The sequence below is a fragment of the Toxotes jaculatrix genome, chromosome 24, assembly GCF_017976425.1.
Source record: "Toxotes jaculatrix isolate fToxJac2 chromosome 24, fToxJac2.pri, whole genome shotgun sequence".
Classification (NCBI taxonomy): Eukaryota; Metazoa; Chordata; class Actinopteri; family Toxotidae; genus Toxotes; species Toxotes jaculatrix.
The window spans coordinates 7144143-7399322 of record NC_054417.1 but is presented as its reverse complement, the minus strand read 5'-3'; the positions used below and the strand labels follow the sequence as shown (position 1 = coordinate 7399322).

At 42.9% G+C, this 255180-nt stretch overlaps 4 protein-coding genes across 6 annotated transcripts; all 4 read left to right on the top strand.

The window, feature by feature from the left end:
* Window positions 1-15876: 15876 nt before the first annotated feature.
* LOC121178113 (nck-associated protein 5-like) lies at window positions 15877-116801 on the top strand. Of its 3 annotated transcripts, XM_041032633.1 has the most exons (19): window positions 15877-15999; window positions 33986-34059; window positions 57040-57103; window positions 66989-67122; window positions 79779-79869; window positions 83315-83494; window positions 86471-86539; window positions 88549-88587; window positions 88800-88919; window positions 94227-94331; window positions 95343-95531; window positions 95854-99461; window positions 100110-100215; window positions 101334-101421; window positions 104882-105202; window positions 106937-107052; window positions 107266-107395; window positions 107494-107669; window positions 114285-116801. In XM_041032633.1, exons 1-19 carry the CDS (start codon window positions 15922-15924, stop codon window positions 114597-114599), a joined length of 6003 nt encoding a protein of 2000 aa, XP_040888567.1. In that variant the 5' UTR covers window positions 15877-15921; the 3' UTR covers window positions 114600-116801. The 3 variants fall into 3 exon arrangements, with proteins under 3 accessions (XP_040888567.1, XP_040888568.1, XP_040888569.1); XM_041032634.1 differs by lacking the exons at window positions 15877-15999; window positions 33986-34059 and adding an exon at window positions 44422-44811; XM_041032635.1 differs by lacking the exons at window positions 15877-15999; window positions 33986-34059 and adding an exon at window positions 55494-55617.
* Window positions 116802-117517: 716 nt separating this feature from the next.
* On the top strand, window positions 117518-123073 carry LOC121178239 (ly6/PLAUR domain-containing protein 1-like). Its single transcript, XM_041032800.1, has 4 exons — window positions 117518-117557; window positions 117644-117814; window positions 120222-120356; window positions 122823-123073. Exons 1-4 carry the CDS (start codon window positions 117518-117520, stop codon window positions 123071-123073), a joined length of 597 nt encoding a protein of 198 aa, XP_040888734.1.
* A 6234-nt stretch (window positions 123074-129307) lies between these two features.
* LOC121178082 (actin-related protein 3) lies at window positions 129308-133954 on the top strand. The gene is made up of 12 exons (XM_041032592.1): window positions 129308-129484; window positions 129894-129949; window positions 130324-130448; window positions 130561-130671; window positions 130969-131064; window positions 131371-131478; window positions 131571-131714; window positions 132206-132379; window positions 132663-132755; window positions 132845-132970; window positions 133131-133214; window positions 133388-133954. Exons 1-12 carry the CDS (start codon window positions 129441-129443, stop codon window positions 133481-133483), a joined length of 1257 nt encoding a protein of 418 aa, XP_040888526.1. The 5' UTR covers window positions 129308-129440; the 3' UTR covers window positions 133484-133954.
* Window positions 133955-134095: 141 nt separating this feature from the next.
* On the top strand, window positions 134096-138161 carry LOC121178083 (transmembrane protein 182-like). The gene is made up of 5 exons (XM_041032594.1): window positions 134096-135104; window positions 135364-135460; window positions 135565-135693; window positions 135776-135913; window positions 137650-138161. The coding sequence occupies exons 1-5, from the start codon at window positions 134922-134924 to the stop codon at window positions 137898-137900; spliced, it is 798 nt and encodes a 265-aa protein (XP_040888528.1). The 5' UTR covers window positions 134096-134921; the 3' UTR covers window positions 137901-138161.
* The last annotated feature ends 117019 nt before the right edge of the window (window positions 138162-255180 follow it).

Below are 255180 nucleotides of genomic sequence, written 5' to 3'. Positions count from 1 at the left end.
AGATTGGGGTCTGTACCGTGGGGGATGCTTTTGCTCTGACCCCGTTTCAGTCTCCCCCACTCATTGAAGGGAGGCGCAGGGCATGGAGACAAAATGAATTGGTTCCTGGGGCAAAGGGGGTGCACCAATCAATGTCCGATCCCAAACCACCATCCATTTTCAGGCCCTGGCACTTCCTGGCATTGCTGTTTTTTTGGAGGGGGGGGCAGCAGGGATCATTGATCAGAGAGGTCCGAGTCACTATTTAGCCAGGGGGCTTTCATTTTTGAGACCTCTGTGTTTTCAAAAGATTTGTAATGGATGTGAATGCTAATTGAAAACTCATGCAAAATGCACGTCTGGAATCCCGTTCTCTCAAGGCTTTGGCTCCTCATCCCTCATTCTTTTCCTCCAGATGGCCACTCAAATATTTGCTCAAATTTATTTGCTCCATCATTTATGGTATAGTTTAATGTATAACCCATGACTAAATCAATTCACATAGAAACACTAAACGTGGGTTACTCAAATGTACACATCTGAGGAAATTCTTTTATTGCAAATTCCACTGCAGTTATTCCTCAATGAAAGATTTTGTTTTATGGAAAAAGGACCAGAGTTCAAGCTGCTTGATATTTGTGAACTTACCGTGACAAAGATGTCTTACTTGTGGCGACTCTTTGCACGGTGTGAAATATGCCTGGGTGAATGCCTGACTGTATTGGGTACAAAGGGCAGTATTGTCACTTGTGGCAGAGTGTGGTGCTGGTAACACTTGGAAGTCAAAAGCCAGAGGGTGGAGCAACAGTGTGTCTTTAGCAGACATTTACTGTATGTGTGGGATTAATCCGACTTCGCCCCTAGAAAAAATTTAGATAAGAGTGCCAGTAAAAGGCCAGTGATGGCAATAGATGCACAGCTGCCTAATTCTTCTCAGCTTACAAAGGAACAATATCAAATCTGAGCCATGACAATCCATATTCATGGACAATCTGGGCTTATTATCACCATTTATCCATGAGGCTCACAGTCTGTTTTCCGTACAGCGATCTCTCAATGGGTTTAAGTGTTATCATTAAGCTGTTATCCCCTCACATTATCCCTGTTGTAGTTTGTAGCTGTCTGGGGCTCTGCGACCTCAGCTGGGTCCTCCCTTGTTCCTGGAGCAGATGTTAAAAAAGAGAGTCCCCCCCTCCCATCTCAAACAACCCCCCCCCCCCCCCCCCCCCCCACTTCAATTCAGGTTATAGACACACACACACACAGACACACACACACCATCCTGCTGCGCCTCCTCCCTTCACCCTGGCATCTAATTAGGCCTACAGCACAAAGACTCCCAGATGTCAGCGTCCTCCTGGCCTCCTTTGATTATATCCTTTCCACCCCACTGACTGACTTGCCGACTGGCTGGATGGCCGGCTGGGGGCCGTGTGGACTATAGGCGTCGACGCGTGTCACCCTGCGTAGGTCAACACCGGACCGGTTTAACGTATCAGTAATTGCTTTAGGTGTAAATCACAGGGAAACAGGAGGGAGGGAGGACAGGCCTGAATGGTCTGGAGTTGCAGAAAGGCCCTGGGAGTGTCATGAACGCAGGCAAAGCAGCCTTTATTTTTATAATATGATGCAAAACTTAATGTAAATGCACAAAAAAGTCATGTTTTTAGGAATGCTGCATTATTTTGATCCATGGATCACTATTAGTTACTCACCCAACCAGTGTCACTGCATATTTAAAACAGCATTTCTCATGGGCAACAGTGACTAAGTGTTTCATTTCCTTTAAAACCAAGCATCCAAGAAACGATGTGTGGACAGTCAACAAGTTTGTTGGCTGAGGAAAACTGGTCATGGAGCTGCTTTTCACACACATCAGCTTTCAACAGCCAATCAGCACTGGTTCTGCCCAGTAAATACTTAATGGGTGAGGTGCTGATAACCAGTTCTGTGAAACATATTGGATAGACCCAGAATTAATGTCTCAGTAATTGGAGAACAGTTGCATATTTGTAATATGTAATAGCCTCAAAGAAGGAAATACATCTCCATCTCTGCTGATCCTAAAAGCATTAAACATTTTGATTTTTGCATTTTAAGACAAATATGTGCAGTTTAATTGATTCGAAGAGAAATCAAAACATTCCTGGCAGCTACTGCATCTATATTACTCCAGTAGTCTCACTTGTAATGTCAGATCAGCTTGTTAGAGCTTCAGGGCAACCGACGGCTAAAAGACTGAGCATTATTTGGTTTGTTTAACTGTCAGAGGCTGGAGTTTTCCTGTGTTCTATCGCTTACCTTTATCTGAATGCCCCTGATATCTGGCTTTTAATGTGTTTGCTTAATCTTTATCACTTCCGATCCATCCACTACCTCATCCCTCACACTTTCTATACCCCAGGGAAACTGTCGGTGCTTTCTACACTGAGTCTGGGCAATGAGGCACAGTGCTATAATCCATTTTAATCATTTACTCTCAATTTCCTACAGTGTAACTCCCCCCTATCTCTGCATCCAAGGGAAGCCTTGGGCTTTACTTCCTCCTCTAATAAGGGACCAAACTGAAATGTAATCTAAACATAGACCAGACTATTTGATCTGATGCAATACACTTGCGTAATTAGTCATTACAAAGCCAGAGAGAGAGAGAGAGAGACAGGCTGGAGTCTGATGTTTCTGTGTCATTAAAGGCATTGCCTTTCACATCCTGTTCACTGATTAGACAACTTCCTTCTACACGAGATAGCCCATGGGTCTTCTGAAATGGGGCAGAAGGAGACTGTGCTGTGTGTAGCAACATAACATCATGTCTGGATGAAAACTCAGCGGCTGATCCTGTGTGCAGTCAGACGTTTGCGGCTTCATGTCAATAAGTTTTGACTTTGCAGATTGGCAGTGGATGGAGCATGTCATGTTGATGTGTGGGGATGTTTGACAAGTGCAGTCACGCTGCTGAAGCTTTAGACAGGGTGTAACAGATATAGCCTACAGCAGATGCAAAAAGGGGCTTTGGGACGCGGTTTGGGAAGTGTGGTTGCATAAGTAGGTTTGTGAGGCGAGTAAATGTAACTGACCTGGAAAAAAAATGGGAAACATACAATTCAGCGTCACTCTGTACCTAGCGTGTAGTGGCACTTAGCAGGCTGGTGCTACCAGTGGAACTTTGCTTTAGGTTTAAAATTATGATTTCTAAAATGGTTTAAAGATACTATAAATTTTTAAAGTGACATTTATTCTAATCTAGTCTAATTTACCTGATTTATATGTTGCACTGTGCTGTAGGTGTTATCTCTGTCTTAGTTACATAAGACACATCCAGGATTTATCCACGCATTCATGCATTCATGCACATAGTAATACAAGTTGTGTTGCACAGACAAGGTCTCTGACCCCTGAGGCGTCCATCAGCTGACCTTTGACCTTGTCTTCACCAATGAGGAAGTGCTGTGCTTACTCTGTGCACCACCACAGTGAGTCTAAAGCCGTGGGCTCTTTGTAAAGAAGTAGTATGCGTGAAGTGAAGTGTTTATCTTCTGCTGTGGCCTCAGTCAGGCCAGGTCGGACTGGTTCCCAGAGCTGTTTGGAGAGGCCTAGAAAAACAAAAGGGCTGAAGCTTGGGGACTGGGGTTGGGTTGGAGGGTGGGATGCCTGGGCGACACCGAGAACAAGCAGCAAGATCTGGCTGGATCTTTGTGATCTCAGAATCCTGTCAGGCCTGCGGGGAGATCCACAGTTCTGCTCCCTCTTTAGCTTTTTTTTTTAGAAGGCACTGCAAAAGAAAGGAAGAATGAGAGAGAAAGGAAGTAGAGGGAATACTGTGTCTGAGACTGTCGCCTGTGCTGCTATTGACTTGGACTCTGATCTCATGTAAAAGGTGAAAGCCCTTCTAACAGCGGAAACATGACCTGCCGGACATGAGGTGTTCCTTGTTGACTTTCTCCCTCTCCTCCTGTCCTCCACTCCTCCCCTTTTCCCCTCCCTCCAGGGCTTCCCAGGTGTGTGGATTGCTGCAGGGCAGAGGGACCATGAACAGACACCTGGAGAGCAGAGAGCAGTTAAAGAGATTGTCTCTTGACAGCAGCCTGCCGGTAAGTCAGTCCCTAACACCACACATTGGTCATTTAGACAGGAAATAGACGTTGTGGAATGTCCTGTTTGTGGACTTGAGCTTCTTCCCTAAAGCAAAATGTTTTAACATTGTTTTTAATCTTTCTTTTAGCTTTTCTACTGAATCGGCTTTCAAAGGAGATTTTCCCACTGCCCTCCACTGTACATAATGTCAATGTCTTTAAAGTGAATCAGTAATTCATGGGATTTTCTGTCTTTTTTTATGGTGTGGTCTTTGGGATCATGTTGTCAGTGCTGTGGTTTGTTTGGACTCCATTTCCCATGGAGTACCTTGTCAGTGACACACTATATTTCTCTTCGAGCTTCTGCACGTGCTCACGCCGACTGTCTACTCCATCTTTTGTTTATTCTATCTGCCGGCAATGAAAAATGCTTCACTTCCTGTGCTCGGGCAAATCTTGCTCAGGAAAGAGCCACTTATGTTGAGAGTTAAGAGCAGAGAGAAAATGTAAAACCTCTCATGATCAGAGTTTAGATCAATTTACTTTTGTATTCTATCAGTCAGACCAAATCCGTAAAGAAAAGCACGTCTGAGATTCAAGCATTAAGACTTATAAGTAAAATGTACTCATATACACACAGGAACCACGAGTCAAAAGGCAGAGAGAGAAAAAACAGCCCACCCCGTGAAGCACACTGTGGCCGCCAGTGATTGACAGGCTTATCTCTACGCCGCGCTGCGCTTGTGAATCATGGGAGTGGAAACTTGTTTTGGCTCAGGGTTAACTGAAGGTGAATCTGCTTGCAAGTGCCTCTTTTGGAATGTCAAGTGCAGCCATATAGTGGCTGCTGTGTTGTGTCTGCGCCGGAGTAAAGAAGCTTAATTCCCCCCGCAGTGCATACTGTACGGTCACTGCACAGGAAATAGTAAATCAAGAGGCTGAAAATAGCATTTTGATATAGGAAGCGCTGAAGTCATTTGTCGCCGATTAAATGGCAACTGTTAAAGACTGCAGTTACTCAGGGGTTTTTTTCTTGAAAGGAAAAATACAGCCTGAAACACTATAAAACCATTAAGTTATATACACATATAAGCTTCATTTCCGGGGCAGTTGTGTTGTTTATGGTTTACTCTGTTGCACGTTACTGATTCTGAGGCTTTAATGAAGCCGAAACATATCAACATACTTTATTGACTTGACCTGACTTTATGACTTGCTGCTGACCTCAGAAAGCCCTGGTGAACAGATCTTGCATCAGTCAGCTTAATGTGATATAAAACAAAGAAAAGCAGTAAATTTCATGTATATATTTTTTTAATTTTTCATAAAATATTGCTTTAAGGATCAATTGATTATAAAAAAGAGTTGCTTATTATTTAACATTCACTATTTGGCCCATAGCAATGCCTATATTTCCATGTTTCATCCAGATGTCCATAGCTGTCTTCTCACAGGATCTCAAAAGGCATCCTGGGAAATGCAAGAAAATCACTGACTAGACTGACTAGAAACTAAATCATAAATACCCATCATCTGTAATTCACAGAACATCAAAAGTTAATGTACCAGTATTGTAAAAAAAATCCTGATCCTGATTTGTCTTTTGGGATTTGGGACACAAACCCCAAAGCCTGTCAATCATTTCCCACTTTAACAGCGACATGAAAGGGAATCTAGAAGGCTCACACTTGGAGTGACACACTTGAATCCTCTTGGTGAGACGCTCCCTCATCTATAATTTCTTTGCAGCGGCTTGGCTTTGTGAATGTGTAACTTCTGTGACGCAGTGGACGATTGGTTGGTGATGTGCTTTCTTATCTAATGACTGTGTGATTCAGAAACGGCTTTCTGAGCTTTATCTCCACCACTAACAGTTATTATTTGATATGAGATCTGCTGTAGCTTTAATTGCTTTAATTGGATACACGGCGACCTGATTTGCTGTGAGACTGAAAGTAGGTCATATTTGTGATATGGGTTTGTGATTCAACATGCTCACATTTGTCCACTCAACTATCCATGCATGCAGCATTTTCCCCCATTTTCCATTTTTTCCCTCCTCTTCTCTCCTCACTTGTGCACTCATCTGTTTTTCTCTCTCTTGTCTCCCCATGCACTCATTCACTTTCTCCGCCTCTTGCTCCACACAGTAAAGTCTGTCTCTTTGTCTTACTTTATCTTTTTCCTCTTTTTCTCTCCACTCGTTCCTCCCCTAATGATTTATTCTCACTCGGGGCAGCAGGAGCATAAGGGTGCTGGGTTGTTTTAATGGTGGGACATGAGGAAGCCCAGAGCATTTTGGTAAAAGTCCAGCATAGATCTGATGGCAGCGTGCAGATTTGATTCCATGGCATGGCCAGCCATGAAAAGAGCACATTGCTTTGGTTTTTTTGTAGCAAATTTGAAGTTGAAGAAGATGATGGTGTTTACCGGGGATGCTTATGATTTACAGTCATTTAAAGGGTCGGACTTACAAGCTAAACATTTCCTGTTTTTTGTTCATGGAGCAATTTCTGCAGTTAAATGAGCCTTTGTTTGGCCACTTGGGTTTGAGGCCACTGAGTTTAAGTTTGTCTCTAAACTCCAACCTGGGTCTTTATCCTTCCCAGCGCTGATGGGGGACATGATGTCTCTGGCCCTTGTGGCCCTGCTGGCCCTGGCACAGATAAACCTACTAAGTCCTGTAAACACTCCTTTTCCTGGGAGGATATGAGCTTCTGATACATTTATTTTTTCAGGCATCTGAAAAAACACAAGAGGCGGTTTGTGACATTTTGTCAGACGACAGGCATGAGCTTCCACGTTCTGGTTTTCCCTCTCTGAATTTACATAAGCAGAAGCGTGTCTGCTAACAATGCATTTTACATAACATGGTGTATGACCTGGACAGATGACCCTGTGTGATGTGGTATTTTGACAGGGAGTGCTGCTCACAAGGTTGTCACCTTTTTTTTTCTTTTTTGCAGAACATTTCACACTAAGTGGTTGTCCTTGTTTTTTCTATTGCACAAAGCTCGAAACAAAATACCATATGTTGTCAGCTGAGGACCAGGTGAAATATTTATGTCTGATCTTCGTTGGATGGATTTCATGGCCTGGCTTCATACAAAGCTTCTATCAATCATCTATGGGTAATTTGGCGAACATAGAGCTTGAATGTCAGTGTGGCCCATCACCTCACACATGTATAATGCATTGAGCCAGCATATGTTTCCTTAATATATGCAGGCTAGGTTTAAGGGAATGTTTCTGGGTGTGTTTACTCCAAAGCTGCTCAAAGCCACAGTCTTCATTCATCTTTGTGTGTGTTTGTGTGTGTTTCAGTGTTAGCTAAAGGAGTGGACCCTTAGTCAGCATCATCTGCATTTTATTGATGCGTGTCATTGCAGCGCTCTTCTCCTGTGACGGGAAATAGGTTGGGTTGGACCGTCTAATCTGGATCAGGTTATGTAGCTCAGGGATGGCCCAGAGTAGCAGCAGATACAGCAGCGCTTGCGAGTAACTGGGGCACCGTTTGCATTACATAACTGCCGTGTTGCTGGGTTGATTCTGTGCCTCTATTTATTTTTATCATTTGATGCCCGCCTGCAGATGAGACTCTCTTCGTCATGCAGGGATGTGCACGGTGAGCCCGATGGCCGTGGATGGTCTGTTGCTAGCTGCTGCCAGCCAGCTTTAAGTAGGTCACCGCAGAAGCTCTGTCAGGGGTCTATCCTACACCGAAGAGGCTATCACAGGGGTTTACTTCAAAGTTTCTATGATGGTAAACACTCTCAAAAATGTACAGTAGAACATGCTTGAAAACAACCTGCTGCTTTGTGGACAGAGATGCTGAGGACATGAGGACTGTGGAGGGAAATCAACGCATCATCTGTGGTGCAAATGAATGAGAAGGTTTGAATGAGTGGTATAAGAACAGGTCACAGATGGCTGCATCTGGGGTGAAACCTGGGTAGAGCTGAGGTGGAACAGGCAAGTGGCAAATCCTAAGGATTAGAGGTTTATAACTGATGCATAGCTGTCCTAGCTGCTGCTGAGATCTACTTTCAGTCATGTCTTTGGAGAAAGCGATCCGTCTCTAGCACCATCAGCACCGTGGTTCAGCAGCGAACACGCACACTGCTGGGAGAAGGAATGTGGAAATGAGAGTTTGGAGCTCTGCCCATTTTCACACCTATATGCACCTGGCCTGGCTGTCAGGTTGTGGTTTTTGGAAAGTTACAAAGTTTAGCACAACACACACTTTCCTTATCCAACCTGAGATGAAAGCACCTTCTAAACTGGTTAAACAGCAAGTCTGAAGCCACGTCTAATCACCTTGAGGCACTTCTGCATTGGCTTCAACATTCAAGCTTGGTGATAGCCTGTTGGAATGGATATGATGAGCGTCCTGTCACAGAGCCACACCACAGTGGATGCTTATCATTGCCAGAAATGTACTTCTTCATCATTGTCTTCTTAGCTTTGCTTTAATCCATATCTGTACCATTTGCTTAATGCTTCTGTCTCATTTCCATATAACAAAAGAGCCTCATCTGCTTCTATCTAAGATGTGGGTGCCTAATGCATTTCCTCAAACCGTGAAGTAATACTCATCACCTCAAGGATCCTTTAACTGGTGAGAGCTTGTCCTTATTTTCTCTTCCACACCCTTTTCCTTGCCAGCATTTATAATGTGTGCATCAGTGCAATCATGCTCAGAGATAATTGACAACAAAAGGCCAAATTGAAAACACTCTGCAGGGGAGGGTTAATAATCAAGTGCTCCACATTACTGATTAAACGCTTGCTGCATAGTTGTGAGTTGTATTGAATTAACAGCATGTGGTTGTGCTTTCCTGTTTATCTCCAAAGTATTTGGGTTTAGCTAAATCCCCCTGGCTTTTGTCAAGCCTCCTCCTCGTATAAAGTCTTTTACGTGCTGATTTGCTGCCATGCTGTTATATCAGGCTGCAACTTGTTTCATTGGCCCATTCGCCACTGGCGAAAGTAAGACAATAAAATTGTCCCAGAAACAAGCCCCAAAACAGACAAATTAGTTTGGTTTATGCTAAATTTAAGTGCAAATGAATCAGATGGTTAGCCAGCACTGAGTCTGTTTGGAAAGATTGGATTTCCTCCTTCTTCTCCCCCCACAGCCAATTACAGCTGGTTGTTACAATGCAGAATGGAGACATAAAACTTAGCAGGGGACCAAGCTCTGTAGCTAGATGGGAAGAAATGCTCAGTCTAATCTGATTGGCTCCCACATCATCAGGCAGACAAATGGAGAAGTTTGATATTATTACTGAGCAGCTCAAACTAATTGAGCGTAATTATACGGTAGAAATCCACCGACAGTACAATCCTCAGCGAGGGCCCCGTTCTCACGCCATGTGTATTACAGGATGCCAAGCTCAGGGGACGAGTGCTCGCTCAGTGTGTCAGCTTGATTCTTGAGTAACTGATGTAAAGTGTGGTTCTGAGGCCGAGGCTGATTGGACAATTTGGGTGGGAGCCAGTTACATAAAAAGATCTAGACTCTTCCTGCAGCAGCCTCTGCTTTTCCTCTCAGAGAGCTCAGTCTCTCACACTTCATCTTGAGTGTTTAAATGAAGTTTCTCAGCGGGGGTGTACCAGCCTCCGGCCGGGGCTCTGACAGCCCCCTCAGTGTGCAGGTGACATACCACACATACCTGGGCCCACCGCGTGGGTAGCCACGGGGCCACGGGCTGTGGGAACCCAGCAAACTCTGGGACACTCGTTGACTCAGAGAGGCAGAGGAGGTGGCGTTTTTCCTCCTCTTGTCTCATGGGAACCGTTTCCTCTGTCATGAGCCCGACGGGGAGCAATTACAACCTTGGCTTTTCCCTAGACTCCAGTCAGAAACCCAGCAGCTTCCCCCATAACCAACCACACGCTGTGGATAAGACTAAGCGGCCTCCATCCGCTTGTAAAATTGGTTTAATAATTGTCGAGGCTGTTTTGATATGAGCCACTCGTCTGTTTTTCCAACCTCCAGCTAACAAGATTTGGCAGTCCCCAGTTAATACCTAGTCTGTGTTTTTATTAGGGCAATTATATAATATTTTATAGATGTCTGCATCACGTGTTGCGAAGTTAAATGCTTCTTTCATTTTCTCGATCGGCCATTTGCACAACATGATGTCAGAAGAGTTCTGAGATTTATTTCAGGTGAACAAATCAAAAGATTACCACTTTTTTCCTGAGGTGATATTGAGCCAAGCATTCTAGCTGACCTGCTTATTCTCAGCTTGGCATGTGAACCATCTCGTTTGCCTGCCAATGATATGCTGATGTGTGCTAATGTGCACTGAAATCTCTGACCCATGTCGCAAGTTGCATGTATGTTACATGCCTCAGTAATGATGCTTTGAAACACACACACACACACAAAAAAATGGCATTTGCCCACTGAACATTTGTTGATGTTGTAAACACTGTTGTCTTGTGGGTCAGGGAGTTTATCGCATGTCGCTTAGTGAAAGACACTTTGATAATCAGCTGGAAAATAAAAAACAAAGCTTTTGGGTCTGCTCCAAACTCACTGAGGAGGCTTTTTACTTGTAGCGAGAAAGACACCGAGTTTCTGCTCTGTGTGTGTCCCCTCTCACCAAGGGCTCTGTGCCAGCTCTGATAATTGGACGTCCATTCTCCCTCATCCAATGAGACCATCCTTTGTGCCCTTTGAATTGAGGGGCCAATTACAGACTCTCCTCTTCCAATCATGACGGAGATCAAAGTTGATACGGGGTCCGCGTGCAGTCGGAGTCACATGCGTTGTTCCCCAAACATTAGCGCGCTGCACCAAACTCTATTCACCCTGTGGTTTCCCCCAAAGAGCCCGGTGCCAGGAACACAGAGGCTTTTTGAGAGGCCTGTAGTTTGCAGGGAATGAGGAGAAGACAGTCCTCTTTCTATCTGCCAGTGTTATCTCCTCACAGGATCAAACGCTTGGAGCCATTCAGTGTGTCCTCACATTTACTCTGGGCTCAAGTGAATCAAGATAAAGGGTCACACAGCTGAGGAGTAAATTTGTTGTTGTTTAGCTCGATTAGAAGCCGACTGATGTTAAAAACACAACAGGTTTCTGTTTTACTTGGAATAAGGCTTTGATTATGCCAGCTTCATACTGAAAATCAGATGTTCACACTTGCCCTGAAGACGTTATGCGTTTCCTTTCTTGTGACTGTAATTTTTAATAATTTCCCTGCTCATCCTTTAAACAAACATCCCTTAAATAGTACTATTTAAGTTTTTTGGTGTAAATTAGATGCTAAAACTTTATAATTTATAATTTCGGGTCAAGTGTCCTTAACAGGAACACAAAGAAACTGATAAATAATACAAATAGAAGACAGAACAATTAAAAACGATGTAAAATCAACAGTAAATGTTTCCCAAAACAGGTACATTTGTTGAATTAAGAATATATTGTTTTTTTTTGTGGCATATTACGTATAGTTAGCACACTATCTACAGGGATAGTTACCATGCATGCACTTGTCTCCTGCAGAGAGACAGAGATGTGAAGAACATTATTGTCTTTTGGGTTTGCTGTGTTGAAATAGACGCCTGTCTCAGCAGAGAAACTTGAAACATGATCCAAATAAAGTAGTCAATAGAGCTTATCCCAGGGTGTTAACCCCGTCCACCTGGCATGGAAGCTCCATCTCTAGGGATGTTTGTTTATCATATGCGGATGAGGCACCATCTTTGGATCCAACCCTGGCACTGCAGATCTGAGTGAGAACAAGGCAAAACTGGTAGAGGGTAGCTAACAGGATTGGATGTGCAGATTAAGACCCCAGTGTAACAGAGGAAGGGCAGAAAGAGGAGGCTGAGGAGGGGGCTGCATCTGTCAGCTAAGGGAAGCCCACCTCCTCACCTTGCAGCTGGGGTGGGACAGGCTCGCTCTGTGGCCTCCCGGCAGACCGGGTGTGGGTGTGAGAGGCAGAAGGTGGTGCCATGGTACGGGCGTCCTGTCTATTCTACTGCACAGAGGCTGTCCTGTGATCGCATCCTCCTCATCAGGCGCCATGCCAAACCCTCAGTTGGGATCTGAGAGACCTCTTTCATGCCTGCTTTTCTGTGACCAGAGCTGAGAATGTGGGGTTTACTGGTCTAGATGTCTGTCTATGCAAGTTTAAAGTTGCAATATGGGCATCATAACTCATTTGGCTATGTCGGACAGAGGCTGTTTTAGGCTGGGACACTTGACGCTGAGGGATTGGAGACGTCTGGCGCTAAAGAATTCCCATCATTCTCATTATTAAAGGTGTGTCTACACAGTGAGCGTTTGGCTGTGTTTCTCAGTCATCCATCTCTGTGACCCGAGGCACATTTTTAAGCTTTATATTCGCAACTACAGTCCCTGTGAGTTGGGCTCGCAGAGCTGCCAAAACACGGATGACTTACAGCCAGTACTGTGTCTGAACGCACCCTGTGTAGACACTGACGGAGGACTGGAGCTGCTGCTGCTTTGCTTTTTTTTTTTTTTTTTTTTTTTGCTACACAGGCTGTGTAACATTGTGTAAGATTATTTGGACATGTTTTTAATGAATGCAGTCGCGACAGTGAACAGTGATGGGCTTCATCTGTGCCGTGTCTACTCTCTTTCTGCTTCATTAATCCTAACTTTTGATCCCAGCTCTGGTCCCTTGTGTAGGACTCTGTGTTGGTTGGTGGTCTGGGAAGTGCCATAACGACCCTAGAATCACTTCCTGCCGAGTCCAGGGAAATATTTACATGTTTTTGCATTAGCTCCGACCACTGAGTAAATACATACAGAAACCACTTTAAAACTAACATTTGATATATGGCTCCACAGAAGTGCTCAAGGCCTCATTTGTTTGTATTGATATGGGTTGACTGATGATTGTTTGCGTGCCAGCATGTGCATGAATATGAGGACGTGTGCTTACATGTGTGAGCGTTTCCACATGCAAATTAACGTGTGTCTACATGTGAGTGTTCAGATGGACTTGTTTCCACCCATGTTCATGCCTGAGGAGGCTGTGAGATGCATTATGGGAGCAAAACAGATGCCTTACAGGGCGACTGTCTCACCCAGCTGAGGCTGTACGGGTCGGGCTTGTGTGATGAGTTCCTGCCAGGTGTTCACAAAGAGGAGTGGTACTTCCTCGCACCTGGCGACCTCTGTTTTTTTTTAATGGGTTAGAGGTTAAAACTAAAAGGACTGGGGGTCGGGACCTGGCTTTAATTGTGCTCAGCACATTCTTACATACATTGATGTAACTGCTGTGGAATTTCAGTGCCCTGTAATTTACAAATAGTCTCTAACTTGACGAATGATATAAATTATTTAGTAATTTCCACCTCAATGTTCCTCAGCCATTCCAAACCACAATAATTGCCATTAATTTATTATATTTATATTATTTTACCATTAATCTAGGCTTTGACAAATGGACCGTCTCATTTACTGAAGATGTATTAGCAAAATAGTCAGTCGTTCCTACCCAGATTCAATTTTCTGGCCATCCCTCTGACCAAAATCATTATATGATTATTAGCGTCACGATGCCTTCTCACTGACAAATGAAGCATCTCAAATTTGCCAGAGGATGCTTTATTAAAGTCTCCGTCTTTATTATACGGCCGTTGTTGTTCCTTTCAGTGATAGAATGTTCCCTCTTCCTTCTGCATGGACTGGTTGACTGCTGCTGTATAATGGTTTACACTGTTTTGATGCACATATTGAGTGGCGGCATTAGCTTTGATCCATCTTCAAACCAATAATGAAAACAGCCTGATTGCACAGTAGATTACAGAGTACTTTTCTATTTAATAAAAATCTCATGACTAGGCGGTGCCGGCTTTGATGGAAAACAATTAGTCACCCACAGGAATGCATTCCGGGCAGGGCGCTGATTTTTACACCTGCATCACCCCAGCCTGCGTCACACAGCACAACCTGACCGGTGTGAAGCTACTGTGCCTCATGTCATAAATTCCTCAGCGAGGCTCGCCCATGCGCCTGCTGACTGATGAGTCTGTAATCTGCGTTTGAGCAGGAGCACAACCTGCCACTCAGCTCCCATCAATCACAGTGATAGCCACAGGTCACAAGCTCAATCCTCGGAGGGAGAAAACACAGCTTATATAGGTCAGTGGGAGCAGAACGCTCACATTCAAGGTTTGCCGCTGCGCCAAACGTAGATGCAGATACATTATTTGCTTATTAATCGTGGTGTTAACGCCAGAGCAATAAGCAAATGTTCAGATAACATTGTGAGCCACTGCTGCTCAAAACATCATTAAATAACACGTTAAATCTAGGTGTTAAAGCTTGATTTGGAAAGTTCATGGCATTTTTGTCAGCTCAGAAACTTGTAACCTATTCTGGGTAAATGCAAAATAAAGTTTTCAGGAACACTTTCTGCCCGGTTAGATAACAAACACACCAATCACGTGGGCAAAAAAGAAAGCACGGTTGTGCAACTGCGCAGCGTTCCCTCACCTCAGAAAGTTCAGAAATTGATTCTGGTGGATATTTTAAAGAGAAACGTGACAATGTCTCCAGAACAGCTTCCCCCTTTTTTTCCACTCTGCAGCAGAGAACTGTCATTATCTATTGTGCAGCCTACTTCACCAGACCGATGTGAATGAAACATAACCTGCAATCTGAGGTTCAAACTTCATTCTCAGTGTTTCCCTCTAGAAATTTGTTTGCGGAGGTGGTAAGTGCTGATTCATGATCTTGATAAAAAGCAGCTGAGAAAACAACTTCTCCAAAAGGCCCACTTCGAAGCTTTTTTAGAGCTTTTGATCACATGACCTGATCTTCCCTCGCAGAGGGAGGCTGTAGATGTGGATGTCCAAACTACAAGGTCCATTTACTAGCTGTTGTGAAGCTTTCGCTCAAATGACACAATCTTCATCAGGAGATGAAGTTGGAGTTGTCACGATATTTTAGCTGACACAAATTTCCTGCCAGCCATGTTTTTGTGAGTGTTTTATTAAGACAGGAAGTGACCTCCCACCTCTGTCCCCTTTCAAATGGACCCACGTGTCTTCCTAGTGAAGTGTATAGACTAGTACAAAGTAGTTGGATCAAGATCCCCTCTTTTCCTGCCAGAGCTCTCGACTCATACAGCGTATTTGATTTAAAACTGAGGCGCTGCGCTCTGAAAATACTCCCGAAGCAAATCTCAAGGAGTCCTTTCACTGGCGTCTTGATACTCCTGTCACTCTGCCAGTCAGCTGCACGAACACGCACACACATTTTCCCTCACTTTTTGCTGCCAAGTCTTTCTTTGCATTGCCTTAGATCTGAGCCTCGGCGAGTGGCAGCAGCAGCAGCAGAAGCAATAGTGAAGCGGCAAGTGTTGAGGAGCCACATCGTGACTGAGTGTGAGTTCTGAACAGAAGCTAGAGTTACAGAAAGAGAAGAAACAGCCAACGTGGAGTCTGAATTAGCCCACTTTGCTGACATGTTAATGTTTTATGTCTTTACAGGCATGCACAAATACAGGCCATTCACTGCTTCACACACACACATACAAAAACACACACATGCACTCTCTCCTGGGCAGCAAACCACACTTGGTCTTGCCCAGGTGATTTAATCGGATTCGACTTGCTGTTTAAATATTGACAAGAGCTGATGTGGCCTTGCTGAGTAGAGACGGGAATTCAGACGAGGCACTTTGCTGCCAAGGCTGCACGACTGCCTGCTGCATCATCATCCCAACGTACACACACACACACACACACCGCCAAACTCAAACACACACATACACCCAGTGGCAGGCAGCAGCTGAGTCGCAGCAAGGCAGCTAGGGCAGAAGTGTGGAACGAAGCGGAAGGAACGGAGGGCGAGCAGGCAAGAACAAGCAGACGCGGGATGAGCCAGTTCACGGACTACGCCGTCGTGTCACTCTGTGGGAGGATCCAAAACGTCCCCCTGCTGGAGCTGCTCGCGGTGAGTCTCGGTCCATACGTTCCCCTCTCCAGTTCCTCCATCCCTTCCAGCCCTCCATCCGCCGAGGAGGTATCTGGGGCAGGAGGCAGGCTGTCTGGAGCTGGAAGTAGGTCTGACTGGGCGATAATCAGGCTAACATCCTGCCCTCCAGTCCGCCCAAATCCACAACCACCTACATTGCTTGTGCCCCAGACAGGAGACAGGAATTGCCCAAGGTTAGAGGTGCAGGGCAGAGGGGTGGGGGTTAGGGGGGTAGGTGCAGGGAGCAAGTGTAGTGCAAGTCTGTATTTGGTGTGTGCATGCGGTATTCACACTTTGTGTTGCATGTGTATCTGTCTGTGGTTGTGTGTGGTGTGGTTGTGTGTATGACATATAGACTGTTTAATTAGTTGTTTGATTTCATGTTTATGTTGTGCTGCACCAAATAGTTGACTCCAGCATTAATGGTCAGCAGGTCTGACAGCTGATTAACTGTGGAAGGCTTCCAGCTTCTGAAGTGTGAGTATTTGCTGCTTTTCTGTAATTTGAATATCTTTTAGTTTTTGATTGTTGGTTGCACAAAACAATGTAAGACATCAACTTGTGCATTACCACTATTTTCTAGTCTAAATGATTTATTATTGAAAAAATGAATCTGCTGATAAATTTATAGGGTAAATAATCATTTTTCCGAGCCTTGGCTTTGCTTTTCGCTCTGCCGCTATATGTCGTCATGCCTCTCAACTGTATAGGAATGTCAGAGTTCTTGTCTGTGTGTGGTGAATCTAGAGTGTGTGCGATCTCACCATGTTCCATATGTAGGTCACTGCCCGACAGGCTGCGACTCTTGCTAATTACAAGCGAGAATCGAGCTCGTTTCACGTTTCCGATTGGAATCGGGGGACCTGCCTGCCATCTGTACATATTTACCCCGAGTGGTTTAGATGGATTGTGACATTTCACAGTTTATTAGTAGGCTGCCATAATGTGCAGTATGTACTGTATGTTGGCAACAGACAGATCTAAAAATATCACCTAGGTTTGTGGATGGTTTTCAGTGCTTTGATCCCTGACTTCTCAGTTTGTTAGAGTGTTTTTATTTTTCAGAGAGGGTACAACTGAAGGGGTTGGCAAGAAAAAGTGATTTGTGTGCTTCTGGAAACAGCAAAAGATTCAAAAAAAGACAGAAAGAAAGAAAATGGATTATTTCAGGGAGGATTTTCCTCTTTTTCATCTCTATCTTTCATTCTCCAAATGTTTCTCTACATCCTTCTTCAACTCTTCTCTCCATGTCTTCTGAATTATTGAGCCGGAGGTGTTTTGTGGAAATCCAGGGGTTCTTAGCTTCTGCCACCGCATGGACACAATTATGCAGACAAATGTCTCCGCCGAGCTCCGAGACTCCATATATCCTTTATCTAATTACATTAACAGGGGCTGGATAGTGACTAATGGCTCGTTGAGGAGGAGGAGGAGGAGGGAGGGGGAAGAAACACACGACGAGGAGCTGGAGAGGCCCGGGATGCGTGATTGCATTTTTCCATCCTATTTCACTCTCTCGCTCCTCCTCGTGCCCAGATCGCTCCCTCTGCTCCGTTTAGAAATCCCCCCCCAACAACCCCAAACCTCCACACACACACACACACTCACACTCACACACTGACCCACTGAGCCTTTTTCCAGCCTGAAAGTCTTCTGTGCAGCAAAAATACAGCATGGGATTTTTTTTCCTTTATTTCCTTTTCACTGTAATGTATTGTGGAATGAATTTTGGCATTATGGGTGACGTTCTGCACTGTCCATCATATTTTTGTGCTGCAGGTCTGTACTGAGGCTGCACTCAAAGGCTCAATCAAAATAAAGCTTTGTCAGGGCTACAAGAGACTCTTTCCTGTTAACATAGCTTTTACTGTGAATGGAATGAAAGCGTTATGTGCACCGAGGCCACAAGCGAATGTGGACTTTCTGTGGCATTCAAACCACCTTAATAGTCCAGGAGTGCTTTTACTTTATCATCCTCAGCTAGCCAAGTCAGTACTGCCAAAATAAAAGCCTTCTCAACCTGCTTACGGCCATAGTCAAAAAAAAAAAAAAGTAGAGAAGGCCAAAGCCACAGTCTCTACTCCTGTCTTAGTCATCCACTGTAGTCACTGTGAAATAAATCTCTTCTTAAGAAGACCACACAGGTGGTTCTGCATGTTCTAACCCATAATACCAAAACCTTTTAAACTGACTTCTCCCTTCATGGGTTTCCATTCATTTCATTATGATGTAAATAGATTAATCAACATGCACAAACTTGCCCTAGAAAGCTAATTTGCATTTATGTCAAACTTGGCGTGGCGGCATTGTGGTGCAGCCGTTGGCGCCGTGGATTCGAGGATCTTCTTGCTGTGAAGGTCCAGGTTGCCCGAGGCCAGCCGGGCACTTTCTGACAGATGTGTGGGATACTGCTGACAGATGTGTGGAGACACAGAAAAGCTTGTTCTACCCGTGCTTGAGTGAATGTGATGCATGTGTGTCTCTGTATGTGATAGACCGGCGACCTGTGCAGGATGTACCCTGCTTCTTGCCCAAAAGTCTGCTGGGATTGGCTCCTGCTCGTTTGTGAGGATGGGCGGTGTAGATAATGGATGGATGAACGAAGGAGTGGGGTTTGGACACAGGCTTGTTTTTTGTTTGTGTTGTTGTACCACATTGCCTCGCACACAGAGAAAGAGATGAGCTGCTCACAGCTGCGAAACATTATAACTAATTATGGATGGTGGTGAGACAGCTCGAGGAAGATCTTGGAATCTTTAGTATTAAATCTTTGGCAAAATATTTTGCTTTCTCTCTGTGAACTTTAACTGGCAGTGGCATCCAGAGCTGCATTTTGATTCATGGCCGTCTGTGTGTGTAATTCATCATTTCTTGTTTGTACAAAACAAAAAAGTACATTGTTTTTTTAACTTGTAACTAACTGCAAAAACACTGTACTATGACAGTTAAAGTACTCTGCTCATTCTGTAGACAATCACTGATTGTATTCCAACAAGGATTAGCCTTGTTATTGTTTTTAATTTAGTGCAACATGCAGTTAATATAGTTTCCACGCTGTTTTAAGTGTCTGCCCTCCTTCCCTCTGTGGTCAGTGAATAAAGCAGGTGTCAGTAGCTTCCTGTTTTTTCCTGAGAGGTTTGCACCAGGCTTACAGGAGCTCAGCAGTCTGCTGGCTCACATTACTTTATGCTAATATCCCCCAGCTGCAACCTGCACCACCCTCCTGCTTCCCTGCCTTGTGTTCGCCATCTCCCTCACACACACACACACATACACAAAAAACACACTCACACAGGCCCTCGGGACAGTCACAGGAGGGCCCTGAAAAGGAAGCCGAGATGATTAATTAACTCTGCCCTCATTTTGATACCGCCTTATTGGCTTTCAGCAGCTGAAATACAGCTTCAGAGCTTTGCATAGATTATCCTCCCACCACCTCAACCACCACCCGCCACAACAACGGCTACCACCCAAAACAAACACACAAACACATTTCTGAAATATTGAGGTCATGTTGTTACTCATGCTATGGTGAATACGCAGCATTGGTTTCTGGGCAGGTTGTGTTGCTCAGCAGAGAGTGCGAGGTGTCGTTTTTTTGTTGAATGCTGGTTTTCCACTAATGAGAAAGAAGCCGCTCTTACAGGAAACTGGCTACGAATACTGCTGACAGATAGAGAGAGATATATTGACCTAAGAACGGCTGTAAGTACAATTGTTGAGGCTGATCTGTCTTTATTTATCTGTCTTTCGCGTGTTGCTCAATATTCGTCACTTTCCAACAGCTACACATAAATCTGTGGAGAGCTGTCAGATTGCGGTCGCCTCTTGGATGATTGTGCACACACTCACACACGTTTATACGATGAACTGATAACGTGACCTTTCATAGAAAATCAGATGTCTTCAAAACACTGTTGCCTAATTCCTTTGGCAGAGCAGTCTCGATAGTGTCAGTCAGTAAAATCTGATGTGAAACCTGCGTCAAGAGTTTACACAATACTGAATGGAAAATGTATAAATACATCGCACAAACTTGTATGCGTTATGTGTAGCACACGTGCATCCATGTGGACTCACACACACTATCAGTGCTTGTCCATGTGTAAGCAAATATATGCTTAACAGGCTGGCTTCATGTGTGCCTCCTACCATGTGTGGTCATCGTACATGTGTGCGGTGTGCTATTTGCATGTGTGCCCGTTTGCATCATTACTGGTGTGTGTGTGTGTGTGTGTGTTAGCTCCGAACACCAGGTGCTCCAGCTGGTTGTGTCCCTGCAGTGGCCCGGCCCTGACCGGCCCGTCCTCTGGCCCCCTGTGCTTTTCTATTGATGACAGCCCCTGAGTACAGACAGCTCTGCAGCTTTAAAGGGCCTGTCAGCTCTCAGCAGCAGAGCTAGACAATACAACACTGCTCCTGTATATTGTCTATACACTGGGGAAAAAGCCTGCAGCACAGTTGTCTGTCATTTTTTTTTTCCCCTTTTTGTTTTAAACCCTCGTTCATCTGCGTGCTGTCTCTTCTGCTTTTCTCTGTGCGGTTCCCGATTGTGCGTACCCTGGGACTCAGTGTGTGCATGTTTCATCATCGTCTCCCTCCCAAACAAAAGATCACCTGCCTGGCTGTGTGATGTGTCACAGGGTGGGAGCCCTGAGGGAAAGGCTGCAGCTTCATGTGGAAGTCTGTGTTTACTGTGTCATGATGGGCTCCTATTATCTCTCCCAGAATGCACTATTTGGCCAATTTTACCCACTTGATGCGAGTTGTGGCAGATTAACCTGTTTTCACAAGTGTTTGAACTTGTGTGTAATGCTTCTTTGTTGGAAATTCAGTGTATTTATTATGTGCTGCCTCTGTTCTGTTAACAGGAGCTGTGTCTGTGTTGCTCATCGTGAGAAAATGGTTTTAATTCTGTCTGACGTGTTGTAAAGAAAACGGCCAGTGGTTATTTTCATAGTATGAGCCATTCCCTGAAATGTTTCTCCACAATATCCTGCACTGGAACCCGCTCATATGCAAACACAGCATCAGAACGGATGCAACAAAGGCAGAGAGATCTGCCTTGCCTCAAACTGCTGCAGTGCGTCGCATTATAATAAGGTGCTGTTTGCAGGGAACCTGATTTTGCCTGACGTGGCTAATGCGCTCTGTCAGAAGCGTTTGCGGCTGATACTAGCCTTGTCTCCGTTCTGCTAAAAGTCGGCGAGAGGGAAGAGAGAGTTGAGCACAGTCCAGCTCACCACATCCGCCTGCTGGCTACGCTTTAACCGCAGCCTCGCAGTCGGGAGGCAGTGACCTTCATGCCACTCCCACTATTTGAGGAGTCGGGTGCTGTCAGGGCCGATAGGTAGGCTGTGATCACCTCTTCCCTGCCTTCTAATACAGTATAGGCTGTTTTCTCGTCTCACTGCAGGGTAGAAATTAAACCTGCTTCATTTTTTGAAGCAACTTGTAATTCCACATGGTATTCAGCTGTGTTATCTCAGGGCTTTAAACACGGCCACTGTCACCACATTAACTCAAATGCCAAGTATCAACATGAGATGCAAAGCAGAGCCATTACTATGATTAGAAGGAAATTCATGCAGGAGCTGTTTGATGGTGCACCATTATACGGAGTCAGTGGCTGGAAGATTGGCCATTTCTGTGGATCCAATTATACACTGCAAAAAATCCCTTGGTTTCATCCTTCTTCTGCCATTTTATCCTCCTCCACACAAGATTGCCTTAGTTAGAAACAAATTCTGACCTCTTGAGGGAAGATACCGGATACAAGAGAGATTTTGCAACTAATTTAAATAGAAAGGAATAAAATGATCCCTGCTTTTTAGTCTATCTTCAGCGAAGTATAATTGAAAACCCCATACCAGTCGATAGGACTTAATGTACATTTTTTTGCAGTGCTTTTCCAGCCTTTAAAATCAATCATTGATTCCTGAGATGAAAGTAATTTGGATGCCAGGCTCTTTGTCATTAAAAGACATGCTGTTCGTAAGATCCTCGAAAAGAATCAATATCATCTGCATGTAGTAACATTTGTCTGTGTGAGTCATCCGGCTAGCTGGAGCCATTCACATTATTGAGTCTCAGTCACTTTCTAAAGAGATAATATGATCTGCACGCCTTTCACGAGTCCATAACTCAACTTTATGGCGATGTGCTTGTGGCGCTCAATGATTTTCTGGGATCCTCTCTCTCTCTCCGCGGCCAGACATCAGAGCAGTGATTGGGGTTTTATGAGGCGGGCTGAGCCTCAGGTGAGCGGGATTGAATGAGGGATGCTTTGCACAGGACCGTTTGACCCTCAGGGCTGGTTGTCTGCGGTGTCGGTGGTCAGTGCCTTTGTGTGTGGTCACAGCGGTCACTGAGGGGCTATTGTGGGGACCCGTCGCAGCCAGCGGGCTATCGAGCCACGACCCTACATCCATCTGGCACAACAGCTGGAGGAGCCAGTAGATTTCCACACGTGAAATTATGCAGAGCAAACAAGATTCCTGTGATTATTTCATTAAATTCATTTCTTTGGGATTATTCTAATTTTGCAGAAAATGGCCCGTATTTATTCTTTGTTAAATAATGCAATACATCCCTGCCTCTCCAGTTCATTCACATACAAACAAGCGTTATTTTGGAGGAATTTCCTGGTTGGATTTTCTGTCTTCTCCACCCTTCCTCTGTCTCACGCAGCACTGAAGAGGGTGCTGTGAGACTCCAGTCCAACCAGCTGAATTAGTGCATTATTAAGCCTTTCTCCCCCTGACCCACATCCCCCTACGGCTCACATGTCTTGACTCCAGGTACACCGGGAACCGGGAAAGCATATGAATGGTCTCAGGATACATTTCACTGTAAATGGACCTCTTATGCACAGCAAGTACTCAGAGAGGATGCTGAAATGAGGCGATGGTGAAAGCTCTTCATTTTCTCATCAGGCTTCCAATCGGATGGATTTAGCCAGTCCCTTTCAGGCCTCACTGCACTAACAGTGTGATCAGACATTAACCTCTGACACACAACAAACCAGTACAGAAAAAGTTTGACAATTTGGGAAATACGCTTAATTGTTTTCTTGCTGAGAAGATTGATGAGGAGATCGTTACCAGTCTCCTTTCTTGCATGGTAAATATGAAGCAATGAGCCTCATCTTACCCTGCCCTGAAAGCAAATTAATGTTTGACAAATTTTAGAATAAATAATTAATTTTCTGTCCCTAAACCAATTAATTAATTGTTTCAGTACTGGATTCGACTTGTGCATGTTACAGTCATATTCTTCTCCTGCCATGGAGTAGAACATCTCGTCTGTTCACCTCCATAAATAACACAACCAGTGTGGCCAGTCCAACTTCTGACCTACAAGGGGAACAATGCAGAACGCTCTAGCATGTTCTATATAATGCTATGGCAAACAGCTCATGCTGAAGGTAATGCTTTCAGGGTTTAGAGGGGCATCTGATGGGTGAGCTATTGTAATGAAGCCGCTACCTCACTTCAATCAGCCTGTTTGAGGCCTCCGGTTGAGAAATGGCTTCCAGAGCGTTCAGAGAATGCAAGAGCATTGGCTCAAAGGGGGGCTGCCCCAGATAAAGAGGGTTAGCTGAATAAACAAATAATAATGATAGAACAGTGTTGTTATTGTAAGAGCAAATAGCTGGCCTAAGCAAAGCAGATTCAGGTCCTTGCACTGCGACATTTTCCCACAGTATCCCAGCTATCACACTCTGATCCCAAAATATATCTGAGAGTTAAAGTGTTGAAATGTCTCAGGATATGAAGTCCAGAGATAGACGTTTTAAAGCAAATAAATAATATTTGAATTCAGCTTCCTGTTAGCAGGGTCAGTTATGATAGCGATGAATTTAATTTATTTATCACACAGACCTTTGACACCCTTTTTCAAAACACAGAGAAATCCAATGTGTTTCGATCTCGGGACAAGAGAGTATTCAAGTCCACTGATGTCACCCCGTCTGAGGAGCTTAATGAGGAACAGAGGGGATGTCAAATTCTTCCCCAGCTCCCATCTGGAAGAAATAAAACAAATATGGCTGCTAAAAATAAGTCTCCACTCGAGATGATAACAAGGATTTAGTGCCATTAACTGTGTAAATACAGTGTGTGGTTGGCCCCAGATTCATATTGAAATTCCTTCCCAACCTGGATGAGCTCTGACTGTAAAAAGCCCCCCCCCTCTCCCCTCTCCCCTGAAATAGGCAGCGATAATGCCTTTCAAAAGCAGATGATGGTTGATTTAAATATTTTATGCTGCTGAATTATTGGACTCTCATTCCTCTTTCAGATCACTTGACGGAGTGCGGTGAGCTGCTGCACTGAGAGGTCTTTGTTCACATTAACCTATGAAATGGATGCAGCAGAAGTAGGGTGCAGATGATCTCTTCAAGCCAAAATCACCGCCCTGACATGGAAACTGAAATATAAGAACAGAAAAACTTTCTGCGAGCGTTGGGGGTTCTCTGCTATATGCAGGCCTGCTTCACGTCATCAGTTTGTGAGCGCTGCTTACATGCAGATTGCAAGTTTAGGTTGCAAGAAATCACAGTTTGAATGAAGTGGGCTTTGCACTTTCTTGGATGATGATTTATCAAAACTTGTGACTTTTATGTAGCAAATGCTGATTTTCTGAGCCAGTAAAACCACAACTATCACCATGACTAGATACAATTTCAGGGGAGGATGAAAATATGTTTTTTAGACTGTTTAAGCATCTTTGATCATCATATGTTCTCTGTTTTTTTTCCCATCAGAAGCAGTATGCTTGGGTAAACATGCACCAAACAAAGCACTGTCTAACATGTATTATTTAACAAGGCAAGTTCACTGAGGTTATTCTTATTTACAGCAATGCCTCAGGGCTGGGGGTTACCTAGATTTACACCACCCACGCCCGGACTGCTGCAGTCTTGTAATGTTGGCTAGTGGACACCTTCAGTGTTTGACTGTGTTGGTCAGGGGCACTTATCTTTTTAGGGAAATGTGTGCATTACTCATTCACTTCCCCCATGAACATTTTTTCTCGTTAGCCGTCAGATTCAAAGAGGCAACCTCTTGGCCACAAGCCTGTTTTGTTAACCCTGAGGCTTCTGCCACCCCCACAGTCTGTCTGCGAAGACATGCCGAGAGGAAACACGCAGATCATCCCCTCCGCATCGCCACAGAAATAATTCATGACCACGGGTATAATCATTGCACCGAGTCCTGCAGTAGAGGTCAAAAGTCACCACAACCCATCTCTTTTCACATTTCTCATTATTATTCTTCTACTTCATCTTCCCTCCCCCCTTTAAAAATCATCACACTGTAGCTTGATCCGCTCTCTGTCACTGTCAGGTTAGATAGGAAATGTGGATCTGATAAGCATGAGTGGCACAGGTGGGTTTGGGGATGACAGGAGCGCAAACAAACAGCGTCCTCTTGTCACATTACCATTTCCCCGGTTATGGTTCCTTGCATGCCTGCAGGGGCAATCTTCGTTCTCTATCCCGGGGCAGGAAGACCGAGAGAAAAGAAAATCAGAAGCTGACATTAATGCTTTCTCGAGCAGGAATGCAATGCTTTGCCTGCTCGTTTGCCTCGACATCTGCCTGGCACCTGGCTCGGGCGACTCAACGTGCAGACGGGCCCCGTCAATAAATCAGCCTCTGGATTAAATAGAGGAGAAGCTGTGATAAAGCTGAGGCCTGAAGCTAATGCATGCGAAATGTCAGGGGATCAGACAAAGTGTCCCCGGCAAGAAATATCTCTGTAAAAACACACGTTTGGAGGTCACGAGATTGTTGCTGAAGAGACTTTGTTGTGTTTGTGGTTACCTGGGATGTTATCCTCTCTTGTCCTCTCAGCTGAACTTTAGCAGAGCAGGTAATGCTTTGTTGAATTTTTTTTGTTATTTTTACTTTTTGAATTTGACTCGGTGTCATCAGTTAAGGCCATAAAACAAGCTCCGCTCTGTGAGTCGAGTCATTTCAGGTATCTTTTCATGTTTTTTTGGTGAGAGCATAAATTTCTACAGTATCTGAGTGTAATTCTGGGCCTGCAGAAAGCTGGAACAAAACTACTAAAGCATAGTGTAAAGTAAGCACAGCCGACATGATGACACAAAGAATACAGTTAAAGTGTAATGAGAAGAGGTGAGAAGTGCAAGTGCAGAGAATGCTGAGTGGATCCTCTTGAGGGCTCTTGCTCGATCTATAATGTGCCTAATTTCCCGTGAAGAATCACAGTCACTGCTACTTGATCAACCTTCTCTGTTCTCGCTTGTGCTACAGTGTGGCTTGGTTAGGTGTGGCGCCTGTCTGTCAAAGCCTGCATAAACAGAAGCCCGACTTCCCCTTGTGAACCAACCAACATCTGTTTAGCATCAGCCCTCTGCTCTGATCGGCCCCTTCCCCTGTCACTTTCCAAAGAGTTTCTCTCATTCTCTCATGCTCTTTGTCTCTTTTCAAAGTGCTTTCTCTTTTTCACTTTCCTTTGGTTCAGGGCTGAGTGATGTTTGGATCGAATCACTGACAACATCCACAGTGTGTTACAGATACTGTTGATGTGTTTTGCATAATTAAAAACACTTGGCTACTTTGTCAGTCAGTTAAAGGGAAATGTGAGGCTCAGTTCTGGATGGGAAAACCAAGATTTGGAAATGGGAAGGAGAATTTCAACAAACTGAATGCAATGTTTTGGTAAATATAAACTCATAAAGTCATAAACCTGCTTTTGTATATCAGAGCGATCAGTTGACCTCCACATCCACTGGTTAATCCTTTCTTTTGGAACCAAAATACATCCTCATCACAAAAATCCATGGGGCATTAACAGCAAATTATGTAATTGTAGTAACAAATGTTAGGAAATTCTCCAAACTGTAAGCGACAATTACATTGTGGTTTGCAAAGTCAAAATCATGATGTTAAAATGCTGAAACCTGTTTCTTTCATCCTCGTAGTTGTGTCTCTTTATAGTCTCTCTTCACCAGCTGAGGATTTATCTTTTTTCCAGTTTTTGATGGCTTCCCTCTCCCTGTTGTGTTTGTCTCTCTAACCTCTCTGATGATTTCTGTTTCTCTCTCTCTCTCTCGTACAGCAGCCTCTCTGTTTTCCCTCTGCTCTTTCAGGGGGTTGCCAGGTCCGGGTTTCCTTTTCATTTCTGTCAACGCCAATCTCCCTCCCTCTCCAAGTACACCTGGCTGAATATTGGCCCCCAGATGATAATAAAACCGTGCAACCTCCAGGCTTGTAAAATCTGGGCACAGGCGCACAGCAGATTTCTACCCCCTGTGCGCTAACTGTTTCCTAGATTCCCGTCCTGTCTGGAAACATCAGTACCAGTGTGGACACACTGTGTATTTGTTTTTATTTCTAAAAGCTGCATTCCTCGACTGCTCCTCCCTGATGTGTGTTTTTGGAGATTTAAAATTGAAGCTGGGAGCAAAAGAGAAAGGAAAGAGACAAAGGAAACAGAGAGACAGATGGAGGGAAATCAAAGCTGGAAAAAAAGTAATGTACATGAGAAATAATACAAAGTTTAATGTACTGGATGACCAGCATTAACATGGCTCAGTCAAACAAGCCTTTATTACAGTAAAATGAAGTAGGATGAGGAAGAGTATGCTAACTTCTACTTCCTTCTGTTCACTGAATAATTTTAGCTGCTTTTATTTTGAAATGTGAGCTTCTGTCACCCATATTTGCACTGCTTGGGTATAAAAAGCAGCACAACTTGTCTTGATTCAAAGATTCAGTAAAAACACACAAACTCGAAAATGCTCACGCATGCACGAACTTGAACAGGTCTGTGATGCCTTCACGTGCTCGTCCACACAGGTAGCTCTGTGGAAGTGATCAAATGCCGATGTCAGATCCGATGCATTTCATTCCCCGGCTACTTTTTCAGCTCTTCCCCTGTGAGATTTGCGCCGGGAACAGCTTTGCCACTGTTCCCAACAGGCATGAATGGCCCGCTCTGTCAAACCCAAAGAGCAGAGGAGGAGCCCAAACAGACGGAGGGTTATTTGAGTGTTGGACGTATCTTAATGTTTGGAAAGATAATCTTCGGGGATTTGGATTCCTGACGGTGGCGAGGTGTTGATGTTTGGGCTGGGCTGTACCGTAGGTGCTGCTGGAGGAAGCACATCAGATAACCCAAACTGCTGAAACTCACCCTGGATGATGAACAGGCTCCCTTTTGTATCTCAAGTAATCCATATTCCCTGACACTCCTCCATTTGGGGCAGGTAGGCAGATGAAGAATATCCTGCTCACTGGAGGCATTTGTTACACAAATGTCCTCAGCTCAATGAGGCTACTGTGTGAGGCTCCACAACTTTACAGTCGTTGAGGTTCTAGGTGAAATTAGGCAGTACAGTGCTCAGCTCAGTTTCAGCATCATTTGTTGAGTGAAGGTTCATTAACTGCGAGGTAGTGAGAGCGTGATTTGATTGTTTTTGTTTAAAAAGGAGTGATAGATAAACTGAGAGATGAGAGATGCTGCTACTGTGGGCTACGTTCGGTGCTAACTTTTTAAAGATGCTCTCTTTCCACTATATATATATATATATATATATATATATATATATATATTTTTTTTTTTTTTTTTTTTTTTTTTTTTAATTCAATTTTTGATATGGTCGGCATTACTTCTGCCGACCATATCATACCTGTGTGGAAGTTCATGCCCCTCCACTGCACCGACCTCCACACACTTAAAGGTGATGTCTGGGAAGAGCGGTGTAGCCACAGAGAGTAAGGGTCATGAACTTGTCTTTGCCCTTTAGACGTCTATATCTTTATTCTGTCTTCTCAAGAATCAGCAATTTCCCTTCTGAATTAATCAAATCGTTGTGATCCAGGAAACAGTCGTCCTTCTCTACGTGTCTGCAGCTTGATAAAAACATCTAGGATCACGTCTGAATCGTCTCTTACAGATAAAGCTGACAGGGCACAGATCTCAGTAGCGTTTTTTCCCACATGAAAAATAACACGTATTAACCCGAGTAGCTGCGCTCTCTATTGATAAAAGGCAGGGCTATCAGTGGAGTTATCAGGGTCTGAGGATATGAGAGCCCGATGGCTGGGCTGATATTATGACACCGGGTCATTGGGGATGTGAGTAACAATCTCTGAATGAAGGATCATCAGCACAGAGCCTCAAAACATGCTGATAAGACTAATGAATGTAACCAAGGCCAGCTGATAGGCAGAGACCTGATATAAGCAGCGGCAGATTTCTAGAAATCTGCACACAGAGGCCATCAGTCATACTGATTAGTTCATTAGCTCACTTCGATAGGATCACAGTCATTATGAATTATGTGGCACATCAGAATAGGTTTTCAATGATACTGATTACATTTGCTCTTTACATCTTTGCTAATGTTGTACACATAAACTTTGCAGTATCGGATGGCAGGAGTATTTGGCAGCAAACCCAGCTGTACCTTTGGCGTTCGGCCAAGGCTAACAGTCATATCAGATGTGGTATATCTCCCCACAATTTCACAAGTCACTGTCATGATTCATTCTCAAGTGTGCCATAAAAATACAGCCAGAAAGAAATCCTGCATTCCATTGGCATAACCTTTGGCTTGCAGTAGCCCATATGGGAGCTCAGCTTTCCGTCAAACCTGCGTCTCATGGTTTGCAGTTCCTTTTACAGTCCTAGAGGCCACGCTGGCATGTCATCAGTCTGTGTGAAGCTCAGAGATAGGTTGATGCGGCAGGTTGGGGTGCAGGGATGGAGAGGGTAGAGGTTGTGACCTTGTCTTTGGCAGGGTCTTATTCCCAGAGCGCACTGCAGAGCTGCAGGCCTCTACAAGGTGTCTTATCTGTAACGCCAGCCCGAGTCCCTCTGATCTGCAGACACATCAAGGTGGTGGAGAGAACTCATCGCGGCAAGGACTTCAAGGAATGCACGCTGACCTCTGCAGCAGCTGGGTCAGAGTTTTATCTAGCTTTAGGTTTATTTATTTTTTCCAGTCAACTCCAAAAAGGTCTATATAAGAACCAGACGCTCGTCTAGGATGTGATTCCATCCCTCCTAATCTTCAAGAATGTGTGAAAGAGCAGAGCGTGCTAGCGAGCCTCATATGGATGAAAAATACATCTGATGTTTTATTACTGAAAAATCTGGGCCATTAATCTTAAACAGACTGCATTGGGTTTGTGTGTCAGTCAGTCAGTCTGTCTGACTGCATGTTTGTGTGGTTTTAACCATAAGTGTGTTGTTTTTTCTTTTTTTTTTTATTTCTCCTCTCCGCTCCTCATCGCCAAAGCAGTGGGGGACGGCGCTCATGTTTTAAAATTTCAGAAAGGCACACGAGCAGTTGGAGGGGACTCAAGCCGCTCTCAAGGCGGGGGCGCTCCCATCTACCGAGTGCCTCCTCACCAAACGCCCTCACACACATAAGTAAACACGGCCGGATAAACATTACTGAGAACCTGCGGTCAAAGAGCAGGAACATCAGCAAATACATTACCTACCAGCTTAACCCAAGCTTAGCCCCTGTTCAAATTATAACAATAAAAATCAACATTGTGTCCAATATTTGCTTTTAAATTTTATTGTGAGTTTCATGTGCAGCTACATATGCACATTGAGTAGCTGCGTCCTAAATCTAACACCTAAAAATGGATTTTGAATGTTCCAAATTCAGTTTCAGAAGCAAGAAGTGTATTTACTCCCACATAACTGAAATTTAAAGACACAGAACACAAGAAACTAAATATTAGTAATATGTCACCTTACATGTAGCAGTCGATTAAAAACCCAAGTAATTCAACTTACTTCACCACAAAGTCTCCTGAGGGTCTGTTCTGTAAGTGCATGTCGTCTTGCTGCCAAAAAAAACACACACGAATATTCGCATTGGTTTAAAACCTCTTTATGATTTAGTATACGTTGGAGGTGATTACACTCTCCTTATGAGCTTACAGCTCTTTGGACATTTTAACCTCTGTAAGGAATTGTTGGGCTGCATTGCAGTCGAAAGAGTACTGGTCCTGAGAAATATGCCTCTGGCAAGGTCAGTAAATTCATTTTATTTTATTTTTTTTCAGTCCACACGTGAGTACCTGGGCCTCCTGGGAACCGTGCAGCTTTCACTCACGCCGTAAAACCGTCAGGAATAATGCCTGGCTGAAGATATAACACGCGGCGTTACATACATGAGTCATGCTTTAAATCTCCGCTTTAAATACCCTCCCGTTTCACATGACAACAAGCATGCCGCATTCTCTGCATTCCTCCATGTGTGCTGAGGATTATTTCAGTGCCCTGTCATTAGCGGAGGTCTACGTGATGACAACACAGACTTAGGCAGCTTTACTTCACGTCTGATGTGGCCTGTAAATATTTCCCCTGACATGGGGCTTTCATGAAAAAAGTACACCTTTGTGCGGCAGCCGTAATCATTACAGGATCATGTTGCTAATGGCTCTTTGGCAGACAGACATTTCACCTCAGACAGGTTTTCTGAATGCTAGAGAAAAAGTCACTCATTTCTTGAATATTTTTCTTTTTTTGTTTTGCAGAATTGTTCAGACAACTTCATTTTGTATTTAATAATGCACAAGACCTTCCTGCTACTGCTGAACACCACATCTCTGATATTTTTTTCCTCTGCAAAGCATATTTCACAGCTTCCAAATTCACCACATCCACCCACCCTCTTAGGACGAATTCAAAAGAGAAACATGAATGTGATCATTAGCCATGGTTTTCGCTATTGATTAACTGCTGTTGGGGCCAACAGTAAATTTAACTATGGGAAGCTTAGCTGAGGGCTTTCAGCTTGGGTGTGAGCGGCATTCTGGCTGCGTGCTGTCAAACTTTGAGACTAGCAGATGGCTTCAGGCCACTGTTGTTAGACACTGTAATTGGTTGCTTTCCAAACATGGAAGATTTGTCACACTGGTTAAGTCAAAATTAATGACGACAGTGATGGATAAAGAGATGAAAGATGTTTCTTTGTGGTCATTTTTGTGGAAAAACTGCAGAGTGTGAGAGAAATTGTGAGAGAAATTGGAAAATGCGGCACCATGCTGTTACGCATCGATCTGTTGTCGTGCTTTGGCGTCGGCCCTGCTTGCCTAATGGTCACCCAGAGTGCCCTTGACTGGCGACTCGGCAGGAAGTCTGGGCCTTTGCCATGTTCTGCTGGCATCGGGGGGGAAAGCTGCTGGTGATGGGTTTCTTCGAGTGGGAGTCTCAGATGTGAGATTAAGTGCGATAATTGCTTCAGAAGCAGCAGCAGGAAAGCTGCACCCCAGGAGGAGTGAGGAGACAAAACAGCTGCATGTGCTGTACTTAGACCAGCAGCTTGTACTTGTGAACATCTGGCCTATTGCGAGTTTGCTCTCAAGGCCACAGGTTAAAAAAGCCCATGCAGTGATAGCAGAAGTACTCTAAGTCTGGTCAGGCCCCAAAGGTGGGTCACAGGGAGGTCAGAATCAGTCTGAACTGTACTCCAGACAAATGATTAAAAGTTCAGTGTGTGTGAAACTTTTTAATTGTATATGTCTGAAAAATCAATAAAGGATTGTGAATACACAATAGACTGGAGACTGTGTCAGAGAGGAGGCCATTTTTTGAGGCTGTTGTTTGTTATGTTTCTGTTTTTGGTTGCAGTATACGGGTTTCAGATTCACAGTGTGGTTCCGCTGAAATGTGTCTCGTTGTGTATTGTTGTAATAATCCCATTTCCTCATAGACCAAGCTTTTCTTTTTATGGACATGCTTGTGCTTTATTTTCATCGTACTGAATCTCAACAGGGCTTCTCAAAAAAGTTCAGAAACGACGGCACAGAGTTTGTTTTTCGATTTCCTGTGGTTTCTATTTGGACAGCATCAGTTTGTGTCTCACAGAGGGGCTTTATTTTTGCCAGTGACTAATTACAGTAGTGAAATTACGACAGCCGCAAAGAAAATAGACGCTCAAGGGCATGCATTGTAAAAAAAAAAAAAAAAAAAAAAGGATTCACTGGATAAAATACACACAAAAAAATGAAGCTTTTATGGTTCATGGTCTAAACAGAGGGCGCACAAATAAATGGTTCACAGACACTAGTACTTTTTTTCTCTCAGACTGAGATTCCTGGCCCGGTGACCTCTTCATGGGAATCCCCATTATTTAATTACACTCAGTGAGCACATGACCAGAGTGTCTAGAAATCAATGGAGAGCATCTGTCCCACTGAGATAGCCGTTTACCCAGGAGATGCGTCATGAGCTGTCAAGCTAACATCTAATTAATTAGTCTTGAACCTAGACCGCACCGATCTGACAGCATCGAGTCACAACTGGCCGTGCGTTATGCACCGTAGGTAGACCTCGAATGTCTGAAAACCCAGATGGTTGAAGTATGGTGCCTATGTGGCCTATTTCTTACAGTTGCCCCCCCAAACACACACCCCCTCCCGCTTTATGTAGTCAGACCACTAAGAGGCAAATCATTAGGCCAAAGCCAAGAAATCCTGACATCTGTTTTTTCCATTTCTGCTCTTAGCCTTAGCTCATTTCATCCGTGCTGTAACTCAGTAGCGCACGTTTTGTGAGTGTGGGCTATTCCCAGCTGACATTACACAGCTGGGCTTGCTTCTGGGCCAGCCGTTAGAAGTTACCCAGAGGTGCTTCTGGAGTTACACACAGAGAGAAGAGAGAGAGAGAGAGAGGGGGGGAAAAGAGACTAAACTGATTAATTGCACCTTTTGAAAAGCACTTGTGTTGTGGTTTGCTGTTCTTCGCACTAAACACACAGTCCAGTCGAGACTTCCATCAGCATCTTATGCACACAACTGATCAATAAATGTTCACTGTTATTATTTAGCTTGGTTGATAATAATTAGGATGAAGACCTTAGTTGGAATAAGCCTCCATCTCCAATTAACTTACATTCAGAGCGGGTGTTTGCACATTGACTTCATTGTTGGCTTTTGGCTTTTCTCCTCTCTTCTCTGCAGGAATACATGGACGCCAACAAATGCATCGATGAGCTTCTCAAGCAGCTTGAGGAGGAGCGCCGAAATGTCCGAAGGTAAGAGGTTCTCAAGACTTCTGGGCAGATGTTTTATTGCCTTAGGATATCAGCAGCTGCCTGCAATCCATTCCCAACCAGAGGCAGCAGAACAATGTTGTTTGGTTTTGAGCCCGAGACAAGCTTTGTACGCGGTTCTTGAGAAATGCTTTTTGTGTTGGAAGCACACTAAAAAGTGGCAGACAAAGGGGAGACTCAGGGCTCAGTGTGGGGTTGACTGGGGGCATTTCTCATGGAGGTCCTTTGGAGCGGATTTGCCCAGACAATGGGAATGAAGAGCTTATGGAGATGCCAATCTAATGACCTTGTCCCCTCCATGCTCCTATCATCCTAGCCCTTCCAGTGATGCACCGCCCCCATAGAAAAGAGAGACAATTTTTTAAACTTCACCCTCTTTTGTACAGCCCTCTCTCCATCTCAATGGAGCTGTATTACCCCAGCTCAAAGTAATTTTCCCCCTGAGTGAGCAGAGAGGAGCTGGGGGTTGGACACAGGGGGATAGGGGTCTCAGGGTGGGTGGCTGGGGGGATGGATGACCACTGACCATCCCCTTTACTAGGCCAGGGCAGCCCCTTAATAAAGGAAGTGATGTGTAAAGGAATGACCCTCCCGTCTAAGTCCTCCCCACCCCTCTTTATAAGACAGGGAAGTCATCTTCGGTGACACCCTGAGTGACCTAATAGCCACTTAGAATGACCAAAATGTGGGGACTGACCCATGTTTGGGACAGAGGACCAGGTGGTTTAAGAGCCTTGAACTTGTCCAGACTCCAAGCGGCTGGACTGGCTGTCTTAACCACGATCAGCACTGCAGTTGATTTTACATTTAGTGAATGTTGGGCTCTGTTAATGTTACACATGGAAGTTTAATATGTGTTTTTTATTTGTAAAACAATGCCAGAACACTTTCTCTTTCCTTTTTCCTCTGGTCTCTGAATATTTATGAAATGGATTTGTAAAACCCCTTTACATTAACTTTGCCCTTTAAATTAGTTTTCCATTCTTTCAGCACACACCGTCTGTCAGCAGAAGGGCAACAAGTTAAGAGTTGAGAGAGAAGACTGCTAGTGGAGGAACCAAATAAAGACAGTGATGATCAGTTTGAAAAAGAGTTGATTTAAGGTCATATAAACCTGGATTGAATTAAATGGAACACAAATTAAGTTATTCCAAGTCGCCTAAGTGGGATTTGATGATTTAGATAAAAATGGCTACTACAGGGAGAAGCTCTGTGGTGTGAACTCCCTCACTTCTGTCTTACACAGAGTGATGAGAGTAAGAAGTTCTGCGTAGTTGAGATGCAACCATCTCGACGCTGTAAACATAGCACTGCATATTTATGCTGCGTGCTGTGAATATCACGTCTTTGAAGCTCGTTTTTTTGAAACAACATACCACCAGGAAGGATTCGTTCTCATTTCTTTTCCAGTGTTGTTCAATTCAGAGTGGCGACAGTGATTAACGACTTCACAAAAGCTTTTGTTGAGATAAGACATTAGACCGCAAGTCAAAAAAACGCCTCCTTCCCCTTATTAGGCAGAATCTCACGACGCTGTGGATGTCTCCCTCCACCCCTCAGAATATGGGGCCCATCAATCCGTCAAGAGGAGAAAGAGAAGCCCTTACATTCCTCTAGTTCTCTGCATCCCTGCGTCATGACCCAGTGACCCACTGCATTCATGTCTCTCATTGTACCATATTATAGGGTAGTTTCACACTGGTGAAGTACACAGATTGGACAATTATGACTTCTTTTTAAGCCACACTACTTTTCTGAGTTAGTAAGGTCTATCACATATCCCTGTCAAACGAAAATGCAATACTATTCCATCTTTGTTGTGTTTTTTTTTTCAATAAATTGCTAAATACGCTACTTTCTATGGTACTTTGGAGCCATGAAGATGTTGTGAAGAAACCATGGTTGCTTGGAACACACTGAGTATGAGGGTCAAAAGCAGATATGTGGACTACTAAAAAAAAAAGTGGTTAAAGAAGCTTTTACTCGCAGCCTGATGCATTTTCTCCAATTTTTGTTGCTAAGCTGGAATCATCAGTGAAAAAGTTAGGTGAGTGTTTGCTCATTAAAAGCTACAGATTTTTGATTACATGAATCCAACTAATGATTATTTTTAATTGTATGTCAGAAGCATCTGTTTTATCAACATCCTAGAGCCCCACACTCTCGCACTGCGTCGCAGCATCATTGCTCGATTGAGCACAAAAACCCAGTGGGACGCTGGCTGGGTTTTCCTGCGCCCTCTATTCAGTGTGACCACATCCTTGACAGACGGAAACAAAAGCTCCACGGCACAGTGTCAACATCAGATGGAGCAAATCCAAATTTGGCAACATCAGACACAACATACAGTAGGACGCTGATCGGGGGGGGTTTCCAGTTATTCATCATTTGTTTGCTGTGTAGTCATTAAATCCATTTTTAAGCTTTACAGTTTCATTAGCGGTGGCCTTGAAATGCTGGTGACACACCAGCTGCATGTTGGATGCATGGAGGAAAATGTTGAGTGAGTTTTTATTAAAGTCTTCTGCTGAGTGACAGACGTGCAGGAAGGACATATGGATGCTCTGCAGCGCTAAAAAGCATGACGGGCGGGGACTGAGTTTGCATGACCTCTTTCTGACAAGCTGCTGTGTCAAGGCACCGTGACTGTGTAATCTTCCCCGTGGATTAAAACAATGTAGATTAGATTTTTTTTTCTCTCTATCACCGCTTCCTTCCATTTTCCCACTCTTGATTTGTCAGTGTGCTGAGCTGGTATTTGCTTTCCCCCTGAATCTTCTATTGACCTTGTTTTTAGTGGGTCGAGTGTGGCATCGCTGGAAAGTGTTGGGTCACATTGCCCGAAGCTGGCCTCACCTGCCACTTTTTTTCTGGCACAGCAGATGGTGTTTGCCTGTGACCCTTTCCACACCTTGGAGGACAGGGAGGGACGAGGAGGGATGAGGAGGGTGGCCGGCAGACAGGGGGACCCGCTTAGTGCGAGCGAATGGGAGGTGGGGAGGTGTGCAAGTGGGGGAGGCAGGGGCCTCAGCTGGAGATCCACGAGGCTTAGGACAGGTTGCGTGGAGCAGGCGGCTGCAGCTGCAGCCCAAGCCAAAAGGACATTAGAGACGACATCTGCTGATCAATAAGCTATTTGTCATGTTCATAGAGCAATGGTGCTCGGAAGACGGCAGAGATAGAAAGTGGAGGTCAGATCAGATGTGCGCTTAGCTGGGGGATTATAGATAATAGGACTTTCTTTGTGTAAGTGAATTTGCCTGTGGGTAGAATTGAAAATTGACCAGTTTTGTCCAGTAACTGCTCAACATTTCTGCCCATTTGTCCTTGCCTGATCAGACGAGGGGAGGTTTGAGGTTTTGGATTGTGGATTTGAAAGCAAATCAAGGACTGACTGAATTTGTTGGGTTTTCAAGTTGTAGTTTTATTTTTGAATGTCTGTCCTTAATCAGTATAAATCCCTGAGTATTATTTGGATTAGCTTATTCAAAATTCTCCTAATTGTTTCAGCTATTAAGAGTGCAGAGTTTTTAAGCGGCTAATCACTTTTCATTTGTTTCAATTCAAGTCAAAGAGTGGCTCAAAAACACTCTGAGAGTTCCCTAAATTTGTCATTTAGGGGACACTAATGGAAGAAAATGTCCTTGCTCTCCTATGAGGACGGGAAGGTTAAGTGAGAGAGAAAAAATATATGAGTATATACACTCGAGAGAAAAAAGACCACAAGAGCACGAAGCTGGGAAACAGCTTTATAAATCTGGACCTTGCTGATGTTACTACAAGGCATATCTGGCCTCAAAGACGCCTGTGTGCTGCCGGCGGTCTGAGCAAGATGAAAGGCTGTAATCCTCAGCTGAAGTATGTGGCGAGGCCTGTTCTGTCGATGAGGAGGTGGTTAGGGTTCAGCCTCCCGCAAACGCCCCAAGGATCTGCGTCTCGGTTGGGTGAGAGCCATGCATTTTACAACTTTAATTGGATAAGTTGACCGGTCTAATGCAATAATTTGATCATGCTAAGCTCTAAAGAGATCTAATACGCTCCCAAAGTATATTTCTATGTCCTCTGAAGTGAATGACTTGGCCTAATCCATCCATTAGAGGTCACTTTACGGCCCAGGAGTCCAGACTCCAAAATATCTCAAAGGAGCCGTCAGTGGGTAAATAAATCAGTCCCTGAAAACTTCACTGGAACCTTCAGACACTGGTGGAATTTGGTATTTGGACCATTTATAATCAGTGTGTATTTTTCCTCATTTTTTTTCTTTGTGTTTTTCACACAATAAGAAAAGCTTGATTAAAGCTTGTGGGGCACAAACCATGAGGAATCTGAGGCTAAAATAGGAGGTAATCATGCCAAAAGGGCTCCCCCTTTCATGTGTGCTATCTGTAATTACCAAAAAAAGCTGTTCACATTTATCAGAGCTTGTTTGATTGTTAGCAAGCTGCACAGCCATGTGTGGTGTTGATCTTTACCATAGTTATCAGAGAGGATTTAACTGCGAACATGGTGATGGACTCCCTGAAATAATTAGTTAAGGAGGTGACACTTTCTTGTTTGTCTCAGCGAGGATTCACTGAGTTTGTCCGACCAGGGACGCGCCCGTCTCCTCGGTCCTGTAAATGCCAAACGCTCCGGCCCTGATTCATGTGCAAACTCCAGGCCTGGCTAAAATACATGCATCAGTTTTATGGAGCTTATGAGAGGAAGAGGTTAATCGAATGGGTTAATGAAGCCTTTTATTGATGCTCCCATGAAGGTCGTTCCCTAGCTGGTCGCGGAGCTGCATTCCCATGCACACCGGGTAAGAGTGCTTAAGTAGTGATATGCTATGCCTGCACCACCTGCACTGCCTCCCTCTCCACATATCATTCACTGTAAGCCTTTAAGTTTCTTCTTCTGATGTATTCAAGGTTAAGTATGAGGATAAGCAGCTGTCCCCTGCACTTATTCTGGAAAAACATCTACACTTAGCATAATGGATCTGTCCTTTCCCTGCAGATATACAGTACTGTTGCAATAAACAATTTTTGTTGTTGCCAGCTGGAGTGTAGTGGTTTAACAACACGGATATACAGTGTTTTACAGGACTTATGACACGTATTCTTGGCATTTGGATTGAAAAGGGTATTATCTGCATTCCTAGAAGCAATTAGCAGTGTTTAAGAGTCTTTTTCAGTGGGGTCTTGCATAATAGCTAATTACCACTGGTGTTCGTCTAAGTCAGTTCTCAGACTCTAATTTGAAATTCTTGGGCTGCAAGAAAATCGCTTTAATTATGCATTGGTTCAGGATATTCCATTTTTTAATCTGATTTTCAGTCGCTCTGGTATTGTCAGCTGTACTTTTGATTAAATGAAGGTTCACACAACATTCAGGTCTATTAACTTCAGTTGAGTTCCTTCATTGTGTAATGAAAAGATTTATTTATTTATTTTTTTAATCAAGATAAGCATTGGGAGACTGTTCTTTTGTGCTCATGAGAGCGTGCAGTTATTTTGACTAATATGGGTGCTGCAGAACCCGCTGGAAAACATCCTTGCTTTAAGATAAGAAAAGCAATAGATCCTGTGTGGTTTGGATTGTTGATAGATCCCATGTGGTTTGGGCTAGTGGAAGTCACAGTGGTTGCATCCACGCTATTTACCTCCAGCTCAGGGCTCTTTGGAAAACATCCTCTTATCTCCCTGAGGACACAGGAAGGAGCGAAAATTTGTGATATTCACAACACTTCAATCTTCAGAAGGTGTGTCCTGTGAGTCTGTTGAAGACACAATGTAAATAAACTACTACCAGGTGTTTTTTTGTTTTTTTTAGATCACATACTATAAGCATCGTAAACAAATGTCAGCCTCTGTTGATCTCTGCACTGAATTTGACAGCCTGTGCTGCCATACTGAAATCGGCATTGGTGCAGCAGCATATTCTGGCTGTTAAAATGTGGTGTTAATATTTAGAAGCACTACCACTGACTGTAGCTTTGGTATGAGATAGGATATGAGTGAGATTACCACATAATAGTCTTATTTGTTTCCTGTAATCACACGAGGAATGTTAGAGTTATTTTTTAAAGATTTACTTGAGATTAATCAAAGATTAACTCCATCAGTGTTAATCCTGCTCATTCCAGTCTTGATGACTTTGAGCATTTCCTGACTTCCACGAGAGGAAAGTCTCGCCTGCTGATGATGTCTGGCTGGACCACCACCCTGCCTATCGTTCCGCCCCCATCCCCCTGCTTAATGAAACATGACGGAGGTGCATTATCACTTTCATTGTATTACACACTTCATTCTGCCACACAGAAGTTAAATAACACATGATTAGACATAGACACTCACTAACACACACACACACACACAGACTCACACATACACACAGTCTCTGGAGGGGCTCTTGCGTGACCCATCATGTGATTTGCATCTGTCTGGGCGTTTGCCGTTTTGAGCGGCGTAGATCCTGAGCAGGCTTGTGTTGGGTAAACAAACATGCTGCCTGTCTACAGCTTGGCATTTCCTCAGCTCGTCTTGATGCAGAACCCCCCCCTTCCCAAAAAGAGTCTAGCCGTGTTGACAGCTAAATATCTCCTGGATGGCTTGGAACCACACGTAGCACCTCTGATGTGTTTCCAAATGATTTTACACCCCTTACTTTTCCTCAGTTGTATCAGACATTAAATAGCTGTTCTCAGAAGCATGTCTAAGCTCAATCACTGCGTACATGCTAATTGTCTTTAGGGCGCTGGAGAGACGGGAAGGAAACAAAGTGTTTCTTCTTCTTCTCCTGTGTGATTAATGTCTGACTCGGAACACACACCTAGACGGCGGAATCGACTGGTCGGGTAATGAGCTCAAGTGACGCATGCTGGCCTCCCCCGGCCGCCGCTGGTCACTCATCTGTGATCAAGCTGCAGGGGATTAATGTCATGGAGGGAAAGTGTGGCTTGATGGCTGGAGCCCTGGACATTCCACTGGCAGGATGTTTGTACATAGAGTAACAAAATACATTTACTTTTGCTGAAAGGGAAACCTTTGTGGGACCTATGGTATTTCCATTTTGTGCAACCAAAGTACATTTCATTGCATTTTAAGTGGAAATATTTGAAGTTTCCCTTCGTTAAATGTATGATATGGCTGAAGTCTGCCAGACTTTTTGTCAGTCTTCTGCATCATCCCCCAAAACACAAAACACAGCTTTACTTACAACCTAAATACACTTTGTTGACCATATTTTTGCTCTGATAAAGGAAAAATCTGAGTTTAACTTGAACTACAAATTTTACTTCTTGTCTTGAACTCGCTCAAAAATAACATTAACTTATATCATGTACATAAAAGCGACAGGATTCGTACTTGTAATAGAATATTTTTACATTGTTGAATCGCTGCTTTCACTTCAGTAAAGAATCTAAATGCTTCTTCCACCACATACACACATACTGCCACAACCACTAGTATCCCTTTAACCACTTTAGGCCTTAGGCCACTCTACACTGCAGTTCAAAGGTGCTTACACTCACGGGTTTCCTTTGTGTGAGCACAAACATACACTTCACACACGCACAACCACAACCACCAGCATCTCGTTCCCTCAGACCACCCTGCACCCCATTACAAATCCATATCGACCCGCCGTCCCTCCAGCCACTGTCCCAGCACCATCCTGTCTCCTTCCCTGCACCCCCTCCTCTCTGTGGAATGCTAACCTAGCCTGAGTGAGTGTGTGTGTGCGTGTGTGTGCGACAGTGGTGGAGCCAGGCTGGCTGTGTGGGCGGCCGAGTGTTTCCAAACAGTGGAATCTGTCACTGACACCCCTGGCAGAGCAATAAGCAGTGCCTTAATGAGCTCAGCAGATCACTCAGCACACAGAGTGGACACACACTAACACACACTCACACTCAAACACGCTTGAGTATTACAAATGCAGACACACCATCACATATACAGTATAATAAATGCATGACATACACAAATATGCAAATGCACATACCTTCTTGTCACATGCATCCTCAGACCCATTCGTTACACACACAGTTATGTTTGCAAACTCATGCACATACAGACACACAGTAAAAAAGCACAGACACACACTTGCGGCTCCATACAAACGCTCAAGACACTCATTAATTAGTTAAAATGGAAGAAAACAAAACTAAACAAACATTGCCTGTTTCTTCATGATGGGAATGGGGGGGGAGGGCGGAGGGGGGATTCTGGGAAAAAAGCGTACAACTATTTCTGACACCAAACGCCACCGCCACCGAGCTCTGCTATTGTCGGCCTGCGGACTGGAGCCATCGCTCAATGAATCGCTGCACGCTGTTGATCAAATTAGAATGGAACACTGCCTTCAATATTTCTTGATTACAGGGCATATGTATGTGTTAGTGCTGACTCAGCCGTCCATTTGTCTTTTTCACCCAAACGGGACAATGGTGTCTAATTGGTGACCACCTGCTCTTAAAATCAAATCACGCTCGCTCTGTATTCAGATTTCCCTGCGAGACAGCTGCGCTTATGATAAATACAATTACCCCTCTGCATGACATTTCGGTCATATACGCAATAATCATGCATCATGAATCTTTCCGAGTTTTATGATGATAAATGGGAATGTGGCAGCCATCTTTACGATAATGAGAATGTGACAGGATGTGTCGATTTTTTTTATGATCTCTGTCGAGGTGATGCCCGATTTTCCCAGCATGAAATAATCCACCCTGCGAGGGACAACTCATCCCAGCATGTATATCACTCCACCTTCCTTCTTCTCCAGCCCCCCTGTTCCATTCTCCTGCAAACTAATTTCCTCACATGGTTAGTGTCATTTAGGACATTAGTGACAGTGAATGTGGGGCAAAGTGGCAGTGATGGCTTCGGCTCTAAGTCAGCCCCGTCCTTTCTTTACCCTCTTTAACTGAGCTCTCCTGTCACTGGGACCCTTTTAATTCCCCCTTTCACCCCTCCAGTGCCCGCCCCCTCTCGCACTGGTCCTATTGGGGAACAGACAATAGAGGGTGTCCCCCCCCTCCTCCTCTGCCTCTTCATCGCCCCCCTTCTCATCTCCCTCAGCCCTTGCAGGCGTCCTGCCTGGTTGAGGCTGTGGGCTCCAGGCTGCAGTTTGTCACAGCCATTCAGCTGAGACTGATTGTGATTGCAGCAGATGGGCTGGAGCCTGGTCCGTCACTCGGCCCAGGCAGACCCAAGCACTTCTCTCTCTCTCTCTTTCTTTCTTAGCCATGTCTTTCTTTGGCTTTCACTTTCTGTCCTTCGCTCTCTTGATCTCTTCCTCGGTTGTCCCTATCTGCTTTTTGTCAGCGGCTTCTCTTTCTTTCTTTCTCTGTGTTGTTTTCCAAATGCACTGCTTTCCCTGTCCTCACTAAAACGGACAGCCAGTGTTTTCATATGTAGAGACTGTTTTGGGTGGCATGAAGGGCTTAGCATGGATGGACCATAACGGAGAGACAGAGATGCAATTTTAAGATTTAGCCAGCATCTGAAACGCCTTCTTCCCCCATCGGTGCAAAATAGGGAATAGAGAAGTTTGCATCCAGCAATTTTTGTAACTTTCCAAACCCGTAAATCATGCCCACTGCATGCAGCGTTTGTCTCAGGTTTGAAGAGCCTCAAGTCTTCTCTGAAGCTTTCTTTCCATCATTCTTCACCTAACGACTTCCATCTCTTTTTGTGTCTGCACTCAAATGCAGGATCATGAAGACTTTCAAGGAGAGACTGCCCAAAAGTGTGCGCTGTCATCCCTATTTGTACGATTCATCATGTCTTTTTACCCTGCCTTAGAGTTTGGACAGTCAGAACTTCTGCCTTTAGATGTGGCTCATTTCTCAGTCTGTTTTTTTTTTTTTTGCTCTCTTTCTGTCCTCTTTTTTTTGTCCTTATCTGTCTTTCTCTGCCCTTTTTTCCCTGTACCAAAAGAGTCCAGTTAGTGGAACATCACAAGCCGGCTGCTGCTTGCCTGTTCACGTCCCCTTGTTGGAGTTAAACCCCCCTCGATGCTGTTGTCACCCCCCAAACACTCCTCCTCCTCCTCCGTACAAACCCCCACCCCAACCTCGCTTCTCCTCCCCTGAGGAAAGAGCCACCTTCAGAGAAGCAGCAGAGCAGCCGTCTCCCTGAACACATGTTAAACGTCCCGCAAGCCCGAGGAGGAGGGACGCAGTCAGAGAGCGAGAGGGAGAGAGAAAGAGATAGAAGCAGAGACAGACTGAGGAGAGAAATATTCTGAGGAAATATAAAGCCAGGAGGCGGGGTGGGCGGGTGGGGGGGAGGCACGCAACGCTGTGTGTGTGAAGAAGAGCCTCCGAGCGTGTGTGTTAGTGAGAGAAAGCATAGCACAGAGGGAGAGCGTATGTAGCGTGAGGGAAGAGAAGAGCAGAGAGGAGCAGCATCGGGAGAGTCAATGCATGTTGCCAGATTGGGAGAAACGGGGAGGGTAGAGGACAGAAGCAACGAGGAGTAAGAGAAAGGGAAGCAAGGATTTTGAGTGCTTGAGGGAGCATAGAAGAGAGGAGAGAGAAGGGGAGGGGAGGAGAGGCAGTTCGGTCTCAGTCAAGTAGAGAGGCAGGCAGGGAGCAGTGTAGAGCCGGCAGTGCTGCATTGTGGATGTAAACTTTATCATCTGCGGGATCAGTGGGTAGCAGCTGCAGAGCAGGAGGGAAGCGTGCTGGTGGATTACCATGTGTGTCCTCTGAATGCACCAGGATGCTGCATCTCCACCAGGGTAAGAGGCAAAGACTCATCAGCACACAAGACATGAGAAAATTGAATTATTTCCCGTGCAACTGCACGATTTTACTGTCTTATTGATTGATTGTCCTTGTTTGGGATTATGTCTCTGCTGTCAGAAGAATACAGGGACACTTTCAGCTTTTGCTTGTGCCTAATTCAGAGAGGCTTAATGATTTCTTTCCCCTCAGCTGCACCTCCTTCAGCCGTCTTTACATTGTCCTGAGCTGCAATTTTCCTAATAATCCCCAGAGGAAGGAACATATTTCATATCGTAGCGGTGTACACATGTGCATGGGATGATCTCTGATTTGCACTGAGCCAGATTAGCCAGTTGCAGGGGGAATCGCGTGTCCTGTTGCTAGTGGCAACAGCATGGGGCCGGGGTGCTGCGCAAACCACTTTGATTCTTATTGATAAGAGAAGGAAATGGATACCCGTCGTTTAAGCAGAAGTAAAACAATCCAGCATTGCAGGGGATTTGTATGTGCAGGAATGCGTGTTTCCCCTCCTTCTACTCCCTTTCTTTCCTTATACTCTCTCTCTCTCTCAGAGAGATTAAGATTTTCTGTCCGGCCCACTAATCCCACTCTGAAATGACTGGTGTTGAACTGGGTGTGGATGGAGCTAAGTGGTGGAGAATATGGATTATGGGAATATGGTTTCTCTGTTATGGTCCGGCTTCTCTGCAGCTTCTTATTAATGTGGCGTGAAGTGCTGCTGTGCTAGTGTCCATATGTCAAAGTCACGACAGGTCAGGGGTCTTTCCTCACATTTACAGTACACAGAAAGAGGCTAGAATGCTTACAACTAACCCACCAAGGATGCCGGTTGTAGGATTCTGGATACTGGCTTTATATTTTTAGCTGGATTTGTTATCTCTAAAAACAGAACCGCACGGGAACATGAAAACTGGAGCATGGGAGAGTATGGGAGGTAGCATCATTCTCTTGGTGCTGTTGTCAAAGTGCCAGACAGAAATGCCATTCTCTGTCTTTTTTGAGATGAGTTTTTATTTTTTGTTTGTTCAGTTTTTTTTTGCCCTGGGAATGGGTGTTTCCCTGTATGAGTGCAAAAAAACAGGATCTTCCATGTTGTGGATGCTGATTAGCACTGTTGATTTTCAGTGTCCCAAACTATGTGGCTCCAAAACAAAGTTAATACTTTACCTACTTTCAAGATCTTGGCCTTTTACACCTGGTTTAATCAGCTACAACCATGGTACTTATCCTCCTCGAGAACTTGTGTTTTGGTCAGTGAGATCTACGGCCTGTGGGAAATTCCTCTCTTCCATGACTGCACTACATGCATCACATCATGCACTAAATGCACAATTTGCATGCATTTTAAGCTTGAATTGGTAATTTCTTATACAGACTTCAGTCGTGCTGACACCAGCCAGTGAACCCAGTCCAACCAGTGCAGACATCTATCAAATATTTATTTCAATTTCCATGTTTTTGGATTGTATGTACAATAGCAATCCCCATTACTTACCAGAGGCTGCAGCCATTTGTTCCAGTATGTATTTGGACAGTGTCCATTTAAAGTCTTTATTTAGAGCAGAGCAGCAGCCGGTGATATCATCCCACCACTAGGGCAGATGTGTTGCTGCACTGGGCAGTTTGAGCCCGCTGCCCTCTGAAACCTACCTGGGGATTACTTGATAAGAGGATTGCCAAGTGGAGGGATTTGATTTTATAGAATTAAAACTGTAATTCTCTCCATCCTAACCATGCCACAGCACAGCCATTTCTCCACATTATTATTTTTCTCCCTGCTGCCATGTTCTTGTTTGACCAACAAGTTCCATTACGACATAATATGTCCTACATTTAAGCAGTTTTGACCTAAAAGTCACGAGATAAAAGGCACGTTTATTCTATGTTTGAGTGGACTGGCAGAAGGTGGCTGAAATCTAACATGGCCTAGATGCAGTTGTAAGCTGTGTGATAGCAAAGCAAATTCTTTCTACAGAGATGGATGTGAAAAGTTCATCAATTACAACAGAAAGTGTGCACTGGGACATTTTGGATGCCAAATGCTGTGCCAGTTGGCATTATTAGAGCGATAATCGTTACCCAAAACACCAGCCAGGAAAGAATCTGACGAATAATACAGTCAACAAAATGAAGACCGCTCCAGCAGATCGTACTGACGTGTGCTTTTGTAATTCCTTCCACTCCTCCAAGTTTTGTCCGTCACTTTGCCTCTCACTCCTCTACATCCGATTTTCCCAACTTTTCCTCCTCCCCTTTCGTCTCCCCGTATGTGGCGCTCTGTATTCGTTGACCCTCAGCTAGCATATGAGGTTCAGGTCAAACTGAATTACTGAGGAATGTTCCCCTGTTCAATGGCCGGCCCAGTGAGCCTCAGCATGGGAGCACTTCCCCTTCATTGACAGCCAGAGGGACTTTCATTTTGGAGGAGGGGGCAGCTCCTTCCAGACAACTTTCCCATGTAATTCCCACTGTCTTTGCAGTGTTCATCGGCACCGTGGAGCCGTGAGCCAAAGCAGTCAGTTTAATGATGTGTACGTGTGAGGCACATCTCAGGATCTCACCAGCTTGAGCCTTGTTGAGACTCTCTGCTTCTGTGTCTGCAGGCCATCCAGCTCAATTAAGGCTGCTTTGAATGCATTCCTCCCCTTAGCCTGCTCTACATTTATCTTCCCCCACGAACAGCACGTGGGAACTCTAAAAACAGTCAGAGTCCTGCAGAGCTCTCTGGGGCTGGTATGAACCTGTTTTTGTGAATACAGCATCTGAAAAAAAATAAAAAAAACCCCAAAAAACCAAAATAGCTCAATAACGAATTTTGACATTTTGCCAGGCTGCGTGTTTTTGATGCAAAGAACCCGAACACGCCGTATTCCAGCTGAAGTCTCATGCTTTGTGTTTCACTGAATGTTAATAAGCTGGAAATCCAGAAAAATGGGACTATCAGATGTCTTTTCTCTGTGTCTCCTGTTGGCTTAACTTCGAGTAATGTCACTCAGGAAAAACATAAAGTTTAATGGTCTGACACAATTTATAACCAATAAAAGGCTTTTATTTGCTAGCCATCAATGGCTTACTGCATGCACTGACTGTTTTGCCTGGAGACAAGGCTTTACCCAGACACCCTCGCTGGCTGCTCAGTGATGTCATTAGAGCCGGAGCATTTTTGTGGTTTCTAAATGGATGAACCCGCTCTGTGTGAGTTCACCAAGGTGCGAAGACTTGTGGGCTGTTTTTGCAGTTACTGCTTTCAAACTGCCTGTTTTCCAGTTAGACCTGGCATAAAATCTAATTTGTCTTTGTATAAGGGCCGTTTGAGTATCTTGCCTTGCAAATATAAACCTGTGTTTTCCCTTTATAAAAGCTGTTGTTTATATGTCTCATATTCATGCCTTTAAAACCCCCACAAATGTTTCACTTCTTTAATAAGAACCCAAATTAGATTTAATTTTTAAGTCATCCTCATGCATGCCAACATTTTACAAGATAATATGGTCTTGTCCTTGTTTACTACACACAGCCTTCCTGCTGACATACTTTCACAGGCGCACGCATCTCACAAGTTTTTAGATCAAAGCAGTCAAAACACACTTTGTGAGCATTCCCTCTTGTTTCATATTTCTTTCCTTGTCACGGTGAAACCTTCGACGGAGCGAGAGGTTTACGAGGTTGGAAAGGGGGTCAGGATTGTATCTGAGGTTGAGTGGGGCAGGGAATCTCAACAAACTTCGCCTCCCCACTTTCTTGGCTGTAAATCATCGGATAATAGCGAGAGAAACATGCAGGACCTCGTCCAGTGGCTGGAGGTGTTGGCTCAGCTGGAAAGGAAATGGATAAAGGCTGCTGGAGAAGCTCACCTTCATGCAGTAAAACTCTTTCCCAAACACCTCTCTTGTTGTCTTTAAGTTCTTTAAGCCATTTGGTGACACTCTTTACTTAGAGTGAATTACAATGAGCGCAGAAACTTTTAATTACTTGATTACCAGCATACCAGAGTGCCAGAACGAGAATGCTATGGCAATGCTCCTCTGACAACTGAAAGAACATGGCGGAGAGAATTGCTAGATCCAAACTTTTTTCCTTTTATCGCTGTCTGTCTGTCTGGGAGTAAAGGGGTGAATCTAAATCTAGTGATGCAACAAACACATGAACACATCACGTCTGCAGAATCGCTAAATTTATCACAAGGGGACATGTGGGGACTGTAACAGCTGCCCAGCAACATGTGCATTCAAACACACTAACACGCACATGCACCCAGGGGTGGGCGCAGTGGAGGTGGCAGACCCTTGGCTCGAGTGCTCCTGTTTACCGTACTTTTGTCTCTATTGTTTGTGAAGCGGCCATTTGTCTGCCTCTGTAAAGGGCTACTGTTTGCCCGCCTCTCTGAAAACGATGTGTTGACAGCCGGTGTAAAATACCCTGTAGCCTTTGCACAGTCTCCATGAGTCAGCAGAACCTTCTAGTATTACGGTACAGTAGTAAATGTGAGTCCCTGCTGCCCAATTACTTTAGCCCAGGCCAGCCAGGGTGTGAAAGACACAACAATGTATGAAACGTGTGACTTCCATATGGTATGGGGGCACCTTTTTTTTTTTTTTTTTTTTTGAATCACTGAGCATGTCAAGGCTGCAAATGGAAGGAATTTTATCATATTAAACTGCCACAGATGTAGTTGGACCAAGTAAGGGGCACGTTGAGTTTTGGAAAGTGTGTGCATCAGCTCTTCTTCCACCCTCTGCACCCTAGAGTTACCCAGACCAAGTCATCAGTACTCTTCAAATAAAGTATTTCTTGCATCGTCCCCTATCAAGCTCTCTTCCATTCCTCTCGCAACTATTTTTGCCACTTCACTTCCTGCAGGTATGTGTACAACTGAGATCAAACCCACGGATTGCCTTTGAGCCGAGCGCCTTTATCGCGCTTTCCCCTCTCTATGATGGCAGGCTTTTCTCGCTGCCACATATAAACACTTTTGCCTTCAGATATGATCAGATGACACGTCATAAGTTAATTAGTTAAAGTTAAAAACACACCCTGACCTTAACACCCTTCTCTGCAAATGTCCTCAGAGATCTTTACACATACTTTGGCAGATGCGTGAGTCTGTGAAGTGAAAAACAGGCTTTGTTTACCCCGCCTGACACAATTATGTGTCAGAATGTGACACAAGCTAGACAGCCATCACTGGAAAAGCTTAAATACACACTCAGGACTATTACCTGTTGGAATGAGAATGTGTGGCTCGATACGCTCAATTTCAAAACAAGGTTTGTCTGGATGAATGTTTTTTTTTCTTTCTCTTTCTCTCTTGCTCCATATCAACTTATCCTTCCTCTTCATATCTGTGGTCGTTCAGGTCCAGCAACAGTGTAGAGTCATCTCTCTTTTATGTTTTAGATATAAAAGATTCAAAACTGTGTGAGTGTGTGTGCATGTCTCTGCATATCTTTTCCAGAGTGTTTGTACATGTGTGCTCATCCATGTGTTTATGAGTGCCCCTTGTGTGTTTGTGTCTAGCTCCATCCTTATTTTCCATGAGCCGTGCTGGTGAGTAAACCCTCTCGACAGACAGACAGACAGACAGACAGATAGACAGGCAGACAGGCAGAGAGGCAGGCGGGTGGTCGGGTGCTGCAACCATTTTTAAAGCACATCTGCTCGTCCGCAATGTTTCATTTCGTCTGAACAGGAATGCGTCTGTGGCTTGGAAACAATTGAGGTCAGGCCCTGCTCGCAGTATAAGAAAACATTTAGGGAGACAGACAGTCAGGCAGGGGTAATCCACGCTTGGCGAGCACATTCCTCTGAGCTCAGGAGGAGTCTCGGAGGATTCTTCATGTCTGATTTTTGCTGCTTCAGAAGTTTAGAGATGCTGTGAAGGCATTTGATCTGATCTTGGTCTACAAAACGATGCCTTTAAATGATTGCCCTCACTCTGATTTTGCAGATAATTCCCTAAAGTTGTGACTGCATCCGTCAATCATTTGCATCCCTCCTACAAGGTTGCCCAGCGCTTTTATGTTGCACTGGTGTAATTAAGTATTCCAGCTCTGAGACTCTGGTAAAGCACTGAGGGCTTGATGTTATCACAGAGGGAAAGCATGAACAGCTAAGAGCCTTCAGCATGTTGTTGACTTTGGAGAAATCTTGCTAATCATGATCATCTCAACTCGTTTGACTGCATTACTCAGTGCGGTGCACACGTGTCCAAACAAAGTCCAAGACAGAACTCCATACATTGACAGGAAGTATGAATAAGGGAAAATAAGGGTTTTTAAATGAGCCACATGGTCGCTGTCTTTTAAACGTTTGTAAGGTATACTGGTGTCCAAGTCCACGCAAGAAATCAGCTTTTTTAATTTGAAACTGTAGCATCATAGGAAGGTATTTGTGTAGAACATGAAGAACAAAATGTTGATTAGACATGTCCCTTTTTTGTGAGGACATCACAAGGCCACATGGCAGCATGAAAAGGCGTGTGTTCTTTGTGTGCTCACAGTAGAACCTCATCACATTTCACCTCGTCAATAATTGATGGTCTGCCGTGGTGAGGTAAGGCTCATTGTGCCTGGCTGGCTGGCTGGGTGGTTGGGTGTGTGAGGTGCTGACATGTGGCTCCTGTTTTTCCGCTGCCCCTCCGGTGCAGACGGGGTCCACGGTGGGAGGCAGGAGGTCAGGAACCAGCTGTGGGTGAGACGATGGGAACAGGCGTGGGTCAGGCCGTCGTTTGGCATCCACGATGGCGCTTTTTGGTGATTGATTGGACCTGCTTAATGCATTGGGACCAATTGAGCGGTCACAGATGTGGGAGCCCCACCCCTCAGATGCTTGAAACAGATGAAAATGTTTACACTGAGGGCTGACACTAATTTTGATGCCATCTCTGTATTTTATGCTAGACTGCAGAAAGGAATTTATTCTTTTAAATCTTAAGGAAACAAAACTTGAAAATAATTTAGGATGAAACCATCTTTGGGAATCACTTGAAAAGATGTAAGAATTTGAGCTATGTGAGGTGTAAAAATACTCAGAATTTTATCTAAAAATGTAAATTATTACATTTATTGAGCCAAAAATCAAAGCCATTTTCACCCCATCTCCACTTCAACCTTCCAGGCAGTTGTCACTCTGTTTTCCTGTCAGACTGGGTTGGATGTTATAACTTATCAAACGCCTCGGTAAGCCCATTGTCCAGCACTGGGAGCTTGGGTGAAAATTTGGACCGGTGCAGAAGGTTACATAACACAGCTGTAGAAGGATTAAGGATGGGAATGACCGGTTCAGAGCCGGGGCCGAAATGTTGCCAGAGTCCCTCTGAACACGATGCCCTATGTGGGCCACGGGGATTGCGTGCGTGTCAGGGCTCTTAACCCAGCGGGAGTGCAGACGCTAATACATAAATGCATGGCAGCTCCGCTCTCATCATAACATTTATGCATCCCTCGCAGCCACTCTGTGTACATTTGTGGTTCACAGCAATTGAAATGTTTAACTCCCTGTAAGCTTCAGTGACAATATTGAAAAGACGGTTTATATTAATGCATCTTTTAAACATTCTGATGTGTGTTTTGATGTCAGGAGGAAGAACTGCTGCAGGGGAAAGGCTGAAGCTTTATGTGGAGTTTTATCTGTTAACATCTTTCTATACAGAGGGGAGATTAAACACACTTGATAATAAGGTGGTGCACAGCAGAGGAAATAGGAAACCAAAATGCAAGAGACAGCACTTTTTTTCTCTTTCATTATGTGCTTAACAGCAAACAATGTACAATGGATTCACACCACCTGTATGGAGGAGCCATTATAACAGCGATGAAAACACAGCTAACTGTCTGCCTCCCACAATGCAGTTCAAAGCGTATGGGTCCGACATGTCAGCTCAGGTTGCCAAATGCCCTCTCGCCGTGATTGATCCTCCCTCAACCCTGACAGATCGTGTCTTTGCATGCCGCGACGCTCTGAAGCAAACAGCCGGCGCGTCGTCTGAGCACGAGCAGGGTTTACACAGTGTCTGGATATGTGGAGGAAACAGGGTTAATCTGCTGTGAATGCAACAAGGCTGGTGTCATGATGGTTCTGCACTGCGCTCTCTGTTTCATCTCACAGGAAGGGATGTAGCGCTTTTGATGCTGCTGGAGTTGCATGCGTTAAAGGCGGCAAATGATCTTTGAGGTGTAAGTGTGTGTGTGTGGGTGGACAGCAAATGGTGTCAGCTAAGAAAGTGAGCAGAAAAACATGTGTGTGTATGCATTGCAAGCAAGTGCAAAACCAAAATTTGTAACTTTGAAGTGTCAGTATTTCAGGAATTAAGAAAGTAACTCTTGTTTTAAAGGCATGGTCTATAGATTTTCACATGAATTTTCAGGTAGAATCTAACTGAAGTTGTCTGTTGTCTAATGTTTGTATTAAAAGCAATACACAGTGGATCAGTTTAAGAGCTTTTAATCCTTTCTGATGTGAGTTTGGTGGATTGTTTCTTTTAGCTTTAAAACACCGCCCGTTTGATGTCATGCAGTGGGTTATGGGAGTGTTCTGAGAATTAGTTTGACCTACAGAGGAGCGTGTAATCCCGAGCTTTTTGCATGACAACAGCGTTGTGTTTGTTTGCCTGCAAACGTCCTCATCACCAAGGTCTCCAGACATCTTCCTCTTGCTGCATTAACCACTGATGCATAGGAACACAGCAGTAGAAAAAAGGTGGTGTTGTAGTTTAGAGCCGCCGCTGAAGCTCAGCGGGATTCCCTCCTCCGCCGAGGCCCCTGGTGATCTCAGGTGATTCCAGGTCACTGGGAACCGCTGGAAGTCTGCGTCGACACTGCTCATGATTGGCTGCTGGAGTTTACCCAGCCGAGCTTTATAATGGGGCTCCAAAGAGGAAGAAAAACAGCAGAGGAGGAGGAGGAATGTATACACGGTCAACTGTCAGCTTGTGCTTTCATCACATGCCTGAAAAAATTCCCGTTTACTCACAGCATATAGAGCACTGAATACAAACATATGTAAATACAGTTTTCTGGAAACCTTTCCTCCTCTTTCAGAGGACTAGTCTGATTTATACAACCTGGATCATCTCATTAAAGCTTCCTGCATTTTTATATTGGTAATGATGTTTTATTTACATTCCCAGTCGGTTAATTGTTCAGTGACAGTGACACAATTAAGAAAAGGCCAGAGAGGGCAAGACTCAGACCACTGCCACTGACCTTCTGACAGGTTTTAAACAGAGCCTGAAGAAGCCAAACTTATCTGGAAAAGAAACTTTGAGCCATCCTACTTGCTGTAGTTATTACACTTTCGACTTTACCTCCCAATATGGTTTGGATAATGTGGCTACACTGTCGGCTAAACTGCTGGCTGATTGTCTGACTGCTCATATTTCCTTCCCTGTAAAACATTGTTAGTGTGATCATAACCATTCACAACAATGGCCACAACTACAAAAATAAGACCCCAGTAGTAATAATTATCCTTTAAAATGAGGCGTTCCTGTGTTCTGGCCCTTTCGGGTGACATTTATAAGAACGTGTGTTTTAGCAGAAAATGAAAACATCATAATCAGCGCACGAGACCCAGCACACTTTTTTTCCAAACACAATTATAACATGACTTTTTGCATTTCCAGCCCTCTGTGAGAGATGGCTTGAGATAAACTTCTTGACATAACAGCTTTTGGGTCGGACTCTGGCTCAGTCTGACTATTTTGATAGGCCAGTTTACACAGCTGGTAAAAGTTTACGACGTGAGTGATTGGCAAAATGTCTCACATCAATTGGGATTGAAATGCAAATGACAAACTTGGAGCGGAATTTGTCAGTCTAAACACATACATAAACACACACTGAATATAGAGCATTACAGATTGTTTTCATGTGCGCTTGAATGCTGGTCAAATATAATACACTTCCACGCCGCCATCAGCTGAATGTGAACGTCGCCAGTGAGCGTTTTGCACTAGAATACTGTTTTGACTACTGCTTGTGCCAATTACTATAATTATGTTTAACACAGAATGTCAAATTGCTCTATATTTGGAGATGATTTTCTCGGGGTGCAGTTGGCTCATGCTCCGTTGCTCCTGGAACATGCCTGTGCATAAGTGGCCTGAAACTTAACCCCTTACAGGGCTGACGCACAGCCATAACACAGACTGGAGGAATGCCAGGCCAGTCCTGTTTAACAAAACAATATCTGCAGTGAGAAGTTCCAGAGAGCTTTTTTTTTTTTATTTTCTCAAGGTAGTGTAATGGTGTAAGCATACAGAATGTGGTAATAGGAAGGGACACATTGTGTAACTGGAACATGAGTGTGTTAGTCATTCTCAGGTGTGGAGCATGCAGCCACACACACTTTCACACACACAGCTTTGTGCATTTTTTTTTTTTTTTGCACACATGCACGCATTTATGAACGGTCTCACAACACCTTCACTTTAATGAATTTACACACCCACCCACCCCAAACTTCTCACACTAACCCAAATACAATAATGCAAACACACACTCTAATACACTCACACACACCCAAACACACCTCCTTGTCTCACAGCCTCGGCACTTCGCTTGACTTCCTCCTGGATTTGTCACAACCACACCATGTGTTTCACAATCGGCATGCCAGGCTCTGCTGTACCTAATTCAGTCCGGTGCCATTAGCAGGAACGCAGCGGTGAGAATGTCTTCCACCAGTAGTAGTAGTGTTAGTTTATAGTTTGGCACACTCTTTTCAGTCCAGACAGTGGATTCATCCATCAGCCTTACATCCCCAGCTGGGTCTTAATCACCAGGGGTTTTTCCCGACAGGTAAGGCGCTCAGAAACAATGATGTCTTGTCAGAGGAGACGAGGAGATGTTAGTCATGAGTTATTTTGGGGGGTTTGGGAGGCTGGCAAGGGGGTTTGGGTGTCTGCTCCACTGAAGAAATGTGAAAAATGTGCAGGTGATTGTGATTACTCGCGGCTGTCTGCTGTATACACTTGTGTATACAGCAGACTTGTGTGCAGTTTATGAGTTGTGATTGATTTTCTTGTTGTTGTTGTTGTTGTTGTTGTTGTTGTGTTTTTTTTTTTTTGGAAGAGCTACACAAGAAACCCAAGTTTATCTGGTTTTATCTTAATTGTTTACTAATTAATGTATTCACTAGATTAATGAATGGCCTTATTAGCATACCTGGCTATGTATGTGAGAGCGATAATTGGAGGACATCTGGCAGCTCATGTGCCTCTTGTGTCAATACACTGCGTGGACACTGTATTAACATCTTTTTGAATGCAGTATTTAACATTTGAATTAATGACTTTTGGTCTCAGACCAGCAGAGCATATGTTGCACTGCCAAAGGAGGTGTTTTCATCTGCGATTTGGATAAAAAACACTCGGAGAATGACAAACAGTGTATATGTTTCATCTCTGACTGTCAGATGCAGGCTGGGTTGTCCTGGAGCAGTGTTTCTCTCGTGTTCCAGTTGTTGTGATACCTCAGGAGAGGCAATAAAACAGGCTTCTTTATTATCCGTGCTAGTGTGCCAAGATTTATCCCATTAAAGTCTGGAATGCCCTCACGTGGGAAAAGGATTGGACTCGCACAGTCAATTTCTTTGTTTAGCCCAGTTCACGTGTGTGTATTTGTGTGTGAGTGTGCTACAGTGAGTATGTTATGAGTGTGTGTCTGCATGTAAGGTCTGGCGCGAGGATGCCCTGATTTTTGTTTCCTCTGAGCTATTTTTGTCTGGACAGAACTGCAAGCTCTCTGTTTTGCGTGGTTAGCGGACGACCCCGTCTTCACAGTGTGTGAGAGTGTGTGTGTGTGTGTGTGTGTGTTTGTGTGTGTGTGTGTGTCTGCTGATTTGCTGGCAGCCCCGTGTGGTTTCTGCTCTAAGGCAGAAGTCATACAAAGATGAAAGAGAGAAGTGGTGGTTTCTCATATACAGAGTTGATATTGATTTTAATTAAATAGTAGATAATATTAGCCATCTGTGAAGGACATTGATAAGTGTGTTAATGGAGAGTCCCTTGATTAGTTTTTTCTCCTTGACAACAGTGAAAATTCTTGGGAAACACCCTGGTTACTTGTTGATTTAGTACAAAAACAGAAATTTCAAACGTGGAATTAGTGCCACTGAAAAATAGCCTGACTGTGTCACTCCCTGAGCAATGATCACACTGATGACTGACTCCTGTTTGCTCTCGTCTTTCCTCCCCTTCCTCTTCCCTCCCTTTTGTTTAGGGAAAAGCTGGCCGTGGCTCGCCTGCAGAGGGAAGTCGCACGGAGCAAGAGCGAAGGAACAATGGTAAAGTACAGTGGAGCTGCTTCACCCCTGTAATCTGCACAAAGCCAAAACAACCACAGTGTGCTCACTTCACACACACACACACACACACGCCCATGCACACACAGATACACACTGTCATACTCTGCCATGCTGTCACATCGGCCAAAGTCATCTTTAGTGTTTCAACGCTTCATCAGTTGATCTCAAAGGCGACAGATCTGGAGAAATGTTGCATAAGCTGCTGTGTTTCAGGCATTTGGTCCCAAAACCAACAACACAAACTGCTGAGAAGACAGAGAAGAGAAGAGAAGACAGAGAATCCCAGTGTTCAGTCTGTCAGTTTTAAATGACACATTTCACTCAAATAGTATTATATCTAATGGGCCTAATGTCCTGTTCAGTCATTCTGCAGTAACTACAGGTACACAGATGAATGGTCAGGTTGTGTAACATTACAAGGCTGCAGTTGTGTCACCCTGCATTGTTCTCTGCGTGACGGGGAACTGCTGATATCGTGCTTTCACTTCTTTTTCAAGTGAACTTGTGAAAGGGGGTGGAGGGAATTCAGAAGGTGGAGATCTGCATATACAGTACATGTGAACAGAGGCGCGTATCTGTCTTTCTGTGTGCGAACCTGTGAGTACAGTGTGTTTGTCTAAGCGAGGTCAGAAAGTGAAAAGTTGAACCATGTGATGAAGCTCGGCTCAGCTGATTGCAGCCTCCGAGCAGAGGCTCTAACCACAGGCCCAGCTGCTCGGCTGCACCCCAGTGACGCCTCTGATTCTCTTTATGGCAGCAGGCCTAAAGCAACAGCACACAAGGGCTGATACACTCCGAGATTTTCGCACTATTGTGTGTGATTCTCTGTTGATCCCTGAAGGAGGAATGTTGTTGTTTTTTTTTTCTCGCCTTTCCCTACAGTGAAGGAGGTCAAAGCACGGGGTCAGATAAAGAACAATGCCCCTGGAGCTGGGCAGGGAGTCAGCGTGTTGCTCAAGAGCACCTCAGCACTGTCACTGAGGCTTGAATTTATTTCAGAAACAGTAGCTGAACCAAAGACTGTGTGTTAGGAGCTGATGGAGAATCGAGACACAACACAAAGAAAACGGCACATGCATGCAACTCCTTTTCCCTCGATTTCACCCATTCCCTCTCCTCCCTGACCTCTTCGTGACTCTACTCATACTGTCACCCCAGTCATGCGTATGTATGTGAGACAAGAAGGCTCAGTATTGATTTCCACGTGGGCAGATATACTTTAGTTCAATGGAATGCGTGCATCCACCAATGAGATTTGACTCCATGTCTCAGAGTAATATGGGCAGCACTGTTTCTCATATGCTAGAGTCGCCTGCATCGCAGCCTTAATTTTCTACAAACGAACTAAGAGGTGTAAACATGTGGCCAGGTCCACTCTTCTCTTTCTTACTGCTGTCTTCTGTGTATACATAACGTAATTCAGTTTGCGTGTCCACACCTCAAGGCTACACCTCCGTGTGTCAGCACCTCGTCCTGTAACACTAACCTTACATCCTCTGACCTCAGCACAGCCTAAGAAAAATATATCATTCGCCACGTTGTGAGACTCTGCTGAAGGCCCAGCTCTAAGACTCACGTGAGTGGATGACACGCTAATTATTACTTTAGAGGGGTGTGTGAATTGCTGCGTGCGCATGCTCAGGGTGAGAGAGGGAGAGAGGGATGAGTTATCTGTGCCAGACAGGAGGAGGGTGAGGGGGGTATGGAGGAAGAAAAGGAAGAGGGGGATATCACTAAGCTCCATTTGAAATTGGGATTATCCCCGTTGGAGTCCCCTTGCACTCTCTCTCTCTGGCATTCCTGGGAGGCTTCGGAGCTCAGGCACGGTTCTTCAATAGAAATGAAAAAGAGACTGCTGCATCAAGGAGATAATTGTCAAAGTGCTGGCAGTGTGAAGTGGGAACTGCTCACCACAGCCGCAGCCTGTGCCCTGCAGACCCCCACACCCTGACGCCCACTTCCATGCCCACTCACTTCCCCCAACCCCCATCTTCGCCTGCCAAAGGGACTAACCCAGAGAGACAGATTAAAACAGCCGCAGACTTTTGAAGTGGCTCTACGCGTTCTCTGTATCTGATGCCTCTCTTTAACAGCCTCTGTTCCCTTCCTCGGTCTTCCCTCTCTACATCCATTAGCGCCTTCTGTGTAACGCGATCAGAGAAGCAGCGGTGCCACCCATTGCAGACCTGTGCTGGTTGCTTCTGCTGAGCAGCTCCACAGTGGGATGCCATGCTGTACCATTACTACTGCGCTGTGTAGGAAAAGAATGTGAAAGGCATCTTTATTATTGTGCACACTGCCACAATTGTAAGCCTCAGGTCTGGCTTGCGCAGTTACACAGCTGTAAATGAGACATCATTAACAACACAGTTTACTGAGGAGCGTGTGTTTTAATTGGGTCTCCTGTTGTGAAACGCGGTGGCTACTGGCAGTGCAGAAGTACAACGCTCTTTTGTTATGGATCATTTGGGAGAATCGCATAAAACCTTTTAAATAATTTGCTGGGCAATCAGTGTTGAGGCTCAGGGTACGAGCATCTGCAAAGTATTTCACCACAAATATGGCCACACAAGATGCATTTGTTATTAGTTTGAAGTGATATGGTCTAACAACCACCAGACCTGCTTGTCTTAGACCACTGTTTGTGTCTTAAACTTTATATTAGGGCTTGGACATGGTGCTTTTGGCCTGCTCTGCAGAGCGCAATCTTTAAAGCTCTCACAAGAAAAACAGTGGATTTCCCGTTAGGTGTTTGATAGAGCACAGGTCATGGTTTATCCTGTGAGGGCCTCAGTTTCTTTCCAACAAGCCTGGCCTGTCTGTCTCGAGTCAAACCGCTCATTCACAGCCTCATCGCTGCTGTAGGTTTTCTCTGGAATTCCTCACACCCCGGCCCAGAGGCGTGGTGCAGGGCGGGGCCGCCCTCTGTCGCCCACTCTCTTTTGATGCCACTCTGAAGTGCAGTCTAAGTCCATCATGGGCAGGATGCTGGGTTTCCTGTCAGGCAGAAAACAGAGAAAACAGAAGTCTATATGCAGGCTTGTAAAGGCAACACCGCCTGCCCTGCTGAGGGGGCTGGGCTCTCCATTAAATAGGCATTTAAAACTGTTAGGTAAGATTATGACCACTGGAAACGGCTGTCTAAACAACATGTGAAAATAAACGATCTGGCTGTGAGAGAAACTAGCTTTATTTTTCTTTGGGTTTTGTGGACGTGCTCTGATATCTGAGCTTCAACAGATATGAGCCTCACACATACAGTAGATTCACTCAGTTATTTCCCTGGATGTTTGGGCTGATTACAGTGTTTGATTCGTCCGTGGCTGACTGAAGCATACACGTGAACGATAAAGGGAATTGTTTGTGCTCGAACTCGGCTTAATTGTGTAACTTACTCATTTGAAAATCAGATTTCTCCGGAGTATTTCATGTAGAAAATGAAGTTAAGATAAGAAGGGAGCAGCTGCATCTGTGAATATAAATGGATGGCACAGAATGGTGAAATAACCCCTGGAGCCATGATAGGAATCAGCTATTTTTGTCCATGAAAACAGATTTCTCATGTGCTACAGTCAGCAAGATTGTATGTGACATAGTTTGTAACACTGCATCAAGTAAGATGTACTTTGGAACTGGTTACCCAAGAGAGCTGCACACCCTTCCTGACAAGGTGTTTGGTCGTGAGTCATTCAGTTTTTTTCCTGTTAACCGATAAAACACTGCAGTCAGTGAGTTCAGGTGATTTTACTGAACTTGCATCTCCTTGTTGCTAAATCAGCTTCTAATGCTGTTAATTGAAACTGTTAATTGAAGAAACCCAGTATCCTTAAGAACTGGACCTGTCCACGTTTTATTTAAACTGAGTCACTTGACAGACTTCTCGTTTCTACATCTAATTAATTTGTGGTAATTAGTCCAAGGTGTCAAGGTTTATTTGACACTGATTTATTAATGTTTAAACAATCATAAAAAGCACCTTTAAGATGCACATCTTTTGTAGTGTGCTTTCTGTAGATAAAGAAGGGTTTTGAGGAGTTCCCAGCTTTAAAAGACAGGGAGAAAGGCTCGGTCCTCATGGAGCTCCATCGCTGAGGGACCTTCATAGAGTGTTTCTGACAGCTGTTTGGAAGCTGTGTGACAGCGTGGAGGTTTGGGGACCAGGGGGGACTCAGGTGCTGTCTCTGCAGATTGGCCTTATCAGCCACGGACAGGGGCGAGGGCCGAGATGGGGTCCCCCCAGCGTTCATCACATTCACTGGGTGACGAGCGCTGACAGCCAGGCTCAAATCGCATCTCCACACCGTCCCTTTCACCCACTCTCCGGAGTGTATTTGTGTGAGTGTGTGTGTGTGTGTGACTGACTGAATGACTCGGAGTGCGTGGGTGGGGTGGGGGAGCTCCCTTGGCAATGATAAATGGGCCGCTCATATGATTTAGCATATTCCTGGGGTGTATGTATTATTTGCTATAGTGCCTGCGGCTGTCTAACACAGAAGTGGTACACTCTAATGTAGTGGCTCTCCATGATAATTGAATTGATGGAGCCCTGGGGGACATAGGACACAGATTTTAGTGAATAAAACGCTGTTTAGACTCAACCTTATTTCTATAACAAGTCATCTCAGAAAACATATGCTCCCGTGAATTTCTCCTCATGAAGAAACAATAACACTTCCCCTGCTTTTCAGTTCTGTTCTGAGGTCTTTGTCAGGGCCATAATTAATATTGTATCCTTGTAAAATAAATACTTTGAATGGGATTTAATTTAAATGCACTTTAAAAAAAATATTTAAGTTTTGTTTTGTACACTCTTGTCTTCATGATATATATAATGATCTGTCTTTAGTGCAGCGCCTCAGATCTGGCACTTATATGTGCCAGCAAACCAGCCAAATTATCCTCATGTTACACTTTCATTTGGCTTCAGTTTTGCTGACGAGAACACACACACACACACACATACACACACACACACATACACAAACACACACACACAGCCTAGTGGCATGTTTTATTTATGAATGAGGAACCTGCGCGGTGTATTGTGTCCCTGATGTTTGCTTTAGCAGCGAGCCAGAGATCCGCTCCCGGCCCTTTGATTAGGCAAAGAGCTCCGACCAAGGGGTTCCTGCGTAATGAAGAGATTATTGAGCCCCCTGAACTGTACCCCAAATCCTGCATTAATGCACAGACATATACAGTCGCAGATGGACATCCTATAGAATCGGAGACAGAGTCATGGCCATGCGCTCACATGCACTTAACCTGATAACATTGTGCTGCAGCATTTCTTTTATGGGATACAGCACTGCAAGCACAACAAGGAGAAGCAGTGGTCCCTAATTAATTTAGAGTCCTCTGTGGATCTTGGAGGGTATCAGGGGGGTTTGAGTTTTCTAGTGATTCAGCTCGGATGAATACCATTACCATCTAATACTGTCCAATTACAGAGGCAAGCTTCATTCTGGACATCTAATACAGATTTCGACATATGAGTCTCTATAGAAGAAACAGGGCGGAAGGTCTCTGGGTGGCAGTACGACCTAGTGTGTGCTACAAACACACAACATGACACACATAAATTAGGTGTTTGTTGTTTCTCTTGTTCCAGATTTTTCATTTATTTCTGTGCATTTAGGGCAATGAAATCAATAGCATGTCGCAGTCCATTCACGAGCTTTACATGTTGATGGTGATAAATTCTGTCATATCTAGATGGACATGGTTTTTATCAACCAGGAAATGAAACCAGCCTTGTCTGTGACAGAGGTCAAATTTAATCCTGAAACACCCATCTGGGCTTGTGGGATATATGGCTCAGTAGACTGATATAAAATCCTGCCTGGGCCATTTTATAGATTACTTGGCCTATTCCATTTGATATTGCTTTTTCCAACCACTGTTATTGTTTGTTAGAGCTGGCTTTGTTGGAGCTGCTACTCCAACTAGTTTTCTTCCAGGAAAATGTTGCCCTCCACAGGGGGAAGACAGTAATGCACCTCTTTCAGCCTGGACCATGACAGGCAGTCAAGTGAGAGGATTATCTCTTCAGTCGTTGGATTAACTAAAGTAAATGTTCTCACAGAAAGTTGCCAAGCGTGTTTTCATCACATCCCATCTCAGCGTTGACTTTGAGACGTCTTCCCAGGGCATTTCTAAAGGCGTGTTGCCTTTGTAGCTAAGGCTTATTAAAGAATATGCTTTCAATTAGCATACTCCTTACCACAGGAAAAAAAAAAAAAAAGCCATGAAGTTGCTGTAGACAATAAACATTTCAAGCGAGAAAGACTGTAATGTATTGCAAGAGATTTCTGGCCACATAAAGATATGGTTATGTTTGATTCAATGGCCTCGGGCCCTGTTAAATTGCTGAAATTATATATTGAACAAAAGCAATAGAGGCCTTTTTACTACAACGTAGACTATAAATCCTGTGTTGTTATTGAGGCTGTTGGCAAGACTCTGTCAGCAGACACATAGTGGTCGGTGATTTATGCCTGGGGTGTTAGTTGGGCCATGTGGGCAACAAAAATCAGGACTAAAGCTACTGTGCTTTTGTGAGAATCCATGCCAACTTGCTGAACAATACTATACACATTAATACATGTGGTGCTGCAAAGAAAAGGCCTTTGTGCTTGTTTGCATTGAGGTGAAATTCAGCTAAACTACTAGATGCTGGAGGTTGGACTTGTAATTAGCAGCTTTTTAGAGCTTTTATGCCATGATTGTATTATTAAAAACATGTTTCTGTCCTTATTCCTCAAGGGAAAAAAAATGTTTTCTTTGTACTTTGCCATGTAAGTAAATAATGTGCTTGCAGCACTTGCAGTAGGGATGAAGAAAGCCTTTTGCATGATGCATTTTTGCATCTCTTGACCCAATTTCCACAAAGAAAGAAAGTGAAGAAGAGCCAGAAAGTCGCTGGTTTCTGTCCAGATATATAGGTCCAGCTCTTGGCAGGGGGATGTACTACTTTATGCTTCTGTACGACTGGATTTACAGTGGCCATTACTTCTGACAGGGGGAGCCTCCCTGTTGTGTAAAGAGTTGCTCCACATAGTAACCATGAATTTATGGCCACAGAGAGGACCAGAACTGGTTTTAATGGTGACTTGGGTTTAATATTCTCTCCCCTCCGACCGATTCACCCAGTTAAAATCTGCTTTTGCGACAGAATTCCTGCCAAGTAACAGTAATGTGAAATATGGTTGTTTATTGGTTGCATTCAAGACAGTATGGTCACAGTAAAAATAGCAATTTTCTAAAATGTTAGGTCATTTACAGGCACGCCTTCCAGTTGTTTGGACATTATTCTTTCTTATTTGGTTTTATGTTGGTGCCTTAAATCATGGGTTCAGATGCAGATGATACATTCAGTAAAAAGACAAACATACTGAGGATGTTTTCACTGTATACAAAATTAAAGAAAAGATTTTTGCCTGAACACATTCTCCCATCAGTATTTTTAATACTGTTACACCACTAGATGTCCCTATAATGCTTGAAAAGGCACGTCAGCATGTCTGTGGTCATAGATCGGCGCTTAGCGTGAAGAGGAAGGCTTAAAGATGAGATCTGGAGTGAGAAAACAGATATTAATTCTGTACGGTCCACTGAACAGGCATTGCAGGCGCCCTCGAAGGTCTGTACAGACACGTTCTGTGATCTCACCTTTCAAGGCAGATGATGATATATAATCTTTTACCAAAGACTGACAGGATAATCCCCTACTGAACTCACTGCCAGAGAATGACTCGTCTCTTTGCAGACACAATTACCGTCATAATAACTTAACATCTACTCCTTGTTAAGCCAAACAAATAAGATGAAGTGCTCTTCACATTCAGATCTCTTATTCAGCAAAAGTTGCACCTTGGTTTGCAGGAGAAGCAACTGTTTGCAATTTTTATTTTCTAATTACAGTCAAGCCTCTTTGGCCTCGAACCATTTTGCAGTTATTTTACAATCTTGTATTTTTAGCTGATATTCCTGGTAAGATAGGGACAGATGGTTGATCAGTTAAACCCGCAGCTATGAAAACAGAGCCAATTGCTTCGTCATAAATTGTCAGCGGCGGTGATGCCAGGCTTTCTGAGACTGTGAGACTGAGAGAATGATTCTTGCTTGTTTGCTCAGTCAGCTAAAATCCTCAGTCTTGCTGGTAGCGGTTGCTGAAAGTCCCTTCATAACTTTTTCACTGCAAAAACTCACTCATGATGCCAACCCCCCCCTTTAAGCAAGGAGTGTGATAGCACAGTCAGTCTTTGAAGTTGGGTTTGAGGCGAGGATGGTTCTCTCTTTTGGGAGCAGATGGCTGAGGCCATCAGAAAGAGAAGAATCCAATTAAAGGCTGAAAAAAAAAAAGTTCATTTTTGAATTGTCTCTGGTGAAAAGGGACAGATAAAAATGGTCATGTGATCTGTGGAGACTTTGAAAGATCCTCGTGAGGAAGAAGGGTTAAACACACACCAAACCAGGCTTCAGAGAAAAAAAAAATCTATTACACTTTGCTATAGAACAGCACTGAAATGAAGTGTAGAAGAATGTGGAAAGAAATGAAAGGCTTAGCTTTACCATGACGGTGTTGTAAGTTATTGCACCTTAGCTGCAAACTAAATTGAACCTTTTCAGTTCTACCACCTCTGTCTTTCTGACAGGCTTTGGGATTTGAATCTGCTCAGGCTTAGGGATGCTGCTTACAGAGCTAATGACACTACAGCCTCTTGTTTAGCATGAACTAATCTTAAACGAGGCACTGAAACATTAAAAAAAAAGATGATAGCCAAATCCAGGGTGCGATCAGCCTAGCACCCTGAAAATACCAGACATTATGTCAGCATGCACTTCTTGGATTTCATAGACTGAAGTGTCCAAAATCCACACCCTGGGCCTGCAACTCGACCCTGGATTTTCTGACCCGCCGGCCCCAGACTGTCAGGTTAGGGTGCTGAGACCTCCCCTGTGTGCCCTCCTCACTCATGACTGTCTCCCTGTCCACGCGACAAACACCACCATCACGTCTGCAGACGATATGACATCCATGGGCAGTCATGGGGTCTATAACAACGATGAATCAGCTGTCAGACTGTTGAACATGGCCTTGCAGTACTTGCAGTACAGTGACAATAAAGTTTCTTGTGTTTTATGGCTTCTGAATTCAAAACCCATCAATCGCTGAGTCAAGTGAGGTCACATTTAGTCATAAAGAACAACTCCTTTGTTTTTTTGGCAGAGTTTGTGTGTGGGGGGAAGAGAACAGGGACGGCTGCTGCTGTGGTAAACAAGCTATTCATAGTTATGGTACCATTTGTGACTATTTTCTGCTAAGTATGCAGACTTTATGTGGAACCACGGCGCTAAAATGAAATATAAAGGGAGAGTGGAGGGAAAGATTGATGCACGGGAGACCAGGCTCTGTGATGCTGTGTGACATTTAGTATGAACTTTCTGTCACAGGGACAGAAGGAAGAGAGGTTCATTAAGAACATTTCAAAGTAACAACAAACTACTGAAAGTAATGCCCATCTGGAAGCTTAAATGCCATCATGCCCTTATTTCTTTCACCCCTAAAGCATGAAAAAAATGGCAGGGCTTTTTTTTTTTTTTTTAACCACAATGACATAAATTAGATATTAGATAAAAGAAAGATGTTTGGGCACAGTTTAAATGTTCTGTTTTCACTTAACCTTTCTCAAGGTCAGAGGTCAGGATCAGTGGCAAAATGACATCCCTCTAGCTGTCAGGGTTTTGAGGGACTTGCACTCAAGGACCATAAATATGGCATATGACTTAGGGATGATGAGCGTTGATCTTTTGAGCCTTTAGGCCACCGAGAGATAACCGCTCTTATTTTTGCGTCCACAGCGAGAAAAGCTGATCCACGAGCTAGAGGAAGAGCGACGCCTGCGACTGGAGAGCGAGAAGCGTCTCCGGGAAGTGACAGAGGAGTCAGAGCTGGGACGGGCGCAGATGGTTTCACTGCAGCAACAATTCTCCAGGTAAAAGGGACTACAGCGACCCTTAAATCCAGTTTTACACCCTCATACTGATTACTTGTACTCTAAAATGAAAAAAATTTAGTAAAAGTAACTGATTTTTGGCAGCAGTTTCCTGCAATTGCCACTACGCCTTTAGAAACTTCAAAATCGATATTTTGTCCCTGCTCTTTCTGTTTCATCATTCCTTTGGTCTTATCATTTCGTCTGAACACTTCAGAGATATTTCTCTTTGTCACTTGACCTTGTCATTGGCAAAAGATGGGTTGATACTTTACTTCGGCTTTGGAAAAGAGAAGTTATAGAGGCATGGAGTGCTCAAACAATGCTCTTGTCATAACTTCGCTCATACTTCTATTTCATGAGCCTGTCCTCCACCTCACAGCTGCTGAGGTGTGACAGAGTGGGACGGCAAATCAAGAGTTGGAGCCGAGTTGATGCCATAATTAGGCGATAGGCATTCAGTGCTTTACTTATGCAAAAAAAAAAGGAAAGAAAGAGAGTCCAGAGGATTTCACATTGACTGCTTATCTTCTCATTAAGTTGGTGGAGAAAATCCTGTACATTTTAATGGTCCCAGTGTTATAGTGCAGATGAGGGCAGAGTAGCCGCCAGGGGAAGAATAAAATATTTAAGAGCCATTCCAAAGATTTATCACATATTTAAAATGTTCCATTGTTGCCTCTGAATTAAGCTCAATGGAGTTTCTCACTCATGTTCAGCTTCCTCGCATCCGTTTCCATAAAAGCAACACCCTGCATCGCATTTGCACGGTTTACACTTCAGAGCTGCAGGACACAGCTTAGCTTCAACCCAAACGGGTTAAGCGCCTTGCTCAAGGGTCTTTTAGTAACAGTTTTAAAGGGGATAATCACATTTTCAGGGAATTTTCCCTTGCTTGGAATGTCAGTAGCAGCCCATACAGGAAATGACCTATGAAATGATAGTTTATAGGCAGTTTCCAATTGGTATAGCATGACTTTCTGTTCAGTCAGAGGTATATAAATCATCACAAATCCAGCATAAACCTGTCTGAACCGATTTTATATTTCCAACATAGCTGGCTGCACCTGTCCGTGCCTTGTGTTTGGGGTGTAGGATTGGTGGTTAGACACAAGTATCTCCTTGTTTGACCTGTGTGTGGACTTATTATGTTCTCCGCACACGTTGCCAGGAAAAAGTGATGCTGTTTGGAGAGATACAGTACATTCCCTCCTGGAGTAAGACTCTTAAAGGGGGTAGATGTAGGGGTGAATTCATAGATAGGGAAGGAGCAATACGAAAGTCGATGTCTCGCAGCCGGAGCAAGAGAAAGTACTGCAATTCCATTAGGAGGGAAATATATAAAGCTTATCCATGATTGGGTCCTGCACAGGTCCCCACAGAGACAGATGAATTTGTCGCCATGGCAGAGGTCGCTCAGATGGATGGTTCTCATTGGGTGCCAGACGGCTGCTGGTGCTCTGCAGTGCTCATTGTCATCATACTGGATTGCTGTAATTTCCCGCGCGCCATTCCGTCAGTGGTTTCGTGGCTCCTGTGGGAAAACAGGGTTCAGCTGTTTTCCCTCCACAAGTTACTCAGATATCTCCCCCCACCTCCACGCAAACAAGCTAACGGGATTTCAGTCTCACTGTCAAAGTCTTAATCTTTGTTTAAGCATTGCTGAGTGCTTATCTGAATGTGAATGAGCGAGCGACCAGACAAGCCTCTGTGCAAGCTGCCAACGTGTGTGTGTGGAGTGTGTTTACTCGTACCTGGCTCTTCAGTGGATTAACATCCTTACATGGCAGCCAATAATCGGTGGCGCTGTGCCCTGGTGGCAGATGGGACATCAGTGTGGTCACTTTAATTAGCGACTTACAAGCCAGTAAAAGAAAAAAAAAAAAAGGTAACTCGGTCACCAGGCTACTGACAAGTGTCTTCCCATGAACCTTTGCCCCACTTGCGTCTGCTGCTTGCTCTGCTGTTTTCAGTTATTGGCTTATGGATACGCCTCCCACACACAAGTACAAGCAAAGACAAGCGCATGCACCGCTTCACGTGCGCGCACGCTTGCTGTCAACCAACAGACGACAATTATTCGTGTCTCTGCATCTTTTCTCCTGCGAGACCTTCATCCATAGCTCCTGATTGATTTAGGCTCGTTATTTGTTGCGCGTTAGGGGAATAGAAACCTCAGTTCATCAATGTGTCTTTCAAGATAACGCCCGCAAATCATGTTGAGTGGACGCCCAATCTTTTAAATAGACTGGGATCTGTTTGACCCCAGGCAACAATTGATTTGCGTATTGCTAATTAATTGAGGTTGTGCTTTGAATCATGAAAATGGAAGTGAAATCAGGCTAGTAACGGGTGTATCAATTTGAATGATAAAAGCCAGACAAATGTTATAGCACAGTTATCAAACACTATGCAAATGAGTGTTTTAAATGGATTTTTCAAACTCTGCCAAAAATAGGGTCTAGTCAGATTTAACTAAATGCCTTTCTTCTTGAGCTTGCTGCTTTTATGATTTGTTGCACCAGGAGACAGAGGTGTTCTGTGATGATATGAGACAAAGGTAATGAGATGCTTGTTAGAGTTGCACTTTACAGTATCACACACAGAAACACACACATGAACAAACAGGCGTATCCACACCAAGCAGAAAAGATCAGACAGTCGCTCCTGGAGCCAGACGCACTCTGGGGAATCTCAGCTTCTTACAGCCTTTGTTTGTGCGTGTGTGTGTGTGTGTGTGTGTACGCCCTGTAACTCTCACACTTTTTGGCAAGGGTTGAATGTGAGGCAGGAGTCACCAAAACTGGAACAACTAGCTTTTCTTTTCTGCTTTCACCCACAAAAAAAAAAAAAAAAACCAAAAAGCTCAATTTGCCTGCATGTGTTTTCACGGCTGAGATCAGAAAGTCTGCATTCCTCAAGTGACTGACCACTTAGCTCCAGACATAGGTGTACACACACACATGCCTACATCCACTCCTCCACACACACACACACATGCACACACCCTCCCCCAGCCAGTTGGGCTCTTAGCTTGCTGTGGGTCACATGCCCAGCCCCTCCTCACTTGGGTCAACCCCCCAAGGCTTCACCACCACTAGCAAGGCCTGCCGTCATTAAACTCCTACGGATTAGTGGGAGACTGCAGCCCACAGCCCGGCAGCCTCCGTGGCCCACCCTGGACGTTCCACTACTCCATATGGGCAAGACATTTAAGAGCCAGGACAGGAGAGGACAGGAGAGGGGAGACTGGAAGGGAAAAAAGATGGGGACACCACGAGCCGCACTTAAAATCTTGTCTTCTTGTCCTTCAGCAAATGATTGTAGACAGTAGGCTAAATGAATTGTAGAGACAGAAATATAATCCATCAAGTGCATTTGGACACCAATCCCGCGAGGACATTCTGAGGCCTTGTCCAAAACGCCCTCCTCTTCCTGTGTTACCACACTCAGACAGGATGACCGGTGAGCAGGCAGGAACATGGGGGCCACTGGGGGCCCTACGTTAACGTCTGGCTTGAAGATGAGGGAGGCAGTTTCCAGGTAATGAGCAGAACCGCAATTTCATTCTGTGTGTGTGGAGCAGAACTCCAGACTGGACTGAACTTTCTCAGCCTTTTGTGACAGTTTGTTTGGTTTCACTCCGCTGCGTTTTGTTTTGCTTACCATGCTTATCCTCTTAAAGACTTTATTGTAGTCATTCCTCTACCTGTTGTGGAGATTAGACACTTCTCGAAAGGGAAAAGGAGAAGCCCTTTGTTGTTTGCTGCTCTGAAGTCTGCTCACACACACACCTAAAAACATAAACAGGTCAAGGTCCAACATCTTTGTGCTGTGCACTTATTCTCAGACTTATCTATCTTGCTGTTTTTCACTTTTATTCTTTATAAGGCATTTGAGGTAAACCAGTTTGCGAGAGGAAGCTTGGAAATAAATTTCTCTTGACCTCTTTTTGCATGGCCACTGGAACAGAATCATTGTCACCCCGGACACATGTGTGCTCATCGGCAAAACCGGGGCGTTTACAGCCAACCCAATCCATTTGACTTTGAATCATTGCCGTCTTGAAGGGCCCTCTTCATGGCAGGATATGGGAGACTTACGGCTAGACTAACAACAACAGCCGACGATGACTGGTGCCTGCAGATTTATGGCTCAGCAGCGTATTCTTTCTGCACATTACTCAGTGTGTGAGAACATGTGTGCGCACGTGCATATACAGTGTGTGTCTCAGGCAGATGATGTAAACAGGCAGGAATGGCAGCACTTTTCAAGTCTGGACGTGTTGTTTGGACGGTCACGCTCAGGTTGAGATCCCTCCACGGTCCGCAGAGTAAAGTTTCAGAACCACGCGTGTGTGTGTGTGTGTGTGTATGTATACTGTATGCATTCATGTGCTAGTCTCATTACCACTGCACTGCAGCTGGACCGGCAAAGGCTAATACACTCAGAGAGGGAGCTGAGTGATTGCACGCTGTTCGCAGATCAATGCCCTCTCTTCTAATCATCCAAGCATCCAGCCACACCTGGCCCAAGTGTTTTAATTTGGCGCATTTGAAATGGCCCCCCTGCACGCCTTGGCGGCTGCAGGATTTAGCCATATGAATCAGGCCCCTGTTCAAGACGACACATCTGGGGTCATTAACCGGATGAAGGGGGGGTCAGTCTTTTGAAGTTACTTCCTTACCCCTGCCCAATGGGGATGAGGGGCTGTTAAATAGATAATAGGTGTCTGGACTATTTTGGGAGCACCTCATATTTAGTGGATTTATTGGTCCATTTCAGCCCATCTCTTCAACTTTCAAATTAGAGCAGGGAATTATGTCTGATTGAACTTAATTTGGGTTATTCTGCTCTATCACTTGCACTAAATTGCCAGCCCATAAGAGAGCTTTGGTATCAATCACCCATTTTTTTTTTCTCCCACATACTTACTCACTAAGCACCATGCTGGGTTTGTGTGTCAAACTGCGACCTATTACTTGCTTGTAACTATGTCAGACAATCACAAACACTTGTGTACACACACGCACGGCTTCCGCCTTGGATTAAACATGGTGGTTATGATGTTTATAGGCGTGCTGAAAGAGGTCAGATTACAAGCTTTTGCGGAAGTAGGGCATCCGTCCTCACATCAGGATAGCTCGCCTGTTCTCTCCGTCTTGTGAAGCTGGTGCTCACAGATTGTAGCCCGAAGCCAAACAGCATGTAATTCAAACTGACCTCGTGGCTGCAGTGTAGATATGGTGTTCGGGCAGCTGCTCTGGTGAACGCATACACACAGAAAAGTAATTCTTTCACTGATAAATGTTAAATGCCTGCCACACACTTCTTCAAAGGGTTAATTCATCCACCTACTATATCTATGAGAATTCTGTTCCCACCCCAGTACAGTAGAGAAGCATGGAAAACTTTTTTTTTCATGCTTGCACAATTGAACAATTACACTTAAAACATTTACCAGCAACATTTCTTTTTCCCTGAGACAGTGTCCCGATTACTACTTTCTGTCAAAGAAATAGTTCCTAGGAAAACCAGTCACGCTTTGCTCTGCAGATAATCAAAAGTAAGTGCAGCGCCTTTTCTGGAAACAGATATTGCTGCCATTTTTCAAAGCTTTGCCCACAAACTAAATTCCTTTAGCCTTTGTTACACTGAAGAGAGCAAGGCATTCAATTCTTGCTTTAAAAATGACTTAATCAGTTGTGAATAGTTCCTAATGCATTTTCTGTCAACTGACTAAATGTGCAATTGACTAGTAGTTTCAGATCCACATACAACTTGACATTAGGTTTTATCAGTATCATCAACTGTTGCTCTCCATCTTGACCCACCTCCTACTCAATGTTCCCAGTTCCCAAACAGCAGTTGCAACTCCCGGTGTAAGTAATGGGCTCCATGCTGTCCTCATGACTAAGGTTTCCCACTGGGATGTCTTCCTCAGTCTGTATCTCTGTCTCTGTCTCACATGTGGAGCACACATGCCTGTGGAGACGGGTCCAGTGACATGCACTTGAGGATTCAATGGCTTCCTCATTGCTAACTGCTTCCTTTGGCCAGAGGTGAACATGTGGGACAGCCATCATGAATTTACACTCTAAATCCTTCCAAATGTAATGGGACGGCTGGAGGGATGAGAGGGGAAGAACCTAAATCTGGTTCCCTCCATATGTCCATTTTAATTTACGCTCTTCACAGACTAGTCCTCAATTGCACCCGGTCGGCACTATGCTTCTGGTAAAATCGTTTTGTGGTGATTCTGGAAAGGATCAGTGTTTAATGGAGATAAATTTTCAGTTTCAAATAATTTCTATTGTGTCAGTTAAATTCAATATTTAAGATCAAATAGGTCGATCGACCAGCGTTTAAATAAACCATTTAGTTGTAAGTGTATTTTAATAAAGCCCTCTGATGTTCAAGGGGTCTTTTTCACAGCAGTCGGTCAACAAATATTGGAATGAAATATGACTGTGAGAGTATACTAAACGCTTTGGCCTCTTGATCCCTTTTTCTCTGGCATGTGTGCCTTGTTGATAAGGTTAAAGGTCGCTGGCGGGAGTCAGCGGTCGTGAGGGTGAAGACCTTTGTAATGCTACCCCGCTGTAACCTGCATGACTGATGTGCATGACTTTTACAGCTCTGAACTCTCCTCAAGGCTCTAAACTGGACCAAACCTTTCACCAAAAGCATCTAGTTTAGTTCCAGGGAGTTTGTTTCTCTCCCTCATTTAGGTCACGTCGAAGAAAGGGTCTCCTTGCATGTTTTCTGCAAAAAAGCTCTAAGAGGATAAGAGTGGCTTAGCGTTGGTTTAAGCTAGGCAATCATCCGGTGGGCGTACATAAGTGATTTGCTGGAAAGGAGTCTGAGAAGAAGAATGGAATAATTTTGAGCCAAAACGGACAGTTTTGCTGGGACTCGGTGAGGTCAGATAAGGCGATTGTAGCCATCGATGCAGCAGTCACGCGAGGGCCCCGAGTGGCCTCGATTCAGCCACACAACCAGGTGATTGTTCTCCCTATCATTTCAGCAGCAATGGGATTTTCCAATTGTTCACCGGTCAAATCTGATTAAAGGGTCTCGGTCAACCTGAGCCTCTGACAGCACTGATAAAGTGAGAGTGTGAACAGAAAAGCAGACAGAAAAGCTGATGTGTCGCCACTGATCCCAGGTACTTTCCACCATTTTCGAGCTTCTTCCTTGTTAAGAGGTTTGTTTCTGTTCATCCAGTTCTTTGACTGTGACCTTTTTCATTCCTCTTGTTAAAACTCTGTCACGCTCCAGCATTTTCCTGTGGCTGAAGCTTAAACAAGTTATCATGGGTGTTATGATGTTATCCTTATCTTCAGTTTTGTTTCCAAGTTTCTCACATAAAGGAAAAACATGAAAGCCAAATAGCATGTACAAAAGGCCACATTTTATTTTTAATTCAGAATACAGACACTGTGTTGCTTATATGCGGCTGCCAAGGAATGCTGGCAGCCCAAATATTCAACCATGGCAGGGGGGAGGATCAGCAACTCCTGCTTAGTCCGAGCTGTGAAACATGCAAAGATGCGGGTGGTCATTGGCAGGAGAGCAGTGACTAAAATACACAAACGAGCATCTAAAGACTGTGTTAATGAAAAGTGGCAGATTTGGAGAGAAGATCGTTGAGAACAACAAGCTATAAATCTGAGATGGCATGCAGAGATCTCTGATCATGCAGCGAGGGTCCTGGCATGCAGCCCCCGCGTTTTCTTTTCTTGCATGGAAAGTGTTGATTTTAGTGACGCCAAAGCCTCTTAATCGCCAGCAAAGACACAACTGCATGCACACGCATGTAAACACACACTGGCTGACAAAACAGGGGGATCCCTGTCCTGCGTCGTGCTTCATCCCTACAAACCCATCCCTGATTCCCATCTGATCTGAGACTACCGGCCTGCTTGCCTCCCAGCAGGGGCCCATCTCCTTTGGAGAGGGCTTAACATGGGACATATGGGAAAGTCTTTGCCTGCCAGATCACTGTCTTTGCACAGGGCCAGTGTCGGATAATGACACACTGGAGACAAGGCAAGTAGAAAATGAGAACAGGAGATCTGCTGTCAGGCTGACTCGCTAACCCGGCCACGGGACTGACCATGCTGTCTGTCGATTGAGCGAAAAGCACTCAGGCTTATATGATGACTGCATGGCCTATTTTAGTCTGGAGACCCACATTTCAGCGGTAGTGTCTGGGTCACTTTATAGAGCTGTGAGAGCACAGGACTGGATGCATGTTCGGATATCTCTACACATGGAGCTCAGGGATGTCTGCACAGTTTTTCTGGCTTTTTTCAGAAAACATGGCGGTCTTAAAAATGGCGAAAAAATCAAGACGGGGTAAGTTTTGAGCTAACACTGTCAGCCTTTGAGAGAGGGTTGGAGTCCTTTGATCATTTTCAGGTCTGTGAAGGAATTTGTCATTGAAGGCTTGAGTTTGAAGGCTCCAGTTTCAATGAATAGAAATAGTTTTGAATAAAACGCTCCTTCGTTTGAAGTCTTGATGTCATTGTGACTTTTGACAGCTAAATGGTGAAGAAGAAGACGAAGAGAGAGGAAGTTTTTCATATGTTAACAGCGTGAGACGACACACAGCTTTTCACATCTAATTGCCCCGGTGTGTCCTGATGATGCACCACTTTGTTCACCTTTGTGGTTCGTTGTCACATCAAAGCTCTAGACAGCCCGCAATCATGTGTGTATTCTGAGTGTGTGTGTGTGTTTTGCAAGAAGGCGAGGTGTGTGATGGCCTGAAGATCGTCAGACCTCAGGCTGAAAATTGATTGGACCCTTAATTGTATTTCCTGGACTGCTGACGAGCGCTGCGTTTGAAATTCAGCCTGTGCGACGCGTGGGTCAGGAAAGTCAGAATTTGCTTTCATCTCCACATACGCCCCTTCAAAGCGCACACTCACACACAGTCTCACCTAGTCTCTCACACACACACACACATTTGTCCTTCATTCCCTCGCTCCTTACCTAAATGATTTTTTCAGTAGGTCGTTGGTGAGCACTTTGAGATTAATCACACTATCACACCGAGCAAGACTGTATTTTTTATGTAAAGTAATGCTCTGTCATCTGAGTTATATTCCATCCATCATACGAATTTAGCACGCTCTCTCTCACATGTAAATAGGTTTTAGGTGGCTGAGTTTACGGTAATGACAAATTACACTCTTTAATTTATGGGACGTTTTGCTGGACACTTGTCTTCTTCTGTTCTTAGCAGGATTTACTTTACTGCTTGAGTTCCTGAGGAAAATAAGATGACAATTAGCTGTTGGGGCAGAATCTTGTGTTCAAGACAGAAGAACTTCACTGCAGAGCTAAAAACATTATATGTGAAGTGGGTGAAGCAGTTTGCTGTTGATGTTGAACCTGTACTTGAGATGTTTTTTTTTTAGAAGAGCTTTAAGATTTACTGATGGCGATAAAGAAATCAAAGAGATTACAGAGTGGAAGATACAGTGAGTTTTCTTCTTATGTTTTGTCCAGATAGAATAAATCTTCCTTCCAAATGGACCCAGTCTCTCTGTCCACATTAAGTATAGTGGCCCCTCAGCACCACCACTGAACTTCAAAGACTTTTCATGCTCTGTCCTTGCCGTCACAAACTCAAAAGTCTGTCCGGCGAGATGCCACACATCTGCGCCTCCAGTGACAGGACACTTTGAAATGGAAGCGGAATGGAAAGCGAGGCAGCTCCAGAGCTCCCTGCGTCTGTTTAGAAACACAAAGGGTCTCTTTCAGGTGTGCAGGAATGCCACAGGCCCCTCAAAACAGGAGCACTACATCCAGACCCTTCCCTCCTCCCTCGCCTCCCTCCTCCTCCAGTCACAACACAAGGAAACAGGCAGGCTGAGGCATCAAAGTGTTTTTTAACCATCCTGCCACTTAGTAATGTGAAGGTCACTGAGGTCTTGCCAGTGTGCATGCTGGAAGTTTGTCTCGAAGTTCTGCAGGTATGGCCACACCAGCTACAAAAACAAACTCTGATATCATTCATTTAATTTCGTATTCATTGCTTCCCTGGCTTACTTGGCACATGTTTTCTTGCATGCGGCATTTGAATAATTTTGACTCCATCTGTTGGTTTGCCTAATGATATTTCCGCTATTTCTCATTTCAGGCTTAATTTTAAAACTCCCACCTTTATGTATTTGTCCTGCATCTATCTCATATTAGTTCTGTTGCTGAATTTTACTTGACAAAATTAACAAAACTGCAAACAGGAGAGCAATCTGTTACTTTTCTTAACTGTTCCTCTGAGGGAGAGGGCTACAAAGCAAAATGCATCTCTTTTTTGTGTGTTGTAGAAACTGAGCAAAGAGATACTGAACTTCCAGCTACCAAATGTCCTGCAACTTAAGAGCTTTAAAATCTTTATCATTGTGCGGTGGACAGAATGTTTTTGATCCATCCGGATTTGTTTTTAAAGATTGTGAAAATCCCTTCAATATTCCCAGCTATGTGTCTCCATTGTCATGAGGAGAGGCACAAACTGTGGCTGTAACTGTAGGTGGTCACCTTCCCAAATCCCCTCAGTCCAAGAACTACCCCTGCTTGCCATGCTGATCATGCCTGTGGGCTAGTCCTTGACCTGGTGTCAGCCTCTCTGGACTCCCAAGCTGTCTATGTCATGTCCTCTTTGCTCTATAGGATGTGCTGATTAAGGCCAGCATTTAAAGCAGCAACCGGAGCAATCTGCCACCAGCCCTGCCCGCCTGCCTCTTCCACTGTTCAGTCAGCAGCGAGTGGCCTGATTACAGTCGGCTTTGTGGCTCAGGCGGGGACAGATGGTGTGGCTAGCACCGTCCTGCCTGCCTGTGCTCATTCTCACTCACTGCCAGGGCCGATCACTGGAAAACTACCAGGAAATGATTATATAACAAAGCATGTATAAAACATATGCATACCACAGCTTGGTATGAATATACTACACAGTGTTTTCTATCAGCTGAAATTCCATCACTTGCACATCGGTACTATTACTAATACTGTATTATACTGTAAAGTTGTTCCAATCTCCTCCTCTTTTCGTGAACCATGACAGTTCCTAAAATAACCACAAAAACTGTTGTGACATGTCTGTAAATGTGCTCTCTCTCTCTCTCTTATATGATCCATGCACTTTTGAATTTGCTTGACAAGGAGCACAAGGCCTTCTGTCACACTGCACATGAGCACATGAGTCATGAGTTTGAGACCGGAGAGACAAAGAGGTGATGAGTCCCTGTGAATGCGAATGATATTCAACATACTGGGTGAATCCCACTCTTACACCCAAAATGAACATTTTCAGCCGTGATTGTCCATGTGAGACTTCCCCTTGTCTTGTTTTAACTTCACTGTGAATCCAAACACTAGAAGAAGAAGAAGAAGAAAAAGACAGCGTCATGAAATTCAGATGATTCCCACCACAATGTCAAAGCCCTTCTTTTGTCAAGATGCTGGTTTTTAACAATGGCTGGCTGTCACTCCTCATCCACCGCTGCTCCTGAATGTCAGTTGTATCGTATCATTTCCGTTTACATGATCCCAGCTGGGTCCAAGATCATCTCATGTAGCTCATCCGGAGCTGTGCTAGTCTTTTTTTTCTTTTTTTTTTACAGAATCCAAAAGTGAATACATGTAGGGTCAAAGTTCACCCTGTAGCTTGAGGGATAAAGATGGCCTGTGGCTCTTATTCAGATGGAAATAGGCAGAGGCATTTTCACATGCACTCTCTGGCACCTGTTTTGCATGCAGCTTGCAGTGTTAGCAGCACAAAATAGAAGCGCAGATTGTTTAGAGCAGACCAGGTCCTGAAGGTCAAGGTCACCCGCTTGGTGTTTGCTGCTGTGATTGCACTTAATTCAAGCCATCAGCAGTCACACAAATGCGTCTGTGCACAGACACACGCCTACAAAATCACACACAATAAGTTAGTGAGTACTATGTTTGCACATTTTGGACTCGATCTAGTCATTTGGACAAAATGTTCCCCACATATTGAACTGAGCAGAAGTTGGGATTCGGTCCAAAAAAACACACCACTCATCCATCTTGCATCTCTGGCTCTGATTCAGTCCCATTCTCTTTTCATTTCCACTATGAGCCCATTTGTGTGTGTGGGCATGTGTGTTTGTGTATGCATGCTTATGGAAAGTGTAAAAAATCACATTTGAAGGATGCAATGATCCATTTCAAACAACAAACATCTTATAAAATCATAGAACTGCTTGAAAACAGATCTCATTTTAGATGTTTACCTTTGAGTCTACTCATCACTTTGAAGCTGCTGATGGCTCTGGCACCACATCATTTCAGACGTTTCAACTATGACGTCCTCAGGCAGGTTCATAGCAGCTGTTTTGCAGACAAGATTTAAAAAAGGGAATGTTTGGATCTTGGCATCAGGTTTACTCCACCTTGGAGCAGTGTTCCCTGAAGGAGCACTGACCACCTAAACCTCTACAGTGTCTTTAAGTGTCTCATAAACACAGGTGGCTGACTAAACTGCCACTGATTTTCACTTATCTACTTTTATGAGTTACATATCTGAAGAGAACTGGTCTCAGAAACACCACAGCGATTAGTGTTTAACACCAAAATGTCTCATGCTCCCCTTTCTCCTTGTCTTCTGTGTGCAGGATGGAAGAGACAGTGCGGTCGCTGCTGCAGAATCAGGGCGTCCTGGAGCAGACTGCTGTGGACACAGTGGACATCATGAAGGCCTATAAGGTATTATGCCCTGAGTCTCTTAGTGTCCATCATGTGTTTTGTGGTAATGATAATGACACTAAAATTACAGTAAATATCTAAAGAGAGAGAGATACGTAATTCTTAGAGTTACTATAGCAACTAACAATTTCTCCATTTTCCTTATAATTACCACCAAATTGCATATGCCTTTCTTGGAAATATTTTAGCAACTTACAGCTAAATGTCAGCTAATTTTTAGATAATCATGAGGAGAGTTTTTAGGAAATGAGCTGGAAAACATGGGGCCCTGAAGTAAGCATTACCCATCCCAGGTTAATTACCTAAAGGAAGCATTCTGTATTTATTTTCTGATATACCACTAATCAGTTTCTTGGAAATAGCTGCTACACAACAGAAACAGCTGCTGGGACTGAGCAGAGAGGTAGAAAGACTAAGTAATACTGTATATTTCTGAAGCACGGGGTCACTTTTGAGGTCACACTTCACAATTTTGAGCTCCCAATGTTTACGCGGTGTTGCAGCACTGAAATGTTGTTGCCTCAGTCTGTCTATCATCAGTGCAGTGTTATTCTCTTCCCTGTCTGAGAGCCATTACTACAGGGGAAAAAAAAACTTCTGCTTCCAACTTTGTGTGATGCATTTATCCATAGCCTTCATGACAATGCAAGTATTTATTTAGCCTCTATGTGGCTTTATGTCACACACTGAGCATCTGATTACTACAGTGTTCTTAAAGCAGTGACCATATTATTGTCTTTAACATCCAGCAGCTCAAACAAGAGCAAAATGCCTCCGGGGAATAGAAGAAAAGGGCACTGCTAGTGCAGGAAGTATGCAATAAAAAGAGTGTCTCTATAAGTGACCACATGCGTTCATCACTGTGAGTAAAAGACAGAAATAGATGTAGGAAAAGTCTTTGAATGATGAGTGCAAATAAAAGTGGCCAGTCTAAAAAATGAGCACTATAAGATTAAATGTCAGTTGCTTTACTGCTTACACTTCCCAGGGAGCACGAGTGGAAGTGAAGCATGGATTAGCAGCCGTGATAATAGACTGATATCCTGCAAGCTGTGCTGAAGTGCAGAAGCTTTATTGTGAAAATATGACTAGACAGCCTTGTCTTATGAAATATATGTGAAATGAGTATAATGCTTTAATTTTTTTGTAATTTTTAGCAGCTTTTTTTTCTGATTTTTTACGTAGTTAAATCCTTATTTAATATTTCTCTTTGATAATCAATGAATTGTTTCATCTGTAAATTGTCAGGAAATAGTTTCCCATAGGGGATATGAAACACAGAAAAAAACATCCATATCCCACGTTTGAGAAGCTGGAATTAGAGAATGCTTGGTACTTTTGCTCAGTAGGACTGTGCAGCATTTATTTCCTGCATAAATGCATGAACCTTTCAAGTAAAATGTCAAATAATAAAAGTAAAGTCCACAAAATTATCACAGAGTGTCTGAGGAGAACATCATTATAATTTCTTTCTCATTTGTAGAACGTGATCGCTTAAGGCAGGTAAAATGGTTTAAATCTCTTCACACTGATGTACAGGATGTACTGTACTGTACTACATGCACGTATCCTGCTCCTGTGTTCAGCAGCGGACGGACACTGTTGAGGAGAATAAAGGCGGAGGGGTATTATGCTATTCCCAGTTGCTATATAACTGAACGCCATCCGTTCCTACGCAGTGATGTGCTCTTGTATTCTGTGTATTCAGCAGACAAACTCAATAACTTGAAAGGGCAGCATGAGGGACAAGGTTCCCTCCCCTCTCCCACTCCAGACTCTCTCTGTGGAGATTATTACCGAGCCCTTTAACGCTGTCTGATGAGCAGCCTCTCAAAGCAAACCGCAGTCTTCACAGGCTAGCCCCGGCAAACAAAAGCAAACTTAAAACCGTGACTATAAAGCATTGCCTCAAACACAATTGTCTGATGGAATCGAACAAGATTGAAAACCTAATATGTGTTTAGAGGAGATTGGATCGAGCTGAAAACAAAGTGCTCTGAAGGACATAATTTCCAGTCCCTAACAGGAGACAGAAGTTGCGTGTTCTCTGCTGCATTTGGATGTAGAAAAGCAGGTATGCAGCCATCCATCAGTGCTTCTCACCTCCGCGTCCTGCACATTAACCATAGATATCTTCAGGTTTGACTACTATCTGCCAAAGCTCAGGAAGAAATGAAAAGTGTGAAACGTGCACAGTGATGCATCACAACCGAATACCTCTATGTGATTTTAAGAAAAGCAACAGTTGCTCCCACTCTGTAGGTGCAACAATGGGGGTTCAGTAATTCCTATATTGTTAGAGGGAGGTTGTAAGTGAATAACACAATCCAGCTGAAAGACATGACAGGTTTTAATATTTCTGTAATTGAAATTTAATAGACATTTAAGAGGATGAGAAATTGCTGTAGTCAGGATAAATCTTATATTTTCGTTGTTTTAATTAAAGCTTGCAGTTAATCTGTTTGGGGCTGGGACTAATGGCTTTCTTCATCATTGATTTATCTTTCAATTATTTTTTCTGATTAATTGTTTAGTCCATTGGCTCCCAACCTGAAGGTAGGGACCCCCCCGAAGAGATTGCAAGATAAATCTGGGAGGTCACAGGATGATCAATAGGCCAGAAAATAAGAAAAATATTGTTCTTCTCATGATTAGATCCCTTTCAGACTTTTCTCTAATTTTTGATGTTTCCTGTTCATTTCTGGAACAGAAATAACTTGAACATGCTATTGCCATGACCTTTTTCCTTTACATATTTGTCGAGTGAATAGATGTTCAGTGAATATATACATGCTTTGAAGCTTTATGTTGTTGAAAAAAAGATGAATACCCTCTTGAGTGTGACAGCTCACTGTATTTTCTTTCTCCAGTTCAGTGCTAGCCAGATTGTGCCTAATTAGTATCTAGTTGTTACCAGTAGTTAATTATCGCAGATGCCAGAAAGCCAAAAAAAAAAAAGAAATTAATAAATAAAAGAGGAGAAAAGAAACAGAGAAATAGATAGCTGGCAAAGAGACAGAGAGAGATAGTCAAAGGCAGAGAGAGAGAGGCAGAAACACAGTGAGGATAAAGAGGGAGAACGTAGGAACCCCGTAATACAAACAGGATGAGAGCCCTCAAGGTCACTGCCACTCTTTGGAAAACAAGTGAAACATGATTAGGGATTAGGGGATGTTTTGGAGCTCTGTTGTCGAAGCAGTCTCCCTGTTGTCCCATCTGCCAATCTGATCCTCTCCCCGTCCTCTTTCCACGTCTTTCGCTTTCTCCTTCCCTCCTTGCCCGTTTCTCCTTTTTTGCCCTGAAACATTTGTCATACCTCTCTTTTGAACGTTTTCCTTCCATCTGTTCAGGTTTTTATTTGCCAAATTTCCTCTTCCTTTTCTTCTCCTTGTTTTCTCTTTTTTTCTTCTTTCCCTCTAACCTCGTCTCGTTGTCTGTGCGTCAGGATAAACTCTCCGAGGAAGTGCAGAAACGGCACGATGGCCCCGAAGAGAACGGCTCCCTGCCGACGACTCAAGCGGAGCCGGACCCCGGGCTTCTGCCAGACGCCGATCCTGATGCCAGCCAAGCAGAAGACGACAAAGACAAAACCAAGCTGCTTCTGGAGCGCCTCAAGGCTCTGGAGGTAACTACTTCACCACCACGCTTTTCTTTTTTCTTTCTATCTTTACTGCCTTGACTTTCCCTTTGTTTCCTTTCTCTCTACCTACCTTCTTTCTTCAATCCATCATTCTTCATTCCATTCATTCTTCTTTGCATCCGCACTTTCCGGCCACCCCTGGCTATCCTTTGTGGCCAGCCTGTCTGCCAGTTGTCAGAGTCCTTGCGCAGTTGTGTCTGAAAGCATGACAGCTCATCAAATTCTCCGGTCTCCTTCGTTTGGAGAGCAAAGTCATCCTATGAGAGCCGCCGCGGGGGCCTCAGGCTGTACTCCAGCTTTGGTGTGTTTTCCTCTGAGCTCGAGCATTTGAGCAGCACTCTGCTATGAGCCCCAAGCTGCAGCCGAGGCTGGAGCTCAGCAACAGTCAAACCATACTGATTTCTTTCTTTCACCGAAACCACTGGACACACACCCTCTTAGATTTCTTCAGCAATTAAAGGACTCAGACTTAATTAAATTAGGCCTCCAGTCTTACCCACTCATTCCTAAGCGGCTCCACCTGTTAATGTTGATGTGGTGGAAAGCGTGGGACGTGCAGTTTTAACCTTATTTCACATCAATGTGACTAAATCATCTAACAAGGAGCTAAAGTACCTGAAACAAGAGAGTGTTTTAGAAATAAGGCTGTATTAATTCAGACTGATTAAGGCTTTCAGTTCACACATAAAGACAGAAGAACGTAAAAAGAGCAAGATTCCTGTAGAGGATGTGTTCTGTCTTCTTTGCCAACATTACACTAAATCCTCCCTGGAAGAAAATACACCCTAATTAGAGCAAATTGGCACATAATTGCCTGTTGCTCCTCAGCTGTAAGTTATCTTCACAGGCTGGCAGGAAGTATGGTCAACCTGTCCCGGTAATCCATCTGACGAAGCACATTACCAAAACATTCCATTTTAAATGGCTTTATCAAAAGTTATCTGCCATTTTATTCCATTCTGCCGTGCGGGTGATGGATGCACCGCTGGCTAAAGCAGCAAAAACAAAGCAGAGGCAATTCATCACTGCCTCGCATTGTGCATAAATTCCACTGACACTAAGTAAGCCCTGCCCGGCTCTTATTTCTCCAGCTCAACTGATACTGTTCATTAACTTGGCAGACACGCACTGCAGTCTGTAACCGAGGCTCAAATGAATACACCCGGATTTGGGGAGAAATGTCTGTTGGTCATCTTACTTGTTAAATGATGAGAACATGAATCAGTCCACGATGGATCATTTACAAACAGACTGCATGTTGAAAGGAGTGTCATATACTATCCAGAAAGCAAAAACTTGTTGCAGGAAGTATGAGAATGAACTGATAGGCCCAGTCACTATTGTGTGGTATCATTTGAAGTGCATGTACAAAAGCACTAATCCCTATTTTCCATATTCACACTGGATCAGATGTTCAATGTGAAAGGTGATGCTTTTAGTGACAAGCCCACAGAGAATTATCACCCAGCTCAATAGTTCCCCCTCAACTCAACAGAAGATTTTGGCCACTTTTAGGTTATTATTTTGATTTTCTGACCCCCAGCTCAACTCTGATAAACCCAGTGGTACAGTACCATTACAGCTGAGAAGGTTAGCAACTACCTGGTGAAGAACGTGGAGTGTTTATTAGATAAATATCCAGATATTTTCCTCAGGAGTTGGTGGAAGCTAAAAGAGCTAAAACAAGAGTGAATATTGGACTTAAATTTGTCAGATGTATATAATATAACTACAGATGCATTCTAACGTTGCTTTGTTCTGTGATACAGTTTGAGTTTACAGTGTGATCTAAGTATATCAATGTGTGCATTACATTTACTGTCCTTACCTTACTGTCAGAAATAATCCCTCTAAACCCCGTCACCTTGCCAATTTAAATTCCACATGCATGACTTTCTATATTGTGTTTGTTAGAAAAGAAGGCAGTTTATGTAGAGATTTAAAAAAACAAACATAGGTTTTGTATTTATAGAACAATGATAGATGAACATGTCATAGCCTGTTTACTGCAATGCATGCTGTAAGTCCGAATGACACTGGGGCTCTCGTTTCAGCATTTAAAGGCTTCTGTGTCACTGAACAATAAAGCTGCAATAAAATTTATGTCAGGGTGAGATAACAAAACACCACTAAAGCTGCATCTCGTAACTATAGACTGGAGAGTCAGATAACACTTCAAATTGCACTTGAGTTAGAAGGAAGGGCTCTTGTGTGGGTGTAGTGCCGACTGAATCAACACATACGTGATAATCTTTATCTGCCTTTGTACAAGAAAAAGAGATTTCAGGATTTTTTTTATACAATTCATAGCATGAAAAAGTGGGATTTTCCTCGTTAAAATTATTTCCTAAAAAAATAGAAATTTCATTCACAAACCAACACATCAGAAACTCAAGCGTTCTTTACTTACATTGCATTTGCACCCATATCCATGTTCTAGGCTTCGAGGCTTTAATTAGTCAGTGTTCTTTCTTAGATGGCATCATTGGAATGCTTTGGATCGTAATTATGTTTCCCATGTTTTCATCAAGGGATTGCTAGTTTCTACTAAAGGGCAGAGGGCGAGAGAAGCAAGCCCGGTTTGACAGCTCCTAATATGCTGCCTACCGCTGACAAATTGGAAACTCCCAGAGATCAATAGGGCGCCGCCTCACCGCTTGGCAAGTGGGGGAGATATTCTTATTAGGTCCAAACTCCAAATGGCTCGCTGCCGCCCCAAAGTTCAGCATCATAACTTCCATCCCCTTGACCTTTTTCTCTGTGGTTCTTTGTAAATTTTTTATTGGCCATCCTGGTTCAGCACTGACATCTGACCTTTGTGAAGCAAGTCTCCTCTTGGCTGCAGCTCTGCGTGATTGCTCCTTCTGTCTGTTGGTTTGTTGTATCACATGTAACCAAAGTCCCTGCAAACTTTGTGCTGCACTGACACCGAATGTGTGTTTGTGTGTGTGTTGTTTGCAGGAAGAGAATTCTGCGTTGGCCTTGGAGAATGAGAACCAAAGGGGGCAGTATGAACGCTGTCTAGACGAGGTGAGTGCGGACCTTGTTTCTCTTGTCTCACACAGGGGTGGTGTGTGACAGATGTTTTGCTTACCTTGAAATGTCCACGAGCATTTGTTGAATTTGTTTTGACTTTGCGTGAACAGAATGAGCAGCATCGCTCGGTTTCATTTTAAGGTTTTAATGAGGTCCTGCACAGCACATCGTGTTTCCCACAGGTTGGCATTTCACTTGAACCACGGCATGGGGGAGGCAGGGCTGTTGATATTAACAATTCATTTAGAAAACAGTGCCTCATTTTTTTTTTCAGGCACTAAAATCTTTCATCTCTCGCCTTAATAAAGAGACAAGTGTTTTTCAGTTGTGCTCAGCTCAGCATTAACGCTCCCTCCCTAAGGTCTGACTTATGTAAAAACTTTATTTTTCATGGTTTTTCAAACTCTTTTATACAATTAAGGAGTCTTTAATGTCAGAAAACCTTCTTGCTGATGCTCATGTAACAGCAGAAATGCCAGAGAGGAGGTTTTTCGCAGGTATACTCCCCTGCATCACTCAGTTGTACAGCGCACAAACAAAACCACCATCATATCTATATTCAGAGAGAACAGCTTATTGTTCTTATTATTTGTGCTCAGTATTAATTGTTTTAATAAACAGGCTAAAATGCGAGCTGTTAGATATCCTTAACCTGATGTGGACTGGTGTTGTTGAAGCAAAGGTTTACGTAACAATGCTACTGCTGTGCCCTGTGGTTATTTATGAGAGCTCGATAAGTGCTGTTTAGAGAGCCACATGAGGGGAGTGAGGGGAGAGCGCGACTCTCGGCTGTGCCTGCTGTTTGAATCACTCCAGGAAGGAGGGGAGCATTGCTATGGGGAAGTATGTCCAGCAGGGACAAGTTGCTCAATTTGTCTGGAACCAACAGGCTCAGCAGACTGAGCAGATCTGCCAGGGGGTGGGAAAGACGAGTGAGGGAAATGAGTTGTTAAAAAAAAAAAAAAAGAAGGGTTGGAAGTTGTGATATATCTGTGTCAGAGTTTGCATCCTCCATGGATTGTGTTTGGGAGTAAATTCAGCCCTTGTCTCCTTTCTGCTTCCCTGCCCTCACTAAGATGGCTCAGCCCAGCTTTGTTGTGTTTACTTGTCAACTATTTTCCTATGTGGCTGACTTTTGTGGAAGGAAGGCTTGGTAATGATCCCGTTTTAACAATGGAGGCTGTCTGTGTCCCTCTAATGACTGCACAGAACAACAGCAGGAAACCTAAAATTTGCTTTGTAACAGAAGGGATGTTTGTTTTTGAGTGTTAGACCAGCTGCCTGTCTAAATGTTAGTGTGCGGGCAGGATCATTTTTAGTTTAATTATATGTATGAAAGGCATACAGTCTGTGAGAGTTCAGACTCTCTGTCCAACACCACTAGAGTCAGGTTTTGTTTGATCACTCTGTCTGTAACTTGCAGAAGCAGGGGCTCATTTCACCATATTTACTCCCATCTCTCCTCATTCAATAAACGAGAGTGAGCGCACTCAAAAGAGCCGATGTGGCTTCACACAATATTAATGAGCAATCAATGAGCAGTAATCGGAGCCGCTTCCACATTGCGGTTTGAATGTGGGCGGGTGTGAGCCGCTGTGAGACCAGGGCCTAGACACAACAGCACTTAAACTGGGCACACCTCTGCTCCTACATCAACCTGGTGCTGTCAATAGCACCATTAGGAAGTGAGAGTTAAACACTGTAAAAGACAGGTGGTGTGTGTGTGTGTGTGTGTGTGTGTGTGTGTGTGTGTGTGTGTGTGTGTGTGTGTGTGTATGTGAAAATGAGACTCTCATATGCTCCCACCAGATACTAGGAGAAAAATGTGCAATATATTGCACAATTGTAATATATTATTAAGCTCATAATAAGAACGGGGCTTACAGGCATTGCAGGGGGAATCTACAGAGGCCTGTAAGGGTCATACAAGGTCAAGACTTTATCACTGTGCCACATGATGTTTATTGATGCCCTCTCTTTCTTTCTTTCTCTCTCTGTTTAAGGTTGCCAATCAAGTTGTGCAGGCGCTTCTCACCCAGAAGGTGTGTCTCATTTCCATGGAAACCACTTTGCTCCTCAGATCACTTTTAACAACACTATCTTTACTAAGTCATCTATTAACACGGTGAAATCTCACGTTGTTAGAGTTGATGGTGATGTACTGCAATTTTTAAACATTTGTAAACACTAGAACGATTGTTATATACACAAGTCAGCGTGTTCTCATACGCTTCCTGTGTTTCTTCTGAATCAGGATCTGAGAGAGGAATGTCTGAAGCTGCGAACCAGAGTGTTTGACCTCGAGCAGCAGAATCGGGCACTGAGTGTTTTGTTCCAGCAGAGGATCAAGCCCGCCTCAGACCTGCTTCTCCAGGTACGCTGCCCACTCAGAACCCACCCAGACGTTTACACCTTCGAGCTGCGTCTGACTTTCACAGTCACTGCAGCAGCTGGGGAGTAATAGAATTACTGCAGGTGAAGGCAGACTCACATTTAGCTGTGATTCAGTCAGAAGTGCTCTGAGGGCAGAAAGAGAGCCTTGATGAGTGCCTAACTGAGGTGAACTGAGGCTGCGATGCGGAGGCCTCAAGAAACAAAGAGTTGCTCTGGATGCAGAAATAATGAATCATCTACTGAACTTGAAAGATCCACTAATCAACATGGCTGCACTAGACTCTACAGATGTTGTAGAGTTTGTCCATATCTGTTCTCTTCACAGTTGTAAACCTGCCTGCTCTGCACTCCTCCAGTACACAAGGCCGAGCTCTTTTTCTCATGCATTTGAAGTTGTTTTTCATTTGGGTTGTTATTAAAGTGCTGTAGGGGTTTCAGCCGAAGACAGAGGCTGCAAAGAAGATTGTAAATACTGGGATTTAAAAAACAAAAAAACAAAAAAACCTTTATATCAATCTCTATCAATCTTTTTTCTCCCCTCAGAAGCTGTTTTTGGTCTGTTTGGAAACAAAGATAAAGGAAGTTCTGGCCTTAAAGCACAGATTCTTTGTAGTTGTTTTCCTTTATCAGGCATCATGGTTCAATCTCATGTTTTAATGTTCTTATATTTCTGGTTTCAAGTCGGGAATTGACACGTGTGCTAAGGACTCTCTGTTGCACTGCGGCGTGAATTAAACTTCCTAAAACTGACCCTTGAGAAACGTTTGCAGCAGTAGAACTGTAATCTTCTGCAGGAAGGGATGAATTGTTACCTTCACATCCTACATAACAACAAAGAGAGACTGGATGGTTGAACCTGCAACCATCCAGTCTCTCTTCTATAACCATTATACAATGACAACTGTACTTATATTCTCCTAAAACCCCACATTCTCTCATCTGACGTGGCTGAAAAGTGCCTCAGTTCATCTGTTTGGTCCATTTGAAAACACCAATTTAGTGAAAGAGCCTGTGCATTCATTCCAGCTTGATTTTCAAGGTGTAATTACGAAACTGATGAACCTGCCACTGTAGGCTTTACCCAACTATTGTGAACTATGATATAGCATCGCAGGACTATAGGGTCAGTTTGGAAAGTAGGGTTTCACATAATTGTGCAAATTGCCACCAGTCACCCACTGTCAACATAAAAATAGCAAGCTGTAAAAGAAGCTGTAGAGGAGAGGAGAAGAGAGAAATAGTAGAGATGAGGATGAAAAGGGAGGAGGCAAGCAAGAGTAGATAAGCAGGGGAGGACAGGAGGGTGAAAATGGAGAGAGATGAGATAGCAGAGGAGCATGAGCGCCGAGACGACAAGGAGGTAGAAGTGAAAAACTAAGGGCCAAATAAGAAGAGGCAGAAATGGAGTAAATGGAGTAAAAAAAAAAAAAAAAAAGAAAGAAAGAGGAAAGAGAAATAATATGGCTCTGGGTGTGTTGTAAAGCTCTCTGTCAGTTCCAGCTACTTCCAGTGCCGTTATTGGACAGACAGGAACATTGTCAAGTGAAACTGCAATTTAAAAAGCTTGAAGAGGGATATTGATGATGCCACTGTGGGGACCAAGAGGTGCTAGCGAGCTGGAGATGTGAATTAAGGCACTCAGAAATATGATAGAGTTGTATCGCATTGGCATTCAGCTGAGACTGTGTTAATGTGTTTTTTTTTTTTTCCCCCTTCAAATGTGATTCAGCTGAAAAGAAACTAATGCAAGGCTGAGATTATATATCAGCAGCTAATGTATGTGTGTGAGGCAGGTCAAAAGGAAATAAATCACGTAATGTGTGCATGTTGCAGATGGGGATGCGGGGGCGTCGATATTGAATTTGGCGTTGAGTCGTGCTCTGTTTGTGTCCACATTTTGACACATCTTAACAATGACGCAAAAATTAGCTGCGGCTTTTTAATGTGTGGGTTTTTTTTTTTTTTTTCAGTGGTAAAATTATTTGCCTGCCCGCTCATTATTTGATATTGACATTTACACCATCAGCTGATGATTCAGTGTATGAATTAATCATAATGTGAACACGCTGCTCCGGATGTTCAGCGTGTCCATTATGAGCTCTCCAGTCGTGTGGGAGAACCGTTAAAAACAGCTATATTTATTCACGTCCCAGGGGACTGGAACTTTCAACAGTACTTAATTCAGGATTTCTTGTTAAGTGGTATTTATTCAATAAATGTATTTCCCCCAAATTATTCCTTTAAGTTAGTGAGTTTCATTTCTTTTCTCTCCTGGAGCCTCAAGCAGAGAGAGACTTAATCACCCGTACGAGTGTATTATTTCCCATCTAGCTCTGGACCTTTTGCTTATCAGTAATTAAACGTACTCTGGTTCCCCGTGGGCATCTTGAGTTTCTCTGATAAAGAACCGTAATGCGTTTGATGGTAACTAAACCAGTTGTACACCTTTGCTGCCTTCAGCTGCTCTGGTTTGGTTCCAAAAAATGCTGCATATTCATTTCAGAAAAATCTGACATTAACTTAAGAAAATGTTGGTTGTTTCCTAAAAACCATGCACTGGGAAAATAACTGGTGTACAGTCCCATTCACTTATGCTGCTTATCAGGTATGACAGGCAAGTGGCAATTGAGTCGCCCATTACTGGGACAAATGCCTGGTGCTTTCTAAGCTACCTCAGGGCCCCAAGGACACAGCATGAACGCCATGACCTCATTACGGCTCATGCAGTTTTGCAGTTTGTGTAGTCAAACAGCCACTGCTGCCACAGCATTCAGCCCAAAGTTTCTCTGCAGAAAAAAGTTTGAAATCACAAATTCTGCCTGTTTTCAAGAAATCATTCCAATGACATTTGCTTGAGTGGAGCTTCTGAGATATTGAATGACTGTCTTTGAATCAGCTCCATATATCTCACCTTAGTCTTTCATATTACTTGTCATATCACAGCTGAGCCTCTGTCTCATTTCCTGGTGTAGTTTAGTCGGCTGTGTGTGGCTGGAGCTTTAGGAAAAGCTGTTGTCATGCAGGTGAACATCATGAATACAAGAATTTACGTGTGTGTGCGCGTGCGTGTCTGACCTAACCGGGACTGCTTGTTGTGTGTATTTGTGGGTGTATTTCACAATGTGTTTTTGACAGACGTTGCCAATACTGATGTATTTGTTTGGAAGCTGCGTATTGCTGCTATTCTTGGCTGATATTCATTATCCTGAAATATGACCACTGTCAAGCAGAAAACAGCAAATAACAAAAGCAGGAACCCTCTGCTTTTTCTTTAATGCAGTGCCTGAAACTTCTTGGTCGGGTCCCAGACTAATGTCCTTATTCCAGACATTATCTAATTGTTAATAAAAGGCCAGCATTTGCATGAGATATTACACTCTCGCCTGCATTGATGGGAATTTTGCCATTAACATTTTTGACTTTGATCTTGGCCTCAAAGCTGAAAAAGTTCAAGAAGTGTATACCCTCCCTTGTCATCTACCGTTTCCTTCAACTATCTCCCGTGACCCTGTGACACTATTGACTGAATTCTTGATGAGGATGCTGAGGAGGTGAAATCGAGCACCCTACGATAAGATCAGAGCCTCCTGTGACACCTCAGCCACTCCCATCCCGCGTGGACGGCAGGGAGGTGCAGGGATGCGGCATCAGAGCTGCACAAATTTCAATTTCATGACTTTAAAACTGGGATGAGAAGCCATCTGGCACTTTGAGTCCAACGTAGTATAACTACAATCATACAAATCCACCTTAGTATTGTGTTTCATTTTCAAAGCATGCTGTGCTTAAAGCCAATAAGTCATTTTTGGTTGGAGTCATTAAAATTGCTGTCATGTCTCAAAACAGTTTAACAGTCCAAGTTCTGGAAAAGGCAAAAATTGAGAAATCCCCCCTATGCTTAGGCTGCCTTTGTACCAATTCAAACCAAGTTATAAAGACCCCTCAGTGGTTTCTAGTTTGAATTCTAAAAATAGTAAGGAATACTTATCCTTATCTTTGTGCTGAAAAAGCATTGAAAGTGGGCATCGATCTGTTTCCATGGCACCATTACCACCTAGTCACTGGTGGTGAAAAGTCAGTCGCTTTGAAAGCTTATTCACAAGCTCGCACTAACACAAAAAGAAGCTTTTCCTGGATGTTTTGCTGAAAGTTGGAGAGAAAAAAAAAAAAACGTAGGATGGTTGTGTTTTGGCCACAGGCGAAGTGATGCAGGTTGTTTATTCTCAAGAGACAAAAGAAGCTGTTAAGTTTTGGTATCGTTAAGAGCTGTTTTCTTTCTTTCTTTCCACCAGAAACATTCAGGGGACGTCTGTCACAACACACAGCAAGTCAATACTAAATGCCAGCAAAGAGTTTTACGGAAAGCAGCAAAATTGAGGATGAATCTACCTGTTTTCATTTTTAAATGTTTATGACATTGATGGAAAAATTAGAGCAGTTGGTTTTCCATTTGCTGAAGGTGACTTTCACTTCAATAAAAAGACTGAAATATATCAGAGCCCAGAAATATACTAATGTATATACAGAACACATACATATACTCCCTGAGTGAGCATTAATTTTACCCTTGGAAATGCAGCATAAGATCAAGTGTGTTTTGTTCCAGCATATTTCCAGTTTAAGTTAATTTGAGCAGAGGGAACCCAGTGTAATTAAGCTCTGAGATTAATACATGGAAATGTATTTGGTTTTGTGTCCTCCCCTCTTAAGCACAAGAGTTAAATAACAGAAGAGACTGCAGACGAGCATATGAATTAAAAAAAAAAAAAATCAAAGGAATCCCTTGCTCCCTGATGCAATTATTTCCTATTCACATTAGTTTTCTTTCCGGCCAATGACATTAATGACTTTGAGCGATGAATAGAGCTCTGTGTGGCGCCAGTGAAGGGAATCTGATGGGCACTTATAAGGCAGGCAAAGTAGTGCTCAGCCTCAACATACTGTCCAGAGGATGGGCAACAAATTTGAATAATTATCTCATTTTATTTCATTTCTATATTTTGAATGCATTTTTTTTTTTGACATTTATGGTTCAGAGGATTTAATGTTTAATGCATCACTAACAGCTAAGAAAACATTTCAAGCATTAAATTTGAAATTGAAACAGTGAATTGCTGAGATGCCACAAAAAATAATTTCAGATTATGCTATGTACTGTACAATGAACTGATGCAAATCTCCCTACCATTCTGCTGTTGTGTCAGTCTCAGATCGTACACCAAGGCTCATTTCTTGAAGTCCCTGAAGTCAGAACTCACCATGCCTTGTCCTTCCTTTTGCCTTTCAGAAACTCCACTCTCGGATCATGGATCTGTCTGCGGCAGATTTGCTTCTGGAGCCAGAGAGAAGCAAGGCCTTCTTGCTTTCCAGGAATACGGACTCTCCTTCTAATGTAAGCTTAATGGGAAACATGCACAGGGCGATGTATAATTTTTTTTTCAGCCATGTAGTTTGCCCAGGTAGCACAACCACACCCCCACCCCCCTCAAGAAATCATTACAAGATATTAAAATACAGACCCAACAATGTGAAGCCGTGACCCCTCCTCTGCCCTCAGCAGGAAGAGCTGGCAGTATCACTTGGCACTAAGAGGAATAAATCCTTGTCATATTACCAGAAAACCATCGATTGAGACTCTTTGTCAGTAAAATTGACTCCATAGGACACTGTGCTACATTAGTCATCTTATGTATTATGCATTAAGGGCTGAAAATGAGTTTGCTCCCTTCTTTTGCCCTCTTACCCCTCTGAGAATGCCACCTGATAAACTCTAATGTGTGCTGCGAGAGCAGAAGAAGACGGAGGAAATGAAATAATAATAGCCACAATGCGAATTATAAATCATTGTTATGTCAATCTGCAGAAGTACCACATCTCCTTAAATAGGTTGTGTTAAGTGATACACACAAGTGACACTTATGAGATTAGTGAAACAGAAATTGCAACATGAATATATTGTATTTCTTATCTAGAGCTTTTTAGAATCATTTATTTTCGTGGTCAGATTCTCTGCTGTGAGATACAAATTGGATAAACATCTGCTGTGCTGCGGTAACTGCACATGAAAATTTGATTGATATATAATTTTTTTTCAGTTTGCAGTGCCTTAGCGTTTTAAGGAACTTTGCCAGAATATTTGATTGGTCTGTCAAGTCTTTCTTAAATATCTTTCATCACAAGATTAACAGCGAGATAGCAATTAGATATGCAACACTACCTAACAACTTACACATCAAATGCTCTTGATAGTCACAAGAAAAATTGTTTTTTATTTAAAAAAAAGGGCACACATTTAGGTAAAACTTAAGAGTACTGAAGAATGACTTCATTTATCACTTTTTTGTAGTTCACACCCCACAAGTTATTCCACTATAATGTCATGTCTCTTTTCTCTTTCTCCAAGGAGGTTCAGTTGAACGGAAAGGCAGGTCTACCTGTGGCCAAGTGTCTGAGCCAGCTGAATCTGACGGTGCCAGCGCCTGTGTACCCACGCAGCAGCTGCAGCAGTAGTGAGTTGTCCCTGTCAAGTGCATGCAGTGAATTCTCCAGCGGCTCATACACCTGGAATGACGGACGCTCCTGTGGAAAAATGGTAAACCCCCCTCACTCTATAAACCCAGACACCAACAGCAGCACATGGTAACTCAATCAAGATCCCTGTTAGAGGTACTTTAGGAACTGTTAAGATTTTTACTGTCTTTCTTTTGAGACCCTAATTAATCCCTCACCTTCTGTAAGTGGAAGTACGGTTTCATATTTAAGGATGATGCTGAACTAGTATGATTAGGTCATTTTGTTCACTATAGAAATTAAAGTCAAAACAGTTTTAAGATAATTATGATTTTAAAAACATCATGTTTATTATGAATTATGTGTGCACATATCATTATTGTCTCTGTCTTTCTACCCTGTAGTCATCTCTGACCTGGGAGAAGAGGCTGAGTCTGGGTTCATCAGCCCCGAGTAACATCTGTGCACCACTGGAGGAGCAGCTGCCCACAAGGCGCAAGGAGAGCCACATACTAGAGGGACTGAGAAAGCTCCAGAGGAGGAAACACAGGAGCTCCTCCTCTTCATCCAAGGTCTCCAAGTCAGGCTACAAGGACTGCATGAACTCCAATGAGGGAATCTACTCCCTGGGTATAAAGAGCAGCAGCAAGGGGGTGTCCAAGCCTACTCATGTGGGTAGAAGTTTGGCTACTGGGGGCAAGAAGTTCTCTTACGATTCTGATGATGCAGACGATGAATTGGCACATTCCAGTCGTGGAGATAACATCCCCACCAAGGACAGCTGGTTTTACTGTAAGAGGCGCTCTCACAGCGTCTCCGACAGTTTATGTAGCTGGGAGGGGATACAGGACAGTGGAGGTGGAGGTGATGATAGCTCAGGTCCCGTGGCGACAAAACAGCCATCTGGTTATGACTCAAAGGAGCGTCCAGAGAAACTCATGAGTTACATTGACAGTTTTCTGCCTGAGGGAGGGCGAAAATCAGCTTTTACTAAACCATCCATGCTGCACTTCAACCCCTCTGACCCAGAGGGCCTGAATCACCTCTCTGATGTGGATGATCCAGAGGAACTCAACTCTGAGTCCAGTGACATCCGAATGTCCTTAAATCAGCCACCAGAGCAAGCAGAGAGGGACTCCAAGAGGCTGTCGAGGGATGCCGCCAAGCTGCTTGCACAGCAGTGTTTGCGAAGAGACCAGGGACGCACCCAGTCTGCAGATGGGAGACCCAGGCCTTTCAGCCTAATCAAGGAGTCCAAAGGGGCCAAATGCACTCAGTCTGAGGAGAGCATTTTAGCAGTATTTGATGCAGAGGGAGAGCCCATTGAACTTTGTGCTCAGAAACTTGCAGCAGGTGCTGGGTCTCGAAATGACATTAAAGGTAGCAAAGTAGTTCCTGATTACACAGAGCTAGTGCCCCAAGACAGACCAACAAGGCAAAAGTCAGCAAATACGAGAAACTACACTGTTCTTGAGTCTCCAGAGAAGCCATCTGAATATCAGATTAGGACAAGCAAAACAAGCAATAGCAGAGAGGGCAGTGCAGAGAGGCTGTCAATGCAGCTGACTCCACAAAGGAAGCTAATCAAACCACTAAGCAACCGAGCTAATAAAGGCCATTCAATCCCTCCCATGAATGATTCTGCTGGTTCAAAGTCCACTGGTTCAAAGATACCTGGTCGTAACAAACCTTCAGGATCCCCACTCAGATTGTCTAAGGGCTCCACCACTGAACAAAGTAACAGTGGAAACTCAGGACCCTCTGGTCAGGAGAAATCCCCCTCTTCTCCTACAGTGAAAATGTCCAGGTTCATCAAGACACCAGGAAACTGCTCACAGAGCCCAAAGGCGGTCAATTCAAAGCTTCCCAGCAGGGCGGAGTGGAGTAAGGGCTCCTCCAGTTCCCCACACCTCTCAAGGAGGCACCTGGAGTATGCTGATAATGGCGAACAGCCAACCAGAGACAAACACTGTGAAACCAGCAAAAATAAACTCAGGTCCCCTTCTCCTCCCCCTCCCCCAGGCCGCACCACCTCCTTACTGATCAGACCAAATTATGAAGGGTCGCCTCAAGCACATAAAACAGGGGTAGCTCAACCATCCACACCAACCACTGTGAGGGGCCCTCCCCCAAGTTACCACACCTCACTTGTACCAAATATGCAAACTACGCTACCCATCAAGGATAAAGACTGTTTAGACCTGGATGCAGGCTACGGGACTGCACTTGCACCTCAGAAACTGGTAGACAAAACCAGTCAGCACCTTCAAAAGTCCCCCGCCATGACTCAGACATCTACTAAAGGCACTTCCAAGCGAATGACCACGAAAGACTACCTCCCTTCTGCAAACTCAGGGTGTGCTCCAGAACCTGAAAATGTACCTAAAAGCTCAAAGAATGTCCCTCCTCCCTACAGTGCCCTCAGAGGGTCCTCACTTCAGAACTCATTTGCAAGTAAAAGAGGATCAACCCATGAAAATGTTCATCAGTCAGTGCAAAAGACCTCTATTAGTTTGCCTATATCGCTTCAGGACACCCCTCAAGGTAAAACAGAGCCACAGAATGGAAAAGCTGTAGTCAGTCCACCCAGCTCAGTGATGCTGTCCCCTAACCAAGCAGAAAAAGCCTCAAAGACTCGCATCCCAATGGGGTTTAAAGCATTTTTAAAATCTCCTCCCAGCCATAAAAATAGTCCCTCTATACCAGGCAAGCAAGAGAAAGATCATATCAACTCAGTCTCCAAGGAGACTGTGACTTCAAATGCTTCTACCCAGTGTGACAGCTTGCAGCCAGAGTACAGTATTGATTCACCACCCAAGATGTCCATTACAGAGGGGAAAGGTGAGGTCCAGTGTAGGTTACTGGAAGAGCAAGTACACGCTGCTGTGTTGCCAGAGGAGGGGGATGTTTGCGATAAGGGGAAGAGGAGTAGTCAACTTTTCTCCAGATCCATATCTGTTACTACAAAACCTCATCTAAAGCCGGCCTTAGGGATGAATGGAGCCAAAGCCCGTAGCCAGAGTTTCAGCACCAACTACATTGAGAAACCCAACATCAATGGTCTGGATGGACCTGGAAAAATCCGAACACAGATCATCACCAACTCAGGGGAAAGGGGGAACTCTCTGTCAAGACAGGGCTCCTTGGAGGTACCCAGTGAGAGCCCAGTCCATTCCCCCAGGACCAGGCTGAGCCACTATGGAGGTATGACAGGGTCAAATAGTCAGAACATCCTCCCTGAGAGAACTTTCAAATCAGGCTCCAAAGGTGAGGGGTCACAGGGCACAGTGAAAGGGGAAGCAATCACCTCACTGTCTCAAAAAGAGATGCATAGCTTACCCATCAGTGATAGGACGGGTTTGAACAACATTCGACAGCCAGCAAAAGTTGCCTCTCATTCACAGTTTCAGCCTCCATCCTCTTGTGTCTATAGCTCGGAAAACCCAGTGCGAGAGACAGGAGGCATAGCAACCACCCCTAATGAGCCAGACTTTAGCAGGGAAGTGAAAACTCAGACGGACTCGCCAAACAAACTCCCAGATATGGAGGAGAAAAAAATCAGCCCCACAGTCTGCACTATTGAAGAGAAAGTCATGATGGGAATCGAAGAGAATGTGCAGAAATGTCAAGAACAGGAGAAGGTCGCTGCCAGTGAGGCCAAACAGAAGACAGGCCCCTCTTTGGCAAACTGGTTTGGCTTCCGTAAGAGCAAACTCCCAGCTCTGAGTGGTAAGAAAACAGACTCCCCCAAGGGAAAAGAGGAGAAGAAAGAGCTGAAGATCGGTTCAGTGCTTGGTAGCAAGCAGATGAAGGCTGACAAGAAGAAAGATAAGAAGAAAAATGATAGCCAGCAGAAAGACAGTCAGGAGGGGCAGAATCTGTCTGAGATGAACAACAAGCTGAGCTCCATCATGGACCACTGCAACAATCAGATGGGTCAGATTGCCAATCAGATCCAGTGTACGACGGCGTTTATCGGCAAAGACCAGTTTGTGAAAGAGCTTCTTGGCAGGTGGGTGAAACAACATCTTTGTTCATCAAGAAAATCAAGAATGAATTATCCATAATTGATCGGATGCTAAGCTGATTACTTCCTGTCACTAAGCCTTGCCAGAGTTGTCTTTCTATTAAGTGCATTGACACATTAAAATAAATTGGTTGTTCTATTAAATTAAACATGAGCCATCACTGCATTAAACCTGTGTGTTCAGAGAAGCTGATAAATAAACAGCACAAACAGCAGCTGTCTCTATGAGTTATGACTCCACTCCAGTGAGCATCAGCAGCTCCTGGACCAGCGTCCACACACATAGGCAGCACGTTCAATTCAAGGTAAAGCATCTTTCAGCCAGGAAAGCTCCACATTTCACAGCCCTCACTTCAATTATGTGCCACCTCAAATCACAACTGACAGATTTTTATCCAAACTACCTCCAAACAATCACTTGAGAGGGGGCACTTCATAGAGGTCGTTAAACATTTGATGGCATTTACCTGTGTGTGTCTTTGTGCATGCACACATATGTTTGCTTGCACATTCGTGAGGCGAAAGAGCAGGTCAATGCAATTTATCAGCAGGCTCGCTTTCTACCCGCCGAGCCGATAAAGGAGGAACTCAGCACACAGACATGAAAACAGATCAAATCTTATTTCCTCGCAGGACTGCTGTGAAGGGCAACTCTGTGACTGCATCGCCGCCTGAGATCTCCACACTCAAGAATCACAGCGAAATGAAGGGAGATATGGAGATCTGTCCAGATACTGCTGTAAGTGAGCAAACATGCCACCACAGTAGAACTGCGCTGACTTTATTACAGCGATGTCTGTGTCGAGCTCTGCTTGTTTGTCTACCATTGTGTTTGGACAGGCTGCTGGCACACATACATGCAAATTCCCACAGGTTTTCACACTTGAACAGTATGTACATGTTCACAAACACATCCACAACACCGCCGCCTCTTCAGCATCATATCCCCCGAAGGCTCACTATTGATTCACATTGTGTTCTGACTCAGCCTACAATTCATCGCCTACTTTTTTTATTATCAACCCAGGCTGATGTTGTTGTTTCCACAAGGCTTAAGGTTTTTAAACTATATCCCACACAGAGACAGCCGTCGGGCCATGTATGTAATCCAAACTTAAATTAGGCTCCTCTCAGCAGCTTGATTCTTCAAATCATATCCTTGCTCTTTAAGCAAAAGGTTAAAATTATGACCTTGTGGGTTTATTTTTTATTATCTGTCAGTCAAAAGACCAGAAAATGATGGAGAGGCTGAGTGCTTGAGAGAGCCTGAAATAAAAAAAAATTTAAAAAAAGCAAGACGGCAATAAAAAGAGAAAGTAAAAAGAGAGGGCTGAATGGAGCAAGAGAATGACAAAAAGCGTCTCAGTGCATAATGTAGGAAATTTAATCCAGATGATGTGGAATTTCGATAACATGGAGGAGCGCCTTATCGCAGGCACTCAATTTGACAAAGCGGCCATTTAATACCATCCTCCAGGCCTTCGCTATATCTCCTCCCCACAGAAATGCAACAAAAGAATGACACTTTATGACCTACAAGCCCCTCTTGCACCAACCCAAAACCACTTTTTTTTTTTAAATAACCCAATTAAAGTAAGGCAGGAAAGTATGACAATTACCTTACTTCTTTTTGAACAGAACTTTAAACATATTTCACATTTCATGTCGGAAAGTTTTCTATTCATCTAGAAAACAATAAAATACATGAACCTGTAGTTGCTATGACTGATCCTTTTCATTGTGACTTTTTTTCTGCAAATTGCCTCAAAGGAAACTTGCCCATACTGTATATTATGGAATGTTATATCTGCTTTTTGAAATTTATATCACTAACATGCATTGTGGTTGATATTCTAGACCCTTATAATGACTCAGAGGATCAACCTGAGGGCTGAAAATGAGGAGGCACGCATCCCAGACACCGCCTGTCAAGACCACATGATAGGTAAACAACACAATATTTAACTTATCTGCACCACAAACTAACCAAAGAATCTTATCTTGTGTGAAATATTCCTTTTTTTTTTTACCATCTTTGATGATCTGTTACTTCCACCGCACCGAAAGCTCATGTTTAAACCGCTGTGACATATTTGCAAGTGTTTGCCTTACCCGGTGCATTTTTTTTTCCATCCAACTTACGAAAAGCTGTCACTAACCATCACGAATCAACCAGTGCGACGGAGCATTAACACATTTAACAGTTGTGATTTCCTGATGTGATTGACAACTCAATTCCTCTGCCAACTGATTCTCCTCACTGCCAGACTTGCCATTACTGTGGGGAAATAGCAGCCGCTGCAAACAACATGTTGACAATCTAGTCAGGTGATTGATGTGCAACCGGGTGATATTTTACAATGCCTGAGCAGCTAAGGAAGTGAAAAAATAGATGCATCAAACAGTTTGTGATGGAGGGGGGCGGGGGGCAGTGATTATTGTTGGTATTGCAGTGCAACAAACTTACATTGTAGTATGTAATTCAGCGAGAGGAAGGAGAGGGTGTAACTGCTGTTTACTGGATGTGGAGTGCAGCGTGTTTGTCACTCAGTTGTCACTCAGTAGGGTAATCATCTCTGTGATCCACCTCAGATATGGTAATGACACCTTTCTTGTAATATCGCGCCGTGGCCGGAGAACTGAGATGAGCTGAAACGGGTCCACACACACTCTCTTTGGAAAAAAACGTTGGTCTGTATCTGCGGTGTTTCCTCATCGTATCTGACATTTTTACTTGACATTATTTAGCTTATTGTTACTTATTGTATCGTGGGGTTGCATCACAGTCGGCACAGAGATTGTGACAAAATTTAAATCCACTCAAACTTCACATCTGACACTTCTTAGAATTGAACTTACTGTGTTTTGTTGAGTTTGAGTGCCGGAGGAAATAATCTCTAAAGAACCAGACGTGGGCTCTCAGCTTCACTCATTTTTGTAGTTTGAAGATTTAGCTCAGAAGTAACTAATCAATCATTTCAAGAAATAGTTTTGGCTTGAGTGTGAAAAAGAGCTCATGTTGTGTTAGAGCCACAGTGCCCAAAATAAAATGGCTAATTGTTTCTGTATTCTGATTAACAGGCTGCCTTTTTTATATTCCGCCAACTAAGCACTTCCAGTCAGTGCAAATTAAATATTTCATAAAGGTTTCAGCTGTGGCTGCTCATTGCTCCTCAGCTCTGCTTTAATATCACGTCTCTCCAAAGTGCAGCATTAATGCCAGACAAACACATCAATCACATAGATAGTTTGCATCCAGCCGGTTTATGATGCAAGCAGCTTGGGCAGAATCCATGCTCAAGCTATAAATGCAGACTTTGAAGTTCACTCAACTCTTGTCAGTTATTTTATCTTCGAAAAACTTCCCTCGATTCAGTGTTTTTCCTCAATAAGGGACAATAAATAACATTCTGACTGGCCCATAGCACAGAATGAACCTAATATACCTGCAGGGGTTTGATGGAATTATAGATCAATATCAGTGATTCAGCATTTACTTCACCAGGTGCTGATGTTTCTGGCTTTCAAAACATACTTTCTGGCCTTTACTCTGTTTTAGAAAAAAGAAAACTCAAATTCTGGGATTTTTAGCAGGCAGCAAGCAAGATCTTCATTCTTAAGCCATAAAAAGACATTTCTGCAACATTTTGCAGCAGATTTTGCTGCTGGATCTTTACTCTAATGACCTGAGATACTAGTCTCTATTGTGGAGATGTAACTTTTGACAGTTTGTGTCAAAATTTCGTTGCATTTTCACCTGAATGTTGACACAGAAATATCTCTTAGATGAGGTTATGGTTCTTAGTGATGACTCTTTCTTTTCCCTTTGACACCTCCTTATTGCATAAAGGCAATTTCACACTGTGGAGGTATCAACAAACCAGCTTTCTCTCCTCAAACCCTGGAGGTTGTACACAGAAGTGATAGGGAGCTCACAAAAAAAAAAAAAAACTAGATTATGTCCAGTTGTTGTTGCCTCTGGGTAGAATTACTGTGGACCTTGTTATAGTTTGGTTATAGAGGGCATTTTGAACTGCCAGGCCTGGCATTCAATTATACAGCTGTGTAATCTATGGAGCTCTCTGCCTTTCTCTTTCTCTCAAACACCAAAATGCACTCATGTGTGTGCCCTTTTGTGTGTCTGTCAGCCACATCATCCATTTTTAAAACTTAGATCAGGATTTTTGTTTGTCTTCTTACTCTTTCACAGCAACTGTTCTCAAGTGACTCAAAGCAGATATGTGTACAAGTAACAGGCCATCTGTCCAATGAATACGGTGGATGTGTACATCAGAACGCTGTCGACTCATTTTCACAGGTTCTGTATGTTCAGCGTGGTGTTGAATGTCAGAGGCAAGTCCGATAAAAAACAGTAAAAGTACACACAAACACATTTTGGGAAGAACTCTCAAGAAACCCAACTAAATAACTAATTCCCTCATCTGTGAATTGCTGATTGGCACCTAGAGACATGGTCTTAGTAAGCAAGGTTTATCCAAAGAGGAAAAGGATCAGTTTTAGCTTCAGAGCCAAGTGTAAATGTTTTCAGGAACAAGCCGATTCTGAAAACATGCCCCTCACACTTCTTTCAGACTCTTTTTAAGATCAACTCTAATGCCCATCAGAATTCAGACAGAGCTTTAACTCGTAGAAGGAAATGCTCATGAGGAGAGTGTGTTTGTGCTTTCCATCGAGACAAAGCTGTACAGTTGAGAAGCAGAGCCTGTCAATATCGACCCACCTCTACAAAACAGAAAAAAAAAACATGTTGAGCTTGGCTTTAAGATTTTTTACTTACCCAGCATTGTGAGAGACAGAACGCATGGTTGCAGATTCATCATCTCCAAGGCAAACAGTGAAAGATATAGAACGTAATGGAACTGAGGAGAAGATGAAACGCGACATGCTTTTTGACGTTTACAAACGGTTTTTCAGCAAAAAGTCACAAACCGTTGGTAATTAGCCGATGTAACTGTTGGTCATTAGCGTTCACAGTTACAAGGACCTGGGCTGTGCTGAGCGGCTGTCCATCTGTTCCAGCCTGAGTCAAGGATCTGCAAACTGTGGTTTCTAAACAGCGTCCATCTGTTGCTACTCGCCGTCCTTTCTCCTGATTACAACCCAGCATGCACTCTGATGAATTTAAACAAGTCCTCGGGTTGTAGCTCAGTAGTTTGTCTATTCACTGGAAGTCTGATCACTTTTGTTCCTTAAATTTTTCATAGATCAAATAAAAGTGCTTTCTTTTCTCTCTTTTCCTGCTGCCTATGTCACTGAACCTTCTACAGACGCGATCTTTACTCACAACCCCTTCCGCTGCATGTAAATCCAAACCCTCCTCTCTTTACCTTTGTTGTTGTTCCCTGCTTCTCCCAGACATCACACTCCTCTCCCTGTCACTGTAGGCTCCGGCTGTCAGATGAGAACCCTGGACAGCGGGATCGGCACCTTCCCTCTCCCCGATTCCGTCACCCGGGCCAGCGGTCGCCACATCCCTAAATCTGAATCCAGCCCCAATGGGGTGACCGCCGGCTCCTCTGAGCTCGATCCGGAGCCTCCCTCTTCTCACCCAGATCCCTCTCACCCTGATGTGAAAGTGCCTTCCCTCCCAAAAACCCGAGTGCATGCCCCTACCAGCATGGGTCACTCCCTGTCCGACCCCACTGTGACCTGCAGCAGCAACACACAGGACACCCAGAGCCGTCTGCCCAAATTAGCAACTTCAGGTAAGTCAAGAGCCGCCAGTAAAAATGTTTTACATCAGCTCTGTCAAATCAGGAAATGAGAAATGTCATTTCTGAAAACCATCTCTGCCTGGATTAGGAAACAGAGTTTCAGCATGGAAATGAGCTTTTGAGGATTCTGGACATATCTTCAAAACAGCAGTTAGTGTTGTTCAACAAACGTCTGAGTTTTTCAAACTGCTGGGGATTTATCGCTCAGAAAAAAACAGATGCTCAGTTCTGTGCCTGAAATGTAACATTAACTGGTGCTACTTGAAATCCTGATATTCCTCAGTGCGTTGCCTCCTCTGCTCTGTACAGCCGGTTTATTTTTGCTCTGAGCTAACTCAGAGATCATCACTGTTTGCTTTTCATGGCGTCACATGACAAAGAAGAACAATGGCTTTGTTTACACATTGGTTTCCTCCATCAGAGCCGAGGAGGAAAATAAATTGAAATGTATGTGTGTAAATGCTACTGTTATCACGTTAGATGGCAAAGCGCCAAGGCCTGAAAGCCTTAGACAGCTTGTTTTACCTTTCAGGACGCAAGTGAAATATTGGATGTCACTGTACTTTGTGTTCACACATTTTCCACTGCAGCACTCAAGGGCTGCAGACAAGAGGAGATTGTTTGGTTTATTATACTCTGATTAAAAGAACCTTGTTTGTTCAGCTAATTCTGAAGCTAATGTATCAACACCGACATCTGATACTCAGCTAAGATGACAAAAGACTCCTTGCCCCAAGGAAACTAACAAACGCAATTAGATAAGCATGTCAGCACGGCCATAGATCATGAAGCGCCTTCTGCCTCGCTGTTCGCTGCCATGCACAGCAGAATGGTGGTGGGTAAGATGCAATCAGATGGCTGATTAAAGCTACAATAACACACAGGGATGAGCGATCACACCCAGGGATTTATGCTTACAGGACATTAGCCTGCATCTATTTCACCTCAGTGCTGCGGTGGCACTGCAGAGGCAGCAATTTGAGTCACAGCTGTCAGTGCAAATAGAGGGCTGCTCCTGTTGAGTCTTCCCCGTGGAACAAGTTGATTAGAAGAGCCTAAATGTATTCTGTGCATCTTTGTCGTACTCTTTTACCACCTTTATCCTTCTATCATCATTATGTAGGAGCACAAAGCGGAAGGATGCCAGAAAAGTAGCTGTGTCTCACATTGTTTGCTTCCTAATAGGCGACAGGAAGAAGGTGTAAAGACTTTTATTATCTTGATGCAGATTTTTCAGACAGAGGCGGAGCGCTGGTCAAAAGCAGCCTGTTATTGTAATGTAGCTGAATGTTAAAAGAGACAATTAAACAGGCGTGTGTCCGAGACAGCGAGACAGCAGTAGGCAGAGCGATAATAAAGCAGTGCGTCGTCATTCAGGGCAGACAGCTGAAAGCTCTTATGTCTGGGCTGCCAGGAGTCAAGGCTGGGAACAGTTACAGGGTGGACGCCATTAATGTTTGGTAGCTCAGATATTGTGCAGCTCCATTCATATATGCAGGAAAATGTTTGAGCAGGCAGCTGGATGAGTTTTGGTTGAATGAGAGTGCGAAATGTGCTCAGCCCGTGTTTCATCAATCTGTCTGTCGAAGCAAATATCGTCACTTTAGAAGAATTCAAATGATTTCCTGAATATCTATATGCCACTATCTATATTCATTACAGGAGGTGAATACAAGACAGTTCTGTTATTTATTCGTCATGACTCATTTCTCTTTTGACTTATAGATGCAATCAGAACAAAGAGGCTGAGTCTTTGTGCCCCGAGGAGCAACATCTCCACAGTGGACAAAGAGAAAGAAACAGAGAGGAAGGTGAAAACCAAGGACTATGATGTGTCTGGTGTAAGTAACTTGAGTCTACATCTGTATCTAAATACCTGAGGTCTGAGAAGAATATGAAGGTTTTGAGACTTGAATACAGTAAAGCCTCGCAGGTGTTCAGTTATTCTTCCAAAATTGTTATTTGCCAACAATTGGCAAAGTTTTTTACAAGTTTTTGAAAGTACTTCATATCTGTATTTTAAAAAATGACTGTGCCTCTTTCACTGTGAACAGGAGAGAGCCCTGCGAGTGTGCACGTACTCGGGCAGCAGCAGCGACACCGAGACTGAACTTGAGGGAACAGGAAGCACTTTGAGCTCGCCACAGAGGACCCTGATCAACAGAACCAAGAAGAGCGACTCAGGTCTGTTTGAAACAAGATTCATGAAGTTCCTTTAGTCACTTTCAGTCTATCCAGATCCTTTTCTTCTTTTCTTCTGTAACAAATTTCTCTGTCCACAGTCGACCAGAATGAGGAGACCTTGAAGAGAAGCAGTGTGGAGAAATCCTTGTCCATCATGGACTACTACCAACACGACGTGTTCTCGCATCTGGAGAAGGACAGCAGGAGGATTTCCCAGTACAACCTGTTGCACAAAGAGTCATCCCTCGATGGCAAAGCAGGAGACAGACTCAGTGTGAGTATTAAAACAGCTCATTGTTCACAGCTCATCGGTTTTACTCATAAAAGATGCTTCACTGGCATTCTGTTGATTCCTCTCAAGCATTTTATTGGTCATTACACCCTCTGATGATATCCAGGAAGCTGCGCAGGCTGTGATATTTCTTGCTTTACTCACTTTTTTGAAGGCACTTACTCAGCTATTTAACATTCTGCTAACTACTTTCCTGAAGTTCTTCTTTATTATCAGTGAGAGGAAAACTTTAATGCAGTGTTTTTGAAGTTTTGGTTATTTTAGATTCTTGTTGATTATTTTTGCCTCAGTATACCATCTGAAGACGATAATGCGGTGTGCAATGTGTTGATTGTTCTAGAATAAATCAATTTTCTCATTTCATGGAGCCCAAATGGAGGCAGTTTAAAGTGGAACAAAAGGCCAGGCAGCTCCCAGGTGTCGATGTAGGCAGCTTTATACAATATGAAGAGAATATGTGTGAGAGTAAAAAATACAATTAAAAAAAAGAAAAAGTAGCACCTGCCCTCAATGAATCTCTTCCCAGGATAGAGACACATGCTGTCGCGGGGTTTGCATAATTTTTCTTTCCTTGCAGCAGAAGCATGAAGATGAATAAATTGAATTTTTACCATTCCTGTACGCCATAGACTTTCGGCAAGGAGACTTTTCAGATGGTCTCTGTGAGTCTCGCTCAGTTGCAATGTCAACGTTGCCTTTGAAATATTTCCCAAGGCTTTAAAAAATTCACTAAACTCAAAGTTTTTCTTTTCTGTCGTTGGAATTGTTTGCAGATTTTCATAGAAAAAGCCGCCTAATTGCTTTCGATCGCCTCACCCCCTTGTGTCAGCGGCTATTTGCCTACAAGTATTTAAGGCTGCTGAATGACAAATGAGGATCAGAGACCATGAAATGGCCTCCAGCCTGCATGGCCGAGCTCTAAGGGACGGCCAAACGCTACCCTCTTATACTGCTGCTGCCCCAACACCCACCCTGACACAAAAATCCATATCCTGAAAAAAAAAAAAAGGGTCTGACTCAACACAACTTCGAAAAACGTGCACGAAAGATTTTATTCTGTGTTGTTGACTTTCTGGTGTCATCCTGGAATTTAACACCAAGATCACAAAGATCTGTGGACTCAGATTTTATTAGCATCATTATATTCTAAAACTTTGTTTTATAGGACTGTAGCAAGTGCAGCCTCCTTCTGAGCCACAATATGTGTAAAAATGGCTGCACTGCACCCTCATTAACAAGAAAATGACCAATGTGGCCAGATGTTTGAAGTAACACCAGAGTGATTCAGCAAGTAAACACTGTTGAAGTGTCCTTGAGCAGCACTGGACCAAGACTGAATCCCTCTCAGATCCGGGTCTGAGTGGACCACCTGACCTCCTCAAGTAAAAAGAGAATTTTACTTACACACTTATATTGTTGAATGAGGCAGAGTCTCTGTTTACCAAAGCAAAGTTTAGCGCTCGCACTCGAGCACTGGAAGCGAGACTCGTATGAGAGAGTTTTGATTCTGATCCGGAGCCCCAGCGGAGAGGCAGCGACGTGCCGCTGTGCAGCCAAGCTGCAAGCACAACTCCATTAGCTGACGTGCAACAGACGAAGCTCTGTTTGTCTCATCCTCAGACCTGTCTGTCGTTTAATTGGCTGTGGAAGGCTTCATTTCCGAGGGTACAGAGGTAAACTAGTGCTCAGAAGGGACCGCACCGAACATGAGAGGACAGGAGTTCAACTCCCACAGTGAACATGTCTCCTGTCCTGTCAAAAGATTAGCTCGAGCAAGCAGGGGTGGAGCTCGAGCACTGTGTTTAAGAAGTGCTTCAAAGAAAAATCTTTGAAGGCTCAATTTAAACCAAAGTGACTTGATAAGAAAACTATTACAGTGATTTTATGTCTAAATAATTAAAAATAATGAATACAACCAGTTAATTTCCAGCTTCTGTGTTGGAAAGAGGCGTCATACTTTCCACAGAAGTTGATATTAATTTTGACAATAACCTTATTCCTAAGCCATAATGATGGATGACTGCTGGTGAACCCATTTACCCTACATTATTCTTCTGAAAAAGACAATCCATCTGCGTGCCATCACCTCCTCACCCCTCCCAGCGCACGTCCGTACCTGTGTGACGGCTTTCCTTTTGTCGCAGCTCGGGAGCTCTCGACTCCGGAGGCGTTGTCATTGGCCGCAGTTTTGGGGAAGTTTTGTGGCTGCTAGTGGGTCTGTGTCAGAGCCCGGTGATTTAAGCGCCTTTAATAACCTTTCACAAACACTCAGGAGAGTGATGTAAAGCTCAGCGGCTCCCATCAGAGCCCTCACAGCCCGTGCTGGCCTCCCATTCATCATCCTGACAGCACCTGACAGCGCTGCTAACGGCGGCCCCCGCCCCCTTCTCCCTCTATCCTCTCCTTCCTCTGAGTCTCTCGTTCTCCCACGTGTGTTTTCTCGTCTTCTTTTCAGTTTTGCCTCTCTCTATTTCTGTCTCTCCCGCACAACTCTCTTCAGCTGCTCTTCTCACTTGACTTCTCCTGCTTTTGTTCTAAAAAGTTTTCCTCAGTCCTGCCATTTGTTTTTTTTTTACCCTTGACTTCCCTTCCCAGACTAACTTTATTCATTTTTTCTGCTTACTCACTCTTGTTTTCCTTCTACTTCCATCCTTTGTCTTCATGAAGGAGAGAGAAATTGCTGCAGGAAAATGACGTTAGAACTTGTGCCAAGACGTAGCATCACTGAAGTTAGGGAGATTCCTGGGGTTTATGTGACCCGGATCCAAAACCAGTGTACAACAAATCAGCATGCGCGGCATCTCCTCGAGCGCGGTAACAGCTTGTTACCTTGAGCAATGATTACATGGTGAGGGAGAGGGAACATTTCGGTTGACATGAAATTTGAAATAGGGCCACTGGATAAGCAAAACCATAACAATATCAGTGCACAAATAAATATCAGCAGCAGGAATGTGTGCTCCCCTAGAGTTGCTGTCAGATTGATAGCATTGGTAGCCAGCATGACACGGAGTCAGACTGAATAGACCCCGGAATAGAAAGCGAGAAACTGCTATTGGCCTGTGGTCAGATAATTTGCACAACGATGACGTCAAAGACGCCGCATCTCCTGAGACGATTAACGATTCAGAGTCAGCCTCAGTCTGCACAATATCACACACACGGTGTCAGCGTCGAGTCCTGCAAATGAGATTCAGCTTCCGTATAACAATGTGAGTTTTTGAATTACTTTCTGCCTCCTAACTTGATGGTGAGCAAACCAAACTTAAGCTGCTTTGCCTCCTGCAGACACAAGACATCTTGTTATGGGGATTCACTGGTCATAGAACATAGTATAATCTGCATACTCTGTCACGTTTATTGATTTTTTTGCACAAATAGATTTCTTAACCATCCAGTGGCCCGGCTGATGTTGTCTAGTTATCTGGATGTTTAGCAGATTTAAAAAAAACAAAAACAAAACACTTTTAAATGTTTTTTTTTTAAATGATTTGGAAAATTGGTCAAATCTGTATAAACACGAATTCCCTCCATTTGTGCTGAAAGCAAACCTGTGTCTGTTAAGCCTCAGTCCAGGTCGGTAATCATTTCTTTTTTGGGTCCAGATCCCTCCAGCGATCTCCAGGATCAGGCTGATCGCTTTCCTTTCGAGGAGGAACAAGTCATGGGCTCTATCTCAACCCAAGTTATAATACTTAAGATTTCAGTGCTGGTCGATTTGGCGCCACCTGTGGTTACCATGGTAACATCAAGGGTGGTTCTACACTCACACTGAGCAGCTACTTTGTGAGACACACACAGAACAGCTGGTGCACATAGTATGTTTTTGAGCTGCTAACGGCTCATTGTGGCTGCTCCTTCTCGTTCCATTCTGCACCCTTACAAAAATTTAAAATGATCCTTAAAAGTGGCAAAACCACGATCACAGTCATCACAAACTTCGGTGACAAATACCTCGCATTTCCCGTGGCCGTGTTTCGCAAGTTGAATGCAAAGCTGCAGCAAACAGAAAATGTTCTGTCGCAGAACCAATTGCTGATTTGGCCCCTCATGTTTTTAAGCGGGAAGCTCTCACCGAGACGTCTGCCTGCAGCCTCGGTTATGTGTGCAGCCATCATTTTGGCTGCGCTTGCAGGTGGTACAGAGACCTACAGTGGGAAGCTTCGATCTGTTGGTAATTGTGTTCCTCCAAAATCAAATCCAATCAGCGATAACACAGCCATTCCCCTTTCTTTTCCTCTTGTTCCCGACTAAAAGGAGATACAAGAGGGGAAGGGGGGGTTAGCTGAGGGAGTCAGGACCCAAAGAGTGTTTTTCACTGTCACAGGGCTCCGGTAATCACTGATCCCCATCACGTCATGCACTCTCCCATTTCCCGAGGCCATAAAGCAACAATTTTTATGACTGACAATGACATAAAAATAGTGATGTTATGAACAGCAGTGTGTGGGTGTGAGGCTAAAATTCAGCGAGTCTAATCTGCATGCAACACCTGTGCTTAATTTGGGCTCAGCCTCCACACCTGCAAAAACCTGCTCAATATTTCACATCACATGTGAGTCAGTGTCACATTTGGGCTTATTTACCTTTAACATTTCTTTTGGTTCTGACTTCTTGACACGTTTATTGTGACATGAGGGCACATTAATGGGGCTCGATGGGATTTTAGGGTGTAAGGTTGATTCTGCATCAAAATACAGCATCACAGTATGACGTGATGTGGTATTTTTTACTGTTAGCTTTTGAGCTCAACCTCTGAAGTTTTAAAGAGACTTAAATAATGCAAAGTTCAATGTTTATTTCAATACTTGCACACAAATTTAAATAAATCACTGCATTTTGATAGTGAATCATTTTTTTCTCCCCCTTAGTAAACCAGAACTAATACTAAGAGTGCAACTGGTTTCACTCCAGCCCCTAATCAGTGCTGTAATGATTAACACCTGAGCTGCAGTTAACGAGCTGGTAGGAGAGGAAACCAACGAAGCCTCAGGCTCACGAGGACCAGAACAGAAAACTATCAGTGTTGTTTTTAGTCTCTGCAGCCAAAACCTACCAACTGGATGCAAAAACTCACACTTGTCAGAAAGAATTATGCAAAAGGAAGAAAAAGTGGCAGGTTGAGGCAAAAAAAAAAAGTGAATTACAACACCTGAACACAAAATTCTGGAATGAATCAAACCTTACAGACCGACTCTGTGCAGTAAAGAGTGTGGTTAAAAAAAGAAATATTTTGAATTTCTGACAGTGACAATATCTCACATTTGGAGAAAATGATGAACGTGTAAGGCTTGGATGGACCCAAATTTGTGCAACGTTCTTCTAAATGCTGCATTTGATCTTGCAGCACATTAGCACTTTGATCATGAGGCCAGTGACTTAGATCAAAGAATGCCTGTGGGTTCCATTACCAACATGTGGAAGTTTTTTTTTTTTTTTTTTTTTACCACTTTAACAGTGCTCAGATCTATATTACTGTTCATGCTTCTTGTGTGGAGTGGTTCTGGGTTTAGGTCTGAGGGGAGATACACCTTGCAGCAAAATGCTAAATGGTCCAGGTCTGGAGTGCCTCTGGAGGTTTCTTGAACCCTCCAGCTATTCCTCTGTGTACTTACCACTGCAAAAAAAAAAAATACCTGTGTTGATAGCTGCTCGGCTCCAAGGCTGGAACTGCTGAAGGAAAAGCTGAGAATTTTGTTTACAGCCTCTGAGGAGAGGGTTTGATGCTGATGGCCCCAATAACTAGCTCCCTAAAGGGCCTTTTAAGGCTTACAGTAGAGTAGAATGGGGCTGGCACATCGCAAACAACAGGTGACTATTTTTAGGTTTGTGTGTTGTTTTGTTTCATCAGCAGTGATGTGGCATAAAGTCATGTGATTCAGGTGCTAATCCAGGCTTTTGCGCTTCTGTTGTTGACTCTAATGGCTGCTGAGTTGCCTGCCTGAAGGCGTGTACCCCTCAAAGAGCAACAGGCTCAGATGTGATGACACGATCTGGTGTGGTGATATCATTTTTCAGTTTTAATACCTTCTAAAGTGTCACGACTCCGAGCGCACGCAGTCGCTCTGATCATCAGCACATGCAGTGTTAACAGAAAGCAGCTTTAGATGTATCATCTCCCTCAAGTAACAACTTCCTGATTATGCAGATCTATAAACCAGACAATCACATTCTGTACAAAAGAAATAATACATCACACAATGCAGTTAATATAACAGGGAGAGTGACTGAGCCCAGAAGCCCAGAGATGCATGTCTGCCAACACCCAGGACATACATTTGGTCCTTGGGCGTGATAAAAATCTCAATATAGATCGCTGTCATACTCTCAAGCGGCGTCGGTCTTATTGCTTTGCAGCACAACGCTGCAAATGAGATGAGTTACATGGTGCAGTGTCAGACTTACTTCTCTGCCTGGTAAATATTGTGTTTCTGTCAGAGCAACAGAAACAGGAGTGAGTGTGGGGACGGGGGAAAAGCTCTATTTACAGAGCGGCATAAATTTAACATTAGTCGCGACGTAGCAAATCTTGTTTCTTTATCGTGAATTAACATGTTTGTGCTCTTTATTGATCTATGATCCTTCTTTTCTCTGCAGAGGGAGATTCCCCTGGAGAAAACGCCTGCCAGTGCAAACCAGCCAGGCTCTCTCGACTTCTCCTTAGAGTCCCTGAACAAGCTGAATCACAGCAGCTCCAGCAGCGGCAGCCTCTATCCGGACACAGGCTCGGGCGGCCGCAGAGGGGACTGCCACGCCGATGCAGGGAAGAGAGCGGAGGACTGCTGCAAGGTGGACGAGCCCTCCTCCTCCGGCTTCTCCAGCAGGCCCGGGGCGGATCCAGTGGGATCCCTGAGCGACTCGCTGTACGACAGCTTCTCTTCCTGCACCAGTCAGGGCTCCAATGATGTGTAGGGGCAAAGAGTCAGAGGGTAGGACTGTAGTGAAGGAGTCCAGTCCACGTCTTGAGTCTGGTTTTACGGCCACTCTGACATCTTGGTCATTACCAACACCTTCTTCCATTACCCTCTTTTTCGAGTTCTCCTCCTTTTCAGGCAGTCTGGTCTTGAAAGCCGCTCAGACTGGACTAATGTTTTCTTGACTACAGTCCTGCCCCAACACAAACAGTCCTGTCTGCATACAACACAAAGCACTTAGTGGAGCTGGGGCCACGAGGATGAAACCTCAACCCAAATACCAAACAAGGACTTTTAATAGTTTGACTTTGGGTGTGGTGGACTGGACAGCAATACACAACGTTGTCTCATTGCAATTAGTAGTTTTCTCCCCCCCGCCCCATGTTGGGGAACTTCTTATCATTGCACTGTAACAAATACTGTACAAAGTTTGTAAGGAGTGTAAAGTGAATTTATTAGCTATTATCCAAGCAGTGATGAAGCAGGGCGTCTTCTTGGGGCAACGCTGACAGGCAACATTGGCGTACAGTCGCAACAAAAGCGTTGCTTCGCTTGCATTCCTGTTACCTAGGAAACCAGATTTAAACCCAAGGGGTCGTTTTATGTTTTGCTGCTAAGTTCATTGCCCACTGAAGTTGCCCGAAAAATTTGCCCATGTGGAATCACAACCCACAATAACACACCTGGTTCATCTTTGTCTACGTCTAAAACACCATTGCTGTTCATTTGAAATCACTTTCACGGTGAAACCTGTTGCCAATCTTGTCTCTGTGCGTGATCTTTTCCGCGGTTATGCAGCCGATGACGGCAAAAACCCAAAACAGTGACACATGCTCAACTCATTCTAAACACGATGTCAAGCATTTTATGTTTCCATGTGGTACATTAACTAACGCTGTACAGAAAAATGACCAACACTTTGGCTTGAATGCACCCAGTGTCATTGTTGGTAGCTCAGGGAACATACTGGACTAATGTAGATTGTAAGATTTAAAATACAGCCATCAGGAAAATGTTGACAAATACAAATAACACTCAATAGGTTTTTTTTTTTTTTTTTGGTTGTTATTTTTTTTTTCCTGTTTTGAGTTCCTGATATAAACTCCACAGTCTAATTCACACTCTCATGTAGCACAGCTAACCTGAACTCTCCAAACCTCAGTTTTCCTCTCATAGTTGTATATGATGTTGTATATATATAAAAATGCTATAAGTTAATATCAGAATGGGCATTGCTGATTGATATATGCAAAATGAGAAAAATAAACAAAGCAAAACAGCAAAAAAAAAAAAAGATGTAAATTGTTTGCCAATCATTCAACCAAGGTTTTTCAGTCTGCTGTTTGAAAATGGCATGTATCTTTTATTATGGAATTCTGTAGGGGTTCTTGTTTAAAAAAAAAAAAAGAAAGAAAGAAAAAAGAAAAAAAAAGTCTTTATTTTGATCAATAAGAGCTAATACTAAAATATTTTATCACTTTATTTTAAAGACATATTTGAACTTTAGGCTGACGTTATGCCAAATTTCTATCTGGAATTTGACCAGCTGGTGCTAATCAACAGAGCCAACTGTGTGTTTCAATTTTTCTATGAAACTGTTAATATTGTATGAAGAGAGTCTGAAGAGGACTTGTGTATTTTTCTAGATGTCCAGTATTTATACCCACATTTTGTACTGTCAGACTGTAGTGTGATTGTCATGCTTCACCTCTCTCCTTAAATGTTCCTGGTTCCTTTGTAAAGAGAAATGGTTACCAGCAGTGTTACTTTGGTAATTATTATTAATATTATTGTTATTATTATTATTATTATTATTATTATTATTATTATTATTATTATTACTGTGTGCAATTTTGTCTGTTACACTAGACTTTAATGGTATATTTTATGTAACTATTTCCTAAATAAATATAAGAAACTATTTCCTATTTCAACCTGAGCTGCAAGGTGTGTGTGTGTGTGTGTGTGTGTTTGAGTGATGTGGAAAGGAAGAGGCAGAACGTGCGTAAACGTGCGCGGTCGGGTGCGTCACCAGGTGATTCACTCACTCACTCACTCATTCAGCCTTTGAATGTGGGAGTAAAGGTTTGGAGAGAACCCGAAATCTTTCACCCCCCCCCCCCCCCCCCCCCCCCGGGGCATCGTGTGTAATCACCGCTTCCCACTCACAGTCTGTCAGCAGGAGATGAAGCACAGAGCCGGCGACACTTCGCTCCATGGCTGTGGAGGGATTCATAACCATTAGTCCCTTGATGGGCAATTATGTGCGTATAAATAAAAGCAATTAGTTCTCTCTTTCTCTGTGTGTGTGTGCGTGTTTGTGTCCTTCCATATAGATTCAATAGATGAATTTGATCACGAAACAAAAGCGATGTGGGCTGTAACTCACTAATCAATCACAGAAACACTTACAGGATGAAAATATCACTGAAGTCAGTGGAGAGCATTAAAGCAGAGTCATATGTAGAAATACGCCCTGCATGAAATGCTTTATGGCAGCAACAGAAATGTTCTCATGATAGTCCCTAAATATCCCAAAACACTACTGAAATATTCTCAAAGAAAACTAATACACAGAAGAAATCAGTGATACTGTCCCCATGAGATTAGTGGAAGTGTTACAGTGAATTCTTGGGAAATAAATAAGCACCTTAAAGTTAAATCCTTTGTAGGAATATTTTATTAACAGTAACAAAGGTCACTTTAAATCTATTTAACACATCAACAACTGTAGCTCTAATGTGGTCATAGATAATGTTATTGGTGCAGTTATACTATTATTAAGCAACAGAAGCGCGTCCTACCATAAATCTAGATAAAATGTCTAAATTCACTACATGGACGCGCTAAAAGCCTCCACAGGAACATTATCATAATCAATTTTTCATCAGTCCATGAGGACAAACTGAGTGAGACATGAGAATATCAGCTGTGAGCCCCCGTCACGTGGTTTGCTGTATGATTTTCTGCGCTCCGGATTTGTCTCCAGTTGCGCTGGAGAAGATCACTCTCACTTTGCGGAGCTTTGGCTCTCACCTACAGCCGGCCGAGAGGATGAGCGGGTCCGTGTCTGGGTTTCCTCCGCGGCGGTTCGTCCTCCGTTCCTCCGCCTGAGCAAGTTGGTTTGGTCTGATGTTTCCCCTCCGAGCGTCATTTTGGAGAGAATGCGTCTTCTCGTTTTTGCGACTTTATTCGGAGTCCTTCTCGACGCAGGTAGGTGCGAGCTGAGGGAGACTGCAGCCCCGTTTCAGTCAGTGTGTGATGGCACAGTTTGGAGCTCATGTCTCCAGCGTGTATCAACACAACCAAGTGGTTATGTCGCGGTATGTGCTTAAACAGATACTCCTTTCCATCTACATTCGTGCGCAACAGAGGGTTTACATGCCAATAACACACAGATGATTCGATTATGGTCATGCTTTGCATCCATGGCACAGATATTTTAAACACGGCAAACCCAAGATGCACTGTTCCAAAATGTTTACAACTTTATTTTGATGCCATTTCATATAGAAAACAGAATCGTTGCTTTTTGGGAACCCGTTTTCTCTGCGTCTGCGAAGTCTGCGCCTCAGATCCGATTTCCAGATCTGAATACAACACAAGCATTTACTCTTTGACTTCATTTACTTTTGGCGAAACTTGAGGAATGTGGAGGAAAATAACAGGCTGTGATTAACAATCGTGCTGCGTGTTTTTTTCTGGAGATGTTTTTACGCGCTGAGGAGGATCCGTGCGCCGGAGTCCTCTGCGCTGCTTTGGCACAGAGAGAGAAAGATAGTAACAGCGGTACAAACCAATATAACACCCTTAAAGTGTTAATACTCCTGTTAATCAGCTTCCAATGGGCTGTTTCTTTCCATTTCTCTGCATGTATTTGCTTTGAATGGGGTGAAAGTCTCTCTGTGGAGTCGCTAGGTATCGTTTTGTTTTGTAGTGACTACTGTGATTATAATAAATTGGATTGTGATCAGAAGATATTGGTTTTGCAATTGTTCTACACCTGGGTGCAAAAGGTGTAAAGGATTTGTTTTTTTCTTCTTATCAGCCTCTGTTTTCTGTTGTGAAACTAAGAAATAGATTTAGAGCAATTTTCTAAAACTGATAAGCTGAGCTCAGGCGCTGGGCATTGCCCTGCAGTGTGACAGATATTACCAAAAACCACTTCATGGGTTTCATGAGTCTCCTTCCAGATGATGGATGGAGGTTTCAGGCATTTGCTTGGTTTAAAGTAATTAAGCTGGGGTTGTGATGTTACATGTGGACCTTTATCAGTTGTGTTTGATGGTGCTGTTGGAGTTGAGATTAATGATTGGTGCCATTTTAATAATTACACCAGTAATATCTGCCAGTGGGGATGGATAGCCTGTGTGGGATATTTGGGAAAGAAAGGGCAGGCGTGTGTTTGTGGACTTTTGTGTTGTGACTTTTTTTTTTTGATTGAACACTAACTGAACCTGGCAGGTGGAGTATAGATAACATTTCAAGGGGCAAACACAGGCTGACTCATGTAATTAAAAACAGAACTTTTTATGATTAAACATAATGTTGATATTCATATTTCCCTGCAGCTTTTTGTGAAAAAGGATTCAGAGCCTGAATAAAACAGACAGACTTCACCTTTACCTGTGATGCAGTGCTTTGCCAGTGGAATATATGTCATGTACACTGTACATGAATATTGCACAGGAAGCACATTGTCTGCAGAAATGTTCTGGTGGCTTGGTTTCTGTAGGTGTCTCCTCCTTTCTGCGGGGCTGATGTGCACGATGGACACTCAGATTCCTGATGAGGCTTTAAACAAAAAGAAAAACTCATCGAAGCAGCTTCAAAAGAATCAGATGAAATTTGCAAAAGCTTCAAGAAACGCCGTACGTTATCTTTACGAGAAGACGCTGCAGCAGTGAGAGTAAGCACAAGCATCTCTACACAGACAGAGCACATCAAGTCTCTGTTGCTGCCTATTTGTATTGTGAATGGAGCTTTATCACCTGTAAAATACACAGGTTAAAGGGGAGTTTAAAGGAACCACTGTGCTTTGCTGACATGTTTTATTTTCCCGTTTCTTTACAGCTTATTCTCACCTCACAGTGTGAATCTCTAACCTCTCTGTTCACACTCATGAGACAGCCAATAAAAAAAGCTGGAAAACACCAAAGAGTAGACTTAGCCAAGGACTTACATACATGGCCTTGTTCTAGTAATGTCACACACAAAGTGCAGAAGACAGAAAAGATGACACTGCGCTCTCATGGAAGTGCCATTAGTCTTGTTTGGAGTTGAAACTCTATGAAAGGCACTCGCACAAAAGCAAAATCTATAAAAGCCTCTGCTGCCTGACTCAAAGAAAACGAATGCACACAAAAGTATGTGGAAGAGAAATGTTGTGAACAAATGTCGATAATACGCTCTGCAGACAAGAAGAAATAATGTGTCGTGTCACAAAAAGACAACAGGAAATAACAGGAAATGGGTGGCTTTGAGCTAGCGCAGAGCTGGAGAGATATACTATTTTTTAATATAACAACAACCAAAGGAATAGTTTTGTATTTTTGGACATATACGTGTGTGCTTCATATTGTATGAAATGTTACCATTCTGCTCCTCCTCCATGCTGCAGGAGATGCCCTTCAGATCCAGTGTTACCAGTGTGAGGAGATGAAGCACAATGACTGCTCCACGCCAGAGTACATCGTCAACTGCACCGTCAACGTACAGGACATGTGCCAGAAGGAGGTGCTGGTCAAACCTGACGGTAAGCGACAGTTTGCTGAAACGTGAATCTGTCTTTTTACTGTAGGAGTAAACACAGAAACAGTGCAGCATTGGTATGGTGCACAGGCACAGTACAGATTTGGAGGATTATACATCCTTGGTGGAGGTATAGACTTTCAAGGTTTTCATATTCTCTGATGAGACCTAGGACAGAGCCAGTGAAGACTGATAATTGAGGCTGCAGGTGCACAGGGAAAACCTGGTGTTCCTATTTATCTATAGAAGGAAGGTGACCGTCTGGAAACTGGAGATGGAGCTGAACGCAGCGCTCAAAGGCACGTGACCTCGCAGCATTACATTTTATTTCTCTGCAATCCTGAGCACCCGCAGTTTTCTTGCTGTACAATAGGAGAGATGATTAACATAAATACAGACGTCTCGACTGGGATGTGCTGAGACACAGTGGTAAACAAGATTGAATTTTTTTTTTTTTTTGCTCTGATTTGATGTTTATTGTCAAGTCATGCAAGCTTTAAATTAACTGTGATGTTCTTCACCAAGGAAACACAACTCTCCCTTTTCTCTTCCTCCTAAAGCCTTTTAATCCTCATACGTCTGTTACTGACCCAGCAGAATAGATGGAGTAGGTCAAAACAATCTCCTGTGATTTTCAGTGTAATAGACATTGTTATCTGTTATTTTGTTCCTTTGCCCAGCTTCAAAGAAAGAGAGAAGCACTGATTTGTGTGGACAGACTCACTGTGTTACAGCAGTCACACTTGCACACAGCACACACAGCATCAGATTGTGTAACACATCAGTTTTGCCCTGCAGTGTAAAGCATACATATTTTAATAATATAAAACCCACACAAACAAGTGCGGAGCCTTCCATTGTTTTCATTTTCAGGCTCATTTTCTTATGAGGCAGTTTGCTGTTGTGTTCATGTTGCGTTGCGCTGAAAGCCCAGCAAACACTATCTCACTGAACCACTTTATTCAGCTCATTTGTCAAGGAGAAGGACTTTCCCTCAGCTGCCACTGACACAGCATTAGATTAGCTTTGCACCGCCTTACAGAAAATAAAATGCTTCGGTCTGTACGGAGCCAAATTGACTTGTTGGATTAAGAGTTTTGAAGGGAGTGTGTTTAACAGTGTGTTTATCTGCTCTAACATAAGCTGCAACTGTTTGGAAAACTAGTTAACTACCAACACTAGTAACCGAACATTACTTCCAATTCAAAGGCACAACATGAACTAAGTAGATTACATTAATTTATTGATTTACAGTTTATTTCCTCATTTTAAAAGGTCCTGAATGTTATCAGAGTTATCAAGATAATGTAATGTTTCCTAAACACATTGGTTAGTTCTCCTAAAATTATTTTCTCCTGCAACATTAGAAATGAAAAGATGAAATCTGACCGTGAAAGTTATCATTACACACACGGCAAAATCGACCGTTTCCAGCTGGAAATGAAAATCTGGTTTTTGTTTACCTCTGTCTGAAATCAAGGACACAGTGTGTAACTGTAACAGATGTTCTGGCCCCAGATAAACTTAAAGCGAGACCAATGAACATTCAGGCATTTTCTTTAAGTTTTAAAGAAAAGCATGAAGTTTAAGGTCAAACAGTTATTTTGCATATGTGTGAAGCATATCAGGCAGCAGGTGGCTTGATGGTTGGACGAGCTATTTTGTAAACGGAGGTTCACAAGGTCAGCGCCTGCAACGGCAGCATGGTGACGATGTCCTTGAGCGAGACATCAAACCTGCAACAAGTCAGATGTTTTATGCTTTGCCTTGACAGACAGAGCAGCAGAGTGCTGATGCTGAGTGTAGAGATGTGCACGGATACCACAAACACAAAGACTATTATAGAGGAAAAATGCTCAGTTGTTCATTTTTCTGCATCTTCATCAATAAAAGACATTCCCACATAATGGAACATTCTGCCTGCAGAGATCAAATTTATCTGAATTTGATTTAATCAAAACTTTTTCTTGTCCAGTAAGAAGAAATTTCATTTGCAGACAAGAGGAAACACAAAGATAAATAAACACAATAAGAACACCGCATAAATGATAAAGGACCTGCTGTGACATACCGTAAAACACAACAAATAACATCAATGTATACTGGATACAGAAACCTCACTTGATAAGGGAGTCCAAGGCTCTGGAGTGCAATAAAAAGTTACAGCACGACAGAATATGAGTTCTTTTTTTCTCCAAGCATACAAAGTGTAGTAACATATAGCACATTGGCAAACATCAGTTAATAAGAGCAGACAGAAAGTCGGTGCTCTGTGACCTGACAGTGCAATAAAAAGACTTTCATACGATACGTCTTCAATCAGAGCAATCTAATTACAGAAAAGTGAATCACTGCTTCTCTCATGGTGTATTTTACAGGGTGACCGGTCAGTGTACATCCTTCCTCTGTGTGACTCTCTTAAAAACTCAGAAAACACAAACTCCTCTGATCGGAGTCTTTGTTTCTGCAGGAATACATTACCGGAAGTCCTGTGCCTCCTCTGGGGCTTGTCTCATTGCCTCCTCCGGCTACCAGCAGTTTTGCACTGGGAGGCTGAACTCAGTCTGCATCTCCTGCTGCAACACCCCGCTCTGCAACGGGCCTAAGAGGAAGCGCCCCGTCCCCTCGGCGGCGACGTCAAACCTGCGGACGCACTGGCCTCTTCATCTCCTCCTGACCTTTTCCCTGCTGCCTCTGATGCTCCTCCTCCCGCTGACGTAGACCGTGCCGCCATGTTTCCACTGTACAGTTTGTTTGTTTGTTTTTTTTTAAATCAGATCTAAATAAGATAAATATGATAAACTTGCCATCTCCTCTTGCTGTAAATTAGCTTCTCTTAGAGCTTATACACTTATATACAGGCGTATATTTAAAGGACAGATGACAGAGCGCTATCAATCTTCTCATCTACTCCCCTAAATGTCAAACTATTGCTTTAAAGGAAATCTTAATACTGCTTCCTACAGTGATATTTGAGTACTGTGTGTTTCCGACTTTGGTAACAGTTTAGAGGCCTTTTCCTGTTTCACCATGGCCCTCGTGCACTAAGGCAGGTCCATGAATCTGAGTGTCCTGCACAGAGCCGTGACCTCAGCCCCATCCAACACCTTTGGTATGAACCGTAACACTTGTCCTGTTGTTTTTCATTTGTTACAGGTTCACCCTGGCGTCCAGACCTGCAAGGATCACACTTGGACACCATACCGGCTTTGCATCTTCTCAGTGTCATCGAAAACAGTGAGTATGACACTGCAGAACTGGAAGCTGGAAGCACACCGAGCTTTTTCTGAATCATGCTTTGCTCTTGCTGCCAGAGAAGGACCGTCCAGCCCGTTGCCGAGGCAGCTCTCAGTTTCTTTGCTTTTTGTGAAGTGGAGCGTTTTGTGAAGAACCTGCTCTGAAGTTATTCTCTGGTTATTTCATGGTGTAAAAGGTGCAGGTAGAAGTTATTGTAGAAAATAATGTTTTTAAGCTTTTATTTTGCAGGCTTTATTTGATTTATGGTTTGATACAGCACTGTTGGTTCTCTCTCTTGTTGATGCTGTTGCTGTTGTTGCTACACGATTTTTCTTATTTCAGATTGATTACAACTGCACCGACCTTACAAACCCAAACTATACTTTCAGTTTTCCTATGTTGTGATGAAAGCACTTTGATTCAGACACTCTGATGCAGGAATGATAGATAATGTTTCTAAGGTCTCTTGCAGCATATTATCCTTTCATATTCATGCATATTTCCCACTGCCGTACAGTGTTTATTGACATTTTACTACAGGGAATGTGAAGGATGCTAAAATGATTTTGGACCCATTTTTGTTCTTGCTTACTCATCCTCTAATTCTGCCATAGAAAAAGTTTATTACAGATATTATAGAGACATTGATATTCCATATATTACTTTGTGAAATGAGATATTGAACTGTCTTAGAGCTAAACATGGAAACACCTGGTATATTATTAACTTTGTGTTACACAGACATAGTACAGTATAAGAGCAAGCGATAAGCACAAATAAATTCTCTTCAGGGTGATTTCAGCCATATTCCCATTAAAGTTTACATTCCTGTAGAACCAGAGTTAAACACAGGCCCAAATCATAGCTAGTGATGCATGTAGCCACTTCTGTAGACCAAATACTGTATTTATAATCTACACCAATAAAAAATAATTTAACTTATGGATCTTATTTCCATGTTCAGATGTTTATATTTCCCTCTAAATCATTTCTTTGCTGGTTTATTTGTATCATGAAGTTTTATTTTTTATTTGAAGTTAGCATTATTTATTTATTTATTTATTTTCAGTGGTAAATCTGTTCAATTCAATCTGTACAGTATTATATTTATATGTAGTAAAATCTCTCTCAATGTATTTTAATGCCACAAATGAAAGTCTGATTAAAAGTGTACATCAGAGCAAAAAAAAGAAAATGCACTGAGGCTCCATCTGATGATTTCAATTAGACACTGACTTCACATTATAATGACTATAATGAATGTTTTCATATTCAAAAGAATGTAAAATGTCAAACCTATTTCACAGAACCATTTGATTACTCTGGAAGTAAAAACAACAAAAAAAAAACCTTTATAGTTTCAGGCAGAGATGGACCATCTGATAAATGCTCATGGTGGTTTTTTTTTTTTTGACTGGTCTTCTTTGCAGAGTAAAACTGTATTCTGCTGATATGTGATGTAAATAAATGTTGCAGAAAAACAGACCCGTTAAGTGGCTAAATTTGATATTTTCAGTAAGTGACACGAAGACGAAAACAACTTTATTTTGCATGTCATTTTTTAAATTATTTAAGTTGTAATTTGGTAGTAACTCCACACAAACACCACCTTCCTGCAACACGCTCAGTGGACTTGACTAAAAGATGATCTAGATTATGCTAACACTTAATTGGAATTAATTAATTGGAGGTATCCCAGTGAACACTGTCTCTGTTGTCCCTGCACAGCGATCAGTACCAAATTAGGTTCTTTCAACGAACCTTCTCATAAATTTAAGGGGAACTATGGGACCTGTAAGAAATGGGGCTTCCCTGCTGATTGAGTGACCAAAGTTAAAACCTTTCCTTCAATATAAAACCAAGAAAAAGCCACATTTGTTTTAGATTGTTTAAATCAACTCAAGGATCTGTAACATTTTCCCTGCAACAATCGCCTCCCACAGCTTAACATTAGAATTCACCTCACCTCAGCTATAATGCATGAGCTTTTGGGGCTTTGACGGGAGGGGGTGGCTTTATTTGACTCACTGGGAAATGAAATCCTCCACTGCTGGTGGTCCTGGGAAGGTTATTGGGGCCTAAATGCTCTCCCCGTGTCTTTAACCTTCACACAGCCAGACGAAGGACGGTGTGGAACTAAGAGTTTTATTGAATTAGCTACACTTCAGTATGCTACCATCACTCAATTACTCATCTATTGATTACTTTGTGCATTGTTCCTCTGTGGTTTCAAACACGTATACACATACATTTTAGTGTTTCTTTATCTCAGCATTTTGATTTCTATGTGCTATGATTGATGCATTATTGAGTAGAAAGTCTTATACATGCACAGTTTTCTTACTGTGCAGGTAGATGCTGTCCACATTTTCAGTTACTAAAATACTGCCTTCGCCTGCCTGCACTGAAACCCGATAAAAGCCTAATATGAAAGAGAAGATTAAGGTAATCCACTCTGTATTACACCCGTCTTACAATGGCTGCTTTTGTCTTGTGGCGACAACACCGGATTCCAGCAGAAGTCAGGTAATTTAGCAAAGATGAGATATGAGAAATGTGCAGCAGCAAAAACTCACACACACACACACACACACACAGAATGTAAAACACTCTGCTAGCTCCTTATCTGGTGAGCTAGCATTGCATCTGTAATTATTTCTGACAATTTTAAAGCAAGACGCAGAATTTGACAGTCCAGTTGTGGCTCTGATGAACCGATGATTGACTTGTAAGTGCCATAATAAGGTTTCCAAGTAACCATTTTCAATTATGTGCTGAACAATGCAGCAGTGTATTGTTGAAGACACAATAGAGCAGCTCCCACTGGATGAATCTTGCCGCACTGAAATTTACAATAAAAAATACAATAAAGAGATTAAAAAAAGAAAGAAAAGACAAATGATTAACACAGTGATATCAGATGACTTTGGTGTTGTTAAATAATGATGGCAAGAGGAGCTGGACCTCAGTTATGTGTGTGAGACTATTGCAGCTTTTCCGGGTCTATTAACAGTAAAAGTATCCTACAGTGTGAGGGCGCGCCTGTGTGACAGAGCATCATTAAGCCTGAACACAGAGGAGGAGGTAGTGGAAGGAGTCAGGACTGACGATCACAGAGGGGAAGTGCCGACTGAAGATCTCCCGGGGTTAAGAAGCAGCAAAAACAGGAGATTATTAAAAATAATAAGGCCCACCTCTACCTTGCTCTAATGACGTGCACTCAAACACACTCATATTCGGGCTCTGGCAGTGGAAATACTTCAGTTGATGAGGGACCTCAACTCATTTACTTTGTTTACTGTGTAGGCTAAGTGTATCGGAAATGAGGGGGGAAATTATCTGTTCTGGTGTGAGCCGGAATTGTTTCAGGTACAGATCGTAGGACTAACAGAGGACAGCAAGATCCACATCCTGAAGTTACCCTCAGTCCAGCCAGATACTGCACATGGAAGTTAGATATTAGTTAAATGCATCTAATCTCATTTATTTTCACTGGTTGTTACTCATGAACCATCAATAGACATAATCTTAATGATTAAATAGCTGAATGAAAATGAAATGCTAATAAACATCAGATGTGATTGAGACCAAGCCTGGAGGAAAGCATGTTTATCCTAAATCTAATGACTTAACAGTCAACCTGACACAGACTACTTCACCAGACTTATATTTTCACTCTAATCCACTTAAGTGTGCTAACACAAATCCTCATTCCAGTAAGTAGGGTCCATAAAGAAAAGTAAACACAATTAAAAACCCCCAAAAGTTACAGCAGTGCAAGAGGATATTAATCTGCAGCTGTGGAGACGTTAACAGGCATTAGACTGGTGCTAAATACACTGCACCTCTGCACAGAGCTGCAAAATGAAAGGGAATTGGCTTGAGGAATGGCTGTAAAGAGCCCTTGCTACGCTGATTATTCCATTCCAGGAAGGATGTTTTATAGAGGGGTCAGAAAGATTGAGTCAGTGGAGGTGAGGTTGCACTGCTAGAAAACGGCTGTTATTACAGTAAGTGAACCACTGGCTTGTGATGGTTTAGTGAGGCTCAGTGATATCTGCTGTTTCTAAAAAAAAAAAAAAAAAAAAAAAAAACCAGAGCACTGGTGCCCTCTAGTATTCAAAACAGTGACACACAGGAACATGAAGCAGTTGTAGAAGCAGGTATAATGAAAGAGAACAAGGTGTTTTTGGGAAATTAAAATAGCAAACATGAACATCAGGGTCAAAATTCAGGTTTTTACAAAAGCCTTGAATACGTTTTAATTAAGTTAAATTCATTAAAATCCCAAACTTTTCATTAAACGTTAATTAATTAGTGTCTTTACAAAATTTGTGAACTCCAGCCTTGTTAACAGTGGGTTCATAGGGCTGGAGTATTTGATAATGAGACTGAGCAGCTTCTCTAATTAATTTTACTTCATTGAACATTCATTGTGTTTATGCCAAAAAGCTACAAATCATATGAGAAAAAGTAAGGCTGCAGCAGCAAAGCCCTAAAAGTATTAAACAAAGGTCTTTCTCAGTTAACTTTTCATTTCAGACATGCGTTAATTCTTATTTGATAAGTGAAATAGTCACAGAGCAGGAGATTATTTCATGTCTGTCAATAAAATGTACCAGTTTCAAAGCTTTTATTTCTGAAAGCCAGCTTTCAACAACTGTATGTTTCCTCCCAGTGAAGCACACTGTGAACCCACATAGATAAAGTTAATTCTTATTATGAATGAACAGTTGCCCTTAATTTTTACCTAATAGGACCTGTTCTTGTGTTCATCATGAGAAGATGTTGTTGTTCAGTTCCGCTAAAAAGACAGGACAAAAGACACCACTTGTGCTTTGTGTCATTTGTCTCTGTGATGTAAAAGGAAAGTCCTCTGATAGTGGCCTCTTGGCAAATCTTTGCTCCTGTGCTGACAATGTTGAAACAAATTGTTTCACCTACAGTTCTCAACTGAGAGTTTCCATCAAGTGTGGCTCCACTGCGAAGGAGACTAGGCCTGTTTCTATCAGGAGCAGCAGAGCCAAGGGCTTTTCTAGGAGACTCTGTGTGGTGAAGAGACTCTTGTGTGAGTGATGAGTCTGCCTGAGGACAAAGGGCCAATGTTCTCAGGCCCTGGGATTGGCTCTAATGTGGTAAGGCACTATGGAGCTAGAATGAAGCCCTAAAGCTCTTTCTTGCTCATATATCTTCTTTATCAGTGGCCCTCCATGCAGTCATGGAGGGTGAGGACCATTTTGTCTGGCCTCTGATGGCACCTAAATCATTGATATCATCTGGTGGAGTCAGCAGGGTGAGATGAGGTTGGTTACTAGTTTTTGTTCAGTGGAAAACCAAAGTAAAAATGACAAAAACAACAGACCTGCTTGCGTAAAACATAAATTACAAATATAAAAACTGGAAAAAAATTAAAATTATTGCTTAGTGCACTGAAGAGTATGCTGTCCTGCAAATCTCAACATGCATTGTTTGAGCAATTGACAAATAAAACCTTTGAATCTTCTGTAAATAACTCATTAGACATAAAGAACATTTACCTTTATTATCATGTGTGTGTATGCAGTCTTTGTTTTTAGTTTGGTAAATTTTAAAGCAAAACTTTAACATTAAATTGAAAATACAAATCTTATTGGGTTGCAGTTACGGTCTCCGTCCACATGGGGCAGTGTTGCTCCTTCAAAGCTGCTGACTCGGCACTAGAAGAAATCTCAACGAACCCGGAAGCTTTCCCGACTCGGCCGTGAGTGCTATTCATTCAGGCTGCTGCGATTTAAACCGGTTACTGTTGAGCTATCCGTTTATATCGGGCGCCTGATATATTTACCTGTAGGTAGATTAAAGGAGAGCAAGCATGGCTGGTCGGCTGCCGGCTTGTGTTGTCGACTGTGGCACAGGGTAAGTGAGAAAATTGAAACGCTAGTTAGCGTTAGCCTGGCTTTCATTGACCACATAAGCGGCTGTCAAACTTCAGCTAACGCCCTGCTGTGTATCTGTTCAGCCTGAAAGGTGCTAACGTTACTCAGCTGGATCTAATTCCTTTTTTAATTCTTAATGCTACAAATGAGCAGGCCAAAGTGCCTCACTGCCTTATTTTGTGTGCTTTTATTCTCAATTCTTCTTTATCATTGCAATTAGCTGCTGTTTGCTGCTGGAGCTAATGTTACTTCCTGGACAATCCTCATATCAGAGAGCATATTTATCCAGATTATTTTGGCTGTTACTTGTCTGATATTTTTTTAGCAAACACTTTAAACAAAAGCAACGGTAACTAAACATTTATTCTCATTTTGTGCCCTTTTTTCAGGTACACAAAGCTTGGTTATGCAGGAAACACAGAACCACAGTTCATCATACCTTCATGTAAGTAAATCATAAAATAGCCAAAACCAGAAGATTATTAAATTAGAATTATTTTAGCTGAAATATAAGAGTATAAATGTGCAAAATAAGTATTTATATTGAAATCATATTAACAGGTTTTGTTCTAATATTGTGAACTTTTTTTAATTTCTAAATTTACAGTTATTAAATGAGGTAACTTCCTGAGACATGAAGAAATGCATAGTTGGTTTTGACCTTCTTTTGGGAATCTGTTGACAATAAGGAAGATGAAGCCTTGTACACCTGAATTTAGCAGTAGTAGAAGGTCTTCCCGCTAATATGATAATGATGCTCTTCATATGTTTGTATGTTTCCAGTTAAACACACATTTATATATTTTTGATCATCTTCAGGTATCGCAATCAAAGAATCAGCCAAGGTCGGCGACCAGGCTCAGCGCAGGATGATGAAGGGCGTTGATGACCTTGACTTTTTCATCGGGGACGAAGCCATCGAGAAACCCTCATATGCAACAAAGGTCAGTATGGACAGTTGAACTGTGTCAGATGTGGTTTTCCTATATGAAGATGCCTGATGTTGTCCTCAGGACAGCATCAGTATTTACTCTTGTTTTCTTTTCTCATTCCCAGTGGCCCATCCGTCACGGGATAGTGGAAGACTGGGACCTGATGGAGAGATTTATGGAGCAGATCATCTTCAAGTATCTGCGGGCAGAACCTGAAGACCATTACTTTCTCTTGGTAAGACCAGAACAACATACATTATTAAGATTAGAACCAGGAATGCAGATCAAAATGAGCTTGCCATCAAAAACACTTCATCATTAATATGAAATCCAGATGCTATATCTACTGGAAGCATCTTGAGCCAGAGATGTTAGCATATTGAGATTATTGCACACAAAAAAAACATAATTTAATTCAGTAATTTGTTTCCAAAGATGTTCAGTCAATTTAACCTCTCATAAGTTCTAAAATGTAGAATATCTGTTTTATATTCAAGCTGTATTCAGGTCATTTTTCTGTCTCTCTCTCCAGACAGAGCCTCCCCTTAACACACCGGAAAACAGAGAGTACACAGCAGAGATCATGTTCGAGTCTTTCAACGTCCCAGGTCTCTACATTGCTGTTCAGGTAAAGTTTCCAAAACATTCCAAGCAACATTTTTTTTTTTTTTTTTTTTTTTGCTGTTGACAGAATTAGATTTTACTCCTTTTGTCCACTCAGTCCACTCAGACTGTAATGTGATTCAGGCAGTGTTTTAATGGGGAAATGTCTATTTTCACTTCCTCTTTTTAAGTTTCACAGTCTCTCTATTTCCTCTTGATTAAAACACTTGTTGTTATTCTGTGTAAATTGTACCACACTGTTGGGTGTCATATTATAATGTGGTGTGACAGTTTGCTTTAGTTTTCATACCGCAGACATTTATTCATGTAGGCTGTCCTGGCACTGGCTGCCTCCTGGACATCCAGACAGGTTGGAGAGCGGACACTGACGGGGACTGTGATCGACAGTGGAGACGGTGTCACACACGTCATCCCAGTGGTAGGTGTCACTTTTTTTTTCTTTTCCTGGGATTCCATTTTTGTTTCTACCTCATTCTCAATCTTAAACTTGTGCTTATTTTTACGTTCCAGGCTGAAGGCTACGTCATCGGTAGCTGCATTAAGCACATCCCCATCGCTGGTCGAGACATCACGTACTTCATCCAACAGCTGCTGAGGGAACGAGAAGTGGGGATACCTCCGGAACAGTCTCTGGAGACGGCTAAAGCTGTTAAGGTCAGGAGTAATTTCTGCATTTCTTCTGTTGTATGTTTTTTAACAGTAAAAGTGGCCTCAAAAGATGCCAATATTTGATCCTTTGTAAGAAAGAGACAAGACAGGAAGAACATCGGCCCACACACACAGCATCAGTGTGGTCGGTTAAGGGAAGTTATCTTCTTGCATTTTGAGTCATTCTCTGTGTCTGGATTTAAATCTGCTAAAAGAAGGCACAGGAAAAGGAAGTGATACCTTCAACAGATAATAGTGGAGGTGTTGGTGTTCTCGTCACTCCCATGTATTCCTGAGTTAGGCCACTAGAGGTCAGCACAGCTACAGAAACTCACTTTAAGGAACTGAAATGTGTATGAGAGGTTTAAAATAGAAAGACTGACAGTTTCCTTTTTTTTTTTTTTGAACAGTACGTAATAAACACAGCTGCCAAAATGTCTCCCATTACTAATAAGCATATTATGATAATCATTGAACGATACTGTTTTGTTCTTTAGGAGCGGTTCAGCTATGTCTGTCCTGACCTTGTTAAGGAGTTTAACAAGTACGACACCGACGGCTCCAAGTGGATCAAACAGTACACAGGCGTCAACGCCATCACCAAGAAGGAGTTCAACATCGATGTTGGCTACGAACGCTTCCTCGGGCCTGAGATCTTTTTCCATCCTGAGGTACCATATGTTGTTTTTAAGAGATCATTTTTAGAAAATATTTAATTTAGAGTGAAAAGGTATTTTTAAGATCACATCACACCCAAAATAAAGCAAAATTCATTGTCCTGAAAATAGATTTTTGTTCCTGAATTTTTTACTTTCCAAAAAAAAGTTTAGTTGCTGTGTAAATGGGGAAATTTAGTTCATAGAACTGATCATTCTTCTGTCTTTGTTACCAGCAGTAATTTCACTCAGCTGATTTTTGTGAATGTTTTCTTTCATTTTATTTGGTCTCGTCCAGTTTGCCAACCCAGATTTCACTCAGCCAATCTCAGAGGTTGTGGATGAAGTCATCCAGAACTGTCCCATTGATGTCCGGCGTCCTCTGTACAAGGTACAGAAATCCCTCTGCATCTGCTAATGGTAACATGACATACACATGAGGTTAGTCTGTGTTTTTGCTAACATGTGCTTGTGTCACAGAACATCGTGCTCTCCGGAGGCTCCACCATGTTCAGGGACTTTGGCAGACGCCTGCAGAGGGACCTCAAGAGGACTGTGGACGCTCGCTTGAAAATAAGCGAAGAGCTGAGCGGCGGCAAGTTGAAGGTGAGGAAACAGGAACGAAGACTAATCCACCTCCTTGTTTTTCAAATTGCTTATAACACAAGGTTTATATTTAATGTTGTTGTCAGACAGATATGTATTGAATTCTCAGAAAAGGTTTTGGTCTTTTACTTGAGTGTGAGTCTCTTTGTTTTGTTTGCAGCCCAAGCCCATTGATGTGCAAGTCGTCACTCATCACATGCAGAGATACGCTGTATGGTTCGGAGGATCAATGCTGGCATCTACTGTGAGTATCAACGCAGTGTTTCCAGCCTCTCTAACAACACATAATCATTCCTCCTGCAGCTTTTTTGTATTTTTGATATCAACACACCACAGACTGCAGTGCACACTCGCATGTTGTTTTTTTTTTATTTATGAAATGTAAAATTAAATTACGGATCATTTCTGTTTTGGCAGCCTGAGTTTTACCAAGTGTGCCACACTAAGAAGGATTACGAGGAGATCGGGCCGAGCATCTGCCGCCACAACCCCGTGTTCGGAGTCATGTCTTAGGCGCCGGAGGAGCTATTTCAGCGGAGGCCGAGGAAAACGGGGGAAGCGCCGCAAGACCTCACATGCTGTGGAAGTCCCATGAGCCTTTGCACGGATGCTCCGACAGACCTGTTCATTCAGATATAGAGCGACAGTGGACCAAACAAACTGCCAAAATAGTGGCAATATCCTCGCAAATTAGAGGACAGAGGTGACTCAGCCCAAAGGATCCTCAGATAAAATGTTTACTGCAAGTAGGTTAATAATAGGTGATAAATCTTTAATTTCTGTGTGCCTCGTATATGTACTTATTCTATCCTCACAGGGTTGTAATATGTAATTAATCAACATGAGTCCTGTATAAATGCACTTCTCTGTGTATAAGGGTTGGGTTCTTGCTATATGTTAAATACTCTAAAAAAAAAAAAAAAAAAAAAACCTGTGGGGTTATTTCAAGAATCAGGACATGATTAGTTAGATCACTTCCACAAAGATCATCGAATAAAACACCTTTTTGATCATTAAATCATCAAATGGGTGCAAACATTGGTTAAAAAAAAAAGCAATCACCTGACATACCATTCCCGATTTTCTTTCTTCTTTGTGGGTGTCTCTTTTTTTTTTTTTTAATGTTCTTCAGTACCTGGAAGAAATAAATATTTGAATACAGATGAAAATAGAGCAGGTATTAAAAAAAAAACCCTCAAACATTATAAATCTGTTCAAATCATTTTTTCCAGGTTTCACTGAGACATGTCCTGTCTTCTTTTTGTCCTGCAGCATTGTGACTCATCGTCACCACTTTCCTTTGACCTTTTTATTTGTATTAATCATCTCTTCAACAACCTGTCTTGAAAAAAAAAAAGTTGTATTAATATATGAACATGCAGTTTGAATGACTGTTGTTGGACCATCACTGTTGCCTAGATCTCAGTTATACTGGATAGCCTTGTACTGTACCAAATCTGGATTTCAATGCTGGCATTCCAATAAATGCCAAGGAGATATTTCTACAGTTGTAATTTCTTTTTTTGTTTTTTTCAGCTTGCACTTTGGAGAATTACATGATAATCTTGGGGTTGGAGGGAAAAAAAACACGTCCTCTGTGTTAAATGTGGCGACTATATTCAACACAACACAGCTATTTTAGTGTGAGTGTAAAACCCCCCTGTAACTGTATCCCTTCAAACTCACCAACACATGATGCAAGCGTTTATTTCTATTCAGGCGTTTCATGCACCTGATTGGTCGGTGTGTAGGAAATGCGGTCATATATTTCTTGCAGCAGTAGAGTAATGGATACATGGATCTACAGCTCAGCCAACGAGTAAATCATCATTTACTTTTTATATTTAAACATGAAACGCTGTAGAAAGCAAAGAAATGAATAAGGTGGAAGAAGCAGAGTTTTGTTGTGTAAAAACAAATTCTTAAACAGAAAAGTTTGGAGAGAAAGACCATGTCTCCTGCAGAGAGGACAAAGGTACTCCTCTTCTTGGCTTTGTTCTTTGGAGCAGTGGGATTTCTGTTCATGCTGCTCTCCTGTGGGACAGAGTACTGGCTGCTGGCTGCTGAGTCCTGCAGCCGGCCGGAGGACAGACACTGGGTCAGTGGCCTGAGGGAGGGGAAGAGCAATACCAAGGCAAGTCAAGTTTATTTGCACAACCCTAACCTTAAAAATGATTCAAAGAAAGGCTTTAGAACAACAGTGAAAGAATAAAATGAAGAACAATAAGATAAAAATAGTCAACTGTGTAGAAAATACAAGGAATACCATTTTGGTACATGAAACATAGTCAAGTAACTTCTCCAACTCCAGATTGTACTACAGCCACATATTCTTCAAAACGGTGCCTGTTCAACCTCAAGTGATGATTGCATTTTATTTTCTGATTACTCAGGCTGCAGACAGGGTGAGGGTCTTTCATGAGGGTCTGTTTTGGCGGTGCTCCTTCACAGTCACTTCCCCTGAATTCTCTTCATGGGACCAGTGGATCTGTAAGAACATTGACTATGTTGTTGTTTCAAACTTAAATGATGCAATGATGCAAATTATAAAAGGAAAAAAAGATTTCTAAAGATCTGTTTATTTTAACCCTCAGTAAATCAGCCGTCGTCGAAGGTTTGCCATGCCGCGTTCCTCTTCCCATTTCCTGTTTATGAGCCAGGGACAGCATGGGTGGAACCGCACAGTTTACCCAGAGAACCCTACGAGCATCACTCTGCCATTGGTTGGTATTTTCTCATTTATTTCTGCATGATAGTGCATTGTGATTCTTCATGAATTACAGCGTCTCTTTCCTCCTCTGTCAGTTTATAGGACCTTCTGGAGCATCTTTCTCGTCACAGGAGTGCCGGCCGTCCTCTTCGGTGGATTTATTGTTATCTGTGCTGGCCCACTGACCAATCACAAGCTCTATAAAGCGGGCGGGACACTTCTGCTTTGTGGTGGTAAGGACGCTTTAAAAAAAAAAAAAAAGATTCTGGAAACTCACCTATATTATTTGCAATTCCAATGAAACGATCCAGTAGTTAGGGTTTACTCGTTGAGCATCATAGCTCACAGCTGAGTGTAACCGGTCTCAGTTTGCTCAAGCACAGGTGTTTGTTTAAGTGACACCTGAAACTTTATTTATTTTATATTTCATTTCTCTTAATAGAAGCTTAACTGTCTCTTGAGTTAATATTTTTGGGATGTTAAGGTTAATGATTCCACAGGTGCCTACAAAGGCTGCTGTCTATGCATGTGAATTAGTGCGGATCACCAAAGGTACATGCAAGTCACCAAGCAGAAACCTGGGAATGAAAATAAGAGATGATTAGTAAAGAAATACGAACTGAAGTGTTGCCAGCATGAGTGGCTGCATGTTCTGTGACTGGAAAACAGTTCAATAATCATGTAGAAGTAATGAAAATGCGGAGTCCAACTATGAAACACGTAACAGCCTCAGTGGTCTCAAAGTTTTAAAGGCTGCATGTTTTTTTCATACTTTCCTGACCCTAAGTATTTGTTTTGTTTTTTTCAGTTTGCAAATGCATGATTCAGATATTTTCTACATTGTTGTTGGTTTCTCCACAACAGTTTAAAATCAAGTTCTGTTAGTTTGAACAATGTCTTGTTGGATGTCAATGGAGTTAAAGAGGTTAAAACACAAAATATCTGTTTTTTTATTTATATTTCTTTATTTATATTTACTTTTCAATGGGGAAAAAAAAGTCCCTCATGTTTTTGGGGGCTTGATTGCTGCTGGCCTGGTGCTCGTTTGGCAACATTGCCTTCAGCTGGGTGGAGTTCTTAAAAAGCCTCAGTTTGGTTGAGCTCTGGTTTGATAGTTGTGTGTGTATTGTATCATTGTCACGCTGTTGTGTGCTGTGTATGTGGGGAAACTGTCTCTTCAGTTTCAGTAAAGTGTTTGTAGGGACGTTGCTGCTTTTTAGTTCCCTTGCTGAAACTCTTGGCTGAACCTTTCCCTCCCCTCCCCAAAGCTTTCCTTTCACTCCGGATTACAGTTCAGTGAGGGGTGGAAATCTTTCCCAGAGTTTATATTCTGTAGACAACCGTTGCATGGAGAAAGGGACAACAATGCTCACAGTAATCTTTGAGAAATTCCCATCGCCCATCACCCATAATCAATATCTTCAGTCTCAGCAGATCCAGGCATCTGTTGTGTCATGGCTGCCAGACCATTAGAATGTGATCGCTGTCTCTGAGCATAAATCACATGTCTTGCTTAATATTCACGCAGAGCAAACATCGTCTGTGAGCCAACTTTTGCTTAAAACATTCTTGATGTAAGAGATATTGCAAAATGTGCCCAGAGAGATTAGTTCAAGGCCCAGGTGTGAGTTTTAAGAGCTGTCTGTGCAATAAAATGCCACAATTATTCAGTGTAAATGATTATTGCATCGTTTACAAAAGCTTTCATTTACATGTTCTGCAAAAATACATATTTAGTCCATGAGAAGTGACATCCAGCTGCTAAAAAAGCCAACGAGGAGTAGTATTCTCTGGAAATGAATGAGATGCACGTGTGTGCAGAAAGATCCTGGAGAAAAACCAAACAGTTTTGTGTGTATCTAACTGCGATGATACAACCACCTCTGGTCTTATATACAAGGTGGTAACTGGGATTTAAAATGAACTTTGAGATGTAACAGTTACAGCCTTTCCTCTCTGTGCCTGTCAGGCCTGTGTCTGCTGGCAGTGGTGCTGATGTATCTGATGTGGGTCCAGGTCCTGGACACTCTGGAGCAGTTTGCCCTCCATCAGAGACTTTCCAACTGCCCCTCCTTCCACCTCAGCGTCCAGCACGGTCCCTCATTCCTTTTGGCTCCAGTAGCCGTCTTCTTCTGCCTGCTGGCTGGCCTGCTCTTCATCCTGGTTGGCCGACGTATTCGTTGGATACATCTGGATGAAAACAAAATCCCTCAACTATGAACACCTGTTGTTTTTCTGTGAACTCCTCTAAAATACAGAGGATCCAGTGTAATCAAGTTTAGCATGTATTGAAACTTGAAATTTTAACTCCAGACCAAGACCATCACCACACACTCTCTCTTAATATCATCACACTCAAAGGCAGCCATGAGAAGTCTCTGTTCCTAGCTCTTTTTATATGTAAAGGACATGTTTCTTTTATTTACAGCTGGAGTTTGTAGGTGGAGTAAAGAACACCACCCACAGAAACTGAAAAATCAATACAGCATTGGTTGGACTGTACGACTGACAGGGGGTTGCTCGGTGATAACCAAAGACAAAAATCACGAATGTGGATCTTTCGGATTACTTCCATCAGTGAAGATAATTGGAATCCTTAATTTGAAATTGGTCATTCTAAATGATTTTTCTAATCTATTTAACAGATCCCATTGTGATTAATACTCCAATACTCTCACTCTGCTTTTATTATAATTGATGAATCAATTTTGACAAAAGTGGAGAGTGGACGCCTGCCTGGCTGCTGGTGTGTATGTTGAAGGGTTGGGTAGATTGAGTGTGACTGGGCCTGCCTGTCATTAGGACATCAGGTTGAAGCTATGACATACTGGGTCAGAAGGATGGAGATAATAATAAATTAGACTGTCATAATCCATTTTCTGACAGGAGGCCACTTCAGGGACACGTTGCTGTGTCTGTAAAACACACGACAGCCACCAGAGGACAGTGTTGTCTCAGGATAAACTTTGGAGTGTTGTCTCTAACCTCATTAAATCGTTTCATCCCAAGCCTGTACAATGATGTCCGACAACATAAAAGCACACCGCAAAGTTGCGGTGTTCGCATCAGATTAGGCCTGTGGAGGATGGAACCAGAAGGGAAATTTGTAAGTGATAATTAATTCAGCTGTAATTTTCCTGGCAAACAAAAGAAAATGATTTTTTATTTTCCTCAAATTCCTTATAGTTAACATTATTTGGGAGGGGGAGGAAGCCCACAGTCACACCTTGATAATTGGAAAAGGCAAACAGAAGTGAGACCTTGAGATAATACAGTCACAAAAGGGAGAGAAAGGGGATGAAACGGGGGTGAGGAGGAAGAGTTGACACTGCTCATCAGCAAGTCTTTCAATATTCTTTCATGTCTGACGCTCCTGCACCTCTCCATCCCTTCTCTTCTTAATCTCCGCTGTGAACTAGGTGACTATAATTACACCTGAGCATGTCACATTCACTTCCCCGGCCCTGACTGTGTTTAAACATCTCTGTCACCTCCTCTCCCGCGCCACGCTGCCGCCACCGGCGCCGCAACCAACAGCCAACGCAGTCATGGGTTTAAAGGGTGATCTTTATTTTCTAATGAATACGAGGAGATCCAGTCATATCACCTGATTTCAATCTTTCGAGAGCAGGATCGTGGCAGATTCATTACTGGGCTCCAAGAGTGGATGTGGTGCTGTTGTAGCTGTCAGCACACACACTATATATATATACACACACACTTCACAACCTGCAGTAGTAACATCATCACACTGGCTCTTTGTCCTCAGTAGATAGAGCTGTCTGCAACAATTACCACAGGGGCAACAAAGACATCGGACGAAGCAACTTGAGACACAACTCACTTTAACTCTTTACCTCAGGATTATGTTTGTTGTGTTTTGGGATTGTAGTAAGAGCAATAGTCTGGATTTAAAGAGTTTAAGGATGGTGTGATTTTATTTTTGGCTGAGAGCAAAAACAAAAGAGGGAAAGATGATGAAAGATGAAAGGTGATTGGTTACCAGTAGTAACTGATCACTACTGTCAAGGCCAAATATTAACATATTGATAACTAACTAGCTCCACAATGCCAGCTCACTGTTTTAGTCTTAGAGCTCACAGCTTTGCAGCTTTGGTTCACATGCACACTCCTGTCAAGGTCGGTATTTTATCCCAAACCGTTGTGGGTGGGGAAAAAAAAGAAACGCAAACCAACAAACAACGGAGCTAAAAGGAGATGCAGGATGTGGATGCAGGCAACTTTTTGCCAACATGATTGTTGCTTGCTGTGCTTTATCCCCAAAAAATAAAATAGTTATTGCATCTTTATGTCACCTTATATACAAAACAGAAAAAGTGACCTATTTTCTCCGTCTCCCAAATCACAGCTGATTGTCTTTTTTTTTCTTTTTCTTTTTCTTGTTGCGTAACTGAGGCATCTGAATGAGCCTGATGTGGAAATCTAATCATGCTTCTTGCTATACTGACGCTGCTTGCATGTAATTATAATGAACACGCAGGCAAAGCTCAGGTTAATGTGCATGCAATGCCACTGAATCAAGCACAGTATGTGGTATAAAGCACAAATAATGATGTATAAGGATGTTTCCACTCTCATAACATAAAATCAAATGTAATGAGCATCCGTTAAAAGCTGGGCACAACCTTATCCCACCACCTCCCCCTGTTCTTCGCCCTCGTCATTGTTACACTCTGCTCTACCTCCACATTACCCAGAGGCCAACCCAGGGGGTGCAATTATTCAGGCCTTTGCTCAGCCAAGTAGAAGAAATTAGCCTCTTCTGCCGAACCAAGACCTTCTAACCTGCACCAGGACCTCGGGCTGCCTCTCTGACTAGCCTGACCCCCTGTGACTTCCCTCTCCAGACCTTGTGTTTTCCATACATATGAGCCTGAGCTGGCCGGAGCCATGCTTGGCTGCCATATGGGCTCCCATTGCCCCGGCTGGCAAAGTGGGGCTGGGGAGCTGCGGGCTATAAAATCTAACACTCCCACACCTCCACTATTGCCACGCACCCCTCCTGGGAGGATGCTGGTGTCCTGCGGCAAATGATGTGCTTTCATAACAGTTCAACACAGAGTCTGAGATGGCGAGCAGCTGGGCTGAGATGTGTCATTCTTTGCGGCCTTAAAAGCTGTGATTACAAAACTAGTATTGGAAATTGAATTTAGAAACAAGACTGGAAGTTATGGAACCCATAGTCTACATTTCAAAGTTTTTAAATTATTGCAGGTCAATATCTAAATGAGCAATTATGGAAAAGAAGACTGTTATATAATGAAGCTTCTCTTCCTCCTTTTATTCCTCACTTCATCTTTTCTGTGATTTGCCCAATTCTTTTTCTTCATTAAAATCATTTTTCAGTCACCGGTGATTCAATTTCTCATGTCTGTGCTGTCAGATCCTCCTCTCCTACCTTTTCTCTTCCGCTCTTCTCCTCCTCCTGTCTGTCTTTGCCTTTTTCCACCTTCCATTTCATCTATTCAGGTGGATAATGAGGTCTGTGGCCTGGCACTGTGCTCCCTGACTTGCTGAATACAGTAAAAAAAAAAAAATCTCAAGACTTTGCAGTTGCGTCACAAAATCTTCCAGTAACCTTGGCTGCTGTTGTGGAGGCCCCACTGGAGAAAAGGCTGCGTCAGTAAGGGGAGACACACACAATAACCAGGCTAAAAAAAAAACACTCACTCAAGTATGTTACTTCTGTTCCTGGGGATATCAGAGAGGGGCTGGTGTGGTTCGGTGGCTCCAGAGCGTGGAGGTGGATTTAGTGTTTGGTGGCGAGTGGCTCGAGGCGATGCAGAAGGCAGGGATGGTACGGGTGGTCCTGAGACAAAAACAAAGAACAGGGTGAGCGTCTGTGTGGAAACAAAAGACATAAGCATAGAGACTAAACTCAGGGAAAACACAGGAAAAAAAAACAAGGGAAACAAAGGGGAACTTTGACAACAAATGATAAAGAAAGATCTAAAATGGTGTCTTTATGTAAACCAGGAAGTGTCAGCTGGCCTGCACCAGCCCAGTATCCCTACATCCATATTAGACACCACCACCACTCAGCACCAATGCAGGAAGTCGTGTGGCCGTTCCACATTATCATGATTTGGTTATATAATCCCTAAACTTCATTTCAACCCTAATTTCTGATTTAATGAGATATGTGCATTTTATTTAAAATCTTGCAAATTGTAGCTTTTAATATATGCATTGGCTCAGCAAGCACCTGCTTGAGTGTCTGGTTCTGAGTGGATCTCTTCTTTCAAACTCAGACCCACTGTGCCGGCCATAGGATCACACGAGGTGAATTCAATCTGAGCAATTATTTCTTTGTCTTATTTCATATGATGAGAGAATATCCCTCTTACAGCCTGTCAACACTGTATTCCCTCCTCCTCCCCTGTGCCTGTCCTCTCTTAGCTCCTCACAGTTCGTTCTGTAGACTCTATCTCTCGTTTATGACAGGCCTCTTACCTTGTGACTACAGATACCTGAGAGCTGAAGGCCTTATCGTGGCGAGGGCCAAATGAGGCACAGGTGGAAACGATGGCTTTTCTTTATCTGTGGCCTCTCTCCCTCTCCAGGCTACCGTTTCATCAGGTCACTGTGTGTACATTCAGAAGGGTAAACTGATTCTATTGAACTAGTCCACAACCTTGCCTCACCTGGGCTTAGTGGCTCCAAATGACCTCACCCCTGTTTCTGTTTCCTCCCCCCAATTCCCATCTATTTCTTCCTCCCTTCTCTTTGCCTTTTTCCTCACTCCTCACCCTTTTCCCGGAGAAAACGATCAACACCGTGTACTGGAAGAGAGAGCGAAAGACGGCGAGAAAGATTAAATCCAAGTTTCTTTCATCCATGAACGCTTTCATCTCTTTTTTTTTTTTTTCAAAGGGGGAATTATCAGCGCCGCAACCAACATAGGCTTTTTGACGAGGGTGATGGCGCAGGAAGGGGGGGGGGGGGGGGGGGAGGCTGGTGGTGGAATGAGGGAGGAGTGGAAGATGAAGAGGAGGCGAGAGACGGGGTGGGAAGTTAGGTGGTTGCTGATCGGAAAGGGAATCCACTTCCCATGCACACTGAGTTTATCTGCTGAGGCCAGGGGTGAGGGACTCTTTGTCTCGTCTCACCATTTCTTACCTTAAGAGCATTTCATATCAAAATACCTGCTTAAGTGTTGCAGACACCCTTAAAATACCATTAGCAAAGTCGGTGCACTCCTCGACATCTCAATCCGATTTATGGATTGAATGTAAAGAGTCAAAACACGCGAGCTAAAGGTAGGCCTCAGTCGAGTTATTGGTGCTAAAGGAACAGTGCTAATCCACCCTTCCAAAAATGTAACCAAAACTAAATAGATGATTTTTTTTTCCTCCCTTCTGTGATTCCTGGCATGATGTCTAATCTCCACTGTTCTGAGGGTTTTTTCATTAAATTTGTGTCAGGACTAATTTCGAGGGGAATGAATACAGATGTCAGGATGCCATCGAATCCCATCGCGGGCCCTTTAATGAGATAACAGGCTTTAGTCAAAGAATTAGCGCTATTGAGAGAAAAAAAAAAAAATGAATGAGATTAGTTCAATGGGATGTGGATGCGGAGTGGAACGGGGACTTTGGCTGTTGAGAAAGAGAGGGGACACCAGAGTCATATCAGACCTGCCCTGCCAAATCACAAATCTATTTCCAACACTGGTATTAATTATCAAACTAAAGCTGCTGTTGCATATTGATTCATCGGGGTGCGCACTTGTATTATCTCCTATTAAGCAGGAAAAAAGGAGAGATTATATGAAGCCTTCGGGGGCGTTTTATGGATCCTGTGAGACTGTTAAACCATGTCAGGGACTCCAGAGCAACAAGACAAGCCGTGTGTATTTGTGTGTGTGTGTGTGTCTCCCCTGATGTTGCTTTTTATGTGGGCTCGAAAGCATTCTTAAGCTTTAAATTTGATTATTTTGGTGAACATTTTTCAATTAGCCCCATAATCATGGCCTTGAATATATTTTCGTACGCAGAAATATGTCTGTGTGCAAACATACCCGCTTAAATTTGAGACACAAGTGCAGACAGTGATATTTAAAGCCGAGTGAGGCGGCTCCAAATGCAATAAGTTGCAACTTAAATATGGAGTCATGTAACCAAACTCCAGTTAAAGGCCGTCTACACATGATTAGCAGTGTGAGATGTTGTCACGGCGAGGTGTGGCCCAGAGCACAGTCTAGAGGCACAGTGTAGCATTTAAACTAGGACGCATTAGAAGTGTGCCTAACCATCACAGTTTTTAGATTTCAGTTTCCTTTTTTTTGTTTAGGACAGCCGTCATTTCATCGGTTGCAAATGAGAAAGTCACTGCCGAACAAGACCAAACTTTAAACTGACTCAGCTCTGAGAACATAGTGCGTGCAAGGTGTGGAAGAAAAACCCATGAACAGCTCATCTGCTGCTGTCCAATGGAATGATAAATCCATCCACGTTGACCAACACGTTCCCGGAGGAACGAGGGATTTGTTTCGCACCTCGTATCAAACGAGAATTGTTGGAAATAGAATCCGCTGTACAGTACGCCCGGCATGCAAAAGCGCTGCTTGAGATTATCAGCGGAGGAGGTATATTACATAGTCACTGTGACCGGTGTGGGTGGTAGCCAAAGTGTTGAGACGCGCACACACACACACACTTCACAAATAATGGGACCTCCAACGGTGTGACACCCATTTCACACATGGATGGCATCTGTGATTGGGAAACATATGTTTGTATTGATGTATAATTATGAGCATTGAGTTCCTCTACTTCCTCTAAGTTGGGGGAAATGACTCTGTGGTGTGTATGATTGAGTGTGTGTGTATGTGTGTGTCATAGAAAGACAAAGAGAGCAAAGGAGAGAAAGTGTGATGGAGAAAGAGCATCAACACCCTGCTGACTGCACTCAATCACTTTCTTAATTATACAGCGAGAACACAAGTCGCTGTCTGTCCGGAACCAAAGTCACATATTCGTCAGGAGATATCATCTTCGTCTTCTATTTCACCTCCTCACTTCTTCACCGTCTACCGTTCAGGTGTTACACATGTAGCAAAGCTGGAAATATAGTGATTATATAAGTGGCATGAAGATTGACGTCGGCCCTGCCGTCGTGATTGGGTGTGTGCGACTGGGCGGCTGTGGGTGTCCCTCTTTTTGCAAAGGAGAAAAAGGTGCAAGAGAAACAACAAAAAAAGGAGGAGCAGGGGAGGAAACCTGAAAGATTAACAAATTTGAGAGCGAAGTGGGATGGAAATGGGAAGAGAGACGCAGAGATTGGAAAGGGGGAAGGGTGGCGGCGGTTAGAAAGGGAGGGAGTGGGTGAGGGGTTGGATGTGGAGGGGGGGTGTTGAGGAGGGCGAAATGAGACCAAATTTTCTTTGGCAATCTCCGTGTTCCTGCTGCAGGTGCTGGGGCCATTTCACTAAAGCAGGGCCAGACGCGAATGTCATTAGTTCCTGAGCCCCAGGTGAATTTGCCACAGTTCCACATGATTAACCCAGATAATTGTGTGTTGATAGTGAGCATGGTCGATGGAATACAATTTTCGGGCCTAGATTCCTAAACAAACAGCTCAGCAGCAGCAGCAGCCGCCGCCGCCACCGCCACAGTGAGGCAGGGAGACAGGATAACCACGGCAGCAACACTTGTGATGCCGGCTGCGTTCGTGGACTGAGGTTTACAAAGAGAGAGGGGGGGCGGACACATGATGAGGAAGCTTCTTGAAGAGGTGGGGGGGGGGGGGGGGGGGGGACAAGCCAGGTCAGCCGTGGGTGACTCAGAGAGGAGGTGGCTGGAAAATGCATCATTTCATTCACTGTTTCATTTAATTCACTCCTGTCGCTTTAGCCTTCAGATGTATCACTGCTGTGCAAAAACACAGCAGGTCTGGATGCTGCCTTAGTCAGGAGTTTAGAAACACTGAGATCATGTGTCCACATCCCCTCTGTCCAAGACATTTAGATCAGACATGAAAAATTAAGTCTCTAAAGATGTTTATTTGGATTTTTCTAAGTTCATTTTTGTTAATTGATAATAGAGTCGGATGATAAGTCCCTGAGTTCATTACTATGAGTGACCCCTCCACATGCAAGCTGTCTTGTGACCTATTGTTAGCATAAAAATATTGATTACAGCTGCTTTAATACTTTGTGTGACTTTTCAAATATCTGTATTTTTCTATCTGCACTCATCCTTGCAATTTGCTTTCAAACTAAACCTGCTGAGCAGGCCTTAAAACCGCAATACCTACAGTATATTCTCGGGCTTATGCGATTTTATAGTTCGACGTGCTGCACTATGGAATTCATCAGAAGGTGTGAGAATTAGCCGGAGGTGAGAGACTAGCTTGATGCGCTGAGTAAACACACAAAGGATACAAACACATACATCTGAAAGGTGAAGAATTGATACAAACATGATGGTGTGAACGTACAATGCCGTGGATTTTTTTTTTCATGATTAACTTTACATTAACTATACATAGCGTAAACAGTAGGAGACCAAATCAGCAGGCAAACTCCCGTGACACTGACGTGCACTCATGCACATGCCTGGTGAGAGGTCTGTATATAGATGGATGGCGCGTTCCTGCCTACCTGAACAGCAGTGTAATTTTCCACAGTGCCTTAAGGTCGATGGGACATGCAGTGGAATATTTAGCTCGGTCAGAAACGATCAGTGTCCTTTGACTTTCTCCGGAAGAGCAAGCGTGTTACCTTCCTTCCACACATTACCTCTTGACCTCCCACACATTCAGTGGTGGAAGAAACATTCTGATCCTTAACTTAGCACAAAGCATTTCAGATTTTTTTTTTCATGAAACAAAAAAAAAAAAAAAAGCGAAGCAGTGTATTTCACAGAATGTCAAACTATATGTGACATTAAGTTGTTAATACTGATGCAGCATGCATGCAGAAGAAAGTCAGACTTCTGCAACTGATTCATCTTTAAAAGAAATTCTCTTGTCCTGGGTGACTTATCATGAGAGGAGCAAAATGAATAAATGTTTCTGAACGAAAATCCCTGCTAAATGTAAGAACCTGCTGTCTTATGAGGATTGCATCAGCTAAGAAAAAGAGAAAATTCAACCTGTTAGATGCTGACAACACCTGTTTTACGAGCGGTATGCACCTTAATCTTGTTTTTAAGGCACATGTGTGCAGCCTTGAGTCACAGGAATCAGGTTTTGTAGCCTGCCAAGTGAATTAGTAAAACATCATCAAAGAAGAGGATGAGGAGAAAGAAACACTGGGGTTTGTGTTCCCACCAGCAGGGAGATAAAACGAGTCAGGGATCCAGGTATGGAGGGGTGGAGAGAGTGAAGGAGCAAGAGAGAGAAAGACTGGCAACAAGGAGAGAGGAGAAAGAAAGAAAAGAAGCAGAGACAGCCAATCTCCCTGGTGCATTCTGGGAGTTGAACCTGGCAGGAGAAATTAGCGACGTGCGCACCAAGTGAAAGGGATAATCCCTCTCTGACGGAGAGAGAAGAGGAGAGGAGTGCAGTGCAGCGCAGCAATGATCCCTCCTGTGTTCCTGTGATTTTAGGTTCCAGGTTTATTTATTAAGAGGATAAGCTCTTCTTCTGTATGCAAACCTCCGAGGCAAGAGGGTCGCTGTCACTCCGGTGCCAAGGCGGCGCTGATTTGAGGGTCTGCTACTTGCCATGATAGTGGCTGCAGGCCCAGACGAGGCCTTAGCTGAAAATAAAACTCGGGTGTAGATGGAGTTACATCCTCAACTAAATGTGACTTTAAGGAAACTTAGATTACAGCACAGTCCTGAACAAGACCAACAGAACTGTTGCTCGGACACTCGATGATTGCCCGGGTAATATACTGATAGTTTAAGGACTTTAAAGTGAAATTCTGGTCTGAATTTAAAACTGCTACAGGAAACTTAAGTGCCTAAACCACAGAACCGGTCTACACAGAGGCCTGAACTCACAACACGTTGGCTCATACACATTTTGCAGGGAACACATTAGCTAACGTCATTATTCCTGCACAGTTTATTATTTTTACTGATTTATTTATGTTTATTTCCAAGACAGTATTCTTATTCTTTGTGGTTTTTGTCTTTAAATAGCTAAACTAAAAAAAAAAGCCTGTATCCAAGGTATTCTTGGATACAGTATTCTTCTAACCATAGTGGGAGTGTTAATCTTAAATCAATTCCACCTCCATATAATCTTCTTTATGACATACATAAAAAGATGTGAAGTTGCCAGTGCATCAATGAGAAGCATACTGAAAGCAACAGTATTCAAAAGCATTGACACACAGTAAGATGAGCATCAGTAAGATGCACAAGGCGATCAGCTCTTCTGTTCCTCTGTAAAAATATCAGATTTGGACAGGATTACAAGATAAGGAAGAAAAGCCCTGTTTTACATGTGTGTCCCACTCACTCAGTGCTGATTGAATGATATCAAAGGCTAACGACACAAGATCAACCCTCCTACACACACTTCATAAATACATTTTGCTCTCCAAAAGGCTTTTTTTCCCCCTATATATTACATATAATATGGCAAGCCACTGTATAAATGATATGACAAGGGAGATGCACTAATGAAAAATGGATGCACTGCTCTGCAAACACAATCTATTGAAACTGAAAGAGCGTATCAGTCGCATAAATATGTTTACCAGCATGGTTTTTCATTCTGTTGAGAAAGTAATGATATGAGAGGCAATGTAGTTCGAGTCTCAGGTTGTGTTCACACACTCGTGTCTATTTGTCCATGTCTGCTCTTGATCACCACTGTTAAAGGCACGGACATCAGCTCTGCAGTTGTCCAAAGTTTGTGAATGTGATTATCTACCCAAATGGAACCATTATTCAGTGGAAATTATGTTGAAATAACAAGTGATTATGAAAACAGTTACACTTTCTTCCCCCAGACTTCAAATACATATTCATGCTCTGAATACCTCCTGCCCCCCCCCAACACACACACACACACACACACACTCCCAAATAGATGGGAGCGATCTTTACTTTGTATGAAAGCCTGCAAAGCAGCTCCGCTCATGTGAAATGGCGAGAGAGTGAAAAAAAACATTGTTTTAATGAAATGTGACAAAACAGCTTCATCACATTTGGTTTTTTTTTTTTTTGGCAGGAAGTTAAAACTTAAAGAAAAATACCACAACAGCACAAGTCACACATGGTTTGCTGTTAACATGGGACGTCTGCAGAGATCATCTGTGATTTTTTAGCCACGCTAGTGTCATGGTTCTATGGTTGGCAACCAAAGCCAGACTGAAATATCTCAAGAGCTATGGTTTGCCACAAACCAGACATTCAAGTTCCCCTAAGACTTGGTGATAAGACAGTGACACTCCCATCAGCTTCAGTGTGTTAACACGCTCAGCTACTGTAAGATGGTGAACATGGTAAACATTATACTTTGCAGCATGCTGACATTAGCACAGCCTCACAAAGTCACTAACAGACCCGCAAAAAACTCCTAAATTACTTTTATGTAATGCAAAAGGAGCTAAAGATCCAACCTAATTTGACAGTAGGTGGACCTGCTGAATGTTGAGTGTTTGTTGTGTGCACATAAGGCTCCATCCATGCTTTTTTTTTATTTGTTTTTTTTGTTAGAGGCCAATCTCTTCTTCGAGCAAGCACTCGCCGATGAACATCCCTGGGCTAATGAGCGCCTCATCGATTCGTTCAGGACCAGGAGAGATAAGAGAACAAACAGGTTGAGAGGCAAGAGAGGGGTGGGAGGGTGGTGGTGGTGGTGGTGGGGGTGGGGGTAAAGAGACAGGAGGCAAGAAGATGAGCAGCAAGAACCAGGAATCCAAACAGGCTTTGCCTTCGCCATGTTTTAGAACTAAAAGGTCTCCAGTTCGTTCCACCTGCAAATCGCCTCCGAAGGAGACCCGGATAAAACACCTTATTATGTGTTAAATGTCAGGGCTGTGTCATTAACAGGCTGCTCACTTGTATGACTGAACAATGATTCACCCGGCTGGAACTGTTCTTGGTGACACTGAAGTGTAATGTTCGTGTCACATTACCACTGTACCTGTGAGCAGCATTCACGCTGCTGATAAGTTCTTAATGATATCTTCTCTCTTTTCATCTGCAGGGAAGCCTCTCGCTAACAGCGAGCTGAAAGAGTCTGTGCTGCTAAGTGACAAACTTTACTTTTTGTTTCAACTGCGAGAACCTCAACAGAGTCACATGATCAGATTAAGTAAATTACAATGAAAGCATGCTGAACTTAGGCCTTCAATGGCAGCACAACTGCACAGTGCTAATGAGATGGACCTGAAAATGAACATGATGATGACACAGAGGTATTTTAGTGAATGAATCAAAGTGAAACTGGAAAAGTGAGTGGGACAAAGATGGGATTTTGAAAAAAGAGAGGGACATGTTCCTTTTTTTTTTTTTTTTAAACAAAACTCATTCTACTCATTCAAAGGAACTTGACCAGAATCTCAAAGATATTTTTCTACCAAAAATGAAAGTTTTCCTGAAAAGCTTTTAATCAGTGAATCTCGCCACTAAATACAACCAACAAAGTGATTAACACCAAAGATCTCCAATGGATTTATTTTGTCCTTTTCCCATTTATGTGGGTGTAAATTAATTTAGCACTGCACCTTGTTGGAACACGTCAGACCTGATCCTTCCGTTATGCCACACACATCCAGAAAGCGGAATTAAATCCTTTGTAAATATCAAACTAAGACCTCCCAGTCACAACAAGGACTCTCCTTGATGGCTTTCTCACAAGCATTCGCTATCAAATGAGGCGGGTTGCTTGTTTGGGGGTGGTGGAAGGAGTGACTAGGATGAGGGCCAATTCTTCTTAGTGTCAGCGATAAAAATCCATCTGATTGAAATTGCAGGCCATTATGATATGAGAAGTAGAGTGCTGGAGAGATGGGTAGAGACGGGGAGAAAGAGAAAGTGGATGCACAATTGCTGAGGTGCTCCTTTCTTTTCATTCTCAGATGAAAGCTAATTACGCGGTGTGGCGAGAAGATGGGGCGGCGTGCACGATGCAGGAAACGGGGAGCCGAGGTGGTTAATTGGGGTATGTGATTACACAGGGCTGTAGTTAGAGGGAATTAGGCAACAACACACTCGGCAGCACAGCTCATCATGGGGAGAGTGAAAGGAGCAGGCGATAACGCTGATATCCTCTGCACTCAGCAGACCTTGCCCTCAGCAGACGCTCTATGAGGCCTCCAGACTGAGATCCGACTTTTAGATTGAAAGTAACACTACGCCAGATTGTTTCACTTTTTCGGTCTCCGTTTTTGGTTACTACACTGCATTTCCCACAGTTCACTTGGCATTGCAAAAGCTTTGCGAGTTCTCACCTTTCCCTTTGGATTTTCGGTTGAGGCTTGAGTTTCTGTGGGTGGTGCGCTTTTGCTGACTGTTACAGCTCGTGCTTAACATGCAGCTCTTAGTCCTTTCACTGTAAAGAAGCCACTGTTGCTTCTGCTGCAAATGTAAAAAAACACACAACAGGCCATCAGTGTTATAACAATACTGTGCCATACATTCAGTTCATGAGACCAACAATACTCTGCAGCGCCCTAATAATAAATAATGTGAGGAAAAACCATAGGTTAATCACCTCTGGTATTTGCTTTTCACATCCAGATTTCCACCACTGCTTCGAAACTCAAACCATCAACCTTCCACTTACAAGACAATTACTTAACCTTGAGGTTTCTCCCGAGCTTTGAACCCCATCAAAGTGAACATTTGTATTGGAGACCTAACATAACTGCACCTTCACTCTTGATATAGTTGAATCAGCTGAAGCAGAAGATGACCTACAGCACGAACCCTTTCTCACTATGAGCACTATGGATGACTCTTCAACGACCTGCACTCTAAATTCCCCAACATTATCTCCATGCTAGATGGTCTTTATTGATCTTCATGTTATTCAAAGTGTCTCCCTGCTTCTCCATGTAGACCCTTCTCCTTTTATGTTGAAGAACAAAAGGACTGGCCATGAAAAGACGTTGGAAGGGTGAGTTAAGGGCTGTTACTGCTCTGCTACAAAACTAAAGCGAGTGTTCGACTGGGTGTCACTGGTTATAAGCACAAAGTTCTGCCAAAGACATATTTATGAGGGTAAAGAGAAGGAATTGTAACAGCAGGAGCATCTGTCTTCCTGCGTCTTTATCTCTTTCCTTTAATTGCTTTCTCTGGCATTACTCAACTGTGGTCAATGCAGATCACCTGTGAATGCTTTAGGAAAGGGTCCATACATAAGTTCCATGAGTTTGAATGAGAAGGCTACTGTAAAGCTCAGCTCACCCAGGATGCATGGAGACAGAGAGAGAGGAATCCAGCGAAGACCAATACAACGACAGATGCACGTTATGTAAAACAGACCAGTGCTCTGAAAATGAAATGAAATGAAACAGTTCATCTAAAACAACCATAAAGTCAAGTTGTGCAAGACTGTGTTTTGGAAGATTATGTATTTGCTGGAGACCTCCAACATGGCTGCTGGATGATGAGGTCAATTTCCTTTAAAGTTCTGCAGCTACTATGTATGTATGCTGTTGTGTGATCTTTGCATGAATATGAATTTTGGTCACTCGAGTACTCTGGTGTCCGGTTCTTGCTCCGCTCTTGTTGTGACTTGTCCGCTCCTTTTCCCAGAGGCCTGTTGTGTCCTGTAAGCCCTCTCGACCAGCCGCGCTGGCCCCTTGTATCAAAGCCGCATCTGCAGAAGAAGTAGCGCACATCAAAGGTGGCGAGCCTCTGTGTGTTGTGGCCGGAAGGCCATCCGCCTTTGAACCTCGCCACCCCAATCTGCGTGACAAAGCTTCAATTAGCCGACATCAGAACACTCCGCGACACAGGAAGCGACGGTTTCCCCCTCCTTCCGTCTCTCTCATCGTGGGCCTTCTTGATTCACAAATGCTTTGTTTTTGCTGAATTATTCCTGCCTAGTCAGCTGCTGTTATTGTTAATCAATCTTAACCACCCACACGGTGATGAAGGTAACTCACAGATGAGAGCAAACACAGGCAGATTAGACTGAATGTATTAGAGGCACTGGAGGATGTATGAAAGGGCAGTTTGCATGATGCTTAGGTGCTGCAGATGTGGATTGTTTTCAGAGGTTTCACTGGTTATTTGTTTGTTAGATAATGTGTAGGGTTCCAAATGTTGAAGTTGTGCTTTGCTGCACAGTGTTGTGCCACAAACAAAACTCTGCAGGTGTTTGAGGTATACACCGGGAAAAACAAATAGGGAAAGAAAGGACAAAAACGTTATCAAACAATTGCTGTAAAGTATACAGAGATGGTGGGAAGTAGCTGCAGGTGCCATGTGTATTTCAGTAAAATGCTCCATGTGTGCTTGTAGTGTCATGACATGAACAGCCACTAGATGTCACTCTAAGATGTGATAAAAATCTGAAGCTCGGTCTGCTGTGCATGTGTTGCCTCCAGAATCAAGGTAGTTTGGTAAAAAGCATTTAAGAAACACTTATAATTTGCAGCATTTAATGGTGCTGATCTAAAAAAAAAATAAAAAAAATACTTGATAGTAAAAATCCCGAAAGGGATGAAGCCTGAAAAGAAAGAATATGAATTAAGCAGAAATATTTTTACTTTTTTTTGTGAATATTAGTTTGACTTATGCTGCTGTTTTTAACACTTGTGAGTTATGAACAACATCACTTTTATGTGGAAATTTTCCAAACCTCAATTAGTTCCAAAACAGGTGGAGAGCTAATATTTAAAAATACTGTAAATGCTTGTTACCATTATTTAACATTTACCATCTAAAATACTGAAGGGAAGTAAACAATCTGCTGTTATTGCAACATTCCCAGACGCACAATTTGACAGTTAATTTTTAGCTGCTGGTCAATACGAAAGCAAAATAAAATAATAATTAACTAAAAAAATAAATTAAAAAAATGTCTCTTTCTAAACGGTGGATGTCTCAGTTTGTGTTGACTACTATAATAAACGGCAACAAAACCAGATGCCTTTTGTGATCCATTTTTACTCTGAACCACCGAGTGCTCACAGTAAGCCACCTCTCCTCAACAGATTGCCATTCAACCTAATTTATGCAGGGTAACCTTTTGTAAAATGTCCATATGCTTGATATGCCTCCCTTCACACAGGCGTGTGCTAAGCAGCTCACTGTAAACACAGATGGACCAAACTGCTGCAGAAATTGAGGTGAACATCTGTATGGAAGAGCTCTAATGTACCCTATTGCTATTATATTGCTGTCCCATATGGAAACAATTCTCGGTGTGTGTGTACGATACTGAAGGTGTGTGCAGAGTGCACTAGCATGGGACAGGAAAATGTTATTTGGTTGTGCATGCAGTAAAATAATAGACATAAATTTATCTTTGCAGATCATTCATCAAAAAAACACTGTTAACATAATCTCTATGATGTTTTCAGTACTTTTAATACCTAAATGGATGCTGTGTATTATAATCGAGAATTCTCACTTGCATTGAATGAGGAGGGGACCACTGTGTGTCTCAGCACAGGCAGCCAGTGATGATTGAGTTCAAACATCTTCCCCTCAGAAAGCTGACTCAAGGCATACAAAGGCCACTGATGAGGTAAACGAGTTTCCCTCTCCCCTATAATCTCTTTGTTTTGCTGCCATTCAGAAAAAAAAGACATTTGAGGGGCTCTTTCCCTCCTGCATTCACACTTTTTACCTCTCTAAATGAGGATTCCTGTATTATAATTTGGACAGAAAATTATTAGGCAACAGATTGCCGGCTATCAGGAGACGCTGGGGTACTATGAATGGCAGGAATGGTATTATCTCAGCCTTTTCAAGGAGCTGCAGGTTTCAAACTGCCAGCTAATGATTGAATTAATTCAACAAAAGCAAATGATGTTTCTCTCAGTTTCAATGGCAACTGCGCTCGGAAAATTCAAAGAGCGACTCTTCAGGTGCCATGTCATCTTGGGGAGAGAATGGTGGGTAAATAAAACAAAGAGGAACAAAGCGTTTACAATTTAAATAGGCATTAGTAAGTCATAACCCTCGGAGCACGTCTCTCATTCTAGCTCCCGCAATCCATGTTTAGGATTCACCAAATTTAATATAATAAATGCACTGTTTATAAATTTAGATAAACCCATGTGACATTTAAGTGTAATTCTCATTTAAATGGGACTCTTTGCCTCCAAGTAAGCAAATGTGTTAGAATAACATGAAATCTGCATTCTATTACACACACAGAGTGCCATCGAGAGCGTGTTTTACATAATTTCACTGACTGTCTGAGAAAATGAATAAACAAAGAATTATGTAAAATGTTGTGATCTGAATTACTGAAATAATACACATGATTAAGATGTGTGTAAGGGGGTGGTGTGCTGGCACCGGTTCTGTGCAGAGTGTTGGTGGAAGTAAAAAAAAAAAAAAAAAAAAATCAGGGCAACAACAACTCCTGGTGGAAGCTCATATTTATTGGGAAGAAAGACCCATATTTGATTCCTATTTTCACTCAGCTTCCAGCAGCCAAAGACTATTTATTACGCTGTAAATCAAAATGGTAAAGATTCACATCAACTTTAATGAAGTGAGCAGGCTTAGTGAAGGGAAATATTCTTTTCAGAAATCATATGAGGGGAGGGGGGTAGTTCTAGATCACAGCAGATCCCTTTCAGTATTTTTATTGATTTTGAATATCTGAAATCTTAAAAGAATATCTGTAAACAAATTATGGTTCACTTTTATATGGTCTTTGTATTTCAAGGGTTTAAAGCATTCTTAATCAGTGTCAGAAACTAAAATACAGAGACTTGATTTTTCACATGTCTGAAGTTGTGCTTGGAGCTTTCTGGTATCATACACACACATTTTGTTCTATGTACATTGCTGCCTTTGGCCGTTTTCTTTTGCACTACCTGTGCAAGTCCTCTGTGGCAGCTGGAGTCGGGCTGAACTTGTTGTACTACATCAAGGCGATATCCAAAACAAGATGATTGAACTTTGCCATTGGCCCCGCTGTTGTTTTAATGGTGATGCATGGATTTTCTTTAACACGCTGCCAAGGGACTCACATTAGCATGCCATTTAGAACCTGCATTCTTGCCTGAAATAACACTTATTGCATAATATCCCGATGAACAAGCTCCGGTAATACGCCACAATTAAGCTGGAAAGCGTTTTGCATCTGCCAACCCTCCACTAGCCACGATTATTTGGCAGTAAGTACACAAAGGGTTATGGGCAGTCGTTTGATGGACACACAGGCCTTTTGATTTTTAATTGTCATTGTAATCCTCTCCACTTGAGGACTTGGAAATGCATCGTTTGAACCCCCCTCTCTCCGCACGCACGCACACACACACACACACACACACACACACACACACACACACACACACACACACACACACACCACCTCCCTCCATCCCTCTACCCCCACCTCTTCCTCCTCCTGTGGTGGAGATGTGGAGTATTCAACGGCTGCCCACTTCTCGCCCGCGTGTAGCATTAAAAGGTGTAATCCCACTGAAATGTAAATCACAGTTCTTGAAAACAAATTACACACAAAGATAACAGGGCCAGCGCTCTATCAATAAGGCATCAGACAGGGCCTGAGCAGTTTCTCCGTGTGTGTGTTTGGCTGTTTTTTTAATATATATATATGTTGGGGGGGCAAATTGCAGCAGACCTGTTATCAGGGGTAATGCTGAGCTGTCAACCAAGCCAGGTTGATTACAAGGTTATAGTAAACAATCCTGTCTAACTGCTGTGGACCGACTGAAGGAGGGGGACAGATGAGCACATCACATTCATGCAGCAGATTTAGACAAACGATCACAGGTTCAATAGATGCCATCACCGGCTCCCCCGTCTCTCTAACTCATGATAATTGCACCTATTTCTGCTTCTCTTCTGGTCATTTTTTCTCTCTGCAGACCTTCACTTAGTTAGCCCATCTCTCCATCAAGCTGGTTGTAATGTTAGGAGAGATGAAATTTGCGAAAGTGACAGTCAATTCGTTTGCTGCGAGGTTTCAGAAAGGATGTTGGAGGTGTAAACAGATGGTGAGTGTTAAGTACACCGAGCAAAAGGAACGCTGGTAAAGTGTGACATCTGTTGGAAGATTGATTGATTTGATAGCTTGTTCTGTTCAACATTTATTTCCCAGCAGTCATAGATACAGATGATATACCTGCAACACCTAAGAGAAGATTCATTTCCTCCTTGAAACACAGATTTCATATGTGTCTTCTCTTCAAACCCATCTTGCCACTTTCCACAGGTGTGTGTGTTATCTGGGGTTGCAATACAGAGCAAGTGTGTATTTATATACGGGGGTGAACCAGCCCCGGGCCCCTGCTCTGGCGTTTCTGCCTTCAACAGTGCCATTATTGAGCTCAATCAGCTCCTTGTTAGCGCCAAAGTCATTCAATTAAATGGAGCTGGAGAAACAAATTTGCTACAAATGGAGCTCATTGATGTCCTGCAAAGTTGAGAGAGGGGCACAGAGAGAAAGGTGGGGACGGCAGGGCAGTGGGAAGATGAGGGAACAAGGATTCATTTCGCCGAGGTTGCCCCATGTCCCAAGTTGGAGTCGTGATAGTAAAGATACATAGGCTGCCAGGGGAAGAGGCCAGGCTTTCTCGGACCTTCTCCATTAAGGGGTGGGTGGAACAATCGGCTTCGTTGTTCAGGCCGGGAAAGTGATGAGGTTGCAAATGGAATCCTGCAGAGGGAAACAAAAGATGAGGAGACTGTTTAGTGCAACCGGACTCTCAGGTAGGTGCCCCTCGTGGACACGTTAATTGATCTCATTTGTTACCTATACCTGCCCGATCAAGCTGCTATCATTGCCCGGTAGAAGCAGGGGAGGCGGTTGAGCCTTACATGGGCTTGCGGTGTCATGTCCTGTTGGTACAGACAGAGAGGAAAGATATTATTATTAGGACATACCAAAGGAAGCACAAGAATGAAGAGTGTTTGAGGAACGTAGAGAAAGTAACAAGGACAGAAAATAAACAAGAAAAGAGGAGAGGAGGTGATATAAGAGAAAGGAGAGTAAAGTAAAAGTGAGACAGAGCGAAGAGAAGCAGAGAGCAGGGGCGAGAGAGAGGGCAGCCTCTCCTGCCAGTCTTACGCTCTAGTCTTACAGGCTTCATTTCACCGCAGCTCCGATGGGCCCTGAAACTAGACACTCACAAATATCCCAATTACACCTGCACTTCTTGTCCTTTTGTAATGGGAATTCTGCTTTTTTTCCTCCCCTCTCTGAATCTTGGCGAACACAAAGTGGACAATTGTCCAGCATGGAGCTGAGACGACCTGCTCAAACATCCATGTCTGTTTTACTGGGGGCAGGTGGATCAGATGTGCTTTTAATGGCCCTAATTGGACACTGTGTTAGTCTGCATTTATGTAAACTGTGTGTCTACAGTCACTGATCTTTGCATAGGGAGTATTCATGTGATCCCAGTGCTGTATGTCCATTTCCTTACACAGCAGAGAAAGTTGCATAGAAATTCCTTGTAGAAAGTCATAAGACATCAGGTAGCTCAGACACTGCAGTGAAAAATAAAGCTCCAAACGTCCATAACAGTGAGGAATAATGGCAGATTTTCATGTTAAAATGTGAATTTTTGCACACCAAGAACACCCTGTGATGGTCGATTTGCAGCATCATTGCTATTCCTTCCACATTCCCATTCCTCTACGTTGCTATTTGTGCTCAGTTCAACCTTTTTATTATCCAATGACAGTGATGTACTGACTATGCACAGGCCAAGGAGGCAGAGAAAGTCTCTGAGGACTTTACCCCCTGTGTTTTTGTGAGCTGATTTGCTACCCTCTGGTTGAGCGATGATGTGCGTATCCTCTTGCCCTCAGCGAGACAAAGTGCAAGTTTGTTTGTTCAAGGTCTCTGAAAAGTGAGCGTGCGATCTCTAGCTGAGCTCTTTTGTCTCAGCGTGTCTTTTGCAACTTCGCCCCCCTCCTGCCGGCATGTCTTCTGAGCTGGCATGGCAGGGTGAGAGCTCTCCAAGCTGCCCGCAGCTTCTCATGCATCCTGCTTGGCTGTCACAAGAGGAGATGGGCGCCATTCAACCCAATTAGTGAAATCCACTTTGATGTTGCGAAGAGGGGAAAAAAAAGAGAAAGAAATCACATTTTTATTTCGCCCCCTGTCCGTCATCTGCCAATTTCACTGGAAGTAAGAGAGTGGCACCAATTAATGACCGTGGGCCGGAGGCGGCACCAGCACTGGCACTAGAACAGCATGTTTCAAGCGTCGGGTGGCATCATGCAAGGCCTGCTTCTCTACCGACGCTAAAGCAAATGAAATGAGACTAATAGGGAGCTCATTTCCAGCCACTGATTAAAAGGCCTGGGAGCTCCTGAGGCATCGCCTATGTCCAGGTCTAGGCCCGGCGTCACGGGGCCTTCACATTGCTCTTGTAATGTCATTTTGGACATCAGCACGTCTGTCTCCCTGAGGTCATCCTTCTTCAGACTCTCATTTTGTTTGTTCTGTAGCAAAGGCGGGCTAGGAAATCTACACTTTCCTTTGGGGTGTTAATTAAGGGGAGCATCCAAAATTAATCAGCAAATTCACTAGGGCGAAGGGCGATGTGTCTGAAGGCCTGGAAACAAAGTCCGTGAAACGCCCGCGGAGAAAGGAGCCCTCGGCTATGGCCAGACAGAAAAACAAGTGCACATACGGCGATCTGACACAAAAATTCATGTAAGTATAAAATTTTACACTCATTTTCCCTGTCAGCTTGTCACAATGAATTATAAAGGTTGATTCGCTTATCTGGCTAAGGGAGATCACACACGCCCGGTCATCTGAACACCATCATATGGTCAGTGTCTGCTGGTGGAGGCCTGTGCTAACCACCAAGCTAAAGCTACATTGGTAGAACCACAGGAGGCCGGTCACTTGTTCCTCTTGTATCGATGATCCTCAACCAGAGTGTGCAGACAGTTCCGAAATTATGCAGCAGTTCCGAATTTAGACTGCTCCTTTGTGTTGGGTCTCCACGCTCAGTAAAGAATTTTCTTTTGCAAGGTTCAGCCACTTCCTTTCTCCTTTCATTCACCTTATCTCCACTTTCATTACGCAAGCATACTTAGATAACTCTCCATTTTTGTCTTTTAATTTATCTTTGGAGTTTTTTTTTTTACCACATTCTCTAATTAGCACAGTGCCTGCAGGCTATTTGTGACCTTTCCATATGTAAATAGATGGATGCTTCCCTCCCTCTCCCCTCTTTCTCTCCCCTTCTCTGACTTGCAGTGACAGGATGAGTGCAGTCAGAGTGAGCCAGTGCTCATCTGTGGATGGATGACACCACTCAAGGCATGTTTGGCAGCGGCTCGGGTGATATCAGGGAGCGAGGTGTTCGGGAGCGTGGTGATTGACAGCTGCCAGGTGTGACACTGCCAGCCTGACACAGTGTGTAGCAACTGTCTCCTGTCACTTCCCCTCTCCTCATCGCGCCGAGGCGCTGCGTCACTCACGCCGTCCTTTCAGCCCTCTTGCCCAGGGTGCTTCAGCTACCGTGCAGCTGGAGTGCACTAACTGCAGAGTGCACTTCGGAGAGTCCACGTCCCTTAACAGCTATGGTTTCTTGATCTCAGGCAGGAGTTAGTTTTATACTTTAGTCAAGTTTGTCAAGTTGATACTGGCTAGTGATGGAGAGAGGCCTGAGCTTAGACTCTGTAAACAACTAAAACTCAAGTAATTCCTCTGAAGTTATTTTATTAATCAAGCGAGCCCTCCTTTTATATGCATATTTTCCATTTCTAACAGATGATATCTTTATTGTGCAGAAGGGTGGGTGAATTAAGTTACATGGAAAAACAGTTCAAAGGACGTTGTAAGTCGCCAGCACTGGCAGAGGCCCTGCTGAGTTTGGGGTGAACATTAACAATTCCTTCTCACTGCTGAAGTCAAGTTACATGCAAGTTAATGTAATTCAGCCATAAACTGGTGTCAGGACCCCAGTTTGAATAATGGGCTCTCTGGCTACTCACCAGGCTCTGCTCACAGAGACAAGTTTGGGGAAACAATATGAAAAGAATACATATGAAGTTGGTGAGACTCCTTGGCTGCTGAAGAACTTTTCTCAACGCCAAAAATGGAATATGCTGCCGGTATGAATCCCAATATGGATTCTTATTCCTCTGAGACAATCCAAAGTGTTTTTACTCACATTAGCATATATTACAGAGGAGGCGGCTCGATTGCCAAACTAGATCACTTTAAAAGACAAATGCATACAGTGAATATGAAAGTGAACCCAGTTATTATGGCATATTAATTGATGATAATCTTTTGTGCCAGTTCACCACTTAGAAATGGGTAATCTCTGACCTGCACTGGTGATAAATATAGATACCGAGCAGGAAAGGCAGCTGATAAACACAAATGAATGCACACATGCACAGCAAATAACTTAGGAGAGTTGTCATCCTCTGTGCACACACCCCGCTCCACAGACGAGACAAGATACAGCAAGTAAATAAAGCTGAAATATATGCGACATAATTGTTTTACCCAGGCATTACATTTAATGCATGAATAATGTCTACAAATGGCAGGTCTTTTCCTTTCATTTTCCAGAGAGAAGTGTATTTACGGACTGCTGGTGGTCCCTGGGGGCCCCCCTTTCTCCCCCTCAGCAGTATTTAATACCTCTAAAGTGCATAATTGCTGATCAGAGAGTCTGCACTGCTCTGTTTGGTGTGTAAAGGACTTCTTTCAACAAGGAGTGGAGAAGGGAAGGGGGAAGGAATGCTACACCTCTGGTATCATGTGCCATATTTGTTCACGGTGTCTGGTAGTAGCAGGGACAAACACAACGGCAGAGTGGCTGTCTCAATAGCGGGCTGGTATCTCTTTACCGGGGTCTTTTTGTGTGAGAGAACAGGCTTGGTTGTCGTGTAGCACTGGCTAACCATCGGGTGCACAGAAAGCCACTTAATAAGTAAAGGCTCACAGTGTGATTCTGATCTGGCATGGTGACCTCTAGAGAAGCACACCCACAGGCTCTCTGTGTCCCTTGGTGTCCATGTCCCCTGTAACCACAATGGGTGGCGGGGACGTGACATCAACATTGCCCCCCCTCGCTTCCTAACCAAGCACCTGCTCGGCCGCCAACCACCAACACCGCAAACCCCTCCCCCACAACCCCCAGAGTGGTGTCCCCGGCCAGGGCCAGGGCCACGGCGCATTCCAGCCCGACACTGATGCGAGGTGACCGGACTGGCCGGTTCACACGGCCCCTCCAGTGGCGCTGGGGTCGCAGCCAGAGCCGCACGCAGGCAGCTGGAGGAGACGGGAGAGGAGGAGGAGGAGGAGGATGGAGGGCACAAACAGCCATAAGAGAGAACAAGTGGAGTTAAAGTTGACAGGTTCAACAGAGCAGCTGAATGTCAGTAACAGCAGCCAAAGCAGTGCCTGAAAGTGAACAGAGAAAACTTGTTGAAGCGATGATCTATGGGGTTTATGTGTTTTTATTTCAATGTCGTCTTTTGGGGTTAAGTTAAAGTTCTCAGAATAGCCTCGTGTTTCCTTGGATCTTTTACTTTTTTTTTTTTTTTTTAATTAAGTTTAAACATCTGCTGTATTAATTCTTGTTCACCCAAGGACATTCTTCAGGAAGTACTGAGCTTATTTTAGGGATCAAAACAACAAAAAATTGTAAAAGCTTTTATGAATTTGCTCTGAAGTGGATACGTTTTGTTTTGCGTGTGTACAAATTAACATTCTCTGTGCTTATGTTTTAATTGGTTTAATTTCGATGAATCGTTTTAATCGAAATTAAAAACAGATTTTTTTTTTTTTATTTCAAGCGAATATTTGTTTCTCTGTTTTATTGTTGGGTAAAGCTCAACTCAACATTGTACACTCCAGAAAGAAAATATCATATAACATAAAATATCAAACTCCTATTGTCAGTGTTCTACTTTTGAACCAAACTCAGTGTTAAAGCTAAAAACTTAGTTAATCTGCTCTTGATGTTGAGTTAAAATGTCAAACTTTTAACTCTTCCTTTCAACTCCGAGTGTGAAGTTATCATGAAGGGGTAAAGAAGTGGACACAGGTTGAAACACTGCTCTTGTGTATCAGTCAACAGCAGGGATAAACAAAAAGAATATTCATAATTTATAATTATAATTTCAAAGCTAAAGACAAAGCTTATCTGTGCCCCAAATTAAACTAAAATGTCAAACTTCAAATCCTGTGTCCTTGTTCTTTGTCCACTGCAGGAAAAAAAAAAGGAAATTAAAAACAAAAACAAAAAAAAAACAGGATACGAGGTACAACGCTGTTTTTATTGCAAGAGATTCACTTGAATCTTGAAAACATCGTGCTCATATTGCTCGTCTCTCTGCTTTACTACTGAATAAAGAGTTGTTGACTGAAGAGGATAATCTTGAGAAGAGGATAAAACATTGAGGATGCAGCACGCTAAAGTAGCGCTTTGCTCTGATTTAATGGTACACTTAAATATTTTCAATGAAGGGGTCTGTTAATTATTTGTATTAAACTCCCTCGTTCACTTTCTGTCATCTCACAAATGTTTTTTTTACAGTTTTTTGCAGCTTTGTTGTCTGCACACTGTTACCTGAACATCAAAAATCTAAATTTAATTTTAATTAACAATAATGGCAACACAAAAAGAAACACAAGATCTTAACTGCTTTCATGCAAATTCTGTCACCTGACAAATATTTCACTCCTTCACAAATGCAAAGATTGGGTAGCTTGTGCTCAGGAAAGTGTTAATTAATGAAAGACAAACCTTCTTCAGCGTGGTGCACATATGCAGGCATAACCCGAGCTCTTGCACTCAGGCAGCCACTTATACACACACACACAACCTTATTAGCCGTCGTCCTTATGTGGGATCACTGTTTGTCAGTGAGCCGTTGCTCCACTTTTTTTTTTTTTTTTTTTGAAGGAGAAAGAGAAAGAGAGAGGGGCCTGAAATAATTTGTTTAATTTGGAGCAGCTCCCAACTCAGCAGGTGAGGGGAAGAGGGAGAAAGAGTGTGTGTGTTTTCTTTTTGTGTGCGGGTCTTCTCATCATATGGAGGAGGAGGAGGAGGAGGGAGGGAGGGAGGGAGGGGGGGGGGGTTCGGTTGCAGATCAGGGTCTCACTTCACTTGCCCCAGCTGCAGACCCTCGGTTTGTTGGTTTGGGTCATGATGACATGTGGAAAGCAATTCCACCCCCCCCTCCCCAACCCCAACCCTCCAGCCGCCTCCTACCTCACCCTTCCTCTGTCCCCCAACCCTCCAGCACCCCATCCCACCCCGACCCCGCCACCACCAACCCAACTCCTAATTATCTCTGAATAGCAATTTTATTGAACCCTAATTTGTGGTAATGAATTGTGATAGGTGGCAAGGCAGAGAGAAAGAAAAGAAAAACTTCACCCCCCCCCCCCCCCCAACCACCCATCTAACACACACATGCACACACACCTCCCTTTGTTAACTGTTAGGACTCTCTCACCCAGAATTGTTGCTGATAATCAGTGTTGTTCTCTGTGTTTGACCCTTGCTGACCAGATAAAATGTTCATAAGATGTTCCATTCAGGTTTAGTTACATGAGAACTGAGGCACTGGATGAGTACGTTTGCCTGCAAAAGTGTCGTAGTCTGTAAATTTATCTCAAGTTATGTTTTGGTCTGGTGTCTATATTGTCTTGTGGGTTCTTGTTTTATTTTGAAATCATTGCCCTAGTGTATCTTGTCTTGTTCTACTTCCTGTCTTTGTCTTGTTTCCCGCCGTTGTAATTGTTTCCCCCGCCCTAATTGTTTCCACCTGTTTCCCCTTACCTGTTGTGTGTATATATAGTCTGCGTTTCCCCTTGTCAGGTGTCAGTTCGTCTTGTCATGTTGTCAGTGAACCAGTCTTTGTCCATGTTTACCTTGCCCTTGCCAAGTCAGGTCATGTGTTTCTGTTGTTACTTTATCCTAGTCATAACTTCTGTTCTCGTTAGATTTTCTTTGTTACTTTGTTTAGTACATTTGCCTTTTCAGTTGTTTTTTTTGTGAATAAAACTGTTTTCTTTGTACTTTGTCATTGAGTCGTGCATTTGGGTTCAAGTCCTAGTTCAGTCATAACACAAAAGGGGGCGACAGCACAAAATAAGGACGACTTTATGAAAATCCAGATCCATTTGACAAATTCTAAAGCTTTTTTAGGGCTGACATTTGCCCCACAACTGTCACAACAAATGCTTTACTTCTGTAGACTGATGACAACCTGCAACCAACAAGAAAAACAAATAAGCAGACATCAATGTGCTGCTTTCTCATCTGAGGGCACTCTGGGTCCGGATCTCTCTTTTGCCTGTGCTTGGTCACTTGAAAAGCAGTGAGTGAAGCTGTTGAAGGGCACTCGAGCCGCGGCTGCAGCCGAGGACGAGGCGATGATTCAGCCGGCAGGGACTGCCGCAACGGGACTCTCCTCCGTGGAGCGTCGTCAACAGAAACAAGAGTCAGCCTCATCAGACAGGCCGGGGTCATGGAGTCAAACCGGCCGGGCCCGATACAGATGAGGCTCTCTGTCTGTCTTTTTACTCTTTCTCTCTGGGGGAACAACATGGCCAAGTGAATGAAAATCTAAGGGAGGGTGGATGTGCACAAATTTTAAAGGCATTGTTTGCAGCTTAAACATGTCATGAAGGTGGATTTACGAGAATTAAAGAGGAAAGTGTAGAGTTTTTTACTTGTTTCCTGTGCTTGTATGGTCTTATTTGAATAAGACATTATTAGACATTATCATATGATTGTTTTTTGAAGGATTTAATTTAAAGTTATTGCACTTTTTAATTTTTACAAAGCTGTAAAACTTTTTTTTTTTAGTTTTTTTAGTGTGATGATGGTGCACATAGTTCAATAATTGTGTTTAATAAAATAGCTGCACACTGTAAAGGGGCTCAGGGCCCCCTCAACAAATGAACCCAGCCACGTTTAATGCCACTTTTAAAATTTCCTAACAGGAAATAAGCAGTAGAAACACAGGTAGACACCTCCCTATTCCCGCTACACTGACTTCATTTTCAGAGACTGAGGAAAAACATATCTCTAACTAAACCGCATTTATTTGCAAACCATCTCCAAGAACATTATCTCAAGCGATATGATATTTGAAAGCAAAATAATGAAAATGGAATAATATAGGGGCTTTAAGATTTCTAAAGAAAAATCCCAGTAATTTCAACACTAGCTTTGTTTCTTTTTCTCTCCTTTTCTTACCTACCAGGAGCGAACAAAGCCCCATCGTCGCCAACTTTCTCCTCATGATTGGAAGGGATCTCCAGCCTATATCTGCTCATACAAATACTGTTTGCTCTGGGTTTCCTGTCTGTGGACTTACATTACAATGTGTAGATTTAGAGATTGGGAAACTAAAGTCGCTAGGCTTTTCAGTTGGATAGGGCCCCCCCCCCCCATCCGACCCCACTGCCCAGCCCCACTGAGAAGGACCCCCCCCCCACACCCTCCTTCTTCAGCCCTCTGTCTGTCACACTGTCGTCCAATACCAGATGGTAGGCGTTCAACACGGAGACCAGCACCACTAAGCTAAAATACCTGATTACAATTCACCAATACAATTCAAATATCATGGGCAGGCTTAAGGATAATACCTCTGTAACAATATCATTTATTTTTTTCCCTGTTCCCTTTATCCTTGTTTTACTGGGAGAGGAGACAGCAAAGCCCCTTCTCAAACAGATAAAAGAAAAGATAACCTTTTTTTTTCTTTCTGTCCTCTTCCTCTGTTCCTGTGGGGATTATATGTTTCTTCCCTCCCTCCGTGATCTGATGCGTTTTCATGAAGTGCCAACAAAAATAAAAGCGATAAGAAAATAATATTTTAACAGGACTTTGCTTCTCTTTAACTCAATATTTTAAGGAAATAAGTAGGCAAATAATTGAGGTGAAAATATTTATAGGATGTAAATTGTGCCCTGGCTGACATTTTGGAGCCATGACAATAATGAATGAAAATTTTATGCCAAATTCATATTTATGCTGTTTATTCATATTTGACAAATATATTCAGCACAGTCATACATATACATTGTGTTCTTTTAAATGCATGAAGTACACTAATAATTAAGCTTCATATTAGTGGTGACATATTAGGTAAACCTGAGGACAGTTTTGCTGCTTAATGTAAAATAATAATAAATACATTGAAAAATAATTTAATTATTATTATTATATTTTTTAAAATATAATAATCTGATACAGCCTACGATTAGACAGAACCCAACCTGATGGAAATGCACATTCTAAGAATGTTTTATTCAACAATAACACTCTTTTTGTATTATTAAATTTTTTTTGTGTTTGCAGCATTATGGATGGAGTGTTTTCAGTCTTCATGTGTTTTATGATCTACTTTAGTCCATGTGAAATTATTTAGTATTTTCTCTTGCATCCCTTCATCTGCTGAGAGGGTTGCAATTTACAAAATTAATTGTGGTTAATATGATAATAATGTTGTTTCTCTGGTGTTTCAGCACAAATCTAATGACTTCATTTTGACTTATCCAATAGCAAATACATGAGATCCAATTTAATACACAGTAAAAATCATACAGAATTATTGTAATTGCAGTTCATATTATTTTTCCGGTTTTATGATAAACATGCAAAACAATCATATTTTACAATACAGCATATTCTTGCTATTGAATTATAAGGCAATGTTTTACTTCCCATACTACACATAAGTCATCCTATATTAGTGACTGGTGTCTTTACTGACAGTTCCTTTGCATAATGATAATACAACAGGACCAAAATTCCTGATGAAAAAATAAACAATTGCCGCATTTAAGTTTCAGTTTTTCCTCTCTGGGAAAAGTCAATTCAAAAGTCATTATTTTTCCAGTTCTCAGTTATTAATAATGAGAACCAGAATTCTTCTGAAGGAGGTTCAGGCACAAAAAAATCTGCCTAAAGTTGTTCTTTAAATTTGCTGAATAGACTTTATTCTCATTTAGGGTTTACATGAGTCTATGCTGTATCACTGTAAGCACTGTGAAGGTGGGGTGTTTGACTACAAATATGAAAATCATGAAATTTTGCTTTTCAAGGTGAATAATTTCTCAGTATATTTGCCTTATGATTATTCCAGGAGATAATCTGAGTTTACTTCCATTATGCATCATTACATCACTGGATAGAGGCATTAAAATGTGACTACTCTGCTCTTACTTTACATGTACAAAACACTGTAAATTATTCTGACAGCGGGGAGATACTATTGTTTTTGTCTAAACTGCAAGGATGGAATTAATAATGTAACAATAATAAAATGTTCAGCATAAACCTTTATAGCTGAAGCCTCACTGCAGACCTTCTGCCCAAATCTGACTTTAAATACAGAATTTTAAAACCACACAAACTGAGATCCCGATCGATGTGACCTAAAACTTTCAGCGACTTTTTTGCTTTAAGGAAACACAGTCTCAACTCGATGAGTGAAGTAACTGCCTAATGTGCATACAGCTCCTCACAACACTTAACAGTGCAGTGTCGCTGCTGTAATGTGGAAAACCTCATATCTCATGGAAGAGAAAAACAATTTTCAGCTTGACCCCAGCGTGCAAGAGAGAAAGCAGCGGTTGCTCACTGTTTGGAGTCGAGTATGTTGTTCTTCCATGGCCAGAGTGTGTTTTTCTCTCAGAGTGTGATCTCTGGTGTGGGCAGAGGTGCGTCTAGCCGCCCACACCACTGGCACTCCTGCCCATGTAGCACCCATAGCACCGAACCATTAGTGGCATGGCAGTCTACCCACATCTCAACCACCTTCATTAGTCATTCAGCTCCTTATTTTTGTTTGGTTTCCCCTCTGGCTCCTAATTAATGCTTAATCGAAACTGCTGAACTGAGCTGGTAGAAAATTCATGAATATTAAAATCGACCCTGACGTTTTTTCTCACTTTCTCCTCTTTTTTTTCTCCCTTTTTCTTTTTTTGTTTTTTTTTGGCTTGTCTACAATAATAGCCAGGCGCCATTTATTTTTGTTGCTGTCAGAGATTTAAGGCGTCATGTTTCTTTGCCACTTTTCACTGTTGTAACATTGATGGAGGATAGTAGGCAACAGAGTTGTAGTTTGCCAATCTGAAGTGAAGGGAGAGTTTTTCGTGTCACTTTGATGTAATTCTTTTTGCACTTCAAGGGCACTTGAATGTACTTACACTTTGATAGAGGCCTGTAAGTAAAGCAGACAGAAAAGTCACCTGGGTTCCAGACTGCTAAAGACGTAAACAGATAAACACTGCAACACCACAAAGTCAAATCCCTCGATGCTATTTGGATAATTCCTCAATTTGCAGAGGAAACTTGTTAAAGAAGTTTTGCTTCAAATTGCATCTCATAAAATAGATTTATATTGACCTGTGCTGACAGGGCTGTTTGCAGCCTGGAAGCTCTGTGACATCCTACAACCCAATATTTGTTTTTATAAGTTTTAAACTGCCGTCTCAGCATTAGTTCTGTTATATAACCGAGGTTACTAAGTTCATTTCCTCTCATATCTCCTCAAATATTAGTTTCTGGTTTGATCAAGATTCGAAGACCACATGGAGATGAAAGGATTTAAAGAAGCAGTTTCCAGATTTGAAACGACATTCAGAGGATACTTCATGTGATGAAAAACGGATGTTTAATATGTGATATCATATTTGAAAAGTTACAATGAAGTTTATTTGGGAAACGCCGGAAAGAAGAGTCGCTTGTTTACTCCAGAGTTTTAAACTGTGATTAGGTTTTTATTCATAAGTGAAAAAACTTTATAGTAGCATTGATTTGCAGCGGTGCATTCAGGGAATCCTGATTTTGAAGAAAATTTACAAATTAGATACATCAACATATTTACAATTATCCACTTATTCATGCAGCTTACAGAAGATCACTTCTAAATGTGTTTTCTTGTTACCTCTAATGGAACATGATTATTAATGTTTCCTTGGAGGATGCCCTGTCAACTCTCTTCTAGGAGAGTGACTTTGTGTGCAGAAAATCATTTAAAAATATACACTAACTGCTGCTGTTTATCATATTTTATTTAAAAAAAAAAAAAATCTGAGTCTGAAATGAATTTATTCAACGACACAACTTTTTGTTCATTCATTATTCAATATTCAAACCCTTGCACAAGATGTACTTACTGTATATAATAATATATGATTGTGAAAAACGCTGCCCACAACAACACAATCATGTTGCTCTTTGTAAAGAAATAAACATATGTCTATATTTGTTCTGACTAAATTGATGGTGGCATTGCAGGCAAACCAAATTGAAATCTTAGTGACAATTTCTCTGAAGTTACCCAAATACAATTTGACTTCTGACAAGGGGATGCAATTTATAAAACAGAACATGCCATCAGTGGAACCCAGCATTTGCATAATGAGGATACTTCCATTTCCGCCAGCAATGTTTTTGACAGCCTCTAACTAAAAGCCGTGGTGGAGAGGAGTGAGAAATGTCGATACAAATAATCCAGAAGAGGCAGAAAGAGGGGCGATCAGGGCAGCCACCGGATCCATCAAAGAGCCGGGCGAACAAAACAAATGTAGTTTGGCAAAAAAACAAGAGTGTGCTCAAGCTGCAGTGATGCTAGGTGACCCTGGCAGAAAAGGGACGGAGGGGCCTTCTGCCCTGAGCTACAGCCTTGACTTTGAACGCACCGGAGAGGAGTTGGACCGCAGGAAAAGCTACTCCAGAGGTTGCTCTGATAGGTTGACAAATATGACTGAACTGACGCTAATGCCATGTAGCTCTTTTGCTCTAATTGTTGATTCAATTTGCTAATGACTAATTTGATTTAAGTGGCAGGCACATCTCCATGTGTGCAGGACATGGAGAGGAGGAACAAAAAAAAAAAAAAAAAGAAAAAAAAATGGACTGGAGGTGGCGTGATGGCTTGTCACGCAAAGGCTGCTCGCCTATGAATATTCCATGAGAGTTCACACTTAATTGTTTCTGATTTGTTTATTTTTTTCAATACAGTGCTTTAGCGCACACTCCATCAGTCTCTGTGTTGACACCCCGTGCACCCCCACCCCGCCCACCACCCCCATCCCTCCCCTCCCGCTCATGCCACCCTCTCCTCACCATCCCCCACACTTTCACAAGTGGTGCTCAGATGTCCATCAAACACAGCAATGAAGGATCACTATAAGTTGTTGGAGCCTGTCAACAAAAGCACTCTACCACTTTGTCCCCCGCCCCCCCCCCCCCCTCGTTCTCCCTTGTTGAGCCCGCTGGAGATCTCTGATGTGAAGGAGCAGATGAATTTCTAACCAGACATTTTTGGGCCCCTATTGAGCGCCGCTACCTGTTGCCAATGCAAATGGATTCCGACTCCAAAGGTCCAAAGGAAGCGTATTGTTCCACCACTGAGTGTTTGAGTCCACTTGCATGTTGTTTGCCTCTTGGAGTGGACATGTTACTTCAGCTAGATCAAGAATAAAGGTTCAGCATGACCCTGCAGTTGCACTCCGGCGCCGCGTTCGGGTGCATTTTGAGCAAGCGGCTGCACATGACAGTTCAAAGCCTTTCCACGTTCCAGCGGTGCAGACAGAAATGATGAGAGCCAGAGTAAATGTTTCAACGGCAAAAACTGTTTGTGCAACCCTAGAAATCAATGTTTTCCAATACGGAAACAGTAACATAAGGAGAGTATGAAGACAGGAGTACTTACCCATATGAGGGACAACCTCTCCTCTTCCTTACTGGAAGCACTGGCGTCCATGGGTTTGTTGTTTGTAACCGTTCCAAGCCTGTTGAGTGTTCGCCTCTACTTCCTTTTTTTTCAAACCCCTCTCCCTGGCTCTTCTATAGTTCTGTACTTGCCTTGTTCTGGCCGGACCTGTAAAGCAGCGAATCTCTTTCCTTTTTGCCTTTTATCCTCTGCCTTGATGGGTATTCTGAGCTGCATGACTTGCAAATCACGGCGTGATATTGAATGGGATTGACATTTTCAGATGTAAATACATAGAATATTTCATATTTGGTAATGGGCAATGGAAAGTGGATGGAAGTCTAATTATTGTATAATGATATTTTTCCCTCTCAGATCTGCCAGGGCCGACGAATGTGTTGCTATGGAGATTATGAATAAATATAGCCATGTATTTATGTATTAATTCATCTGTGTGGATATGTACTTGGTGTTTGCTCATGTATTCATTTATTAATTTATACATTTGGGTCGTTGTTTCGTCTGGACAAACAAGGCCACTGCAATCTGAAGCACTTCCTGATGATTCTGCGTTTGAATCGTGTCACCGGAAGTTGGAAGAAAACGGCCAATCAGATGATGTGACACGTGTTTTAGGACTTTCCAGAAAAAAAAAACAACAAAAAAAAAAAAACAGACCGACAAACTTTACTAATTTCTCAAAGTTTTTTCCTCTTCTTCTTCTTTCTGATGTTGGATGTGAGTTACTGATGCAAAGCCTGGAGAGATCCGAAGCAGGTCACAGGAGAGTGACAGTTTAGGGCAGTTTATATTAGTTTTGATAAATAAACATTATTTAAAACATCTGTCAGGCCCGGTTAAATATCCTCGGTGTGGTTCAGTAGCTTCACCAACCCAGGGCATCGAATATTTAATTATTGTACTAACTGAATAATGAAAAAGTCAATTTCCAGACCGACGCCCCGTATGCAGAAGACAATTGCATTTCTAATATCTGCATGTGAAATCTTCTTCATACACCCTCCCCTTCCCACGTCCCGTCTCGATGCCTCGCAGGGCTGCGAAGTCTCCTGCATTACCATAGCTCTCTTCCTGACTAAGTCTGTTCCTCATATTCACTTGTCGTGGCTAATTACGTGTTTAACCCTGTGCTGGTGAGCTTGTTTTACATTCAAATTTATGGGGACCTCGCTGATCTGAGGAAGCAGGAATGAGCGGGGACACGACGGCGGAGATCAGTCTTCTGGTAATTGATTATCCTTTTAGAAAAAGGGACAACTTCCAGAGGACTGCAGTCTTGGAGCTGTTGACCTTTGACATCTGACGGGTCCAAAAATAGAAAATGCAAAGGTGGCAGGTGGATGGCGGGTGGGAGGGGTGTGCATTTATATTTGCAAAATGCTGGATTTACTGGCTTTATGTTTCCTAAATATTTTTCCTAAAATTTTTCTGGGGTGACGTTGTTGGTTATTATTATTATTATTATCATTATTATTGTTATTATTATTGTTGTATTTGTTGTTCTATAATGTGATTTGCGTTTTTATTACCAGCAAATGCAAATATTTCTGTTTTCATATTAACACGACGTAGCAATAATTTTCTGATCTTGTTGTGTGTGGAATAAATAATTATGCATATGTTGTCAATATTTACATTTCCACTGTTTAATTTAATTCTAATAGAAGTCCCTGGGCGATTCGAGCAGCAGCTAATAGAAGAGAAATGATTAAAGCTTTCTCCATAATAACCCTGCTGAAACACAACTTGCTGTACTGTAATCTAATGTACCATTTCAGTGTTTACAGACTACGGCAACTTTGATCACTTCTATTGTTGATTTAATTTCCTGATGTAATTTTTCAAACCCTCTTTTAAGGACATCTTCCCTGATAGGTTTTATTAGTTTTGGAGCTAAATAAAAGGAAAACAACTGTTTGTGTGAGCGTGTGTGTGTGTGTGTTCCTGCATTGTAAATACACTCAAATGTGTGTGTAACTGGTTGGACTTGCTTTTTAATCATTGCCACACACCCTCCCCTCTGTACAGTGGTTCCATTGTGCTGTGAGCACTGTGTATGGTGTGTGTTTGTTTGTGTGTGTGTGTGTGTCTGGCATCCAGTACCAGGCAGGGTCAAAGCAGCTTAGTTCCGATCTGTTGGGTGACCTGCCAGAGCCTCGCCGGCCTCACTGACCCGCGTGATTTCATTATAGAGAGGTGAGGTGTATGGCCTCTGCGCACACATGCACAAACACACACACACCCACACACAGTCACATACCCTCGTGGAGGTATGTACATGTGCATAAATACAGGCTAAGGCATATATACATACACTCCAGCAAACACTCACTATACAGTAACTTACACATATGGGTGAAAAGATTTAGAAAAACGTCACATTGTCGTTTTCTTTATTTCTAACAACTGGCTCTTTCACTTTCTTTCAGTTATGTGAATAACTAACAGGTCAGTTTCGATGATTTTTCATGTTTGTCACTTTTCAAGGACTAAATTTACAATGAATTCATTGGTCCACTCAAAATTGTTTTGACAGTTAATAATAATAATGATGATAATAATAAATTTGTATTGCTAGAATTCTGAACATTTTAGATACAAGACTTATAAAATTAAGCAACAAAAACAATAATCCATTTAATAATGTTAAAAAAAAACTGTATTAACAAAATATTAATGCTGATGCAAGAGCAACATAACACAAAACCCAAAACAACAGTACAGTACCTGCTTCATTCAAAACTGCATTGATAAAAGGCCCAAAACAAGGTCACATTTCTGAAACCAAACAATTTTGAAGATACAAGGAATTTACAACACCAAGAAACAAGCAGACAAATCTCATAGATTCATGCAAGTTGCAACTAATGTGTTATTGTTCATCTTCTAGAAAACCATGCTAGAAAATTAGTCATTTAACTGCCACCAGAAGCAACGTTAACGTATTGATCCCCAGTCTAAGAGCTTTCAGAGATGACCATATAATAATACAGCTTTGAAAAAACGGATTTTATTTGTTGCTGGTAGTTAAATGTGCCAGAACCAAAGCCAAAATTAGGTTTAAGCACATACATTTATAACATCAGTCTAAAAGCAAAAATACCTAAAATCCCATACACTTATCCTGCTGATAGTAAACATTTCTTCGATCTGTGCCAACATATGTGTGTGAGGTTGGTGGAGGAGTTGTACTGAATGCAATCACTAGATGGCGATCCAGGTTAAAGCAGTGTGCCTCATAGGAAGCCTTGAATGGCAGGAACACTGGGCTTGTCAGCAGTCTACTGTTCTGTGGCAAGTGATCCTCTGTATCGAAGTGTACACACTCATACCATGTAGAGCTGTGGAATATGGAAAAGGATTTGGTTTCACTTTTGCTAAGATTGAGGGTTTTCTTACATACTTGTGAGGGACACATGTTCTGAGCCCAGAGAGCCCATAGAAACCACTGCTCGGAGATTCAGAGCAAATTTATCACCGGGGTGAGATCACACCACAGCTAATATCTGATTCTTAATTAGATAAGATCGTGTTTTGACCCCAGCTAAGCCCAATTAGGCTTAAGCAAGATCAGAGTGACAAATTCATGTCTGAGTTTCAGTTGAATTTGTGTATCTGTGATAAGAAAAATTCTTAAAAAAAAATAATAGACATGATTTAAAGACAGCAGCATCACCTCTAACACACAAGACAGCAGGAGGATAATCTAAGCTACTGTATTTAATATGGAGTGAAACATTTATTTCCCAAAAACTGAATATAATGCAAATGTTTAAAAGACCGAAGCAGAATCATGAGTCACAGCTTTATTTTTGACAGGCTCAAAGTGGTGTTATTAGGAATACAGAGAGAGGAGAGAGAGAGAGAATAAGGTTGAAAGAAGCAGACAGGAAACTAAATATCTCATCTTTATAGGATGTTCTGGTGCACAGTTTTTAGGCAAAGTTAATTCCCAAATGCCAAAAAAGGCATTTAAAAACTAAAATCACTGGAAAAGCAAATGATAATGGATAATATATGTATTGGTGGTATATTAGACCTGAGTGGGTGGAGCTACAGGTGTTCAGATTGCAGTGTAGCTAAAAGTCCAGCAGAGCAGGGGAAGCACAGGTGTAATCAATAGCACTGATTATGGCCACGCTCTCACCAGAACAGAGCCATTGTTAATGTCATTAGTTACACCTGTGTTTCTCCTGCAGCAACACTATATCAAAGGCAGGCAGTCACACAGAGGCCTTTTAAACCTTCACAATCATCCACTGAATGAGTGTGGTTCATGTAACTTTAAAAAAATAAATAAATCTGGGCCTTAACATCCTGTTATAGCAGATATGTGACTTCACACTTCTCTAATTGTTCTAAGTCAAGATGGACTGAGAGTTTCCAGTTGATCCAAACATGTCTGCTTTTAGATCAGCTTGAAACTTTTGGGGCTTGTTCTCTGTTGAAGCTTTGTGTCAATGCTCATCCTGAGTGCTGATTTCACTTGGCTTTTTCATTGGCGTGTTCAAAATAATAATTTGACCCACACCGTCTCTTTACTATTGGAAAAAACTTTTCTCTTTTCATCACACAAAATTCAGTTCTTGAGTTTTATTTCTGAAAAAGTTTTCAAACATCTGAAAGTGTGATGCTCTATGGATGCAAAAAGCCAGTGACAGGGGAAACACTTCACATGTTAATGCGTCTTTAAATTACTTGTCCAGAAACAAACTCAGCGGCTCTGTCAGATGTTTCAAGTTTAGCTGAAGCACTTAGTCTGCAACATCACATGAACACAAACATAGGAGAGGCAGAAAACCAAGGGGGAGGGTTAAAGAAGAGACAACAATAGGAGGGAGACTATGTTTAAGGCCAGAGAATCAAAGCGCTTTTATTTGCATAACCTGCATGCATGTATTTACAAAACACACACGCATGCATCCCATCACTGTAGTATCTCATCACTTCTATCTCCCCCTCTTTCCAGCCTTCCTTGCCTTCTTTACATCAGCTCTTTTTTTCATCCTTTTCTTGTATTTCCTCCTCTCTCCTCCTGCTCTCTACCTATGCAAGTTGTCATTCTCTCACCATAATAGCGCTTCTGTGCCTTCATGTTGCTGGTTGTTTGCTTGAAACGTAATCTGCAGATGTAACAGAGGAAGAAATTGAGTCTAACAAATGGCTTGAAAGGCTCAAGGCAGCATATCAAGCCCAAACCAACAAAGGCAGACAAAACGCCCGTCTTTTTTCCTCCCATCAACATCTGAAGTTGATATTTTCAACAGAATAGCGCGTGGCTGACGTTCCCTGAATAAAGAACACTGCGTTCGCTGCTGTTGTGTTGTGTTACGCTGTCATTCTGACTTGAATGGAAAAGTTGAGGCCCGTTTGTTTGGTTTAGCTGTTGAGGAGAAATGGGTTTGTTTGATTAACATTTTGCTCGCGCATGTCAGTTGCAGCAGCGTCATTTCTATGGGGAAATGAAAAGAGCTGAGGCTGAGGCTGTGCAAACTGTGGAATATAAGACTCTATCTATCTATCTATCTATCTATCAGTAGTAGTAGTAGTAGAAGTAGTAAAATAAATTGGCTTTTTCTATACAGTTGGCACAAAAAAAAACAGTGATTATGGTTATTACTGTGCACCATGACCCATACATTAGTAGACATCACCTGAATCTCTGTGTGCAAAGACTATGGGCTCTACTGCAGCAGCTGTAATCTCTTGGTTTCACCGACATGCAGTGATAACGTTGTTTTTTTTAAATCACAAAATTGCCTCCCAGTTCACAAAAATCACATTACACATCCATGGAGTGCCCCATGCTGCCAGCTTGCAGTTTAGGCAGGTGCTGCCTCGAATCCGGTGTAATGCACTGTAATGTAGGACGCCATGAAAAGCCTGTTTGATGGTGGAAAATTCTTGTGGTTAAGAAGTGAACACCCTACACTCTGCTACAATGCAGAGCCTGGATATTATGAAAACAAAGAAGTAACTAACAAATGATATATTCAACTTCTTGTATGTACTGCAAAACTCCTAAAGAAACACTTTTTATTTCTTTACATCACAGCTTGCTTCTCACTATCACTGCCATACATTAAACATCAGCTGTTTCTTTCAAAGTATCCCTTCTCTCTCTCAGCACAAGCTTGTTAACTGCCGTTTTCTATACATCAACCTATTCCCCCATCTGTCGCATTTCTAGTGGCAGGTTCACACTGGCACCGTTTTCTTTGTCTCTTACACCTAACTGATTAATTAGCTTAATTCTTGATAGCGAGCGATGTCACATGGTGCATGTTGTGTTGCATCGTTGTTGAAGTTTTCAAGCTGCTGTTTATAGTTTGTTTTCTGATTGTCTTTCCTCTTTGTGGTCATGGGGTGGTTGTGATGTTTAATAAATCTTTTGGGATGTTGTCCTCTTCACACATACTGTTTTTTTCTTCACCTTAATGATCCTAACAACTTTAGTTTGAAAAGGAGTTTGATGCTGCATGCATTATTTCATATCCCTGCGTGCAGCACGTTAGCCATCATAAACAAAGACATGAAATAATATCAGTTTTTCCATGTGATAACATTTGGGTGAGCTGCTCCTCTGACCCATGAATTTCAATAGCCAGTGGGACGGAGGATGCAGACTGCAGCCTTTAATGACTGGCTGACTGTGCAACAATCTAAGTCTTAAAGGGTTCACTTAAAGGTACAGTACAACTGGAACAGTGAGCTGACTCTGTCTCACTGCAAGAGAGCTTTATTCCTCAAACTGACACTTGAATAAAAACAAAAAGGTTTGCAGAGTGAAGCCAAGCATAAAAAAGGCTTGCTTCCTGCACAGTTTAATGAGATGTAAGGTGATTGCTGCAGCTTTTAAAGAAACAATGTGACTGATTCAGTAATATTTGCTCTTTAAAGGTCTCTGCCATTTCCTGCATGATGAATCACACAGCAAAACTTATTGTAAGACATTACAAATAATGACTTTTCTGCTGCTTTCACTTCATTGTATTCTGTTTTCTCAATATCTAAATCTTCTCTGATACTGAGGAAACCCAAAACCTCTGCTTTCCCTTCAGGGATCAATAAAGTTAACCTTACGTCTGCTGTTGATGAAGTTTACACCCCACACAGCAGCATGTTTAGCCTTGACACTGTGCCTTGTTTCCTTTTCAAATACGCAATAATCTGTAAGATTACTATGAGGTGACCCCCCTCCCTCGCACACCCAGCACCCCTTGACCACCTCCCCTGCCCGTGACACAGTGTGCACGGCGGGGATCGTCCGCGGCCCTCCTCTCCTCATTAACCTCGTCTAATTAGATGGCAGGGAAGTCCATTGTTCGCCCTAATGAAGCCTCAATGGAAAGACAGGGCCTCGGCTGGCTCTTCTGACACTGCTGTGAAATTACAATCCCCTTACCCCCCCCCCCCCCCCCCCCCCCCCCCCCAAACCCCCCACCCCCGGCTTGATTTCTCCTTCTCCCTCAGCTGAAGAGAGAGCCACAGTTGAAGTTGGAGATTGTCTATCAGACAGACAGAAAGATTGAGAGACAGAGAGAGAAACAGACCAACGAGCAGGGCAGATAATCCGTGTGATAGCTCTACACATTCCCATACTGCTAATTTTGCTCCAGAAGCAGAGCCCAGGGTAGCATTAGCTCTGCTTAGCGCCCCCAGTATGGATCCCATCCACTAATTACTTGAGCTGCCGTGGTTCGCTGAGATTTAAGTACCACCTCAATCCCATTATCTTCCATCCCTACAGCTAGCCCATGTCGCCCGGGCCCTTTGTAGTGGAGGAGCGGAGGCTGCAAGGTTATTGATACAGGCCTCCCTTGCAGATAAGATCCACGGCAGACTGAAGGAGGAATGCTACTGTACCCTGTGGATGGTAGGGGAGGTGAATGGCCTTGGATCAGCACTGGAAGGAGAAACAAAGAGTGCTGAAGGGCTGAGGGAGTGTGTGCGTACACCTATGTGAGAAAATCAAAGGCGGCGACAGGAGCACAAGGTGGTGATTGGGGGGTTAAAATTGGATGGGGTATTTGGAAAGATTATTCGCCCTGCAGTGTTTTTTTTTTTTCCTTTTTTTGGTTCTTTTTTTTTTTTTTGGGACGTGGGGGTTTTGCTCTCTGCTCACCCCAGAGCGACTAATTACAATTCACATGTCACACACTCCACACATAATAAGAGTTAGGGAAACAGAATTAGAATATTCCAAAGGCCTGCAGGGGGTGTCATCTCGGGAGAAAGAGGGGAAAGTGTGTCTCTTTTTTTTTTTTTTGCGAAAGGGGGGAGAAAAGTGGGGTGATGAGGTGGGAGAGAGTAGACAGTGCATGTGCTTATGTGCCAGTGCATGTGGCATGTGCGTAGTGGTGGTGTTTGTAAGGGAGAAGTGGGTGGCTTGGGGGCAGAGGGGGAGGCGATGGAGGGAGTGCGAAAAATCTACAACGCTCCCACGCTGTGCATTCCTGCCTGCCCCCCCCCCCTTCACCGTCCCGTCGATACACCCGCCACCCCTCTCTCTCTTCACACGTTGGGTGTCGCCTGCTTGGCATGCCGGCACGGCTGCCTGTTAGGTTGGCGAAGGGGTGGTGATGGTGGTGGTGGAGTTTTCGAGGGAGGTGGAGGGCAGTTGAGTGACATCTGCTCTGCTGAGACGAGGGGCAGGCGGGCTCCTGGCATTGGCGGCTGCGGTGTCGGAAGCGTTGGCACGAGGCTGGCTGGGTACAGCAGGGGTGGCGGTGCCGGCAGCAGGCGGTGGATGGCCTTAACGGAGAACCGTTTGCTCAAACAGCATGACATCTCCTGGAATGAAAGCACCCACACACACACTCACAAATACACACTCCTGGCAACACACACCCATCTATGCTTCCATGCACACAAACTGGCACTCCGTCCTCCTTCTCTTGCTCTGTCACTTCCCTCTACTTGACTATTTCTCACCTCACACTTCAGGTTTTCCCAAAGCCGCCATGTCCAGCACAGAATTGCTGTTCAAAGGCGTTTTCATCTGCAGTCTACTAACGTGGACAGTGTCAGCGTGACACCAGGGTTCATTTACGTTGCCAATTACTTTCCTCGCCGCCTAGTCCCTTCCATCTCTACCTGTCTTTTCGTCTTTTATCCTCTCTCTCCTCAGGTTTCCCTAAACCAAACACCGTTAATGAACCATGAAGATGACATCTGCAAGAAAGCAACAACTACATTAATGTGAGAGGCAGCAACATCCCAAATCTCTGCCTTGTCACCTGCCACCTCCCAAAGAGAATACATAAGTAAACGGGACAAGAAGAGGGATGGGAAAATGAAAACACATTGAAGGAATGAGGTTCAGTACTTACAGTGGCATGAGGATAAACATATTGGTAACTAGCTAGTGTTGTGCTTTGGTTGCTCATAAAGCTCACTTATTTTTTCAAAATATAAATAAAAATTATTAGCAAAGAGTAATTTTCAGTGGAGGACAAAGGATTCTGGTAACCTGGGGGTGAGGGAAGAGAAAAAAAACAAGATGAGTGACGTTTATTAGATTGTATCTAAACGAATCTACCACTATCCTCTGTCTTTCTCTCAGAAGTTGTTTCCCTCCTCTTTCATATCACTGCTGTTGTCGAGGCACTGTGACGCTGATGCGGTGTAAATTGATTTCCCGGAAGATGTGATGGATGAATAGAGAATGAACATCTTCATCGCTGACCCCGGCGCCGATTGCTTCTCCCCCTGCCCGCTCCGATGATTGACAAGGCTGCTAACGAGTGCCGTCGCCGGTCGTGTTATAATTTCGCTGTGTTGAAAACAGCCGAGACTCGGTCCCAAGGTAATGAGCTTCTGGAAGAGAGGGAAGAGAGGGAGGAGAAAGGAGAGGAGAGGCTCACCCCGGGAGAGGTGAAATAAAAGAGGGGGAGTAAATAAAAAAAAGGAGACAAAGCACATGAAAGTAGATTAGAAAGAAGTTGAGGTTATCATCGACTTCAGAGGGGCCGTTTCATTGTTTATCTGCTGTCTTGATGGATGTCTTTCAAGCTCGGCTTTCTTAGCAGCAATGTATTCATTTCTCAATCGCTGAAAGGCAGGAAATTTCAAAAGACACCATAAAATGTGGTATTTGCATTAAAAGTATTTGATGTAAAAGTGCTGCATGCTGCAGATTGCATATCTGAGCCTGCACGTGTGTAGACATTCAAGCTTCTGCGTGTGTTTTTCTAAGCAAATTCTGTGTATGTATGGGCAAGTATGCATCTATGTAGAGAGTGTAATAGTTTGCATATGCGTGTAGGCATGTGTAAGACTTGTGTGTGTGTGTGTGCATGTAATTTATTCCTCCACGTGGGGGCTGAGGGCAGGTCTCTCTCTGTTTATTTGGATGATTAGGAGGTGACAATATGTTGCTGATGATCAGATTTATAATCAGCTACCATCACAGATTATTCTAACCTTGATTAAAGACCTGCAGTCTCCCTATCATCTCCCAGCTCAGCCTAACAAGATAGGACGACGCTCTGATTAATGCCAGAGAGCGACTAGTCATGACACAAAGGACAGGCCTGCATCACCGCAGGAGGACTCGGGAAACTGTCACGCATCATACTTTGTTGTCTTTCTGATTTGTCTGCTTGATACAGGACCTTTGTCTTAATTGTTTTTCTTTTACAAATTAATCCGTGTGAGACTGATTCAGTTTTCATTACCGCAGTAATAAGGACGGCGTTGTTGACGTCTGCCGTGATTAGATATCAAAAGAAACATTGAGCCAGAATGTTACTGCTGTGCATCTATCTGCTAAGGCAACCGTCGTCTGTCCCCAGAATAAGTCATAAACTCGTCAGCGAACTTTCTTTTGTCTTCGCTGACAGTCATTAGCGTGGCATGTGCGCATGCATGTGTGTGTGTTTATGAGGGGGTTTGTGTTTTCCTGGCAGAGCTTTTGATTCATTATGCTGTGAGGTGTTGGCGAGGTCCCGGAGGTGTGTAGGAGAGGACTGAATGAATGAGTCGCTCTCACAGGTTGTCAGATGATGAAGGCACTGATCCAGGGTCTCTGGCAATCGACCGGCTGGAGGCAGACGCTGCAGCCTCTGGCCTTTGATTCAGTTTAGCACCGAACAGAGCGGCCCGGCTTCTCTGTTTCTCTCCAGCCCTCCTCCGCCAGAGTGGGATCATCACGTTCTGTTGGTGAAAACAAACCTCCAGTTTAGCAGCAGTGTCATGCTGAGGAGGAGGTTCAGTGTTATTACTAAGCAAGACTTGCTAACTGTTTTCTTCCCTGAATTATGGAAACCATAAATGTTTCATCTCACTATTCGACTTTAGGAAAAGAGAAAGTAAACATGTTGTTTTTGTTAAGCTGGTGAATCTAAAGCATCCTTTTATTCTGTAATAGTTCTGGTAAATACATCAAAGCTTAGTTGAATTGATAGCAGGACTACTAATAATATAATTCCAGTATTCCATGCACTATTTCAACTAGAAAACTTCTACTCAGCTGCTTTGCATCATTTTTATTAAAGCAGGTGGCACCATCAGCCAATCAGAGTTCAGCATGGTTGTCTCTTATGTTCCCTTTAACCACTCGAAAGACACAATATAAACACAATATTTAACTGATGTTTTTAGAAGTCTGTTACAGAAAGTGATGCATTACTAATGCATCCCAGACCTGTGGCAAAAAAAAACGGACGGACGAAAACGTTTTCAGATGCTCTGTATCTGTGATTGGTGTTAACAGTACTATGTGCACAGCCCTGCTCGTTGCAAATCCCCAATAAGTCCAATGTAAATCTGTGTGTGATCTAAATGACCCCAAACGTAAATAACATCTCTGTGTATTCTACATTTCTTTGTCTGTCAGTGACTTTTTGGATAATAAAAGAAATATATTTAATAACATCAAATGTTCTTTTGGTGTGGGACCCACACAACAAGAATATATATAATATAATATAATATAATACTATAGTTTCCCCATTTAAAAATACCTTCATACTATCTAAGCTTAATATCTGTCAGCTTGAGTAACAAATAAACTAAGCTTAGTTCTCTGCAGTGTTCTGTAATGTACTCTATTTGTCCGAAGTGTTCTTGTGTCCAGGTGCTCTTTGGACAAGGTGCCTTATGTGGCGCCACACTGAGCCGTGGGACAGTCTAATGGAGGAGGTCCAGCCACTGATTGTCCCTTTCCTCTTTGATATTAAAGGCATTCTAGTGAGAATAATTTGTGTTTAGTGCCCTGCTGCGGAGAGAGCTGTCCTGTTTGACCAACGAAGCTGACCTAATTCATCCTCTCCAAGTGTGCATGCGTGTGTGTGTGTGTATATGTGTGTACTTGTATTTGTGCTAAATGCAGAATAGCTGTTGTGACTAGCTTGGCGCACACAGAGCCTTGTTGTTGCTTAGAGAGGCTGTGTGAGCGTTTGAGGGCCACTGGGTACGTGACCTCTCCTCCAGCATCCCCAAAGCAGCGGCTCAGCGGGTGGGTAATTCATGCCGAAGCCCGGCCGCCCCGCTGCTCGGAGCACGTGCCCTCCCGAGCACCCCTCCCCTGCATGCCCCCTGACCCATGTCTCTATGGCGATGGGGTGTCCCGTCAGTGGGAGCACCTAGCACCTGGCCGCCCCCTCTTCTCTCCTTTCTGTCTCAATTTCCCCCCTCACAGGCCTTGTTGGGGGGTCCACAATGAAATTTCACATCTTCATTCAGGGAGCAACAGGAAGTGGTCCAGGCCTGGAGCGCGATCAAGCTGCCGCAGTGACGCAGTTTCAATGATATTTCGGTTCCGCATTTCAACTCTGGGAATGCAAATACTGTACTTGTTGCTGCAGGACAGTCTGAGTTGTTTCCTCCTTGTTCAGCCTACGTGGACCAAGTATTAAGCATTTTAAAAGTGATTAAAATAAATGATGAGTGGGCCTCTTTTCACATCTACAGCTGTGGGATTGTGTTATTGTGTTAAGACTAAATATCATCTTATAATCATTAACATATCTTTTTTTTTTCCGTGGTGTCACCCTTCCCTGACACTTTTTATTTCCCCCTCTCTTCCTCTTCTTTTGCCTCCACCTCCAGACATGACATCACATGGTCACTGACTCAGCGAATCACTCAGCTCCTGTCTGTTCTCTCTCCTTATTACATGCCGATTAGCCACACAAAGTGGTATAAAAAGGTGTCTAATGCAATTACCCTAGTTAGGACGTTTTAATAGTGTGCTGTGCCTCAGAGATGTATGTGCCAGCCAGCAGCTGACATTAAATCAATAATCAGCCTGTCACGCCTGCTTGTTAATTCAGCGCTTTGCATTTTATTCCCCAACATGGTAAGATTGATTATTGGTAGCAAGGGTTTTGAAGTGGGGCAGGGGTTTATAATGATATGTGTAATGGAGTATGGGCTGCGTTGCTTTAACTGCGATTTCATCTGTGGGATACTTGCAGCCTCTAATTTGCTCAGATAAATTGCTATATGAAAGAACAGTAGTTTTATTGAGTGTGTGAATGTCTGCTCGGGCATAAATGTATGTGTGTGTGTGCAGAAGAAAGAGAGTGAGTTACGACTGAGGGAGAGAACTCCCTTTGTTTCTATAACTTTATTTCTAAAGTCCCCACCACAATCATAAAGCATTACTCAGCACTCAATCATCTTACTTATTACTATTTAAAAAAAGACATTCATAACTCACTGTATCACTTTTGCGTTTCGTGCAGCAAATGGTGTGGGTGTAGGGGCTAGTGGTGGCTAATGTAGTCTCGGGGTGCTAGCCTCAAGCAGAGCTGAGGATCACCTGTGCTTTTGCTGTTTAAAAGGCAGTTGTGCTGCAGAACGGCTGACAGCCTTTTCATCACCCAAATGTTGTATTAACTGTTATTATATCTAGCAACTACAGGTATGTGATGACCACCCAAAAGCGCCCCCAGCATATAAGTAAATCAACCAACACCTTCCCACCTCCCACAGGAGGCGAGAGTCTCAGGGCACCCTCAGTAGAGCTGCATCACTGTGGCCTATTAGTCTTAATTAGGCCTTCATTAAGAAGGGCAACCCACTATACCAACACACATTAGCAAACCAAAGAGAACACATGATCCCTGGCCTCATGGTCAAAGTGACCAGGCCTTGTGGGGAGACTCTGCCACAAGTCCTCATCATTGCAAGCTTCATTTGGATTCCATTTATGCACAGGCACGCCCCGGCATTCCCCAACAAACCCTCCTTCCAGCTCCAAAATCCCCAGCATTTGTTTCTCATTGCGTCCCTTCTTCTCAAAGGCTGAAAGTTAAGAAAAGTGTGCAAATGTACTCTTATCATTTATCACATTATAGCTCAAATGGAAGGCACAAAAATACCTGCTCAACCTTGGAGGAAAGGCACGGAAATCAAGATGAAGCTTTCATGAATGTGACAAAGTCTCAACACTTTCCCCCGATGCATAAAGTATAAGTTTCGCCCGTGCAATTCAAGGTTGTGAATAATGTGTTTTCACTAAACATTTTAATTAAAAAACATCCGTATATGGTGATTCAAAGAATTATGGTGCTGCTTTCTCATCCCCCCCGGTCTGCCCCCCTTCCCTTCGAAGCCAAAGTAATTCTACTGCGATGCAATGATGCCTCCATTTCCTTCAAGGAGATCGCTGAAAGCCGTATTAATCATTGTCTGGTGTTGGCCCACCTTCCCTGGGTGTTTTGCATCCTGCGACATCACTTTCAAAGTGTACCTCCAAACTGGGGAGAGTGACAAAGTGTTTCTAAAAGACGAGCGGCGCCAAGCATATGGCAGGGGGGACGGCCACACTGCAAAGCCAATCCTGCAAAGAAGATGAAGAAAAGGAGGAAGAGGGGGAGGAAAAGAGCGTCGGGGAAAAAGGATGCAGAAATAAAGATTATCATCTAGAAGTAGCATCTCCTGTGTTTGCTTCATACTTTACTTTTTGCCCTTTGCCAAGAGCTCCTTCCAAACTTGTCTCATTCGGTGGACTTTAGCTTTGCACATGACTAAAATCTCCCCACTTGAAAAACTTACATCTGCAAAGGAAGCAAAAAAAAAAAAACAACTTGCACCTAATAATTATATTTTCCACAGCTTTTGTTGCAGGCGGGAGGATTGTCATAATAAAGCATGGTGCTCTAACCTGCATACACGCATTAATAAATCAAACATTGATTCCGTACTAAGTACCTGGCGAGTGTTTGCCTCGCAAACAAATGAACGCCTCACCGTGTTCCTGTTTCTTGGCTGCCTCTGATTGGTTCTGACAGATATTCAGGCTTTTGGTGGAGTAATTAGAGAGCCTCGGGGTGTGAGCCGAGGAGAGGCCTTCAGCGCTGGGTTACTTCACAGTCTTTCCTCTCCCTCTCAGGTAATTGCTAGCAGCTGCACAGCCAGGGAACTGAGCCTAAAAGAGCTCTGCATCGATTCGCGTCTTACCACCCCCCCTCCTCCTCCTCTTCCTCACCATCGCCGCCTCCCTGTTACCTCAGATCCCGCAGACCACTCAGATGTACCTGATTCTGCAACAAGCCGGAGCTACTGCTGACAAGAACCCGGGTGACTGCAACCAAGTAAACATTACAAATTTTGTTTACCTCTGGTGTCCTAAAGGGGTAAAAGCGGCAAGTTAGAGAGAAAAGAGGAAGGAAAAAGCAGTTTTATGTTGTGTGTATATGAAAGGCAACTGCACTCCCAGCTCCTTCTCTCCAGAGAAAACAAAGAGAGTTAGAGAGTGTGTCTGACCAAGCGTTCACCATCACCACCTACAGTTTCATCCCGTTTTATGGAGCCTTGGACCACTTATGTTCCCTGTCAGAGTTCCCTTGATTTCTTGATTCCTTTTCAACTGTGAGTTCACTTTATTCTACGTGTAGTAGCTGGTATTGCCAGCTGTCAGTAAGAGCAGTCAGAGCAGCCCAAACTGAAAGGAGCATGGGCGAGTTAAGTTTGGAAAGTAAAATCTGGTCAAGGTTCGGCCAAAACTTTGGTTAACGTTTGGCTACATTCGGTGAAGGCCCTCTTGAGTTAAATAAGAAATATTTTCACTCAAAATTAAAAATTAAGTAAAAAAAAAAACTCCTTTTGTATGACTCTGGAGTTCAACCAAGGCTGGTGCATTGGCTGATCCCTCCACCCTTTCCACCTCCACACACTCAGCGTTTCAATATCAACCAATATCTGTTTTTATTCACATCCTCATGTATTCATTTTCTTGTGGGTGCACATGATTTGTATTTCATGCTCATTTCATAAAATAAGATTGATCATTTTTCTGGTAGGCGCTCGTGTTTTGTCTATTTCCAGGCAATGATTTCAGTGTTCACTCAAGACAGGTCTCTCTTTTAAAGACGCATTGAGCAAGGGATATTTTGTGGTTGAAATACTCATTTTCAAGGTAGTAATTAGACACCTCAGAAAATCACCTCATGAGGAACAAAAGGCAGTACTATTAGTAGATGAATACGCTTTTTCTTTCAACCTGTAAGTTTTCTGCGAGGCTGGAACCTGCCATTACTGTCCATCACCCTCATTTTGATGGCGTGTGCTTTTAGCTTGTTAGACAGGCAGTTAGCAGGGCTGGACTGAAAGGGAGGAAAAAAAAAAAAAGGTCAGAGTTTGGTCAAATAATAACTTACGAACACTATATAGTATTTTGTTAACCATAGAATAAAACACCAAAAATGAGGTGAAATCATGTTGTCTCACAAGTTACTGTATCCACGCAGGCTGGAAGAAAAAATGCTGATGGTTATTTGCTATATAAACTGGCCCAGTTTTGTTTTCAGCTCCTTGCAGTTTCCTGTCATTTCAAACCATCATTTTATTTGCATCATTGTCATATCAAAGATTCTAGTGAATCCATACAGCCTTTGTACTGTGTTACATCAGGCAGACAAAATAATAATAAAGAGCGACCAAAGGTACAGACTGGAAAACTGACAACTTAAAACACCAAAGAAGTGCAAATCCAACCTCGCCAACACTGATGGATGGAAATTTGATGCGGAAGATAAAAAGTCTCAGAAGCTTAAACAAAGATTGCATGTAAAGCTGTGGCCACTTAAGAAATATGGTACACAGAACCCACAAAATGAAGCAAACACAGTTTCAGGATCATCCTTTTTTTTATTATTTCAACTCTGTGATGCTAACATCAACCACATTCACCATCTTTTTTCAGTATATAAGTATCTTATTTCAGTATATTATTATTGATTGTGGCGGTAGGTGTGGTTGGCATTCAGCTGCAGCAGAGACAGAGGTGGAGATGGCTGATGAGATCAGTGCCAGGTGAGCTGATTGACACAGCTGATACCTGTTGTCTAATCATGCTCTCCCTTTAAAAAGCAGTAGTGTGCTGGCCCTCGGATGACACACACACACACACTCACACGGATGACAGACGGCCACATCGGCCTGTCGGTTGTTGTTTTGTATAGCAGAACTGGAAATGTTGTTTGTTGAACTGGTACTTTGGGTCAAAGAGCATGTGCAAGAGAAGCTGGGCAACCAGAGGCTTGCAGCAGAACATTGTTTATTTATATTGAAAGTGTGTGTGTGCAGTGAAAGGATAAAGAACTCAGTCTTGTCTGTGTTTTGTGCAGGAGAGCTCAGGGTGGCAGCGAGACCTCCTACACTAACATTTACTAATTAGCCATAAAAACAAAACAGCTGAGGCTGATGGGAAAATCATCATCATAAACCAAAGTATTGGACAAATTAAAATTCTGACCTATAGATAGAGCTAGATGAAAAGTTAGGGGATCACCAAAGTTATTTATATTCATCCTGAAGGGGACATAAATGTCTGAGCAGAATTTCATGGAAATCCATCCAATAGTTTCACTTGAAACCTCAAATGCCACCACTCATGCTGCTAGCATGGCTGAAAAGCCAAAACATGTCTTTGGATATGTCTGCAGCAGCTGTAGTAACAGTTAAACATGCAGGCAGGTGTACTGTAAATGTACTGTGGATGTATGCGTAGCAATCTTGTGGGAGTCACAAGTCCAGTGATTCCTCTGCATGGTGGAATAATGACTAAGGAATATAAGGCCATTTTACAGGTGCACCCTGTGGTGCGAGTGCTTTTCATTCATGAAGTTTCCATATTTCAAGACGATAATGCCCCCGTTCACACCGGCAAGTGAATTCGTGAACAGCAGGAGCAAGTCAAATGCCTTTCATGTCCCCCCGAATCACCACATCTAAACAATTCTGAGTCTTTATAGGACAGATTCCCACCTCAGGTGAACTAGAAGATTCTTCAGAACAGAGTCAATATGCCAGGAAGTTCAGGATTTCTCCTAATGACTTGATATATTTATGTACTGATTGGTGTTTATCTTCTTGTGCTGCCTGTACATGCCCACACATAGTTTGAGGAGAACAGTGATAGTCTCGCAAAAGCATTATTGTCTGGTGACATTGAAGTCTGTCGTAATTCATTCATCCTGCCAATGAAAACAAGATCGAAACTGACAGAATGCATGCCTGACATCCACCAACACCCAAATACTTGAAGGCGAATGCGAGCAGATTGGCTTACAGTATTTACATGCTCACTGATACAGCGCGTCAGAAATATAAATTTTCTTGACGTTAAATAAAACAAACCCTAAGGGCCTTAAAAAAAAAATCAAACATCACCTCTTTCAGATGACAAGCAAAGACAAAGCTGAATTGGATAAGAGACTTAAATGACAACAAAACATAGAGGAGTGTGATATACAGGACCAATTACAAAATGCTTACATGACAAGCAAAGGAAATAAAATGAAACACAGTGTAACGCTTCACCTCACACAAAGCCATCACCACGAGAGCCTGAATCCTCGTGGTGATGGCAGACAAGTGACATTTCATTGTAAAGCCTTTTATTGAGGGGAAATGCCCATTGCTTAGCTTAATGCAAACCATGCACAGTAGCAGTATGAATTACATTTGTCTTAACACAAAAGGTTATTGTTTTGTATCAGTGAAACATTGCTGAATGGACTCTTTCTCTTATTTTAATTAACATCACAGGTGCATCATAATGTCACCACTTTTCCCTTTTGTCTCCCAAGTGGCAGAGGAGCCTGTGAAGGCCAGAGACAGGGGATTGTCAGGAAGGAAATATTGTAGTAAAATAACAGCAGTGGCAGGTGTTTTGTTTGAGCGGTCCTCTTTGGCATTTCTCAGCCTCTGAAGAACACCATCGCAATTATAAGCGACAATGGCTGCACAGACGCAGGTATAGATTCATTACCTTTAACAACCTCTGGCTCCTTTCTCCAGATCCTATCAGTTGGTCCTTTCTTTTCATTTACCCCCCACCTTTTTTTTTTTAAATTCATGTCCACTATACACAAAACACAGAACAACACAACAGAGAAGAACAGAATAGCCTGCTGGAAACGGCACAGATGCACACTCCCATAAATTCACACCAACACTCCTGTGCAACCAGATGTTCACATCTGCTGAGCCATAAATCCATAAAGGACAGGAAGTCATTTCCAGTGGCAGCTCACTAAGAAAGAAGACATCACTGGGATGTGGCAGCGAGTCTAAACCAAAGAATCACACTTTTATATTTATGAGAATTAATGGATGAGATGTTAAATTATTTCCATCTGTACCAAAGAGCTGGCTTCTGAGGTTTAAATCCAATCACAGATCAGACTTAATCTGATTCATTTTCCCTCCAGGTATAGGTGCCTACATAAATGTTTGTAGAGATAAAATTCTAATCTGTGTCCAGCTTGGCTGTGTTCAGGGTAGGATTAATGATTTGGTCCCTGCTGTGGTCACCTATAACTAAAATGTGCACGATAATAGTATTGTGAAGTGCTTTGGATAAACATTACCCATGAAAATGGGATGTTAGCAAGTGTAGTTCTGGGATAGAAAGCAGAGCTTTAACATGTCCATGGTACAGACATTAAATGAATCTCAAATGACCTCTGAACAGTCACTGTGGCAATGCATTGTGGGGGAGATGAGAGCAAAGACCTGCAGACCATAAGCAGTTAGCAGATAGCCATTATCGCATCCAGCCTCACTTCCCGTTACCTACTGGCTACCCAGGGGCACATTCAAAGGGGAAATGAGTTAAAACAAAATTAATTTCCTCTTTTCACTTGATTTCTTTAACCTAAACACCGCAGGGGCAGCAAGGGGGACTGGGATGGCATGGGGTTGAATCATTCAGTTCAGGAGCACAAGACGTCTCGAGAGGGCAATCATGGTGAAGAAATGACATGGCTTTGAGGGAGGACAAAGCGTTGTTAGGCGTGATGCTGCACCTCATGACGACTGTACAGTACAGTAACCATCATTTAGCTGCTCATCTTATTCCACCTCTCACTCACTCTCTTGTACCGAAAGAGAAATCTTGGTCTTATCTATGCTGGTGCCAGATGAAGAGTGTTTCTCCTGAGAGTGAGAGCATCTGACAGTGCTGGAAACAGCTGATTCTATTCTGAGAACAAGTTTTTCTCTTTATCTCTGATGTTTGTTGAGTGGCTGACAGACGGTTTGACTGGCAGACACACGGGCAGGAAGATAAACTCTTACCCCCAAGTCACCACAGCCACATAGGACTAGTAGGATAAAACGATATATCTTATTAAAGTCATTCACTTAACATAGTCAATATTTATATAAAATAAAAGATAAGGTATAACACATAGCAGTTACCAAAAAATCCACTGTACTATAATCTTAAAATGTATGATTAATTATTTTCTGTAACTACCCAACTGTATATAAAGTAGGAAATCCACCGCGAGCAGTTTTGTAACATTGATTCACTTGAATATTTCTCCCTCCTCTGCTTAAAGTGCAAATTAAATAACACAATATATGTTGAACTTGGAGACACAGTTTACCTACCACTAAATGACTGAAAGTTTTCCTCTAAGTCAGTTGTTTTTTTGTTAAAAACCAGTGCAGCCTGAATGTAGCACATCAGGCAGGCAGACAGATCATTTCGTCGACAGACGGGCAACCTTCTGTCTCTGTTTACCCAGGAAAGGCAACAAGACAACCGAAAGGTCAGAGGTCAAATGGCTGTCTGGGGTCAACCCTGTGTCTGGGCAGGGGCATTAATTTTAACACCAGGAGGTGGTTTAAGACCCGCTCGGGGAAAAATGATATGTGCTGAGAACGTTAACGTGCCCCTGGGGCCTGAACATTTGTGTGACAGGTAATTATTTAGAAGTAAACAGAAAAATCTCAGCCAGACAATCTGTGGATATAAAATGGGCTGTATGAAAACCTGAGCAATTAACATACATGTTTAACCAGCTCTGTAACACAATCAGCCGCCTCCAAGAGATTTTTAGTCTTAAATGTACATAGTAATTAGTTGCTAAATTCTCTACAATAGCACAGTCGCAAATTATACTTCCTTAGCCAAACAATACCTTAATGATTGCCACACATTTTCTCCAGCCTCCATCTTCCAAAAGCAAACTATGACAATGTGAATAATCACATATTGCAATTATGGACTGAAGAGGAATTATTGTGGGTTTTTTTTTCTTTCTTTTTTTCAATTTACACCAGCAGTGGTAGAATGTTAATTTGTTTCATTACCTTTGCAAAGGGGCAAATATTTGATTGGAAACAACAAACTGATGGCGAGACCCGATCTTTTAATTCTTCTTAACAACTTTGTTAAACTGTGAACTAGATTATTGTGTTCAATATATTATCTTGACTTAGAAATAATTCAAGCTTTACAATGCTTCAAAAGCTTGAAAACCAACTTTCAATGAAGAAAATTGGAGTCCAAAGGTCAGACTCTCAGTGCTCTGACAATATTCCTGTGACCCTGAAATGATCATATCTGTAGTAAAGGGGGTCTACATGCATGAACCTGACAGGTACAGTAGTAGGTGAACCATCAGAGCTCAGACCTGGAGATCATGAGGTCAGAAAGGGTGGCGAGGAGCAGCTGGTGGTTGTCAAAGGCGGCGGACATCTCCAGGACACTGGTTACTGGACCACAGGTCACAGAGACCCAGGAACAGACAAGTTTTTATTCTGAAGCTGCTCTCACTGATGAGTTCTCACTGTTTCCAGTGTGGGAATCCTCGAAATAGTTTTGCTGTCATGTTTCACAGGAATGAACATCTGCATGCAGCTGGGCTGTGATGACACATGGTGAAAGTGTTACTCTAACCATTTTTAAAGTTGATCTTATTCCGCTACATTTTACAGTCCTCTTCCATTATACAGACTCAGTCTGACAAAAAAAAAAATCTTCCATGTCAGGGTGAATAGCTCCAAAACAATCCTGCAGACCCAATACACCCAACACCACACGATTTCTGTGACGAAACAGAGTGAAAAATAATGTGCTGTATTTTTGATCCATGTACAGTTGACACTTTCTCGACTGTTGCTTTACAGCAACAGATCTGCGTTCACCCTTACCCCATCTACATGTGATGCTATGTGACTTAGTGCAAAATAATCAGATGTTGTTGAAAATAAAAATTAAATATACACATTTAATGAAGGGTGGAACGTCATGTTGAATAAAGCGTGCCTTGGATGCTGATTTCTGAAGTGCACGCCCTGTACAGAAGGACTGTGTGGGAGAGAACACTGGCAAGAAAATTAGCTCAAATAATATTTCATCAGAAGCAATTACTGTGATTGACAAAAGGTTTGATGTCAAATACAAAGCCGAGGGTTGTGTTTTCAGAACCACTGGTCAGGGATGGTGCAGACTGAGGGAAGACCAGTGGCTTTACTTGAACGTGAAGCACAATCTTCATTGTCCACAATAACATTCAGAAATATTTACTATAAAATTCTGGAGAAATCAGAGAAAATTAAATATTCAGTGTAATTAAATTGTCCTTCTTGCCCTTTTTTTCAAGGCTTGTCAAATAAGTCTGCAACTGATTTTTTTTTTTTAACCCCCACATTCCTGTAGCATAGTTCAGTAAAGGGGAGACACACATACTGTGAAGTTATATATTTATGATTGAGCCTATGGAATAATTATTAGAAATAGTTTTGAGTCTTTTGATAAAACCACTGGTGTAAACACCAGTCCTTGTGCACAGCTAACGACAAAACTCTTATTTTCTAAAGTCAGCATTTTCAAAAGCTCTGCAGCGGCTGTGGTTTTGGCAGAGGGGAGTGTAAGTCCATGTCTGTGTCCTCACTGCAGCTCAGCATGATGGGGAAAACACTCCCTGTGACCACTAACTGCACAAAAAACAACAACAACAACAAAAAAAAGAGCTTCACTGACATTATTTGTTCCCTGATTCCCACTGAATGTGGCACCGGCAGCGCAAACAGCCCTGCTTGTTATCCAATTGTGCCTCTGCCAGGTATGGCAGGCAGAGGAGTGTTTGTGGAGTTGACTGGAAGTCCCGAAAAGCAGTCTCTCTGTGACAGCCTGTCAATCATTACCTATGGCGGCCTGCCTGGCGCGGCGCTTGTACACACTGCCAACATCGACGGTTCAAACTGTTGTGTGCTGCTAGTTTGTCCTTGCAGAGATTTCTGTCATGTTGCTCACAACCTGCTCTTGTTGAACTTTTATTTTCAGCTTCTCCTTCTGTTTATTAGCCCCTGTTGCACTGTAAATCTCTGTGTTTCTCCTCGACTGTTCAACCCGATTAAACCAAGCACCTTCTCCACTGACAACTCTGCAACATCGAGCTGCACACCCTGAACCATTCCTATCAATTACTATCAATCTTTGCTGGCCAATTACAAGCCAATGACACCATTATCACTTCAAAAACAGACAAAAAGAGCACGAGAAAGGAAGGGATGGAGGGATGGAGGGAGGTAGAGGGGAGAGATCCAGCCTGTAATTAGTGGTCCTAACTGGAAGAGAGAACAGGGGGCCACATGGTTAGGGCATCTGTGGCCGAGCACACACACACATACACACACACCACACACACACATGGTCCCGCTAGCGTCTGGGGGTCCGGTGGTGTCAGCCCTGCTCTGGGCCAGCGGCCAGCGCCTCTGTCCCTGTCATGTGGGCCCGTTAATGAGGAAGTCACATATGGACTAGGGACCCTCGTTAGGCAGGCGGGCAGGGAAACACACACAGGCCGTAATGTTGGTGGCAACACACACACACATACACACATGAAAGGAGGGATGCATACACACACACATAAACAGGTGCAGGTGAGGGCACACGCACAGATTGATGGACACGAGGCAACGCAAGCAAGCTGGGGGCAGAGAAAGAACATGCTGTCATGGACGACATGAGGGCAGCACCAGACGGGCCTCACACACACACACACACACACACACACACACATACACACCTACACACACACACTCACTCACTCAGACACACTCCTGTAGGTCTATCTCATCAGTCCTCACTCAGACACACACAATACTACAGGCCTCAGAGCAACACAAGCTCCCCCTTGTTAATGAACTGAACCGACTAGAGAGCCGTGCTGAGAGCGGACCAACTACTGTACTTTAGGGAGGGCAGTTGGATCAAGTAGCTGGATACTGTGGAGCCTCGTTGAAATCCACCAAGCAAGTTAAAAATGTTCCAGGTTACTGTAAATGACGGCTGAAGTCACAATCCTTGACATTTTTACACAAATAAATGTGTTTTGGTGCTCCAGTGTTACCAAAAGTGTCCACCCAGTTGTCAAAAGCATTTATTTTTGCTCCTAACACAGTTTTTCTTAAATTTGAATAATGAATGTATCAGGTTCCCTTTATATTTCAAATGTGCAAAAATAAGATCCAAGGTGAAGAAAAACAGAATTATCTTTATACATTTGAAATGTACACAAATAAATTCAGATTTTATTTTGAAAATGAATACCAGAAGGTCTATTCAAAAGAAATTACAAGTGTAAAAGGTTGTATTAAATGGATTGAAGTTGTATTTTATTAGTTATCATTTCAACCCTTTGCTTGTGAGAAGAAGAACAAGTAATTTCTTATATAGTCCAGCTTTAACATGAGCAGGAATCGCAGAACAGATACCCATTTGACTGACAGGTGCTCTCTGTGACCATGTAGCACCAAACAAGTCACCGAAACCAAAAAATTAACCATAGCTTGATACTGACAAAATGGCAACTATCTGTTTTTTCTTGTGCTGGGGACCATTCTTGGAGTGTCCGATGAGACTCAGAGGGGGGGAAAGGGCACCAGGGGGATGACGGGGCAGAGACGGCTCAGCTGCTGCCCAGCCCTTCGGTCTTCCTGCCTTAGCTGTGTGTATATGTGTGTGTGTACGGTAAGAGGAGGGGTGGTGGAGGCATCATGGGGGCAGCGCTCTTTCACACGGGCCTCTCACCAGCTGTCACCCCCAGCACACCGCTGAATGGGGCCTGTCACTCCGCCGGCCCCGTCGGGATTTAACTGGTCAAGAGAGAGAGGAGAGGAGAGGAGAGGAGAGGAGAGTAGGAGTGGAGGAGAGAAAAGAGGATGGAGGGCAAGGAGGGGAGGGTAGGGAGGTAAAAATGAAATACAAAAGCAGCTCAGAAAAAGCTGGAGAGCAGGGATTAGGGCGCACATGTGTAGAAGACACTAATGCATCTTACACTAACTTCAACCTCAGCCCCTTCCCCTTGCATCCCCCTCTCAAAGCCCAGGATTAGAGATCCCGAGCGGGCAAAGGAGAAACATATAGGCCCGGGTCTCCACATCTCCTACTCGGGGTTATTATCCATGTAGCCTCTTTAGCTTATTACAGGCCTCATCCTCCTATTTATCATCCCTTTGTGTCATATTATTTTTTTTCTGCCTTTGGAATACATTATATTTTCCTTAAGTTAAGATGCAGATCAGGCGGGTTTAGAAGACTTGGGTGGGTGTGTGTGTGTTTGCCACATCTGCTCGCCGCCCGTTTGCCACCACGAGGGCTAAGACAAACAGCACAGGGGTCGCTTCAAAATCTGAACCCACCGGGCTAAATCTCCCCCTGTGGTTTACTCTGTCCCCTCCCTCCCTCTCTATCTCTCTCCTTCACTTGCTGTGTCTCTCGCTCGGCTGCTTTTTGTTTGTAGAGGATGATGGAATAAGAGCGGCAGGTTTCGGCTCAGGCAAAGTCCTCTTTTCCGAAGACCTGAGGGAGGTGAATTAGGAGGTGAAGGGAGGGGAGGAGGGTGCTGTTCACCGCAGATACTGCTGCTGTCACAATCCTTCCTCCCTCCTCCTCCTCCTCTCTCTCTCTCTCTCTCTCTCCCCCCGTCTCACATACACACTCCCATTCAAATTCAAAATTGCTTTATTGGCATGACCATAAGTAAGTACAGAAGGTGGTGCAAGGGTTAAAATGCGACTATAATACTTCAGAATGTAGAATGAAAAGGCAACAAATGGTTTGCACATTTCCACACTAGGTTACACTGAAACATAAACAATTCCATGCAAGTAAATCATTAAAAATGTGACTAAAAGAATATCAACGGAAATATAACTGAACCTAATGGTTTTCATGAGAATCTTGGAAGAAAAGCAACAAAAGAGGAGTCTCTCAATGCAGTTTAATGTGTTCTGCCTCTGTAGCGACATCAGTTTTTCCCTGACAACTAATTATTAGATTTAGTTTTGGTCTTAGAGCGGGTGGATCACTTGGTTTTTCAGTTTTATGATGGTAAAGAATTTGCTCCTTCTGTCTGTGCTGCTCTGTCTCTGCCTGTTGTTCTCTGTTTTCTTTGCGTTGCCAGGTTTGTCAGTGTTCACCAGTTTTAAAGGGTCAGTTGTGGTCACTCTTTTTAGGTTTATCTCATGTCTTCCTCAGTGTCTGGGTGCTCAAGATATCCAGCATTCAAACACCGAGGAATCCAAACCAGAAACAGCATGCAAAGATTTCTATCTTCGATTTCTTTTTAACATAATGTTGCATGGTTGTTTTTTGGTAATGTTACCCTAAAAATCTTCAGAAAAAAAAACAATGTGGAGTGCTTTAAGATGCAAGGAAATGAAATCAGAATCAGATTTCTACATTTCTCCTCCACTTTGCAGAGTGATTTCAACATTCCAATTCCTGGCTCTAGCTGGAAAGGTTTTACATGGCATGTGCATGCTTCTTTTTTTCCACTGGGTTAGTGCAAATTCAGCCATGCACATCCTAAATAGCCAAAAATCACAGCATCTTGCCCATAGGGGTCACTAGCACTTCACCAAATGACTGAGGATTTGCAATGGAAAAGAGCTGCTGGTAGATTGTCAGAGCGTGGCCATAAGTGCACGTGAGCTTGTGGCCTTTCCACGCACGCACACACACACTATACCACCCCATATGCTGAACTCTGAGCTAACCCACCAGCAGCTCTCACCCCTACATGTATGTAGCGTTTTCCCAGCATGCTCTCTCCGTAGTGTGCGCCATTATCTGCATTTCTTCACATGGTGTGGAAGAGCCTCGGCTAGTTGGCCGCGGCTCAAGCCGGCCCTGATTAGCAAGGGCTACATGGATGTGACACGTCCTCTCTGCCAGTGCACGATTTCCCCCCCCCTCCATGCTGCCACACACACACACACATACACACACACCAGTCTACTGCCTTGAAGAGTAGACAGGCCTCGAGCGAAATCCAACCCCCCCTCCCTCCTTCACCCCACACACACACCGCTAATGCAAATGAGCTCTCTGGTCAGCCAGGCTGAAAAGGCAAGAGAAGGCAGGAGCGTATGGCCAAACAGCGGGGCTACCACCCAAACCCCCCCTCACCCACCCAACAACAGCACCTTCTCCTCACCCCTCTCCATCACTCACCCCATGAGCACACACACACACATGCACAAACCCACAGAAACAACACAAACCAATACACAATATCTTCCTTGTCAACACAAACCCAATTCCACCCTCTTCTCTCACACACCCCGGCTCACACACACACTCACACACCTGAAATGTTCTCTGTGCAGCCCTATATTTACATATTTATCATGCATGGTACTGCACTTTGATTTCCTATTAAAGGATGAAACTGTGTCTCACCAGGACGGAGTTTTGTGATGAGGAGAAAGTTTTGTTTCACATGTGTGAGTTGTTAGAGAAATCAGTGAATTGTGGGTATTTGGTTCATTAGTGACACTGTGTTTCCTGGTATAATATTAAAGTCAAAAAGAAAAAAAAAAGGAAAATTAGTATTGTATATTTTTGCAAACAGAAAATATGAGAGCTGCAAATTTTACCAGTGGTTTTCAAAAAAACACTAAGACTTTTGTTAGCAATTAGACCCTCAGTCCAACACCGAAAAATAGTTCCTCTCCTCCTGAGTGAGAGGTCACAGAGGTTTCACTGTATTCTTATTTAAGAAAACAGGTACGCTTGAGATTCATATATATATATATATATATATATATATATATATATATATATATATATATATATATATATATATATAATTTATATATATAATTTTTTTTTAATTTTTTTTAACATATTTTGAAGATAATTTGTTTATATTCTTTTAAAGGGAATTCCATTTAAAAATCTATAAGAAAAAAGGACAAATCATCACGATTTTGTGTCCCTAAACCAAAAACAATTTTACCATTTTTTCTTGTGGTCTACTTCGTGTTGATGAGCCACAGGTTGCAATATTCAAAAAAGTGTTTGTTTTTTTCTGGGAGCTGTAAAACAAACAGTTTTGCATCATAAAATTGTATATGTTCATTTATATGTGTCTTTTCATGGCCTGTTTATCACTCACTAAAAAATCAATAGGTCAGAGTTTGGGCCCATGTACGATACTGGATTAAATCATTCACCCAATCTAAGATATTGTTAGTAACATTGGTAACATTAGTAAGTAACTTTGATCATAACAATTCACAACAATACCAACGTTTAGCTTGGCTAAATAACCCAACATTACCATGAATGTTACAGTTAGTTAAGCCAGAACTGCACTGGTGCTATGTTAATATATTGTGAGCCAGTTAAAAAAAAATTTAGGCGTGTTCAATGCTGTTTAATGCTGCTGAACATGTTAAATAACTGAGCCACAACTTCATCCAAATGTTCATATTTTAAGATTTAGCCCAAGGTCTCCATTTTTGCACACAGGCTTATTTATTTAAGAATGATTCCAGGTTTTTTAAAAAAAGCCAATTAAATGTGCAGCAGCTTGAAACTGTCATCTTTCCAACTAATCATTTTGCCTTATTGTCTAGGCAATCATGCAGGCCATAATATATTTGCTGTAGATGAAAGTGTAAGCCAAGCAGTTGGAGTGGATGGCCTACTTCTTATTCTTCACATTTCCTCTCTTTCTCTCTGCTCTGCTCACAGCTCACCTTTCTCACAGCTGTTACTCCTCCACTAACTTACACTTCGAAATACAACTAGAACTTTAAAAGTGTCTCGAATGTTTGTTCACATCATTACAGCCCTGCAGATGAGCATTTATCATGTACGTATTACACTTTGTGGATAAAGCTCCTGGTAATTGATTTAAAAATCTAATATAAAGTGCATGTTACTGATGATACAAAGCAGGTCGGGAGCATCAGGAACGCACTGGTCGCTGAGGTTGAACTAACTGCCGTGCACGTGTCCCTTTGAGGCCCTAACAGAACATTTTAGCTGATGCACAAGCACACTATTAAAGCAAGTGGCCTAATTTTCACTCTCCTTCGCTCTTTAGATTCACTTGCAGCATCAATTTCTGCCTCTAATTCTGAATCCCAGCAGAGCGACTTTTATTCTTTCATCACACTGGCATTGTCTTCAGCTCTCATTAGGCGGCCTCTCCCCCCCTTCTCTCCCTGTTTCTCTCTCTCTCTCTCTCCCTCTCTCTCTCTCCCTCCCTCTCTCTCCCTCCTCCTAAGGAAAGACCCAGTCTGTTGACAACACAGTCAGGTCTGCACTCATCAATCAACACTCAGCAGAGAGAGAGAGCAGAAACACAAAGTTAAAGTCCAGAGATGAAGGAGAGAGAGATTTTTATTTTTTTGATTCTCTCCGGTTAATCTTTCCCAACCAGACTTCATCAGATTTTCAAAGAATTTACTCCTACCTGTGGAGACTTAACTTTGTTTATCTGCTAACACGTGAGTGTAGTGAGGGACCTTATTCCAGATGTGAGTGAGGGTGGAACTGCACAATTTAACTTTGTAAGTGTGTGTTAATGTAGTTCAAATATTTGCATAGGATAGTAAACTGGGATAAGGCAGCGGCATAAGGCTGCCATGTTTTTATTTTGACTATTTATGACAGCTGCTCTTTTAAATCATTAGAATTGTTCTTCAGTGAAAGAATATGTGCAGCCACGAACAAAATGCCTGATAGTGAATAAACAGTTATACTAATGATCTGGTAGCAATTACAGTGTGAAAGTAACCCGTCCCTGAAAGTACATGGTGCGTGTTTTGCAGCTTGAATCATCAGACATTTAAAATGACTGTGCTTTTTTTTCCTGTATATGTGAAACTCCATGCAAATTATGTCCTTTTTTTTTTTTGTTAGACAAGCGAGTTTGATCCAGTGTAGACATGCATTTGCATTTTTAAAAGAAACTGATTTTATTATCAGTAACGGGGATGCAGTAATTTGATTTTTGTTTCTGGTCATTCAAAGTGTAAAGAATATTTTTAATAATCAGTTAATTTAGTGAATGATGGTTGTAAAAAGTATTACTGGTGATTAGGGTAACAGTTGCAATTTAAGGTAACCCTGCCCTGAAAATATGTTTTACACCTTTTTCATTCTGACTCATCAGGTATTTAAACATCTAAAAATGACTGTATTTTTTCCTGTGTATGCAAAACTCCAAAGCAAATGAAGACATTTATCTTCACTCAAATTCAGCAAAAACAATATCAAAGTCAAAATTAGAACTGCAAACATGCAAATGACAATAAACATGAAACATGTCACACCTACTGCACCAGCATTTCAATATTATGACAAACCAACAGATCAAAACAACAACTCATGCTATTTATTGTGAGGCTGCTGTTCAGTCGTCATTGAAGGGAAAAATATATATAATTTCACCTAGGCCAGGGTCAACAATCCACATCTTAGCAGGGTTGTGAACTTGACCCTGGACCGGCGACCCCGCAGTTCCCGAGGAATACCTGGAACACAGTTTAGCGAGCACTTACACTCAATCTTCCCCCTCCGTCCCACGAGCTACAGTACACGCTCCGTCCTGCACAGCTCCTAGGTGTGCAGCCGCCTGGTGATAAAAATGTTACAGCAACATCAGGGCCTGTCAGGGAAGTAGACGGGAGGGGAGGGAGGGGAAGGGGGGGTCGGGGTCAGAGGGGGTGGGCTGGGGAGGCTAAGGGAGGTTTTCACTCAGCGGAGGAAAGAAAGGGGGCAGAGAAGAGAAAAAAAAAACACAATAACCGATGAAAAGATGAGATGTGAAGAGGGAAAAATGTTACTTCTGGAGGCATTTTTCTCAAACCAATGAGAACAGAGCTTTTCAACTTTGTGGTGCAAAGGTCAGGTTTCGCCTCAGGCCAAGTCAGCCCAGACTTAGAGAAGCAACTTTCCCTTTTTTTCCTCCATAGAGGGATAAAAGTGCGTGTATGTGTGTGTGTGGGCGAGAGCCTGTCTGCATATGTGTGTGTGTGTGTGTTAGCCCAAACCGGGCTCACACAAAATAGACCCTGTACATTATCCTGCTGTTAATGGGCCTGTTTAATGGCTACAGGGGGGTGTTAGCTCAAAGTGCCACCCAGACCCTTGCTCTTTGTCTCCTCTTTTTTTTTTTTTTTTTTTTAAACTGGTGGATTTCTACTTTGAGGGCTGTAAAGACCACTGTGCCCACTGTATCGGTGGAAAAGGGAGGAAGAGGTGCGAGAAATGTGAAGACAAATGCCGGAAAAGGGATTCAGGAATGATGAGACAGAATTTAGTGGTGGAACGAAACTTATTTTGTACTGTTGTACAAAAATGCACATCCTCTAAACAAACAGTGATGTTCCACATTAAAAACTGCACCACTAAAACAAAAGATCAGAAGATCATCAAAACAAATCAGAAGAAATTTAATAAGCCTAATGTTTCAACCTGTCTGCGACAGAGTTGTCCACAAAAAAGTGATCAATGCTGCAAAAAATAAAAATAATAAAGGGAATTGTTTTTATTTGGTTTAACAACGATTTATTTATTTTTATTTATTTATTATTTTAGTCTGACCCCTTTTTTCCTACATATGACCACTGTAATGTTAGTTATATAGAGGTCTTTTGCAGTAGTGGAGGAAGTATTCAGATCTTTTACTGGAGTAAAAGTAACAGTACCACTGTATAAAAGTACTCTATTACAAGTAAAGATCATTCAAAATCTTGTTTAAGCAACAGTGTATAAGTATTATCAGAAATTTGTACTTCTCAAAAGGAAGTAATGTAAAAGTACTTGTTATGCGAGATCTGTCAGTGTTATATAATTATATGATGTAATATTGGATTATTATTACTAATGCATGGATGTATGAGCTGCTGGTTCAAGAGAAGCTCATTTAAATTTTTTAAATTTTTGTGTAAGTTTTCATGTAAAATCTTAATCTGCAAATTAACCAATGACTAAAGAGAAAGTGCGCAATGTGTAAAAAGTGCATTATTTTCCTCTGAAATGTGGTGGAGTAGCAAAATCGATTTGCTCAAGTAAAAAGAAAAAAAAAGTATTTCCATGTAGATCTCAGTCCATGTGAGGATAAGTGGAGCACTTGGGTCGTTTTGTATCAGATGTGTAACATGTAGGGGCTTCTGAGTCGGTCTTTAATGAAAACTGTATTTTTTTCTTTGTCATGACACCTTTGCTTTCCTGCTTAAATGTAAGAGACTGGGGTTTTTCTTTTTTTTGTGACAGTGGTTTAACAATCTTTTCTCTGTCTTTTTTTTTTTTTAAACCAATGGATCTGTGTGTGTAGTTCTGTAAAGACCACTGTACTTTGACTAACTGATGAATAGAGTAAAGGAGAGAGTGGGTGAAAAGAGAGAGAGAGAGAGAGGGGAGTGAAAAGGGAAGAGAAAAAAAAGAGTGAAGTCTGATTAATAATTGCAAGGCTGCTAGGTGCCGATCTTCTGGCTTCTCACTTCAGTGGGCCGGCGTCGGGATCTCGCCTTCGGCCGTGTCGGTGGGGCTCATTAGGGAACCTCTAGGGACCTGACAGAAATTGTTAGCTGGATGTGATGGCCGAATCAGACGCACCCCCTCCCACTCCACCACCACTGCTTCCTCCCTAATTCCCTCCACCCACCCACCCACCCACCCACCAACATGCCCCTCATCTGGACAGGAAAGCAGGAAAAGGAGTATAAGAAGGAGAAGGGGGACCAACATTCCTCCCAAACACCCCCTCCATCCACTGGCCTATGACAAGGCTGCTTGTACTACACCTGTAATCAAACTGCTCCCCAAAAAAGCACCGGGGGAGCGCGACCAGCTACAGACCTCTGCTCTGATTGGAGCCGGTGGAGGATGAGGCGAGGAGTACCAGAGCCCCGATCCATAATTGATGTGTGTGCACAATTACAGGCCTCCAGACATCAGCAAAGTGTTGCACAAGCGCGCCTCAAGGATAGTTGAATTTTGAACAGGCGTTGCATAAAAATCAAGGATCACTCCTTTTCCTCGGACTGCCAACCCCCACCTCCACCTCACTACATCTCTCTCTTTCCTGAATTTTGATACCGACTATCTGTCCAGTGTGTGTGTGTGTGTGTCTAAAATGTGCCAGGCTAGTATAATGGATGAGTGAATGTGGGCTCACTTCACTGGATATGCATGTGATTTCTCCGTCTAGTGCATATTTTTGACTTTAAGGGTGTTCATTTGCACTTGTCCACTCCCATGAGCTGCACACAGTTGATCTATTTATTTTCTGCAGCAGCATGATCGCAACCCGTGTTTACCTAAAATGTGAAAAAGACTGGATTAAGTTTGTTTGTTTGCAGTCTTTCATAGCCTGTGATATTACAGCTCACGGGGTTTGGGTTAAAACCATTTTACTTTGCATATTCTGTGTTTTCCCTGGTTTATTTTTGTTGAAAACATTTTATTTTGCTTTATTTTTGACTCTCTTATAAAAGTCTTTTTTTTTATATTTTCCAATTATTAAGGGTTGTTTTTTCCTTTTGTCATTGAGTTTAAAAGGTTTCAACTTGTTTCAACAAATTGTTTAGCTCTTGGAGGCTATAAAAGGCTGCACAAATGACCTTGGCTTTGGAAACGTATCCACCAAAGATTAACAATTTCAAAGCAGAATGGCTTGAAACTGAAGTTATAAAACTTTCATTTATATTTTTTTTTAGTGACTTTTATGGTTTATTTAATATCTTTGATGATTTTTCACCTTTAGAAATGACCAAAACTGAGAGAAATCTCAAAATTAATTAATAACAGTATGAGGAAATCACATTATGCTTTGAAAATGAATACAACTTTGTGCTCATTTATCCTTATTTTACTTTATATGAGCCAATTCAGAAAATGATCTAATTATACATTCACAGTTCACTAACAATGATCAGAATTCTATATTTTCCCTTTATTAAAAGCTGATTTTAAAACAACGAAGAAAAAAAAAAGACAGAATCGTAGCCCAAAGCACAGAAGTGTGTTAGAGAAGTGTTTTCCTATGTGAAAGTGCAGCATCAGAGCACATTCACCAAAGGCCCTGCTGAATAATCGCTTGCAGAAGTGAAAAGATTATTGTTGATTAAGTCTCCGTACGCATGGGCGCTCCAACACCAACTCGGCAATTCAGCAAAAAAGAAAAAAAGAAAAGGAAAAAGAAAAAAAAATGGCCAGTTGCAAAGTTTTAAAATTTTTTTACATGAACCTTCATTTTTCGACGAGGTGTGAACATGAGTGGACTGAAGTGTGTGTGTGTGTGTGTATGTGTGTGTAGGTACAAGCTTTTACTTAACAGTTATTCAGGCCAAAATCTATTGAAACTACAAAATTATCTGCATAATTTTAGATATATTGATCCCTTTTCTCTTATTTTTTTTTATTTTGCTGAATCACTGACTCTTAATGCAACTTTTAATTAAAATCCACAGTCCTTATAATCATGTCTGTGAGCTGAATAAACTGCTTTTGCTAAGTAAAATAAAATTATTACCAAAATTTGAAGGCAAAATTAACAGGTTTCCCGTCTCAGGCCATTCCTCCCATTTGTGATTGACACATTTATTAATTGTATCTACAGCTGCATGTGTTTTATTTTGTCTTGAACCTTTAACCAAAAGACAATCAGCCCTGATTGTATGACAGCCAAGAATATATTACGGTTTCTGTTACTCAGTGTTGTTAAAGAATAAACTTATAAAGAATTAATAAGTTAAACTCTTGCATTGTGAATAAAAGTGTGGAAATTCAGTAGGTGAACTTGTTCAGTAATCAGTTGATGACCTTATGAGTTTTTTCACAATCAACCGCACACTTAAGTAAAATCTTTGAGCTTGAATGTGCCTCTGTGTGGGAGTAGGGTGGGAAAAAAAAAATATTCTAATGATACAAACACTCATATGCGCACATGCATGTACGCACATCAGGCTGACCCCTGAGTTCAGGTGAAAAAGCAGTTGCATTTTCTCTGGAAATAAACCAAATAACTTCAGATGCGAGCAGACGAATCAACCCTTGTGAACCGCGCAAACAAAATGAATCTTCATCTCAGCGTCCTCAGTGGAGATATTTATACTAGAACGAAGAGATAGAGAAGAAGAAGAAGAAGAACGTGTAGCCTTGCAGCTCACATTGCTGAGTCTAGTGTCTTCACCCTTGAGTGTCAACAGGTGAAAGTGGGCGATAACACTGTTTGATGTTGCCAGACAGAATTTCTACCACCCAACTTCACTTCTTCTTCTCCTAGACCTCTCAGCAGACTTCAAAGCCCCCCTCCTCCCTCCTCTATCTCTCTCTTCTCACTTTAATCCACTGCAGCAGAGCCCTTCAGTTCAAAGCGCTCAGGAACACCCCCTCTGCTCTCAAAAAAACTGCAACCCAAACTTTTTTTTTTCTACCACCCTTCCCTCCCTCCTCCTCCCTCTGCTGAGTAGCAATTACAGCTCTGCTAGCGCGCTGACCAGCTCCAGCTATTAATTAATCCCACAAAGAGCGTTCATTTCCTGGCTTTCTCAGATTGACAAGAGATGAAGGGGAGAAGGGGGGAGCAGAGATGCCTGTTTCAAAGGCAATTCAGTCTGACCAAGCCAAAGAGAGGAGAGAAGAAGAGAGTAAAAAGGGAGACGAGAAGAAAGACCTGCTCTCCTAAAGTAGGTGGAGGTGGAGGGCGCATTTGATACAGGGCCCTACTTGAATGTGATTGAATGCTTTGCTGCAGAGGGCTCTTTGCTAATCTTTACCTGCACAAGAATTCACAGCGCAAGAAAATGCCCACTGAAGGGCTTGTGAGTTGAGAGGCTTTGGCCTGGGTGGGCGAGATGGTTGGGAAAGAGGTTTCATGTCCTGCCTGCGCGCTCTCTCTTCCTTTCGCCTGTTGGACTTTCTTCTCGGAAAGAAAAGGAACTCCTTTTGCTCTAACAGACAGTCCGTTGGGCGGGTGGGGTGGTGGTTGGAGAGGGATGAATCCACGCTGAATGAAGAGAGAGAGAAAACGGAGGTTGAGAGAGGAGAAGGGGTGGAGCTGGAGAGGAACTTCGCCAGGAAGCGGGGAGCAAATGACAGTGAAGGGATTCAGACGTTTCATTCACGGCCTGTGTGCTGGTATGTTTGAATGGTGTGACACAACCCAATGGCCGGGCTAATCTTATTGTGAAGTGAGGTATTAGAACTATTCCCAGGGTGGCCATTTTAATCTGAGTGTAGGATGGGAAACCTTTCTACACTCATCCAAAAAGACACATGAGCACTTTATGATATGAGTTAGTGTTTCAGCTCCTTCCAAAATGCACTTCAAGAGTGTTTTCTGGTCTGCCACCTGCTTGTTGTACTCCTCCTTTAAAGGTAACCAGCTTTGGGTGCATCAAGTCATCATAAAAGCAAAAAGTACACAGAGAGGTCGATATTTTCAGTTGTTGCCAAGTTGTTCAGCAAAGATGTTCTTGTGACCATCGTGGACTCTTTGAAAAACATATCAAATACTCAGCTTCTAATGTAAAAAACCAGGAGAAACTCATATAAATCACCCAAACGCTTTTACATTAGGTTTCCCAAAGAAGCAAAACACATGAAATATAACTAAACATTAAGTTAAAAACTAAATGAATTAATCAAGTCTACTTTTCTTAACAATTTGCGAGTGGCTTCAGAGTACTTCGAAAAGAAAATTATAACCTGCCTTAGCCTGATGCAGCATCAATAAACCCTTCACTCACCTGATGAAGCATCAATATTTCACGTAATCAATTTCTTTGAAGGTGGTTGATTGAGGGCCTGCAATTCATTTTGAGATTTTGCAGTCAATAGAGTTTAAAATATTAAAGTGCAGCCAGCTTCTCTTTGTTTGTTGCTTCCATGGAGGGTTCTGGCAAGAAGATGAACAAGAAATTGATAAGAACTGTTATTTTCTTATGCAGTTTTAAATGGCATTGGAGGGAATCTGGTCTTTATACGGACATTCACATTTAACACAAACAGAGCAGGAACTTTGTATTTGCTTTCCTCTGTTATTTCTTTAGCCTTTGGTGATTTCTGTTCCTCTGCTTGTGGATAGTAGTTGAAACAGACCACTCCTGGTTTTGTTTGGGTCTGTGCTAATTAGCAAATGCATCCACGGAAATATTTTAAATTAAGGTAAACACTATACTTGCTTTAGGTCAGCACCTTCAGCACACTGACTCCCCAAAGTAGATTTCTGGTCTTTGCAAATAGCACAGTGTAAAATGAGACACTATGACAGAAAAAAAAATCAACAACAAATAAACAAACATGTAATAAATTTATTTGTTTGTAGAAGAGGTCCGTGGCTGAAAGAAATGATTACAGGTTTGCAGTATAGATTACTGCTGCAGTATTCAATGATTGCTTTCAGGTCCTGACTCACAAAATATAGTTTTAAAGCAAAACTTTTCAAACAGAAAGAACCCAAATTTACATATGATCAGAGGCTCTGATTGTGTCCTTAGAGTGTACCTGACTGATGACTTTTGCCTTGTTTCGCTGAACAAAATCACATGTTAGCAGCAGATCATGTTTCTACATTCAAGGGCAAAGCACTGGCAGGTGTGAAGGGAGCGAAACCCTTTCGATGGAGGAAGTGAAAATTTAAATGTTCAGCCAGAGGGTGGAGAAAAGGGGGCAGGAGTAAAGGCCATTTTCACTGACCCCAAATGTCTGCAGGTCCGATACTGGCCCTCTCTTCAGGCGAAGCCAGATGTTCTCACGCACATTTCGGGTGCGAGCATGCAAACACACACCAAATCTCAAAAAGGTGCCTGAGCTCAGGGACACTGCTTGTTTTTCTATCATTCATCACCCTGATGTCAAAAGTCATTATTTAGCAGTTGTTTTCATAAATGAAGGGCAGCAAAAACTTTGAAAATTAATCGCCACACCTGATTGGACGTGATGTCCTCTTCCTGTTGTATGTGTGGTCAGACCTCGGAGTTTGTTTTTCTTTTATTAGAGTTACGACATTTTGTAGTTTCGACTGGGATTTCTATACCTCACCCAGGTCTATTTGTGAGTCAGACAATGACAAAGATATATTTTCACACATGGGTGAGCTGCCAGTTTACCAATAGCCAAGCTGTTTCAACACTAGACGCTGTGTGGGTGTTTGCCCCTTCTGCAAAATATGAGCTGGCACTCTACAAACAGAGAGCTTCCTTCAGGATAATTCGGTCCTCGGGGATGGACTTATGAGCCATTAACAAACTTCCTTCTGCTGTTCCAACAGGCCATGATTGTAAGAAAAACTAACACTTTAAAAACTTAATTTTCCCTCCTTGTTTGGTCGACCTGATTAGCAGGCTGCTAATTCCCCTCCCCGGTGCAATTAATCACATTGACACCTGTACTCCAGGCTTCGTCAGAGTCTTCATTCTCACACTCTGCCATGCTTCTTGTAACTGTTGTGCTGTAGGCACCTCAGAAAGTGTTATTTTTGTCATCTCATTACAAGGGTTCAGAAGATTGCAAAACAAAAGTCCACAGTGTCAAGTCGTTGATTTGTGTCTTTTTTTTTCTTTTTTTTTTTGGTGTTTTTTTCTTGAAGCGATATGGAAAAAAAAAATCAGTTCATTAGCATGTGAATTTTCTAGAATCAAATGGCGTATCTTGTTCCTGTTTAAGTGATAAAGAAGCAAAAAGGTAGCACTCTATCTAAACTGCATTATGCATTTCTGCTGTCAAATGGAAATCTTTATGAGAGCACAGAAGTGTGCTTGAGGCTATCTTGCTGTATGAATATACCCATTAAATCTCATTAGAATGAGATTTGAGAAATTGTGTTTGATGGAGTGTTGCCTTTTTGCTTCTTCTGAGCTATTAGAATACCCAGTATTAGAAACTGTACCTTGCTGTTGGAGTGATCTCGTTTTTTTCATGTTACTGGACCTTAAATTAAGTGTAACTGAAAAAAAAAAACAAAAAAAACACACACACACATTGAATTATCTCACCACTTTACCAGCTTTTATGAAATTTGATTTCAGAAAAATTTCAAGTCCTCATGTGGAACTGGGAAGATTAGTGGCCTTTTTATGGAAACTAATTGGGATCCAAAAAACATAATAATACAAAATGAATGACACTTACTTCAAATTGTCTTTTTATTGTCTCTCAAAAGAGAAAAGTACATTTTCAACAAGTGTTTCTCATGTTTAGTGCATTTTTCCAAACGACAGTGTGTAAGGTTTACACACCAACACAGGTGTTTTCAGTTACTGGTTGATTGTTCTCAGGCTGAAGCTCAGAATCATGCAAAGAGACCAAACTTCAATTAAAAATAAGAATGGCTTGCTTTCCATTTGGCTGTATACGTTTGTCACTGGATTCAAACAGTGAAATATGTGTTTACTAGTCTGTATTTGTGAACCATGCTGGAACATGTGGAATTTTGTTTTCTTGTCACACAAGCCGTCGATTCAGGTCAGCATAAAGTTCATGTCACATGAGATGGATGATAGACGCATGAAAGCATTGAATACTGTGCAAAATATTGTGCACTGACAATATAACAGGAAATCACGTCTGTGTATGGCCCTTAATGTTTTTAAAACTCTTAGTTACCTGAGCTGAACTGTCTTTAATGTTGCTAAATTACTCAATTAGCCAATACACTCTAATCGGCACAGGTCATTATTTTGGAAGAAAAGTGATAAAGCTGCACTTTCTTGCGAGCCAGGGGTTGCTGAGTTTTATATCTATATAACTGCATTGCATGCTTCACCTTTCAGGCTGAGTATCTTTAAAAATCAATTGTCCAAAAATGAATAGTATGGGCAATTACTTTATTGTCATAACTATCATCACCTCTGTAATGATTGCCTTCTAAAATGCAGGTCATGTTGAGGGTAATAACATCTCATAATAGAGGACAAGATTGGCTGGGATGCATTTTTTTTCTACTGAATAAAGGTGTACCTCTGTTTGATGTCTGAGATGGACACTAAATGGACAAGATGAGACATTTATTTAAAAAAAAAAAAAAAAGAAAAAGGGATAAACTAAAGTTCTGGGGAGTTGTCCACAGAACTACACAGATCTCCTCTTCCATCAAATGATCCAAGATGTCACCAAAGTCACCAAAGTCAGCGTGAACTTGCACTCCTGAAAGTACATTCATGATCCCAGAAAGTTATCCTGTTACAAATGTCACCTCTCACATTCATAGTTGCACCCTCAATGTTACCCACAATGCTAATCTAGTCACTGTGGGAACAACTAGTTCAGTGATATCAGAGTTGTCGTTTGGTATGACAACTTTAGTAGGATTTTGGTGAGAACTTGTCCAAAAGTTTGAAGTTGGGAGACAAAAAAAAATCATTTTACAGACTTGTTTTGTGGGTTTTGAAATTCTCACCAAGCCTTTTTTGAATTCTTAGTGAACTGCGTCACTGTGTCAGTTCTCGAAATGGCAGGCTGGCTGTTGTTTGAGAGGTCAGGGGCCAATCTGGGCATCAGAATGTCCTGGAAGCCAAATGTGACAGTGCACCTGCCTTGCATTTCAGTCCTCGCACCCCAAACCTCGCACCAGACCTCGCCATCAAAGAGCTCGGCTCGCACCGACTCACATGCAGCAACAGCCAGGACATCTGTGGAGTTTTGGCAGCTTGCACGTGTGTGTACATGTGTGCGTATACTCGTATATGTGTGTGTGCGTCTCCGCATCCAGACAGTGTGTGAGACCTCACATTCCAGCCAACACTGACTCTTACTCAGGCTGTGTTTGGCCAGCAAGCCAGTGGGAGCCTCGCCGCATGTTACAAGCAGCAACCATGTCGGAAGCAGAGGCCTGTGGCTGCATCCTGGGAGTCTGCTGGGGAATCACTTTTACAAGATCCTGCAAAAAACCCTCCATCCTACAGTACACACACACACGTACTCATGTGTATTTTTTTTTTTCCGTCTTTGTCGCACTAAAAGCAGGCACACACGTAAATACTTTACACACAGGCGCCCTCCGCTGCATGAATATTCATTTGCAACTGTGATGAGCTGTGACATGCTTTCCTGGCAGGGCCCTGGGACCACATGGCTGGGGTGTTAGAGGGAGAGAAAGGCCGTGTCGGAGAGTGTTACTCAGGCCTGCCTCATTCAATTGGATCCAACCATGATGGTCGGATTTCTCAATCTCAGATGGATTCCAGACGTTCCCTTAAAGCCACTCCTCCCCTTCCTTCGCTCTTTGATTTCAAAAGAGGGACTTTGGGGCTGGTTAAGGCTGCAGGGCGAGGGCATATCTGCGTGCACATGTGGACATTTAAGAGAAGAAGAAGTGAGAAAATGGAAACCATGTCGATGAAAAGGTGCACCTTGCTTTACATCTCCAGCACATTTCTCAAATATGAACCAGTGCTTCTGGATGAAATGTGACCCGAGGTAGCCCACTTTAACGAGTTGTCGCTTTTGTGTGGTGTCGGCACGAGGAAGCTGGCATGGCCGATCATGGCGGAACAATGCTGCCTTTCCACGGCTGCCCATTGTGCACAGATCTTTGCATTGTTCGGCCCTCCCTCGCCCCCTTCGCCGCTCACACCCGGCCAGCTGGCACGGAGATGGCAGCGCCGTTGACAAGGTTCACAATACCCCCTCTAGTCCACGCTACAATAGGGGGACATGGACACAGGCACCTCTATGGCACACAAGAGGCTGAGGAGGGGATACTGGGGCCTCACAGGCAGGTGGTGCTGCCAACGTCTCTGCGACGTGTTGGTAGCTTTCACTGCTGACAAGGGGCTGGCAGAGAGGTTTCTCCTTTTAAAATCCACATTGTTCACAGGGGACTCTAGAGGATGAGTGTTTGTGTGCTGTTTTTTTTTTTTTCTCAGAGAAATGGGGAGCTTAGTCTCCTCTCATTCTCACTGCACACACATGCAGCTGAAAGAGGTGCACACACACACACATCCTCGAAATCCAACTTCTTCCCCTGTCTGTCTTTCTGCTCTCTGTTTGCCTCAGCTTATTGCATTATTGCACTGACTTTACACTTTTGTCAAAGCTTATCAATAAGAGAGAAGTGGCAGATTCACATGTTTTGGCAAACTGGAGGGGAAGGGAAAGGGGTTTTATTTTCTGAGAGAGGCAGAATGCTGAGGTATTTCAAGTCTGAGTGACAGCTGGATGCTAACGTACTGTTCCTCAAGTCACGATACGGTGTTTGCAGCGGGTGTTGTATTTGTCTGGGTGCTGTTGCTGAAGACCGAGCTGCTGGTTTCTCATTTCATGAAGAGCTTTAGTGTCTCTGGGAAGCTCTGACTGTGTTACACAAAGTGGAAGGGTGTGTGACAGCTCCGTCAAGATCCCTGAGGGTCATTTAAAATGGATTTTCTGAAAATAGATTCCAAATCTGCAAAATTAACATTCTTAGCAGTGGTACACTTCTGGCAACATCTTTCCTGGAAATCAGTCTGTCCTCAAACAAGAATAAAGACAACAATAAAATGATGAAACCTGAGAAGTGGAGTTTAGATTTTCTTTGAATGATAGTATCCGGTGCTTCTAAATCAGTAGCAATAGATTAGTGTGAACAGGGGACTGATTTCTATGTGCATAAAGGAAGCAGAACTGAACCTTCCTTTTTCGGTCATGTTTCTGGATATTAATGGTCTATAAAAATTCCTTAAACAAGCGAAATTGCATAAGAAACAAGCTAAAGTAACCCATCACACTGACTCCTGTATTCTCTTTACGTGACACCACATATCAGACAATTAATTGCTTATATTTTTTTTAACTCACAAGTAGCAAAGGTTTTTGGGATCCACCAGGATCCGCATTTTACATGCTCTCTTGTATTAATTGTTTTCTTTAGTTATTGATTTCTTCCATGCTTATTACTTACATGAGCGCAAGTTCAGGCCTTGCACAGGCCTCTCTGTTCAGCGCCGGTCCTGACCTCCATGGGGCCCTAAGCAAAATTCTGCTAGCGGGCCTTCCCACCTGACCCGTGATCTATGCAAAACATTTTCACATATAAAATACAATATATCCTATGGCTTGGTTGAATACTTGATGGTTATTATTTACTGAGAGATGTACAAGAGATCTGAGAGGTCTGAGACATTGCCAATGTCATTGCTTTCCTTTATGCATCAGTCCAGATTATGAACTAAACCATGACTGAGAGACTAGATAATCATTGTTTTAAATTATACGGGACTGAGGGGTGCTATCACATCCATATATTGTCTGGATTGGTCCCCACAGTTGTTGCTGCTGGAAAGCGTGAGTTTCATTTTGTGCACATGCATATGAACACAATTGATTACAACCCACTGGTGTTTATCAAACATAAGAAATAGTTGTACTTCACTCACATTTGTCATGCACACAAGCAAAACACACACAGACCAGGAGATGCACTGTGCAGAGGTGGGGCCTAAGGGGGGTAACACCACAGGACAGCCATCCAGTGTATGCTTAACTGGTTATTCAGTCAGTTGGTCAGTCCACAACTGTGGTCAAAACTGAAATATCTCAACAGCTATTTGATGGATTGCAACTATCCTCACAGCACGGTTGTTAAAGGATGAATCTTTCTGACTTTTTCCCGTCATCAGATCAGAAATAATACTTGCATTCGTGACCAAAATATTCCCATCTGCCTCTGCTGTACTTCAGTGTTCAGTGCTAATTAGTGCATGCCAACATGCTAAACTAAGATGGTGAGCATGATAAATTTTATACTTCTACAAAATATTTTTTATGTAACAAAGAGGATAAAAGGGGAATTGGTGAATTGCTTGCATGTTAGCTGCATCCAAAACCTTTCATACAATGTCTCCCTGGTCTGGTCCACTTTCAAGTTCTACTTCAACTTTAATTTATTTTCTAATCAGTCCATCCCTGTGCCTCCCTCCAACCCCCACCCACCCCATATCTTATCCTCCTCCTTTCTCCCCTTTTCTCCTTCAACCCCTCCTGCCCCACCCCATGGGTTCTCCCCTCCTTGCTGCTGTCAGTTCAGCACTTTTAAGGGAATTGGTGCTCTTTGAAATGCATATTCCACAAGGCCCGACACTGGCATGTGTACACTGCTGAGTAATTGTGGAGGCCAAATGTTTAATTACACATGGCAGGCCAAGCAGCGGGAGGCCGCACCGCAGCGGGGCTCAAAAACAACGGCCTAGCTTCTCGTCTCTCGGTCGGACGCGCCAATAACAACCAGCCCCCCCTCCAAAAAACCATACTGAGAGTACAGACGGCAGGGCAAGAGGAGGTGAAGGGAAGGGAGGGAGGGAAATTTGTTTTCATGTGTATGTGTAAAAGCAGACTTAACTCTTAAACTCGCCAGCAGTTGATATTTGATCAGTTGCAAAACAAAGATATTCTTCAGGACTGGGTTTACCAAGCTGCAGTTGCGTGCCAAGAACTTAAGCAACAACACAGGTCACTGAGCAATGCATACCTACAGTTCAAGGTGTGCAAACACTTAGCCTCAATATGTTCTTCTGCTGAATGTGCTTAAGCTTTGCATTAGCCCTATGGTAGACTTTGGTCTTCTCAGCAGGCCTGGGGTTTGTCCTGGTTCTGCTAATGGATCCAGACTGGGCATGGGGAGTTGGGTGGAGGAGGTGGCGATGGGGGAGGCATGGAAACTGGGGCCCAATGTCTGTGACCCCTGGGTGTCGGGGTCGGCGGGAGGAAGTGCAGAGCAGCAGGGGAAGTGGGAGCACCTGTGCAGGTCAGTGGCAGCCCGTCAAGCTTAACTAATTTTGAAATTGACCTCCAACCTCCATTCCCACGGTGCACCGGGGCACAGGCAGAGAAAGGTCTGGTCTCCTCTTCCAGCTTGACTCCTGCTTCTAATTAGAAGAAAGTTGTTATCTGATTAAGCCTCCTTATAAAACCATATCATTGATTGTATCCTTTGCTCGGTGTCAGTACAAATTAGCCCATTAACACACAACAGGGATGTGGCGAGTGATTTAATAAAATGAAGCTAAAGCCGATAATGGCTGCAGTTCCTTGAGTGGCTGACCCACTGTGAGGGATTAGCATTTCTAGCATATGGTTACAGTTGATGGATTTGCAGCTTGTTGATTGGCTAATCTTGCATGTCAACATCAATGACGTGGTGAATCAGTCTAACCTGTTTGCAAGAGCTGCTGAAACTTTCTTCCACATGCAGAAACCTTCACATACAGTACACACACTGTATATATCTACGAACACCTGTGAACGTGCATGTGTTGTGTGTCTGTGTACATTTAAGGCTGTATGAGTGTGTGTGTCTCAGTCTGCTGGTGTGGTCTGTGTCAAAGTGTCTACAATCTGTAACATGCTCAAACAATCACATGACGATTAAACCGCTGCAGCCCCTCAATTTTCAGCCGCACTCGGTGTCACGAGGAAAACCGTCTGTCGAACGGAGCACTGCCAGATGTCTGGAGCATTTCATACAAAAAAACCCCCAAAGCATTTACTCATGAACTTCTTATTAAATATTGTTGTCTTACCATTGTGCAGCAATAAACAGATGAATACTTTTTCATACTAATTATATGCACATGGATTCAAATGTATTCTTAATAGGAATACAGTCAAGGCTGCAACTAACAATTAACTTCATCATCAATTTAACCCGTCAGTTTTTTTTTTCCAATTAATTTTCTGTGAAAAGTCAATAAATTGTGTAAAAAAAGGATAGAAGAACCAAACCTACATTTGGGGCCTTACTGTTCATTCTGCATATCAAGTTTATTCCAAACTACTTGCCAGAAACTAAAATGCATGGATGCACCAGAAGATGTAGCCGTAGGCTGACTCACAGGTCAACCATAAAGATCTGTAAAGATCTGCGTTTTATGAGAAAAGACTTTACCTTGAAATGTTATCAGTCTCCCTGTAACGTTCTTACCTCTGCAGTGGAAGGACAAGGATTAATTTCATGATGTGTTTTAAGGTGGACTGACCGGTAAGCATTCTGGCGGAGGGCACCTGAAGGATGGCAACCAACAGAGAACAACATCCGGCAGCAGGCTTATTTTTCATCCTAATTGTCAGAGCCCTTTGTCAGGGTGCAGGGGCGGCCAGAACGCTTGGCATTCTTGACTTCCTGCCAACTCTCTCTCTCTCTCTCTGTATCTATCTTCCTCACTCGCTTTACCCTGCGCTAATGGAATTTTTCCTTGTTTGTCGTTGCCATGGTGAAGGGATCATCGCCGGGCGTGTTGTGTGTTGACACATCTTCTGCTGTGCAACTTGGGATGTAAACGCCACAAAGAAGGGGAGGTTTGGCACTGGCAGATGGGCAGTGCGAATGACAAAAAAAAGGAGGGCAGGGAAAGCCTAACGATGACCTCTGACCTCTAATACACACATACAGATGCAGACACAAAAAGATGCTACAAAGCACAAACATACAGATACTTCCACACACTCGCACACAGATACAGTACACTGTACTGTGAATCTTGTGTACAAAACCTTTGATGACTCACAGTCGCCCCATCGTTCATGATGGAATGAACATGCAGTATCTCTAAAATATTACAGATACTCAGTCAGAAGTTTTAATGATGTATGATGCACTCGGTACTCTGACGTTTGCAGACTCTTTCACAACCTGCACAAGGTCACTCACAAAAATTCTACTTGAGCTATACAAACCTTAATTTTTCTGTCTGGGCTGATGAAACTATTTGTTTTTGTATTTGTTATGAGAACAATTAGAACCTGTCAAAAATAATTTGCCACCGAGGTAAAAGACAAACTGTTTTCTTTATGAGTTGACATTTGGGAGATCTGAGGTTTTTACCCATCGGTGACACTCACACGCACCTCCTCTATTTCTCACAACCATAACCCCTGAATCCCAGCATTCTCCCTCCATTGTTCCTCCACTGCTAGTCATTACCATCATAAAGGCTGTGAGGATATGCATGGTTTCATTCACAAAATCATCTCCCAGTGTATGGGCGATGAAATCTAGGGAGGAGTAAGGGAAAAGAGAAAAAAAAAACTGCCCCAGAAGCAACAACTAAATGAAAACAGCAGTCTCAACCCAAAGCGTGTTCAGTCAAGCAGGAACTCCCAGAACAAAGGGGCTGTTGTGTGTTTTCAACAACCCTCGTGTTGTACGGGGGCCTTGACCTTAGCTGAGCTTGACCCTAACCTGTAAGAGAAGGGGTTGTTTGTTTGGAAATGACACATTACACCTTATGTGTTGGACGACAAAGCTGCTGTCAGTCACAGCACTGCATCGAATCTTTGATTCAAATTCCACGATACTTGCACACAGAATATCTCATTGTGTCATTGTTTTATCCACGTGGACCATAAAAAGGCCTGAGAGAGAAATATAAAATACTGCACAATATAAAAGTTATAAGCTCTTTGAGTGACGTCAGCTGAACTGTAAATACCTTGGCAGTGTCTTTAGCTGTTGTCCACTCCACACTGGTGAGCGAGGCTCCCCCACCGTCCTGAAAGACCCTGAACATGAGGCGGCACTCAGTGCACGCTGGGCCTTCAGGCCTGCTGGGAAACACTGAATTTGAACAATGCTTTACCCGAGAGAGGCACAGAGAGGATCTAAACATGACCTTTCACCTTAAGATCGGAATAAAACTGCTAAAGAACAACCCAGTGAAAATGCTTTTAAATCAAATCAGCAATTAGAGAGTGTTGGTCAAAAGCCTCAGTTCATAAAAATTACCAATGTTCTGTAGGATTTCCTTATTTTTCTGTGTGACGAATATCAACATCCACCTTAAGGAGTTTCAACATCTAAACATTTATATGGACTGGCTCCTGCAAGCACTGAGACAAATGCAATTTCAGTTTATCGGGCAGAGCATACTCTAGCAATCATCTCATTTTCCACTTGGTCTCCCTCTCACGTTCCCAATCTATATTATTTTCACATGCCAATATGGTGATCATACAGCTCATCCACCAGAGGGGAGAGGGATTTGCATACAGGTTCTCATGGTGAGTGTGCAGGGGGATGAAAAACACACATGCAAAGACATAATGTGCATGCATACATACAGAAATACTTAAATTGTTTTATAAATACAACTTCCATAACATGCAAAATACAGTGTGTTCAGTGACAAAGCCCAGGCTTTTGCTTGCAAACAATACACATGCTTGCATGCAACAGATACATCGAATATTGCAATTGCAAACATGCTTCACCCTGTGAAACAGTTGTGTGATGACATCTGTGGCTCTGGAGGAGCTTTATCAGGTCATCGCCACTTGGGTTTGGAGATGACACATCAAAGGTCTACTGTGTTTGGGGATATTATCTGGGTAATCACCAGACAGAGGATCTAATTAAAGACACTGCTAAGCTGCATCATGGGAAGTGTAGGATTTCTGAAGCTGAACTGAAATTCAGGACTAAAAGTTAGAAAGCCACAGAAACTGATGCATTAATTCTTTTTTAAATATATCTCCCTGTAAGTCTCCACTTTTATGGAAGTGCAATGCTAAATCCCTGAAGTGGCTGTTTAAATACTTGGAGGGAAAATCAGCAGGGAGTTTGCATTTTCTCTTCATTTTACCAGGAGAAAGACAATGTTTCCTGTAAACTGTGGTGGCCGTTGTTGTGCAGCAGCTGGAAGCACAGCAACACTTTGGATGCACAGGGATGCACATTAAATCAGTGAAAATCAGATTAAACCAATCTGCTACTTTCAAAAATGACTGTTCAGTGGAGAGATAAAAAAAAACTGGCAATGATCAGACATCATATGAACAAACTGCCCAAAAGTTACACATATTCCTTGTGCACACGTGCTAACACATTGAGGTATAGCCTGCTCACATATAAATATGCATATATTATAATCATACCACACTGACCAAAGGTATACACAAACTGCTGTTCATACTACACTCTGATGGCCTCACAGGCACATTGTACATTCACAGAACATTAAAACTCTCTTGCAATAATTAATGGAGAAATGTAGATAATTGCCTTCCACTTCTCTCCCAGCAGCTTCAGCAGGGCTCCTTTTGACAATCAAACCAGCCTGCTGATCGTTTCAATATGTATTCTTGTTTAAATATTTCACTTGTGATATGTAATATGCAGGGGGAGTACAGCAGTGAAACAACCCTCAGATGGTGAGCTTGATAATTGGAGGCTGCAGTATTCTCTCCCCTCCTCGCTCTCTGCCTCCCTCGCCTCCCCTCTCCTACCTTCCCCTCGGTTTTGCACACCTTGCAGACCTGCGTTTACCGCTGACTTCTGAATGCCTTTGTTAAACAGCCATTTACACCTGCGTCCCGTGAATACATTTCCTCGGGGTGAATTCCATAATTTTTCATGTGCCAACGTGATGGATCGTCCCGATTTTAGATCCCAACTTTGACAAGCCGCCGAGGAGGGACCACACCACTATGGAGTGGCCTTTGTTTTGCATTGCAGCCCATTTACTGATAGACAATAAATCTTCCCCATGCAAATTTTATCTCCCTTAAGTGTATGATGCTTCCTGAAGGTTAACATGGATTGTGATGGAATTTAGCATTTTTGCCACAAAATGGTGTCCGTGCTTGTTCTCACGAGAAAATAAGCCATGCAGATAAACTGGCAATACAGTCGGGGATTAGTGACGATGAGTGATTTTATGTTGGTTGTTACAATTTGATGGCTCTTCCGCTGTAAATGCTTGAAATAAAACCCATTAAAGTTTTTAGTGTACACTGTCTCTGCTCTCTCCCGCACTTTTACAAAACCACCTAAAATTGCCCCCTTCAGGATTCCTATGAGCCATTATGCATTACATTTGTGTGTGTGTGTGTGTGTGCTTGTGTGTGTTCGCATGTGTTGCATGTGTGCGCGCGTAGCTATGTGTGACTGAAATGAACCCGCCAGCTTGAGTACCTGCAACCAGCGAGCCTGTGCACAGAAGGAGGCACAACAAAAGCGGGCGGGCCATTCTCCCTCTGATAAACAGACATAATTCAAATGTCAGCATTTGAATGTCATCCTCAAAGAGCCCTCTCCATCAGCGCTCGAGTCATTACAGACGATAGGGGGAGAAAAAAAGGAGGGGGACATTGTTTCATCTGTTTGAGCTTTCTATCCCTCTAATTATTAAAGCGCCTTTCTTCTCCCCCCCCACACCCCCCACCCCCCCTTTTGAAAACGCACAGAGGGAGAAAGAGATTAGAAGTATTGTTGCCTTTTGACAATTCTATTTTTCCCCCCTCTTCTCTCCATACAGGTTGAGTTTTAATTTGTGGCCGTTGAAGAAACAGAGCCCAGATGGCGAGGTGCAACTCGTCATCCCTCTGTCTTTCTTTCCTCTCTACCTTTCTCTTCCCTCAGAACCAGCACCAGATAACAAAGATATGCAGATGAGGCCGAGGCGGCGAGCTCTGGATCGACGCCAGAGAGATCGTCTCTCACAATGGCGGGGAACAAATTGATGTGTCCTGCAAACTGTGCCACAGTAGCAGCGGGTTACTCAGGGGCCTGCCAAAACCGTCAGTCTACCATGCCAGGCGGTGTGCCCCCGGTGGCAAAGTGAGGACATCAGCTGCTGAGTGACTGCCAGAGGCCTGTGACACAATATGTAGCATCAGTGTCAACGATGTCATTAGACACAGAACGACGCTGCCAGCAAACTCATTAGCCCGAGTGGAAGTGACCCAACTCTTCATATAGCCACAATACGAGCAACAAATGCACTTCTGTAGGATGTTTTGAACGCTCTGATAGTTTTCAAGTGCTGTGATTCCTCCCAGTTTGCAGGTTGTTGGGTCAGACTGATAAGATGAAGCATGCATTATAGGACTATAGTGTGCCACATATTATGCCAAGTGGTAAGCCTTCCATTAGGTGCAGGAAGGTTAAAAAAAAAAAAAAGACAAAACGTGTGAATATATCCTATGTTCACTGTGAAAAGTTCCAGTGGACAAGTAATTTAGTTTTACTTTTAAAAAGGACATTAATCAGTTCTTCAGATGCAACATCAAAACATTTATGGGGGCCTGTGATTGGTTAAATAAGGAAGTCATGTTTTTATACTAAGGATGAATACGACAGAAGAAATTAGAAAGGAAGAATGAAGATTGAGTGACCCTGATACAGTCATATCACGTCCAGAAGGTGCTAAAAATGAGGCACCCTCTTGTGGGAAGGTCCTCAACCACATCCTCGCCCAGCAGCCTCGCAGCAAAAAAAAAACAAAACTATTAACAGTATATTTTTCCAACTCGTTTGAGGGCTGATCCTCTGTGTAAGGATTCATCCAGAGAAGAAACTCGAGTGGATCATCCAAGCTGGAGACCGTACAGGCCTGCAGAGACACCAACAGGCCCCTGGTGGGATCCCTGTGTCTCTTCCTCCATCTCTGATGCGTAATGAGTCTCCCTGCTTTCTTACAATCAGCACAAATCAATATACATGCAACAAACATGCCTTATCCTCTTCTGATGAATGGCCAGGGTGGGGAGAGAGTAAGAGAATGTAGAGGAGGGGGGGTGAAGGGATGGAGGAGGGGAGGAGAGATAATCATATCTCCACCCTCAGTCAATAAGCCTACACCTCATTACCAATGCATAAGGGAGGGATGTGGGGGGAGGAAGAGATGGAGACCGTATGCACTCACATACTCATACTGTCATTACCTTAAATTAGCAGCAGAACATGATTATCCCCAACTTAATGCCCCCCTATTCATATATGAAAACTGCCTGGTGTCATCTACACTTTGCCTGAGGAGGAGAGAACGTGTTGGACCAAATCTGTACTGTCATTAACATATACATTGGATTAAAAAAAAATAAAAATCCACAGTGTATTTATGTTTTGGCAAAAAATATGTATTACTTTAGCAGAAGTCAAGAAATAACTCTCAGTTTGTGTTTTAGCGGAGTTAAAGGTCATAGCTGCAAGATGTTCCCTCCCACAGTAGTTTTTAATTTTCCAACTACACAGCATATTATTATGACTCAGGTCTAAAAATGGCTCTTTTTTTTTTTTTTTTTTTTTTTGGAGTAGGAGAGAGAGAGCTGGCTTAATTGCAGTGATTCAGAATATCATTCATCAGCCTGAGCTGAATCCTCATCACCCACAGTCTGACAGCGAACAAAGTGTGAGGCAGAAATGATTCGGTCGCTGCCCAGAAACAGTGAAACGCTGCGTGTCAGCGTGAGGTTAGTTAAGGTGCTGTTCTGCAGGTGAGTTGTTTCTGGGCTGCTCTAATCAGAGATCACGTGTCAGTCAAAAAGTGGACATGGGACTGTGATACATTCACATGTATAAGGTGAAGATGAATGTGAAATGCACTGTAAGGCATCACATGTAATATTAAATCTGAACCAGCATTTAAATGTGAGTGTGTGTAACATACAGATCAAAATAAATCCGCTCAGCTCAGGCTCCCAAAACTTTATGAGACTAAAAAAGAAAAGGCAATGTTTCAACCCTTGAAACACAGATCCTCAAAGATCAGGGTTTAAGCTCTCAGGACTTCCAGAGGCCATCTCTCCTGGGGCTTTAGAGGGTCCACCAAGTCCCCCCAAAGGACCACTGATCCTGAGGGTCCCCAGAGTTTGCCTCCTTCAGCCAGATTGACAGATACTAATAGCACGGATGCCTCTCATCCCATGGAGACGGCCTATTAGGGCAGAGAGCCGAGGGGAGACCAGGAAACTAGCCAACTAGCGGCTGACTTATTAGTGAGATTGGCTAGTCTGCGCGGTGCTATGGGGTGCTACGCCGATATGCAAATGTCACATCGTCCTCTTCTCCGTTCACTCCTCCCAGTCCTCCATCCATCGTCGACTCCTATCTTCCATCCCGCCCTTTGCTCCCTCCTCTTCCCTCCCTTCATCACCTCTACCGCTCCTCTGCCTCACTCATACTCTCATCACTCCTTCCACTCCCTTTCTCTTCTCCTCCCTCCTTCTGAAGGGCAGGTTCCCTTCCTAATTGATCTGTGGAGATTTCGGCTAACCTTCTTCCTCTTGCAAAGAGAGATGAGAGAGCGGAGATTAGAGGTGGAAAAAGGGGAGGAGACGAGAAAGATGGATGGGTACTCTTTATGCCACCGCTGATATAGTAAGCCTACGACGCAACAGATCCATTATGTAAACAATGTAGAAAAAAATGCTTTTTAATAAATAGCCACTGTGTTCTTGGCTTTTTATAAATGTATTTTTTTTCATGGGATTTGGCTGGAACATGAATTGGACTCTGTAGCAATAACGTCTCCTCATTATTATGAGAGGAGAGGATGATTTAGGCTCAGATGCACTACTGTTAATAAACAAAAGAGGAAGGAGAGAGAGAGAAAAGAGATGAAAGACACTGAGGATGTCTCTGAATGGCTCTGGCTTTTGCCCCTTTAGAAACCAGTGAGGTGATAAGCAGAACCATTATCCAGGCGATCGATGAAGGGGGGACCGTGATTAATGTCACCCCGAGCTTGCATGTCCCAGGGCTAGGCCACAGGGACTACCAGTGTCCCCTCTCAATACACTGCTAACAGTGGCTCATAACAGGCTTTATGGACAAGCCAATTACTGTACTGTTCCTTTATGGTAGATGACTTACATTGAGTTTCCTCTCAGAGCTCTTTGTATTAGCAATTTATATTTCTTTCCTGTAACTTTCAGTATTTTTTATTTTTACTCTACATAGAACTGATGCTGGATTTTGTTTCACAGCAAAAGCTTGTACTTACCACGCTTTAAGTTAATTTTAGAAATGAGTTTAATTACTGATACTGTTGCTAACACAGTCTCAACTGACCTCGAATGCTTGTGTTTTCATTGTATCCTGAAAGCAAACAAGAAAATTTAATTTGTAAGGAAAATTGCTGTTAAATTGCTTCACAGCACAAAACATAATAGACAGCACTGGTCATACAGCAGCAACAGAGGTAAACCATTACAGACTCTTGCAACAACACAGAACTATTGCCAGATTGGGGTACACTGCCCTTCCACAGTGCATTGCATTCCTCCCCCATTATGCACCCCTCCACCTCCCAAATGATGTTCAAGCAAACACTGAGACTGATTAACAATTAGTGTGTTCACTGCAACGTGTTTCCCTCCATCTCACCTGCACACCTGTTGAGAATCCAGTCATCACTCCGCCCACTTCCTGATAGTATTTAAGTCTGGTGCTTCAGGCCATTTTTTGCCACAAAGATCACCAGCCACACACCAACCTGTTCGACCAAACTCCGGTCCACTATGTTTTTGGAAAGTCCTCACTCTGTCCCTCTCCTCAGTCCTGGACCCCCTCTCTCAGACCTGGACTTACCCCTCCTACCCCAGAGTCTGCCTGTACAGTGTCCTGTAGTAAAGACAGAGTGTTTTCCTTTTTATTTACCATAACTATCTGCTTTCCCTTTTTTTTTTAACTTGAAAAAAACATATCATTGTTCTTGTTGTAGCAATGGAGCAAAACTTTGTGGAGATTCATATGAGGGCAGGTTTTAAAAAGGACATGAAATCACAAATTTATATTCCTCAGTGAGCGAACCAGAAAAGCTCTTTGCTGTTTGTGCTAGAAAAGAGCAGGTCTGGAAAAATGTGGATTAAATGTGGAATGTGGAAACATATACTGTCTTATTACAAGCAATTATCTCATGGTATCATGAGGCATAATACCGATGTGTAGAAACACTACCTTTAACTGTGTACATTTACCACGTACCCATCCATCCATCCATCAATTTTCTTCTCTTCCGACTCAGCTATTTCCAGGGACCAGTTCTCTCCTCTCTCTCCTCCATGCAGCTATTATTTACAGGATTAGAGTGGTAGAGATCTTAGCACGAACACTCCTCTACTGAGAGTGGAGAAAAAAGACAGGCAAATTACCAGCTAATGGACCACCGGGCACTAATATCTAAATCCCCAATCTGTCTGTAATTGCTGCAAAATGCTCCGGCTTGTGCTTTATGGGAGACTTCTAAGCGACTCTCTCTTTCTTCCCCCCTCTCTAGTTCCTTTCCTTGCTTTATTAAAGCAACAAGGAACATGGGAAGAAAAAAAAAAAAACGAGTAGTGCTCTCATTTTCCCTTTGAGTCCTTCCACTTTCCCCGGTGGAATCCCCAAGACATCATTAATGTCTCTCCTCTCTTTCATATCTCAACAGAAAGAGAGTGAAGTGACCGTCCCGCAGCTGGCTGCCTTGCTTTGCCATCTTCCCCTCCGCTGAGGAGTGAGTGATTAATTTCCTTGTAAGGAGAGATACAGAGAGGGAGAGCGAGAGGGAGAGCTCTGTTTGAAAGGTGCTTTATTTGCATTAGCATTCATAATTACTTAATGACGAATCAGATATGGTTCATTGCGACTAACTGCAGAAACAAGCTGTCGGAATCATGTATTTCAATTAGAATACCACTAAAACATGGTCCTCCATGACCATCCAATATAAGGAGGACTTTATTTATTTAACGGGGGAATTTTTATTGGGGGATGAGGAGGCCCTGTTGCATCCTTCATCATCTCACCAGAAGACAATGTTCTAATTAAAAGAGGAGTGTAAAGCACTGAAGTCCTATTAGGAATGTAGGAATAATTAGAGATGAAGGGCGTGGGTTACACGGCACATCTGAAGTTAGGGTAACACCTCCCATCACGGGATCCCTCTGGCATTTTCATGATATTTTACAGTATTTAATTAGCTCATACATCTTCACATGTCCACCTTGACCGTTTAAAAACAACTGTAGTGTAGAAGTAATAGAGTTCAGTCTCACATTTCCAAATCTTTTTTTTTTTTTTTACCTCTTAGACTACTTATCTAACATGATATCATATAATTCCTGTGAGAAATGAAATGTGTTTCCCTAAATATTTAACTTATAGGATGGCTCAGTTATTCCAGTTGTGCAGAGTGCCTCTGTTGTAACTGAATGTTGTTCTGCTACAGCACATCCCTGAACATAATAACTTAACTTGCTGACATCTCTATAAAGACCTAATCAGTGAATCTGGGAACAGTCCCTGGATCAACACTGTTTCCTTGTCCTACCAGAAGATGGACTACAGCTTGTTTTTAATACAGGACCCCATTTCTGATAGTATCTTTAGCTGGATCCATGGAGCCCACAAAACTTGCCACACTTCAAAAAAGAAAAAGGAAAAGTCCTTCACAACAAAGTAACTTCTCTTTCTCCTATCACAGTGTGCAAAAACTGCCTCCTTAGCAATATCCCTTTTAATCAAGCCAAGCCACAATAGGAGACAGCAGGAAGCGTGTGTAAATAATGCATTAATAACCATCCCATCCACACTCCCGGAGGCAGCGCCAGCACGTAGGGAGTTTAAATATCTCTAAGGGATACCTTCATCTGAAAAGTGCTCAGCTCTCTGCTCAGAGCCTCTGCTGGAAAGAAAGGGAAAAAAAAAAAGCCCAAACTAATTGTGAGGAGTTCAATGGCAGTTCAGCATGGAGTGCACTTTCCAAGGCCTCGGCAGAGAGCAATAGAGGATGGCCAATCATGTCCACATCGCCCTCATTGACGGCTATTTTAGAGGGTCGTAACCTTTGATGATGAGCTATTGAGAATGGTTTTCAAACTTTTCTCCCTCTTGATACTGACATTAACAGAAAACACACAGTTTTAAACCTACTTCTCTTTACACAGCTCTATTTACTGCAGCTTGTTTTACATGCAGAGACTTCAGTGAAGACACTGAAGTCAACATAACCTTGTCTGTTTCTTCATAATAACCTGAGGATCAATTTTAAAGATTCCATGAGGCATCAAAAATGTAAGAATTCTCTGGACTGAGACACGTGTACGGATAAGAAATAAGCAGTTAACCATGTATTTCTGGGCTGGATCTGATGTTTCTTGGTGAATCCTTATTTCCATTTGATTTCCAGCGTTGAGATATTTTCACTTCCAATTAAGTCTGATGTCAAGTTATTCATTAGTAGGGTAGTAGATTCATTAGTAAACATTAGCATTTTGGTGTGTCTCACTCAGATAAGGGTCTAATTTAAAACCCGTGCAGACTGTGTTACCTTAACTGGCAACTTTGCAAAACCCTGAAAGTAAAGGGAAAAATTTTGATGTGGCAAAGAAATTATGGTTAGGGTGAGACAACGGAACGTGTCCTCCAGTCTCTAGCATCAAATGCAGACGTGCTACAGGCCCATCCACTGCCCATGACTTTCCACCTCACTACCTAAATCAAGTGAGTTGTCTGAACATAACAATGAAAATGTCAATTATGCTTTGGTTGCAAGGAACAAATATTTTATGGATTTTGAATAACTTTTCCTTTGGCAATAGGCTGCCCTTGTTGTACAATACATTAATACATAATGCACCCGGCATTATCATTCTTACATTACAAAACATATTTAAAGCAACTTACTTCTATGAACACAATTTTTTTTGGTAACCAAGCTTAAGGCCAGGTCAGCTGATGCTTCTGGCTTGTACTGTGGCAGTTCAGTTGTAAGCAGCTGTACCATAAAGCATCGGGACTGTCTGAAATGATTTACCCAAGATGAAAAAACTTATGATTTATGAATTGTGATTTGTGAAAAGTTAGATAATATGGATAAGATGCTCTCAAAATGCAGAAACAGATGTTAGGACTCTCTATGCAGTGTAAACAATATGCAAATCAGGTTAGTGAAAAATACATATGCACCTCTGTAATGGTTTAACTACTTAATATTTCACTCAATACTGTACAACTATACTGTGCCGTTATATTAGCCACACTGTGAATACCAAACACACTTGTTTGGTGTTGAACCAAAGTGTGCTGGCCTTGCCTTTGCTCCTGGAGCCTTGATGAGAAGCCCAATCAATGTGTTGAAACCTCAACCAGTGCTACTTCTAATCCAATACTGTTTATGTCTGCTGCAGTCGATAGCCTGTAACCTTGGACGTGGGTGCGGCTCTTGCCTTCACATCGCCGCTGTCATCATGTAAAAACCTCATAACTGCGATTTTGCCTGGTTTTCATGTTTTCACCTCTGTGGAAAGAGTACACGTTTTCGCTGCGGCTTGTGAAAAAATCTCAAACGTCTCGGGTTCATGAGACTCTTTCAAAGCCAATCGGCCGATGTGGAAAACACACTGTCATCACGCTAAAACCGAGGCTTTTCTTTGGAGTTGCTGAAAAGTTGACATTTTAGAAGTACAAGGTTTTTAGCCTACAGCATGATATAGTATCCTGCTGTGGAAGCCTGGTCTGTGAATGAGAACATCTGGTCGGAGAGGCAGAGCGTGCGCGTTTATGAACATATGTGTGTTCATGTACACAATGACACAAACCCACTCAATCCCTGCCAAATCTTTAGTATATGAAACCCCCCGTACAAGTCCCCCCAGTGGTCCCATTCAACACGGGGTGAAGCGGGCGCCTCGGCTCACCACCAACGGAGACCCTCTGCCAGTGTTAAGCCCTTTTAATGACTGGATTTCCTCCCGATTGCCAAGTTTCCGTGTAATTGCTTGATGGTCAGCCCGGTGCTGTGCCAGAGCCGGGGGAGCGCTTGGCAGTCGGTTTGGTGTTGGCTTGGACAAGGGTGAGCAGAAATAGCTGCAGCGGAAGCTTTCGGAGTCGCCGTTCGGACAGTCACAGCCCAGGGTTTTCACACTGAGAGGGACGGAATGAAACAGGGCCTTGTAGTCAGAGAAAAGGGGGAATAATGGAGAGACTGTTTCTGTTTGCTGAACCCAATAAGGATTGTGTTACCCCAAAAGCATCACTTTACACACACACATACACGAATCCAAATCTCTCAGTGTTCCTCTTTCCTTCTTCCTCTGTTTCTCTTATTATTACATAGTTCCTTATTCTGCAAAATCATTATTATACTTCCTTTTAATCACCAGGCTTTTATCTCTTCTGTACTAATTCTGGAAATAGAAAATGCAGGTTTGCAGAATCAGGATAACTAAATAAAACACAGCAAGAAAAAAAAAATTCAAAGGAGTTCGAGTGCAAAAAACTCGACTTCACCTACCATGGCTGCAGGTTGTCAGTCGCCTTTGAGCATGTCAACTAGAAATGGGAATCGCTGCCCTTTACGTACATATCAGTGACCTTCAACCCACCACACTTAGTCGCCTTTTGTCTTAGCACACAAAGATATCCAGGAGACTGTAGTTTTAAAAGAGAAGGAAGGAAAAAAAAAACAAAGATGTATGGTAATGCCCTGTCTGGCTGCACCGGCACTGCCGCTGTGGCAAACAAAACAGTCTCTAAAAGACCCGTAGAGGGAAAGAGGTAAGGAGATACATCAATCAATTAACAATTACCCCTGCTGCTAATCAGCTGTCCCCGGCCTGTGCCGGCCGGCCCTTTTGTAATCCCGTTGGCAGCATCAATTAAATTCTTAAGGTTAGTCTATTGAATTTCCAGATAGTGGAAGATGGGGGTGGGAGGGAGTTCGAGGGGAAGGACAAACTGTAGCCCAAACCTTCACCTCTTTCTTTTTTATCCTGCCCCTCCTCTCATATACTGTGTGTGGCTTTGGTATCTGAACTGAAAATGCAATAGAATTAATAAAATCAGCTGAGACAAAGCAGGGAAAGACTAAAAAAGGAGACAATAAGGTGTTAAAGGGACAGGAAAGGCTACCTGTATATGATGGAACGAGGCCGGAGAGGGCAGTAGAATACAATAAAGCATAATACAACAAGACAGATCAGAAGAGGACAATAGAACAGGAGAGATGAATTCTCAAGTGTAAAAGCACCGTGGGCTGAAACAAAAGTGAACAGTTGGTTTTGTAAGTACTAATTTCCTGAGTGCACTATTTTTTTGTCAACATGCAAGAAATAGGAAATGATGGAAGACTATTCAACTTCACAAACTCGTGTCAGTAGGCTTCAGAGGAAGTTGATGTTAGACAACAAAACTTTTTTTTAACTCTCTATGACAGAGGTTTGCACATCCTTCAGATGTTGCCATTAGGAACAGGTATAGACGCTTTTTCTGGGAAATGTGTTATCTATGTCAATGTCCTCACATGCATAGAAGCAAAAACATGTGTGCATCTCCTTTGCAGAGTCAGCACAAATGCACACAAACACGCAAAGACTCAACCATACATGGAGCGAACAAAAGGTGGAGGAGAATCTTTGATCTGTCCCTAATGATCTGCAGGGAAACCAAGAATCACATCATTATGTTAAAACAATCCCCCCTTCCATACACATTTGCTGACCATACTAATTACCCATCACCTAATCAATACATTATTTCATCTCCTACCCAGTAGCACAAAGCTCTGTGGAAGAAAACACACGTGTTCTGTTTTTTTTTCTCTTCTCGCTGTTTGTTTATTGCTCGCTTCCTCAAAAACGTTATTTGTAATTTAAACCAGGATGCATGTGAACCTGATAGGAGCGGGGTCGGAGCCTGCTGGAGGAATGAGAGCAGAGAATGCTGACAGCGCTCCTATTTCCTCAAGTGAAACTTTAACTGGCTGACCCTCGGCGGCCTCTGGCACCTCACTGAACCGCTGCAGCGCGCGATTGATTCGGATGCTGAACTTATCAACTTATCATGTGACAAAGGAAATGAAGAATTCTGCCCCAGAATTAGATATCCAGCATTTAAACTCAAATAAAGTTTAAGCATGCTGTCATTCTTCATCACAGCATTTACTTTTATGCTCTTGTCATTGAGAATTTAGTGGCTCTTGAAGCAGTAATCTCCACAAACACAGGATTTTAAAAACAAAGAAACTACAGGTCAGTGTGGGTGAAGCAAAAAGCTGAGGGAGCTCACTGTGCAGGTATTCACAGACCTCAACTGTACTGTAGCTACCGTGATGAAAGACTTCACCAAAACAAAAGCAGAGGGTGCATGTTCCTTCTGCAACATCTCCCCATCATGCGCCCTCCATCAGTGCGTCTGGCTGCGCGTCGAAGCGTGAACAGGCAGATTTTCCGGTAGCACAAGCCTGAGATGGGCTCCTGTGTCTCGGTGAGCTCGTTTCGCCAGGCCTCCCGCCGCGTCCCCCTACTGCCGCTGCACGGAGACGAGACTCTGCAGCCCCAGGACACAGTCACCACAGGGGGAAGAGGGGAAATAAAAGGGGGAGAGGGGGTAGAAACAGAGGGAGGGAAGGAAGAGAGATGGAGGGTGGGTGTAGAAAGGGATAGGGGAAAGAGCTGCATGAAGGGTAGCGGGAGATAATGAGAGGTAGAGAAGATGAAGGGACAGAGATGAGAAAGAAGGGAGTGAGGGGAGGGGAAGCAGAAAGAGGTAAACAGAAAGCAAGGAGAAGTCGACAAACACAGAGAGAGAGACGGAGGGGGGAAGAAAGTGAGGGAGAGAATGATTGCTCGCGGCTCATTTCTCCACACATGAGCCCATCTGTACAGCGCCCAGGGTGGGACGGCACCACTGCTCTGTCTGAAATGACTGAGCGAGCCAAAGACACCCCAGCACCACAGGAAGCCAAATGCAATCCCATGAATCCTGGGCTCGCCTATTATTCTGCAGAAAGCCCTTTTAAAGTGCCATTTTTTCTCGCTGATGGTGCCTTGTTGATTTACTTTCTTTTCCATCATGACTTAAGTTGACCGTAATGTGTTTGAAAGAGGCTCATGGTTGAATATCATGTTTGAGAATTTTGGCCTTTCACACATGTATCCATACACGTACATGCATACATATGCATGTATCTATATCTATATTGATATCAATCTATCTATCTATATATACAGACATACACAGAGTTTGTCTCAGACTTGGTTCCAGCAACATAGCAGCACCACAGGGGTAAAAAAGGAAAAATTGACTGGCAGAGAGCAAGAAATGGTGTTTGCAGTGAGCATCTTGTGGTATTGTAATATTTACTGTTAGCACCTCAGGCTACATGATACGCTCCACTGTCACCATCAAACAAGCAGCTCTCTGAAGGAGGGAGCACATCTGTTGTCACCCCTCCAACCTCCTCCCTGCCTCCCCCCTTTTCCTATCTCTGGAGTGAGAAAAAAAAAATTCCAGGGAGAAGAGAGAAAAGCGAAGGAAGAGAACCCTGGAGTTACAAAATACACAACTTTTTGATCCCCCTCTCTCTTCATACACACACATAAATATACCCACACGCCACACCCTTCCTCTCCCTTTGACCATGGCTTAGGATGCAGCCGATTCAAATTGATCATTCCTCTGACCAATAATTCATTGTGATGGAGCAGACGTGGTGTGTGCATGGCGAGCGCCGGCCGCGCAATAGCACCTGCATACTAAACAGCCCCGCCGGCCAATCGTGCAGCGGCGATCCCGGTCAGGTGACCCGCTGTTTATCCTCTGATAAATGGCAGGTCAAGCCAGGTGGCGTTCACCGCCACATCCCTCAGCGCCATGTCATCCGCACTCCCAACCGCTCATCAAACCCCCTCGCTCCCTTTCCTCAAACCCCATCTCGGTCCCCTCCACCCCTTAAACCCCTTCTGCAATCACAGCCCACCCCACCACCGCCACCACCACAACCCCCCCCCCCGGCTTTTGCCCCGCATGCATCCATTATTCTCCACGCTCGCTGCACCGTCAGCACAGTCATGATTGCTGACTTCTCCTTCCACTGCCAGCCTCCACTTTGAACACAATTAACTTAGTAATTGCATTTGTTTTAGGAGTATGGGAGTGATTATCAAAGCCACCTATGATCCTCCAAGCATACACACTTGCCTGTCTGTTGATGGGCGCTTTTGCAGGCGAGACCACCGGGGGGGACACAGATAGGGCTGGGAGCACTTCAAAGCAAACCTCGCTTCCTTGCTCAACCTCATATACCTTATTAGAATACCCTGATTGCCAAATCCCTCTGTTGCTTTTGTTTATCTATTTGTTTCTTGGGTGGCCAAGCCACTGAGGCTTTTGAAATCCGGGGGGTCATTTTCAGCACAGTTGCCACTAACAATGCAAAACACAAGGAGAGATTGAGCAGTGGAAACAGCAGACACCCTGGACCGCAGAAGCAGTTTTGATTTAAATTTGAAGAGGCTGATGTGAAAATGTGTGTTTAAGGTGAAGTATTTTGCTTTGAAGTTGCTCCTCAGTCGCAATCAAAGGAAGGAAGGGTCTATATGTTGAATTAGATAGAACTTTAAGCTGTAGTTACTTTAGTTCAGATGCTATATATTGGTTCCCTGCAAAAATTTCCATCCTTTCAAGCCCTTAAAGTATACATTTAAATGTATTATATTTAAACAAGACAAAATAATTAGACTAATTTTTAAATAAATCTTCTGTGCCAACAACAGACACAAACACAGGTGTAATGTTTAAGTCAGCCATCATGCCTTATAAAAATGATCCAGCTGAATCGTAGGCTAGAGTCATGAACTCTTCATTAAAGTCTTCAACAATAAATCTATTCACTTCAATCATTTTCTTTCATGGACTCGTTAAATAACTTCCACTTGTTCAGCCATGAACATCCCTTTACATTGGAATACTCTCTGTCACCCTGCATTGTGAGTCCAAACGCCAGCTTGTGTGATGTTCCCGCATTGTTACACATACACACAAAATACTCTACTCTGGATGCATTTTGTGGATCCTTCTTACGACACTGACTTTGAATAAAAGAGCAGTATTGCAGCTCTTTTTTAATTGAAATGCAAACTACATCAACGGCCGGGCCGCGGAATTGGCAATACTCTCCTGGCGTCGTGATAAAGGCTTTTTTGCTGTTTCTGTGGCTATCGACTTGGTCATGTGTGTAATTGCCTAAAGCGTTTCTGAAGCCTCCGATGCACCAATGTAAATATTAAAGAGAGCGCTCAGCTTAATAAAATGCTGTTCAAACAATATGTGGCCCAAGTTATCTCCGCCTGTCCGTTTTTCAGCAGTGCCCGGGAGTCGAGGGGTTCAGCACGGGAGACGGGGGTCAGTATCAAGATGAGACCTGCTCCTTCATAAGTGACGGCAAAAACGAAGGGGAGCGAGGCGACAGTCTATTAAATGAATCCTCTAAAGGGTGAATAGGGCTGAAGTAAGAAAAAGGAAGTGAAAATAGGAGATATTATAGCCACGGAGAACTGTACAGAACGGAAAAAGGAGGAGGAGGAGGAAGGAGCGAGACAGCAAGAGGGAGGGGAGTGATGGATCAGACAGAATCTCTAATGGTATTGATCCTGTCCAAGGCCACGGTGGAGATGAAGGCCTCCCTGCACAGATACCCCGCTGTCACCTTGACCTTGGGCCAATCCCTGACCTCTGGCCCTGTGACCCCTCCAGCCTTGCTCCTGCTGACCCCCCATCACCTCCCATGCTGGTCCCCACAGCCGCCACACCACCTTTCTAAATGAGAATTGACTTTTCTGCTCTGTGCAGGGTGGAAATGCAGGTTAAAGTGTGTCAATAATGTTTCACAAGAACAATTTCTCTGACCGGTTTTGCGCACGGTGTAGCGTTTTGACATTTGCTCGCTGTGTGGATACCACGGCGTGTCCTGCGAGGCAGTTGAAGGGAGTTGCGAGGTCACTAACTGCCTTTAGCTATTGATCCGTCGGTTAAATTGCACACAGAGGCAGCGGAGAGAGAGCGTTGAGAGTCAGCCGCTAGGGTGATGCACACTCGGCTCACGATAGCCACCATCTAATGGTAATTGCTTTCGATCTTTCCCCACAGACATACGATTTACAGCGGCTCTTCTCATGAATAGGTGACAACAAATATTTAGTGTGTATGGTGTGTGTCTGTATGTGGGTGTCGGGGGTGGGGGGGGGGTATCATAGTTTGTTCTCAGATAGTAGAGGAACTGTACCAGAATGAAAGAAGCCAGAAAGAAAAAGAAGAGTTCATCGACACATCAGGAGGGAAAAAAAGAACAACGGTTGTAAAAACATGATAGTTGATCATCTCTAAAAGGGACACTTGGCTTTCTCCACACCCTGCACTTCATCACTGTGTCGCCGCTGAATGGTGTTTAGGGAGCAGAGGGAGGGGTGGGCGATGCTTCCCTCGCGGCCCCAGGTGATTTCGCTGAATGGATTACAGCGGGAAACGGCTGTCCTTCTTTCAAACTGCCAGGTGGTGTCCATTTTTCTCCTGGCCTCATTGTTCGGCTCTGTGTACAGGACAGATTTAGACGGCCCAATAAAGTCCCATCTTTAGACGAGACAGCTTGATGCAGCACCTTCTGATCTCAATGGGGATACAGTAGATCAACTGCCTCGCTGTTAACTTGGGATGCGCCAAGACAAAGGTAGAGCCTGAAATGATGTTCTGCGCTCATGCCCGCTTGGAAATCTTCCATAAGCCGTTAAAAACTGACCCGCTGGACATTTTCCAAACTAATCAATCTTGTGCCCATTCACGCGTCCCTCAACTTTTTTTTTTTCTCTGCTCATCTCTTTCCCTTGTTACAAACAGCAACAGAGTTCATTAGCTGGTATTTGCATCAGTCCTTTCCCTACTGAGCGGGGAGCTGTTTGTATCCCTTGCAGCCTGATACCTGCCAATGCTAATCCTGTTTACAGTAGCACTAAAACACAACTTAGTGGGTCATCCATCCCAAACATTGCCTCCACCTGTCAATAGGCTTAACATATCTAGCAAATTTATGTCAGAGGCGTCGCACAGGATTATGTAAGCCATTTGTACCACTTTTCCCACCGTTTGCAGGCTGTTAACAAACAAATCACTGCTGGGTTAAAACCTCTTGTTTCCTTGTACGTTACAAGAACCCTTATTTATAAATCGGTGAACATACATATCATCGGTTCTGCAGTTTTCAATAAAACCTTCTCAACCCTGAGACTGTGATGGAGTCGTTGTGTGGCCCCTGAACCTGTAAATACACAACAAATAAACAAGAGGCTATTTCCTCACTTAGCTTCTTTTATTTCTTCTTTAATGTGATGTTCTAACATCTTACATAAACATACACTCTTCAGTTTTGTTTTGTTGTTTTTTCTCTGTATGTTTCTCAGTGGTTAAAGGTGGATATGGCTTGTTTAGAGGACGTGATGTCACATGTTTCTGTGCACCAATCACAATTCAGCAATATTTGTATCAGAATCAGGTGACAGTTGTTTGGAAATTCTAATCTTTGACGGCTGCTTATTTGGCTTTGACTATTTTTTTTCAGGGGCTTTAGATGCCAAGTTAAAATATAAAAGTCAACAGAGCTGGAGTTAGAGGAAGTTTTTACCCAGCAAAATAATGAGCCTGACAATTTTTCAGCTGCATTAAGGGAGAGCTTGTTATGCATCCTATAAATTGAGGATTTGTAGCTGCTTGGGCAGAATATTTAAAATACATCTCTATATTGGATCATTTGCATCCACTTCTGCTGTACATTGTTTAATCACAGCAGAGTGTGCATGATATGGATGAAGACCTGGTTGTCGTCGTTGGTTTCATGAGGATCTGTTGTGTCCTACTCTTAAGAGTTTGATTCATCCAGGGCTGATGTTAAAATGGATTCCTGGAAGTTTTCCAATACTGTTTTGTTCTTGCCTTTGTTAGCGCTGGAGTATTGTGTATGATAGAGGGACCGCTGGGACTGTTTGTCACACTGATCCTCTTATACCGCCTCTATCCCTTTGTTTAAAGCAACAATTAAAACTGTTAAGCCACCGACTGTTGTTATATTTTTTTCCTCTAAGAGCAATTTTTTATCACTTCAAAGAGTTTAAGAGCCTTGATAAAAATACCATATTTTGAACAGCACTCGTTTTTATGTGAACAAATATTGTCACTTTATATTATGAGCAGGGGAAGAGGAGGAGGGCTGTAGGTAGATCAGGTTCAAATGAAAAGTGTGTTTTTGCCTTTTTTAGCCTGATCTGGACTGCAAACACTGCCGTCTTACTCCATAAAGAAAACCACTGACAAAATTGCTGGTTGCATTGTTTACAAGTTTCAGCTTAATTTATTCATTTATGACATAAATATAAAGTTTCCTACAGTTGTGATTTACAGCAGCTCCCTCAGCTTGGGAGATTGTTCCAACTATCCCGTCACTATCCAGTGATAATTCCCTCATAATGAAGTCATTTTCATTTTTTGGAGTATCCTTGGCCTTGCTCCAGGTTCCCTCAGATGGCGACCAGATGTCGAGATGTATCTCTAAAGACTCCCAACACTTCAGCATTTAATTTTTACAGGATTCTTCTCTCGACATGTCAATCTGTCATTCACACATTGGGGGGGGGGGGGCATGGAATCGGTTTTAAGCTAAATCGTATTTGTTTTTTTTTCCTCCTCAGCGAAAACCCTTTAGACCGGAAAAATATTGATCGGCATCCATGAATCTTTTGAGTGAGATGGTCTGATTGTTGGCAAAACATTTAAACATGCAATATGGTAGTATCTGTCTCTCTCATTAAGCCACTGCACAAGGCTGAATTTAAAGTGATGACAAGTTAGTGGCGAGTGTAAACAGGCAGGATTTGCTTGCCAGCAGAGGCAAGTGTGTTAGTAAGAGGTCTAGGGAGCAAGAACTAGTCTTGAAATATTTATAGGGTTTGACTGAGATCCCTCCCCGAGGAGCAAGCATTGAAAACTTGCAATCTGTGGATCGCCAAAGGCAAACTGACGCGGAGGTCAAGCCTATAGGTTTTTCTTTACATGAAAACAACTCGTAAAAGGGAAAAAGACAGAGCAAGGGGAGAGAATAATATATTCTGCACCCGGGAGCAGGATTTTAGCTTGAGAGGGTTATGGATTTTTTTTTTCTCCTTCCCAGTTTTTTGTTGTTACAGACATCTCCCCTCATTTTCCCGGGATCAAAAATCCATTTTGGATCATCCATTCAATATTAAATCTGGCAGCTACTTGTATACACAACAAACTCAATTTGCTGAGGCGATTTTGAGATCTTTCGCGGATGTGTCAATGACAACAAAGATCATTTCTTTCATTTTCAACACAATGGCAACAGGTCGAGTTGCATCTAGTCGTATTTCTAAGGCACTGAGGGAAATGGACAATGCTTTTGTTTTTCACTTGCATCACTGTTTTCGGGAAGTTTCCTCATTGCAGGACAGATATTATGAATATTGAAAATGCTACTCGTGTCATCTCTGCTATGAAATGGGGGAAAGACCTTTTTGTGCTTTTATCTGAAAGACACTGAAATCCATTTCATACCAAAACAGAGACCACTCCACTGAACTGCCACCCATGACTCCCACCAAAACAGAGAGAGGTCGGCTACTCATTTCCTCATGGTTACCCAGGCAATGAGGCCAGGAAATTGGACAGTAGGAGGCAGCCTCTCAGTGCACCATCTGACATGCCTCAAATCCCTCTAAAGGAGTCCTTTAGAGAAGTCAGAAATATGCCTGATTACTTTTGCCATCTTTATTTCAGCTTCTCCCTCCGATGTGAAATCACCATTTTTGCGGAAAGCAATTATTTTTCATTCCAGTCACAAGAACTGTGTCTGCAATTGTCTGTCCAGTGCGCGGTGTAATCTCCTGAAATGAGGCGAGACTTGTGTCCTGTTTTCTCAAGTGCTCTCGCGCAATATTCGCATGGTGAAATTGCCGTTATGTGGACCCAAACACAACATGTGAAGTAATTACGAGGCAACAATTACCCAGGCGAGGCCAGACGTAATCGATAGGCCATCAGACAGACGGGTCAGGGGCCAAATGTCAGGGGTCAAGGTTCAGCTTCTTTCTAACTCCGTGTGTATATGTGTATGTATGCATTGTTGTTTTTTTCTGTCCTCTGGAGGAAGAGGATGCTGATTCATAACTAGCAGGGGGATGGACAGTGAGGTGGAGTCCAGCTGTAGCTCCATGATCTATTCTTCTTGAGGCACTGTGTATTGATTAGAACCTACCACATTATTGTAGCCCTGAGGAGAGGCAATCCAAACAGCTGGGATAGCACTCGAGGTCCCTACTCCAACACACCTGGGGAATGATACAGTGAAACGGATAATATCACATGAGTAAAATATGCCATCTAATAGATGTGCCTCACAGAGTGCATCCGTTTCCTATCAGGTGGCCTGATTTTGTGCTGTAAAAAATCTTTAACAAGTTGATTTGGATTTTTTTTTTTCCTAAAACAAAGGGAAAAAAAACTGCTGCTTTTGTTTTACTCTTAAACCATCATCAGGTGTTAAGTGTTTGAAATAGCAGCTAATATATGCCAGGTGTGCCAGCTTATTGCTCAGTCACATCAATTAAGCTAATGATGCCATGAAACAACTGAAAAAGAAGATAGTTTCAGGAAAACATACAGCGTAACACCATAATACTGCAGCAAAGCAAGTCTACTGTTTGAAGAAGCATTTGCCATCAGATATACTCAAAGTCTAAAATCTTCTAAAGAAGCACATAATTTTGTTACTGTTAAGCATTGATTTATATGTTGATGTTCTTCCTTACAAATCACCAATGTCTGGGCCTGTGATATCATTATCCTAATTGATGTTCCTGAGCAATCAGCTGGTACACCTGGTGTGTATTAGCTGTTGATTGAAACATCTTTACCAGCTGATGGTGGTACACCTGAAAGCATGAAACATGAAAGTTGGGAACAACTTTACTTGCTTTTGGATCTATGTTTTTTTGTTTTCTGTTTTTTTGGGGGTTTTTTGTGGAATCTGCTTAAAGGTAAGATCGTTTCTCAGACTCCTTTTAATCAGTAATGTGTTTGCTTTCAACAAATTAATGTGTATTGTGACGTCTTTCATGTGCACTTCTGTTTTCCTGTTTTTTTACGCAGTCTGGTCAGAACTGTGTGGCTGGTGTTTTGGCTGTAGCAAATCAGTGCAGAGGCCTTGAAACAGGCACATTTTAAATGGAAACCACATCATCTCCTCACTAATTCAGCACCTTGCTTGCATTGCTGTCAAACTTTGTGCTTGCACGGCATCAAGGAAAAAGCTTCTTGTGCCCCTTGAGCTCTTGATCTCACTGTACAGCTGGAAGACTGAAAGAAAACAGGTGGATTCAAATCATATATTCTTACTCAGGTGGCATCAAAACATGTCAGAGCATCCAGTGGATGGACCAAATGATCCAGAACCTTCTGTTGTAAAGTGGATGGGCTGCAATACACAGGAGGGAGAGGCACAGTCCATCATCAGCCTCCTCCTGTGTGAGATCACCCCCCTGCTCTTATCCCTACCTCCTTCCCTCCTCTTCTTCCTCTCTGTAGCAGAGATGTGTCCATGAAATATGTGCAACTTCCCGTTGAAATTAGAGGGCCCTGAACCATGAAAGGCACCACAGGTATTGGCTGTACGGCGTGCGGAGGCAGCCCCGCTACATGCCTGGCCTCTGTGTTGTAAAGCTCCGAAGGCAGAAAGACACACGACCACTCGTCTGTAACATATTAAAACCAAGGGAAATAAATTACCTCAGTGCTCTGATGAATTATGAGTTGTGTCTCAGGAGCTGGAAATGCTTCATAACTTGGAAATCTTCTTTGGAATATGGTGAGCATCACCTGATTTTCTTTCCCCCCCGGACTCTTCAAATCCCAGTTAATTACTACTTTGGGTTAAACAGCATGTTTTCTCTCTTCTGTTTGGTTCAACACCGAAACTACCTGACATTGCTCCTAAAAAAATAACTTTTAAATTCATAGTTTAAATTCCTAAATTACAAAATGATACCTTAATACAGCAAATATCGTAGTTAAGATAGCTTGAAAACAATCCAAAACATCTGTCTGTTTGCTTCTTGCAATTAGAATTATTTATTTATGGATTTATCTTTCTTTGCATCTCAGGCAAGCACAACACACTCGACACTGTGTTGCTGCTCACTCTAGGATCTAAAAAAAAAACACTTGCTGCTAATCCAGGTGATTTTTGCAAACAAAAAGATTTTTTTTTTTTGTAGTGCGTTGTGCATTAATAATAACGCAATGTAATTTGTAAAACTTCATTTGTGAAACGAAGCATTTCAAGAAGCCAAATATACTGAGCTGAGAGATGCTCCTGAGCTCACTACTGCTCCCACAAGAGACAACTGGAGAACTCAGCAACAAGGCTGCAGGTTTAAATTAATACAAAATGAGTTTCTCCTCTCACACTGATTAATATTTTGGTGGGTGCTACTTTTTGAACTTTTGCTCAGTCACGGCCTGAAAGTGCACTTGGTAAACCATGCACCATGCTCTCTATTTGTTGTTATTTACATCTCTTCATCATCATCTTTGCCACTGTAATATAGTGTATAGTGTAATAATATATTCCCACCTACTCCCTTAACATGTTGTTATAAACATACAGCAGTTAACGTTTAAAGAGGAGAAATCCATATGAGTTTAGGCCACTGGCAACAAAGCAAATATTAGAGGAGTTAATAAATCCAATCAATTGTCCGATTCAATTAAGTGGGGAACTTTATTGCGATCCTATCCCCCCACCACTCTGGTTTAACTGGCTTTTTATTGACTGGTACAGTGCAGCTTGAGGTGGTAGCTTGAAACCTCTTCGTCGAGAAACAGCAGATTGTGGATCTGGACACTGGGATTGTGCAGCTTTCTGGAACAATCCGTCTTTTCGTGGGCACCTCTGACAAGTTGTGCATCCATCTCTGCTGCATTTACAGGTGAACAACTTTATCTTGCGCCACTTTAAAGACCATCACCTCTGTGCAATCTCGGAAGATTGACACTGTCAGAAGTGAAACATTGTTGAGCCACATGACTGATGGGCCGCTCAGAGGAAAAGTGGAGCGCTTGATGAGATATTAATCAGGTGGCGTCGGGAGGGGTGGAGCAGCGCTGTTGCGTGTGGATCCTAAATGTGAGATGTGATGGAGATGTTGGAGATCTGAGGTGTCTTCGGCGAGGCGGAGCTTGTTGGAGGGGAATAATGAATCGTCCCATTAGCATATTGTCACCGGTTGTCTTGTTTACTCCGAGGTGTTTGCCAAGCAGCTCTCCCCAAGGAGAAACGGGCGCTTCACAGTAACTTCTGGAGTAAACAGTGATATGCTAATGGGCATGCAAATACACACACATGCCCGCACACACATACTGTATGCTCAGAGACAGCAAACACACAATAAACTTTGCTTTTAACAACCTGCGATGGGGCGATGGCTCACGTGCTTTGTCAATATTTATTGCAGAGTTGGAGGATGGGAGGGCTCAACATGGAAATTCAAGGCCTCATACTTCTCATCTAATACTGCTTGTTGTATGGAATCAAAGAGTACAAAACAGTCAAGTTTACCCATAGCAAACACTAGAGCTGCGCTTTCAGATGCTCATATTATCCACACAGGCAAAACAATCCGGCACAATAGTGTTTCTGAAGCTATTTTCATTGACGTTCTCATCACTTCTCATGACCCGTACATGCTTGTATCATCATTTACGGCTGATTACAGTTGCATTCGCAAAAGAGGCTGGGATGTTTAGGATCAGGCACAGCTCTATCAGTCTATTCTGTCAGGTTTTTTTCCCCCTCCATCTCTTTTTTCCCACCTTTCTTTTTCTCCGCCATCTCTTTGTCTGTCTATATCCCTCTCCCTCCTAAACTCTCCATCGGCGCTCACTCAGGCTCTCGTAATTGCTGGTAGTCTGCTTAACAGTCACAATGCCTTACTGTAATCAAAGAACTGACAAAAGACCCCTTTCATTTCACTGTCTGCCTCTGTGTACAGTATAATAAGCTTCCATCTTGCTCACATGTCGAGAAGCCAAGGACCCCAGTGCAGTAATTTTGCATTGAATGAGATGCAGGTGATCAAAGTCCGCATAGTCTTTTTGATTCTCTAGAATAGCCAGGCCCTCCCTCTGCTATGCCTTTTGAACATCTTAAGATTCCTTCGGAAAAAAAGGAGGAGGACAAAAAAAAAAAATGCTATTCCTGCATTCCTCTTGTAGATATTCCCACTACACGTCTGCCTGGGAAGCTGGCTCCCCAGCGTTTTTGGGAGAAACTTTGAAGGAAAGCAAAGGACAAGCTGCTTTTGCAGGAATGAAATCCAGATTTTCCCTGTACCTCTGTTCAAATGCAACATGTGCAGCAGTGGTGAGAGGGTCAGGATGTACTTAGTCTGGAGGTTTATATGCAAAATTTGTGAATTTTGATTTTGAGGATTTCTTTTTTTCTTTTTTCGGTCAACAAATAAATGCTTAGGTCTTGGGACTCTAGATTTTCAGTATCTTTGCTTTTAGTGTTTTCCTTTCCAGATGAACAGTTCAGTATGTAAGCACTGATACATGCATGAACATTTTATTTTTCCCTTAAAACCTTCCTCTTTATTCTTCTCACTCTTCAGAGACCTCCCTCTCCTATTGGTTTCTTGTGTCATCGGTTTTCAAATGTCAGGCTCACGTCTGGTGTGTTGTGGCAGTAGGTGGTGTCTGGTAGAAAAGGAGACTGAAACAAGTTTGGGAATACCTGCAGAGAGGCTCTCTGCGCTCCTACATTCAATTAGAGGATTTCTCAGGTGATAAGGCCAGCCAGCAGGGCAATATCCTGGGGATCCTGACCGTCCCCTCTTCTCCTGTCCCTCCATCCGTCAGGGGCTCCAAATCCATTGTCAGAATTATGGCAAGCAGTTCAATAATTCAGATTAGAGCTCATGTTTATTAATGTCCTACATCTGTGCAAACAACGTGTCAAGCCGAGAGTTTATTGTAATTGCCTGAGCAAACAAAACCTGAAAGAAGCAATTTCCAGTTACAATGTGCTATGACAAGTAATGAGGCCATTGGCATTCTGCTCCCATCGTCGCCGCTGCTTCTTTTCATCGCCCCAGTATTGTGTGTGATAGATATTTTTATAAGGAATGAAGGTGCTGGATAATGTGGTGGCGCCACTAGAGGCAGGTTAGTGATTAAAGATAATCATCATTTTTTTCCCCCCTCCTGCAAGATCTTATTAGGTTTCCCTTAGCATTACTTACTTTGACTTCCACGTGGGACTGAATGGCGGAGCGGCCGTCCCCACAACAACCACAACTAGATGACAACTATTAATTTGCATTCTTGGAGGCAGGAAAAAATAATAATATTGCCTTGTGCCACCTGAGGGACGCACACTGCCTCACAGTCGCACTGTTTTGAAAATAGCTGTTGCATAATCAGCCAAAGCAGCTTTAAAGGAGAGCTCCAAATAATTGGAATTGACACAGGATATCAACCCCGACTTTCCTATCTGTGTCTAACATATTAGCCATCTCTGGAAATTAGCTATTATTGCCTAATTGAATTTTGGCTGCCAAATGTTTAATTAAATGGCAGTTGTAGGTTTATTGAATTCGCCCTGTATTTGTATAATGGCAGAGACCTGTGACCAGATTATGGAAAGTGCTGTGGTTTGATACATTTTCCCTTCCCTCTATGGCGTTTTAATGTGATCACAGTCTTTGTTTCCAGTCACAGATGGTTGAGAGCAACCAGGGGCTTGTTCTGCAATAGAGAGCCGTGCTGTTACACTGGAGCTGATGGACCCATGAGGACTCAGGATGCCGATTGATGTCTCTACTTAGCACTGTGCGTTGCACCTAAACTCATCTCTTTTGGGTTAGATAGATACTGCTGAAATGTGCTGGTGAAGACATTTATCTTGTCAGAGCCTCTTGTATCTAGAAAATTAATGAAACATGTTTGGTTTTTGCTTGTATACACTCATTATTCTCATATAATGTCACTTTCTCCAAAACTACCAGGACAGATGTTATTTGGATGTATTTATCAGTGGGAAATGTTACATAATGTGCTCGTTTTTTTTAAAGTGTAGTCCTACGGCCAGGATTCAAAGTTCCCCACAAGGTTTGTTGCAGTCATGATGCCTCGTCCATTATGTTTTCATATTGTATATATTTAGTTTCCCATATTTAATATCTCAGATTTGCCCCATTGTTGAATTTCAGGTATCAGGACAAACACTGATCATTAAACGTAAATGCTTCAGTTAATATACCACTAAACACTTTTGGCCTTTTTGGTGTTAGCATGGGAAATGGAAATTGAATTGTGCTAAAAAGCTGATTGTGCTTCTATGTGTAGCAGCCTGCTCTGTCGCTCAAAGTGCTGTGTTAACTATACACTAAGTGTGTGTTTACAGCGAACGGGGGCCGCTCGCTCCGTGACAAAGTGTTTAGGTTGCAACTCTGTCTGATGGCTCGGGGATTAGAAAATCCCTCTTATGATTGATAGATTTATTTGTCACTGCTGTCTGGACGCGAGCAGCTTACACCCTGCCAAAGCCGGGGACCATTAATCAGTGTAAATAACGCTCTTCTTATACACATATCAGGAGTCCGTACGTGGAGACATTTGACACGGGGGAACGGCGGCAAAGCATATTTGCAGCAAATAGGCGTGTGACCGGATGATCAGAGGAGTGGCGTGCGGATGTTGGCGAGGAGCTGACTCGCTGCTCAAGGAGTGCTGCCTTTGCTGCTGACACTAAACAAGAGGAAATTGATATTTTTTTGCTGTGGGGCTGAGGTTGTGGAGTTCGGGACAGTAGGGTGTGAATTGATAAATGACTCTATCGGATGTCTCCGTGTTGAGGATGGCATCTTACTCCCTGAAACATCGATGGGTTCTTCATTTAGGTTATTAGACAGGATTGCAGCCAAAATACTTGTCTCACCTTTTGTAGAAACCTGCAGATAATTTTGTTTCTCACATCAAATTTCACTTAGTGCTGAAAACAAAAGGCAACACAATTCCCTCCTTGTATGTTCCATGATAGCCTGGTGATTATTACTCTATTAATTATCATTCTAAATACATTCAGGGCAAATACACATTGTGATGATTATCACACATGTTTAATGCACTGCATAACAATGGTCAAACATGTCTGCTGGATGCATTTAATCTCATTCCATTGTTGTCCAAAGAAATGATCTGATTGGGCAACTTCTCCAGGGTATCACTTCACCCAAGGTTTGCTATTATCTTTGCATAAATGCACACCTTGTCATTATTTACTGCTTAATTAGCGCAGTGCTTAATTAAATCGGCATTAATCAAGCAGACAGAGGTGGTGCTTGGGGAACACTTTACACATGTTAGTGATACTGTACTTTATTATCCAAGGAAACATAAATCAATCGTCCCTCGCAGGAATTAACTGATAACAGTTGGTTGTTGGGGGGGGACTCCTGAGTTTTCCTGTGCTCAGGTATCACCACAGTGTAACAGAGGTTTGTCATGGCTGTGTATACTGGAAAAGTGGACAACAAAAGCGATATTATCATCTTAATTCTCCCCGAAAGTGCTGCTGTATGTGCCAAAGAACAGAGAGGAAAAGGTGATAACATTATAGTTTTTCCTTCTTATTGGTCTGAATTAAGTTTGAAACTCAGGTGGTGTTAATATTCTGACATTTAATCTGAAACATCACATCAGTGCACTCCAGATTTCACCCAAAATCTGTCAAACTTTGTCGAGAGCAAAATCCCAAATACATTTGGTTGGATTTTTATGAAATCATTCACATATACGCAAGCATGCTCAAACACATGAATCATTTTTAATTTGCTTCACAGATCAAAAATTTATCATCTGTGGAAAAAAAATAAAAAATAAATAAAACCTGTGAAATCTGTGAAAAGACATTTGAAGCTGAAAATGGTATTTGCTCCCTGCTGCATGTGTGGAAGTGGTAGACTCTGCAGGCTCCTTTCCCCTCACTCTCTCAATCTTAATGGAGAGGAGACGAGGAGTGCTCCCCTGTGGAGAGGGAGAGATAGGCGTGGAGAAGGCAGAGGGGGGGAGAGCGTGTTGGAGGAGTGTGGGGGGGGGGGACTGGAGGAGTCATCTTCTGTGTAATTAAAGCTATTTTAATGGGAGGTGCCAGGCAGTGGAAGGGAGGTCAGTCCCGATGGAGATGAGCCCCAGAACGACCAGCCCCGTGCCACCTCCTCCTAACCCCCCCCCCCCACCCCCACCCACCCCAACCCATCCTGTCCCGTGAGGCAAGGTGGGCGCAAACTCCTCTTTTAGCCTGCTGCCACTAAGCGGATTTCACCAGTGGCCCTCATGGGGAAGGGTGCTTCGGTCGGAAGGGAAAGGAGGGTGTGTGTGTGTGGGGGGGGGGGGGGGGGGGGTATGGGGTGAATGGGAGCCCCTGCTATGGCACCATGGAAAGCCCTGATTAACTCCCTCCACCAGTCCAAACCCCACCATGCAAATGAAGGCAGCCCGGCGCTTTTATGAAGGGGGAAGTGCTTGTCAGTCAGGCTTGGCCGTCCCTTGATGTGCTTCCATTGTAATTCTAGGTGTGCTGGTTGTACCGCCTTAGATAGGAGCGCAAGGTTGATTCATCCCCATAGGATTGTTAAAAGGTGGATCCGGTAAGTTTTCAAAGTGACTCAAATGGGGGAAGGAGAGGGGTGGCTAGCACTCTCTTGTCAGCTCTTTCTTAGCCCATCACAGACATTGGTTTTGAAGATTTTGCTGTCTGACTTTGCGATAATACATAATAGGGATTCTTTGACAGTACAGTCGTCCCCTGAGGACAGGAGATATGTTTGCACCCTGAAGGTATGGTCTGCGCTGTCTATGCATCGTTCACAGTCATTTAAGTGCTGTACCGAGCGAGGCTTTTCCCTTTTCATTAAGCGCTTCCACTGCTATTTGTAGGCAGATTCTTTACACTGTTCACTGCCATTGTATAAAAGAGATCGCTTCAAATTGTGCACCTCTCACTGTTTAATGGAATACAAATGAAATGTATCAGGGCCTTATAAAAAAAAATAAATAAATAAGTGCAAAGCAAATGTTGCCAAAGATATCTTTGAGGTCATGGATTCACATTTTCAAGCCGATGTTGGGTTTTTTTCAGTCTGCTCTCATGGTCTTTGGTCTTTTTTCATGAACCCTTTGCTTGCTGTGTGAGAGCTAATTTGGAGTTTTAGTTAATCCTCCGAGTAGCCTGCAAAACCAGTGTGGGAGAAAAAGGCAAATGCACGGCACTCTTAAGAAAGCAGCCCACTGTAAATTAGGAGCTGGAGGTATGTTGCAGTTTTCTGGGGTCACACACGTCATTCCTCTCGTCCTGTTCTGGTTTCTCTGCCTGTCACAGACTGCAGCTGAGCAGCCTTTATCACGAGCCCTCTGTGACCTTGTCAGGGCTTTTCCTCCTGCTTCATCCTCGTCTTAATCACTGCCAATTCCCTCCGCATTTGACCATCATTTTGAGAAATCTGGAAGCCAAATTTTAACTCGGCATTTTCCCAAACATGTCAGTAATTCTTCTGACCTGCTGGCCTTGTTGGAACTACATTTTCTGACATCCTCTTCTCTTTTCCATGTCAAGAGTAACAGGAGCACATAAACATCATCTCACACAAAAATCACTGTCTACTTCAAAAAACTCTTAAGCATCCACTTCTTCTAGACTTTCTTCTTTCTTCATCTACTTTCTCACTCCACTTTTGTACAAACAGTCATTTGTAAGAATGAATTAGTTCTGAAAATGTGTGCTCTGCCTCACCCCAGCCAAAGCAATACTCTTAATTTTAGGAGAGGAAAGGGACTTACTTGAAATGAATGGATGGCAACTCTCCCATCTCCCGCATTTGTCATTTGTTAATGCACTTGACCTCATAATCAGACTGCCGGCGCAACAAGGCAGCAAACAAGTTATGTCATGTTATCAATTTATCCAACATGACAAAGTAATAACAGCAATAAATGAACATGTACTTTGGAATGGCGGCATTGCAAATTGAAATGCCGGAGTGTGAGATGTGTTTCTCGCCAAAAGAAGGAGCAATGAAGATGATGGAAAATCTAATATGAAAGAAGACAAGTGTTTACATTGCAGCTTTGTACGTTTTACATCCTAAGTAGTCTCCATCTCTTTGTTGGCATCCCCAGGGCTGCTTCCGCTGCTTGTAAAGCACATGCAACAGAATTGAAATACAGTTGCAGTTCTAGCTCTCCACAAAGAGAGCAGCACTGTGAATGTGGCAAATGAAGCACACCCTGGCTGCTCTGATGAAACAATACAGCAAATTGAAAAGCTTGATTGTTATCATTTTGGTTGTATTTGGTTGATTTTGCTCAGGGAATGCCTGTCTGCATTGCCTATTGCTATAGGCAATATAGGAAAATGCTAATGCCGCCGTTCCTCCAGGGGGCGCCATTAAAAAAAAAAAAAACTTCCACTATTCTTAAAACTATTATTATTATGTATTATTTATTATATCTTAACTGTATAGCAAAGCCTATAGTAGTAATTATAATGATAATGATAAGTTACTATCCTAAGACGCCCCCCTTCCCCTTCCCCCCTCCTCCTCCGACTAATCAGACTAATCAGACTTCACCTGTTACTACCAGCTCATACAACGTGAAACTGGACAATGTCAAAACGCCCCAAACTGTCTGGTGCCCAGGGGAGGAAAAAAAGAAAAGAAAAGGAGGAAAGACGCGACAAAGACAGGGGTAATGTTACAGTAAACATGATGTTATGATGTTATTTTTCTGTTGCAGTGCAGAACAATGATTGGTAACGCCATTAACCATTAGCATAACATAGCTAATCAGTAAACAGCCAGCACTAGGCTAACTGTTAACGTCAGTTTATGTTATTGAAAATAGTAATGTAACTACTTCCGCCTTACCTTCTTCAGGTAAATGTGTAAATATTAAACGTATTAGTTAGCTCACGTTTTCCCAGCTTGTAATAGTTAATCAAAATGCTATTCGTTTCCCACTCCTGTATATATTATAGGTGTAAGCCTGGGCTAGCTGTCTGTTGTGTTCATCAATATTGTCTAAAGTGTGTTTGTAGTGTTAGTGTAGTGTTATATCCGTGTACATTCCCACATGCTATATTATACTGCAGTTTATTGTTTTTATTATTCTTTGCATTCTGCCAATTAGCATTTCACTGTAATGACAATAAAATCGATTTCATTACTAATAGGCCTATATGAATTACTAATTTAATTTGCATATCGGAAAAAGTGCATTGTATATTATACTGTACAGCATAGTCTGCATCGTGCATGTATTTCTTCATGTTTTTCATTTATATTATTTCATTTTATTTTACTCTTCTAAATCAAGTGTTTATTGTAAGACTGGTGTTTCTGTGATATCCTACGCTTGAAGCAATTACCACACGTCTTTGTTTGACTTGATGCTCAGTTTACCACATTCACATACTCTTCTCTTCTCTTCAGATGCGCTGCTGAGATTCCTGTCCCACCCTTGCCAATCCTCCTGCCGCCTCCACCTCTGCAACCCAATCCAGTACCAAAAAACACCCCTAGAGGTCTTTGTAAGATCACTTTTTTATATATTTTTATTTTTATTTAAATTCTTGTAATTTTTGTGCACACTGGTTTTTAATATCATATTCTGTGCAGTGCCTTATTTATATTCTATTTACAAGTTAGTTTTTATCACTTGTTTACACTGTCCTGATTATTTTGAATGTGCAATTTCTTTATTTAAATAAAAGAATGTCTAAGACAAAGCTATTCAGTTTATTGTGAGTATATGTACACTAGCAGTGGAATTTACTGTGATGCAAGGGGGGCACCACCTAAAATTTTGCGTAGGGCACCAAATTGGTGAGTGCCGGGCCGGGCCTGTCGGGTGTGGTTCTTGCCTCGAGGGTCAGTTCAGTTGGTTCCAGTTTGAGATTCTAAATCAATCCATCAATCGCAGAAGAGAAGAATTGAAAAAAAAAAAAAAAAACAGTTCGAGTCAAGCTGGAATACATCTCGATACATATTTCATGCACCTGACCAACCTCTGAAGTCACTCTCTTTTGACATCAATTCTCTGTGCAGCCTACAAAGGCCTTGGGCAGTTCACCTGCACACGGCACAGGCTGACCGGTTCATACACCGTCAGTCCTTCTTTATTGTCAATGCCCCGGGCTCTTCACAGTTCTGCAGCTCTGCACACCAAACAGTCCATCAGCTTGACAAATACAGAAGAGTGATAAAACACCATGTTCTCTGCTGTGTTTCTTCACTTGCTGCAAGAGAGCGACTGCCCTGCAAGACCGCATGGAGAAGTCACCTGGAATCATGAAAGGAGGCACGGTGTTTGCAGAATCCCTACGTGCTCTCGCAGGTCTGGGATCAAATCAGGCCAATGACCTCTCTGCTCCACTTTCCTGTGTTTCTTTGAGAAGAAAAAAAAAAAGTGAAGCAGACTGATGAACAAAATCAAAAGAGAGTGTTTTGTACTTCTCCTCTTATAACTGCATAGATGTGGTCATTACTGGAGTTCTTTATAAGCCACTTTGACTAAGTTCAGAGCTGGATTGTGGCATAGGTAAACTACTTTTATCTGTGGTTACAACACAGAGACACTTCGTTTATAACCTAGGTACAAAAACACTGGAAATTAGAAATTAGTGCAGAGGGTTTTTTCTCAACTTCTAAAAGTACTTAGCAATGACAATAATGACGACAATGCTGCTGACCAACAATGATGACCAGTAAGTAGTTGTGATTTGTTTAACACCTGCTCTCTCCCACTCATGCCACTGCCAGACCTCGCTGATGCTGTCTCCTCCCAACTTTCATCCCCAGCTTCAAACAGGATCTGAAGCTAAAAGTATACCCTGTCATCTTTAGCTTGTAATTGCTCGACTTGCCGTTGCCCCTTCGTTCTCTCAGGCTCCAGCAATTACAGAAATACAATGAGGCTTGGCTTTTCTCGCGGGGTGTAGAATGTATATACTAATTCGCAATAAAGTGCTACAGCTGTCAGTGCATTTTCTGCTCGGTTACTTCAATAAATTGGAACTCTGAGTAGGGAAAAACGGGAATATCGTATTATGTGCTTCCCTCACTAGATGCGGGGGCCCCTCTTGCAAACACAATTTGAACAATTCCATTTTCCTGCGATGTGAAAATGTAACTTGTCGTTTCAGAGATAGACAAACGCTGATGCCTCGGCACCCTAATAATGAATTTCACTTTTCAGGAAACAATTATTGAGGTCTATAAATAAAACAGCACAGTCCTCGTGGGTTTTATTTTCAAATTATATAAATTGACAGGAACAAAAGTGCTTGATTACAGTTGGCCTTCTTCTCTGTCTCTTAGGGGTGACTTGCTTCACTTTATTGTATATGTTGTTCATAGCTGAGGCTGTGTATGCTCTGTTGCTGTGTGATCCGTCCTCTGCCTTGATCTTTACCCATGGTGCTTTGAACAGCTTCCTCACTGTTTAGTATCAACGATGGCCAGGGCCAGCTGGAGGGTCAGAGTCGCTTCCAGATGATTAACCATTTTTTTCCCCTTCCCAATCACTGCGATCTCTCTCTCTGTCTACTTCTCAGAGCTGCTGTCACTCACATCTGTTCCCAATGGCTCGCTCCGCTCGTCTTGGAATCTGTGCCGGCCAGCACCCGGAAGCGCCGCGGCCACAATCCAGAGACGGCGCCGGAAGCGTTTGGAAATCAAGGCTCTAATGATGCCACTACATAATGCAGGATCTGCAGGGTGAGGATGATGCAAGCAGGAGGGGGGCAAAGGAGATGGGGAGGAAAAAAAGGGGAGGGAGGGGGGTGGGGTGGTGGATGAGGAAAGAGGGGGTACCCAGCAGCCAAATGAAAGCAGAAGGACTGAGAGGGAAGTGGAGCCAGAGTCGGTGTTAGCAGTGTTCTGTAACTGCATGGCGTTAACAGCTGCCCCTGCCATTAACACAATGGGAGAGAGAAAGAGAGGGCTCCTTGTTAGGGATCATTTATTAACTGAGATCATCTTTTCGTTAGCCTTGGGGTAATGACTAATGTCAATGGCAAATTTCACAGTTGTCTAGAGAAATGAATTAGATTTGCAATAAAAGGCCCCTTGGCTTGTTGTACATGCTCATTTGCTGGAGTTGGTGAACTTGGAGAACTGTAAAGAAACCAAGGATCCTGGCTTAATACCCTCTCCCTCTTCCCCTCCTCCCCGTCGCCAGACACTGACCTTTTTTTCTCATTATGAGGGAAAAAAAAAACCACGAAGGCATCTATAAAAAGAAGCCTTACAGTATGTGTCGTAGCGCGAGTAACATCACCACGACACATTCAGCAATGCAAATGAGACCTATAGATTCTAGTGTAACGGCTGATGTGAACGTTTAGTGAAACACACACACACAAGCTGCGTGGGATCCGACCCCTACACACTCAATTCAGATTGTGTGTGTGTGTGTTTGTGCATCTGTGTCTGTGCAGTTCAAAGATTAAGACTCAGGCGTATTCTTTAATCCGCCCATTGAGCAGTAGCAGAGTGTGGAGACAGAATGGAGGGGGTACAATGACCCCCCGTCGGTGGCGACTCACGCCATCTCAGACGCTCCTGATGGCACCACAAA

Bases quoted from the DNA above. Each gene is read 5' to 3' on its own strand.
- LOC121178082 (XM_041032592.1), top strand. From the start codon at position 129,441: ATGGCTGGTCGGCTGCCGGCTTGTGTTGTCGACTGTGGCACAGG. The intron at 129,950-130,323 runs GTAAGTAAATCA...GATCATCTTCAG, and splicing joins ACAGTTCATCATACCTTCAT to GTATCGCAATCAAAGAATCA. The intron at 132,971-133,130 runs GTGAGGAAACAG...TTTTGTTTGCAG, and splicing joins TGAGCGGCGGCAAGTTGAAG to CCCAAGCCCATTGATGTGCA.
- LOC121178113 (XM_041032633.1), top strand. From the start codon at position 15,922: ATGAGCCAGTTCACGGACTACGCCGTCGTGTCACTCTGTGGGAGGATC. The intron at 79,870-83,314 runs GTATTATGCCCT...TCTGTGCGTCAG, and splicing joins ACATCATGAAGGCCTATAAG to GATAAACTCTCCGAGGAAGT. The intron at 101,422-104,881 runs GTAAACAACACA...CTGTCACTGTAG, and splicing joins CTGTCAAGACCACATGATAG to GCTCCGGCTGTCAGATGAGA.
- LOC121178083 (XM_041032594.1), top strand. From the start codon at position 134,922: ATGTCTCCTGCAGAGAGGACAAAGGTACTCCTCTTCTTGGCTTTGTTC. The intron at 135,105-135,363 runs GCAAGTCAAGTT...CTGATTACTCAG, and splicing joins AGGGGAAGAGCAATACCAAG to GCTGCAGACAGGGTGAGGGT. The intron at 135,461-135,564 runs GTAAGAACATTG...TTTAACCCTCAG, and splicing joins TTCATGGGACCAGTGGATCT to TAAATCAGCCGTCGTCGAAG.
- LOC121178239 (XM_041032800.1), top strand. From the start codon at position 117,518: ATGAGAATATCAGCTGTGAGCCCCCGTCACGTGGTTTGCT. The intron at 117,558-117,643 runs GTATGATTTTCT...TCTCACCTACAG, and splicing joins CCCCCGTCACGTGGTTTGCT to CCGGCCGAGAGGATGAGCGG. The intron at 117,815-120,221 runs GTAGGTGCGAGC...TCCATGCTGCAG, and splicing joins CGGAGTCCTTCTCGACGCAG to GAGATGCCCTTCAGATCCAG.